This window comes from Rhamphochromis sp. 'chilingali', assembly GCF_963969265.1.
Source record: "Rhamphochromis sp. 'chilingali' genome assembly, chromosome: 18".
NCBI lineage: Eukaryota > Metazoa > Chordata > Actinopteri > Cichliformes > Cichlidae > Rhamphochromis > Rhamphochromis sp. 'chilingali'.
The window spans coordinates 22,337,572-22,625,929 of NC_137945.1; the positions used below are offsets into that span (position 1 = coordinate 22,337,572).

A 288,358-nucleotide genomic window follows, 5' to 3' on the forward strand; every position below is an offset into this window, starting at 1 on the left:
CCATGTGATTATCATCATGTGAAATCTGCTGAACTTTGTAACTGGTTTGTTTCAGGCTTTGATATCTGCTCAGTTGTGACAGCAGAGACAAATACATGTTTTATATCACATATGAGTGCCATATTAATCAGAGCACATCATCAAAAGTGCATAAAAAAGGCAGCCGTCATGAAGCTGTTCTTCAAGTGTAATTATTTTTAGATAAGAACATTCAAACCAACCTAAACCAGTGCATCAACACTTCTCGCATGTGATCTCATGAATGTAAGCATTGCTTACATGTAGCCTCTCTTTAGCGTTTTGTTTTCCTCATAAGAGTTTCACTAAAACTGGATTCCTTTTTTCCTTCTTCATTTAATGGGATTTCTAAATAGTGTAGAAGAAAGTATCCAGGTTTTCACCAAAATGAGAGTAAATTCTACTGATTGTATTCATCCTTATTTAACCAGGAAGTCAAACTCGTGTTTAAGAATCTATTTTGCGAGTGTATTTGAGACCCAGATAGGCAGCATTAACATGTTTTTGATAACAGGATAAAACTGAGGGAAGAGGGAAACGCACTGCTTTATACTTGTAATGGTTCATATTTGATTGTTTTTGGAGGAAACTCATGAATGTTAAACCATCTTTGACTGTGTTAAATAGATTTTCTGTCAGTTTAACTCGCCTTCACGATGCGGTTAAACGCGTCACCTCCAATGATCTTCTCTTTCCCAGGTTGACTTGGCCATCCAGGACAGGGAGCAGTATGTGAATGTTACCCGCTGGTTCGACCACATCCAGCGCTACCCTGGTGTCCGGCACCACCTCCCTCCAGTAGCTGTGCTCAGGAACAGAATTTACACCAGCAGACACCACTGAGACCTGACCACCACCCTCCGCCTATCCAGTCTCACTCATCACTATCCTGCCGCAGATCTGGACAATTCGTGTGCTTACCAAGACTGCGTCACATCACGATCATAACTTCCATACTGTAACACTGATATTCTGCGTTTCAGATTCTTATTCTCGCCTAGATGTTTTTGTTTTAGTCGCAAACCTGTACTCTTATCTTTGGTTATGTAGGATAGGCGAAGAACACAAAGTTTTTCTATGTTAGGTACTATAAAGGGAATAACTGCTACTACAAATGTAATTCAGTTCAATCATTCTTTCACACAAGGTCACTGTTTTTAATAAATATATTGCCTGATAGAGTAGGCTTTTTGTTTTAATGAAGCGTTAGGAAGGAAGGAAGTGAAGGAAAGAAGGGTGTCTGTCACTGTAACCCTTTGGTGACTCAGTAATGCTAACACTATGAGAAGTCTGGCACCTCAATGCTTACTCAGTGATGATGGGAGCGACGATTTGAGGCCGTTTGTTTTGTTTTTGACTTTGGAAAGTCTTGTGTGGCTTTGTGGGTTGCAGTAAAATGCTGCTAGCTTGGCTGAAAGGTGTTTCTATTTATGAATGATTATTTGTTTAATCTGAGCCTTGAACTCAAACATGTGATAAGTATTACAGTTTCAAAGAAGGTTTAAGATGTTACTTAACTGGAAGCACGTTATGTCCTTGGGGAAACGCTGCTTCCTCCGTGCAGCCTCACAGTCGGTCCCATTTCTAGGATGTTCCAGGTTCCATATCGTGACCCCACAGACTTGTGGGTATTGCCATCGTCTCCTTGTATCTGATGCTATTATGTTAGGATTTCGTTTTTCCGTGTGCATTTAGTGGACGGTTTAGTTTCTGTGTGTGTGCTTGTGTGCGTGTTTTTGTTCTTTTCCTGATTACATCCCCGCTCCGTGTTCCACTTCCTCACCACCAGCTGTGTGGGCAGCAGTGAGCAGTTGAGCGTCAGCCCCAGAGTCAGAGATCAGAGTGAGGCTCCAATCAGTCCCACTACCACCACTGTTGATGCTGCAGGCCAGAGAGAGGGCAGCGGGCTCACCAGCTGCCACACAGATCCAGCCAGCCAAGGCCAGAACCCAGGCCCCTGGGCGACAGTCAGCCACTGTGTGTCATTTCAACCCTCACGCTCCCATGGGGCTACTGAAGAGAGAAGGACGAAGGGAGGCAGAGAGTGAGCGAGGGAGGAAAGGAGAGAGGGCCACGCAGAGAAGAAGAGCACCCAGAGGCAGAGGGATCTTTTTGTGACATGTGAACAATAATCAGTGCCTCCGAAAGCCTCACTGCTGCTGACTGGCTGTTTGCTATTAGCACCATTTACAGGCCAAATCATGGCAGTGTTGGTCTAACCTGTGTTTTAGCATCATGAAGCTACGATAAAAGCAGAATGAGGTAGGGTTAGAGCAGTAACGCCATAAAATCATCCTTTACTTAAACCTTACAGCTCTTACATGGTGGGACTGACAACTTTATGTAATACTCTTCATAGCTTTATCGTTCTGTTTTTAGATGTTGACATTTCAGCCATGTTTTTTTGTTGTTTTAAATCCCCTTCCCGCCAGCATGTCTTGCATATTGTTCATTGCTTAAACCTCAGCGGTTTGTTATCCGGTGTAATCATGATGCTCATCCTGTGCCAATAAATCAAAGGGATCCGCAGCTCATGACCCCTGATTTCTTCATGAATTTGTTTTGCACAGCCAGAATACAGAGCTATTGTTCAGCAGGGTTCTGTAAGACTGCACGCTGTGTGTTTGTGGCAAGTGTTATAAAAGTAGATGTGAAGGATATAAACCGCTTGCAGTCATCTGAGTGAGCCTTGTGACTAGCTGGAGCATTTTTATGGTGTTCTCTACCATTAAAGAAGCCCTTGTCCTCCCGGTTATGTTAACATTAGATCGGAATGCAGTTTTGAATGCGTAGCATCTGACAGGCCTGCTAACTTCTGAGGTGTTAAAAAAAAAGTTATGCCCTCTTAACTTGCAGCTGGGCAAATCTAAAATTATGTGTGTGATGTTTCCATAGTTACAAACGTGGCAACAGTAAAATACTTTTATTATAAAAATAAAAACCTTTCAGTCACAGAGTTCGCATTTGAAATTGTTGTTTATTTAAATGCAGAATTCAGGGAGTGATGAGTGAACGCCCCTGTGGAGCTTACAGGTGCGAGAAGCAGGTTAGTTTGAAACAGAAACTGACAGCTGGCAAAAAACCCACTGCAGTTAATAAGGTGCATAAACAGCTTTGTTTACATAGTAATATATGAATCAAATTGACCCAAAAAAAAAAGGCAGAAAATAAACCAATAAAAGTGACAAGCAAATGTTTCTGCACACGAAAGAGATGATCAAACATCACAGCTGAAAATTAAAATAACGTAATGAAATAAAAAGTGTTTTCATCTTGTGTGTTAATGCTGTGAGGTTGATATCCAGGTGATTCACATACAACCCAGTTTGATCTTAAGTGGGTCAGAGCAGTGAGACTTTCCTACCTATCGTTCTCAAGTAGTTGAACTGTACGTTTAATCCCTGAGATTTCTCGACACCAACAATAGTACGTCTCAGTTTTTCTACATGATACAGAGCATTGTCAAAAATTAAAAAAAACTAAATTTACAGAAAAAAGTCTATCCTATTGTCAAGACTGTCCTGTAATTATAGAGCCAAAAGTTTTTTATAATTCACAAACAATGTATAATTCATCTTATTTTAGTTATTTATGTTACTGTGGACAGAGTATAAAAAACAACGATTTCTCTTTTAGATTGTGAAAAACATGAAACATTTATGTCATTAATCTGTTTATCTCCTACTTTGGTTTAGTATGAATGGCCATGGGGGGAAGTCGTTATCAGCAGGACAAGTTTTAAAATTTTATAAAGTTACAGTTAAAATTCCTAAATTTATGTCCTCCATATTTTCCAAAAATGTCCAGTTGGCCAGATTGAAATCTGGCAGTGCCAATTCTGGCCCCCTGGCCTTATGTTTGACACCCCTGAGATCTGTGACAATAAGGTGGCTATCTATCGTTTAAAATCGGCATGGGATGGTTTTTAGTTTCCTGGGGGGGGGGGGTTTCTTAATCTATCCCAAGATATTTTTTGAAGCACGATGCTGACGAGTCAGTCATTTTTAAACTGTCTCTCTCGTCCTCGCTCTTTGCTCAAGCGGTCAGCCAAATCTCAAAACGCCGTTGTGGTAAGGCCTCACAGTTAGGCTCCTCGCTGATCAAACTTGAGTGCAGGCAGAGTGAGGGGGCCACAGCAGGTACACAGGACAGAGGCACCAATTAGGGACGACCTTCATGATGACTTCTGAATGCGAGGGAAGCAACTCTCTGCAGGGGTGACCCTCCACTGTGGCCCCAGATTGACAAGCTCAACAGCTTTCTACTATACCAACTGTCCCCCGCCTCTCCTGCAGCTTAATAATAGTGAAATACAATTTTCTTCCTTGTGAGGGACCAGTCAAAGGTCAATAATGTAAGGTCCTCATCAGAATATAGAGATGATTTATGAGCTGTGATAGGGAATGGCCCTGTTACCACCTTCTTTCTTTCTAAAGTCAGGCATAAAAAGAGCTTTAAAAAAGTAAAAAGAAAAATTTTAAAAATATAGTATTTTGATTGGGTTGCTAGGAAACACGATTAGTTTGTTTGTTTTTATCTAAGATCATTATTTCTGCAGTGGTCCTGACTCCACAAAAGTCACAGTGTGCAAGGAAATGAAACACAAACTCTTTTTGGCCTTGCTGTGGCTCTGTTGCGTTCCCTGCATCTGACATCATAAGCTCATGGCATGGATGCAACTAACATTTCACTAAAAGCTTGCAAGATGGTTTTGTGCAGGTATCTCAGAAGGTCTAAGACTCTCCACTGTTTGACATCATCTGTTGCCCCCCAATATTTTCAGTATTCTTCTATTGAAAACTTTGAAATAAGCTTGACTGCATTTGAGTTACCAAGCTGATGACTGTCCATCCTCTCCAGCCTCCAGAAGCTGCAGAATTACATCATTCACTGTATTGACTTTGTGATGCGGGGAGAGAGTCAAGCGTTTAGGTTTTACCTGTATCACCTCCTGCCTCATCTCCCCAACACCTTTGTCAGCTCAACTTTACGAACCGTACTAGATGGACAGCCCCCCCCCACACACACACACACACACACACACACCACAGTCCACCTACGCAACAGCAAACAGCCACCCTTCATTAATTCTTATTAACAAAATCAGAGTGAGGGAACGGGATCGGCCACGACATCTGCTAAGAACAGGGCCCCGCCATCTCTCGCTGACTGATTCACTGGAACAATCAACACTGCGTGGTGGTGAGGGGAGCGTTAGCGCGTCGTAAGCTCTTTTGACAGGATTTATCGACCACGCTTCATCGTGCTCTTACACGCTGTGACAGTTGTACCATGCGCCTATAAAGATGGCATCTGATTGTCTACTGCAATTACATGAGTGCAGGAGCAAGGATGCAAGTATGAAGGACACAAAGGCACGGGAAGGGGGGCATGTGTTTTTCACAGCATGCTCTTCAATGAACTTAGACATGAAGGAGAGAAATGTGTCTTTGCCTTTGAAGGTGTGGGGATGTGTGTGCTCACGCCGGGGATTCACATACATGCCGCTGTCGAGAAAACCCACCAGTCACTACTTACCATCTGCAGTACAGAGAGACACATGTAAATATGCTTATACTTAACATCAGTTATGTAATAATAAAAACAACAAAATGTCACTTTTTAAAAAGCAAATTAACATTAACATCTTGGATGATTTGTATGACACAGCAAGCCATAATATTTGCTAAATAAGCACCAACAACATATAATGACTTAAAGTAGTGGATGAGGCCTAGCTGACACTAATGGACACCTTCTGCCTGTGTTGGGACACCTGTCAGTCAGTGTGGCCACACCCCTAACACCAGCATCCACGTGGACGGGTTATTAAAAAATATATGCTGAGAGTTATGAAGGGAGAAACTATCCATAGGGCCCAAAATCATATTTGTAGCAGGCTGCAAATATGATTTTGAATGCTGTAAAGTTGAGCCGGTCTGAAGCAGCACCTTCAAGAACTGCAGTTTTTGCCACGTCTGCATTGTGTTTTTTCTCTCTGGAGGTTGCTTTATATGTTGCTGGAGTGTTTGTGACTTCGTTTCCATTTCAGCTGGATACTGAATATACTGAATGTAAACTTTTGATGTCCTATTTACTTTGCATTCAAAGAATGGAGTTAAATGAATGTATACTGCAAATTAACTGGCAGCTTGTTGCCAGGTTTGCTGTTCAGCTCAATGCATAAAGTCTTACCTTAACTGATGGAAATGATTGCCGTAGATTAGAAATACTTTGATCAGGTGACTTCTATTCTTCCGCTGGTCCTATGGACACATGCCTATGTTGATCTCATGTTATTACCATCTGAGGAATTGGTGATATTTTACCACCAGGTGTGTCTATCACAAAATAATATTCATCCCAGGTTAAACTCTTTGTGTTCTCTCTCTTTTTTCTATTTCTGGTAAGTCAGAGCCTAACCTTGGATTACATAAGGATCCCAGGTGTGCAGTTAGACCAGAGTTTTACGAGATGCAACCACTCAGCTCATCAATCAGAGAAATGGGTGGTTGATTCGGCACGTAGGTGCTAAACTACATGTGCGTGACCCGGGGCAAGGAGATTGCACAAGACTGCACCTTGAGTCTTTCTCTCACACACAGATGACTCTTCTTGAATTAACCGCCTCGATCGTTCCTCACCCTTTCCGCTGATCTGCCTCAGCTGCAGAGTCTTTGTATTTTTTCCATCCTAGGTACATGCATGCATGCGTGCGTGTGTGTGTGGTCATGCACCCGGTCCTGGGGTTATAGTTCTTGCTTGGGGGTTAAAAAAAAAGCAAAGGGGAGAGTCGACCCATTTGGCTAATGTTGTGAAACATATAAAAAATTATAAAAAAGATTTACCCTCTCACTTATAGGGTCACATGGTTACGGTCGATGCAAGGACTTCTCTTTTGCCATTGTGTGGCCTTGTCGCACTACTCTTCCCTTTATTCAAATGTTCCACAAATTAGCCATACATTTATCCCCTCCTCCTGATCCAGCCAACCCACAGGTCATGCCACTTAACTTCAGCCAGCCCCCCTGCTGTAATAAGTTCTGATAGGAAGCCTCCAGGGAAGTCGACTTCTCACTGAGAAGTGATACTAAAAGTAATTGCAGCTGAAACCCTGTGACAGCGGAGTGTGCTTCGAAAAAAGAGGGGGAAAATTGACAGTGCAGCACAGAGAGGGTGGCAAATGAAATGAGCACAGGGGATGGCAGAGAGGGGAGAGTCGGGACAGAGACCACTGCCCTCAGCCAATTCCTGTAATTTGACCTCCATGGGGGGGGAAACAGCAACAGTTTCCTCATTTGCATATTTCTTCAACTCATCTGCATACATCACCGTCTTTTTTTATTACAGCCGCTTGGTTTTAATTTGAAATGACTAATTTATTTAAAACCTAGAATTAATGCAGAGTACATTCTCTTTGTAATGCATCTCATTTCCCTAATAATTAACACAAAAAACAATTCATTGAGCATAAACAAGGTTCCATATCATTATCTTTGAATATGGGCGGCTACCTTAATGACCTCCTCAGTTTATTGTTCTTGTGTGAAAACCAGCTAGTTATTTTTAACGAGGACGCGGCTGTGGTGCCTGGTGGTTACGGCTGACACGGAGGAACACTGCGAGAAGCAAACTACTACATACTTTCACAATTATAAGAAAAGATTTTAGTCCAAACACCGACGGTTCCATCTGCAGACAATTTAAAACTGCACCAAAGTTCCCGTAATTTCAATGTAAACTCTCCATCGAGAATCACCGGTTTCCCCGTGGGCAGGGATTAATTCGAGAAGAAAAAGATTTTCTCTTAAACACGCTGTGAGCTCCTCTGTTTCCATTTTAGAGATTAATCTAATCACCATTATTTGCCAAACTTCTTCCCCAGCTTTGCGCCTCCGCTTCTTCTCTGCTCTTTGCATCGTTTTCATAAACAAGATTCACCCGTGTTATTTAACTATAATTCTATATTAATGCGGAAAGCAAAGAAAAGTAGGTTTCCCTTTTTTATTTTCATTGGAAAAAAACAAACAAAATGAGAACAGAACAAATGGGGACATCATGAACTTGCCTTGATAGAAAAATAAAAATCCAGATGGGCAGATGATTAAGTATACTGAAAATGTTAAATGCCAGCAGCCTTAAGCAATATCTGTTTGGCACACACGAGATAAAACCTCTGTGGCTGATAATTGAGTCAAAGTAGAAGTAGGAAACACTACACTTCCTTAAAATGAGCACTTGAGTTAATCCTTATATAATTTATAATGTGCCCACAGCTCCCCACCCCCACCCCTGCAGGTCCCACACCTGAAGTGGATAAGTAGCTATGAAGATATGAGTGTTCATTTACCCAAGACTTTTATGGCCTTGAAAAAAACACTGTCCATTCTTCATGAGGACTGTATTGTAGTATGATTTTGTGCAGAAGTTTTAAAGGTTTTGTGTGGGTGAAGTTCTTGTGTTTTAGTTGCTGCATTGCTTTTGTAAAAGCATGTAAAAGCTGGGAAAAAAAGATAGCAAGGTAGCACAATCCCTCACTTGCAATACAGTGTAATGCGTGTTTTTTCTGTGTGCGTGCTTAACCTCGCTGACACAGAGAAAGTAATTTCTTAGACTACATTCACCTTACTCTGCAAAATTACCTGAAACCTACTGTCTCATAATTACAACCTATCAGTCTAAACCTGACACTACAGTTTCACATGCCAACACAAATCGTACAACCTACCTTTTAGTTTTTAGGTATGAACAAAAATACCGACAACACGAAGCAAAGTTGAAAAGTAGCATAAAGAGACTCCAACGTGTTCACCACCACAGTAGAAACGGATAGAAATGGAGGCTGCAGCGTGACTGCTCATCTCTTTTTTGTTCCCTGTTGAAGTTCGGGGTCTGGCTGCTGGGCTGGGGTCAGCATTCACTCAGTTTTAACATCATTCTGGGTTCTTGGCTAGTCTTGTGTTAGCGTGCAGAAGAGCTAAAGTTCTTTTAGCAAGCATTAGCTAGCAACTTAGCACTGTACCCTCTTCTCACTCGCAGCTCCAAAATACACACAAGGTGGCATCTGTCGCAATGCTACGAGGAACTATTAGGGCTAAATTAAGAAAAAAATACAGAATTAAGTGAAAAGTTGTCGTATATCCCCCATCATGATGTGTTGTGTAGATGAGTTAGTCAAATCGTACCTCAGAATGATTACCTTTTTTAGGGCACACAGTATAGTGATATACGTCATTATGAGCAGAATGACAGATCAGACAGCCAACAGTGCTTTAATTAATTTAGCATAATTACAGACCAGAGACACACAGCCCGGCTAACTCCTGCGTGTGCATTTGTGAGTTTGTGGCTTCACCGCTGACTGGTTTTCTACTGGACTAAGGGCATGAAGCTGCAATCTGGCAGAGCACGTCCCCAGCCAACACTGACTCACTCAGTCTGCTCAGATGACTGCCTTCTCCGTGCCTCGCTCTCATGAACAACAACACAGTTCAGAGATACGTGCACATGATACAAAACAGAGAAGCGAGGCGGTGTCATTACAGTCGTTTAGAGACAGAGATCAGAGAACGACTGAGACGTGCAAGGTGGGAAAGGACGATGAGGATAGAATACTTGCCCGTCAGTGAACCTGAATGATTTTGATTTTGATAAGTCTTAGACTTTGTGGAGACATAAGAAGATGTGCAATCAGTGAGAAGAAAGCTTTGTGAAGGGTCTCTATTTTCTTTTTGACTGTCTGAGTATTTGCTGCAGTTCTCTCATTCTCGAATCACCGTGTCTGGAGTGAAATAATTTGCTTTTATTACTGCATCTCACAAATAATGGCAGTTCTCAGCACTGGATTCAAACGCATGTCAAAAACCTTCAGTTTCTGGGTAGACTGAGACTTCTAGGCATTCAGGCGTGTGTGTTTAACAGTGACAGGCATGGATAAGCAGAAGACAAACATATTGCTGAAAGGTTAAAGGCAAACTAATTTAGCATTTTGTAGACTCTGCTGTTGAGGGATGCTTTTATTTTCTCCCGCTTCGTCCCATGAAATGAATTACAGCCCCGCTGTACAGTGCAATAGCCAGTGGGCCTCGTTATCAATGTGAGGGGGGCCAGAGGCCTCAATTCACACCCTCAAATCCAAGCACCAGTCTCATCTCAATACAAGGCAGTAAGCTCATAGCTCATTCACTAAGCTAATCAGCTGAATTGATACACATTTTTGATTAACTTCAAACGTCACAGAAACAATTCATGTCCTAAAAAACGCTTAATCTGCTGCGCAGTGTGACCCAGAGGGACAGTTCCTGATTTGTGTGTGTTTTTGCAGTTTAACTATAGTGTTAAAGCATTTGATCTCGGAAACCCCAAAAACCCTCCTTGTTCAGGCTAAATTTAACAGCACATGACACACAGCTGATCACTGGCCTCTTTGAAAAGAACCCACAAACAAGGGTTGCATGAAATCGACATTTGGACAGGAAAACACAAAGTCATCTCTGTATCTCCTGATCCTCTAACATTGTGCGTCTGAGGTTAAAACACACACACTCCGCAGACTATCTATCCATCTCTAAGATGCCGCAACATTTCACAACTTTGACACAGCCAAAACCACCAGTCTTTGAAGTGAAATACTGAAGATATTAACACACAGTTTCTCACACACACACACGCACACACACACTCTGCCTTTGCCTCAGGGGTGTAGGTGGGAGGATGAGCCAGCAATGAAGGATGCTGTTGATGAGGCGGAGGGACTGGTGAGAGGATAGAAGATGTGGGGCAGTGATAGAGTGCTGATAGTCTCAACAAGAGACTCCAGTGTGTTGCTTCAGGATGCCACACACACACGCACAAACATGCAAACACACAATGCATCCATATATCTTATCTGTTTTATTTTTGGGTTTTTTTTGTAAACTTGCATATGCATGAACTGTGACTGCACACACACACACATCCAGGTCATACCCCGAGGGAGGGAAACTTAGCCATTTTTATGGCCCTTGCAGACTCCCCTTGTGACTTTCACAGTTGTCATGCTCCTTTTTACAGCCTTCATTCATCCACTAACCTAAGGACAGGAGCATGTGACGGTGCCTCACACACATAAACGCCGACACAATTAACGTACATAGGCGCAAGTGAAGAGCCGAGGCCCTTGCCAAGTGCTGATACGGTCTTAATGTGTTGTGTTATTTGTCCTAATGTAATTTCACACTCAGCTCTGCCATTGCAATACTAATGACACGGGCTGTTACCAAATAGGTACTTCACGCTACGGCTGATTTATTGATATTGATGATATGGGGTTACGTTATAACAAGTTGTTATTAACGTAATAAAGGTGAGAGACCATTCGGAAACAATTCAAATCAGACTGATCTGATTAAAAACTTCTTCTTTATGTCTGAAATGACTCAGGGTAAATAAAGGCAGATTTCAAATGAGGCTTGCAAGCGTTTGAAACTAGTCATGCTGGATCACGTCACGAGGCTTTGATTTTAAAAACGCCCCTTTACGGCTAATGTGACACCACAGTCTTCGGTCCTTCAGTGACAGAGGAGGAACACAAAAATGAAAACGTCCCCTCTCTCCACGGCGTCTCTATAGAACAGTCGAGTAGTTTATTCCTTTTTTTTTCATCACCATAGCCAGAAGTGCAGATATGCACCCCGACAGTTGGTTTTTGTGCTTTTTATAAGTGACACAGTGTGATAGACCCTGCCCGCAAACCCTCCATTACAATCATATTGGTATCCTCTCAACTTTGTTCCTATGGGGCACTGTCACTGTCAAGACTGGCTGAAGTTTAGTCAAAGACATTAAGAGAGCACCTCCAGGGACAAACGTCGGCAGAGAGGAGAGCAGAGGAGAGGAATGCAATGCAGAACCACCTCAGAGCGGCAATCCATAACTTTCAGCATGCTCAACGATGACTGAGTATGCAGCATTTGTGAAGCTCCTTTTACATGCTGCTAATACGCAGTTAAAAAAAATAAAATATAACTAAGTCATATACGTGCAAATGTTTATTTAATGAAATAATCCCCACAGGGCAGCACAGACACTAACCACCATTCAAGTGACCTCTACAAGTTTCTGCACTGACAGGGAGAAGTTAAGACAGAAGATCATTTCTGCCCCTTTTTGGTTGTAGTTGCTTTTATACTGTTTGTCCACAACATTTTATGCCGCTGTCTTGTCCTGGTCTCCTTTGTGTAGTTATATCTGTGGATTTTATTCTGTTACCCTGTTGAAGATTCACTGAGAAGTGATGGGGATGGCACGTCATGAGCCTCAGATTTCTTTTTTTCCCCAACTTTATTCAATAGACACAGTCTAAGGAGCTTGGAAAGAAAAGCGTCTGGACTTCTTTGAGTTGCTTGAAGATGTTTCAGCTCTCATCCGAGAAGCTTCTTCAGTTCTAGGGTCAAATGGTGGAGAGTCCCAGATTTAAACCCAGTGGGAGAGTCCCCTCAAGGGGACAATGGACTCCCTAATGATCCTCTACCTAATCACACGAGCCAAGGTGTGAAGATGGGTGTAGGTCACAATCAGCGAAGGCTTCAGGTGAGCTCATTGTGAAACCTAACCCCACCCTATCATGTGATTTCCTGAGGTCAGATGACATCATTTTCATCATCCCCACTAAAACATCCACTTTACATTTCTTTGAGTGAGCAGAAATATTTGCTATGTTGGTTTTTCTTGGACTAAAACACGATCTCATGCCGAAATGTGTTTGTTTACCTTTTCAAACCTGAAGAAGTTTAGCCACCTCACACCCACCCTCAAATAAACATAAGAGAGTGACAGCGTCTCCCTCAAGCAGGGGTGCTGCCATCTCACGCCGTGGTGGCCATCAGCGCTAAACTCCTGTCAGGTTCTTTAACACACGCCCTCGTTGTCGTTGTCGGCAGTCCACATTTCTTTACTGCTGCCGTTATGTCACCTCACATACAGAGAAGCCGCTGCAGCTATTAGTGGGTCAGTATGGCACGGACGCTTTGGGCCTCGAAGAATTTGGCCCTGGCTGAAACTTCACATGAGCTTTTTATTTATTTGTTAAGAATGGGTCCGTTCTCCTTCTGCTTAGTTTCCAGGCAGTGCCCTGAAGAGATCAAATAAAAGGTCTACAGTGATTCTGAGTTGCAAAAATTGATTAAAAAAAAAAAGAACTCCATAATCTCATAAAAGCAAGTTAATTTTGGAGCAGTCGTAAAAAGAATAAGATTTACTTTCTGTGACTAGAGTTTGCCCAGAAATCAGGTAAAAGGGGAAATTCCTATGAAAGAAAAGCTCCATTCAAATCTAAGCTGCATATTTATCAATGTCTACTTTAATAGAGGAGCGTGTATTTTTTCACATACTGCATGTCAAGCAGTGTGTAGATAAAGCAGACGCATGATGAATGACCTCTCTTTAATGCAAATCTACAGTCAGCAAATCGCGTGGCAGCAGCCCAATGCACTAAGACATAAAGTGAAGACAACCTGTTAAAGTTCAGACCGAGCATCAGAATGTGGAAGAAGGTGATTTAAGTGAGTGAACGTGGCATGGCTGCTGCAGCAGGTTAACACACACACAAAGCCCGAATCATCTCAAAATGTCTCAGAAACATTTCATGTCTTTCAGAATGAAAATTGCTGCACAACTGTAAGTTTTAATTGGGTTAAATCATCTTAAAATGTCTCATTCTTTGTATGAATTAATTACTTAGTTAACGATTTCCTCTGTGTGACATGACCACAGTATCTCTTAGCTGGAAAAGTTGTTGTTCTGCGTCTCTCAGCCGGAGAAGTCTCAGTACTGTCACGTCTATTCTTTGTGTTTCATGTGTTTTTAGTGTGTGTAGTTCCCCTGAATTTAAGTCGCTGCACTCCACAGTACCCCCGTGATCTAATTCGGGCTAATCTGACCCCTAAGTCTTTTTGATCAACCCCCTACCACCACCTTTTTTTCTTTTTACACATTCAACAGTTGCTGCAAATTTAGCTTTTTTAAAACAAGCTTTCTTCCATCGTTTCCCGTGAAGTTTCACTGTGGAAATGTTTGCTGCTTTGTTGAATGTCATATCTGATTGTGTACCTGACAGCTGTCTAACAACTGGGACAGGAACAGATTTGAAAAAAAAAAATCTTGGTTGAAATGCCTTTCCACTCAGACATGGTACATCTCTCTCAGGTGACTGCTTAGCACTGGCAGTAATTGAAAAGTCGCCCCTGGCAACGTGTGTGCGCGCGCAAATCATGAGGCGTGTGAGCTTGCAGTGGCGTTCTTTTTGCCGTGTTCGAGCATGTGCATCTGCTAGTATCAGCATGTGTGTGCGTGCATGCAAGTTTGTTGGTGCTGGAAAAGTGTGTGAGTGCTTCTTCACCACAGTGCTTCCCCCGGTCCACAGGTTCGCACTAGTAAGTCCACCTTGACTCATACGTTGTTGGAAGTTGAACCATTTTTCCCAACAGGAGGATGAATTCTAAACATTTTTTTAATACTCCCCTCCCCTCTTTTTGCTCTTCCGCGACGAGGGGCCAAATCTCTTCAGCATTTCCAGCCCTGTGAGCTAATTTGACAGCTCACGGGGGTGACGCTGATTCCACTTCGCAGAGACAGGTACCCTAGGGCTAGCCAGCTGGATCGCAGCGGATGCTTACAGATTTGGCTTTAGCTTCATGCTGGGTGTCATCTGTCTCTTTGGTCTGGCGCGGGATAATTTTTGTGTGTAAGTGTGTGTGTGTGTGCATGTGTTTCTGCCCTGACATCATGTGCCTGAGCAGTTTGTGCCTGGCAGGCCTTGTCTGTCCAGGTTGGCCATCAAACACAGCTAGCATGGCCCTAATCTGACGAGGCACTGCTCCAAACATGCCACAGCAGCCTGAGAAGTGTGTGCATGTGTGTGTATGCGAGTATGAGTGCATGCTTGAGTTTGTGTGCGTGACCCCAGGGCAAACCCCCATTTTTCTACTCTTTGCCTTTCTCCTGAGTCCCACATCCAATATCACCCAGCACACACACACACACACACACACACACACACACACACACACACACACACACACACACACACACACAACTGAAGAAAAACTTCAAAAACCATCAAGTGGAGCTGAGTCGATTCTTCCCCTAAACCTCACAGTTTAAACTCCTCCTCTGCTCAAGTTGTAGTGTGTGTATGCACGTGTGTTATTTAAATCTGTGTGTGTGTGTGTGTGTGTGTGTGTGTGTGTGTGTGTGTGTGTGTGTGTGTGTGTGTGTGTGTGTGTGTGTGTGTGTGTTCGAAATGCCTCCGACTGGAGAAGTGATTTGGTCCTCAACAAATGGAGAGATACCTTTGTCCAGTTCTCCCTCCACGCTACATCTGTCACTTTGATTGTGGACACTTTGCAGGAAGCTCTGCCTCAACAGGTTTGGAGCCTCCCCCAGCCTGTTGCCCTTGCTCGACCCCTTCACTGCCTCTTGGAAATAGAGGCGATCCCTACCCGTGCTCGGACGGGAGAGGACAGGGGGACAGCCCCCCATGGGAGAAATGACAGTGCAGTTGCCGTTAATCTCTGGGACGAGTCCCGAAATGGCAGCAGGAGCCTGCTGCAAATGCTAATCGCGGCCGACACACTGATCGCCCCCTATCTACACACACACTTCCAGTCCCTGAATGCTTGAGTGCCAATCTCCAGCTGGAAGGAAAAGAGGCAGGCACTGCAAGATGCATCTGACAATGTTCAGTTTGATTTTACTGCAAAAGAGAAAAGAAAAATCTTCTCCTTCCCTGAAAAGCGCAGAATGATGACTACATATGTTGATTTTCAGCCTGTAAGCCATGTACTGCCACTGTGCCTTCCCATCAGGCCACGGGACAGTGTGACAGCGGGGCAGTGTCATACTGCACACTGGCTTGTGACTTCTAAGTGCCACTGCATACATCTCCTAAGTGTTTTTATTTGGTTCTTTACCTTCCTGCTCTACTCCAGTCTTGCACTGCACTGACTGTCGCACGTCTTCTCCACGGTGGACAGCTCTGAAGCATTCCACCTCCGAGCAAGCAGTGGCACAAGAGAGTGGTGGCGCCTGGACGAATGACCTGCTTTCTGCCCATGAACTGAGAGAGAGAGAGAGCAGCATTCAGTGGAAACAGGGTCTGGTTATGGAGAGAGAGAAAGGAAAAAGCACATAGGTGGGCTGCTGGGCAGCAGGTCCTCTCCTATAACCCTCCACCACCCCCGTCTTCATTCCAGCCCAGAGGCCTTAGCATCTAGTGAGTAGCACCCCCCCTTCCCTTCCCTTCTCCCTTTCCCATCAACCGCAGCCCCACCTGTTCAGAACTGTGTTGCAGTCAGTGGCATACAGCATGTTGTGAACACAAAGCAGCGGCCCCGCGGCCCTCCGCCTGGACCTCGGTGTCAAGACCCAACCAAGCTGAGAGAGAGAGACAGAGCGAGAGAAAACATGAGAAGGAGAGAGAATGGAGAGCAGCTAAGTGCAGGATAATTATACCCAGTGGGTAATGCGAGCACCGTTGTTACAGGGCCAGCGTGGTTGGTCCGGGAAAGAGAGAGAGAGACACAGAGGCAAGAGCGTCACCGGGTCGAGAGCTCGCAGGGCCAGTGGGCATGTTTGGTAAACCACACTCACAGACGTCCCACTGCACCGCTGAAGCACCGTTAGTGGAAGTGCTGCAGGAGATCATCTGGATACTGGCAAGCGTACACTCACAGGAGGAGAAACACTGCTGCTGCTTCAGCCCTGCTTACTCTACACAATAATATGGAATACTTCAGCATCATAATAGAATATATAATATAATACTGAAGTGTAAAAAAATGACATTTATATTAATTCCTGAATTTAGTGTTATTGTATTTAAATGAATGATTATATTGAAGAAACACAATAATACATAAATACCTGATGGAAAGAGTATAATAATGTTTGATCTACTGATCTCCCTGCAATAGAATTCACTGTATTTGTCATTTACTGCTCAAAAGATTTGTGTGAAACGGCTCAACAATGTAAAAATGCTATAAATAATAACAGCTGGTTACTTTTAACCTGTGTTGAATAACCTCAAGTCCTGACATATTATTTAAAGTTTTACAAGACTGCAACTTTGCCTCTTCTTTTTTTTCTTTTTCTTTTTTAAGTGACAATTTTGGAGAGTGTCCCAGAAAGGCTTTGTGCTCTGCGCTGACTGGAGTGTCAAATAAAAAAGCAGAATTCCCTTAATAGACCTGCGAGACAGAAACACAGGGAAACCTGATCGTGCACCGAGCTCTCGCATGCAAACTGCGGCCCGGCGTCGCAGATAATGATGCAGAAGGACACATATTTCCTCGTTATGTTGATGCTGGCTGGGCTCTCCAAATTCTTTATTGTCGTAGCTTTTGACACGTGTTTGTTTACTTGGTATGATGGAACTTTTTTTCCGTGCTATCTACAGAAATGACCTCCAAACTCCAACATGTGAAATCTACATTAAACTACTAATAAAGTTAAATTATTAAAAAATGTTTTGTTTTTTTTACTGACTCCGAAAATCCAAAATCATTATATTAATGAATATAATTGAATCTGTTTTGGTTGCTCTGTTTATGTTTTTCTGTCATATGCTTGACTTATTAGGTGATATTTTAATCTAAACATAAAATATATATATATAAAATCTGAAAATACAGCCTCTCCACCATTCGCCGAGCTGATCTTAATGTTTTTAATTTCACCCTGCAGAGTCATGAATAAGTAAACAACAGGATGCACATTCCTGTCAGAGAGGCCTTTGCTGGTTCTGACATGTTTTGTTGTCACAGATCCTCTCAGCTTTTTCCCATAAACCCGAGGCGTCAGCGAAGGCCTTGTTTTTTTATCCCTCAGCTGTTGATCAATCATTTAATCTCTTTAATAGGCCCAACTCAAAACTAATGGTGCATGTAATGAGTGTTTAACTAAACAATGTGGACAGCGCTGGGACTTAAGTGGTGTCTTAATGTTTGTTTTCTCTTAACTGAGCATGACAGTCTAAGTGAATTTGGGGCTCACGAGCAAACTTATTTGCCCCCAAACAACACCTCTCCTCACTTCTGATGGAAATACTTTGCTCTTGCCACAAGTGCTGAGTTTATTAATACATTCATGCTCATATATTTGCATTTTATCAAGTGTGGAAAAAAGCATTTGCTTAGACAAAATAATTCAGGCACTGGTGTTTTTACCAGCCCTGGATTTTAATCATATGAAGGTCAGGAAAGTGGGAATGATATTTTTGGGGGGTTTTAAATTATTTTTCTACTTTCTGGTTTTTCTGCACATTTTCTTTGTGCATATCTTTTATTACAGGAGTTGTGAGCATTCCCCAAAGAATATATAAAGAATATATATCAGGATAATCTAAATAATATTTTATCAAAAAGAACTATGGCTCTCCAATTACTAGACAAACTTAGCACAAACAAATTCAATGAAGATAAGTTGATTATTTTTTATTTTTTTTATTACAAGCATTAATAGGAGAAACTTTTGGGTTGGTCTTGAACAATTCCTCTAGCTGCTGGGTATTCTTTCTCTTAGTTAGAACACAGTTACAAATATATGTTACTCAGTGTTTTCCACTCTCTAAGGTATATTTCTATAAATATGAATATGCTGTTAATAAATTTAACTGGGTTTAGATAGCCTGCAGGCTTTCCAGGAGGCAGATCACAGAAGGTAAATTTGGGCAGTGTCTACCCAAAAAACGGAATACAGTTTAAGAATATTAAATCCAAATGTACAAACGAGCTAAATAGATTTTTCCACAACCTGGCAACCCGTTATTTTATTTATTATTATTTTATCACCGAGTAAAAGTATACAAGTACAGTCCTACTTAAAATCAATATTTTGACTGACTGAATTTTTATTTTATTTTGTAGTTGCTGCATAGATTTTGACATAATGAATAAATTTATATATAGCCTTTGTAACAGCCTGGCTTTTCTACTGATAAGGAACTGAGAGTCAAACAGCGATACTTACAGCCGCTTTGCTCCACCGCAGAGTAACACTGACATCTGCTGTCCACAACCAGGCACCACACACCACACAGCCTCATACACAAGCCAGAGCCACTCATTGCGAGCCTGCGGAGAAAACACGTCATTGTCCTCCAACTTAGGTTCGTGCATCCACCTACAAAATTTCAAAAAAAAAATTGTAGTAGGAAGTCACAGTAACCCAACTATAACAAACCCTCAAGGAATGTAAATAAAATACACCTTTAAAGATCATGAACACCCCTCTCCGCTACTTTGGTTCAGTCCAGAGCATTCCCGGAAGTAGCGTTTGTATTTTGAGTCATGTGATATGTGTTAGGATTTTGCATCGTTGTTGGTTTAAGGTTTAATAGCTAGTAGTTTTGCTATATTAACTACGTCTTCTGCTGTGAATTAGCTTAGCATTTGGAGGAAAGGTAGCAGTTGGTTAAGCTAACTAGCTGCCCCAAAGGGGAGGGATAAAAGGTAAAGGGACTCTGACAGGAGAGCTCAAAATAATGGACAAGATCGCTAAAGGTGAGTTAAACTCTTATCAGCCTCTCTCCTTGCTTTTTAAAGCACTTATTTAAAACCACCGCTGAGCTAATAAAGCACAGACAGTTGTTAAATGTGTCTGTTTTGTGTGAAGTGTGTTTATTCCAATCTGTGCTCATCCTGCAGATGTGGGTGATATCCAGTCACGACTGCTGGACCACAGACCGGTCATCAATGCAGAGATCCGCTACTTTATGAGAGAGTTTGAGGTACACTGTGAAAGCATGACAGAGTTTGATGACTGCTCTGCATAGAGTCACTCAGCCACACACTCCTCTGTGCCAACCCCTTGAAAACCTAAAAATGTAGCCTGGCTTGTTCCAGTCCCAATTATACCTGATATCAGCGATAAACCTTCACACCATTGTGACAGAGAACCAACACGAAGTTGCAAGTAACCAAAAACAATCAAAAGAAATACAGAGACTGTTTTCACATACAGAGCCAATTAGTTTCTACTGTTTGAAGCAGAGGTGGGAATCACCAGACAGCCTATGATACGATATTATTCAGTTTTGAACCATTTTGTAATATGCTGAGTATTGCATTAACACATACTCTTATTGATTAGCTTAGCTGAGATTGTTAAGGATACAGACTCTGTTACTAGCACCTGCTGTAAATGTTGCCATAAGACAGTCAGTCTGCTATCAGCCTGTGACTGAATGGGATCAAGTTGGCAATTACTTGCAGTCTGCGTCCAATATTACAGCAAATAATTGTCATAAATGGTCAAAAGTCACATATCTGTCGCTGTCTATGCAGACAGGAATTCAAATTTAACTGTCACATCTGCACTCAGCGACCTTATTTAATTATTTATTTCTTTGTTTTAGTGGCAAAAAACCCAGCTGCTGTGTAGAGCGTGGGCTGACTTGTTGTGCTGTCGTTCAGGAAAAGCGGGGGTACAGGGAGAGCCGTCTGCTGGAGAACATCAATAAAAGTGTGCTGGAAACGAACAAGCAAATGCCACCAGCAAATTTCGAGGACATGAAACATCAGCTGTCTGACATCAATGAACGGTGTAAGTTACTCCACCCGCAGCCACGCATGAAACTTCTTTTGTTTGTTTTTTGCTGAAATCTTATTTCATAGTTCATGAATCATTCACATAATTTAGTCGTTTGCCTTAATGTGTTAAGTATTTTCATTTTTTCTTTACTTTTCTGCAGCAAATTTGTTTCTGTGTTACCTCTTCATTTGTATCCATGGAGACAAGCTCTACAGCTTCAACATGTGTGAATGAATGTTTGGAAATCCAAATAAGAAAATCTAGTCGAGGTGTAGCAGCAGAAGCTTGTTTGTATGATGTCTCCTCTGGCTGTTGCCATGGCCACTCAGAGGAGGAAGTAACATTGTAACAAACATCATAACCAGTATTCAGTTGTTATCACCGTTGTACAGACAGATGCTGTATCTGAGTTTATTCCATCCATGCTGTAGTTTACTGTGAACTTACTGTTGCTAAGATCTTGAGTCTCTAGGCATCCTTGAGAATTCAGTCTGACTCATGTGTGGAAATAATATTTTCGCACCTTTGTTTTGTTATGTCCAACAGTGGAGGCTGCTAATCACATGGTAGAGAGAGTCCAGCAGAGGGAGCTAGAGGCCCAACAGGTAAAGACACACACCAAGGCAACTTCTAAAAAAGTTGCTTTAAAGGCATTTAGGATAGTTTGAATTTCCCCTCCTTATACAGCACAGTGCATGATTCACTTTAACATTTAAATAAATTTTGTTGTGTTATTTTGATTTCCTCGTGTCATGCCAGGGCACCCGTCTAAAGGCGAACATGGAGCAGCTGAAAGAAGACTGGGCCGAGTTCCTGAAGGAGCAGCAGAGATTAAAGGAGGAGGTGGATGAAGAGCACGCACGGGCTGTAGGACAACTCAGCGCTAAATACAACGAAAAGAAGAAGGAGCTGGCCAAGTTTACCCTCTGATCTGCTGATGTTCACGTGAGGATGCGAGTGCACAATGTGCCCTCTCTTATTCAGTGAATACAGTCGGTCCTGCACGCCTGTGTTACACATGCTAAACAAAACTACTGACTTTGCTCTGTGTGCTTGATGAAATATGAAAGCGTGATTAACAACTTGTTGTTTTCACAGGCCCTCAAACTCAAGCACATGGAATATGTACAGCATTTAAAAAAAGAAAAGAAAAAGCCTGGAATATGTCATTTTTAAACAAGCAGTCATTTGATTGTTCGTTGGCTGTGAGATTTTCAACATTTTAGGGTTTTTAGTGGATGCCTGCCTGAAGAGTCCTGATGGTAAATTAACATCGTGTCGAAAGCAGCCTTGAGTTTGGCACCGCGGGGAGATGTTCCGAGCACTTAAAGCGAGGTCGTTAAACGCTCGAGAAGCCCTTGTGGGCAGGTGTGCATGAAGAAGAAACCGTCTCTCACCACCTCTGCTGTGTTTGGAACATGTGACCTCTCAATTTAGCTACAGGTCAACAAACTGTCACGATAAAAGTTTTTTGCTGAAACCGATATGCAGCAGCAGCTTATGTTGTTTTTTTCTTTCTCCTGCCACCTCAAATTGAATATTCTTATATGAAAACAAAGAAATTGTTTCTCTGGCTTTAATCTCCCTGTAGCCCTGTATGGTCGTCATGCCTTGTGTGTAGTGTTCCTAACAAGTGTAAGTTTGAGCCTATGAGCACAATAGCATATAACTGTAGTGATATTAACTGGAAAAGAACTAAAATACTTGACCGTGACCAACATGCTCTGCTTTTAATGAAGTGTTTTGTTTTCTCGCACGGTGGCACACTTCGGGAAAGGTTAATGGATGGGTGGGTGCACTTGGCACATTCTTGGCTTGGCTGAGAACAGAGTTCATCTCAAAGAACGTAGACGGAGAAATATTTAACAGAACCTCCCCTCAAACGCCTGCACTCCCTTCAAACTGCACACACACCGGACGTCTGAATAGCCAAGTCTAATGATTCCACGAGGAAGCGCGCTTGGACAACAGTTCACTCATCGACTGCAGCAACGCAGCGTTTTTGTTGGAACTTTTAAGAACTGAGACCTTCCGCAGACTTGTGACATTCTGGCATTCGGCTGGCAGAGAGCCGTCCCCACTGCTCTTGTGCAAGGACCCTCTCTGTGCTTTCTGCCCGAGTCTGTGCAAGTCAGAGCAGGGCACTAAGCCGATGTTTGAGCAAAAGGCCGGCACTGCTCTGTTCAGTGCATGTCTGCATGCCGACGTATGCTTTCCCTCTGCCCCAGTACTGCAGATGTCCAACGCGGAGACAACCCATCATCAGCTGACAAGGAGTGACAGTACGGGAACGTGGCCGACCTCTGCCAGCGAGCTACCTTTTCACTGAGGTGTTTATGATCATGAGCTTACAGGCTCGGTATTTACACCTGCTGTAATGAGTTTTAAGCATTGTTGTATAATGTCAGGTTAAAAAATAAAGTTAATTCAACAAAACTGCATCGTCTCTTAAACTGACTTGAATGTAAAAAGAGGTTGCAGCCCTATAAAAGTCCCGTTGGCCTTGCAGTGACAGTCTTTGAACCCAGGCCTGTGGTAACACCAGACAGTTACCACTTTATGCTGGTGGAGCTCATCATGCTTTCACTCAGGATAAATGCAATGGTGAAAATTGAAGCCCTGCACCGCATGAGTCTGGTCATACCATATATGCGATGTGGGATTTGAACTTCATACTCCAGCTAATAATCATACCCCTGGATAAAAAGAGCAGTTCTGCCTGGATTTAAACCCAGATTGCAAAGATGCTCGTGTAGATTTAAGGTCAGACGTTTGACCATTCAATTGTCCATTGCAAGATTTGCTCTTTGCTCGTTCAAACCCACACACCCAGAACAAATCGGCCTGCTAACAAGGCTGAGACAGTGTGGGAAAGCTGAATTTACAGTAACTTTCTGCTGTCCCTTCCTGATTGTGCTAAAAGGCTGTTGCTGTCAATAAAAACATGCTCATTGCCAAAAGAAATGGACTTGAAGCAGTCTGGGAATTAGATCAGCAGCTGTTTGCGAATAAAGGATTGCAATAACATTTGACATTCATGGGAATTTTTGATTTTAAGTCAAAGTACAGCCAGAAACCTCAGCACCTGTCCAAGTAACTGCTTTGTCACTGCCATCGATCAGTGTCAATGAGTAGCTTATATTTCACGCTCAGGGCTAAGGCAAACAGAATTCTTCGATCTTTTTTTACACGGAGAAGATATGCGACAAACAACATTGGCCTATTAAGTATTCCAACCTCATAGGTTGCTGGGACGGAGAGATTGTCCACAGACGAGGGCATATGTTCCAGTAAGACGATGCCAAGTGCAGAAACTGGCTGTGCACCAGCTCAAAATCTCCCGTTACCATCCTCCTCTGTCTGCCTCTGGATCGTTGCTGGCTTGTTTTCTGTCTCCAGTGTCTATCTGAAAGCAGTGCGTTCTTCCTGTTTTGCAGGCAGAGAAGTGCTCTCTGGACATGGTGGTGCTCCTGTCCGTGCCAACATAAATGGTAAAGGAAACAGCAGCACCCAGATGGAGCTCCTTTGAGCAAGGGACGGAGAAGAGAGTGTGCTGGTGAATGCAATCTGATACAGCATCTGAAAACGAGCTTTCCAACATCCGCTGGAACAGAATGGAATATTTCACAGGGATGACGTGCTCAGATAACACAGAGTGAGATTCACTAAGAAATGGGCTCAAATAAAAGAAAATGTCTCCAAGAATCAGTTTTCAGGATCTTGCTGTGTTTGTAAATCAGCCACTACAGAAAGCTCACAATGTCAGGGAAGGGCAAACTCTGTCATATCCAAGGAGTCTAGACTAATCTGATGTGGTGCTATTGCATGTAGGGAGCAAATCTTTAGTTGTTTTGCAAACTCACCATCAGTCTACACAACAAAACTTTAAGTCAAAAGGAAATTCTTCCTTCATATCTTGAGTCTGAAGGTGCAGGCACAATTAAAACTTGCCTCCTCTAGTCCAGGGGTGTCGAACTCCAGGCCTCAAGGGCCGGTGTCCTGCAAGTTTTAGATCTCACCCTGGGTCAATACACCTGAATCAAATGATTAGTTCATTACCATGCCTTTGGAGAACTTCAAGACATGTTGAGGAGGTCATTTAGCCATTTAAATCAGCTGTGTTTAATCAAGGACACATCTAAAACCTGCAGGACACCGGCCCTCGAGGTCTGGAGTTGCCCACCCCTACTCTAGCCACATACATAAAACACAATTAGGTGGAACGTACCATCTCTATTCAAGATGGCGGGCAACATGGTGGCTTCCACAAACCGATGCCTGCTCCTTTTATTAGGGGATTAAGATGAGAACGAATCGGTTAGTTGGAAGATGTAATTACGCACTAATCAGTGTAGAGTACAATATTCTTTTCTTTTAAATAACACTAAAGAGAAAAAAGAACACTCACTTCTAAAGGTGCAGATATATTTTTAAAAACAGCATGATTAGATAGATATGCAAGAGGTGTTTGAGCTTCTGCTAACAATGCATATGTGGATTTTCACTAAAGCTCTGCAAATTGATTTGTAACACATATAGACTTTTAATGAGTGAGAATCAGATTAGAAGCTTATTTGCACATTTTCTCATGTACTGCTCTTTCTGGAACAAAATGAATGTAATGTAAACTTCAGCGAATCTTAGCGCTTGGTACAAATAAGCAATTTCTTTCTTTCAGTTTTCATTTTATTTGAGCGATGAGGGAAAAACAAGTCTGACATGAGCACAATTTCAATATTTTGTGCTGGGACAATAGAAAGTGACGAGGGAAGTTGCCCTCGCTTTCATGACAGCTTATGAGAATTTTCAGACTCTGCGGGCTCACTTTCTTTCTTTTGTGCAACATGACGGGCCCCCGTTATTCAGTCACTAAGAGGTGCGAAATGAAAATGCCAATGAACAAAAGCGCTGCGCTTCCAAGTTAATATCCTAACATAACAACACTCCAGGGAGTCGGTGATGGGTCTTGGGTGAATGGTAATTTAGGTGATAATATGAATTCTTTGGCAGTAGCAGACGTTCACCCAGCGGATCGCTAAATAAGAGCGAGAGAGCTCTCGAAGCTGCTCTATGAAATTGATATTTCTCTGAGGGGACTTTGCAAAGCATGCTGGATAGTCTCAGGCCCTGGCAGCTCTAGAAAATGAGCACTGGGTGACATAAAAAAAAGCAATAATGGAAAGAAAGGGTTTGAAAATTAAATGCCTCACCTTTCAATAAAAATGCCAGTGCTCCTTATTAGCGAGCACTGACATGCTCTCCAGAGAAGGCAGAGACTGCAATATGCTGGCTTTCATTCTGTAAAGTGAGCAAAATCAGTTTTCTTTGCACATTCTTACAGTCGTGCCTGCTTTCTCTCTTTTTGAAAGAAACTTTCACCGTGGCCATTTTTTGAGAGTCTAATTAGCTGAACTGTACATGATGTTTTGCATCTGTTCAGTTTCATCAGACAGCCGTGCTAACGCAGCAGCCTCGCGTTCCTGCCAACTCCAAGAAACACAGATAAGGCTCCAGCAACAACAAACACCTTCCTCAGTCAATCACTGGCCAAACAATAGGCAGGGATGACGGGGAGAGGGCTGTCATCGACCAGCGGCTACCAGCAGCAAGAAAGGTTGTTGTCGTCTGGATTCTTGAACCTTTGAGGAATGTCTGGCTTCAATGCCAACAACATACCTCCTGAGTGGCTTTGACTTTTCCCTGTTTTCTGTACCAAGCAGGTATTTTCCTGATCTTATCTCTCTTGGACTACACAAACAGACGCACTCTTGAGCTTTCTAGACCTGGACTTGCATGGTGTATGTTAAATTTGGGTTAAGGGTTAACCTAATATTTTATCCAGCATGACACAAACCATGACTGAACCCATAAATTTAACATGAAAGCATTTAGAGAGGTAGTCAGAAAGCTGTTTTCCTATAGTTCCACACTGGCTTTGCTTTTCAAACATTTCCATCTTTTATATACAGTCTATGATTCCAAAGAAATACTATAGAAATAATAATGCAAAGTGTTGTAGTTCAGCATTCATTTCTGGTTCACCGCTTTCACATATGTGGTCAGATACTTTAATATTAATATCAAAACACTTTCTATACCCACTTTTAAAAATACAATGAAGATTTAGCGGGCCCTATCTGAAGTAATCCTGTTTCCGTCTGTTCACCTGTCTCCATTGCTGACCTATTGCCAGCTCATTCAAGTCTAGACTTACATCTTTCCTCCCATAAATGTTCCTGTTTTGACGTTGTGAAATAAAGGTTATGATTTAAATCGAACCCACTGGTCATGAGAACACATTTTCTCCTTTTCTCCCAGTCCTTGATTGGTAATTTATAACTCATTGTCTGGGTATTGATTTAAGGAAATAAGTTATGGAACAGAAAGGGAAATATAAAAGAAGATTCAAGGCCCCGGTGCAGTGGGTGGAGTTCTCTGCAGTGATTGGCCTAACAGAAACACTAAAAATACACCAGTAAAACAAAAACAATGAAAATAATGTGTTGTTAGTCTGTATCGGTGCTCAGTGTACTGCATTCCTGCCTTTGTGTGAACTTAAGCCATATCCCCAGGCTTGCCTGAGTTTTCATTTTCATCAATAATAGACGTACAGTAAAAAAAAATGATATAGCTGTAAAAGTTTAAATAGTACATGAAATCAGAAACCTTTCTCAGTGAAAAGACACAACATGTGGTCTCCAGATTGCAACCACAAGTTTTACGGATCAGCCAAACTGGATTGCCAGCATAGCGTCAAACCGCTGAGAGAAATGGACGAACTAAAGCTGTTAGATGCTTTTTCCACTGCCAGTATGTCCTTAAAGTGTTATGACAGACACCCCAACTTGAAAACTGAAATTATCTGTGAATGTCAGAGGACTACTCCTTTTTTCCAATATACACAAGGCTCTCAACCCCTTCAAAGCTCCCCGAGCTGAAAACATTTCACAACAGCAACGTTTCTCCCATTGTGAGTTTGGTGAAACTGGACTCAAGAAAGTGGAAATTCTCTCCTGTGTTGTTGTTTTTTTAAACCAGGGCTTTTGCTTTCACTAACCCACAATGAGATCCCCAAGGAGGATCTAATATTCCACCTACTTCAGCCCTCCGAAACCAATAAATCAATCAGCTTTGCTTTACAAACCCTGCATGTGTGTTGCCCATTCACGAAATAGAGATTCCCTGCTGTGGATCACAGTATTAAAACCATCCTGACTGACAGAACAATGAGTGAGGCAGGAGACAGAGGAACAAGGTGCATTATTTTTTGTGCGTCAGTGTGTGTTTGGAGCAGCTCCAGCCAACAAACCCCCATCTGTATATGAGTTCAGCCTCTCATCCTGGCTTTCTCCAGGGAGGCCAGCGCTCTTGGCAGAGGAATGCATGGGAGTGGGCTTCTTCAATAAAGGCAACTCTCTCTTTCTCGAGGCCCCCAGAAAGCCCTGGGCTTTGCTTTTCATGGTTTCCCTCCTCTGTTCCTCCAAAGTGGGCTACCTTTTGGTGCTTCTTCTTTTCAAGCATAATGGCTTTACCTTGAGGCTGGGACAGAAAGACAGAGAAATGGAGAGGAAGCTCTAGAGCTGAAATCATGACTCATCTCCTGCATGCCTATGTTAAACTTTAAGTGTCATGACATCTTGTTATTTCTCAGTGTGGTGCTGTCGTTTATTCAAATACACACGTTTAGTCATATATTATAAGAAAAAGTCTGGATTTAGCACTATTTGACTTGCAGTAAGAGAGTAACCAGGAGGAAATACACAAGTGGAAGAAAGTTTGGCTTTACAACACAAGCATTCTTGTGTAGGCATTACCTTAAAGGGGTACTTGGACATTAAGTGTGATAAAAAAATTAAAAAAAATGCTTCCTTGCAAATAGTTATTTTTCGTCTTCACATTAAATTTAAAGCTAAAATTAGCAAGTTATTAGCTTCGTATTCATGGCTGAAAAAGGAACCAGATTACAAAAACCGAAGAAACAAACAAACCCAAAACTGTTTTTTTCTGTCTCTAGTTTATTTTCCACATTTCACCTATAACAGGCAGCACGGTGGCACGGTGGTTAGCACTGTTGCCGCACAGCAAGAAGGTCCTGAGTTCAATTCCACCATCAGGCCGGGGTATTTCTGTGTGGAGTTTGCATGTTCTCCCCGTGTTTGTGTGGGTTCTCTCCGGGTACTCCGGCTTCCTCCCACCGTCCAAAGACATGCAGCTTGTGGGGATAGGTTAATCGGATAATCCAAATTGCCACTAGGTGTGAATGTGCGAGTGAATGAGAGTGCGAATGGTTGTCTGTCCCTGTGTGTTGGCCCTGCGACAGACTGGCGACCTGTCCAGGGTGTACCCTGCCTCTCGCCCTATGACAGCTGGGATAGGCTCCAGCGCCCCCCGCGACCCTGAAAAGGATAAGCGGAAGCGAATGGATGGATGGATGGACCTATAACAGCCTGGTAGGCCACAGCTTTTATTTGTATGTTAATTAGCAGGTAGCTGTGATGCACCCATATAGTCTAATAGGGCACTGTCGCGGGCTCCTTCTCCTAAACTTCCTCCGAACAAATACAGGCGTAGTCGGAAAGCATTCAGTGTGGATAATTTATTTATTTTGCCGGCCTCCCAGGTGCACAAAAAGTTATTTACAAAGAAATAGAACTGACTTAAGTCAGCACAAACAAATATCTATATACAAAACACAGTCTGCATGTTACCCTCTCTGTAACAGCTCACTGGAAAGAAAGCAAAAAGCAACAGGTGGGCCCTGACCGCCTTCTCTTATACCCCATAGCCCCTCCCACTAGGCGTAATAGTCATCTCTTTATTATTATCAAACCGTCTTTCCCCCTCAGCTTATTTCCTGCTGTAGTCCTACAATACATATATGTATATACAGACATTTATGGCCACTTCCCGGCAGCCTACAGTGTTTCACAATAACACCAAACAAACCAAAAGAATAATGCAGTTCACGTGACTCTTCAAGCGCGCGCGAACCCACTATTTAAACCCCGGAACCCCATACCATCGGCTTGCATAACCCCCGTATAATTCGGCGATCATAGCGAGTCTCCGCGACCGGCTTTATGGAAGGTAAGTGGGAAAATACATTGGCCACCTTCTGCGCTGCTCAAACTATACCTCTCACCCCTTTTTGTTTATCTGCCCGGTCGCCGAAAAGCCGCGCAGCCCCGGTAATTGTAAAAACTAATGGTGGTGGTGCGTGTATGCGCCCAGATCAGCTGTCGGCGGCTCGGGACGGGGTGACTCCGTCACATCATCCCCTTCCACCCGGAGGTTGGCGTTGTGCGGCAACCTGGAGAGATAATCTGCCACTACATTGAGCTTGCCTGGTCTGTGACGGATGATGAATCTGAAAGGCTGCAGTGAAAGGTACCAGCGTGTCAGTCGGCTGTTATGGTCCTTCATGGAATGGATCCAGGTGAGCGCTCGATGATCAGTTTCCAGCTCAAACTCTCTTCCAAGTAAATAATACCTGAGTTTCTCCAGTGCCCACTTAATGGCCAAAGCCTCCTTCTCCACCGTTGAGTAGTTGGTTTCCCGTGGCAGCAGCTTGCGGCTCAGGTATAGGACCGGATGCTCATCTCCCGGGTCCCCTTGGGCCAGCACTGCTCCCAGGCCACTTTTGGAGGCATCCACCTGGACCAGAAACTTCTTCCTGAAGTCGGGGCTCCTGAGAACTGGAGTCGTACACAGGCAGGTTTTCAGCCCGTTGAAGGCTTGTTCACATTCCGCTGTCCATATGACAGGATTCCGTTGGTCTTTGCTGGTCAATGCAGTAAGAGGGGCCGCAATAGTTGCAAACTGGGGCACAAATCTTCGGTACCAGCCAACCAGCCCCAGGAAAGACCGGACTTCCTTTTTTGTGCGAGGCCGAGGGCAGTTTTGGATAGCGTCCACTTTATCCATCTGCGGGCGCACCTCACCTCTGCCCACTTGGTAGCCAAGGTAGCGGGTCTCCTGCCGTGCCCACTCACATTTAGAGGGGTTGAGGGTCAATCCTGCCTTATGGATTCTTCCCAGGACTTCGGACAAGTGCTGCAGATGCTCCTCCCAGGTGTTGCTGAAGATCACTACATCATCCAGGTAGGCAGCACTATAGGGGTCACACCCCTGTAGTAATTTGTCCATCAGCCTTTGAAAGGTGGCCGGTGCCCCATGTAGGCCAAATGGCATCACTGTGAACTGGAACAGGCCGGCAGGGGTCCTGAAGGCGGTGTACGGTCGAGAAGACTCCTCCAGTGGCACTTGCCAGTACCCTTTACACAGATCCAAGGTGGTGATGTACCTGGCCGCTCCGATCTTCTCCAGCAAGTCCTCGATTCGAGGCATGGGGTAGGCATCAAACTCTGAAATAGAATTTAGCTTCCGGAAATCAATGCAGATGCGTAGGGAGCCATCCTTCTTGAAGATGATGACCACCGGGCTACACCACTCTGAGCAGGACGGCTCTATCACCCCAAGCTCCAGCATCTTCTCCACCTCCTGTCGCAGTTTCTCCACCAAGTGTTGTGGAATCCGGTATGGCCGTTGGCGGATGGGATGTCCCTCCTTTAGGCGTATCACATGTTCGACAAGGGTGGTCCTGCCGGGGTTAACTGAACACAAAGAGGGAGTCTCCCGAAGGATTTGGAGTAGCTCCGCCGCCTGCTGTAGGGGGAGATGAGTCAACACCGGAAACATCGGATCGGCTCCCTGCTCGGGTTCGGTCTTCCCTTCTCTTGGCACTTCTCTTGCCATCAGAGCTTTCGCAGGGGCCTGGTGGGGACGCTCTTCCCATTCTTTCAGGAGATTCACATGGTAAGTCTGCTTCTGTTTTCTCTTTTCAGGATGATGAATCTCATAGGTCACTGGCCCCATTCTGCGAAGAACTGTGTATGGCCCTTGCCATTTCGCCAGCAGTTTACTGTTGGCTGAGGGGAGAAGTAACAACACCTTTTGACCAGGTTGAAACTCACGTTGCCGGGCCTGTTGGTCATACCAGGTCTTCTGGCTTCGTTGAGCGTCTCGCAGGTTGACCTCGGCCTCTTCATGGTATCTCCCCAACCGATCTCTCATTTCCAGCACAAATTGCACCACTCCTTTCTCATTTGCAGCAGAAGCAGGAGACTCCCAACCCTTCTGGAGGAGATCCAACGGGCCCTGCACATCCCAACCATAGAGTAGCTCGAATGGTGAGAAACCAGTGGAAGCCTGGGGAACTTCTCTGTACGCAAACAGCAGGAAGGGTAGCCACTGGTCCCAGTCTTTCCCAGTGTCTGACACAAACTTCTGCAACATCCTCTTCAAAGTTTGGTTGAACCTCTCCACCAACCCATCTGTCTGTGGATGGTAAGGTGACGTCCTGATGGCAGAGATGCCTAGCTGATTGTGGAAGAGCTGCATCAACCTAGAGGTAAAGTTAGTCCCTTGGTCAGTCAAAATCTCATCTGGTATCCCCACCCGGGAGAACAGCTGTACCAGTGCACGCAGAACATTGGGTGCCGTGAGCGTACGCAGGGGGAAAGCTTCCGGGAAACGAGTCGCATAATCACACACCACCAAAATGTACTGATGACCCCGACTACTTTTTACCAGAGGACCCACAATGTCCATAGCTATCCTACGGAAGGGGGTGGAGATGACTGGAAGTGGCTGTAGCAGAGCCCTGTCAGACTTGCGAGCTGGACATGTTTTCTGGCAGATAGGGCATGTACGGCAATATTTCTGTATGTCTGTGTACATTGACGGCCAAAAGAAACGTGAGCTAACTCGCATATAGGTTTTTTGGCGACCCAAATGACCTGCCCAGGGGAGGGTATGTGCTAGGTGCATAATGAGGGGTCTACAACTAGAAGGTATCACAAGCCGTTGGTGGTCACCGTCAACTGCATACAACACATTTTTGTCAACAATGAACTTCTCTTTCCCTCCCCATTTCCCAGTTCCCCCTTCAGTCACATTAGCAAACAAAACTTTCAACGTTTCATCCTCCCTTTGCAACAAAGTGATATTTTCTGGCACATCCCATTTCATGTTCTTAGTGTCCGGCCCCTTTGACCATAGCTGCTTTTCAAAGCGGCGTTGGCGGCGGGATTTTCTTGGCCCCTTAGTGCCACCCTCGCACAGACTACCGTCAAAGTCTGGCAAGGGTTGGCATCCAGCCTTCGCCTGGGCTCTAGTGACCACTGGGCCAGACACATTTAATTTAGCATTCCCCTTATCCCCCATATCAGTCTCGGTCCACTGTTCTTCTTTTTCTTGCAGCAAATCCATGAGTACAGGCAAGTCCATCCCCAGAATAACCTCTACAGGCAAGTTCTGGACCACCCCAACTGATAACAGGTATGGCTGTTCATTAATAGTCACTGTTACCTCCACTTTTGGGTATGGATGTTTATCACCATGCACACATAAAACTTCTTCCTGTCTGCTATAGTCCACACTGTTCACTGGTACCAAACTATGCTTAATTAAAGACATAAAACTACCAGTGTCCAGCAAAGCAGTAGCCTGCTGACCATTGACCTTCACTTTTTTATAGCGTTGCACATCCACTGGCTGGACCCTTGTGGGCTCCATTTCCAGCCGGGGTGCATAGCAGGCACCAGTGACTTTAGCCTTCCGGATAGGGCATACCGAGGCTTTATGACCTGGCTGCTGGCAATAATAACAAAGAAAGTCCTTACCCGGCCCTCGTACGTTGAATACCTTGGGGTTCCCGGGTGGCTCTGGGTTGCTCTCCCTCTTCAGAAGACCCGATGATGGGAGTGGTGGTCGCTGTGGCGTCCCAGATGAGCGTGCAGGTGGTGCTCCTTTACGCGCATTGAAGTACTGTGACACCAGCTTAGCGGCGGTCAGTCCATCTGCTGGCTCATGCTCCCTCACCCAGGTCCTCACCTCCCCTGGAAGTACGCGGATTAACTGCTCCATGATGATAGCTTCTCCCATCTCTTCTTTCGTATGCTGCTCTGGTCGGATCCAGCGCCGATAGAGGCCCTTCAGGCGATAATAGGTCTCTGTGGGGCTCTCACCAGGTGGAACAGTATTGGACCGAAACCTCTGCCGATACGTCTCAGGGGAAATGTCAAATTTGGTTAGCAACGCAGCTTTTAAATCTTCATAACGATGGGCTCTTTCTTCATCCATTGAAGTGTAGGCCTCCAACGCCTTCCCTGATAGCAGTGGAACTAGACGACAGGCCCATTCACTCTCTGGCCATCTCCAGGTTTTGGCAACTCGCTCAAAACGCAACAAATAGTTCTCAATGTCTTCCCCCATCTGATAGGGTGGAATTTTTGGCCCAGCAGATCGCATCCACTCTGGGACTGACTGGTCGAGGCTGTTGGTCACTGCTTGTGACTGACGAGAGGGAACCTCCTCTGGGGAATCCCGGTATCCTCTTTGACGTGCAGGTGTAGGCAGAACCATTCTGGGGCTGCTTGCGGTTGCCGTGCTTGGTGTGGCCGTTGCTGCTGTGGTGCTTGCTCCGGCTGGTGCTTGGACTGGACTTTGCTGACCAGCAAAACCTGAATGCGGCTGAGCATTGGGAGGGGAAACAGTCCTCAGCCCCCTGAGTTCTGCCAAAAAAACCTCCTCTCTCCTTTGCTGTCCCGCCAGGAAGTCCCTCATCATCGCAATCAGCTCTCCATTTGGGTCACGTGCTGCGGTCGCAGCAGTCGGCAATTCTGGACCAATTCTGCCCGAAACCTCCTCCTCCTCCTCTGCTGAAGAAGATGACGGCACTGTGTCCCATGCCAGCTCCTCTGCTGTCTTCCCCGCCGGAAGCTCATGCTGCTGGGACCGCAGCCCTGTGCGCTTAACTGGGAGGCACGTTTTCCTCTTCCGACTAGCCATCCCACTCCTGACACCATATGTCGCGGGCTCCTTCTCCTAAACTTCCTCCGAACAAATACAGGCGTAGTCGGAAAGCATTCAGTGTGGATAATTTATTTTTTTTGCCGGCCTCCCAGGTGCACAAAAAGTTATTTACAAAGAAATAGAACTGACTTAAGTCAGCACAAACAAATATCTATATACAAAACACAGTCTGCATGTTACCCTCTCTGTAACAGCTCACTGGAAAGAAAGCAAAAAGCAACAGGTGGGCCCTGACCGCCTTCTCTTATACCCCATAGCCCCTCCCACTAGGCGTAATAGTCATCTCTTTATTATTATCAAACCGTCTTTCCCCCTCAGCTTATTTCCTGCTGTAGTCCTACAATACATATATGTATATACAGACATTTATGGCCACTTCCCGGCAGCCTACAGTGTTTCACAATAACACCAAACAAACCAAAAGAATAATGCAGTTCACGTGACTCTTCAAGCGCGCGCGAACCCACTATTTAAACCCCGGAACCCCATACCATCGGCTTGCATAACCCCCGTATAATTCGGCGATCATAGCGAGTCTCCGCGACCGGCTTTATGGAAGGTAAGTGGGAAAATACATTGGCCACCTTCTGCGCTGCTCAAACTATACCTCTCACCCCTTTTTGTTTATCTGCCCGGTCGCCGAAAAGCCGCGCAGCCCCGGTAATTGTAAAAACTAATGGTGGTGGTGCGTGTATGCGCCCAGATCAGCTGTCGGCGGCTCGGGACGGGGTGACTCCGTCACAGGCACAGACACACAAAACATCTTCTGAAAGCAGTAAAGTAAAGGCTAGATGTGAAACAAGCAAGAAACTTTACAACAAAACACTGTTTGAGGTGAAAGAACAGAGACCACTTTCACTTAGTTGATGTCTATGTTTAGATGTAGCTGGGGAAGCACTGCTTGCCTTGCTTGTCCTTTTGATGGGACACCACTCCTTGTGGCTGATATATAATAGAGTAGTAAATACTTTACCGGTTTACCTACACTGGGGCGTGGAATGTCCACTAGTGACCAGTTGTCAGGTAAAAAGAGATGTGAAAGGAGCAAATCACATTATATGTGGACATAAATTAAGGATATGACAGGATCCATTCATTAACTATATGCTAACAAAGCTAATTAATAATTGTCAATAATAATTCTGCTAATAGCAATTGACACTCCACAAAATGTTTACCAGAATAACAAACTCAAGGCTCCAAAACAAATGTGTAGCAACATAATAGCTACATCCATCTTTTACAATCTAAAAGTAGCACCTCTAGGTTTCCTTAGCAACCATAAAGTTACAATGCAAAGTTTCCTGTCACTTGTAAAAGTCGCCAAGAAGTCACTTGCATACATGTGGTTGTTTAGAGTTGCTGATAACATTAAACTAAACATGGGCTACTGCCTGCTGGCCATAGCTTAATGTTATAATGTAGAGATAACACAAGAGACACAAGATCACACTTCTCATGTCACTCCGATCAAGAACAAAAAAGAAGCCCTTTTTTTTAATGTAACTCGACTTCTTTTTAACATGAGACAACAGTTACACCGACCATCTTTTGAGAGCCCTGCCTACTAAATCTGAAAAATGTAATTGTTAGCAACTAGAAACCTGGCTTAAAGAAAGAAAACATAAAGGTTAAAGAACAACATTTAAACCCTACAGCAGAGACAAAGCAAACAAGGGCAGAGATAATGAGAATGGCACAGAAGAGGGAGGAACAAAGGGGAAGCAACAGGAAGACAGAGAAAAGATGGAAGGGAAAGTCACCAAGAAGGGAAGACTGGTCCCTGGCCTGTAGATCAAAGCAGGAAGGGGAGCAGGAGCTACAAGCCGGTCGTCCCGGCACCTGCTGCTTTGCTACAGCCAAGTCAAACACATTATTCCAGCAGAGGCACTGCTTAATGGCTTCTGTGGAGGGACCTTTACCCGGTCCATGACTACCTCTGCAGACGCATCAAAGCACATGCTGCGCTGACACACACGCAGAAATACACCAAGGCTTCCTAAAAGTCATTCATACTCGCTGCTTATGCAGGGTGACACATCCAGGAGCGCGCAGACACAACTTTCCTACGTGTGTTTCATCCAATCATTTTTATTGCACATTTGCTTGAATTATGGACAAATCCGCTCACCTGTCAGAATCATAACTTTCATGAAGTTCCCATGGAATTTATGTGCATACAGCCCCACATTTACAGTGTAACATCATCACCTGGTTCAGCCATTGTGACCCCGTCTTCCCACTCTAACTCAGCACTCTATTAAGGTGACCGAGGTTATAGCTGGACCTGAGTCAACACTGAGCAGAGAACAAATCATCTCTAGAAAAACAGTAAACATCTGTTTTGTGACTTGGCCACCTCTCACTGGCAATGACAGCCTGACCTCAAAGGCTGGGCCCCTTTTACATTTTCCATGAGAGCAAGCAGTAGTACAAGTAAGTGGGTGACAGCATCTGTAATTTTTTTTTAAAGTGGGGAAAAATAAAAACAAACCTTGATGCAATGAAGGAGGGGACGCGGGAGCTCTTAAAGTGTCTTGCAGCATGTCCAAAGAGAATAAAACCACAGACAGTCTTTATATATGGCTTTTGCTGAGGCAAACTGTAGCCTCTCTGGTTATTGATGACATTTATGGCTCACCTCATATGAAATACTGTCTGCTGAAGTATCAGTCTACTTTCCCTGTAACTTTAAGCCTTCCTGGCAGCTTCTTGATTTGTAAGTTGTCAATGATACCTGCGTACACCACACATGTAACAACAGCCACTTTACTTCTCTTGGAATCAAATCATATGTCGCTTTCTTCTGATCCTTCAAAGGAAGCCCCATTTTCTGCTTCAAACGCTTGGTCCAGCCACAAAGCACATATGGAGCAGGTAGTAATTCAATATCTTGCTCAAGGACATTTTGGATGTATGTGTATGCTTCACAAAAGACTGTTTTTGTTTATGCTAAAATATTATTTTGATAATGAGAATTATTGATTAACTGGACATAAAACACGCAAAAACGGGTTTCCAGAAGCATCGTTGGTCACACTGATCGACTAACTGAACCGCTAAGATGTCTAGGATGTCCATAAATCCCAGTTTTCTTTTCTCCTCTCATATTCCTTGCTCTCTTCTGTTTCTTTTTTTCTCTGCTGCACCTCAACTCCCTCACTCCCTGGTCAGTATATCCTGATGGCTTTACCAGAAGGAAGCGGGGCCTTTACAGAAAGGCTGTGAACCAAGAAGTGTCTGTAAAAGGCAGCCTCCTAGTCGGGTTTGGTCCCGTCATCACCTGCGATGTCTCACCTCATGTGACAGGTATAAATATTCATCAAAGTGCGGAGCAGTGTAGGTTCTTTCATCAGTTCAGACACTTTTGCAAATTAATCCAAGCTAGGAAAAAGCAACAGTCCAAACTACAGCTGTATTGCGATCGGTCTGGGCAAAATTATCAGCATTTACACGGAATTGGAAATGCCGAGTTTTTGTTAGGTTTAGTCTAGGTTTACTCTGTCTAACTCCTCCCTTTATGACTGCGTAGGGACTGATCATGTTTACGGGGCAGGTGATTTTGAAGCATGTTAATGGCAAAATCTGACAGAAAGCAAGAATGCTGGTCATGTGTCTGTGCATTGCACACATGCAGAGATTCAAATTTTACAATAAGGTACCCAGAGTCAGATCTCCATCCTTTCTCTAATATAAAATTCATATTTAGAAGACTACAAAAGGACAAGTCCTCACAAATTTTCAATGGATGTACTTGAGGAGTTTTATTTATATATTGCCAAATCATAACAACAGTTGCTTCAAGGCGCTTAATATTTTAAGGTAAAGACCCTACATTAATACAAAGAAAACCCCAACAATCATATGACCCCTATGAGCAAGCGCTTTGGTGACAGAGGGAAGGAAAAACTCTCTTTTAACAGGAAGAAACCTCTAGCAGAACTAGACTCAGGGAGGGGCGGGGCCATCTGCTTCAACTGGTTGGGTGTGAGGGGAGGAAGAGAGGACAAAGACATGCAGTGTCTCTACTCTGAGCCATAATAAATATGATTGATCAGACTACTGATGATGTCATAGGTAACAGTTAGATGTTTAGCTGTGTATCACTCACCACAATAGCGTAGCATGTTGTCTTCCTAACAATTGCTAAATGAAGTTGCTGTTGTTTTGCAGTAACCCAGAACTTTAGAGAAATAAAAGTTTTAAAGGATCAACATAATTCATAGTAACCCGTCCAATTGTCCAGACATTAGAAGCGGCTGTGGTTCAGGTGATATACTCGATCATCTATGTCAGAATTAATAATTTAAGATTGTCATTTATGCTTAGAAATATATATTCATTTATATGCTGATAAAAATCATATCCTTATTAGGTCTGATTCTGTGTGCACTTGTGTACCATGAGATGAGAGGAAGCAGTCTCGACGTTATAATTCTATTAAAGCCTTTGAAACCAGACTGTTCCGTTTTCTTAAAGGTTCGAGAGGTCACACCTTTAAATATGTATTTGAGACATTGACCTATTGCAGGTTCCTGTTCTTATAGTTTAGCAAGATGCTTACTTCTGCTTGTCTGCATAAGTTTAGGTTCATTGAAAGGTCGTGTGTCTATGTATAGTATGGCTGGAAACACACACACACAGACACTGATGTTGTTCAGAGATGCCTGCTTAAGAATGTCACGTGTATTTGTAATTGCATATTCATGAATGATTGCTTGCTGACAATAAAAAGGGCTGTAGCGAAGGAATCAGTTGAAGTTGGTTGAGTTCAGGTGAATCTTTTCCTCAACTTTGACTGGTCATAAGAAGATGTTTACAGTAGTCCACTTTGTGTTCTTGGCTTTTCTCAATGAATTAATTTGTTGGTTTGTTCCTATATCATTTTGTGATAGCTGTGCAGCTCCACATCATGCTATTGTTAAGGTGAAATGAGCTCCTGTTTATTGTTTTATTGCTATTGGTTATATTAATTCAAACTTCATGTGGCCGTTTTTATGTAGATTCATTTTAATGAGATTTACTTGAAAAATCCTTTTGTCTGTCAAAACAAAAACAAAACAAAATCTTAGCAAAGACATTCTTGCTTTTGGTTTGTTTTGCCCTGTGATTGTTTCTTTTTTTGGAAAGCAGCAGTGATTTGCAGTCAGTATCCAACCTGTGCACAGCTTCTGTGTGGAGTTTCCAAAAGAGAGAAAACAGCTAGCCCTGTAAGGTCACAGGCAAATGATAGTATTTCCAGGCTGTATATTCCTCATGAGGCCTGGCACGCCTTTAGTCATCCGCCTGGATCCAGCAGAGAGCAGCAGAACATAAAAACACTTTGCATAGAGAGGGCGTTGTCATGGCAATCCACAACCACCACAGCCTCTCAGCCTCCTCTATCCTTTTATGCGATTTCTTTCTTTCCATTTTCTTTGCTTTCTTTCTTTTTGTTCACCTCTGACCTTCTCTTATGTCCTCCTCGCCCCCTTTTCAGCCACCCAGATGAAAAGTCAAGGTGCTTTCTGATTTCCAACTTTAATCTTTTTTTGTTTTTTACTGGAAGTCCGCCAATCATGTGGGAAAGCCCTTTCCCAACTGTTTTCTTTTCCAGCACAGGTGCGTGCGGCATGGGTTTAAGCATAAGCTGTCTGCAAATGACATTGGTTCCCCTCTGTTGGTAACATCCTGTGTCCCGGATATAATACAGCCATGAGTCTCAGTCTTCCTAATGGAAACACTTCTGGCTTTGGATTGCATCAGGTTCAGTAGTGGGAAGGCAATGCTTTAAGCATTTTTACAGAAAGAGTGAGTGTCCAGAGAGGTAATTCCCATATGTTTATATGACAGAATTAGATTTGGTCAGAAATAGACTCTGAAATGTTCCAGAAAGTCTTCTTAAAGGGTTTCTCAGTGTTTCCCTTGGCACTGGTGAAAAGCAGACCCCAGTTTGGAACAGAAAGACAGTATGCACTCGCCGACCACATCACTGGATTCAACTGCTCGTTAACACAAATGTCCAGTCGGCCAATCGCATGGCAGTACGCCACTGAATTGAGGCATGTAAACATGGTCAAGCCTACCTGTGAAGTTCACACTGAGCATTAGGAGGAAGAAAGGTGATTTAAGTGACTTTGAATGTGGCATGGGTGTTGGTGCCAGACTGGTGCTCTGAGCGTTTCAGAAACTGCTCATCTACTGGGATTTTCCTGCACAGTCACCTCTAGAGTTTACAGAGAATGGCCTGAAAAAAAGAGAAAATATCCAGTGACCAGCAGTCCTCTGGATGACAATGCCTTGTTGATGTCAGAGGAGGATGGCGAGACAGCTTCATACCAATAGGTAGGAAAAAGAAACTCCAACAACAAGGTATGCAGAAGAGCGTCTCTGAATGCAAGAGACATTAAACATTAAAGTAGATGGGCTACACTACACTTGGTGCCCTTCCTGCCAGCTAAGAACAGGTATGGAAAACGTTGTCTGGTCTGATAAATCTCCATTTCTGCTGCAACATTTGGACAGTAGAGTCAAAATTTAGTATAAACCACATGAAGGCATGGATCCATCATGCCTTGTATCAGCAGTTCAGGCTGCAAGTAGTGTAACAGTGTGAGGGATTTTTTTCTTGGCCCACTTTGGGCCTCTTGGTACCAAATGAGCTTCATTTAAACACCACAGCCTGCCTGCATATTGTTGCTGACCTTGTCCATCCCTTTATGACCACAGTGTACTATTTACTAAAGGACCAAGCTCAAATCATCTCAAACTGGTTTCTTGAACATCACAGTGAGTTCACTGTACTCACGAGTCATTCAATCTCAATCCAGCAGATTACTTTTGGGATGTTTTCAGCACTACTTTGAATCTGTGCAAAGAATTAAGGCAGTTCTGAAGGTAAAAGGTGGTTAGAAATCAGGACCAGTAGTGTGTTTGTAGTTTATAGGATATATTGATCATCATTTCACCATGCTGACTTTTATCTACAAGCAAGCCTGAGACAAAGACTGCGATTATGACAGGAAAAGAATCTGGTGTCCTCTCTAAGGCCTGTGCCTGACCAGCCTGTATTTAAAAACTGATTTTCCTTTGGTGTAGAAAAGTCTCAAATCCCCTGCCTTGAGTTCTTTCTCGCTCGTTAAACTTTGGGGCTGGGACAAAACGTAACTGTGGCATAAACAACTTTAAGTTCACACATGCAGCTTCTTTCGGTCACTTTTCACCCCGTTCACCACCTGCTGACTCTTTCACTCTCAGCCACCAACTTCAGGCAAATTAAGAGAATAAACAGAGTGTCCTTGGGTCCCCAGAGTCTATTCATCTTTCTTTTTCCCATTACACCACGCTATGGCTGGCCTGGCAAGGTGCCTAGCAATCAACAATGGGTAACCAGCAGACACCCGCAAGTATGTGGCCTCCACTACAGCGGGATAAATGTAAAATATGTCGGCGCTAATTTGGTCATATTTACCACGGCTATATGACATGTTGAGATTAAATAGTGATGTGTGGTTGCTGGCTTGCCCTGGTAACAATAGAAGCCCCTTTGGGAGAGTCCAACCTGCACATAGAGGTTATTTATCATGTGTACAAGTCAAGGAAAATAACCTCATATATCATTTTTTTACTTTAAATTAACCATAGAGGCATTTGCGTTTCACTGAGTGAGCAACAGCTGGGACATAAGCAAGAGCAAGCGAGAGCTGTGGGTCAAGGCCATATTTTGATAAAACAGCTCAAATAAACTTTAGTGGGTGGGAGTTCTCATTCTGCCAACACCTTGGTGTTAGTACAGCAGACTAACTCATAGAAGGAATCTGATCGGAGCAATCATAAGAGACTAATAGGAAACATGAAAGCGTTTAGGATGGCAGCTCGCTGTGTGCGCCCAATCAGTAGCACACGAGGCTGCAGAGCGTCTTTCTTTTAAGAAAGAGTTTGACATTTAGTGTAATTTGCCTGTTTGCTCTTATGCCAGAAGTTCAGAGAGAAGATTGATACTCACGTCTAGACATCCCTTGCCATGACAAGTAAATGCAGGGGGTACTTTTACTGTGAAGGGATAGATTTAAACCCAACCCACAATATTTTGCTAACCCAGCAGTGTTTGCTACCTAAGCCTAACTACACAGTGAGTTAAAGCAAGTAAAGCTCCCAGAACAGGAAACAAACTGCGACCTTGATGCATTTTATGAACCTGGATCTCGCCTATATTGCTGCCAACTGCTGCTTTATAAAAAAGGTGCAATCAAAAAGTTTTTCCTATAAAAAGATAACAACGTGCATTTCCTACCCCCTTCAAGGTTGTGTCCTTGGGAGGTAAAACACTGCTTCCAGTACTCCTGCTGCATTTCAATCACTGCCAATATATACAGGGTGTGATAGAAGGCAACAGGAAAAATCAAAACTGTTTTTATTCTGGGGAAACATTTGTTATATAGATATAGGTTAGTTCTGCTGCTGTTGTGCATTTTAAAGTGGGGGTCTACAGAGACTTGCTTTTGGAACCAGCCCAAGTGGCCAACAGAGGAACTGCAGTTATCTTTCTTTTTGAGCCGCGGAGCTTTCAGGTCATGTAAGTGCAAACTTGCAGTGGTCTCCTCTCAAAAAGGATGCAGCTGTCGGCAGACTGCTGACTCTTTGAATTTATCTGTTTTCTCTTTCTAAGGTAAGATATCTCCCACACGTCTTCAAAAAGATAGCCTAGTATATTTTTTACGGCCAAAGGTGAAAGATCGCCTCATGTCTGTCTTGAGGTCAGCGTACAAATCCTCCTGGGCAACGAGGTTGGCTACAAGTATGTGGCTTCTTCTTTCAGTGGATGTACTCCCTGTGGACAGAATAATCCTGTGTGTGTGTATTATTGGTGTTTAAAAGCTGGAAGTTCAATCATTGTCTTGGGAAATTACAGGAAAATCTCCTGCCACTGGCTGATTTTAAAGTACTGTCACACACACTCATACAGAGCACTTCATAAACACCTCAGCCTGAACTTATATCTAAGTTGTGCATGGCCGGATCATTTTCACCCATAGTAGACCATCTGAAAGAGCTCTGTCTCGCAGGCGACACCTCTGTCTGTTTCCATGCTGTGACCTCTTTGTTCCTTTTTCCATTTTTACTGTTGTCCAGATGAAAAGTTGGGGGTGTGGTGAGGTGGGGTGATTAAAGAGAAATACTGTTAATATGAAGGTTGTCTCCATTTGGTTTTCATGAAATCATGACTATAATAAAAGATGGGAGGACTTTCCAAAGAGCTGTCAGTTCACAGAGCCAGCAGGTACTTTCTACTCTGGGAACAGACACACGCAAGCAGCCTCCACCGTGGGAATATATGCATGATTTATATCCACTGTGGCCATTACGCAAGGCTGCAGCCCCCATGGGACGAGCTATTTAACCAGTGTAAAAAATTGGAGTAATTATGTTTGCTTAAAATGTTCTCACTTTAAAACATCATTTCCAGTGATGAGGAGGAGGCAACTCTGACTCATATCTGACCATCGGTGCAGAACACCAACAGTCTGTCTGCCATCTGAACCAGCAGCGATTTGACACCTGAGATGCTTTTTTTTTTAACAGCAAAAGCAAAAATATTAACTTTTAATGTGGTCTATTTTCACAATATTTCATTTTTTTCATGGATGTCTTCTAGATTTACACCCCTGGGCATTAAGAGAGCAGCCTGCCTCAGGTGTGAAGGAAACTTCTGCTGCCGGCCAAGATGGAGCAGTCAACCCGAACTTACTGGACCATTTGTAATAGACCAATTTGGCTTTTCCTTACACTAGCAGAGGCGGAACAAACTCTCCTGAATGTCTCAAATTTGATTTTTCTACATGACTTCAACTTTCCTCTAACATTTAAAAATTTAACTTCACATTTATCATCTTAAATTTGCTGTCGAAGTGTTAGTGAAGTCCATAAAGTGCTGCATATGTTGATCCAAAATTTAAAAAAATATATGGGGATTTAATGAAGCTACACTCTCTGGACACTCTTATTAGGTACACCCTGCTAGTACTGGAGCCTCTTTTGCCTTAGTTGTTCATGGTACAGATTCATCTAAGCACTGAAAACATTCCTCAGATACTTTGATCCATGGATCCAAACCAAAAATAGCCCCCAACCATTGTTACAAGGTAAGAGGATCCATGTTGTTTACACCAAATTCTGACCCTATCATCCAAATGTTACAGCAGAAATTGAGAGTGATCAGACCAGGCAGCATTTTCCAGTCTTCTATTGTCCAGCTTTGGTGAGCCTGTGTGAACTGTAATCAGTTTCCTGTTCTTAGCGGACAGGAGTGACAGCCAGTGTGGTCTTCTGCTGCTGTAGCTCATCTGCTTCAAGGTTCAACATGTCATTCCTTTGAAATGCTCTTCTGCATTCTTTGGTTGAGCAGTTGTTTGAGTTACTGTTGCCTTCCTGTCAGCTCAAGGCTGATATCTCTGACATCAACAAGGCATTTTTACTCAGAGAACCGCTGCTCAGTATATATTTCTATGGTAATAGTGAACTCTTTGTTATACTTATTGTTATATATTATTATACTTGTTATTATATTTGCACACCTTTTATTATAATATACATATCCCCCCCCCCCTGGAGTCAGTAATACCTCACAGGCTTTCACACTTCTTTGTAAATTGGCACTTGTTTGAACCTGTCACATCTGATAGAGTTGCAAAGCGCTTGCGGGCCGCCACAGATCTACACAACACCGTGATTAGATGCCCATATGCTGCTGTGGTAAGCTCCATCTTGGAGCATCCCATCCAGGTCTGGCATTCTTTGAGTCAGAGGCTGCCAGAGGGGCGTGCTCGCAGAAAGTCAGTCCTTTCACACCAGCAGGGACACCGTTCAGCTGCCGAGATTCACCATGGCTTCATCTCTGCACCGCACACCCGTTTTGTTGCATTTTATTCACTTGTCGTTACTGCTTGCTGGTGTTTTATGCGAACTTGAAGTAGAAGAAGATGAGCATGCCAAGCACACGTACACGGTGGATATGTTCAACGAGGCGGTGCCCACTGCACCCCACTTTGTCATGTTTTACGCTCCATGGTAAGTAAACGCTCGCTAAGTTTTTCTTTTTTTACACACGGAGTTAAGCAAATTCCCCAAAAGTACATTGTCTACGTGTTTAATATTCTAATTAATACTGAAAACACAAAAGCGTTTCTGATACTGGATTGGAGCAAACCGGCAAATTAGCAAGCAAGCTAGTTAGCACGCAGGCTAGTTAGCACTAGCTCATTCCTTTCGCTCATTGAGTGATGTTAGCTTAGTTGCTAACTAGCAAAGCCAAAACAGCCAAGTGCAGCTGAGCGAAATGAAACGCATTTTCTTCTTTTACGCGGTTCTCGCTGTCGTTTATGCTAACACTTCGCTAGCTGCCAATATTCAGTGTGAAGGTTTGCAGTTGAAGGCTATACTCAGACAGTTAAACAGCTTTTATTCACAGAGCAGGAGTTATTGAGCCTCCGTTCAAAGTTAGTTACAGGGCTGCGCTTACGTGGCACGCACTGATTGACTGATGTTATAACAGTTGTTGCAAAACTGAGGTTCACGGTCCCCCTAGAGGTCCTTTGCGGGTAACAAGAATTCATAATGCCATTATTGTTATGCAGTTTAATTTGGTCACCATGCACTGCATAATGTAAACAGGGAACTGACGCTAAAGGCAGAGATTATGAGATTATGTGAGTTTTTTTTTTTTTTTTTTACACGTGATCGTTTAACTTTTTCCTTAATGGAGAGAGGTTATGTAAAAGTGAAGATTATGCTAATATGTTATGGAAATTTGTCTATATGTTGGTTTTATTATCAAATAACAGGAAGCAGAAAATATTGAAGCAGTGTGCCTGTGTCTGCATCCAGAATACAGTGTTCACATACACTGTTATGAAAATATAAACTCTCAGGTTTCCCATAATGCATTAAATCCCCCCTGTTTGCTTCTCTTATGTCAAGGTGCGGCCATTGCCAGAGGCTACAGCCGACGTGGAACGAGCTGGCAGAGAAATACAACAGCATGGACGACCCCCCGGTGTATGTGGTAAAAGTAGACTGTGTCCAGGACACCAAATTTTGCTCCAATGACCACGGCGTTAGAGGCTACCCTACGTAAGTACTAGACTCACACAAGCTGCTGTCTCATATCTTGGCCTCATCAGCTTCACTTATTGATGTCCGATTGCTCCGTATTTCATTTTTGTCAGTTTTCCAGAAACACAACAGAGCATAACGCAGCAGCTGAAGCATTTAGGCTTAAACTCCTCTTAGATCATGGAAGTAAAAAGTCTTTTTCATCACTGATTGACAGAGGAGTGACACATTGACATGCATTTGGTGGAATATTCTGCCATTATCTTAATGGCTGAAACTTGGATGTTGCACCATGCACACTGTAACTGCAAATGCAGCAGTTTACTCCATAATCATTTACAGAATACCTGTATTTATGGGTAAAGTTATAGCTAAGATTTTCTTTAACTCTCTCGTCCAGCTGTAGATTTTAAATTATAAATCTGCCATGCCACGTCTCATGGAGTTGAATATATTGTCTTATGTGCAGGCTTAAGTTGTTTAGGCCCGACCAGGAAGCAGTGAAGTACCAGGGCCCCAGAGATCTGCAGTCTCTGGAGACCTGGATGCTGAAGACGCTCCAAGAGGAGCCTTCGGTTAGTGGTTTGGTGTTCATTCAGTCATAACCTCACGTCCTCAAACCAGTGCAAAACTGATGCTCATGCTTTTTGTTGCTGAATGTTTTGCAGGAACCAGAGAGTGAACTGGAGCCTCCTAAAGCCCCAGAGCCCAAACAGGGAATGTATGAGCTCACCGCCCTCAATTTCAAGACCCACATAGCCAAAGGTAAAGATGCATTAAAAGAGATGCTGTGTAGAGCTTCAGTTAGGCAACATAATTAGCCAAGCGACTTTGCGTATTTACGCAGCTGCATCCTGCTGTAACAGATAAGCCGTGTCTGTGTTGCCGTCATTTTTGATTCTGCTTTCAGTTTTCAGCCACACCGAGTTTCTGGATCTCACATTGGAGAATGGAAACACCTCATTAACTAGATTTACATAACTGACATTTCACCACCCGAGTACCCGAGCGTTAGTCAAAGCCAGCCGACTGTAAAAACCCTCGTCTCCCGTCGCCTCACGTTTCTGGACTGCAAAAATTAACGCCGCTCACGATAATTGTCTCGCTGAAATTACGCCTCTTGAGCTCCACTGAAGTTGAATGTTTTGGTTTTGAAGGAAAAAAAATAAATGATTTCTTGTTTGGAGATGAAAATCGGCAGGATATGACATAGGTATTTTTAAAACGGTGTTTATAGGTCTCCACCTTCACATCTTGGCAACAGGGCTGCAATAAACGTTGCTTAATTGGTTCATGTGAGCTGTAAGAGGTGTATATCCTTTTACAGTGTTGAGTTTGCAGTGAAATCAGCTTTCTTATGTTCATTTTCTGGACCAATAAACTTCAGCCTCGCTTTGGTAGATTTGTGTAAATGTATAAATTCCCTAAAAGCTGGTGTGCAAATGCTGCAAGGCTTTTCATGTTCTACCTTTCTTTCTTTTCTTCCTGCCTCAGGCGCCCACTTTATCAAGTTCTTTGCACCTTGGTGTGGTCACTGCAAAGCCATGGCCCCAACATGGGAACAGCTGGCCACCACCTTTGAGCACTCTGACGATGTGAAGATAGGAAAGGTGGGTTCAGATGTTAAAACAACAGAACAGATGGACACTCACTACAATGAAAGTTTACTTTCTTGAATTAGTCCCAGGTCCCCTTTGGGCAAACATTATTTACTCTTAAATGATTCCTGTCAGGATCCTGTGTGACAGAACAGATGTTGATCATATAAGGAGTTAACTATTTGCATACTGTGTTATAAAAACAGACCACAGAGCCAGTGTTTGCAGTGTTGCGACATTCCTGTTTAATAACACAAGTTTGTGTATTTGTGAACTAGGTGGACTGTACTCAGCACTACGAGGTGTGTTCTGAGAATGGTGTGAGGGGATATCCCACACTGCTCTTCTTCTACAATGGAGAAAAGGTATGCAAAAGGTTTGGGACTAGCTCTGTGTGTATGCATGTGCTTACACACATTGCTTAGGTGTTAGGTCAATAAACAGTAACTGTCAGGAAAATCAAAATATAAAAGGTTCAAATGGATGGTGCCTTAGAGACCGGCTGAGGAGTTCAGTCATTGAAGCTCAGAGCAGAGCTGCTAATCCTCATCGAAAGGACCCAGTTGAGGTAGTTTGTATCTGACCAGGATGCCTCATGGGCATCAGAATATTTTGTTAATTCCAGATGAAATTATGTAGTCACACTTGCTCCAAAACAGTAACTAACTAGACTAAATTCAGTAATACAAAATATATGCAATAATACTAAGTGCAATAATCCTTTCTGTCATCGTTGTATTTTTACTCAGTTGTGTATATAGTATTTGTATTTGTATTCTATTTTTATCTTATTGTATATTTATTTTATTTTATTCTACTGTATATAGTATTTTATTTTATTCTATTCTGTACAGTTGTGTACTGTATTTATTCTTATTGTATTCTAATTTTTGCCTCATAACTTTTGCACTGTCCACTTCCTGCTGTGACAAAACAAATTTCCCACGTGTGGGACTAATAAAGGTTATCTTATCTTATCTTATCTTATAACAAAATAGCTCTAATATATAAATATCTCAGTATATTGCACAACATTGAAGTTGAAATTGAGGTGCCCTTCTTATTAGGGGTGCAACGATACACAAAATTCACGGTTCGGTTCGATACTTTGGTGTCACGGTTCGATATTTTTTCGATACAAAATAAAATGTTCATGCCTTTTTAATTTGTCATTTATTAAAATTATAAATATATATTTTAACTCAAAAGTACAGTTTTTAAATTTAACCCTAACCCTTGTGCGTGTTTTTTATTTTGACAGCGAATGCGCACCTGCGGACCACTTATGTGCAGCCCTGGTTATTTAGCTCGTCATATTGCAGCCACAGAAATTATTTTGTCCATGAAACCATAAAGCTGCACTTTCTTTTTGCCTTATAGTCTGATTTGTCATAACTTCTCCGTTTTGTGGTAAGCTTTTCTTTGGCTGTCACTTCTTCACCCTGACCTGTCTTATTTGGCTCAGCAGAACTGAAATGCTTTTACACACGCACTCACATAAGCTCAGCGATTCTCTGCGCGATCAACCTCTCACATGTTTAAGCTTGCTGCGGGAGATTTCACTTGTCATGTTTGCATAGTAAGCTAACGATTGATAAGAAGATGTCAGAGGAATTGGTGCACAAATTATCATCACTCACCAATCAGTGCTGTCGCTCTCTATACACAGTTCGCGTGATTGCAAAGTGAAAGCAAAAAACAAGCGCAAATTCAAACGCGACTTCAATATGTCACATATTGACAGTGGCTCACCGATGCCAATGACATAATTACCCAGCTACATTTCCGAAAGAATGCAAAAGCATTGACATATATTTTTCCTTCCTACAAAAGCCCGACGGGCAGGGAAGAGAAAGATTTTGGTACCCCGACTGAAAAAATCGCTAGCCCCGGGACGTCGGGCTAGCGATATTGCAAGCCCTGTATCTGATTGAGGAATCACTCATCTTTGGAAAAGAGAGTTTATTACAGAGAAATGTCTCTTTCCAAAATAAAAGCTATACTATCCGCTTCTTCTGGGCTATATTCTCAGCAGCATATTAAACATATCAGGTCCCCATAAGGAGAAGCATGTGCTAACAGCTGTCTAAATGACTGATAAAGTTTGTAGCATGCTTGTTGTTTTTGTCTTTGCACTAGGATGATGTCGGCGTAAATGTGCAGTCATATTCGTTGTGTTCCCACTAGTGCTTTCAGGTTAATCTCGTTGAAATGACCTTAACGCCACAACACGGCAAATCTCCGTTAACGAGCTACCGCCGTTCGCCCCGTGCATGGGGCTAGACGGCCAACACGTTAACGAGCTAACTGCGCTAACACACTAGCTCCCACCCATGTAATTAAGCATTGCATGGCACATCCAACATACTGTTTTACTTTAGTCCATGACTCGCTTACCTTCAGGGTCATACGTCACATGAAAACCAAAATAATTCCAAAGGCCAGATCTCAATGAGAGTGGGGAACGTCCATGTTGCAAGGAGAGCTTAACTTCTGTCTCACTAGCTTGCCCTGCGCTCTTCCTTCTGACTATGCTGTCTGTGTGGAGCGCTCAGTGGATCTGCGCTCGACAGTGCAGCCTAGGCAGAGTAGTCGAACGCAGATTCACTGAGCGCTCCACACAGACAGCATCGTCAGAAGGAAAGTAGATAAAATAAATTACAAATGTTGTATTGTTCGATACATATGCGTACCGAACCGAAAGCACTGTATCGAACGGTTCAATATTGATACGAATATCGTTGCACCCCTACTTCTTATATACTGTGCATTAGATGGAGGGATTGTACAGGGTGATATCCACAGGCAGGAGTGATTTCCAGTGTAGTTCAGTGGTGCATTTGGGTAATCTCAACCTGTCACTGGATGTGCTCCTGTGACTGGCCAGCACGTCTTGGAATGGGTGGGAGGTTTTGTCCAGCATTGTCCTTATCTTGGACAACATCCGGCTCTCCAACATCACCTTCCAGCTACGTCCCCACAATGTTACTGGTCTTATTGTTGGTGCCCTCAACCTGCTGCCCCAGCATGCAACAGCATAGAGTGGCTTCATGAAGTGTGTCATGAAATGATGGTTCCCACATTTCATCTTTTATCCCCACGTTGTTGTCGTCTGCTCTGCTATGTTCTACACTTATTTCAATAACTTGATCAATAATCAGCGACTACTCAAGAGCACAGTGAAGTTTAAAAAGTCCATGCAGCTGTAAGGTCGCTGTTCGCTGCTCAGTTGAACCGTCAAATGTACAAAAATGTATGATTGTGGAATTTGTATAAAATAGTTGTACAGATGTTGGGAGTCGGTGTCATAGGCATTTGTTTTAGTGTCATTCATTCCACTTGTTTAGGAGACGTGGAACATGCAAACATACATGTGCTAAATCATTTCAGTGTGATGATGATGATTCATACTAAGCTGCTTAAATAGTTACAGAGACAAATGTGAAGGCAAGTAAAAACCCACCAATGTTATCACAGTGAAAATGGCTAATGTTTTTCATCTGTGGCATTAAAATTCTAAGTCAGAGTATAATCGGTCCATCAAAATGGTCTCAGAAACACACTATATATGCCTTTGATAGCTGGCTTGAAAAAACATCCTGCTTTTCTTAATAACAGCGTTCTGTTGAGGGGAACTCGTTCGGTTCAGAGGTCCTAGGAAGAAAAATAACACATTTGATGCGTACATCCAAGAAATATTCAAAATATTGTTACACTGGTTACAGTAACTCTTGTTTCTTGTCCTCTTGTCATAGACAGAACAGTACAAAGGAAAGAGAGACCTGGACTCCTTCAAAGACTTTTTGGACAACCAGCTGAAGGCTGCACTCACCGAGGAGGAAAAGCAGGAGGAGCAGAAGGAGGAACCAAAGGCAAATGAGATCCCTGCTGAAGAGCCAGCTGAAGAGGACGCAAAGGTGGGTGTTCACAACAGAGAGGTGTTGTACTCGGATAATATTTTGGTCTCCTCTTTTTTATTTCCTGTTTTGTATTTTTAAGTGGGGACATTTGTGTGCCCCGTTGAACTGGTGCTCAGAGACCTTAGATACACAGCAGCTGCACATTGCAGTGATCGTTGATGCATTCAGTGGGGTCCTGGCACTGTAGCTGTAAAGTTATTGTGATTCTTAAAGGGCTTGAATTGTGTATTTTTTACATTACACACACAGTGCACTTCTTCTGGATGCCATCACTGAGAATCTGCAGCACATGAGCAGCTGTTATTTCCTGTTGCAGTGAAACTGTTCAACACAACACATGTACACGCAGTAGTTACACTGTAGGTCTTTGAGCATGGCACCCATTCAGATTCCAGTTAGGTGAGAGACTGGCAGCTAAATTATGCCAGGATTTTGCATATCTTTTATTAATGAGATGATGTGGGCATTACTGGGGAACATAACCTGTGCACACAATTCAGAAGCTCTCACTCCAGTAACAGAATAATAAATACAATAATGCAATAATGTCGTCATGGTGAGGAAAAACACGGATCCATATAATTCCAACTTGTATTCCTGTCCTCTTTCTGTCTGTAGTCCAGTGTTTTGGTCCTGAATGAGGACAACTTTGAGGAGACTGTAGCCAAAGGATTCACCTTCGTCAAATTCTACGCTCCATGGTGAGATTATTGTTTGACATCTTCCTTTATTGTGTGTTGTTAATGCCAAATGAATCATGACGCCTCAGAAATTAGTTCAAGTATTAAATAATGCTGAACCTTTGTCTGCAGGAGAGGGTTTAAAACTACTACGAGTAAGATGAGTCGGAGTGTATCATTTTTAAACAAATATACGTTAAGTACCTGCAGATGTCTGAAGTAATTATTGTTCTAGTGACTAAAGTGATTAAACTCCTGATTTAAAATGTTGGCAGCCAGTGTTTGAAACACAATTTGTCAGTCAGTGAGAGTGATGTCACTCTTGTGTTATCCTGCTGTCTAGGTGTGGTCACTGTAAGAATCTCGCTCCAACATGGGAAGATCTTTCCAAGAAGGAATTTCCTGGTTTTACTGATGTCAAGATTGCTAAAGTGGACTGCACTGTTGAGCGCACACTCTGCAACAAGTACTCTGTAAGTGAAATTCTGTCCAGGCACTGAATGCTTTGCACTCGGAGACTGTTTCTGGTGCACGTACCCTTCTGTGAGCTTTATATTTCTGCAAGATTAAATGTGTTACAGTGTATGCAATAAACTAAAGTGGTGGATTATATCAAAGACATAAAATTCTATAACTGCTACATATTTTAATTAGATACTATGAAATAAAACCCTAAAGCAGATTTAACAGTCCTGGTGGTTGGTGCACACATGTTTTCAGCTTGGAGTGAAGCCATGGTTACCCAATGATGACAGTATGGTGATATTCTTTTTTTTTTTTCTGTTATCCAGGTGCGCGGTTACCCCACCTTGATCATCTTCAGAGCAGGGGAGCAGGGTGATGAGCATCACGGTGGGCGGGATTTGGAGAGCCTGCACGACTTTGTGATGAAGCAGGCACGAGACGAGCTGTAGATACAGGCTAGTCGGCGCTCTCTCTCTCTCTCCACAACTCTACTCGCTCACACTGCATATCTGGCTAATAGGACACCACCGTCTCTCCTACAAAAGCCAGACCCCTACTCTTCCCCCTCTCTGTCAGTCATCCAATGACAGGCTGGCGCATTCATCTTTTTTTGGTATTCAAGTGCAGAATCATTCGGTAAGAGTGTTTGGAAGGTGATCGTACTTCTCATTGCTCTTGCTCAACCTTAAACCACGTGGCGACTGGTTGGGCCTGAAGATGAAGTAATATGTGCGACAACCACTTTGCAAGCTCTGCTCAGAACCAGAACTTTTCACAAGAATACAAGAAATGTTAAAACAGTGGCACTAAAGTTTCTACCGGTTTGTTTTTTAAATGAAGTGTTTCTGACGTCTCTGCCATTTGACTTCTTTTTTCCCCGATGCTAATTTGTGTACATGAAATTTTTTTTTTTTTTAATCATAAGCCATTAGTTTTCTATTACTGTCACTCACGAGGCTGTAAAAGTTTGTGACTCTCCAATGTGAAGCAGAGTGTTAAGTTGAGGGTGCTTCATAGTCATGCCAGTGATGGCCTGTCTGACTTAACTCTCAGGGAAGAAACCACACAGACTGGGAGGTGATGGAGAAGTCTGCGATTTTACTGAATCTGACAACTTTTTTTTTTCTGTTAATCAAGATTACCAGATCCTGACTGATTGTTTTAGTCTCAGTGATCGACCATCCCTTTCTACTTCTAGCATTGGGAGTGTTAGGCCTGGACCATGCTGCCCCATCACTCTGTTACTGATCTTTTGTGTTACTGCTTCTGTTTGGACAAGCCATCGTTGACGTGAAGTCTCCCCTAACATTATTAGGTGTCGATGTAAAAACGTGAATGTTTGTATTCTTCAGGCCAGGTTTATCCTTCCTATGTTAGAAGGATTTGGACACAGAAGGGTCGCTCATCGTCTGCACTGAAAGGTCGAACTGCTGCTCAGGGTGAGCTCAACTCCCATCGTATCCACGTTCTCACCGTGATTTCCATCTATTCTTACTGAAGCGACAGCCTAAGTTGAAAACATTGTATCGGGATGATTTAGACCTTTGGACACCAGAGCCATCGGCCTGAGTAAAATAGACGATGAGGTTCTGATTACAGTTAATCATTGAAGTGGGCAGGAACTGGCAGCATTAAAATTCAACACAAATAATTTTCGGGGGGATTCGAAGGTGAAGCCTTAGTGAAAAAGCATTTGCAGTGTTTCAGTGCACCTTTCTGCAATTAACCGCCGTGTAAACTGCACCCACCTGTTAGGCAAATGCTCTTTGACCCAGGTTACGTGGAAAGCATGTGTTGTGTGAATGCAAGGCACCATTTATTGTTAAACCCAGGTACTCAAACAGTCTGAGACACAGCAGTTTTTTCTCAGTAAAAGTTTTTATGGATAGCACATGGTCTAAGCAACTCCAGTGACAAAGTCATGTTTTTTTGTTGTTGTTTTTTTCCTTTTCATGGGTTATAGTTTGTGCACAACCCACAGATTTTGTACAAAAGAGTGAATAATGGCAAAATGTAACATGAGATTTCGTAATAAATTTTTCTCAAAAATAACTTTGCATTTTCATTTTGCTCTTGCATCTCTGTTAATAACGTATGTGATATTTTTTTTTTTAATAAAAGGTGCAATAAATAAGCTGAGAATGTACAAGTATTTACAAAAAAAAACTAAACATGATCACAAATGTAAACAGCAGCTTACCAGAGGTATATTTTGTAATGTATGATTGGTTAGGCACGTAAGGTATTCTGATTCTTACTGGTATTAGTTTTTCATTAAAATATGCTCTAAAAGTACTCATGTCATTTAAAGCTCACAGTTACATACTCTGTTGGGAAGACGTTGCCACGTGACAGGTGACAAATTAAAGGAAAAACCAGGCACTGCTTTTCAGCAAAACTGCTCGAATGCACGTTTATTTTTAATTCTTCAGCTCTCTAAAACTTAAAGAGGTGATTGATTGGTCGAAAATCTACCAACCTGGGTTGAGATCTGGTGACTTGAGGGCCACAGGCTCTATGAAAAGGGCAAAGCTGTTATCCTAGAAGCGGCCATTCCCTTCAAGATTTAACACAGAACAAACTGATCCCGCCAATGAATGCTTTAAAAGAATAGTACGAGATACCCCCACTGTGCAGGGTTTGAGCATTCAGGTTTTTCCATTAATTTGTCACCTGTCCATATCCGAACACAGTTTCACCCTCGGGGTTGAAAAAGCAACCGGCTAATTTCAGAACGCTGACACAAACCGTTCTGCGGGATGTTTTTTTTCTCTACTATTTCATGATGGGCTGTCAGGAGTGGAAGCGTTTGTTAACTTTATGAGAGCAGCGACATGGAAATGGCCATTTGTGGTATGTCCGAGGGATAAGGCTGTATTCTTCGGTTCTTTGGAGAAAAACATCAGTTTAGCCACAACATGCATCATGTTGAACCAGCCTGGTGAATCGCAGCTCAGCCCCAGCCTGGCAAATATTGACATGGAGGAGAGGAGGTGGTGGTGTCGGGGGGGATATTTGGAGCGGTCCACTGCTAAAATAGCCTGCGGTCACTTTGGTTAAGTCCATATTATATTTTTGGGAAGGCAAATATGGCTCGAGAAAAAAAACAGCAGAGGGGAGGAAGGAAATATGAGTGTGCTGACTCCAAAGTATCATTCAGTTTGTATTAGATGGTTTTGGTTAACAACATTTTGCACAGAAAAAAGAAAGTCGGGCTGATTCACACCACTTGGAAATATGACGGGGGTGTTAGCCCTGCAGTGTCATGTGCTGTAGGGAAGCTGTTCATTATCTGAGCCTCCTGCGAGAACTGATGCACCTTGCTCTTTTTTTCTATGTTGGAGAGAAGACGGGAAAGAAAGCAGCACTCTGACTGGTCCCACGACAGTTCAGTTTCACCCTCTCAGGGAGGGAGAAGGTGCAGTAGCCTCTCAGGCATTCATACACACACTTCAGTAAACACATAATATACAAACTTAAATGCTTAAATGCCTCCCCCCACACATACACACACAGTCATTCATTCAGTTGCAGACCCATGAAGAGAAGACCCCCGTCCACAGCTAACAGGAAGGGTGGTAGACAACTTGGTGGCTCAAGACTGGAACAAGGTGAAGTTGCCTATGGATGATCCACATGTGGTGGGGAATACTTGCTACTTGATATGTTAGCAGGCTTAACAATTATGGAAATGGAACATGGGAATGATCTTTCAGGCTGGACGTTCCTTTGCATGTTGAAGATTTGGGCGGGAATCCGGTGTCTACCTGAGGTCAACGTACACCCAACTTTGACTGAAGCACTACCAGTCTTCATCTGTCTGTCAGTGGCAGCCGCAGGCCCGCACCACCATGTTCTTGTATTTCTTCAGTATGACGTTGGAGTTGTCGTCGAAATAGAGCACTGAAATGGCGTGCAGCTTGGTGGGGGCGCAGCACGGCTTGGGTACGTTCTCGGGGTTCATCAGGTGCACCTGGAAATAATGAGAAAGACCTTCAGCCTCTTTATGTGTCACAAATCCCCCACACCCTCTTTCTATTATCAGAAAAAGTAGCAATTAGAAATGGATGATAAACTCACAAAGGACAGATTTAAAAATTGATTTTATTATATTTTTTAATCATGCCAAATGTCGGATTATTTGACATTTCTTTAATGGCCACTGGAGACTGGTTATAAAATCCCCAACCCCACGTGGCCCAACTTTACAGCAGATATTAAAATGGTTTGGACTCTCTCAGTAGCATCTAAATTAAATTGACTGTGTAGGGATGCTCTTCTTAGATCATTCAGTCACTAAAATTATATAAAGGTTGCTTTAAGTGACAGGTAGACACAAATAAATGGAGGTATAGCCACTAGCTTTCTGCTAGCCCACACCTTGGCTCGAAGCGTACTCACAGCCCTTCCAATAAGGTTGTGCTTCAGTCTTAGTGAGTGAAAAGCTAATATTTGAATCATTCATTACTAAGCAATAACAAACATGTCTCTTTATCTGTCCACTGCACCTGTACAGCTTATAGATATAGATAGATAGCAACTTGCTAACCAAGCTGGCTATCATTAGCTGATAACATAGAACTCCACCCTCTCGTCTAAATATGGCTGACGTTATCAAGCTTGATTAGACAGTAGCAGTTATAAATGGTACAAACTGTACACGTACACATACCTGCTAATCTTTGTTTACCTATTATTGACAATCTCTTCCACAGTGTGTGTTTTGTCCCATCACCCCCAGCCTGGTTCTGCTGGTTTCTTTTTTATCAAAAAGGATGTTTTTCCTTCCCACTGTCACCAAGTGCTGGCTCATAGGGGTCAAGCCAAGGCGCAATGATTTCTCTGTATTATTATAAAGTGTCTTGATGGGACTGTTGCTGCGATTTGTTGCTATATAAATAAAACTGAATTGAAGTGAATTAAGTTACTAAAATGCTAGGATGGTACTCAAGGAGCAAAAACTAATCGGATGGTCTGTCCCGCACAGACTACATTAAAAATCCTCCCAAGCACCAACAAACATGTCAGAGTGGTCCAGAGATTCAGTAACTCCAATTAGTATCAGTAGAAGCTGCTTGGCTATACCGTCTATGCTGCCACGCTCCTAAATCCTGCATCCAATTGGGAGTTATGAAAACACAAGCTATCATCTGTACAGTTGTTTAGAACAGGGAAACTCTTCACAGAGACCAACTTTTTTTGAATAAGACTGTATAAATATATATATTTTTAATACCATAAACATTTTAACATGGAAGTCTATGGGGACTGATTCCATTTGAAGGCTGCTTCAAGTGGCCACTAGAAGAAGAGCAGTTACTCCATGTGTGGATGCACCTCATTTGTCTCTTTTATGTTTCGACCGTCCATGACAAGTAAATTTAATGGAGTTAACTGAGCTTCACAGAACTGTAACGCTTTATATTCACCGATATTTATAACCCTAAGAAGGCCACGGCGACTAGATTAAAAATACACTGTCGAAACACTCTCATATGCTCCTGTGCTTATTTTTAAAGGTCATTTAGACACACAATAGACCACTATTATATCTCGTTGCAGTGTTGCTACAACAATCCTAAATCCACAGGAAAAACTGTATGAGCACCACCACAAAGTTCTGGCAGACATAAGAGACGGGCCTAAAATGACTTCTTCTTCATTGTGTTAAGAATACACACATACTTAGTGCGGTAAACCGTAGTGGGATGGTCTTACCAGCGTCTGCACAATGGCGTGGTTGGTGGCATTCATGTGGGCATTAAGGGGGAAGGAGCATTCTCCATCACAGTAGTTGGCTGCGTAGCCGTCAGGAGCAATAATCCAGTCCTTAGAGAAACACGTGAAATCAGTTGGTTTTGGGATGAACAGAAATGAACAGTTTTGTTATTATTGGTTCAGTACAGCTTCACTTTCCATGTAACCCACCTGACTGCTGTTGGTAAATTCAGAGTTAACGTTCTCTCTGCGGACAAATCCACAGCGCTGTCTGTGAAATCACTCAGAGCTAATCCCTCTCCTCCTTCCTTCCTTCCTTCCACTCTTTCTGTCTTACTGTTTGACTCTGATGAGGTGTCGACAGGTTATCCCCCCACTCTAATTTGTGTTTTGATCTAGTTCATCTTCCTGTCAGTGTCAATCAACCGTCTGTCTTCACCTTTTCACTCTTCTGACAATCCCTTTCATTATTTCCAGCTCCCTTCCTCTGTCTGTGTGTGTGTGAATGATTGCTGGCAGTCTCCCTCTAGATGTCAGTGCTGTGTTAACAGCTGGTTGTATGTACCTCTGCCCTTCTCTTTTATTTCTTCCTCTGTATCTAAGTAAACATGCACACACACACTGTGATCTCCATTTAACCTTTTCTATGTCGCATCCTCTCTTGTTTCTAATGTGTACTGAGCAGTGTACTTTACAGAGTCATGCTGACAGGTTTCTTTCATTTACTACTTTATCGTGTAGAAAAACTGAGACGTGCTGTTGAAATTACACTTTTTTTCTTATGTTAAAGTATCTCGTGGAAAAAATAGTTATACTTTCCCACAATCTAAAGTGCCTTTCACATCCCTGCTCTGGGTGACGTCTGACTTCGAGGCCATGTATCTCACATCCCACCTCCCCTCGTCAGCTAACGGTTTACCTCCCCACCACCACCAGTGCATAAACTCTGGGGCGTTCATGCGACTCCACTCCATAATTTAGCTACTCATGCTCATTTTTTAAATATTAAGATATGACAATTTGTAGAAGGAAACCAGTCTGACAAGAGACGGCTACTTAATACACCTGATGGTGGCATACTGCTTTTGCTAAGAGTTTAAAAAACACACAAATCCCCTATTATTCCAACAATCATATAATATATATAATACTATACTCTAGTATGCATAGTAGGAACACTGATTAGAATTAAAAAGTAGTCCTGACTAGACGACTGATGTATTAGGAAACTTTTAGGTGAAGCTTAAGGAGAAAATACCTGCCAGCCCAGCTCTCTGAAGCTGACGTACAGCTCGTGTCTTCTGCATGCTGTCTTCTGATCGCTGCTGTTGTAGTCTGAAAGACAAAGAACAGAAACCATCAGGGTTCACATATTACCACGATCCTCTCCAGACACGGGGCCGCTCCACTTAGAATCATGATTAGCATCTGGCGTCGTTTTCCACATCGTTTGTGACCCTCAGCATGTGGAAAGTATGTCACAGCGCCATGATGATAAAACAAAGTGAAAGCCCTTTTCCTTGGGTAAATGATGTAAATATGTCCAGTGAAGTCCAGTGACACATTACATACTGAATCCGAGAGCAGAAGAATAACACAACACGCCTCGCGTAATGCACTGGGTGGAGAAACATGTGAGGGCGTAGACTGGAGCGCCGGCACAAGTGCTCATTACAGCGGTCGCTGCGCTGTACGTGCTTCACATTCATCTGCTGTCTAATGCACTTGAGCGCGTGCCTAATTGAATTCATTGGCAGTTACATATTATTTGGCACATGCAAACGCAGTGAAATAGTGACAAGTGTGTTTGTGGACTCTCCGCCCATCAGCTTGTCCTTAATCATCTGTGTTCGCCTCTGCGGCCGTACAGCAACGGCTCAGACAGTCTCAGGTATAGGTTTGGTTTTCAAACTAGAAGAGGTCATTGCTGCCATCGGTCACTGCACTGAAGTCAAGACGGTGACACAGATTTTCCACTTAGGTTTCAAGGTCTCCCTTTAGCTTATTTACTCTGTCCTTTCATGGCTTTGATTACATTTTCACAACTAACCTGTCTGTGAAACAGGCAAAGTGCTACACAGTGGCACTGGTCCCATGTTCTCGATGGTTCTATATGAGGCTCTATTTGAGGCAATTATGACTCTACAACCACACACACACACACAAGAGTAGCTTCTTTGAGTCCAAAACTGATTTTAATTGTAGTTAGTTGTTGGTCTGCACATCCATAATTATAAAACAGTTAACCAACTGTTTAGACTTTTGCTGAGGACCAGCCTTACAATCAAGCAGCAACCTCCAGGGCTGAGAAATAAAGCTAAGGTGCAATGCAAAGACTTGTAGTTCCTCTAATAGCCACTTGAGGCAACTCTAAAAGCATTTACAGTCTGGTATTAAATTTTTAAAAAAAATCTCTTTTTACCACAGAAAAAACAGGAGATCAGAAATCAGTAGATGACGTTATTGTTGCCATCTTCTATATACAGTCTGTGGCTAGAATAATATTGTGATTATAATAAAACAATAAAAACTTTCACAGGTTTGAATCTAAATGCGACTGACCCTCTCATCCAAAACGCAGTGTTGACTTTTTCCAGTCTGACTCTTAACCTGTCAGCTCATGCACACATAGTTATTTATCACCTACAGGCAAATATAAATAGGTGTCATAGAATAAAATAAACAATAGAATAAATCAACTCTCCAACCAAGAAACTGGCATTTTATAGATTTTCTTGCGTGTGTGTGTCTGTTTGTCTGTCTGTTTGAGAGTGAGTCACAAGGCAGTCGGGGATTTGTCACTCAGTCACAGCCACCACCCAGCCACTCACCTCACCAAGTCACCGACAGCAGCCTTGTTTAGTCAGCTGGAGTTGGAGGGAGACGCACACAGACATATATACAAACATATTTCGCTTATGTAATGCTAATTGATTTTGGTTCCTTACATCCATACGTCTATCATTCATTACAAGCGGCGCTTCCACTCGCAGTACGTACACATAGGCACTCACAGATGACCCGATGTTTATCTGTTTAACAGCCAAACCCACTTAGCTACTCATTAAAGCGGAGAGTTGTAATTTAAATTCACCAGAGTTGGTTGCATTACCATTTCGTCATCAAATTAAATTTAATTCTGAACAGACTCGCTGACTGCACTGCCCAGACCCGAGTGTTTTAGCTGGCCTCGTCTCAAATACAAAAAGAGACACAGACAGGGAGAGGAAGAGCAAAGCTGGGTTTCCTGCTTGGATTCATCGCAGACCATAAAGATGAGGTGACAGAGAGAGACGCATGTGAGGCCTGGCACTGCCTGTGTTTAGTCTTCATGTTTCTACCAACTGTACCATAAATGTGCAGTTGTACTTTATATAAGGACATCTACCAAACGGCACCAAAATAACTGCAATAACAAGAAAGACATACCTATGATGGGTATTTCTAAGAAGTAAAAGGCAAATCAAGAGTAATCCAAGGCACTATTTTTGAGACACTGTGTCAAGACATAATTGCTTCCCTATATTTAACTGAAATAGTATGAAGATGACACAAAGGTAGGAAGAGATGATCTTGAAAAACACAAGCTCCACGTTTGAAAAAACATCTGGACTGTGCTCCGTCACCTCTTCAATTTAATTCAATTTTATTTTTATAACGCCAAATCACAACAACAGTCACCTCTAGGTGCATGAAGCTGTAAGGTAAAGACCTACAATAACACAGATAAAGCCTAACGATCAGGTGGCCTTCTTTGATCTAGCACTTGGTGACAGTGGGAAGGAAAAACTCCCTTTTAACAGGATGAAACAGCAACCTAAGCCTATGGCAGCATGAATAAAGAAGCCAGCAGTGTGAGAGCAAAGAGCTCTATTGGGGTGATAGTCTTCTTCTTATCAGCACTATGTAAATGTTTGGGGAATGAAAGGAAAATTGTTGTTTGCTCTCACTCTTTTGTCATCAGACTTTCTGTGACAGCACGTCTGGATGGCAACATATGTTGCTCCCGATCAGTGCTAACAGAGTCGTCACAAGATGCATCTCCAAACTATCTGCCTCCCCTCTCCTATTCAGCTCAGAGGAAACTGTGTCTATGATTCACCTCATCTTACATGAACTTGGACGCATAAAACATCAAAGCTGGTTCTTCACAGCGCCACCTGTGGGATCTTTCTAATGACTGAATGCACCACAGTTTGATGTTGGAAACTGTTCAACTATTTATCCACACAGTCTCTCACAGACCGGTGAATCTCTCCTCATCTTTCCTCCATAATTTATCAGCCTCACTGGAATGCTCGTTTTAAGCCCAATCATGTTACTAATCAGCCTAATTAGTCCTGAGACGTGTTCCACCAGGTGGTTTTTTTGCACAACTTTTCCAGTCTCTGTGTGCCTTCTTTCCAACTTTTTATAAAAACATGTTACTGGCATCAAAATCAAAATTAGCATACAACACTCAAAGCTTTAGAAGTATTTGTACTGCACAAAGGTATAAAATGGTTTTCATCAATCTTTTCACAGCTTTGCAACTTTTTTGGAAACAAGGCTGGAAATTCGATGAATATTTCATCTGACTAGACGAGTTCACTCTGTGAGAAGAAACAAAAGGTACCACTGGCCATGACAGTCAGCGGCATAGTGAGGTCAAAGGGTCATGTGTAACGGTCAGTCAGGATGCGGTCAGGTGTTTCCCTCGTTTAGGCTTCCTTCCTTTCCAGTAGGAAGGGCAGCTCGCGGCATGTCTGCTAATGTGGAAATAAGTTATAAGTTTACATGTCTGTGCAGTCAATGGTACATCTCCATGTGCGCGTGTGTCTCTGTGTACCTCTGCATATGTGCAAATGTTTTTCTCAGCATTCAGGCATGCACGTTTGGCTCCGTGTGAAACTGTGTGTGCAGGCTTGCACGCATCCATCCTGCCTTCAAACTGAACTAGTTAGAACTGTACATGGACAATACCAATACCTTTTTAACTGAGAATCGGTCACAGCACAGTGTACAGTGTTTATATACAGGAAACAGCCAAGGATAATGGAAGAGTACCATTGAAAGAAGAAATCTGATTGGCTATGAAACTTGGCTGACCTGATACAAAGCTGAGGTGATGTTTATAGAAAGAGAAAACGACACACCTCTGAGCTGAACTGCTACCCTGCAGTACTGCAGGATGGCAGAGGTCTCAGGGTTAATATACAGAAACATACCAATGCATACTGGAATATATTTGTGTACTACTTAAGGCATTTCTGCAAATAGTGTAGCATATGCAATACTTTAAATAGTGAAAAACGCACTGTTTCTAAGTACACACGCACCCTTGTTATTACACAACCTCTCATAGAGACCCCCCTACTTCCTCATCCAGGTCGAGTTTATGATGCGTGACATTCAGCTTTGGGTCAAATCACAGCTCAGGGTGGAGGGTGAATGTAGCCCGCCTGCCCCCTCCACACAGCATGAGAGGCCTTCGCACAATCAACCAGTCTAGTGATGTCTAAAGTTTGATAATCTCATTTTATTCACTGCTCTCTAAGGTGACTGTATTTTAAATATGACCTTGAGGGTTAAAAAGATTGAAGTCTATATACTTTTGCTTGCTAGAATGATTAAAGATGGCGCCGGTGAGGTCGGCTGCCGTCACGACTGCTCCGACCACTTTTTCTTTGTCTTTGTTTTTTAAGTTAGTTTTCAGCGTTTCTAAATCGGCAAAATCATCACCATTGGGTACATTAGGTATGACAGTGACACTCTTGTTTCTATTGGTACACAATGTACTCACAATTCGAAGTTTTTAACTCCGGATCCGAGCTGGCCGAGTGAGATCTCGAGGGAGAACAAAGGGAAGCGGCGGCGGCCTAGAGGGAAGCGAGCCGGCGTCAGGAACAGGCTGAGAGCTCGTGCACACCTCTGCCTAGCATCCTGCTCGCCAACGTCCAGTCACTGGAGAACAAGCTTGACGACCTCAGGGCCAGGATAAAGTTCCAGAGAGACATTCGGGACTGCAATCTCCTCTGCTTCACCGAGACATGGCTGAACCCAGCGGTGCCGGACCACGCCATCCAGCCGGCCGAGTTCTTCTCGGTTCACCGCATGGACGGGACTCGGGGAAGTCAAGGGGAGGCGGCGTGTGTTTAATGGTGAACAACAACTGGTGCAACAGTGCGAACGTTGTTCCTCTCACACGCTCCTGCACACCAAATCTGGAACTACTGTCCATCATGTGTCGTCCTTTTTATCTACCTCGGGAATTTACATCGGTCATTGTAAGTGCCGTTTATATTCCACCACAAGCGGACACGGTCACCGCCTTATGCGAGCTGCATGAGGCACTCACACAGCACCAGACACAACACCGGGACGCTGCGCTTATTGTGACGGGGGACTTTAATAGCGCCAACCTCAAACGCGCAGCGCCGAACTTTTATCAACACATCACCTGCCCCACCAGGGGTGAAAGGACACTGGACCACTGCTACACTACGGTCAAGGACGGCTACAAGGCACAATCCCGCCCCCCGTTTGGCAAATCTGATCACGCCGCCATCTTCCTCATGCCAAAATACAAACAAAGGCTGAAACAGGAAGTTCCGGTTCAGAGGAAGGTCGCGCGCTGGACGGATCAATCGGTGGCCGCGTTACAGGACGCACTCGATGACGCAGACTGGGGCATGTTCAGAAACAGCTCCGACGATGACGTCAACGTGTTTACGGAAGCGGTTGTGGGATTCATCGGGAAACTAGCGGATGATACCGTGGAGACAAAGACTATCACAACGTTTCCCAACCAGAAGCCGTGGGTGGATAAAACCATCCGCGACGCTCTGAGATCCCGCACCGCTGCCTACAACACGGGACTCATGACGGGGGACATGGACCCGTACAAAGCCGCGTCATATAACGTGCGGAGGGCGGTGAAAGAGGCGAAGCAGCGCTACGGGAGGAAACTAGAGTCACAACTCCAACAGAGTGACTCTAGGAGCCTGTGGCGGGGACTAAGGACAATAACGGACTATAAAGCACCAACAACCGGTATGACGAACGCGGCCGTGACTCTGGCAGACGAGCTGAACACTTTCTATGCTCGCTTCGAGGCTGCAGCTAAGGTCTCCAACAATGCTAGTGTTAGCGGCGCTAACGGCTGCAGACAGGAAGATACTGCCAGCACCGGAAACGTGCTCGTCATCTCCGAGCATGAAGTAAGGAGAGCCTTCAAGAGAGTGAACACCAGGAAAGCAGCAGGACCAGACGGCATCCCAGGTCGTATCCTAAGAGACTGCGCATACCAGCTAGCTCCTGTGTTCACTGAGATATTCAACATCTCTTTATCTCAGTCGGTGATCCCCACATGCTTCAAGGAGTCCATCATTGTTCCTGTCCCGAAGAAACTCCACCCTGCTTCTCTCAATGACTATCGCCCTGTAGCCCTCACCTCAGTAGTGATGAAGTGCTTTGAACGCCTGGTCAGAGACTTCATCATTTCTTCACTACCAGACACACTGGACCCACTACAGTTCGCTTACCGTCCAAATCGTTCCACAGACGATGCCATCTCTCATCTCCTCCACACATCACTCACTCACTTGGACACTAGAAGGGGGAATTATGTTAAAATGCTCTTCATAGACTACAGCTCTGCATTTAACACCATAATTCCCTCCACACTCACCACCAAGCTGGAGCATCTGGGACTCAGCTCATCTATGTGTCAGTGGATCTCCAACTTCCTAACTGGCAGACCACAGGCAGTAAGGATGGGCGGACATGTCTCAGCCTCCACCACTCTCAGCACTGGAGCCCCCCAGGGGTGTGTTCTGAGCCCCCTGCTGTACTCTTTGTACACATATGACTGTGTGGCCACTACCAGCTCCACCACCATCATCAAGTTTGCTGACGACACCGTCGTGGTGGGCCTGATCTCTGATAACAACGAGACGGCCTACCTGAAGGAGATTAGGAATCTGGAGAACTGGTGCCAGAGGAACAACCTCCTTCTAAACGTCAGTAAGACAAAGGAGCTGATAGTGGACTTCAGCACTAAGCAGGAGAGGAACTACCAGACCCCCGTCATCAACGAGTGCCCAGTGGAGAGAGTGGACAGCTTCAAATACCTCGGAGTTCACATCACGCAGGACCTGTCATGGTCCTGTCACATCAACACCGTGGTGAAAAAGGCCCGACAGCGTCTCTACCACCTCAGACGCTTGAGAGACTTCCAACTGCCCTCCAAGGTGCTCAGGAACTTTTACTCGTGCACCATAGAGAGCATCCTGGCGGGAAACATCTTAACCTGGTTCGGGAACAGCACCATGCAGGACAGACGAGCTCTACAGAGGGTTGTGCGGTCAGCTGAGCGCACCATCCGCTCCGAGCTCCCTGACCTGCACTCAATCTACAGCAGGCGGTGCTGGACCAAGGCCAGGAAGATCGTGAAGGACCTCAGCCATCCCAACAACAGACTGTTCTCTCTGTTGAGGTCAGGAAAGCGATTCTGCTCCCTAAAGACCAACACAGAGAGACTGAGGAGGAGCTTCTTCCCGCAGGCGATACGGTCTCTCAATCACACCACCACACAGTACTGACCCACACATATGGTTCTTACACACACACTGGACTTTCTGGACTTTGGTTTTGCACAACACTGGTCACTATATTCTTCATTTCCGGTTAATACTTGTACAGCTGCTGTTATTGTGTATATATTTATTTATATTTAGATTCCTTCATACATTCTTATATAGTTCTATATTGTGTATTGTGTATTTTGTTGTACAGTTATTTTATTTTCAACTTTAATTTATATATTTATCTTATTCTTCCCAGTTAAATTTACCCTTCATTCTAATTTGTGTTGTACAGTTATTTCATTTTTAACCTTAATTTATATTTTATTCCTTCCTAGTTAAATTTACCCTTTTTAATTTTTCATATTTATTTCCTATCTTATTCATAGCCTTTTCCTTTTTTGTTCTCTTTAGGTCACGAGCAGTTGTCCAAGCATTTCACTACATATCGTACTGTGTATGACTGTGTACGTGACAAATAAAATTTGAATTTGAATTTGAATGATCTAATGTGCCACCAATTAGCTAGATAAACATCCTATGCAGTCAGACAGGCAGGTCAAAGGTTCAGTAAATCATAAGTAAATAAGTGTGGCTTTGCTGTGCAGTTCAGAGTATCATATTTAGCGACATGCTTCTTTTTCCCTCTTTCTCACTCATCTCCGCACAACTCCTTTTCCCCCTCGGTCTTCAAAGCCATCAAACATTTACAGTCTGTGGGGCTTTTGAAGAGGAATAAAGCTGATATTTACTGCGGGCTTTCATTGAGTGTAAAGGCCCAGATTTGTGGTGCCCATAAACCACATCTCCCCTTCCTGCCTGTAAAAATTTAATGCCACACAGCTACCACTGAGCTCCGGCTCCCATGAGGCTTCCATTCATTTCTTTTTCCTTTCCTTGACAGAGAGCAGAGGTGAGAAGAGACAAAAACTGACTCAACGTGTTATACTTGCTGTATTAATTAAAAGCCTTAGAGTGTGTGTGAGTGCTACTGTAGAGTTTGACATTAAAGTAGTCGGTTTAACTAAAATACTGTAAAAATACAATCATTTAGAAGCTTTCCTCCACATAATATGGAGATGCTAAGCTACGCTGGTTAACTTAGCTTAGCATGAACACTGGAAACGGGGAAAAAGCTAGCCTGGCCCTGTTGAAAGGCTAAAAGTTTGATGTGTAAGGTGAAGTCTGTTTATCCAAAGGTAGTGCTAGGCTAAACAGGTTAGCTTTTATGCTAAACAGGCTAATATGAAGATCTCTGCAAGAAAAGCTAACGAGTGCACTCAATATCATGACTGCAAGTTTAAAAAGAGGTATTTTGGTGTTTGTAACTTCTCTTGGCCCTTTGACAAAATTATGGACCTAAACTCTGAGACACAGTGCACTTACAGCCTGCATTACACATGTACATGTCACAGCTGTCTTTCACAAATTAAGTTGGAGGTGGCAAAGCGTTTCGATGATAACCGTGATCTTTGAAACATAATAATAACTACAATCAGAACTATGTCATAGCACAAGCCACAGCAACTATCTGACATAGAAGATTTGAGTTACATAGGGCTGTAATGTGGATATTTTGAATTCTAGTGGTACAGTAAAAACAGCCGTGAAATCCCTGGACTAGATAGACCGATAGGTGGATAGATTATCTTTAATGAAACTTTACTGACCCCACAAGACAATTATTGAGTCTGAGCAGCAGGATAAGAATAAAAAAGTGCAGTATGCAATAAATAAACAACATAGTCCCAGTAAAAGTGCCACATGCACATAGGGTAGCCCTTATACTTTGAGATATTGCAAAAATTCACATACACAACAGTGATAAAAAAAACCCAAAGAAACTAAAAAAGAAAACAAATGAGACAAGCTAAACAAGAGTAAACAGTAAGACTGAGATCATGTAAATTGCATTAATAAATAATTTGTACACTATAAGAATATGTCTTGCATTCAGTAGTAACACATAATTCATAAATGACTGATTTTTAGTGAGGGGGAGGTGTAGACATGGCGGTTAATTATGGAAAAATCACCTCAGATATCGCTTGCTATTCAAAGTAAATATCTTTGTCCTTTCAACATGACTTCAGAGGATTTTAAGACCCAAACCATGAACTCCACTTTCACCTTCTTGAACTACATTCAGGACCAAATATTTGAAAATAACAGGGAGAAAAAAAGCAGGATTTCCTCTACTGAGATGGCAATGTAAACGGACACTGTAGCACAGAGCTCCGCCGCTGTGTTACGGCAGCTTACCTAACAGTGTTTAACCTGGAAATGTTTCTCTGCGAGTAGACAAACATCCATTTGACCGCGTGATAGTAAAACTCTGCACTAAAACCGATTCACATTGAATTCATCAGGGTGGGGCTCCTACTGCCGGTTCCCACCCTGTCTATTGAATAGCAGGGGAAACACTGCTCCTTACTGAACATAAGCACTGTGGCTCTTTAACACTGAGACTTTTAATGTACTGTATGACTTCACTTTAACCCTTCCTCGCCACTCTTTGAACCTCAAACTCTGGAAAAGCCTGTAAATTATATTTATCTCCGGTTGTTCCAAAAACACGAGGATCTTATGGTGCCAGTTCAGATGTTATAACTGCACAGCTCGGATTCAGTGTTTCAGTGACATAAAAAGAGTCACAGAAACCCAAGCCAAAGCTTTTCAAGCTGCTCCACCTACAGCCTATGGTTTACTCCAGCTATTTCTTAATTCCAAAGCGAGAAAAAAATAGCAGGTTTTACAGTAGCAATTACATAAATTCCCATAGAGGTGGTGGCAGTGGTGGTGGTGGTGATGGAAAACTCAGTCCCAGTGTTCAAAATAAAATCCTTCACCCTGAAGGAGGAAGGAGCGTGTCCCAAAAGTTGTGAAGACATGAAAGGAGAATGTCACTGTTGCCTCTGACGTTCCTCCCCCTCCCTGCAGCCACTACTACTCAAGTTTATCTTTCTTCCTGTCTTTCATCACAGAGGTTATTAAACCCTGCGAGGGAGCTCCGCCATGTCTAATTACGCCAACAGTAAACAAAAGGAGGTCGGGTGGTGAAGGAGTGAGGAGAACGAAGAGGAGGAGGAGGAGGGAGGAGAAGAGCGACAGATGAAAAAACACAGCTGGCTGAGCGCCGTGTTATTATAATTCTTTAAGCAATACTGTTAGCTTGGTCAGTCTTTTAGCTGTGCAACTAATGACTAGCTAGGCCTAATTACAGGCCGCTGGTGCTGTGCCGGGACGTGATATTCCCTCCCCGGATGGTTGTTAACTTCCCCCACAGCCAAGGCCCAGCCCGACTCCCATTACCTCCCCAGCCCTTCCTCGCCCACAAAACCCCAAATTACCTTTAAAGGTGTTGTATTGTTCTTTTGGCAACATACACACCAGCGTTTTCCACTGTGCACACATCAGACACACCCAGAGTGGGTGGAAATATCACGGCTGTTGTAAAAGATATTCCCGGTCTTCCCCGCACGCCTCAGAATCTAAGGCGAAACTTTAAAAAAAAAGAGATTTACCCCACTAAACAGGAAGAACAGGAAAAACAAAAACACTGGGATAAAAGTGGCTGGTCTGAAAGCTGTGTGCGTGTGTGTGCGTGTGTGTGTGCGCGCACTTTCAGGAGCAAAATGTGGAAAACAAAGATGATTTGTTACACTTAGAATTACACCATAATCTCAAAACTATTGCTGCAGAAATTTTTATGGCCGATTCTGGCCTCTTTTGTCATCTGGAAGATATTTAATATCAGATGTCGATTTAAACCCAGCTCGCTAAAATGGTGCAAATGAGAAAATAACAAGGTCCAAAACCTCACAGGGATTAGAGCTGGGAAAATAAAGTTGTCCTGGTTTAAAGGTTGCTTTATAGCCCTAGCAGACCGAGCAAGGCACGAGAGTCATTTGTGGCGAATTGAGGTGCAGCAAGGCCAAATTCATGAAGACCAAATCAAAATTGACAAAAATGTATTAAATTAAAAATGGGTCTGATGATGTCAGGGATTACTTTGGGATTAAAAACATGAGGCAGTGGAATCAGGTTGACCTCACACATCAGGGGCTAGACTTTGGGAGGTTATTTTTAGAAAACACACTTGCTGAATTAGTTTAAAAAGCCTCTATGTGGACGCTACTGAACACATTCGAAACAAACACGTTGCTGCCGCTCGCTCTTAGATCTCCCGCTTCTTTGGAAAAATATCCGTGAGGGTGAATTCCCGGCCAAAGAGAAACTGGGGGACAGCATCCACATTTTGTTTCTCCCCATGAGCGCTCCACAAGACGGATGCTCTCCCCATCCATCGCGGCCTCCTCCCCGTCTCTGAAGTGAGTGATGCGGTATTGAAACCATATGCCCTCCTGAATTCCTCGCGGATCCTCCCATCCCGTCCAATCCCTGCAGTCCTCTTGCTGGCCACGGACACACGGCTGTCGCGAGGGGGGCCTCCCTGCTTCCTGTGTAGGATCTAAATATTTACACTCCCAGTCGTCCCGAGTGGCGAGGCGGAGAGGTCTTGATGTTTTGGGTTATGTAAAGTCCAATCCTCCAGGACGCATATTTAACAGATTGTCGTTGTTAGAGCACTTTTTTCAGCAGACTCGCTCCGTGGAAAGTTTTTCATCCTCCCGATGCAGAAGGGGACACAAAAAGCTTTATACTGAAAGGGAGCAGGCTTTGAAATCCACGCTGTGTACCCCAGAATAACTTTGTCTTTACGACATCCTGCCTTAAAGTCTTCGGACGTCTCGAGCCAAAGGTGACAGCTGGGCGGTGGAGAATACAGGTCTGGAGCCAAAACTGAACATGTGGTGAGATCTAACTGTCCCGTAGCATAACAAATGATGAGTCTTTGTTCTGTGTCGTGTCAGCCAAAGCTTTCATCTAATGCAATTACTAAGAAAAAGCCCTGCAGGAATTTAACATACAACCTCTGGTGTTAACAGCAGTGCCGCGTAACCTACTGAGAAAGTCGCAGCAGATGCTCTGAGCAAACAGAAGATCGAGCCAACAAATCTCAGCAGAGGGTTTTGCAGGGAGTAGCGATGAGAGCAAACCTGTCCTGGAAATGCTTCTGCGTACCGTACAGATGTTAGAGCCATTAAGCAGGGAGCAAAAGAAACCAAAGCAAAGGTAAATCGCTACCTAAGTAGCCAGTCAGGATGGGAGGATTTGCAGCTCTATGTGAGTGCAGACAAGAGCTGTGATTAGACAAGAGGACCAAAGATAAGCCAGTTATAGCCAAGATTTGGGTTACTGTGGCACATCCTCTAACCTCTTTGGTCTGATCGTTAGCTTTAGTTGGCATCACTCTGTGCTTAGATACTCGCAGCCCCTGCAAGCACACTTAGGCTTACTATGGCTCATCATTTAAAGTCCAACAACGAGTGCAGAAAGCAGATGCACTGGATTCACGTACATCTAAAGGTTTGTGCGCGTAACTTGGCGAGGATAAGACCAGTATCAACAGCAAGCTGACTGAGGACTACCTTTACATACTGCAACAGTCACACAATGAAGCCTCACAGGAGCAGCTTAGCTTTAAGCACTATAAAGGTCCAGAATCACACAGCAGGCGGATTATGGGTTGATTTAATTTGAAAAGCTTGTGAGACTCATAACATCAGGCTCATACCTTCACATTACATCATCTGTTGAGTAGGAAGAGAAGCAAGCAGTGCTAATGAGGAGGTCCGGAGGATGAGGTCACCTGTCAAGATGGATTCACCGCCTGCGCCTTAATTCACTGAATATTCAGTAGCTCACAATTCTGTGAGATCGTGTCACGTTGTAAATCTCTAGCAAGACTTACTACACAGTTTACAGATGCACCAGAGGTGTGTCAGTTTAAAGTCATCTTATCATCATTCACATGGCCTGTTCTTTAATATTTGAGCCCAAGGTTCTTCCTCATGGACTCTCTCCCTGCTACCATGCACTTAAGTCACTCCTCAGAGCAGAAACGGTGTATAACCAATATAACAAATAACTATATTCCCTGCTCAAAAGACATGTATTGGGAAAAAACTGCAATACCTTAACCATACAAAGAAAAAAAAAAGGGCTACAATTCTCATCTGATCGGCACTGATTAAAGAGATCCGGCAAACGTCGGCAAAGATCCGGCAAAGAGGGATAATAAAACCAGATTTCAAACACATGCTACCCATCCGCCGTTCTCTACGGGCTGGACGTCGGTGACATCAGTGGATGTAGATCATTTTTGCTATTATGTTACTTTTGAGTGTGATTGCATTCACGACTTCACTGCATAATGAGGTCAGTTAAGGTTCAGCGTTCTTGCAGACTGACCTGCTGGGCCCGGCCCTCTAGATCCCTCTGGCGGTTGTGCGGATCGATTGCGGTGCGGCTGGCGCCGTCTCCCACTAGCGGAGCGGACGGTGCGGATGTGCACTTCACTGACTTTAAAGAAGGCCACCATGAAAGGCTGCTTATCCAGTGCACCGTCGCGTCCTACGAGCCCCGCCTCCTTGGAGCTGACGCTCTGTCCTGTTTAAAAAAAAGATCACAGTAAGTACGAACCACAGAAGATCAAAAACTTCCAGCAATGACTGCTGACCTTTACTTTGCTGAGAGAAAGTGATGCATTTTAACTGCTCCAACTATGGCTTTGTATTACAAAAGAGATGTGCAATTGGATCCCTCACCGCTGCTGGTCTCCACACTGATCTGCAGACCCAGGTTGTGTGCGGGACTCATCACCCACAGGTTACTAGTGGCAGTGATGTCAAACTCCAGCCAGCCCTCCTCAGCTGCCCACAGCCTGCGAGACTCCAGGAGGAACAGATCTGCCTCTCTGTGACATAATGGCAAACAAACACCAGAAGAAACTTATTACACGAAACATTAGTAATACTTGTGCTAATACTGGCATTTGTACATGGATGTACTGGAACAGTATTAAAAATGGTTGTAGTCATCTCATCTGACCAAAGAACGTGCTTCCAGTTTGCATAATCTTTCTCAACTCATGTCTTGGCAGTTATTCTGGGCTCTTTAGATATAATTCTCACTAGTTTTCTTCCCAGAGTCTTTGAAATATTTCCCTTCCTACCTCTGACAGGCTTGTTCTGCACTGTGTGGCTCTCTTTCAGTGTCTTGATGATTTTTCTCATTCCAGTTCTTCACATTTGATAACTTAATACTAAACTCACATCTTTTGTTTGTGGTGGTAAGATGCTTTCTCAGGTGACAGCTCAAACTGCTGCTGAGGTTTTTATACTGTGTGTAAATTGGAAGATAGAGTGTTTTAATGTGATTTTCCAATCTTTGACCATTACAAGGTTAAAGCACATCATTGCATAGCAGAGGTTTGTCCTTTATAAAAGTCAACAAGAACACCAGTTTTCAGGGGGGCAATGATACTGAGCCTGGTAATTTATGCTATTACTGAAATAATTCTGTCATTGTTCAAATAGAAATAAACTACACAAATAATTTTGTCCTCATCTGTATTAAGTCAATTAAATACAAGCTGCTATTAGATATTATACTGCACTGCTAAAAGTGCTATGATGGACCTAATGCCTGAACTATGCTTCCAGGTAACTTGACGTCCACCCCCCAAGAAATGTAACGACACATCTGTTTGACGCAGCCCACAACGACTGAATGTGGAAAGCTATAATGTGAGGTTAAGAAGGAGTTTCCAGTTACGTCGTAAGTCACGACATAGATTTCCCGCAGAAGTCTAAATTACGCTTAAGGAGTCCGCTGTGCTGCTTTTCACCGGCAGCAGATCATTTTGGGTCCATGCAGCTTTACATTTTTGCCTTTTCGATTCATGATTAATAAATTCTGACTCAGTAAAACTTGCTGCTGTGTGGCTCTCCCTCTTTGATGTCCTCAACAGAAATGACATTATATACGTTTGGTTTACTGCATTCAGTCTTATGTATAAAACAGGGGCACAAAGAGCATCACTGAGATCACGCAACGCTAGAAAGGTCAGATCTACCGCTTTAAGAAACCAAAGACGCAGAAGCTCTTGGTTTCTATCGAGGTAAGAGTATCATAACAAAATGACAGGAAGATGGATAGCGGCACTTAACAAAAAATGCTGGGATACTGTATTCTACTCTAGCGTAGATCTGACCTTAAAGTCTACATCTCTGAGGGACTACGAACAGGAAGGAATTAAAAGTATGATATCAGGCTACATGCATGTTAATATCATTTACAAAAAAATAACAAAAAGTGAGTTCATCGAATCAGGCTTCAAATGTGTCAAAAGAGGAGGGAGGTAAAAAATAGTGACAGCAGAGGAGATGTAAGGAAAAGACAGTGTGAATGATAAGAGGCCTCTGTCCTCCCACCGTCCCATTACAGCAGTAATAACACTGCGGCGGTCCTGTCAGACACTCCTCCACGAGACACATCAAAGCCTCGCAATCATCCAGGTGTTCAGAGAATGTCCCTGCAGTCATGCTTCAGCAGCCTCTCTTTATTGCTCATTAATGAGTGTTTCTGACGGCTTCCGTATGAGCACCTACACCCTGTTTTCCTGCACGCATATGGTACTCCACCCTCCTGCTGAGTTTGCACATTTGTCCCAGGTGCACTTGTGTTTCTGCATCATTGTCACGTAACGCTCGCGTGACAGAGAACAGCAGGGAGTCGGTGAGAGAGACACCTGCAGGGTGACGGTCTACTGTACGAATGTGTTATTGACTGGCTGCTTTAAATGAACTGGAATAATAAGGTCAAGAGTCAAAGTCGTGTTTCTTTGTACCATAAATCCCCTTTATGAGTCTTGTCAGTGACTTGTTAAAATTGTTATCCAAGGTAGGAAAGTGTGACTCGCAGCTGGCCTGGTTATTTCACATGCTTTCGTCTTTGAAACTGGTGCAATGGCATATTTGTAAGACCTTAAAAACGATACGCGAGTCAGACATCTGGAGGAAAAGACAGAGATTGTAAGGACTAACTCTCCTGAGCGGGTACAGGACAGTCTTTGTCTTTACTCAACACAAAGTCAGGACGGCCACCTTTTTTTTTTCCATTGTAATCTGTCGCATTCCTCAGCCGGGTGTCAGGCTAATTAAGCGCTCTATCATTACAGCTCGGAGTCAGAGCACGAGTCAGGTTTTATGGGAAGGAGGAGCACGAGAAAGTTAACGGGCTTCCCGCTGATTATGAAGGGACGGTTTTGCAAAACGGGGAAAAAACAGTAATGTTTTTTCTCATGTATGTGACAATACCTCAGATGACATCTGCACTGATTAGATCGAATAATGTAAAACTGCAGTTACAAGGCGTTATTATGCATGCAGTTTATTTTCTCCATCTGATAACAAGAAGAGAAAGCGAGAGCACAAACCAGCCGCTGTAGGGACAAAGGAGAAAATAAATGTACTGTGTGTGAATCCTCTGACAGACTGAATTGGTTTTATTTAACACAAAAGAATTAATCAAGTGTAACAGTTTGTCATTCATCAATGGCTTTTTAAGGAGAGAGTTCCTTCGGCGTGTATTCACTGATAGACTAAATATATCGAGCTATGTAAGGCTAAAAACAGATATCAGACATTCTCTCCATGTTTGTGCTGGTCGACGGCGGGCGGGCTTGATAAAACACAAATGTCATTCAGAAACTCTGTTTATCTAGCCCTGCAGTCTTAATGTACAGTAAATGTTTAGCATGCATTAGCCGTGCTTTTTCTGGTGAGGATTTTGAAGTTGTGCTATTTCTGTAATGCTTGATTTTACATGATAAACACAGCAGCTGCCAAAAGTATGTGCAACGCACGGGGAGAAGGAAAGACGTTTTTACACCTCGATATCCAGAAAATGTGAATGTGAATGCTTTTGGAGCCTACAGGAACCTACCTGCAGGGCCATCGACGTGCACGTGTTTCACAGCTAAGAGCTGCTGAAACCCAAATAATTAAAGGAAAGTTTAGTAGCTCAGTCCCAATACATTGTTGCACAAAAGCCTTGAGCTGAACCTCATTTCTTAATATTTTGCTGCGCATCGAGTTAGTGAAACATGCAAACAAACATGGAAATACAGTATCCAGTTAGCTTGTACAACAACAGAGTTTGTACAATTCGATCTTGAAAGTCAGAATTTGGTATGAACTTCTTTATTCTTCAACAGCCTGAATTCTCCACGGCAGCTTCCTCGTCATTGCTTTAAGTAGTCTTCAGGAATGGTTCTCCAGGCATCTTCAAGGACATTCAAACTCTTCTTTGGATGTTGGCTGACTTTTGTTCTGTTCTCTGCCGAGATGTCAGATGCTTTCCAATAGCATTGCGTGGTGGATTAAAGTCTGATGGTATTTTTCTGCGTTCGTAATTACATCAACTTTGACAAGATCTCCAACACCACTGGCTAAGTTGCAGCTCCAAACCATGACACAGCCTCCACCCTGTTTTTCAGACGGTTGTAGACACTCACTTTTGTACCTCTCTCCTGGGCTTCCTCACATACTGATAATTTGGCTTCTTCACTCCATCAGACATGTTGTCACTGATTTTCAGTCCAGTTCTTGCATACTTTGGCATACAAAACCATTTTCTTTCTGTTTCCCTTCCTTAAGAATGGCTTCTTAACAACTGAGACTATTTCTGATAAGGCTTCAGATCCTGTCTCATGTCTTTTCTGGATTTTTTTCCCCCCGTTTCTCAAGGACATGAGGTTCAGATACTGTTCATCTGCTGTAGATTTCCGCAAATGTTTCTAAGGACACACTGCACACCATGCTGAGATATGCCAAGTTTTTAGCTAATGGCTCTTTGGAAATGACCTTGTTTGTGCAAAAACACTATTTTATGTCTGTCACACTGTGTTATCTTCAGTATTTTTCATAAATTCAACTACTATTTGTGCTCCACAGATTTGGTAATAATCAAATATTCTCAGCTTCAGCCAGAGAGGTGGAGGTGAGTAATTTTATGACCCCCAAATCAAACCCACACATAAGTTACAGATATCTGCTCTGCTGTGATCTCACTGTAAGTGAGACAGATGTAAAGTGCTCGAGCCAAGATCGTGCACATTTAGCACAGATAAAAAAAAATCATACAACTGAAAACCAGTAAATGATTATTATTTATTCAAGTACATTTTAAGAAATGTGAATAAAAGAGTATGCAAGAAAACCAAAACTCCCATATTTAAGATATAGTGTGGTATGCACAATTCTGAGACTATTAACTTATTACTTCTTTTTGTTTTTCCCAAGTTAGTATAAAAATACTTTTATAGTTTTGCACAAACACAGATGAGACAATCAAGAGAAAATCTAACAGTGAATCGGACTTCAGCATAGACGTTGGAAACTCTGTAAAAGTTTATATGCTACCTGTCAGGGTGCTCCTTGACCACCTGGTAGACTTTCAGCAGGAAGGTGTCGTTGCGGAAAGCACGACTCACGCACTCCTTGTAGAGGCGAAACTCGGCGGCGGTGATGGCCTCGCCCTCTGGGATCTGCGAGAGGTTGAACTTGAACTCCTTGTGGTGACGCCTGTGCGGTGAGAGCTCCCTGTCGTACTCCACTGTGGGTTAGAAACACATACGCATGCTTTTAGGACCATAGCTCACACAAGGCGAGATATAAACCAGGGTGAGGAAAAAAGCTATTAACGTAAAGCTAAATGAAGCTAATGTTCATCAGAAAAAATGGCAGGTTGATTTGTGCTCCTACGGATCAAATGGTAATCATGTCTTTTGGCCCATATGCTCTCTTTCCAGCAGCTTGATTCAAGCTCATGATCCATTTAACACAAATAGGATCAAATTATAGATCCGCAAACAGGGTTTCATCGTAAATCCGCAGTAGTGAATGATGAGTGGATATCCTTTTCAGACACGCCTTTAAAGTATGTCAAACATGTGATTTATACATAAACTCTAATAGGTTTCTTGGCTTCCACTTGCTATAAATAAATCCCTGTTATCATCAGTTCACAGCAAAAGGCCAAAAGCAGCAAACTTAGAGTCACTCTGCGACCACTTCTGACAGCGTGAAATGACGAAAACCAACAAAATTCTCTCCCTCCTATGTTTTAAGTGCAATATGCACCATAATGATAATGTGCTCTCTGGGGAATCGTTTCCGTCTCTGCTGGAGGTTTCTCTCCCACAGCGAAGGACCCGGAGAGTCGACAGACACGGGGAGTAAGATGGGGACAGGAATAAAGAGGACAATTAGAAGGCTGTGTATAGAAATACCCAGGCCAACACTAACAGTAGATGTTATACTCATCAACGCGCTATTCTTACCCCATCACACTTTAAATACTCTCGTACACCCCACAGGCATGCTCACACACACGCTCTCTCATCATCTGCAGTTACCGCTCAGTGCAGCGAGGTTCAGCAGACTTTTCACCCCCACCGACTGAGCGCAGACCAACTTGGTACCACAGTCAGACGTATACTACCACCTCAGTTTTTCACCCACTGTGAGATCGAACACAGGCCACGTTTTCACACGACTTAGATCCATCCTCTGCCTTGATCCGTGGCCAGTCTCACGCTCCAGTTTGAACTGGTCTCACTCCCAAACTGACCCACATGTGCAGCAAACGCCTCCAGAGAAACACAGCCACCACATCTAACCCGCTGTTGGAATACAGTAAACATGGAGGGGGCTGCAATGAGCCTTTATGCTCTCATTTATACATTTATGTGCAGCTGAAGGCAGAAAATTTATAAACATGACAATGAGGATGAGAGGGGAGATAAAAAGAGTAATTATGGCTTTTTGCTGAGCAATGGCTGTATTCAGTTGTGTGTGGGCGTGTGATGTAAATAGCTTCATTCCTGCAAAATTTCAGGATGTGCACTTTTGTCACCGCCAGCCTGAAGGACTCTTTGGAAGGACGAATGATTTGTTCATTGTTCAGACAAATCAGAAGTTTACAAACACAAACCTGATGCTCCAAACCAGCAAACTGCAAAAACCACAAAAGCTTTTATGGAGGTTCTCACAGTTGATGATCAGTTAATGCATTTGAGTGCATCGATTCGCAGCACCTGGCTGCTACTTACTCTTTTAATTCCTGTGGAAGCAGGACTGCATCAAATCTTGTGAAAACTGCCTTTTTAACTGGATCATACCAAAGCTAAAGTACCAAAGTTTAACTTATTAAACTTAGTTATTGAGACTGTACAAAACAGGGGGAACACCAAAGGAGCAACACAGAAGTCAGCACACACTGACTAACACCTCTATGAGGAAATGTTACTGAAATATATCAAATCAAAGGTAAAGGATAATACACTTGGTATAAATGAAGTATTTAACAATTAAGTAAATTACATTTGACTAGATTACATTCAATGTAACATTTTAAAATTCAATAAAATAACATGAAAAATTACTTAAAGTCAGCATTTAAGGCATAAATATTTATAGGAGTGCTGAATAAAAGTTAATTTTATTAATTATAACATAGAAACATGTTTCCCAAAGACTTTAATTTAATCTGATCAAACGTTTGCCCTTTAAACCAGGGCTTTTCCCAAGTTTTGGCTTCAGGGACTCCTTATAGACCAGCAGTCCCCAACCTTTTTTGCACCACAGACCGGTTTATGTTTGACAGTATTTTCACGGACCGACCTTTTACTTCCTAGGACCTGGAGTCCACGTATGTGGACATCACATTTTGGGTTTTCTAGACCAAAATACTTAATTTTTCTCTACTAGGGCCTGATATCCACTTACGAGGACATTATATTGCCGCTGTTCTATCAAAATTTAAAACCAATGTCCTCATATGTGGATGTCATTTGTCTCAGAAACAAAAAAACCCCTGAAAACCATAAATTTCACACCCGAGCCTCAACTCTCGCGGACCGGTACCGGTCCATAGCCCGGGGGTTGGGGGACCGCTGTTACAGAGGACAACATTTTCCAAGGACTTCCTCATAAACCTGATTCTGATTTATTTTCTTTGGTCTTAGCGTCCTTGAAGACGTGGATCTAAATATTTCTTTATGATCACCAGCTACCGAGTTAATATGCCAAACTACACAGTGACAGCAGGATAACCGACTAAAGATGACATGGGAGGGACTAAAGGACAAAGTATGCCTCCCTTATTGAAATATGTGGTCACTGGTCACAGCATGAATCAGTCAGTTAGATTTTATTTAAACAGAGTCAAAGATTAATTTCGCATACTTTTACAGTCCAAATCTTAGGTAAGAAAGTTACAGTTTTGTACCTGAGCCAGACTTGTTAAAACCTTCTGGTAATTTTTATGATGTGGGGATCCACCCAGAAATGGACCGATGACACATTTTCCTCGAGTCATAGCAGAAGAGAAACTGTGTTGATGTGAGAACACTGGAACTAATCAGACTCTCCCAGAAGTGCCAGCTCCACCTTGTACCTACACCCTGCAAGGTCAAAGCTCCCCTCATCTCTGGACATTTTCAACTTTTACATGAATGTTGAATTTGAGTGAGCAAAAGGAGGACCACGAAGGAAGACGTATCTTTCTGGCTTCACAAAAAAAAAAAAAAAAAAGCAAGCTGATGTGACTTAAATCAAAAGATTATAATAAAACGAGGCATCTCAGTTTACGTCTGTGCGAGGTCTGCCGATCTGTACTTCAAACACTTTCCACTGGAGCAAAGGAAACCACCTATGGAGAACAAGCTGTTATTCACATCAGCGTCACTGCGACTTTTATCAGATGTGACAGTGACCATTTCATCATCTTATTCCAGAAGCTGCCCACACACACACACACACACACACACACACACACACGCACACACACACACACACACACACACACACACACACACACACACACACACACACACACACACACACACGTTATGTGTGATAACAGGTCTGCTCTTGTGTTCAAGGGTGGATAGATCAGAAAAGCGTTTGTGTCTGGACGCCTTAAACAGAGGTCATGCACCCTAAATGACTTTACAACGCTCGCTTCAACACCCCTGAGCTTGAATACAAATCGCTTGAAATGTGATATTCCCCGTTTAACTGTTTTTTGCTTGAAAGCTCTCTGATAGACTGTAGGTTGGTGAGAAGGTCAGGAGGAGTTTAATGTGGTGACTGTTTATTATATTTCCTGAAATAAATGGTAAATGTATAAAATAAAACAGCAGGAGCTCAAACAAAGGATTAAAAGCATGTGGAAGACAGCCCTAGTCTAACTGCGCTCAAAGCCAAATTATCTCATGGACGGCTGAACTACAGCCCTTAAAGGTGTAATCATAAAAGTGAACCTACATTTGCATATTTGGTATTTATTTATAACATGTAAAAAGACAGCTTAAGGCTACTGGTTAAATCAGCTGGCATTTAAATTATTGTGCCCATGTTAACGCAGGTTTGCTGCTAACTATGGGCAGTTGTGAGAAATTTCCCAGATCTTTATTTACGTTTAACAGTTTTTCCACCAGGCTGCTGCCTTCTTTCAAACACAGAGACACAAAATCATTTCATCAGCATAGCCATGGTGCTCCAACAAGCAGCTTTAGGGAAGCACTAAGACTGTTAGCCATAGACTGTATAGAATAGATGGACATAGGCCTTTGGAATTCCAGCTATTCCAGCCATCGTGGTGTTTTGTAAAGATGTGTTGAACCTGACTGGAAACTACATTCTTCTATCTCAGCTAACTGTCAATCACAAGCTAACTGGGACAATCTCTTAGAAAATGAACATAATTCTCCACAGATCCACACAGAGCTCGCACTCTCCAGGTGTTTGACTGAGGTAATAAATGAAGTTAGCAGTAGAGTCATTTTCTCATAACCTTACTTATAAAAAATGACCTTCATTTGGAATCCAGCACAGCTACCTTTCAGATGGCTACTTCCATCTTTTACATACAGTCTATGGCAGTTTCCTGGAGTTCAACTGTAAACTTCTTTGCGTTTCCTGGAAACTCCCAACAAAATTTACTACGATCACACAGGAGAAGTCTCGATCATTCCAGGCAAAGAAAAAAAACAGTTTTTGCTAAGGTGGAAAAAACCCTTATGCACCATTTTCAGAAGGCTCTGATGAAATTCACAGTTTTCACATTTATTTTCATCACTTCCAAACAGAATCTCGAGGCTCTCCTCAGCTCGCTCAGCCTCATAATGAGCCTGCTCAAATCAATCACATTGCTAATTTCAGAGAGGGGACTCGCTTTAAACAGCGTCTTTATGAAGACAAGCAATTAAAGGCATGAAATATGGAGACAGACTCAGCCTCACGTCTCAGCACAGCCCTTTGCAAAGCAGCCTGGGAGCCACAGTGTTAGCAGCTAAGTAGCATTCCAGCTGCTTCTCCACCTTCTCAGCTTGAAATTCGATTGAAATCCACTGAGCTTTCGCATCTAAAATCAAAGGGAAGCCTTCACACAAGCAGCATAACCTTTGCGCTAATCCACCATGACGAGGCTTTGAGACAGGAACACACAGAAAGGAAAAGGGATTTGGATTTGGGTGATTCACAGAGGAATTTATTCGAAGCAGTTCTAAAGATGGGAAAAGAGTTATAATTACAATATTCATAGTGAGGCATGGGTGTGTGACCTCGCTGTGTTTTCATTCCATCGCTTATCACCAGTTCTTGAGAAAATCAACACAAACATAAAGTGACAAAGTTTCTCTTTCATTCTTGCACAGAGGAAATTAAGGCTAACCAGAAAGCCTGACAATCCCGGGGAATTTCGCCGATGATTCACCAAAACACTGCAGGGAATTCATCTGTTACAAGAAGGGCAAAAAGAGCAGTAAGAGTGAGCAAGGGGAGAAGAGAGGAACAAATGATGACTGCTAGGCAGAAAAAGACTGAAACAATTAATGTTTGAGAGGAAACGAAAGAAGGCAGAGAAACTGAGAAAACAAGGAAAAGAAACAGGAAGAGGCTATAAAAGAGAGGCGAGTGGATTTAGGATCATTTTAAGGAAGAAACGTTTGTGAACAACAAATTAAATTGGATACGGTGAACAAAAAAGTGATCTATAATGACACGATGACATGGAGAGAGACGTCGATAAGATTATGTGAGGATGGGGAAAGATAGACTCGGCTGTAGGAGAGAGGAATACGTAGAGACCAAAGGGACAAAGATAAGACAGGGAAGAGGAAAGAGACGGTCCGAGGTGATATGAGAAAAGAAGCGAGAGAGACAGTGACAGAAGGAGAGTGAGTTGGACGATTTGCAGATTCACTTGGACACTCTGGCGGGAGCTGTTCTCTCATTTCCACCTGCGCAACATCTGGCGCTGCTCTCCCAGCTCCTACTGCTGTATGTATTACAGCAACCCACACACATAAACACACACAGCACCACAACTTCACGATTCTGGGGATCTCTTACTTCCACACGCAGCCGTGTGGTCCACAAACACAGTCTACACTTGAAAACTATTATTAGCATATATCTAATAAATTGTTATGTAATGGCTTTGTGACTATGACTTGTCTGAAATGGCTAATAAATCAAGTTACATCAGAAATGCTTTCTTACATAAGATACCTTTCATTACATAATTTTGCTCCAAATTGCATAAAAACTCAGATTAACAGCTGTTGAATCAGGCTTCCAAGTCAAATTTGGAAAGCAAAAGTTCATCCCTTGAAAAAACAGACCAAAGAAGTCTGCCGTTCATGCGAGACTGACTCCTTATCCCGACAGACCGACTTTTTATAAACCAAGGCGTGCATCCCTTTAAGAAGCAAAGGAGGAAAAAGAGGAAAAGGTGTCGAAATAAATTCTAGCAAGAGAAAGTTTGAGCCAGATGCTGATCGTGCAGGGAGACAGCCGGGGTGCACGAGTGGACAAACAGGCGAATAAATGACGAGAAAATCTGAATCTGACAATGACTGATGATCACAAAGATTTAAAAAAACCCAAAAAGATTCATCTGCCAAGAAAGTGATCGTTTGCGGACTTACACCACATTTGAAGGCGTGAGGGAGAGCAGCAGGAGAAGAAAGTATAAACAAGGAGAAGGAAATCTACTGCATGAGCAGAGGGACGACGGCAAACTAAGAACTAAAAGAAATGGGACCCATACCATGGACGCACCAACTGTTAAACCACGGATCTGTTTTTTAGCCCTTCAGCTAATTTTTTGAACATTTACCTCGGGCAAAATGGATGCGACACATCAGATAAATATCAGCCAGCATCGACGGGTAATTATCATCTTATATGCCGATATCGGTCAAAAAGGATCAATATCGGCAGATGCAAAATCGATATTTGTCTGCGATAACGATACATGCCTAATTTACAGTATAAACACTGACTGAAGAACTGCACTGTTCTTCAACATAAGGAAACAAAAATAGGGACTGTCCAGTTTGTGGTCAGCGGTCACACTCTAAATGCCACGTAGCAAATCCCTCTGAAGGACAGCTGGTTGACGGCCGCCTCTATCACATCCCTCCAACATCCTTCTACACGTCCTCCAACCACCGAGCAAGACAGCCACCACCTTCTCTCTCTACTCTGCTATTATCCTCAAAGTTATCGAGCACGTAAGGAGTTCTTATTCACAATATTTAAGGAAGACATCCTGAATCAAAACTGCATCGTCAGTTTTTCCATGTTGTAGCCTTGCATGCTATAACCCGTCCTACAATATTACTGAGAGCAGAGCACCTGTGACCCAGATAATCTAGTCTTTAGGGATCTTTTATTAAGGCTCTCACTGAGATTTTACCATGTTGATGACAGGCAGAGAAATTTGGTTCGTTGTGCCAATTTAAACATTTTTATTTCTTATCCTCACAGTTTCAAACATTTGAGACCCTTTGTGTGAGCGATTTTACCCTCAGTCCTATGATGTTTTCTGTCACAGCTCCATTCATGCAAGACTGCTTAATTTTTTTCTGAGCAGCAGCCACACAGGGCCTTACGCAGACTAATAACACGTCCAATTTTCCTTCATTTCCCAGTTTAGCTAACATCAGCTGCTTATAGCAGACCTTTAAGTGTTTCTTTTCTACTGCTTGCATCCATCTGTATATTTAACTTTTCATGAAAAGCCTGTTCCATAATGCACATGTGTAAAAAAAAAACAAAAAACAACCCAGTTACTTTGAGTCTTCATCCCATAAGGAAATAACCAATGCTGTCATTTGGTAGTCCTGTTTCAGGTACCAGACGATGCTTGCCTTTTTCCTCTCATGGAAGAGAACCCCCTTGTTAAACCTTGTTAAACTAAGCTGGGCACAAACATCCAGAAGGGTGTGTAAAACATGACAAAACTAGAGTAAATCGTTGTAAAAATAAACAAAAAAAGCCTTTTTAATCTACTATTTTCTATTAGCTACAAAGTATCTGAGTGAAATAGAGACTGAAGTACAGATAGAGTGAATAAGGAGGATTAAAAAGTGTGGACATTTTCACAAACACCCTTCAAAATGACCCTTTAAATTTTTGCACACCAAGAACCTGTCAACATTGTTAAAGACTCCGGACAGCTAAACCAATAAAAAATGATCTGAATGTGCAAGGCATGAGAAGAATCCATCTGTGTTTATGTAATTACAGCCCATAATCTGTCTGGTTTTTCTCTCAGACTTGATGGTTTCTGAGGACACATCAGATATGTCCATGCCTTCTATTTATCATTAATTTCTCCCAGCTCTCATCTAATTAAAGCTTTGGCCTGTCAGATTGACTTTTTCGGGAAACGTTTCTCTTCGGCGATTGCCACTATTTCATTCAGAAAGAAAACATCTCATTAAGTGGAAATCTTTATGCTGTAAACACCAGTCTTTTTGAAGAGGCTGAAGCCAGATTTTATGCCTCAAACTCTTTAACCTTTGGCACCGGTGCAGTGTGGAAAGATAAAACATTGAGACATCTGTTGACTTTGGTACAGCAGAAGAATACTGGCAGCTTTCAGGACATTTACACACACTGAAGCAGCATGAGTGGCCTGAGGTGTTACCATTATGCTTGGCTGCCACCAGGAGCTGTTTTTGCATTCTGCTGAGTAGTTTGGCTCTTTGTAGTCGGGCAGCTGGCAGCGCAGCTTTTGGGGTTGAGGTATGGATGAAGGGGTCCGCCGGGAGACATCATCAGCTTTGAGCAAGGGCATGTGTATATGTCTTTGGAGACGCATCCTGTGTTCTGATCTTCCCCTCTGACCCTGCATCAAAGCCGACACGCTGAGCGCCACAGGACCAGCCAAGGGCCACTGGCAAGAGCGCCAGTTTATATCCAATGCATGTAAGCACAACACCTAGACCTTTAAAAAATGGCTCACACACATCCAGGCAAGATAATTATATGTGCATAGGCACTGAGATATACACAGATCCATGGATGCATTAAAAATATTATGATAAAAGGTCTTTTAATTTAATTGAATCTGGCCAATTATGCTGTTGTGACATCAATGGCTTTCCCACTTGGGGAGAGAGACCGCACTTGGACGAAACTGCCTTTAGGGCTTTCTGCCAGAAGGCTTTTCTAACACATGGTCAAAGCTGTGAAAGGGTCTATTTTAATCCAAACCTCGACCTTTTCCAAAAACCTGACCAAACCTGTGGTTGAAACCAAACAAATAATAAAAATTCAAAAAATAACAATAAGTCCACAAAGTCTGAAAATAAGAACTCGACATTTGCTTTTGGTTTGACAAGGGACAAGAAGCCCACTCTTAAAAGCCCTGTGTTTCGACCGTTCATTCACCACAGGCTCACCAACACTTGGACCCTGCTGTGAGCACTTCTCACTTTAGTATTTTTCCAGTCGTCTGCACCAAACAGCAGTCCTATGACATCACAAAAACACCACTGGTCAGGAACAACAGCCTTGAAGCGGCATTAATGTGTCGCAGTAACAACACTAACATGTAATATCAGATATCCCCCCACCCACCCACGCAGTGGCCGAAGTCAACAGTGCGCGAATTCAGGGCCAGGCAGCAGCATTCATCCATAGCGAGGGTATGAGGCAGTGAGTCCAGCCCATTTGCAGACAGTCAAGCCCCATTAACAAACTGAGAACAGCAGCCAACAGCTCTACCCTGTGTGTCCAACAGAAATCAGTAAAGTGATTTTCACACATTAGTCTTTACTGATTACTGTTAAGTGTTGCTGACAGATGGGTGAAGACAGCCAGGGCATGCATTTAGTGCTGGAGTGGCCCAGGCACATATGAAACTATTGAGAATAGGTTTGAGTAAGAATCTACACGTCTTAAGGGATTTTTTTAAGTAACGATATGTTTCAGCTGTGAGTCTTAGAAGAAAATAATACCAAACAGAACTCAGAAGAGAATTGTGCTACTTAGCATATCAAAGCTTTACAATTATTGACTATCTATTGTCTTGGCTGCCTTTAAGACTGAGTTTAGTCACCTTTCTCACTCACTATGTGTTAACAGACCTCTCTGCATTGAATCATACTTGTTATTAATCTCTGGATCTCTTCCACAGCATGTCTTTTGACCTGTCTTTCTTCTCTCTCCCCAACCGGTCGCAGCAGATGGCCGCCCCTCCCTGAGCCTGGCTCTGCTGGAGGTTTCTTCCTGTTTAAAGGGAGTTTTTCCTTCCCACTGTCGCCAAAGTGCTTGCTCATATGATTGTTGAGTTTTCTGTGTATATATTATTGTAGGGTCTGCCTCAGAATATAAAGCACCTGTTGTTGTGATTTGGTTGTGTAAAAATACAACTGAATTCAATTGAACTTTAAGAATCTGAAGTTGAACTCTTTCCCTGTTAAAGACAATATCTGACGACCTCCCCTGTACCTTCAATAGTGAGTTTTGACACCTGACTATAAATCAATAAAGACGTGATTTGATGACCATTAGAATATTAATGGTAGCGGCAAGGGTAAACAGAGGCCACCCCTTACAAACTTCTAATGCAAACCAAGTCCTTTTGTTCTATAAGCAGCCCTGAAATATCACAGAAACTGTTCAGTTCAGAAAAAAGCTTGAGGCTTACTCCTAGTAGACTTTTAGTGGGTAAAGGGTAAGAGTTAGGGTTAAAAGTTTGAAAAGTTAGGCAGGTGGGCTTCACTGTCAGCTAATTTAAATCACTAAAGTGGACTTCTCGATTGTGTCTGTGGTGCGGTACCTTTTGGATCATTTTTAATGTATAATCTGACAAATAAAATGGTTTGTTGTTTGGGCGACTATTTTAACAGAAAAAGAAGTCTGTGGTTAAGTCTTTTGATGAAATAAATATTAAATATACAGTCTATGTACAGCTATAGTTAAACTATTCCTGATTTCTGGTCTGCACCATACACAGCACAAAAGACAGATTTAATGTAATTTTATTTATATAGTACCAAATCACAGCACGAGTCACCTCAAGCACTTTTTATTAGATCATATAGGAATCGAAAGATGAAGCTTCCAGGTCTGAAAGGTGCCTTAAATGCATGTCTTTTTAATAGCCACCAGGGGGTGATACTTGCAGTTGCAAAAAGACGTGCAGTCCTATGGAAGTCTAGGGGAAAACAACACTGACGTGATCTCTGCAAACACTTTCCAATGAGTTTGTGGGCTCAGTCACTCATTTTTGGTCGGACTGAGTAAAATACTGAGTATATTTTTGTAAATTATGGTCATTTCAGGATATCGTCATTAGCTAAAGCCTTGAGACTGACAAGAGGTTAGCCAGTGAATATGCCGTGTCACAGTTAGATCAAACATGGAGATGATGGAAATACTCATCCTGATGCTTCAACAAAGGACTTTGCAAACCAGTGGGTGACATCACAATAGATACAGACATATTTTACATTGCATATGATCTGCACAGTCACTACTTGTCACTAACAGACTAGTTCTTAGTTGGTGGTAAAAGTGAAAACACTAACTGCCTTAAACAATGATAGGACACATCCACTGATTTAGAATGGCAAAGCACACACTGTAGAAATAATACAGCACTTCCAGAGAGAGCTAGCTATTGCATATACACAGGCGCACATTCATCAGTGGCCTTGATATCGAGCCTTCTCCCCTTCCATTACCTCCCACAGGTTACAGTACATAATGATCTCACTGGACAGACATCCCCAGAAACAAAGGCCCCATTTGAACCATATAATCACATTTTTCTACAGCCATCATCTTCCACATAATCCCTGAAAAACCATTTGGGTTTTTCTAAAAACCCATCCAAAACCATGACACGTAATGTCAGGCATACTGTCCCAGGACACGCACAAACACATACACACACAAACTCACACTTATCCACCGAGTATCTGATTTCTGCTCCCACTATCCCAAAGCTCCATCACCACTGTGCTGCATTCCATACAAGATGATAAAATGAAGACTGGATACACATCTATCTTTTGTCGTTTTGAGATTTTTTAAATACGTGTGGGTTTGCATGTGTGTGTGTGGGTGTGTGTGTGTCCCTAACCCTGAGGGTAGAAGGATAATTTGCTGTAATTGCTCTTCTGCTGGGGCTTTGCTAACAGATAGATATCCGAGGTATGGCTGTTGAACTGAGCAGTATCAGTATTTTCCATCAATGTACTGACAGCTGAGTGGTAGCAGTCTCAAAACTCAGCTCTCTGTGGAGACTCCAGATGTCCTCCAGGAGCTGGATATGTCATACCTGTGTGTCAGTAGGAGATTTTCTTCCATCCCTTCAAGCACAATTTGTCAGGATTAAGATGCGAACCCACTAGCACGGATGTAGGGTTCATTAAAACCACAAGGTTATGTGATTATCTGTGTTTCTCTCTGTAGTTCTTTTCAACAGCACTTTACGGTTCTACAAGTTAATGTATGTTAATTTAAAGGAAAGTATAGTCTACTATCAAGGTAAAGTGATATAGATTAGGGAAAAGAAGGTAATAGTTAGCCAAAAGACAAATTAGAAAAACCAATATGAGGCAACTCAGACTGCAATGCAGCCGAGCATAAAGCAGCAGAAGTTTACAGGTTATGCTGATGGCATGTTAACACGGCTGGTTTCATGTATAAATGTGCACCCTAAGCACTGTTCTGTAAAAGTCTTACTTGGTTGGTCACTCTAACATTTACGGATCTCTTTTAACAGCTCAGCATGACAGACTGACTTTCATTTGAACTCAGACTAATCTGATGAAAGTCTTAAAGCCAGTTCTTTATGGAAAATAAATACTAACCAGATGTTTTTCTGCACACAGGACAAAGTCTGAAAAAGTCCATCAACAATGCAACATCACCGGATTCAAAACATATTGTTTGTGTCGGTGTAGTCTCTGGAGGTGCACGGTAGCATCTCCAAAATCACCAAATGCTTTTCTTTTCCCCTGTTCATTTTCTTCCATAATTTCATATCCATCACAAATAAACAATATATAAAGACAAGGTCTGTGGCAGATTAAGGGAACTAATGATTGTAATCAGAGGTTTCACAAAATTATTGCTTCCAGCTGTTTCCAGAAGTCTTTCTCCTTACTTTATTACACACCTGCAGAATACTTCCATTGATATTTACGCAAGAGACACAAAACCGTCCAGCCATCCATCCATCCTCTTCCACTTATCCAATTCAGGTTCACAGGAATCCTGGAGCTTATCCCAGCTCCCATAGTTCAAGAAGTGGAGTACACCATGAACAGGTCACCAGCCTGTCGCAGTGACACAAAACTATAGCTAAATTTCTTACAATAAATTCCCCCTAAAGTTGAGACCAGACCGATCAGGACCAAACAGCTTACTAACAGTACTCTATTTCAGACATGTGAGCTCCCACACAGAGTTAAAGGTTATACGTTTTGTTTTGTGTCTGATATCTTTACTAAAGTTTCCTTCCTTAATTACATACAGGTCGTAATATCTCATATTATCTAAGCAATTATTGAAATACAACCACCAATTTAACAAAACCCAATGCAGTTTAAGCACGGTAACCTGTTCACTTACCATAGCTCACTTCTTCAGCCTTATCTGAATGAAACATTACACACATCCCCTACCTAAAAGAGTTGTGTACCTTAAACTGCTTGTACTTCTATTGCCATCTGCTCAGTGTAGCAAGATGTTGATGCAGCTAAATCATGCTTAAGTCACCCTGACACCAACTAGAACTTAGTACTACAAGTACATCTACACTACAAATACCATGAATGAGCACATTTGTTAGCAAGTTAGCAAAAAAGTATGTGGTGGTGGATAAATAACAACCATGCAAAAGGACATTAAACAGTGAATCTCTCGTGTTCCTGAATAATCCCAGTTCATAAAATCAAATAGAACATATAATAACACAAACTGCTACATGGTGTAGTGGTGGTTAGCACTGTTGCATCCCAGCAGGAAGGTCCTGGGTTCAAACCCACCATCTGCCCGGGGCTTTTCTGTGTGGAGTTTGCATATTCTCTCTGCATCCTTGATGGGGTTAGGTTGATTGGTGATTCTAATAATAGGTGTGAATGGTTGTCTGTCTCTATGTGCTCGCCTTCTTGCTCTATGGGACCCTGAGTTGGATGAGCGGATGGAGAACAGAGTGCTATAGTCTCACATATTTATACATCTGGAAAGTGTCACATCACAGTTTTGCAGTCAAAACCTTTAAGAATCACTTTTTAAAAATCGGGATATTATTTCAGCTTACGCTGACCATTACGGATTGGAATCATGATTGAATTTATGAGAACAAGGCGAGGTTTGCGAGCATTGCTTAGAGATAATCAGATACGCCACATTTAAAAAAAAAAGACTGCTTGCAAATTCCAGGGAAATCTGCAATTTGCTAAAGCTCTTGCATATAAAGAAAACTTGGACTGAAAATATGACGTTTTTAAAGCTAAGGAAAAGGGACCTCACAGGATTTACAAGACAAATATGTGTGTGTGTGCGTGTGTGTGTTTGTGTGTAACAAAGAAGCCTTGGGATTTCATGCACACACATTCACCCCTTACAACCACATCTATAATCTTGAAACAGCATTGGTGTCAATTTGAATACTTGAAATGGCTACAAACAATTGCCAAAATTAATGGCCAGTTACAGTTTCCCCTAAAGTCTGTAAAAACAAGTGTTCTTCTCACTGGACACCAATTCAGGCCAATGAGCTGTCAGCAAAAGACAGTGTAACATCTTTTTTACATTTATAAGGAAATTCCATCAAATCAGGACAGAAATGAGCTGGAAAATAAACCCCGCCGATTTCCCCCCCACTTTATAGGATGTTAATAAAAAATGTAATTCTATACTAACGCAGCTGTCACAACAGCCTCTGGTCAGGCTAATGGCGGCCTACACTTCAGTTCAACTGTGATCAGCGGTCTTCACACAAGGTTACGTCCTGTGGTTGGAGGAGCTGGATGCCTCGCTGGAAGTAGGACGCACAAACTGAAGTCGCCTTAACTTTGACATCCATCAGTTCAACCACGTTTAACGTGAGGTTTATAACCGTAAGCCGTAAGGCAGGCCTTTCAAAAACAAGAATTTTCTCCCTTTATTTTGGATTAATCAAGTCATTTCATTTCGACACAAACATGAGAACAAACTCAACCAAACATCGCTGGTTGAGATTGCAACAATCCTGCACTGGGATGATTTATCCTGCAGTACATGGCACCCAAAAAGATGCTCCATTTAAAGCTGGTCTGATTTTAAGGACTGGCTATCCTTTGGTTGTCATTAGATACAGGGGGAAACATTTCACTGGCCAGGAGAGAGGGCGTTTTTTTAAGTCCGTGACTGCGTCCTGAAAAAATATGAGACTGCTGCAAATCTATCAGCGAATTTTGAAAATAAAAACGTCTCTGGCTGTTGCCTGGTCGCAAAATGAGATCCCCAAACAGAGAACGATAGGTGGACCAGTAATAGTTTTCAATGACACCATTAAAGTCAATATTTATTGGGGAAATCAGCGACCCCAAGCAAACGGAGGCCATGATCGTTTAAAAAAAAAAAAAAAAAAAAAAAACTGAGAAAAGGCAAAAAGAAGGAAAGAAACCTCTGATCTTGTTCCTTTTTTCTGCAATGCTCTTTGTCCTTGATGCTCGGCTCCTCTTTGGTTTTGGCTCTTCCTCTTTGGTTTATATGAATGATGATAGCTACCTATGGTCTTCCTCTTGGGTTGTGACCACAGACCCTCTCAGAAATTGCTCCCTCTGCTGCTTTATTAAATTGGCCACCACTCGGTGCTAAGTGAATATTCCATAAACAGAGACGAACTCCTGCGGTTTTTGATGGGCCCATTTTCAGCAAAACAAACCATTTCAGTGGCTTTGAATTATTACCAGGCCCCATTTTATTTAGATTGTGTCTATAAGGGACGGCGGCTGTCAAGAGTCCCCCCTTTTATTGGCTTTCTGAGGTCTAATTGCACAGACTGTGTGTAGTCTGCACAGCCGTCATCTTCAGGTTGCTGTGTGTTCCTGCTCGTACGTGTCTGCCTATATTTATGTGTGTGTGCCTTTGTAGACGTGCAGCAGCACAAGCAGCAAAAAAGCCTGCTATAGTGATCTGCCGTTAAAATCTGCTTTTGGGCAGCAGGTGTGCATGCGTGTGAGTGTGTGCGCATATAAGTGTGTGTGTGTGTCTGGTCCCAGATTTAGAGGAGGAAGCCGGTGTCAGAGCTGAGAGATGGATCCCTCCTCAGGGATCCGATAAATAAGGAAAAAATATCTTTGAAAAAGGGAAACACAGCTGTTTCCAAAGGAGAAGGCAAAATATCGGTGGCTTTGCATTCCACAGCCACAAGGTAGAAGGCCAGCTCGCCCCGTGATGATGTTTGGGACTCTATTTTCACTCCCCACTTGAACACCTCCCTTTTTTTTCTTCCTCTCCACACATCTTCTCTTCCATTATGTCGCTCCCTCCTCACCTCTCTCACTCTCTTCCCTCCACTCTGTCTGTCATAAAGACAGTCGGACCGCAGTGTGATTCCCATTGGAAGGTCCACGGTGACCACAATGCATTTCAGCAGCTTAGAGGCAGAGCTCATGATCCACTGATAAATCAGTCTGGGCCGGCTTCAATACTCCCCCCCGGGCCGACTTACATGTAAGACCTACTGCTTGTTTTACACACAGGCATGGCTCCAAAAACAGCGACGGTAACAGGATACTTGGATATTCAAAAAGCAGGTGGGCCTTGAGGAAAATCGGTAGAAAAATAATCAAGGTTTCTAATAATAGGTCTGTCGACAGTGTCAGCAGAGCGCTGCAGAATGACATCCACTTTATCTGAGCTCGCAGAGAACGTTTAGAAACTCACATCGAAACAGTCTTTTATCATTTCAGTGAAGCTCGCCGGGAACTTCCTTTAACACACATGGATAAATGTGCAACACACTGCTACAAACACGAGAGTGATCAATGCTGTCACCGCAAACAGCTGTAGAAAAAAAGACATAAGTGAAAACTGAAGAGAGCGAAATGTTACAGGAATAATCAACACCGCAGTGATCAAAGAAGGAAATTAGCATACTCGATTATGCTCTTTTTTTCGTTTTAATGACAGATTACATACTAATCACGTGTTTTCATCTCGCTGTTGGAATAAATGATTTTAGAAGCAAAATCATTAGCAGGGTGTGCACGCACACAGAGAGTGGAAAACCACCCAAAATTAGTCCACATGGAAGGATGTTTCGTGGCCTAAACGAATCATTAAAGCACTGGGTGGAAGTGCAATACCTCAAAAGGAAACCACACGCCTCAGAAATCTGATTAAAGTGCAGTGCGGTGTAATAGCTCGCGCTGTCACTGACTGCTCAGTGTGCAAACAGTTGCTTCTAATGTTTCGGCGTTTTCAGGACTTCAGAGAGAAAGCTTATGGCTTCAAACAGGAAACCAATTGCATGTTAGTAACATTTAAAAAAAAAAGTTACTTAAATATTTATTACATTTTTTAACAAGCTTTTGCCTTCATTCTTAAGGTGGTTTTGAGTGTTTTGAAAACCCAAATAAAAAGTATTATTAGTATTATTATACAGCGCAGTTGTGTAATATAACTGTCGCCCTCACTCATATCTATTGTGTGAAGTTTGGAGGAAACATGGTGCCATTTTTAATAAAAGTGTCCAGACTGAGGAAAGTTGTGCACTCTCAACTTGTACGGGCAGGAGCAGAAACGCCACATATGCTACAGTGTTTAAAATATGTGAAATAAGACAGCGAGTCACAAAGTCTGACTATCTGAATGACTGTCAACACTTTCCCCAGCTTCCCACTGGCCACTTTAAATTATCTCATAATTTCACAGTGGTGCACGAATCCAACATTTACTGCAGTTACGGGAGTTATCTAAAGGTTCATATCCTTCATGTTCCTAGAGATATCTCTGTAGCACAACACTAAGCTGAGACGTTCTGCCTCTATGCAGCTGGTTTTTCTTTTATTTGGATGTGAAATACAGATAACAGGGAGAGAGGAATGCGTCATCAAAGACATGGGCTGGACACACGTCACGTAACCTGGATGAAGGGAGATCGGAGCATATTATTCGCAAAAAAACAAAAAAAACAAAAACAAAACAAATGGGAGACTTCCTCTTCCAAAAGGATTCATACTGGACATTTAAACATTGAGATAAGGTCTCCAGGAGACTGGCGGCTCAGATATGTGCAAAGTGTCAGTACAGGGGGAAGCACTGGGCAGAGTTTCCCTTGCACATCCTTAGTGATAAGATCCTTTAATCCAAACTGCCTCGTGGCAAGAGGAATGGATAAATTTTTCTATGAGTGGCCTCACTTAGGATCTAAACCTCTGGCCTAATCGATTTGGTGGCACATATGTAATGCCTTATAAATTTGTAGCGTTTAGGATTTAAAGACATCATTTTACTTTTTTCTTTTCTAAAATGTTTTTGTAACTGATTGTAGAAAAAGATTAAACCCATCTTTCTTTGCTCTTTTTTTCTTCTTCCTCACCTGACCCACCGTTGTCATTCTCGTTCTGTAGAGATGCCTAGATTAAGAAATTTTAGATTTAAATCAAAAATGTTGTGCACAGCATATCGAGAGCACTTATTGCTTACCTTCCTCCTTTGCACTCTTTTTTTTCTCATCTTATTCTTCCTCCCCGCCCCAATTCATCTCTCCTGTCTCTGACTGTTTTCCTGTCAGTATCGTGTTTAGAAAGTCAGCCCGTGGGTCAGCCTAGGGCTCGTAAATTTGTCAGCAGCGGCGCTGCAGAAAGGGGAGGCTACTTGCTCAGAAGGGTCAAGAGCACCGGTGGTCATATGGGGCCTTTTTCTCACTGCGGACTCGTGGTTGTTGTTTCAGGCACGTCCTCTTTAGAGAGACACCCAGCCTGGGAACATGCGACGGGCAGCAGTGTGTGATGAAGACATCTTGTGTGATGAAGTTCGAGTTCCAAGTTGTCTAAAGGGTACATTCAAATACTCTCCGTTTACCAGAGCAGACACTCACGGTGAAAGCGCGAGTCTGTATTTGTGTATTTGTAAAGACTTGCGTTGCTACATTCATGTCGCGACCCCTGACCCTAACCCTGAAGAACGGACTCCACCCCGACACACTCATCGTTGTTGAGAGACCTTGCGTTTCTAAATGTTCACACACAAACATATGCACATACACAAGAAAATAAACCTATTTTCTAATGTTTTTAACAGGGATATAGGTGCTCCGTGCTATAAATAGAAACACATAAAAGCTGGTAGGAAGACTTCTTCGATTACGGAGGACTTTACCAGTCCTCTTTAAGTCCATTAAAGTACTGCACTCTATTCTGAAATAAAAAAAACAGAAAACAAGAGACCAAGAGCATCAGCAAAACACCAAAAAGGTGCTAAACTTCTTGTTAACGTGTCCATTGTAAGAACAAGATCTAAAGAGACTGGTGTTAATGGAAAACCATCATGAAGAAACCACAGCTTCCTGCACGCCAACAGCAAAACCTAGAGGTAGCCTCATAGATTGATGCTATTTTTTCTTTAGACGTCTGAACAAATCAGCATCAAGATAAAAGAAGAAAATAATTATAATTGTTATTTATTTTGTTTGATTTATTTATAGTCTTTTTTTGCATGTCACAAATGTCCAAATAAAGTCCATTCAGTGACTTTTCACATATTTTTGACTGGACTAAACTGGTTTGGGCTGGAAATGATGCCAGTGTGTCTTAAAATCTTACTTGCACTGACAAATCTTTTTTGTCCTCATTTTTAAAATATCAGTGAAAAGCAATTTATTGTGGAATAAATAAGCAATAATGAATGCATTTAAGCACTCCTTATAATGGTGCTAGCCTGCAAGCAGCCTGTGGGTCTCCCTTTCTTCTTTTTGTTCCTTTCCTTGTTCCCATTTTTTTAATTGATCGGAGATACATCCTTGCTTCCCAGTGGAGTCACAGAAGAATGTGACACCAGGAACGTTTACCGTCACCATTTACGCCATTCCCGTCAGCCAAGAATGAGTCTCTCTGACAGGGTAAATGATGGCGTCATTATGATGATGATGGAGATTACTGGGCACAAAAGGACATGCTGAGTTGAGATTTCAGCAGGAAAAAACCAACCAGCCAGTTCTTACTACACACAAGTGTAGATGTGAACTATATTGGTGAGGGCCTGATTTAAGGAGGGAACATTGACTAATTTGATAGAATTAAATGTTTTCACATTATTTTTGAGCTGAAGGTGCAGCTGTGGTCTTTGTCTTTGGATGCCATTTCTTCCCCTTCTACTTTTATTTTATTTGTAGCTACAAACTTGGGGAAATTGGAGAAATGCATAAATCAAAACAAAGTGAAACGTGTTCTTGCATCTTCACCTCTTTCCTTTGTCCGTCTCTTTCATGTTCACACTCTTCAGACATACAAACTCAGCCTTACACAAGCACAAAACCCTGATTCCTGGTTAATGATCTCCTCCTTGTAGACACTTAAACATGACACAAAGCCTGACAGTTTTAAAGCCCCCCTCGGGAGAGTGACGCAGGAGTTAAAAATGTGCACAAAAAAAAAAAAAGGCAGGAGGCAATGAAAGTGATTGTGTTTTCTCTCCGGGGTTTTAAATACAGCGTTCTTCTCGCATCGCAAACCCCATGAGATACCACGAAACAGTTAAAAAGCGACAAGCAAAGACAGATAGACGTGGAGAGGAATCGCAGATGTGAGAGATGCGAGCGGAGCTTGGCGTCACTTTCTTTTAAGCACAGCAGAGCAAACAGAACAAATTCCTCCATGCCTGCACGCAGAGGTGATAGATGGGAGCAGCGAGTCCCAATCAGATGTTCCGCCGGGGTTATCGGCTCATTTCAATAGATCGTTACCGGCAGGGAGTGCGCTGCACATCACCTCCTTATCTCGTCACACTCCGTCATCCCACGCCTCTATCGCTCCGAAGTGGAATGCCCAATGAAGACATGAAAATGGATGGGAGGCAGAGGGGAAAGGAGGAACATGGGAAGAGGTGTAAGGGAGCCCCAAATCTCAGCTGCCATCTCTTCAAGCCTGAGAGTCATGCCGTGAGAGGGAGCGATATTATCGAGGGGTGGATGAGTGTGTGTGAGATTGTGTGTGTACATCCTCTTACCGAGCACAATACAGTCAGGAGACGCACTCATCAGCACTGTAATGTGCACAAATGTTCTCCTAGGACGTTCAACAGAGTTGTCCTGTAACACTCCATCTTTTTATGACAGCCTTCTTTTTTTTATGAAGCCTGACTGGAAAAGACATAATCTCGTTAACCAGACATGTTTCCCCCATCAACCCTGTTTGTTTCTTGAGGCAGCTGTGTGTTTTGCCAGAGCGCTCAACAACCAACTCAATCCAAACATGAGAAAAAAGAAGCGCGCTGAAACCCTGAAACTCAATAAGCAGAATTATTTGTATATCTTGGGCCATTCTTGAACATCATCGCAAGTTCAAGTGAATTTGTTGTGGCAGTGAAATATCTGATACTGTAAACAGATGAAAACAAACACAGAGGTTTGTACTATGTAATTTTTCTCACCGTTGAAGGAAGGCCTTCACTGCCAAGTTTATGTTTCAGAAAAGAGCTTTTATTCCACTCTAGCATATCTTGAATTCCTCGCTTAACTTCTGGCTAATACTGTTTACGGGGTTCTCAAAGTTGAAGAAAAGTGATGGGTGGTCCTCTGTTCTGGTCCCTTTGGCTTTGCAGGAAGTGTTTCAAGACAATTTAGTGAAAATTTTCCAATTTTCCACAGTCCGTGCCCTAAACAATCGACTCTTTGATCGAAGCCAGCTAATTATTTGATCATGCTGGAGCTCTGGGACACGTACTGCTGCAGAGGAAGTGGCTTACCTGGGCTTAGGCACTGAGAAACGCAGCCAGGCATCATAAGACAAGGAAAACAGGCATTTAATAAGGGCACTTCATTTGAGAATAAGCCCAGGGCTGTCTGAACCCGGCTAATCTCCCCAAAACCCACTTCTTAAAGCTTTCTGCCTTGTTTGCCTTTAAAGTGTGGGAGGTAGGTGAACACTTGGCTGTTTGCTTAGTGACAGCTCAGGTATAACCATGCAATGAGGTGTGCAGAGACTGAAAGGACAGGGAAAAAGAGAAAATAAGGGTAGAAGCGATGACAGACAGGTGGGAGAAAGAAATTTCATTACATTCGAGCTTCGAGGGAAAGATGTGCAGTTTCGCTTTCTGGACACCGGGAAAAATGCCAAGTTTAAATGCAACCAAGATTAAATCAAGATGTCATGTTTGTTTGTTTGTTTTCAGACCTCCTCCAGAGAGTGTTAGAGATGCAGTCTACAAAAAGCTGCACGTGTTTTTTCCAAGATGAAGATCTGATGTGTACTTTTTTCTAAGTTCTGCTACACCGATGAGCAGTCTGTGCATCGAAATAGCCACTCTCCACACTACATATAAAAAAATCGATCTGAACCCTGATAAAAATATAAGTTGGACAATTTATTACTCAGATTTTAAGATTAAATCCCATCCCTCCTTCAAGGTTATGGGCACCTCTCATCTTTGATTGTGGGTTTTCTAGATGAGCTGTTGTTTCAACTAGAATGAACAGACTGCACTATTAAGCCTGCTTATTTTCAATTACATCTTGTATAGAATGGATCGGTGAGCATAAATGTGTCAAAGGTAAGTGTAGATACAAACAAGAAGTATTAAGGGCAGATTATTAAGACGTGGTTTCAACTGCACTTTAGCCAGCCGGTGAAAAATCTTCCCCCGAGACGCACACATAATCCTCTGTGCTCCCAAATCTAACCACAAAAATCTGATTTGTGATCTGCTTGACGAAGCAGCCCGTGACTAAATGTAAATGAATCTTATCTGGATGCTTTGTATCCTGAGAAAACAAGAGCAACTTGGGCCTTAGAAGAAAAAGTAGCTCCGAGGACAGGTTTCATCTCACCTCCAAAGCATCAGAGGGTATTTAGAACTCGAAAAAGTCAAACAAGGTTCAAAATCCCTGTGGGGGTTTTCCAGGATTATTATGGGACCTTCCCCTCGGTGCCTCCCAGCAGACAAACAGAAGCCCTGCAGAGCTATGCCAAGCTTTAGAGAGACCTCCGCACCTGCCTGCCTGTCTGTCTGTGGGCCACAAACACATCACAGTTAAATGCAGATGACACAGGAACAACATTTGTCGTTCCTGCTCGGCGACCCATGAAACCAAAGGCGTTTCTGTGCATCTCTCATTCACCATAACCACCAGGAAACAGCCTAACCGCTAAAAATCAAACCTGATAGGAATAGCAAATTTTCCCCTGCTGACTATTATAACCGTCACTGCGGCTTTGGGTATTTGCTCAGCAATATGTCACCGCTCATTAATTGAGTGAGCAATGACCTCTTGTATTTGTTTTCCACTGGAATGCAGCTTTACCAATACTGGTCACTTACTCCACAATATACTACCTTGTGAGAGATTTACCGAGGAGTCCAGTAGGTCATATTTTTTTCCCCCACTAAATATTAATAGTTCTAATAGTTCACTGCAAATGTGAATGTGGAAAACATAGCTTTGTACACTAAAGGATGAACACTCTTTATAGTTCTTGCTGGTAAAGGATTAGAAGCACTTGCTTTCACACGTGAAACAAGTGCTTCTAACAACCCCCGACTCCTGTTGTACAGAGCGACCGTCACCTGTGGACCTCTCTGTGCATCAGGACGTGTCCAGAGCTGCAGAGTGTCGCACAGGGTGAGTCACGCGGCACACAGTGTCGCTTCACTCCACCCCAGTGGAAAAGCAGAACGTCCACAAGGCAAACAGTGATGAACGCGCTCCTCTAGGAATGAAGATGAAAAAGCAGCTGGAAAATGTGCTTCTGCTTCCTCCCCCCCCAATTTAAAGTTTTCCACATCTTTTTTTCTTCTTCTTTTTTTCAGTGGGTCATTCTGAACAAGTGATGAAGGCATGGGAGAATGGACGACCAAACACAAAGTGTACATGAATCACGCAGAGGTGGGGGTGTGAGGAGGCATATGGTTTGCAGAGAGCGTATTTGAGAACGAATGTAACGCTGGGGCTCTTAAATCTGTCCGTGCCCCCGGGAGAATACACTCTGAGAATGAGACATCTATCTGTGCTGCTGCCACGGTTGGCTGTGAAAGCCATCAGCTCAGACCCAAGTTTAAATCACTGTCATTGTTTTGTTTGCTACGGGGCGCTTTCACCTCTGTGATTCGTACATTCTGATTCTGATTCTGATCTGCACACATGGCTGGTTTCAAAACAGGTGAATCCACTTTGAAAACCATGTGACCCGTGTAAACCACATGTCATCTTCTTTAATTTGACCGATGATCTTGCCGAAGTGTGTTTCACTTAACAATATTTGTCAGATGAAGGAGCTCGGCTGAACCCGAGTCTGTTAATCTGTCATTTTCAAATCCTTTCAGACAGATTGTTTGACTTCTCCGCTTTTCTTTCTCTCATTAATCTTGATTCCAATTTGTAGTTTTACTCAGGCCACACATGATATCCAGATTTCTGGGGCTACTTTTGAAATACACACACAAAAGGACCACCCAGAAGTGTTTCTTTCTACTATAGTTTTCTAAAAGAGAATCCACCACACAAATGGCTCCAATCGCCCAAAAAAAACCCCAAAAAAGACATTAAAAACTAATCGGACGGCGACGACACACGGTAGTCGTGCAAGGCCTTATTTGCAAAGCAGATGGAAAGCCTTGGCCTGTCCAACATTAATTACAATCACATTCAGGGAGGAAGCCATCCCTCCTCCAGGGCGGTTAGGACTCTGTGTACGGCTGGAGGAGATGGCAACCTAATCCCCTGGTCACCGCAGAAATCTGAGGGAATCGTCAAAGGATGGACAGGACATGATTAATCAAAGTGGAGAGCCAGATGTGCAACAACACAGGCGTATAAACCGAACACTCGCACAGCAAAGGAACACCAAAGCCAGACGCACAAACACCATCGCATTCCCCCCACAGAAGCCAAAAGAGGGGCTCCGATATATGAGACTAAAACGACGGCCTCCTCCTGTCTGAATATCTGGTTTTCATCACTACAAAATTGCAACAATCCTCAGAGGTACAATAAGTAGAGAATAGTGCTCTACTTCAGTCACTCCAACCTAATTCACTTCTTCGTTTGCGGTACTGAGTGACTGTTAAATGGTTTAGAAAGGTGCGGGGTAAAAATATTTACAGGAATATTTGTTTTAAGAAAAGTTTGAGTGAGGGGGGGGGGGGGGGGGGGGGGGGGGTGAAGCCATAAGACTACATTCTTCTGCAGTGATATGTTCCCACTGCTCTCCTAGCCAGATCATGACAATGCAGCGAGTCCCCCCCAAAAAGGACAATCAATCTGGATTTAAGCCTCCTTCTCCACCAGCGCCTGACTCTGGCAGCGCGTCTGTTTATCTTGAGGCGCTCTGTTTAGAGTCTCCCAGTAAACACTACAGCTCCTAATGGAAGGAAAGGCTTTGAGCTTTTATGTCCTAAACCCGTTATGATTAAAGTGTTCCTCTTTATCATCACTCGAGCTAATTAAAGACAAAGCTGCTTGGGAAACACAAACAACGCGACGCGATTTACGCACAGTAACCGCAACTCGCTGTAACGGAGGTCAACGGCAAGAATAGCCTTATATATATATATATATATATATATATTTGTGTGTGTGTGTGTGTGTGTGTGTGTGTGTGTGTGTGTGTGTGTGTGTGTGTGTGTGTGTGTGTGTGTTACACGCCAGCGGTGGTGGTTGATGGTTTGCTGAGAATACGAGGTTTATTTTTCCCGGGAAGACATAAATCATGGCGTAGATTGCACAGCAAGACTTGACCACAGAATTTCGGTCCTATAAATGAGCTGAGGAGGGCGAATTTACGCGGAGGGAGAGGACGTGTAACAATAAATTACTCAGAAACAATACGAACTTCGTCAGTTTTTCCTCAAACCGCACAGTAGATGAGTTTGTTATTTGCTCTCCCTGTGGTTTGCACAATGGGTTCGTTCATTATCCGGCGATAAAAGTGCGTAACTGTGTGTCTGCTTTGTGTGTCGCGCTGTGTTGAGAGCTGTAACCCCAAAGTTTAAAGTAGATGAGATAAAAAGAGCCAAGTTATGACCCTTTTTTTTATATTTTACTTTTTTAGCATTAAATTCCGATAAAGTTTTCTTATTTTGTCTAATTATCCTCCGGTCTGCCCAGGCACAAGTTTCACTTGCTTGTATAAAACACCTGTTCGGTCTCATATAAAATAGACCCAACACAATCACAATTACGCACAGAGAAGAAAAAAATCACAGATGAAAAAGTTTTGTTTTGTTTCAATAACTTACCTAAATTAACGAAGCTCATCACCATGTCTGCATCATTTAGAAAGGCAGTTTCTTGATATGTGGCCAGGGGAGGGCTCTGGGTCGTCCGCATGGCCTGATATCGCTCCAACCTGCTTTCCACTTGCCTCTTCTCCTCGCTGGATATAGTGTTGTATAAGTCCAGCATGAAAAGCGGAGCGGAGTTGTACTTTCCGTTTGACAAATGTGGTCTCGGTCTGTGGGGCAGCCCCAGGATGGACAGGATCTCCTTCTGCATCTCCCTCTTCTCATGCGTCCTCAGCCGCCGGTGGGTGAAACCTGCTTGAACCTCGTTATTCCCATCCAGTGAATAATTACTCCCCGCGACTGTGAACATGCAGTAATAAGCGCTCCACCACAATCCGACCAAGGCAAGCCAGCGGATGGTCATGGTGTTGTCCCTCAGTGGCTCTCCGGAGTCCCAAGAGTGGCTGGCTTGGAGCTTCAGTCGCCTATCCGAAAGTAAAAATGCGCGTAATGGTAACCAAAGTCCGTCCGGGCGCGTTGTGATCTGTGGCAACCAAAGATCAAAAGCAAAGAAAGAATCGTGTATCAAGCCATTTAAAAGACTCGCCAAAGCAAAATGCGCATAATAGTATCGGCCCAGCTTTCATTTCTGATCGCCGTAGCGCGCTTGGCTCCTTCAGGATAAAGTGCACCATGTGAAACTTAATTCTGAGCGCTCCAGTAAGTCGGTCAACAGACACCGTCTGATGTCACATTTACCAGAAGAAGAACAACTCCTCTGACAGAAGCCATGTTACTTACAGCGGATATATCTACTCGCCTGGATTTATGGCTTTTCCAAAGCTGCGCACTGGGTCCTTAAACTGTTCGAAGCGCTCTCAGCGACAGTCACCTACTCCCACAGGCGGAGTGTCAGAGTCTAACAGGAATCAGCAGGTTGCAGTCCATAATATGCGTGCGCACGGACGTGTTCGGCGCTTTAACCGCCCACTCTGTGCGCTCTCAGCCAGAGGTGGAGCTCTTTTTAGGCTGCAAACACGACCTAACATCGTATTTCCAGATTTTACTTACAGCCTGTTTGTTTTAATAAAGCTGTCAGGTTTGTGAAGCACGAGATGCGGTCGTTATTTTACACTTTCCGTGTCAGGACTTGAGGGAAACTCTGCTTCTGCGTCATACTTCTACGTGTAACTAATAAATAAGACTGCTGGGGTCGATCTCACACTTCTGATCGGAGCACACCATACTCTAAAATGATCTGTTTTTAACGAGGTTTGAAGAGTTGCGATGCGGGAGCTTGAATCAGTAAATGTGCTAAAGCAGGGGTCACACATTTACACGTTGTCCTGTTGAGGCACGACCCCTGACGATGGAGACTGAAACAGCAAGTAAAGCGCTCACAGCAGCTACAAGCGAGAAGAGCCCGCACCTTCCTGTTACCGCCGCTGGAAATAACGCGAACAAATTGCGCAATGGGTAATTTGGCCGAGATGACCCTTGGAAAACAAAGTCCTGAAGTAAGAATTTTAACTTTTTTTCTTTTGCTTCTTTGTACAGTCTGCGGTCGTACATTCATTTCAAACTAAAACAATAAAGTAAATATTTAGTTCCCAGTCTCAGCTTCGAGTGGGTTTACAGGAAAATAGAAGTATCTGCGTGGCAGACACGGGATTTTTAAACAGCACAGAGTCCAGAGTTAAAGGGTTCAGAAATATTTGCATGAATAAACACAGATTTAATGAACATCTGAATATTTAACACTGGCTGTGCAAACCCACACACTTCCCCGCAGCTGGATCTAAATGGACTGGTTCTTATATGGCGCTTTTCTACTCTGAGCACTCTTCTCCTCGCTCACTTACCTCATTCATCCATTCACAATCTATGCTCTTTCTTTCAAAGGGCTTTTTATCTCACATTCACAGGCATTCAAACATGCTCCAGTTCTGGATTTACTTCACATGCATGGTCAGCTCCCTGCTCCTCATAGGACAGTAACTTAATGATATCTCTCACTCAGCTCTGTAGGCTCTTTTGTGAATGAAATGATGATGAAACAACAGCTGCCCACGGTCACAGCTAAGAGTTTGTTCTTAGAGGTGAACCTTTGCGATTTAACTCCCCTGAAATTCAAGTCAAAATTCAAATCAAAAGTGTTCAAAGACAGAGTATTTGTTGTGATTTGAACGATATTGGTCACTAATTACTTAAAAGTATTTTTAAGTGCCATACCATACACAAATACACTCACCTGTTCTCTATTATTTAAGTTTTTTGTAAATAACAGTAGGTATGCTTCTTTTCTGGCACATTATTTCACTTCCTCACTTCAGATGACTCGATAAAGCAATTTTAATACTTTGCGAATTAAAGTCATACATTTAAACCCTATAAAATATAGTGCTTAACATTATACCTTAGCCACCTATGTCTCCTATATGTGTCACAAATTCACTGCAATGTGCTGCTGTAGTATTTAGTGCTTTTATAGTCTCTAATATTCCATTGAAAATAGCATGGACCTCATGCATTTGGATGTACTAAAAAATAAAAAATCTCACATGCTATTTTAGTGTACTAAATAATATGTTGCTGTGGTATTTCAGAACCGGCCTAACAGAACTCGGCTAAACGTGCTCCAGAAACGGAAAAGGAATTCTCTAAAATTCCTCTTCTGTCTTTTGCTGCCCTCTCTCCATTCCCCCTAACCTGTGTTATGTCTTCCTGGTCCCTTCAGTCTGTGATGGACCGGGTGATAAGGTCCAAAGGTGTCCATATCGTTCTGAGTCTCTGCTACTGCTGCTGCCAGAGCTTATCTAATCTGTACGTGAAGAGTGAGATCCAGCATCAAAGCTACACATACCACCACCACCACACAAACAGACACATACACTCACACATCTACTGCTGGGGAGCTTCCAGACTAAATACCACACCATCGATCCCATACAGCTGAAAGAAAACCTAACATTGGGGAAGGGCGTGTTTTTCAAATGTCATTGTCTATTCGCTATATTCACTCTACACAGTTCTCCTGATTGGAAATAGTTGAAAACACTTATCCCGCCTAATCAACATGAAAATAATCCAGAAAGACTTGTCACACATAAAATTATGTGTTTTGAAACGCAAACTGATCCATCTCTGAAATAACAGAAGCAGGGCTAAAGATGCTGTGCTGCGCTGACGGAGAACCAGCTGTCCCGCGGACGTCATTTATCAGCTTTTTTCAGTTTTTCTTGGAAACCAAGATCTCATTTATTTGAGCTGGAGCTAAGTCCTGATTTATAACACAGGCTGTGGGTTAAGCCAAGTTTGAGCACACAGACACATAAAAGTAACCCTTTCACTGGGAACGATTTTGTGAATGGTGACTTTTTTCCCTTCCAGTTTTTTTTTTTTAAAAGATGCTTTTTTGGCTTGAGTGTTAAACAGAGAAACAGGGAACGAGTCAGGATAAAAGCATGAAAGGAAAGGGTTCATTTATGAATCAGCCGATGGCAACACCATGAAGTCCATGATTTAAAGTCTTTATGGACCATTAATTTTAGGCATGTGTCTCAATAAACAAACACTACCCTGCTCCCCAAAAACAATTCATAGCTCTTCTTGTCTTTCGCAGAGCTTTCATAGCAACCAGCATAACAAGCCGCACATGCACACATTTACTTTAAAATAATATGAAAAGATATCCCTTGACATGTTGTGTGTGTGTGAGGGTGTGTGTGCGCATTCCCCGAGGCAGCGCAGGTGATATGTGTGCATGCTGGGTGAATTGGAAGCAGAGGGAGGAGGAAACATTAAACAGAAGTTCTGTGTCCTGTCATCACACTGTCTAGACAGGACACCTCCTAGACCTAATGAGGTCTTTGTCTGTCTGTCTCTATTTTACTCTCGCACACACGCACATACACATCTATATACTCCTTTAAATCTTCCCATGAGACATTTTTATTTAAGAGGTCACTGAGGAGTTCAAACAAACTTTCATGCAGAGAGAACCAAGTTGTTTTTTTCTCAAGAATCTCCAACATGCTAAATTAAGGGGAAGTATGCGCCAAAGCCACAGGAATGCTTAACCTGGCACAGACCTGATAATAAGCGCTAAATTTTCTGCAGTAATTGTATTGCTACAGTTGCTAAATCACACACGCACCCACACGCATGCAAGCAGACACCTTAACCCAGTTATCAAGTGTTTCTTCAGTCGAAGGAGCAACTGCGAGCTCCTGCAGGTTTGCTTCTTTCGACATCTTGTTAGTCTTTTGAGTTGGAGTCGTTTTGTGGTCATATGACTCTCCAGCAGTGGCACAAACAGTAAAGATGATCTCAATGCTAAAAGACATCTTCCTAATTCCTCAAGAGTTGTCTGCCACATTCAGTTCAATTCAATGTTATTTATATAGCGCCAAATCACAACAAAAGTCCCCTCAAGGCACTTTATATTTTAAGGTAGACCCTACAATAATACATACAGAGAAAAAACATTGAATGTGATACATTGAAAATGTCTATTCCCCACAAAAATGTGGTTGTTCAGTGGTTTCTGGAGGTTTCTAGATGCAATTGGTCACAAAAAAGATGCTGTGACAAAAAAAACTCCTTATGATTGCTTTGGTCACTAGTAAATTCCTGTAGTCGCCCGTAGAGTGCGTAGAAGATGCAAACTTGTCTGCAAATAGCCAAGTAAGCTAGCTAAGATCTCGCCAAGTGGTAGAAAAAGTGCAATACACACTTGAAACACAGAACATTTGCCTTCAAAGCAAAAGTTGTCCCTCTGCGCTTCAGCTAACATGTTTTTTCCCAGCGATGAGTGGTTCTCAGAGGCTCACTGACTGGTCTCTAGGCCTATATGATTGGGACTACTGAATTCCCAGTGACCGCCATCAATCTCCAGCAACCATTTGCCAAAGAGTCAGGGATATATATTCATATTTTGGTTGGCAGATGGTTGCGAATTGGTCCTTCACGTAGAAATCAGTCCACAGGGTGTTAGAAACAACAGAGAAAATCAGGTAAGCTCTCATTTTATTAAAAGTAAACATTATATGTTGCTTTTCATACGACACATTTTTGAATTTGGGGGAAGTTTAGGGGATTATTGTGTTTTACATTGAGAAATGAAAGTCGAATTCCCCTCATAAACATCTGAAAACATCACTGAGGGAGAAAGTGGGCCGTGCAGCATGTGCACTTTGTGCATTTCAAATTACTAACACCAACTCTAAAATTATGTCTGGAGACAGTGCAGTAATTTTCAAAAACTTGTTGACAGCCACCGCTCCGCTGAGCTGCTCACAAGTGCAACTCACAACATAGTAAATTTTAAACCAAAGAGACGATATTAGTGGTAGAAAGATATTATCATTAGTTGTATTTCTTTTAAATTGAGCTTAATTATTGGGTTTCACTGCAACTGTAATTGCTTTTAAAGCAGATCGGAAGTGAGTACAGACATAAAAAAATACTTTCAGTTTGTGGTCACACTTCATAAGGTTAGTGCAAGCTAAATCCTAGGAGTACTTTCCTCCTCTTCCTACTCCAGAAGTAAATTTGAGTGCCCCGGCAACAGCTTCTGCTTGGATGACAGGAATCCCATGGTCGATTTCATACTGCATGGCCTGGACAACAAAAAAAATGTACATGTATTTACATAAAGGCATTTTATTCCTTTATACTACAACCCTTCCGCCATTAACAACCGTGAACTCATCTTAAGCTATTATCCCATCAAAATGTGTAAATATGGATCTGCCTACCTGTGTGAAAGATGGAGCGTCATAGCAGCCGTACATGGCTGAAGCACGGTCGGCTCGCAGACACTGCTGAGGGAAGGAGCTGATGTGCTCTGCTAGCTCAAGCGCCGCCTGTAAAGCTGTGGTTGCAACATGAACTCAATCAACACAGTGAAAACATGTGCAGTGTCCATATGTTAGGAAACGTGTCCATTCCCAACACAGCGAATACACAAAGATCCCCAACGTACTGCATTTCAATGTGTTTTAATGCTGCCACTGGGCCTTCGCGTCACTTTGCCTCCTCACTCACATGAAAGCACTGGGACACATCCAGATCAGCCATTTGGAAAAGAAACTACACCTCATGATGGCACACTCTGATCTGCCTCTCTACATGATGAAGTGCTACTTCTTCGCTTTCCTCTGATGTTAAACTTGAGCTAAGTGATCATCCTTCGGAGAGGCAATTGTGGGAAGAAGTGTTTCCTAAAAGAATTAGCTAATCTTCTTCTAACATCTAAGGATGGAGGAGGGGGAATCATGAAGACCACATGGAGATGCTTTTTTTGGATTTAAGCATAGAAGAGACTTTATGCATTAATATAACACAGGAAATGCCACATTGAAATGTGTGTGTAGCTTAATCCTGAAACGGCCGTTTGAAGGGAAGGAGACAGCACTAATGAGGATTTATAGCTCCAGTGTGGCGTTGAAGCCACAGCGCCTGCTTAACCTAACCCAGCTCCATCCATGTAGCGCGTTAAAGACAGAACCATAAGTTTTTGGACAAGGTCACTTTTTGCTTCTGTACAACAACACAATCAGATTTAAATCAGTCAATCAAGAAGTAATTAAAGCTTTAATTACGGCTTTAATTCAAGTTAAAAAAAATCTAATATTGAGTATCTGTTATCACTTTTAAAGCAAGAACTTTTCCCAGAGTTCCCAGTGTTTCCTCTTCCCTGAGCCTGGTTCTGCTGGATGCTTCTTCCTGTTAAACGGGGGTTTTTCCTTCCCACTGTCACCAAGTGCTTGCACATAGGGGGTTATTTGGTTCTTGGTGTTTTCTCTGTATTATTATAAGGCCTTTACAATAAAGCACCTCAAGGTGCCTGATGTGACTAGTGTGATTTGTCGTTATACAAAATTGAATTTTTTATAAATTTATGATTTAATAATAAAAGTTAAAAAACAATCACTTCAAGTATTTTTAGCAACATTTTGGTGCTTGATAATTTTAAATACTCAGTGCTGGGATGCTGAGGTCTAATATCTCGTACTAACTCACAAAATGATGTTGCTAAAACACTCAATTTACATACCTTGGCCATCAGGAACGACTCTATTGGCCAGTCCATATGCGAGAGCCTCTTGTGCTCCAACTGGCCGTCCAGTCAGAATCAGGTCAAGTGCTCTTGATAAACCAATTAGACGTGGGAGGCGCACCGTGCCGCCATCAATCAGTGGAACACCTAGAAAAGGATTTCAAATATAAAATATATATCTGAGCCTACTGTGCATGAAAGGCATTAGTTCTACTGCTGTGCTTCCTTTTACTTTGACAGTACATAACACCTTGTTATACTCATCTGATTACTCCTGAATAAGTCTGAAGAAAACTGATAAATCATTTATGTTTCATCAAAGAAACATTTCCTACTGTGACATTTTAAATGGTGCATTAAATACAGTTTCTTTCCATTTTTCCCTGACGTTAGACCAAATAAACAAAATCTAACCAATAAATTACACTGCTCAAAAAAATCACGTTAAAAAAACCTTTTAATACGAGTAAAGCATCAATCATTTAAACTTCAGGGATATTGGTCAGTTAAGTGGCTTGTTAATCAGTTTGAACTGCTTTGGTGTGAATGAAATTAACAGGTGCACTAGAGGGGCAACAACGGGACCTCTAAAACAGGAAGGGTTTTACAGGTGGAGGCCACCAACATTTTCTCCCTCCTCATCTTTGGGACTGTTTTTATTCACTAGCTTTGCTTTTGGTTAGGCTACTGTCACTACTCATACCATGAGGTGATACCTGGATGCTAAAGAGGTTCCACAGGCAGTCCAACATGCCATTGCCAGAAGGTTTGTTCTGGTTTGTCCCTCAGCAGAGTCTCAAGAGCACGGAGGAGATCCCAGGAGATGGGCAGTTACTCTAGGAGAGCTGGACAGGGCCATAGAAGGTCCTAACCGATCAGCAGGGCCATCCCATCAGCATGTACTCCTTTAGAGGAGTTGGACTGGAGGAGCTGGACTAGCTGTGCAAACGCTGTAGGATCCAGAAATCCACCTCATGCCACCAGTAGCGACAATGACTCTAGCCAAATGCAAAACTAGTGAAAAAACAGTCAGAAAAGCTCAACAGGGCCCTTAACCTATCAGCATGACCACTACTGCTCCTTTGTGCTTTAAGGAACATGATGAGCATTGCCAGAGAGCTACAAGATGACAACACACCACTGGTTTCAATATCTCTGACCAAACAATCAAAAACAAGCTTCGTGAGGGTGGCCTGAGGCCCCGACGTCCTCTAGTGCAGCGGTCCCCAACCTTTTTTTGCTGGGCCCCCCTTTGTTTTACAAGAAAAATGTTCGCGCGCACGCACACGCACACGCCCTCCAACCACACACACCCATATTTTGCTCCATTGCGGTTTATTTCACACCTCAAATATTTAGTAAGCAATTAAGCAAATACAAGTAACCTGCAATAAATTACAGGTAGTAATAAAATAAACTACTAACTCTTTTACGCTGCGTCAGCACCTACACGGGGATTTTTGAAAACGCAGCTGTTTCGTCCACACGTAAACGGCGTTTCGAATCACCGAAAACGGAGATTTTTTAAAACTTCTTTTTTGCGTTTACGTGTGGACGAGGAATACAGAGTTCGTCACGCAACGTCAAAGGTATGTGCCTTTTTTCACGTCACGCTGTGCAAAATGGGTTTAAAAACATAAACAGCTGTGGGATCCTGTTTGTCCGTGATTTGAACCGGGGGACAAATCGTGGCAGGATCAGCCTGATGTTATTTGTATCCCGCTGTAGCTTTACTGTATAAAGAGCTAACATCTCCAAAATGTCAGGAGTAGTTAGTCATTACAACAAGGGTTTGTGAACTAAAAATCACAACTTTGTCCGTGATTTAAACAGCCCAGCGCTGCTCTCGACAAAGTGAAAACCAGTTCTGCAGGGGAGACCTACCTCGGCACTTGTGCAGGTGAAGCCAAAGGGCAGATTTGCTTCACCATATTTTCTAGTCTTTGGCTTAGAATGAAGTTGGTTTGGAAACATATTCAGCGATGCTTCATCTCCTGCTTTGCGTTTCTGTGGGCGCCCCGTGCTAGCAGTGTCCAAGCGTTTTCTCCACCCCTCCCCCCCTTTTTCATACCGTGCCCCCCCTGCCATGGCTCTGCGCCCCCACACTTTGGGAAGGTCTGCTCTAGTGGGACCTGTGCTCACTGCTCAGCACCATGGAGCACAATTAACATTTGCTATAGAATACCAGAGTCCACCAGTGGTGTCCTGTGCTTTTCACAGATGCGAGAAGGTTCACCCTAAACACACGTGACAGATGTGAAAGGGTCTTGAGAAGCCGTGGATAACACAAGCCAAATCCACTGAGGGACGCACAGACATCTACGGGGTAGGAAATGCCACCTGACTCCCTTCAGTATCGAGACGACATCTTTGGACCCATTCAGACTCTACGCTGGTGCAGTGGGTCCTGCTGCACGACAATGCCCAGCCTCATATGGCGAGATTATGCAGGCAGTTCCTGGAGGAGAAAGCAATTAATTCCACTGACTGGCCCCCACGCTCACCTGACCTAAATCCAAGACAACACCTCTTTATGTTTCTGCCCATCTGATGCCGTTCCTGCAATTACAATTTTGTCAAAATGGACTAGCCTGCTGCATCACTTTTCAACTTGATTTCATGGACGTCTTTGAGTTCAGCCCTCTGTAGCGTCATCATTTTCATCTGCCTAAAACAATGTGTCATCCTTTCATTCCTAACATATTACCCAGTCTATATTAGTGCAGATATCCAGCATGATTTTCTCCCACTGAGATCTGATAAGTTTTAAAATTATTCCTTTCATTCTTTTGCAATGAATAAAACAAATAAAAACAATACTTGAATGATAAGCAGTCTGGAGTAAAGCCTGAAGTTCCTGAAAAAAATGATCTTTAAATAAATATTAATTAACTGAACGAGATTAAAGTGAATGCAGGCTGCTGTGCCGTGTGCAACATGTTCATTAAAAGTCGCTCAAGTTGTGTGGAAACAGCTGATGAAACACTACTGACTTTCTTTACATCAGTGCAAGAAAACTCCTCTTTACTCTTAGTCTCAGTGGACACATTTGCATTATTACTGCGTCCAGCGGAGAGAAATCGGGTGAAAATAAGAGGGAACGCTGCAAGGTACCGTAAACTTCTGGCATCAGTCCTAATTTCTAAAGAGCACCAGCTGCAACTGGCACACTTTCTACCATTCAGTTTTCCCAAGCTCCACACCACAATCCCAACTCCCTAATTCCTCCAAGTCACTGATTCTGTTTGACCGCCTCTTATTGAGAGCACATGTGTAGAACATGTTTTCATAACCCCAAATCATCGTGCGAGCTTTCAATTTTTTCTTCCTCCCCCTCTTTCATTCTGCAGAGAGTCATGGAAATAATGCGATTCTATTCATACACGGTGAGCTCCTCTGTCTCTCCGTGTCGTTCAAATAAATTAAACTGGAATACACGGAATACCAGCGCCAATACATGTGCGACCAATCCAGGGGCCTGGTCCAGGTTGAGACAGTCGGCACATATGGTGCTCTCACAGGCTGAAGACTGTAATTAGACGAGTGAGGGAGGGGGTTTCTACACTGTCCGCAAAGATGAGATTTCACTCAGTTCTTTTCAGTGTTCCCTCATTCCATGAGTTTGTGTGAAATGCAGGTTCTGAGTAATGCAGGTTGTACTGTGGCCGCCTAAACCTAGTTTGTTTTGATCTAAAAGTCACAGTCCTTTACTGAGAAGGCGTGTTGATATCCATTTTGCCTACTTGGATACATTTCTTTTCAACTAAATGAGCTCCTTAACAGTCTTTGCATGGGTTAAATGACCCCGTTGTTGGGAGTCACTGCTACAGTCCTCAGTGACGGAGAAATAACGAGAAGATTGTGCTGCTTGTTAACCCCAGTGTTATCAATCTGATTGCAGGAAAAGACAGAAACAGGAAGTCAGTAGAGTGACACAGACAAGCACGCTAGTCGAGAAGCACGCTGAGCTTAAATAAGGCCAGAAGAAGACAGAGCCCGACTCAAAGAAGAGCAGATAAAGACCAGGTTGACCCCCTAGTCTCTGTCTTTTGGTGCTGCTGTTGGCACCGCTGCTATCAGCTACCGGAAGGATCTCCCTTCTTATCCACAGCAGCCGTCTCCAGCACCTCCACCCTTGGCAGCCCCACTCCACCCCTCTTTCTCTGATAGTCCCGTCTCTGATGTGTCCTGTTTGACAGACCTGCGCTTTGTCCCACATGAATAGGAGCTCAGAAGCAGTTTTTAACTAAAAAGGTATGTTTGGCTTGAAAGAGGCAGGCTGTGGTGGAGATCCTCTTTAAAGGTGGTGGTGGGGGGGACGTTTGAGCAACGATCCTGATGCTGAAGATAAAAATACGATGTGGATTTGTCATCTTTGGTCCTTAGTAATGAGCCAGATGTTTGAAAAGCAGTCAGCTCCCTTTTTTGTTCAAAGCAGGGATAAGAATGAATCAGCAGTGTCTATTGTTTAATAACCAGACAGAAGAGTGAGTTCTCTTCCTGCTTATCTGACTGATATGTAAAAGTCTAGAGGACAGATGATATCTGCTCTTTTATCTTCTTGCTGCAGACTTTGAAATGTGTTGCCTTCCAGTCATCATAGTTTTGTATAAAAATGTCATAACATTACTTAGAAAAAGCAATTCTGAGTAATCATCGAATGTGTTCTAATGACACGAGGCAACATTTAGAGAGCGATAAAAATATTTTTCCGCTTGTAACTCGAGATGTTTCTGTATATTGACCATGAATTACTTAAAAGGACAGTTAACAGAAATGCACACCGACTTTAACGATCTGTGAACAACGGCTTTATATCTTTTCTCGTCTCATAAAAGATATAACTCTGGTTCAAAGCGTTAAAAGGACAAATATAAAGCACTGTTTAACAATCTTCAGCCACCCTTCGTTTCTTTGTATTTTGTTTCCAAGAGGCCAGACTTTGATGTCATTTTTTAAAGTGATCTTGAGCAATAGTTTTCCGGGATTTCTAAAGGCTGTTCGATGTTTTATATTAACAGTACTAAAGTGTTAAAGTCTGGATTTTGTACTTGATCATCAGAGAAATTTTTTTTTTTCTTTTTTCGGTCAGTTAATAGTAGGGATAGGTATCGTTTAGGTTTTATCCGATACCGGTGCCAAATCGGTACTTTTGAAACGGTGCCGGTGCTTAAACGGTGCTCGAACCGGTGCTTAAAGAATGGAGAACACAAACTTTGTCCAAAAACCTCTCATGTTCAGCTGTTTGTTTGTTTTTTGTAAAAAGATAACAATGTTAGCCTTTTCTGCAGCTATGGGGCATATATGGTATCACTCTTGGCTGGAAGCAGTGCTTAAACAATGGAAAAAAAACACAAACTTTGTCCAAAAACCTCTCATGTTTAACTGTTTTCCACTTTTTCTTTGGTCATTTTAGCCTTTTTGTCCAGGGTGAAGGGAGTATCTGCCATCAAACAAGAAGACAGCCGCATGTAGCTATGATGATGTTTGCTAGTTCACCTTACATGCATTAATGTAATAACGTGGTTAGCCTACTCAACGTAAATTACACACGAACAACATTAAGCGACTCACGCAGAGAAGAACGGCTGCTGCTGCCATCATCATCCGTCATCATTTCTGCTACACTGGCAGGGCTAGGGGCCAGGACTCTAGTCTTCGGGTTTTTGGGGGATGTTGCTCCGGTCCGATAACTGGCAACCCACCCAACGTGCACAGTGTGAGGTCTCGCAGCAAGCTATCAAATACGGCGCATTTCTCGGCTTTTAAAAAAAACGCTATGCGTCGCCAGGTGTTTCATCGGATTCGAGGTGTTACCTCCTTTGACAGTATCACAGTATCAGCTTAAAGCACTTGTTGCTGCTGAGTTTGCATCTTTTACTGTGAAGTACAGCCAGACTTTTGACCGCTTCGCCTTGGACATTTTTAATCTGTAGCTCTGCTCTAACTGAACGTACGTACCTGGCCCCGCCTACTATCCTGGGAAACGTAAAATGATTGGCTAGAAGTGTATCACAGCTCAGGAAAAAAAAAAGCACCGAAATAAAGCACCGAAATGTGCGCTGCTTTTCGGTCTGGTTACTACCGTTTATGTCAGAACCGGTGCCATCATGGCACCGGACACCGGTACCCATCCCTAGTTAATAGTGACCTATAAATCAATCAAGCATAAGAAAACATCTCAGACTCAAAGGACCAATTTTAAAAGAAAAATGAAAAAATACAATTTAAATTGTATTTCAGGCACTTTGTTACAAACACTGTTGTAAAAACACATAACTTGTTACCATTTATTTATTTGAATCTACAGAAATACCAAAGACAACACAGATTGACAGCAATAATATTGTTTACGCACTATCAAGCTATTACATTGGAGGAGGTGTGGCTATCAAAAAGCCATTTTTAAGGAAAGGAAACAGGAGGAAAAAGGTTTTAGTCTTCAAATTACACAAGAACTGGACTGAAAATTAGTGGCAACAGGTCTCATGGAGCAATGAATCCAAATCTGAAATGTTTGGTTCACATTGTGGGTCAGTATGTACAGAGGTCATTTTTCAGCATGACAGTAATCCCAAACACGCTGCTAATGCAGTAAAACATACCTGGACAGTAAAACAGATCAGTCATGGACTGACATCCCCAGAGCAGGGACTTCAAGATTACTGAAGCAGTGTGGGATCATCTTGGCAGAGAACAGAACAAAAGCCAGCCAACATCCAAAGAAGAGCTTTGAATGTCCTTCAAGAAGCCGGGATAAAGATTCCTTAACACTACTTAAAGAAATGAGAAGAAAGCTCGACTACAAGAGTTCAGGCTGCGTTGAAGAATAAAGTTGGTCAAATAAACATCGACTTTCAAGCTGGTTTTTTCTTAAATACTATGAATCCATGTATCCTTCCACATTTCAATACATTTCTGCACCTATTTCCCCATTTTCCAAACAAACTATACCGAAATAAGAGGTGGCCCATCACTCTTAAAGCTCTAGGCATCAACTCATCATCGTTAGCATGAGTTAGGTACCAGGTCCCACGAAAAGGAAATAAGGCAACACACCCACCACTCTTTAGCTGCTAATAACCCCAAACAGTGTGAAACGTGACACACTGGGGCATTCTGGTTTGCTCCTGGTGCTGCTGGCATCCTCACCACATCAAAGCAAAACCCACTACAATGGCCTCCCATGAGGGTAATGCGATTAAGTTTGATGTGGATTAACGATTTCCGGAGAACTCCAGACTAAATGGACAAGACCTTCAATCGGAAGCTCGCTTTGAAATACTGACTGGGAATCGAGGAAAATAACTGAGTTGGGCAGGGTCAGAAATGAGCACCACACAGCTAACTTGATTTCATGTGTTTAGCCCACTGATTTAATACCAGGGCTGCGTATTGTTTAGTTTGCAGAGGGCTATTACACAAGACCACCAAGGCTGTAAATGGGGCCTCGAGCCATGAAAATGGCAGAAGGTGTAGCAGCTCAGAAAAAGGGCGAAATCACATGTAAGTGCTGTGCACAATAAGATCTAACAGGGAACAAGCTTCCCCTTAACCTTTAACTCTCTCCACCCATAAAGACGACGTTTGACGACCTCCACTGGCACCTCAGTTTATATCAATAAAGATGTTGTTGGCTGAATATTAGAATAGTTTCTAGGTTTTTCCACCCTCACTATCTTCAGTGATTACTCCTAAGAGGCTTTCAGGGGGTATAGAGTTAAACTATTAACTATTGTGATAATGCATTTTGTCAAGCCTCATTAAATCTAGAGCTTCACTTTAAAAAATAAATCTGTGTCCCTCAATTATTGGCTTCTTGTTTCTTAATTAGAATCCGCCTTACCCATGCAGGAACACACAGGCTTAAAATGGATTGGTTTATGTGTAGGACGGGTCCCAAGTTAGTTAGACACAAAGACTAAGACAAGTGAAGTATTTTTATTTTCCACTTCCTACTCCAACTCTTTCTTTTTTTCCCTTTGTTATGTTCCTCTGGTTTAAGGAACCAAAATAACATGAGGGAATTAGGTAAGTGGCATGGTTTCTCATTCAGGGCTGAAAATTCAAAGAGCAGCAGACACCAACACCAGATTCCTGTGACGCAACCATCTCCTCCTTCTCATTTCCTCCTTGGCGGGGCAGAGGTGCCCCAGACAGGAAGCCACAGGTTTTGGCAGCCAATCACATGCCAGAAAACTGTCAGATCCTTGCGGTAACCGCTGGCCCACATCAGAGCAGCGCAGCGAGCCTCTGAGGGTTTTTCATCTCCAAAACCACCAGGGATTCCCTCCGGCTGCTGCCATCTGTGCCTGGCCCAAAAAACGGTTACAGAATTCGACCATTAAAAGGAAATAATCACTAAGAAACGCAGGATCTTTAAATAAACAGTGCGCCCGGCAGAACAGCAGTACTTTTGATGTGAAAGGCTTGGGAAGTTTGGTTTTTAAATTGTTTAGCGTTAGCGTTAGAAGATTTTTAAACTTTAATGTTAAGCCTCTTTTTTTGTGTGTTAAAAATTGAACTCCTAAAAAGCGGCTTTTTGTCAAGCCCCATTGGATCTAATGTTCCTTCACCCACATGTTCATTTAAGAAAAAAAAACAGACAAAACACCACCTACGGGTTTAAGGAAGAGGAAATGTTGGTAGGGAGGCCTAAGCTATGCAGAAAGTGAGTATAAAACTGGTGAAGCCACAGTAAAACCGCTCTTCTGCTAAATGAACATCTGAATGAAAAACCACAGCGGTTTCGGCTAAGCTGAAGGAAACGACGCTAATGTGTTGACAAACAAAATATGTGGCAATCAAATATGAGGCTCAGAATTAATTACTGGGAGGAAATGTGTAACTTAATGTGTCGACACCGCAGTAATGCTCATTTCTGCCTCCCAAACATAGTTCTGAGATGAAGGAAGAGCGCAGATGTCGGCTTCGTCTCGTTGCTGATGAGACGTGCAGAGTGGAGGCCGATATTTCTAAAAAACATTTAAGAAAGCTTGTTTTCAGAGACAAACCGAACCCACTGTTGAAATGACAACTTTTGCATCATTTCTACTCTTTACAATGTTTTTTTTTTCTTTTTCAGAAATTAGAAAATGAAATTTGCTACTTGCTGCTGCTTTACTCTCTGGGGTCACCAAAGAGGGTCACTCCATTTTTTTTTATGCCAGATGCCCTTCCTGATGCAATCCCAAACTTATTTGTTCACCCTCCTGCAATTGAACCTGGGATATCTTGTGAATGCATAAACAAGTAAACTATGGATCCAATGGATGGTTGGATGGATGCTGTGTAGTATTGCACAGGTGCCAATCTGTCTCCCGTAAGGCCAGTCCAGCCGACTCCATTCAGCATGAGTATATAAGCTGGGTATGAGGAGCTCCCCATTTAGCGGGTCAGCTAGCATCTCCTGCTAGTGAAGGGGCGAATTTTTCATTGAGTGTTTTTCTGCCATTTTGCTTCTTCCAGCATTTAGGGCTCAAACCTGGATGGATGCAGCGGCCGTTGATATGTGGGTTAAACACATCACCAGGACACTTGTGCTGTTGATCCGCTCATCACTTAGCCCAGTGTAACACTAATAAATAGTTTGCATGACAACAAATCTTGACAAAATGTTAAGCACAAGCAGCTGCACAGACTCCAACACTGAGTAACGTGAGAAGACATTAAAGGCTGCAGAATAATGACAGTCTATGGTAGTGCAGGCTCGCCATGAGCCTTGCTTTGACGGTTGCCTTCTGTCTGCCACATTTACCACGCTGAAGGTCTGACTGTGCAACCAAAACACGAAGAGGACAGTGCTTTTGTTCTGCTGGCAGCTATTGGTGATATCTTTTTAGTTTACTAGGTAACGCTGCTATTAAACAAATTGGTCGGTGTCACCGGACACCACTTGTCCCTCCCATATCTACTAGCATGGAAGACTACATATATACATAGATCTTTTTATTTTTTTTATTTAATTATCATGTAAAGAAAAAAATTACTTTGTCACAACATGACTTATTTCAATGGGTATAAAAAATTTATTTAAACAAATTCAAGAGTCATTTGAAACAGAAATGAAAAAATAATGACAGTAAAATGGATCCAACACTAAAAAAATATGTATAAAAAACACACAACAAGTAGAGCTGAGTGTTCCCTACACTGAGGACATGGCACTACTCTGTCTGTGAGGATGAACTGCATAGTCGGTCAGCAGATGAGGGCACTGCTCCCCTGTTAAATTACAGGCTTGGATAATAAACCATGCATGTTTACACTCTAAATCTAGTACTCCCAGTAAATTATAGTACAACAGCTGTATTTATAAACACTATGGTTGGATTTTAAGCCGTCCGGCAGCACGGTCAGAGGAGTGACAGCTCTATGAGAGAAGCTGCGATGCTCCAGCCACTTTTACCGAGTGAAGCCAGCAATGGGATCAGGATTAAAGTGTTTACAGCAGATGCTCTAAAGTACTGCTTGGTCGTTTAAAAGTAGAATTGACTCAGCATGCAAACGTTGCCTGTAAGCTACTAGACGCCAAAAAGGGAAAATGTTGTTTATGAGGAAATTGTGTGACATAAATAATATGTAAGCCCTGTTTTGGCCCTGCAGTGGAAACCTGGCAGTTGGCTGCTTCCTCTTCTACTTATCAAGACTGCCCAGCAGACTCTGGCCGTGATGCCAAAAGGTCACAGTCACTGGTGTTATCGCGCTGCCTCCGTCCTCGCACACAAACAAGAGGAGGCTCGGTGATAACACAGGACAGAGTAACAGAGTTGAAAAATAGAAACAGTGTCAACTTCCTGGCATTAGGACACGAGTGATGTATGTTTGGATGCAAAGAAAAACACAAGGACACTTTCACGGGCAGATATAATTAGCTGAGCGCACACACACACACACACACACACACACACACACACACACACACACACACACACACACACACACACACACACACACACACACACACACACACACACACACACACACACACACACACACACACACACACACACACACACACACAAAAAACAGAAAAGAAGGGGGAAAAAGAGATGGCCTGCCAAAAAATAGGTCCCCCTGGTTCTTGTGTTACTACTGACAGGCTTGGATTGGTATTATTAACAGCAGCAGGATTAACTGAGAGAAAGCATGGCTGTTAATGTCATTACACCTACGACTTTGGTAAAGCGTTTAATAGATATAGCACTGCAACTACAAGTGGCAGGAAATTAAGAACGGCCAGCTGCAGCGCTTCTTTTGATCATTATATATTTTAGTATGAATACTAGTCATATTAAAGTAAAGACATCAGTGATATTTCTAATATTAGGCTTGTTGTGTACAAAAAGCACACAAACAGAAGTAGCACTACTAGCAGAGTAGCAATAAGAGCTCACTGGATAACCTGAAATGCTTTGGCTATTGTCTAATGACTCTGGTGACATCCATTGATCTATCCCTCCATCCATCCATCTTCTTCCCCTTACCCAGGGCTGTGTTAGAGAGGCAGCATCTTAAGAAGAGAAACCCAGCCCTCCCTCCCTAGCCACCTCTTCCACCTTATCTGGGGCTTAGTGAGGCATTCCCAGGCCATCCAAAAAATGTCATTCCTCCAGTATGTCCTGGGTCTACCCCAAGGGCCTCCTCCAAGTAGGACATGTCCATTTACCCAGGAGGCATCATGATCATCTCAGTCAGGAGGAGTAGCAGCTCTACTCCGAGTCCCCCTCAAATGACTGAACTCTTCCCCTTATCATTTCTGCCAATTGTATCCACGAACTCATGCTTTTGGTCACTACACAGAGCTCGTTATCATAGGTGAGGTTAGGGACATAGATCGAGTGGTAAATCGATAGCATTTGCATTTACACTTACTTCTATCTGTCAGTTTCCTGCTCCCCTCTTCCCTCACTTGTGAACAAGACCCCGAGATACTTTAACTCCTCCACTTGGGGCAGCAATTAGTCCCTGACCTGGAGTGGGCACTCCACATTTTCTGACTTCTAGGACACTGGCAAGTATTTTGGGGGTTCAGCGTAACCACCAAACATCCAGACCTCTGGATTTGTGGATTTGTTCTTCAGACCATAGATAATAGCTTCGAGAATCCATTTTCAGCAAATTGACTATATACCTGCATGCAATCAAAGCCTGCTCGACTATAATTGTCAGAACCATTTGGACTAGAACCAGAAAGATTCTGGTACCAAAAATCTCCCCCCACTTCTATTATTAGGTGCAGTATCTGCCATGGTGGTATCTGAATGTCTGGATTGTGAGCAGGGCTCTGCTAAAAGGGTGAACATTTTAGTATCTAGTTTTTTTGTCAAAACAAAGCAGTAGTGGTGACAGTCGCCAGTTTGTTGACAGACCATACAGCACAGCACAGTAGTAACTGAAGCAGTAGAAGAGATAATAGCAGCGTGGGGTGTTAGACGTACCAAACCTGCGGCAGAACACTCCCATGACGGCGCTCTCCTCCACCACTCTCAGATCTGCCAGCAGAGCCAGCTCCAACCCTCCAGCCACAGCGAAACCACTCACTGCTGCTATCAGGGGCTTTGACAGCTGTAAACGGGACGGGCCCTGGAGGAAACAGCTGGATTAGTGACTGCAAACATACACGCACACTTACATCGTACGCAAAGCCAAATGACTACAATCAACACACACTCAACGAGGAACAAATATTCCCAGAACTAAATGTGTAAATTGTTGTCTGTGTATATTTATGTATGTATGTTTTCACTATCCACTTCATGCTTTTTGGGGTTTATCCACTGAAAACATTCCAGATTTTATTTGCCAATTCATTTCTCAAACTGTCAAACAAAGTGCTGAAATATGATCCGAGTTCTGGCCGTAGCTGAACAAATGAAGCACTTTGTATTGTGCACGAGATATAAGGCTATAATTTTCTGCACAGGAGGTCCACTCAATCCCAAAGCCTTTGCATGCGATCCTAACAGACCTTACAGACCTGCACTTTTCCTGGCTTACAGTACATCATTTGTGTTATGATTCGTCCTTTCGTCGAGTGGCAAGACTGTACGAGAAGCCAGGGCTTTCTGCTTATGCATCTGTAGTTACCGAGGTATTTCCATGATTCAACATGAGCCCCTAAATCTATTTTTATATACATTCTATTCAAACCCTTTAACATCATAAGGAAATATACATCTACCGTAACCCTCACCACTCACCATTGGACCAGGACCCTTTGTGACATCTTGCTCCAATTTCGAGGGGCCTGTGTGATTGGCCAGCTCTTTCAGATCATAACCAGCGCAGAAATTCCCTCCTGGAAGAGACCGCAAAATTACAAAGTATGGCAGCTGGAAAGTCAGAGAGGAAGGGAAAATGACGAGGATGAAAAAAACAACAAGTTGAGCTGGAGTCTGAGCGCTACAATTTGGACAGCACAGCTTGCTTTGGGCTGGCTGGCACACAAATGCTTCTCTTCCCCCTAAAGAAGCAGAATCTGATGCATAGGCACAGATCGCGCGTGTGCTCGCACACATGCAAATGCACACACATCATATTCTCATCGACAGAAGAGTAACATATTGCAACCACAGCCCCTTCCTGTTGGATTCATGTGGTAATTACAACATTGCCCGAGAGGCCTACAAACACTGTGTCACAGTTTCGGGCAGGGACTCATAAAATCCTCCTCCCTCTGTAATGTAACAGTAATGAAAACGAATTTAATGAATGCATGCGGAAGCAACACCCATCGACTGGGAGCTTTTGATTGCAGCTGTGGGTCAGCACAAGGCAATTACAGAAACACAGTGTGTCACCCTGTTTATGGGAGCAGCATTGTGAAGGAGCACCCTTATCTCCTTTGTCCTTGTAAGAGGAAATGAGCAGAAGCGACAGACAGATCACAAGGAAACCTTCAGGTTTGTTACCGAAGAAAGGAATCAATGTTACGAGAATTGAAACAGTTTTGTTTCCACAGAAGTTACAAAAAGATGCAGTTTCACAGGGATAATAAGAAGCTTTTTTTTTTCTATTTACTTATATATTTATTAAGAATTTAACTAAAACAAAACACACAAAAACTCATCATTGGTCAACCTGATCAAGGCAAATAAATAAAATCCCTGAGGATGTCACAGCCGATATCGTATTATACACTAACATCTCAGCCTGAGAGCACACGAGCATCTCTCCTTAACTTCAACTCTTCTCTTCAGGCCATCACAGCCAAACCTTTCAATGCTGACAAATAACACTGGGCTACAGAAATGCAGCAGCCACCTCACTTTAACAAAACAAACAACTATAAATGGCACAAAAATGAAAAAAACCAACCTAAAAAAAGCCACCAGCCTCTAAACACAAGAGCCTTACTCCATTATGTTGGCTCCATAATCTGGCAGGCCAACTCTTCTTTAGTGACTCCGAGCCAAATATGTTAGAAATCACTATATAATTGTGCGCTTACATTTTTATGAAGCAATTTTTTCGGTTTCAACATGGCATTTTGACATATCGCAGCAGAAATAAAAATAAAACGATTATTGATGGCTGAATTTCACTGAGCTCGCTGAGCTTTATGTTGCACATCCTGGTCCGCTGACTGCTTCTCTAGAACGCACCCGAAAGACGCGCATATGAGAGTGCGAATCAGCCGATCTCTAACTGCAAAGTGTTTACTAAAAAAGCGAATGGTCTGGTGCACTAACCACACTTCACTCTGCCCGTGTTCAGGCAGCTCTCTCACCTAAAACACATGGAGAACATCCAGTAGTGTTAAAATGCCTGAATCAGACAGTTTCCTTACTGTATGCAACACGTGAGAAAGGACAGCTGCAGAAAATATTGTAAACGGCTTACTGACAGTCAGCTGATAAGAGCCGCTAATGTGCAAACACCTGTACTTCACCTGCTGTGGTGTTCCATGCAGCAGTTGAACTGAAACAGCTCTCTGTGATAAAGTAAAACTTCCCTCTCTTTAAGAATAAAATCTAACTTTTAATGTCCTCCCTCATAAATCTGAATGAACTACATGAGCAACTAGTTAATACCGTGACCAACCCATAATAACCAGCTTTGCCTCCTTCCTCTGTCTCACTCTCTGGAGCTACTGCAAAATTAAAAAACATTCAAAGTGTCTTTCCATCTGTTCAGGTCTTACAGTGACACAGCTGATTGCACCTGAACCACAAACTCCCACAGAAATCCGAATCTCAAACACTCCAAATATGTCCGAGCATATTCAAAACCCGCTGAAAGCAATTACTCTTAATTTCATACGTTTAAAAACACACATTCGGACGCTGAAGAATGAGAGCTGTGTCGGCGCTAATTTGAGCAAAATGGATTCCTTATGTTTGCAGAACCACTACGTTGAAACTAGAAACTCCCCGCTTGTCATTTCGCAGCACAGACGCACTGCTAATCATCATTGAAGGTCAGTCGTCAAGTTATCCTGGAGCAGGAACACGGGACAGCCCGCTGACAGGAAACTGTGGTTCGATGATTAAAATCAGATTACAGATGTAGAGGGAATCACGACAGAGCGACTTTTACCCACTGTGCTGCTAATTGCTCACCAGTTTAATAAAAGCTAATTACTCTGTTACACACACTGTTTTCATTTCACAGCGCCATCAGCAGCCATCATCTGGAGATGCTCCGGCTTTTGGAGTGTACGCTCAGAGGCCGGAGCAGACAGGGTGATCCAGACTGAAGACATTATTTCCACCAAAGGAAGGAGTGTGTGGGATATGATTATTTTTAGAAGCATTAGGAGCTGTGGCATAATTTTGGATCTGCGGCTGACATAGTGCAGGCTACCTTACAAGTGTGGGTGTGTGTGTGTTGTTACCGAGTGCACTCTTGCCTAGTCATCTCACTGTTTGGTTGAGATCTAAGCAGCCATAGTAGCAAAGCTGGGTCAAGCGGATGTGAGGGAAGGTGGGATGAATGCTGAGGATGGAAGTAAGGAAGAAATTAAGGGCTAAGGCGGGATGGAAAGAAGTTACGTCCATTTTTAGTGAGTATCCCATTATATCCTACAGCTGCATTAGACTGTGGCCGGAAATGGCCTCCCTCTCTGATTTGCAAGGTTGCTCCTGATGCATTCATTGGAGTGTGAATGTTAGATAGAAGGTACTGAGGAGAAGAAGGAAGTGCTTGTAGAGTGATTCATCACTCCAGAGAACACGTCTCCACTGCTCTAGAGTCCAGTGGCGGCGTGCTTTACGCCACTGTATTCGATGCTTTACATTGTGGCCACATGAAGTTTGGAGGTTTGTAGTGATTGACTGTGCAGAAACACCGCTGTACACTATGACCCTCAGCATCCGCTGACATTGATCCAGTTTGCACTCTTAATGCTAAGCTAACAGACTGATGGCTCTACCTTTGCAGTTTTTCTCCATTGCTTTGATGTAGTTGTCACATCACTCACAATCACAGCGACTGAGGAGAATTACCTCTACAGACACTGAGTGTAGTGTCAGTCTCATTATCTTCTCAGCAAGTTAACAAAGATGGGCATTTCTTTCCAGGCAGTGTTTCTTTAATGGTGGCCTTTAAACCTGGGGGCACTATTTCTTTATTTTAAAAAATATCCCATATGAAAAAGATATATATAAATCTTATAAAGTTTGTATCTGTCTTGTGTGAAACTTGTATGAAAAGCATATAAGAGTGAAAACAGATATAAGATCCCTTGAAAAATTATATAATGAAACTTGTATGTTTTGGATACTTACTAAAACAATGTATGAAAGTAATGAGAAAGTGGCCACTTTCATGAGTAATCACATATAAGTTTTTACTATTTCTTTTCCATATGGGATGTTACAACTCATTCCTAGAATAATTACACTCTAAGGTACATTAAAGTAGAATTTTAAATATGTTCTTTTAAAAAACTAATTTTATATCCAGCATATTTCTGTTACAGCAAATGAATGAAGAATGAAACAGTCGTGCTCTCTGTGAGCAGGAAGCCAAGTTTCCATTTTTAACTAATACATGAGACAAGGTATAAATACTGTTAAAACACAGAGAATGAATTAATACTAAGACTTTTTTTCCCTCTCTATTTCCAGTTAAAAGTTTGTTGGTTACTCACTCAGACACTGGTGCCACAGTGTTTTTTCCCTTCAGCCAAAATTATTGCCCGGCTTGAAAATCAACTCATTTTAAGGCGAAATGCTCACAGAGATATTCCTTAATATTCACGATCGGCTGTAAGCCTGACATGCTTAAGTATTAATTACAGATAAATAAGAGGATGAGAATCTGGGCGACACTTAGGAGGATTACTACTAACAAAATCTCTTAACAAGACTCTGTAACGCTTCTGCAAATATCTGCCTCAATTTAAGCCCCAACCTTCCCCACAGGACTATCTTACCTTTCCCATGCAGGATAGCCACGTTCAAGCCTGGGTCACTGTCAAAGGCCTTCAGCTCCTCCAGCAGACGCCTCGCTGTCTCCTGGTTCACCGCATTACGCACCTCGGGCCGGTTTATTGCCACAGTAACCACGGATCCCGTTCTCTCCGAGACCACAGTCTGACCTGCAGCTAATGACAGAGAACGAGAAAGATGCACAGGGAGAAACCAGTGCGGCCCACAACACTTAGAAAGAGGCTTACCCAGAGACGTTAAGCTTTAACTTCACAGTAGGCGGGATGGAGATGGGACGTAAATTGTCTTATGTGGACAGAGTTGATAAAATAATGACAGTGAACGAGGCTCTGAAAGATATCATCTGGGTTGAGGTGAGCACTTTGGGTCAGTGTGTGTGTGCCAGTGATTGTGGCCTTAACTTGCAGCAGGCAGTCAACCTGACATTGTTTAGGTTCATCCCGGGAAACCGAGCGTCAACCACACCCAGAGGAAACTACATCCAGGAGAGAAGCTACTGGATGTGTTCACCTCACAGGCTATTCTGAGGATGACAAAGCCCGGTGAAGTGAGGCGCAAAGACAATTTGTCTCACACCGCATTTTACACTCATACACTACCAGAGTGATTTCAAGGGAAAAGAAGCGTTTTAAGCGGTGTTGTGTGCGCTCAACCCCGCTTGCAGAGGTCATACAGAAAGCTGTTTTGCCATAGACTTATGTCTTTTAGCAATCACAGCTATCTGAAATAACTTCATAAAGCCTGGAGGCCGATTACTCAAGAAGAGCAATTTAAAATGACAAGAAAGTCTGGCTTCTTGGAAGGAAAAAAAAAAAAGCTCAAATTTATTATTATTATTACTTTTTCCTCTTAGGAACTAAAAAAATAAATAACATCTGCTGTGAACAAGGATTATAAAATAAATACTGAAAAATACCCCAAGATTAAATCACAGCTGTTCATTAGCTTGTTTCACCTTACTAGCAGCCTCTACTGCCCCCTAGCGTCCATATCATGTGATTGCACTTTCCTCTCACCTCTTCCCGTGTCTTCGCCTCCATGCTGAGCGCTGTAGGATTTTACTGGAACTAAAATTGTCTTTATAGAGTCTTTTCCAAATGTTTTACTCTGACAATTAAACCTTAAAAGTGGTGTCAGTGTCCGCAAATGTTTTAGCGCCATTGCTAACACTCGCATGAAAAAACCTAGAAGGTCTAAATAAAAACTTAAAAAAAAAAAAACCCGACAAAGTTCAGTGAAAAATATCTCAAAGCAAAAATATAACCTCAGCTGTACTTGACGAAGCTGGCTTCGATTGAACTGTGCTATCAAGGAGCAACTCTTTTAACTTCCCGACTGAAACAAAAACAAATGCAAAAGGTTCTGGGACGCACACAAGCTTGGTGCATTGCAGTGGTAAAAACCGGAAACACACAGCAGAGGGAGACACTGAGCCTTAAATCCAGTTTTCCTTGCAAAGCCAGGCATGCCAGGCTTTGTGAAGCTGGAAATAATGAGAGCAAACGCCACATCAGATTCTCTTATTTCTGTTTTTAATAAAAGATTTCTCTTTTGTGTTTTTTTTCCTGTTTGTTTGTACACATTTTAAGGCATCATGCACAAAAAATAAGCTTTACTAAAGGCATTATGCTTACCCTCTACCAAAAAAACAAACAAACAAAAAAAACCAACTGTATGTTCTCACATTTGAAGATTTGCTGTTAAAAATAATTTTGTACAAATATGGCATGTAAGCTGGCATGTGAGTGAATCTCAAAGCAGGGCGTCTCCTGCTCTCACAGTTTTGTAAACATGGCTTTGAGCAAAATAGGGCTGAGGAAAAAGTCAAGAGAAAGGGAAAGCATGCTTCAACTGTGGGGTGAAATTTCCCTGAAAAGCATGCAATGCATTTGAAATCGTATTTACAATGCATTATTTCACTCTCGACTGATCTTTTTTTCTTTTCTTTTTTTAATGTAATCAATTAAAGTTAAGACATTTAATGTCAACATTAACAGACAGACAGATGCGTCCATAATGTTCCCCCACACGGAGTCGCCGACACAGACAATGTTCAGATTGGTCAACAAACAAAAACACTACAAGATTTTTTTTTTATTATTATATCAAGCATTTGAGTTATACTTCCAGATAAAAGATTTGGAAAATAAACAGAAAAAATTGTGTTGTTAACTTTATAAATAAAAGTGAACCCCCCCCCCCCCCAAAAAAAAAAAAAAACCCCAAAAAAACAAAACAAAAAACAACAGCAAGGCATTAAAAATTAAAAAAATCTTGCAGCGTCCATCATGGCAGACTTCCGGGAGGTGCCGGTAGCTTTGGCACAGTTGTGTCCAGTTGTGCTCTTCTGTGGTGAGCCGTGTATATTATACTATATTGAAGACCATGGAAAGATACTGTTCATATGAAACCTGGATCCAGCCGTCCTGATCCGTATCATATCGCCTGAAAACATCAGTCAACCTCTGCAAAAGCACAGAAAAAGGATTTACTGCAGATTAGCCAGAAGCATTATCTCATTATTATTAATACCATTTACTTCTTTAGGCTTTTTGTCACACTTAGCAGCCTCTTCTATAGCTGCATGAAATTACTGAGAAGGAAGAAACTGGCTCATAAAAATACATGATTGAAAGTCCACTTCAAGTCTTTTACATGCACACTACAGTCAGTGCGACTCTGTTACCTGCAGTACAATACAGCACTGGATGAAGTCATCGAAGGCCACCTGTCCCTTCCTCTGGCGGTCGAACTTCTCTATCAGTGTGCCGTAGAACTGGTCCGATAGACGATAGCCTGCACACAACAGTAACACAGCCGTCATTTCAAAGCTGTCCTACACATTCACCCACTCGGTTTGTTTTCTGATAAAGGATGATTTATAATGCATTTGATTTCTGGTCTAAACTCTGCTATGGCAGATGCTGGACGTTCACCTCTGGGTCTTTGTTGAGGTGGGAATCACCACGCACCCTGCAACATCATACGATTGGGATTTGTTTTCTTTACTTTTGCAAAATGCTATCACAAAAACATTTACTGCGATTTATTACCTTTTTTAATTGCAAGCTATGTCCTCAAAGTACAGCTTTCTCAGTATCTGTTTTATCCAATAAGATACAGCTATCTCATTTCAGTTATTTCTGTGCTACAAAATGAAACAGTTTAGCACAGCAACATTGTCACTGAATAATAAAGTATTGATATTGGATGTCTCTATATCGATACGATATTGCCACACAAACTATCAGGATGCTATGCTGTGTCGATTTCTTTCCCCACCCCTTAATTTGTATCCTGGACCTTGAGACTGTGAGAAGCTCCTGGAGCCACTGAGGGCATGACAGCCTCTACATACACGAGGCTCCTGGCCAGGTAATGACTTTTAAGTGAACCATGACATATGCAAATTGACTGTGGCAGAGCTCCAGGCTGGGTGGAATGAACGCAGACTGGCTTGGGCAGAAGAACAAGTTGTGGCTGTACTCGAGACATGTTATGATACGGTCAGATTAAGGCATTCACGGGACAGCCGCCATCAGTGTGATACTGTACATCTGCTTTACTGAGACGCTCCTGCCACTGCCAGTGAAAACAATACAGTGAATATGAGCCTCTGTGTCTTCTGATCTTCAGGAGTCTCGTGAAGCAGATTTAGAAAATACGGAAACACAAAGAAACACCAAAAACATGCAAAGTAAAACAGCTATTTCGAAGAAATCTTTCTTTTTCATTGACCACAAACGTAGCCCACAGGCAGATTTCACTCTCATTTCATTCACAGGTTCTTTTTTTATTTATTAATTTGGTCACTTTACTGCTGATTAGTAAATTATTTAAATTGATTTTAATACTGACAAAACACATCTGCTCAATTTGGTGAAAGAAAATTGTTTCATAAAAGTTGGAGAAAAATGAGACTGAAAAAAGCTGCATAATGCTTAAACAGCACCAATGAGCAACTCATCAGGTTAATGAGCAACACGACAGTCTTAACAGTGTAAAGACAGCATAGACACACAGTCTAATAGCCGTATTTCTTATTGTATAAGTACAAAGCAGGTAATACTATCTGCTGTTCAAAAAGTCCTTTAATATATGCACACAGCAGACAAGGCTGAAAACCAACAGTGAATGGCAATGATCTTCAGGCCTTCGGGCAGCAATGCATTCAAAACAATGCAACTTAAACTCCACCACTGAATGCAGAGAAAGTCCACAAGATGCTGCTGCTCCCTTCTGTGGCTCTAAACTCGTTTAAAATGGACTCAGCAGATAAAACTGTCTTGCTGTAGTTTGAGTAACGATTATGTTTTGTGTTCTCCCTTCGTCAGATCACGGAGAACTGGAACTATTCGGCATGTTTTCTGCACAGTTGGAGGCAGTGGAAACACCATTAATGCTGGCTTTGGAGTCAGGTGCCGTCGCCCAGATGACGTCTTATCAAGAAAGGCCAAACAACATTTTGTACTTACTCCAACACTATGTCAAGGTGATAAACTGACCTGCCTGCTAACAAACAGCCAAATCTCAAATGTTCAACACTTTATTAGTTGTCTGTAGCACTTCCTGTTGAATTTAGTTTGCAAAGCACCCCAACTTTTTCTGGCTTTTTACAGGCCAATTTAAAGTCGCAAATTAACATTTGTCAAAATATATGAATTGAAAGCATTTGTATATGTGGTGGTTAGTAAAAAAAAGTAGGATTAAAATATACTCATTTGGTGTCTAGCTGCTGTATCTAAAACACACACACAGAAAACTGAAAAGACAAAAACACTGACCGTGTAGAAACAGCCTAGAGACCATCGAGCCCTCCACCAGCACCCTAAATTTTAGTACACAAGCATACTTTGTTGCTCACCGAATCCAGTCAGTGCCTGCTTAAGCTCTTGTTTATCGATGAAGCCGGAGTTGTCCCTGTCGTAGTTCCTGAAGATGTTCTGCCAGTCTGTGATGTACTTCCACACACCGGCAAACTCGTTGAAGTTCACCCCGCCTTTATTTTCTCTGTCGAACATGGCTGAAGTAGAATATAACGCATATTAAATGCACCGGTACTGACAACATATATGCATATGCACGCACACTGGTAGACATTCTGGACATTAAATGTGGTTGGGACAGTTTTAAGGACACGAGAGTGAGTACGGCACCGCATACATCTTTGCAGGGCTATCAGGGAACAGCAGAATTAACAGTGTGGGACAGCAAGACTCACACTTGACTAACTCCTGCCTCATAAGACAGCGAAAGAAAACAGCTTGATCCCCCCCACCAGTACTCCACTCCTCACCCCCATGCGCTTCAATCCAATTACCTCCCAACAAAGGGAGTGTTATCACAGGATATGCTTCTTGCTGTGGGAGTACTAAACAATGGATTTACTGCGCATGGTGCAGTGGAAAGGAGAGGCGATGGAATTATACGGATTTACTTTGGAAGTCGCACAACAAACGGAGAGTGCAAAGTACATGCGAGACCCAGGGACAGACATTTTTTAACATACTTCTGGTCTTGGAGTTTAAAAATAAATAAGCCACAGCCATTCGTGTACAGAAAGTACAAAAGAATCGTTTAGTACAGTGTGATTCAGAGTCAGTGTGTTTAAAAGATCAACTACACTGCAAAGTTTCCAGTTTTTAACCTCAGCTGTATATTATAAAAGAGTCAACAGATCAATATTTGAAGTCTTAGGAAACTCTCAGCTGCCCTTTAGGACCAGCTTTTCAATTTCCTTGCAGATATTCCCCTCTTCCTGGTTTTATTGATGGCTGCAGGTTTCCACTAAAGCAGGAGAACAGCAGAGGCTTGTTTGTGTCTTCAGATTGCTCGCTGTTTAATGAACTAATCTGGTTGTCATGGCATGGAGGCAGATAAACAACCTGAATATTTCCAGAACAAGAGGCAGTGTGTGGAAGTTGGTTGTCTCACCGTCACTGGTCACTTACATATAATGGAGCGGACGGTCACTGGGTTGAAAGGAGTCCACGTGCCTGTGAAACAGAGGAGCGCTGGTTAAAAATACACCAAGACCTGCAGCAACATCCAGCTGCTAAATGCCCCAAAGAAACTGATATAATGATAACAGAGCTGAGGTAGCAGTAATGATATAATAAATCTTTAGGGAGTGCAGTAGAGTTTTGTAAGAGCCACAGCAGCCGTGGGATTTTTTGTTTTTTAACACCAACTGTGTGGAACTGCAGTTAAAATTGGCATCATCACAATAAACAGAAAATAAACACGCTTCTTGCTATTGGAGCTTAATTAAACATTTTCACAAGATTAGCATTTTAGCGGGGCCTGTATTTATTTCCTAAGATCACGACATACCCAAGAAAGAATCTGATTTTACTGCTTTTTAATGAGTTCATTATCTCGAGACGATAACTGAAATGCAACGCCCGGCTTCATTTGACCAAACATAACAGTACTGTAGACATACTTGACTGTACTATCTATAAAATGTACTTCCTGCCACTGTTATTATGATTATATGTGCACTGTGCATGAAATACATTGGTAGTGTCCATGTAAGGCAGATGACTTTCAATGCGAACAAGCCCACACTGCGGCGCTTTACGTTTCATAAATCAGAAAATTACCATAGTAACCCATCAAGCAGATGATAATGAAAAATGATGATCATTAGTGTAGTCTCATGTGCGTTATTATGAGAGATGTGAATGAGTGAAGAGGGAATGATTTTGCAGACACACTTTTTTTCACAGCAGCTGTTGAGTTGCCGTGGCAGGGACCTGAAACCTGCAGAAAGCAGCAATCCCTGATATCACCTATCACAAATGTTACTAATCTACTGTGATTGTCCTTTAATGGCACGTCAAACCGTCTGCCATTAACATGATTTATTGTGCCTGCTGACTCACTATCACACCGTCATCCTCAAAGGACACTTGATTAGAACAGAGCCATTAATACTGTGATTAATTCCACTCCAGCAATGACAAATCAAAAGTTTATGCTGTGAAGACAGCCTATGTCTATGAGGCCACCCCCGATTTCTTTATGTTTTGCGCCCAAGGAGTCACGCTTGCTTGGATTTTTTTTTTAAAGTGGTCTCCAGTAACAGTTCTCCAGGCTTTTGAAGGTTTTTTTTATTTAACACTGACATGTAAATCATTAAAAAATTGGATCTAAATCAAGGGATGAACCAGTGTTGTGTCTACACAGAACAAACAACTCTGACTGACGAATGTGAAATTTTGGTTTAAATTACAATGATTATCTGGAGGAATGCAGGACAGAGGTACAGCAGTGAGTGTCTACAGCCATCTGGAAAACATGGTGGAGACTTTGTCATGATTTGGGGCTTTATTTAAGTCAGCAGGGTTGTTTTAATAAAGTTGGAATTGTTGGAATTATTAATGCAGAAAAAACCATTACATTTTGATCTATGGTAAATGGACTGATTCTTATACGGCGCTTTTCTACTCTCCCGGAGTACAATGTGCCACGTTCACCCAATCACACCCATTCTCACAAGCACTGTCTCTAAACTGAGAGCAACTTGGGGTTACTGGAGACTGGAGGAGCCAGGGATCGAACCACCAACCTTCCGATCAGTAGGTGACCTGCGCTACCTCCTAAGCCACAGCTACCCTATCACGCAACACCATCTAGAAAGCATAACAGTGATCCCAAACATACTGCCAATTATTTTGGTAATCGAGTAACTGTATAAATCTTTCGTTGTATTTACGTGCCATAATAAATTTTAAAAAAAATTAAGTAAACATTTTACTAAATGCAAAAATATATAAATACTCTCAAGTACTCTTGGGCAGAGTTTTATCTCCTGGATGAGGTAGATATGTTGTGTCTTCATGTTTATGAGTTTTTGTGCATGTGTGCGTGTCTGTGTGTTTAAGTATGAAGAAGTCAAGCAAACAGTGAATTATGTCTGTAATGCTTTAACCTCCTAGGACCTGGCGTCCACATATGTTTAAATAACATTTTGGGTTATTTAGACCAAAATACTCAATTTTGCTCTTCAAGGGCCTGATATCCATTTACGAGGACATTATACTGCTACTGTTCTATCAAAATTTTAAACGAATATCCTCATATGTGGCTCTGGTTTTTCATAAAAACAAAAATAAGGTAATTCTTTGTTTTTACATTCATCGGGCCCCAATATGCCTAAATATCAAAGAGAAATTAAAAATGCATGCCGTGGAAAAGTTTGGGTCTTAGGAGGTTAAAGGAGAATGTGGTGGCTGCAATGAAGAAGAACGAGCACATCAGCATTCTGAAATTTGCCGTGAACTTTGATGCATTGATGCAGACGAGCTCTTAGAAGCCTGGAGAACTGTTCCTGAAGAAGTGACAGGAAAGCTTGACTAAGATAGTTCAATCTGTGCAGAAGATTAAAGGTGGTCATATCAAATATTGACCTTAAGATTTTGTTACAATACTCTCTCTCTACATATCTGTTATTGCACCCATTGGTGCATTTTCCCAGCAAAATACAAAGAAATGAGGGGTGGCTCAAGACTTTTGCAGTTTTTTTTAAAAAAGCGGGGGTGAGTTTTATGACAATTTATGTCTTTTTTTTTCCAGCTACGCATCATTATTTTTCATCTAGAGGACAAACTTCAATTACAAGTGAATCTACCTGTCATATAGGTGGGCGCGAAAAAGAGCAATAGGTCTTTACTTCAGGTGAGTGTTTATACTTTTATAGCCTGCTTCACACTCTCAAGACAGTGAGATTTATCAGGCCATCTAAATAGCTGCTGACTCACCACCTCACTTTATTACAGGCAGGCTGGCAGTTCAGGACCAGGAATAAAGAGAAGCGTGTCTGAGAAGATGTAGAGAAGCGAGGGGAGGCAAGGAAACGCACAAAAGGAGCAGAGATAACAAAAGAGAAGCGACCCGAGGAGATGAGGTGAACAAAACATTTGCAGTTTGGTTCTCATTGCAGTACCTTGAGCTCTCTTGCCTACATTTGCTGACCTAAGGTTGTTTCCTGAAACTCTTTTTGCAGATCCTAAAACAGCCTCTGCAGAATTTCAACAGCTTGCCAAAACTCTGGAGCGTTTTTCACACCGTGCTGCTTGTTTTTGATTTTCCTCCACAGCTATGCCAGCACAGCAGTAAGCAGGTTTGCAGCGCGAGCCTCAAGAGCTTAGATAAGAGGATCTCATTTAAATAAAAAGGTTTCAAATCAAACATAACACAGAAATTGCTTTATTGTTGATTTATTCACACCTCGATTTTACTTGGGAAAGCCCATTAAAGCGTCTAAATAAATAATATGAAGCTGAAACAATTTCAGGACCTCAAAACTTTAAGATTTTGGTACACTAAGTACTGTGTGCTTCAGAGGACACTAGTCATTTCCTCCCTCTTGCTCAGTTTGTTTTATTGATGGCTGAGGCCGTCTAGGACTGTGGATAGAGCCGTTTTGGGACAGGCCTGAGGCTCTTACTGACGCTGGGATTTGGGCCAGAATCTATATTCCACTTTCATCCAAAACGAACTAAATAATGAACTAAAGCAACAATCATAAAGTATTATTAGCATATAGATGTGAGGGCAATTTGTAGAAGCGGGTCAGCGTTACAGCATGTCTCTTTGCTGCCATTTCTCACAAGTACTTTTTTCATCAAACCACATCTCTCATCGACTAAAATGAATGGCGTGGTGTCATTTATGACCATGTTAAAGGAATACTTCTTTAATCGGGCTACATTTCTGTTTGTCATCTCTATATATACTTCCTTAATGTGCAACAGATGCTTTTAAAAAAAACAAAAAAAAACAAACAAAAACACACACACACACACACACACACACACACACACACACACACACACACACACACACACACTTCATTACAAAATGATTGCCTGTTACTTCTTCGTTTCAGTAATAGTAGCGAATTATGTGCTACAGCACATTTAAACACAACAATTTAGATAAACTGGAAACTCCCTAATACTTTGATCACCAACAATTCATAGTCAAAAACATAATTCATGTTTTTATGTTTGTATTACTAGTACTAAAACTATTTCTAATAGGTAATTTTAAAAAAAAAATCTGCAGAAACATTTGAATCATTCACTTCATTTATGCACAACTCTCTTAAGGCAACAGCATTTCAATCAGGTTGAGGTCTGGACTTTGAGCGAGTCACTGCTTGCTGATTTTGTTTTTCAGTCATTCTGTTTTAGATCCACTGTGAGCTTTAGCTGTTGGACAGATGGCCAACAGCTAAAGCTCACATTTGACTCTAGATTACTTTGGTATACAGAGGAGTTCATGCTCAACTCTGTAAGGTGTCCAGGTCCTGTGGCTATAAAACATGGCCAAATCATCACGCCTCCCAGGAAGACTGTGGCATTGTGTTAACACACACTTACATGCTCCAAACTAGCAAACAGCAACAACTTCTGCTTTTATAGAGCATCTGGCTGTTACCTGTATAGATAATATCAGTCTGCCGATAAACCGGTCAGAATCCAATATGGATATAGGATCATGAAAAATGCCGCTTGACGGTTAATCCAGAGTAAAATGTCAACAATTATTTTATTAAATGTAATAAGTTGACTGTAACAAATACCGAGGGATACTGGAATTTTCAGGAGCAAAAAAATTCAGATATTTTTATAGGCTGTTATTATAAGTTATAACTATAATTAAAAGAGTTTGTCACTAGTCCAAAAACAGTGTTTCTAATTTTCCTTTAAATGCATCTTTGATATTTCTATACTACAGTGTTACGTAGCTGTTGGCGTGAGCAGAAATTGGATGTTCAAACATGGATTCAGCTAAAACGCTGTGAATGCTACTCAAACATTAGAGCCAGCAGTAAAATGCCCAAAGGCAGAGTAGAGAACAAGCTGTGACCTTTCCAGACGCACGGGCTCTTCTACACGCATGCATGCACACGCACACACACCTCACACCAGTAGCTAGCTGTGAGGTCACCAATGTATGCTAGACACACTGCGGCTGCCCAGTGTGAAGCGGCCAGTATGGCTGAGATGTTTGTGAGCGTCTGATGGCAGACTGGGACAATACTCCCTCTGTCCTGTCCACACACTGGACCCCTCTCACTGGTGAACTGCCAGTGGCGAGGTGGACAGAAGTGAGAGAATATAAGAGGTGAGGAGGGAGGCGGGCGAGTGGAAAAACGGAGAGCGCTGACTGCAGTGTATACGCATACATGTAACGGTCGTGATGGAGTTCAGTGAGTCGATTGTCCCCTACACGCCTGACATAAGCAAACACGGATTTGAACTTTTCCAAACACACTTTAAATGTTAAGCTCACAAAGTAGCGACACAGACTTGAAACCTCCCGAAACACACATCCTGTATTACTCAGGTAAAGGTTTGACCTTGAGAGCAGCAAAGGGACAGAGCTGCTTGATTATCGTTGAATTAATATAAATGTAAGTGATTGCAATTTAGCTTTTTCTGGGAGTCGCTCAAACCTTGCAATTTGAAATCATGCAAAGAGTACAGTTATGTAGTATGCCGGGAGCTTATCAACAGAAGTATCCAAGCAAGTCATTGCTCAGAGTAAAGAGAATTATAATTAAAGCGACTGCTACAGTCAGCTCTGTGTGTTTTGTGGTCACATATAAGGAAAACGCATAAGAAGGAATCCAGTCAAAATGGCACCGGTGCCTCACGCCATTAGAAAATGACTGGATCTAACATATTCAGTGCATGACGCAGCTCCTTCACCAGAAGGTGGAAATGCTGAAAAGCTTAACACTGTCTGGGTAATATCCATGCCATCTGACTCAGCTCAGGTTTTACAAAAGTGTACATATGTACAAGTGTAACGGAAAGGGCTGCTGATTGAGTTCCTCAAGCCCGCTCTGCATGTCAGCAGTTTCAGTGGAGCTCTTACACAAATAACTCAAGCAGGAGAGTGGGGGGAGCATGGAGGCAAGTTGGTAGGGTATCTGCTTACTGCTGAGCAAAGAGACAAGGCCAGAAAAAAAAATCCATATTTATAGCAAATGGCCCGGCTAAAAGGCATACGGACAAAACAGACAGGCACGTGCACTTCCAACAGCACAGAGCCATCACTCTCTAGGACTGAGAGAGAGAGGAGGGAAGATAGTTTCACTTTCCCTCTCTGTGTGTCTGTCTAAGTAAGGGTGAGAGACAAAGAGACAAAGTCAGAGTAAGAGAGGACAAGGAGACAGAGGGCATGGCAGGAAAACAGCCGGTACCATATCCTCAAGAGAAATGTAAGAGGAGAGGAGATGTTGTATAATCCTATGTTTAAAATGTTTAAAATGCCTTTTTCTAGCCGACTGATTTCTTTTTTCTACCTGGAAAAAGAAAATACATGTAAAAAAAGCAGGAGATTAAAAGATTTCTGCACAAAGCAAAAGGAAAAAAGAAACATATGAAGTGAAGCCCGGATCATTTTCTATGTGCAGAAGACAGGTAGGCAGAGCGCTGATGGACGATAAGAAAACCAGAGTATGTGATGCAGAAACAGCAGCAGAGGATAAAAGAGTTTAACTGGCCCAGCCTCCCTCCTGAACCTTGATGCTCTCTGCTCTCCTCAGAGACAGGGGTAAAGAAGAATAAGTAGACAAAGCATAGTTGATGGCAGGAAACTGATTCAAAAAAGCAGAATGCAGAGACAGTAGAGCTGCAACAGACAGTCGAACGGCGGGTTGTCTTTAGGAAGCTGCAGGACAGGATGCAGTGCGCCGTGTTCGGCTTGACTGGCTCGGTTTCATTTCCCAATGAATCTAATGAACTAGGAGAGACTGGACCGGGAAACCTGCCGTTCGCCGCACGCATACGCAGCGAGGAGCACACAAACACAACAGCGAGTCCAAAAAAACAAGAAGAGACTCACTGACCCTTGGCAAAAAAAACAAAAATCTGATGAAATGAGCAACGCACACACGCTTGCCTCGCACAAACACACACTACACACTAATCAGTATGCTGTGCCAGAGTCACTGCGCAGCTCGATAACAGCTTCTTTCAGTGCTGCTGCTGGCTCTCACACTTCTTTTTTGCCTCTTTCTCTCTTTTGAAGTGCCCAGAAAAATGGGTTTCTGGGCAGCGTAATCTGCTGAAAAGTCTTTGAAAAGCTGCTGGAGCAAATCAAACAAAAGCTTGATGGGGGAAGACATTATATTATAATGAATATACAAACATCAACCCTGTGCCACAGTTTCTGGTCTAACGGTGTCACATTAATCGTTAACCCATTTTAACTGTGCCGTCTCACTTCAAACAAGGTCAAGAAGCGATGCAGCGATGAGTGTGGCAGGAAAATAGATGCCTGCTCTGTTGTGGCAGCTCTCCTCATCATTACGAGCATAAAAAAAATAAATACATAAACAAATAATAAGTGACTTCATTTTCCAGGATGTGAGCAGAGAAGATGACCCGTATCATTTATTCAGTGCTTCTCCCGAAACCGCTGGGGAGGAATAACAAGCACTCTGTTTCTTTTCTTTTAATTTGTTAAGGAAATGAAGCCTCGTCCCTGTCTGAATGCAGCTCCTCCTGCAGAGCTACAAGACTAAGAGGGACTGTGCCTCCATTACTAGCAGCTGTAAGCCTCATGAAACATCCCTGGGTTTTCAATCAGATTAATACATTCTGCAGGAGAGAAAGCACACCCCTTATATAAAGTCACCCAGCCTCACAAACAACTTTATGAAAGACAAAAGCAAGAGTTTAAAAGTTTAAGCAGTTTATGAGCTGTAGCTAACTAGTTAATTAAGCCACCATTAGCCTATGTGGCACAGGCATGATTGGGGTTGTTATCCATGGCTGACATTTAATTGCTTCCAGCTGACTCACCTTTAAAACTCTGCTAAAGGGTTTCACTTAACAGTCACCTACAATACATTGCAAATTCACATTATCGCGCTAAAAGACTATAAGTGCTGAGTAAATGTCAACATCGTCAGCTGCTGATGAACCACACAGGATTCCTCCAAGTTTACCAGGGGATAGAAACTATGATGTAATTCTGTCATACTACTGTTTAATTGCACTGCATACATGCTTAAATAGTTAACCAGAGGCAGATTTATGCATTATTTTCCCCCCTTTTAAAACTCTGTGCTTCACTTTTAATTATACAAGAGCAAGAGAGAAGAGAAAGCACAATAAAATGGCTTTCAGAGTGACTTAGGTAAATAGAAATGCTTTATTACGCTATGTCAGTATTAGCATGTTTTAATCTCTGTCCACACAAGCATTTTAGCACAGCATCAGCGATCATCTCCATGTATAAAAGCATGTGTTAGCTCGTATAAATGGCAGGTGTTCATTGCCTTTAGAAAGACCTTTAGAAACTATTTGAGGTTTGGTGCCTTTTGGAGTATTTTATTGGAACTATTTGACCCATCATGTGACCTCCTGTGCCAGTTTTGCTTTCTATAGTTTATGGATTTGTTAACTTCACACGCTTTTGTATAAATATGGTCATTATTACTGGCGTCAACAAAACAAAAGCCAGTTTCCATCTTTTATAAGCAGTCTGTGCTTATTCCTATTACGATGATGTGAGAGCATTCATCTTGTTTGAACTTTTGAAGAGTGTGACAAAATCCACACCCACAGTTTCAGTTAGCATCCTGTACGGTGTGGCGCTGGCTGTCATTGCTGGGACACAGAAGAATATCAAAGTATTTTCTCTCGAGCTACGCCGTTAAACTCTTCACCTACTCCTCTGTTCTGGGACAAAAATAAAACTCCATTCATTTTTATCCGGTTCACCTGCTATCGATGGGATAAAAATAAAATCCCCATCCATTTTTCTGCTTTAACATGCCGTTGCTTAAATCAAAGAGTGAGCCAGTGACCAGTGGTGTGTAACGAGGAGATGGGAGACAAAGAGAGAGACACACAGGGGAGCAAAGAAGAACAGAGGGAATTAAGAAGAAAGGGAAAAATGATATATTGACATAGAAAAGGAGGTGAGATATATATAGATATTTATAGAACGGGAAAGAAAGACAATAACAGTAGTGGCAGAAATTCCAAGACACTGATCCATACCGTTCGATAAGGCTTGCTGAAGCTCCGTGTCTGATATCACTCCACTCCGGTCCTTGTCGACCCTGGGGAGGAAAACACAGATTAGATACCGCCTGCTTTAACCACTTCACACCAGGACACAATCCCAACACACAAAAGCAGCATGCACCAGCGCTCGCCAACTGAAACCTCATCCTGCTGATCATGTGTTAGTGTTTCAACAGTGCACAGAGAATGAATGGAAGTCTGTGATCAGGGTGCACAAGACAGTTTGTACACTCAGAGATCAGAGAAACCAGCCAGACAAGGTCTAAAGGTTTGTGTGTGTTAGTGTGTGTTGGTCCTGAGAATGCAAACTAAAACAGGTTGTTGCTTCGTAACTTTTAGTGCCCACAGCATAGTGCCTGCTTGGAAGATTCTTTTAAGTGATAGTGAAACCAAAAGTAAAAATTTCTCATATTTGACATATGTGCACAGCAATGCTATTTTGACTACCTGGCAATACATAAAAGAATGTATCAGGCTGCCTCCTGCCAACAACACTGACAGTTTAATTAAATTATATCAGAGAGAGAGAAAAGTCTTCACAAAACAAAGCAGAATTACTCAAGAAAATTAAATTAGTCTCTTTTTGTCCCAGATCCTGAAGTTACAGCTCATACAGTTAGTAAATCAACTGACTGGAAACTAGCAAGCAAAAAGCACTGCTCTTTGTTTGAGCCAGTTTTCTCAGGTCACTTTGGATCTTGGAGAACTTAAGTTTTCATTACTTGAATATGTTTTACAGGTGAAGTGACAACAAATCAAAGGGCTTTAAACTTAGGATTGATGTAATTATTATGGATCATTTCTACTTTAAAACGTTAGCAAATGGGTTAAGAGCTCCATAGACCAGGGTCATTGAATTTACTGTCACAGTTCACCAACTATTCAGGTGTTTTAGCCCTAATGGAGCCACCAAAGCTAGTAAAGCATCCAAAGGTAGTGCTGCTTCTTTAAGTACATTTCTACTCTGTGTAGGTATTTAAAGAAGGAACTGAAGGAAAGTGCTACTGATGTGGTGACTCACTGGCAGACTTTAAACAAAGAAAGGAAATGGGATGCGATGTAATTATTAATGTACACTTACAGTACCTTTAAGGAGAGCAATCTTTGTCATTTCTATGTCTTTATGCCAGAGTAGCTTTCCTGATACACAGATCATAATTTATCTCATAATTATGCTCCCTTCCTCTGGCCCTTTTAGAAGACTTTGTTCTGATTGGCTGCCCCTCATAAACAGAAGGTTTAAACACCAGGTGGGTGGGGCTTCTGTGCTCAAGAAGCCCTCACATGTGCACACTTCAGCCTTCAATTGCCCTTCACTCCTTGGGAATTAGGTTATGCAGCTTCACTTTCCTCCCACTACTTTGGAGCTGAAACATTGATAAAAGTTCAGCTTTTCAATTCCCAGAAGTTGCAAACATCAGCCAATCAAAGCAGATTTCAAATTCACCAGCGCTACCTCTAGCCAATCACATCACATCTTGAAAATATCCCAAGAGAGTGAGATAATAAGTAGACTTTGGGATCAAAATGGAGAAGTTGATCAATGCAGGGATCCATTACCATTTGAATGATTAGTTCTTGTTGCTATAACAACTCCTGCAGTCTACATGTTAAACAGCTGGTGATAGACCGCTGAAGCTTTTTTGATCTCAGCTTCTGCTGATGCTCTCAGCCAATCACCATTCAATGTATGCGATAACCATAGTTCTTCACTCTACAAAGTTAGAGACCCAAACAAACAGGCATCAAATCATAAGCCTCACCATGTTAGGATCAATTAGGAACTCGGCTCTTAGTGACATCACACAGAGCTGAGAGCAAATCTTTAGCTGAACATTTAGATAGTATAGATAACTATAAAGGACAAAAACACATCATAGTCTGCTTGAATGTTGCCACAAGTCTCTCTTTGAGATGCAGAGACATTATAAGGTTGGACTCTGGCACAAATATGAGGCCTTACACTTTTGAAATCTAGCTTAGTCAAAAATCCAGTGACTCAGTTGTTCCTTAGCAACCTGCCAGGCCCAACCTGTTGACGCAGAGCTCACTCAACAAACACAGTTTGAATACCAGCAGAGAAGAAGAGGGGAGGACCCCCCCCAAACAAACAAAACAAAACAACAAAAACAAAAAGTGTGCTGGGTTTCTGCTCCCGGCTGTGACTCGTTTTTGTGCGGCCGCAACTCTATGACTGCAGCCATCGAGGCACGGTGATCAGCTATATGTCAGTGTGCATTTCCCCTGTTAAATGAAGAAAAACAAACACGCGGTCTCGCCTGGTCTTCCTGCTGGGGAAGGAACCGCTCTCAGCATCCTGCCATAAATGAGAGCCTTGTCACTGTGAAGGTGGTGATGGGTTGGGTTGGTGGAGGCAGAGGGGGTACCCAGCCTTTACCAAACACTGAGATATTATCTCAAAGAAGTATGTGTGTGTACAGTATAAGCTCTCTTTTTTCCCCCGCTCCGCCTGTCTTCTTCCTACAAGCTCACACGCCCAGCCTTAGGCGAAGTTACCTCAACAGTAAAAAAGAAAAAAAATTGAAAGCATCATTAAAACTGCTTCTTGCCTGCAGAGGCAGGCAGTTAACCATCTGGTGTTTCCATATTCACACTGTCAAATACAGAACTTCTATGTAAAAGCTGCAGCGGGACAATATTAAAAGAAGGGGGGGGGAAAGGACAAAACACCATGACTGAGTCAGTTATTCTGCTCAGATTTTCCCATGTTTCACTGTTTCCTATTAGGCAATCAGGCTGGAATATAGCTTGCGGAACAAAAGTCCGTCCTACTTTCCACATAACTGGTCCAAAAGTAAGGCACTGGTGCTGTAGCTCCCAAGCTTGAAAATTCCACTGCTACTCTTCCTACTTTAAACCTTTTTAATCTAAGGATAAAGCAAGTCGCAGAAAGAATTACGGTTAGCTCTGCATGTGTAACAACTTTTGTCAGGTACATTTGTTTCTGCCAAGTAGTTATTTGATTAAATCAATGTGTAATTTGATTAAACGCTGAGAATTGGTGAGTAGGAGCTACTCAGTCAAGTCTGAGTCTTGAAATGCAGGATTCAAACATTTTTGTCATACCATAGCCATCCATGAGCATGCACACAAAAGGAAGAGAGTGACTCATTCAGCATCTAGCCAGGCAGACGTCAAATAGCCTACTTTTCTTATCTTGTCGTGGCGCATCCACTCAGATGTAGTCATATCATAGCAAACATGTATATAAAAGCAGTCCAACAATGGGATGGTGAGTCATGGGTTAGTAGGTGCGTGTGTGTAAAAGGGATTGCAAAGCCTTCTGCGTCAACATGCTCCGTTGACTCTGACCACATGACCGAGGGAATTCCAGCAAAGCTCTGCCAGATATTCACCGAGGGGCAGCAGATGAGGCAGCGCAATGGCTCATGTGACAGAAGACTGTATGTTTTTATCATAGTCACAATAACGCCTGGCATGACAATGATGCATGCAGCCATGAGAAGGTGCTGCTCCTCAAAGAGGCAAAATGTGTACATGTGATACCTTAAAGCTTTTCCACCATACATAAATAATTAGTTAAAGGGTGTTTCGAGCCTTGCAATGCCAGCAGCATCCTAATGTGAGAAAAAAATCTTCTGCAGTATTACATAACTCTATAGCTTACTATTGCCAGGGGCCAAGGCATATGAACATTTCCCTCTCTGCCTACTACTCTATGACCTTCTTGGCTGCTGACACGCTTTTGACTCAGGCTGTGCTGAAACTGATGACTATCAGTGGCTGACACTTTAACATCCAAATATGGGAGGGGGGGGGGGAACATCCAAAAATCCAACATAAAACAATGTTTTTTTTTGGGAAATAAGCTCTCCAATGTGTTTTAAATAGATCCAGTTAGTCATATCCAGCTTTTTTAGAATATTATATCATTTCTATATGACTTCTTCAGACTCAAGTGTTGGTGGAAGATGGTTTTCACTGGAGACATAAATAAAACATTTTGAATGGAGCTGTGATTCCGTTGCTAGGATAAACCGGGGAGGGGAAACCCTTCAAGGACTCCCGGAGGTCCTTGAACCCAGGTTTGAAAACTCTCACTGAGCAAGCTGACTGACTTTGACTTCATTTCGGCACAATGTAACATCATCAATACAACTATGCGGCACTGCAGACGCGTAGTAATGTAAGGTAGTACCAGATGTGACATAAAGCAGCTACAGGCTGTGTACTGTGTAGTACTACTTCCACAACTGAGGCTCAACTGTAACACTGAAAATCAGTCATTTCACTCCGGGAAATCTGTCCCGAAAAAGAGTTATGCATAGATGAGAGCAACGACAAACAAAAACAGCGAGCTCTCAATGAAATATTTAGTGTCACCCCCACCCAGTCTCACCCTCTTCCTCCCGCGCTATTACACGACAGCAGTTTTCACCTCGAAGCAAAGTGAGAGACAGGCACACAGCAGCGAAACAACCCGGTTTTCCTGCACTTACCTCTGGAAGATATTCCACAGGAAACCCTGGTCCGGAGGAGCGTTGATGTGTGGGGGGGTTCTGTATGGACTGTGGTACGCCATTTTTACACGGAGCTCTCTGTCAGGTTTGCACAAGTATAGCTTGTGTTTCCTCCTCCTGCTGTAGTTTCTGCTCTCAGTAGCTTCAATCAGACTTCACCACCCTGACGTTCACGTTACAGCCTGCCTCCCTCGCGCACAGAGGCGTGGCCAATCATTCAACACTACCCATGAAGGGGGTGACGTCACAATTTCCTCTTATTTTCAGCTAAAGTGAAAATAGAAACCTAAAATTTTTAAGTAATTGTAAGTGTTGGTAAAGTCACGTCTAACAACAGTTTATCAAATTAATTTTTTACAATTATTTTAATACTAAGTGTAAAATTCACGGGCGTTTCCAGGATTTTTTTTTAAATGGGATGAAATAGGGACCAGTCTAGAGAAGTTCCTGGAAAATCAGCAACATTCTCTGAGAAATAAAAGCCAAACAAAAGCATTTGAAAACTGACTCACAGTTCAGTTATATTGATTTTAATGTGTCTTCATATTAGGACTAAGAATAGGAATAATTTTTCAACATTACATGATTATATATTGCATTACTTATTACTTAATAAATTATAGAAATGTTAGCAGCAAAAGCATAATTAAAGTACCATTCTCTGAAAGAGGATAATTTTGCTCTAAAGCTATATTTTTAATCTTTATCAAAATAATGGCATGATAACTCAACAAAACTGAACTTTCTATACTTTCCTATGCTATGCCATCACAGTCTAGGTGCTATATTTTATATATTGTTTAGTAACTATGAAAACTTTATATAAAATGTTTTAATATTTTTTTAAATACTAGCAAGTATACAGATAGGGAACATACAAATATACATGCATGTGCTACAGTGCTATTATACATTATGACACTTCATTCTGTGCTTGGTTGAACTGTTGTATAAAATGTTTGTATACCCCATATACCTGTTGGCACTCAGTGTGCCCTACACAGGGAACATACAAATGTGTGTGCTTCAGGCAATTATATTATGATTATAAAAAACACAAATATAGTCAGTTCAAATACTTTGCATTTTAAAGTTTTAGTGTTTGTAACTAGTATGGCTGTGAAATAAATAAAACAAAAATAAAAACAAAAAAATCCATTTGTTCACAAAGGGAGCAGAGTTATATAATATTACATTAAATGGGAACAAGTAAAACCTAAAGCCATATAGTACTTGAGTACTGCTATCAGTCTTAATCATCAGTTTTAGAGTAATTTGATGCCCTTTTTAATTGTAAGGCTCTATGTTAGTTTTTCTTTAAACGGGTAAAGTCTAACATAACTACTCATCTTACATTTATTTATGCAGCAATGGATTTATTTTTAGTACTTGAACGCATCATGGGTGTTTACTATCGTGTCCTGAATCTGAAACCGGATTGGTGGAGCATGTTTTGAGGCGGGAAACCGAGACTTAAATTTCGGCAAAGATTGGTGTTTTAATCTAGTTCCTAAACTTGGTCCTCTTTTCTTTAACTTCTTGCATTTTTATTGTCAGATAAGACGAAATGTTTTACTACCCCAATGTGCTCCAGCGACATTCTGGATGTTTTTCCACAATTTGGTGAGTCTACATGTTGCTTCAAAGCCATTAGCAAGAAGTCCTGATGGACATTACCTCCCGACTAGCTAACTGTTATGTCTAAATTTTGTAAATGTGTTTTGTTATTCAGGTTAGCAGCCACTAAAGGCATCAGGGTGACCCGCAGAGAGCTTCTGAGAGTCAATGTCAAGCGGACCTGGTATGAATGTGCACGTTTTTGTATAGCAAGCCTGATAAAATTGCTAAAGTAGATTAGCAAAGGTTTAGACTAGTTTAGGTTACTTAGTTCAAACTTAGCACTTCACTACATCTCCATTTGCCAGTAAATTGTGCAGCTAAGTTTTACTGTGCACATTTAGTCAAGATTCATCTGCCTCATTTTGAATGTTTACAGCGGGGAGATTTTGGACTATGTGACGGCACAGGTTCCTCCACCACAACCCAGCCTGCCCAGGCCTCGGTTCTCTCTGTACCTGTCCTCTCAGCTGCAGTACGGAGTGGTTGTAGTCTACCACAGGCAGTGTGGCTTCTTGCTTGGTGAGGAACAAACAGCAAGACAGCAGAAACAAGAGAAACTGAAATCGTGTGATCAGCCATGACATTCCTCTGCTTTCCCTACACACTATGCTGCAAGTTGAGTCACTGCAGTAGTTGTCAAATTTGAAAGTGTATACAAAACACTGAGGAGATGACTAACATGGATTAAAAAATAAATGGGAATCATTTCATGGTAGATTGCTTATATAGGATTAGCAAAAAAAAAGGGAGTTGGTTGGCAAAATGATTTTCAATTGAACCAAAAACCCCAACAAAAAACACTAACTCAAATAAACCAAAAGCAAAAACAGAGCAGCTTCATTATTTTTCATGATTGATGTTAACTGGGGGGAAAAGCCCAGCTTGTTTACTTTATGCAAGACACATCAGACAGATTGTGTTTGTCACCTTCTCTCTGTGTCATGAAAACTGTTTTGGTGCAAAAACCAAAACAATGCTATCATCCCAGCTCCCCCTGATAAGTGTGATTTAGAAGCCAATATGGAACTAATGAAAGCAACATCATCAAACACAGCGCAACAGTCTCGATTCATCAGGTCTCAAATTGCAGCCTGACGATGATATTGCATCCGACAGATTCGCAATCATGCTGCTGTCATGGTTGATGAAAACGGTGAAACATAATGCAGGATGATCAGCAGGAGGAGATGCCAAGAAAGCAGCCATTGTCTGCAGTGGCATTTAATTTCACCCACCAGTACAATAAAACCTCCAAGTGTGTGGGTATGATGTTTATATGGCATTATTAAGCAGGGCTTAGTGGAGTTTGGTATGGTCATTGTAAAATGGGACACAAACGTCCTCCATGCTCATTTTTATTTTTCCAGACATCCATTTTTTTATATGCTTATTCAGTTGAAGGTCCTATGGGGCTGGAGGCAATCCTGGCTTTGGGGGAGAGGTTGGGTACATCCTGGACAGGTTGCCGGTACAGGCAACCTAAATACTCTTAGTACCTTTTATCAATGAGGATGTTGAATACACATGTTAGCTTGAAGTGACCTTTAGTACATTTGTCACTGTTAACTTAAATGTGATGCCTCTTCTTGCATCTCTGTTTTTTTTTGTACGAGTCGTGTGCATAATTTTTCTGTTTTCCAGAGGAGGTTCAACAAACCATAGACCGCCTGCTGCGCTGTAAAAGATGTGTGCCTATAGACATGGCTGAATCTGGCAGGTCTGTGTATGCACGCACAGTGTGCTAATCCACAGGGGAAGAAAGTTTTGTCTCTTGCGGCATCTGAAAGAAAATTAGCAGAACTGTCAGGAAGTTTTAGCTGTTTGGGGAAGTGTGAGCTCACAGGCTTGTTGTTGAATATTTATGAGATGACAAACAGATTGTTTGGAGTAATAAACAGTAAAATGGAGAATATGGTGTTTAAATTAGTGGACAAATGGCTCTCCTTCCCTTTAAATAGCTTCATCAATGTTTCATAAGCCACATTATGGAACAGCAGTAATGTTATGCACTTTGCTATTTATTAATCCATTTTGCGCGATATGAAGGAGCTCTAGTCTTATTCCAGTGATATTTTATATTATTAGAAACTGCAAATTCTAAAATGTGTGCAGTGTTTGAATATGTTGAGTAATAACATTGGTGTATCACACTGTAGGAATGCTTTGGATATACCTGACATCCTGTACATGATGGAGGAGGCAGAAGGAGCTCAGGATCCCTTCTTTGGTATCATGGAATCTCACCAGCTACCCAGCCCGTACAAATTACCCCAGGTACATACACCCACCATTATACACCAGTATTACCGTAATTGTCGGGCTATAAGCCGCTACTTTTTGCACAAGCTTTGAACCCTGCGGCTTTTAGTCAGGTGCGGCTTTTCTATGGATTGTCCATGAGCGGATTTGTTTTGTTTGTTCCGCTGTTGTACGGCACTACGTTGCCTGGCGGAAGGATCGGGGTTCAAGAGTGGTATGTTGGTCACATGTCCATCGGCCAGGCAACGTAGTGCCGTACGAAGTAGCGCGAAAAACAAACTTCAAAGTAGCGCTACGTGTTCAGCTGGAGGCGTGGATGATGAGCGGTGATAAACTTGCGAAAAGCAAGTTATGCCCAACTCCACCATTGGATTCTGACAGCGTGGAAAAGTGTGAAAACATCCACGATCACCAACGGATTTCGAAGGGCTGGACTGCTGCATGATGGAGAGGAGGACACCGCCACGGCCCTTCTGAGGGTGTTCGACTCTGACACTGACAACGAGGATTTCTTTGGTTTTGAAAGTGACAATGAAAGAGAGAAGCGGAGAGTGGATGACGAAGCCATCCTGAACCTGTTCGTTTCCGACACTGGAGGAGAGGACTTTGGTGGTTTTAGTGCGCAGGAAGAAGAGAAAGATGGTGGTGAATGACTAGGGTTGCAAAGGGGCGGAAAATTTCCGGTAAATTTCCGAAAAGTTTCCGGTAAATTTCCATGGTAAGTTAAGCTTGGGAATTTTGGAAATATTCCATATTGGAAACTGTCCATGGAAATAATGGGAATTATGGAAATTAATGGGAATTTAGGAGAACTAACTGGGAATATATTATTTCCAAGCATAAATATAAACAGAAATCATAAGAAAACCTCCATGCAAAATGTTTTCAACAGATATTTAAACAGATTTATTTGTAAGTACAGTAGAATAGAACACGTTTCAATAACTTGTTTCATGGATGAATAAAAACAGAAATGTTGAGTTCAATATTACCATCCCCTAACCCCGCTCATTCAAAAATGCCCCCTGTCCAAAAATCTCCACAAAGTCCCATTCAAAAGGTTAAATGAAAAATGCCACTTATCCTCCAAAACGTCCCATTAAACATTCAAATCTTCCTTCAAGCAATCCTCTTTTCTCATTTTTGCTCAGTCAATAGACTCTTCCTGGACCTCATCATCATCCAACAACATGTCCACTTCCTCAGCATCCAACTCTGAGTCTTCCTCTTCAGTGTCACTTTCCAGCTTTGTTGAGGATGGCTCTGTGTCAGGCTCAAAGAGCCGTAGGTTTGCCCGAATGCCGACCAGCTTTTCCACTCTCACATTTGTGAGCCTGTTGCGAACCTTTGTGTGGGTGTTCCCAAACAGTGACCAGTTGCGCTCGGAGGCGGCTGATGATGGTGGGATTTGGAGGAGGATGGAGGCTACAGGTGCAAGGGCCTCAGATTCACATAGTCCCTTCCACCAGGTGGCTGCAGATATGTGCTGGCATGACTGCCATATTCCATCCCCTTTCCAAAGGCCTTGCTTTGTTCGATACTTTGCCAAACTGCCTAGAACTTTGCCTTTATCGAGACCCAGGTGGTCAGACATGGCTGTAATGACCGCATAGGCACCGTTGATCTCTTCCCCGGAAAGTATGCCCTTGTCATATTTGGGGTCCAGCATGTATGCTGCTGCATGCACTGGCTTCATGCAGAACTCCCTCCGCTGTTCCAATGACTTGACCACAGCCGTTTCCTCTGCTTTCAGTAGTAGGGAAGTGGGCAGAATTGTCTGGATTTCTTCTTTGAGTTCTGCAAAAAGGCACTGGACATCTGACAAGATGGCACCATCCCCCTCTATCTTCGCTATTGCTGCTGCAATAGGTTTGAGGATTTTCTGACTGCTAGATACTCTTTCCCAGAACACATCATCCAAGATGACCTTCTTGATGTCACTGTCGATGCCTACAGACTGGGATATGGCCATCTCTTGCAGAGACTCCTTTCCCTCCAGAAGGCTGTCAAACATGATAACAACACCACCCCATCGCGTTATGCTGGGAAGCTTCAGTGTAGTACTCTTGTTCTTTTCCTTTTGCTTTGACAGAAATGTAGCGGAAGTTACTTGTTTGCCTTTAACATATTTCAGAACTTGCTTCACTCTCTTATTCAGAGTGTCCATTGTTTTTAGTGCCATTATGTCTTTTAGGAGAAGGTTTAGTGTATGGGCTGCACAGCCAATAGTAGTTATATGAGGGTAGGTCTCCTCCACATGTGCCCAGGCAACCTTCATGTTGGCTGCATTGTCAGTGACCAGTGCAAAAACCTTATCTGGTCCAAGGTCATTGATGATCACTTTTAGCTCATCTGCAATGTATTGGCCTGTGTGTCTGTTTTCCTTTGTGTCTACACTCTTGTAGAACACAGGCTGAGGAGTGGTGATTATGTAGTTAATAATTCCTTGTCCCCTGATATTGGACCATCCATCAGAGATGACTGAAATACAGTCAGCTTGGTCAATGGTCTGTTTCACCTTGGCTTGAACTCGACTGAACTCTTCATCCAGTAGATGAGTAGACAATGCATGTCTGGTTGGGGGAATGTATGCTGGTCGGAGAACATTCAAAAATCTCTTCCAGTACACATTGGATGTCAGCATCAGGGGTGAGCCAGTTGCATAGATTGCACGAGCGAAACACTCATCTGCGTTTTTCTGGCTAGTGTCATCCATAAAATCAAAGAATCCTCTGATGCCAGAGGGACCAGGAGCTGATGAGTGGGTATCTGACTCTGATACAGCTGAAACAGATTCATTTTCCCCTTGAGTGGAACTCCTGGCTGCTGCATGTGTTGGGCCTTGAGGAATTTTTTTGCACTTTGCAATGTGCTGCTGCATTTTTGTGGCATTCTTCACGTACGTCTTATCACAATACTTACACATATATACAGATTTCCCTTGTACATTAGCTGGTGTAAAATGTCTCCACACATCAGATAGTGCACGTGGCATTTTTCTGTAAAATAAAACAAGAGCTTGTAAAAATGCTAATGCAATGCAAGAGATCGTAATAATACAATTGCAATATGATAATAAACAGATATAAATAGTAAGGCTAGCTAAACAACTGGAATGATCTTCAAAACAAAACAACCAAATGAGGAAGCTAGCATCTTCTTTATGTTATACTAGCTATGGCTTATTTAGCATCTAACAGATGCTAGCATTTTATTTAGCATCTAACAGATGCTAGCATTTTATTTAGCATCTAACAGATGCTAGCATTTTATTTAGCATCTTATCAGATGCTAGCATTTTATTTAGCATCTTATCAGATTGCTATCTACCAGATTAATACATTTTATGTGATATTCACAATTTAAACATTTAATGAATATATTTTCCCATAATATCATCAAAACTTACCTCACTTGTTAAGTCCACAGGCTCAAATGTGTGCCTTTAATACTCTTTGTCCTTCAGGCTCAAAAGTGTGGTCCATGTGTACATGTGATGGAGGCATGCACAGTGCCAGTAGGTGGTCTCAATAGCCATGCAGCAAGCTTGTGCTCTGTACATGTGATTAAGGAATGGCATGGATATTCAAGTGTATTTGAATTGCATTTGTTTGTTTTTGTCAATATTATGCTAAAATATACTTTCCTCAACTATATTTAAGTTCCCTAAGAAGAGCCAACCTTCAATTTTGAAAATTCCCACTTTATTCCCATAAATTCCCGTTAATTCCCGTTTATTCCCATAAATTCCCGTTAATTCCCGTTAATTCCCATAAATTCCCGTTAATTCCCATGGAAAGATTCCATCTTTGAAAATTCCGGGAATTTTGCAACCCTATGAATGACTGACTTTTCTTCTTGATAAAGCCGTGTCACTGCACCTGAGCCTAAAAGGTAGTCCGAATCTATTTTTCTGGTGTGCTGTAGGTTATTATGTACTACATTTGTTACTCATTTATGAAGCACAGTACATGTTTTGTACTTGTAATTACCGGTACTTGTACATGTACCCTAAAAAGTTATGCAAATATGTACTCATAACTTGTTTTTCAAAATATTAATAAAAGTGATGTCTCCAAACAGCCGACAGCCGGTTGGGAACCGCATCTGTAACCGGAAGGTCGCTGGTTCGATCCCCGGGCTCTCTGTCCTGGTCATTGTGTCCTTGGGCAAGACACTTTACCCTACCTCCTACTGGTGTTGGCCAGAGGGGCCGATGGCGCGATATGGCAGCCTCGCTTCTGTCAGTCTGCCCCAGGGCAGCTGTGGCTACAACTGTAGCTGCCTCCACCAGTGTGTGAATGTGAGAGTGAATGAATAGTGGCATTGTAAAGCGCTTTGGGTGCCATGAAAAGCGCTATATAAATCCAATCCAAACAGCCGTCTCTTTCCTGACAATTCGCTTTGTGCATATTCTCTTACATATGATAAGTCAACATTGAAACACCTGCGGCTTTTAGTCAGGTGCGGCTAATGTATGTACAAAACAGGATTTTCCCCTGATTTTAGCTTGTGCGGCTAATATTCAGGTGCGCTCTGTAGTCCGGGAAATACGGTATATATGCATGCCTCTGTAATATGTCAGGTAAGCTACAGAGGGACTGCAGTCAGTGTTGAAGGTCACGCTCTGTAAGCATGCAGGTGAGAGGCAGCAGTAGCTGCTACTATTACAATAATGATTAGATTTACCATGAATCATAATAATAGAAGCTTGCAGGATTTCACACATGCAGGCGAACTCCTGTTTCCAAAAAAAATCTTCTTGTAAAGATCAGTTCAGTGTTGAGCTTCATATGCAAGACTATTTGTGACATTTAGTCCTTATCCTAACACACAGACAAACATCTGATGTCCTGAAATTGTGACTGGCCATATAAATGCAGAACTTACTGTTATTTCACACAATTTGGTTTGTTTGTTACCACAAATTACACATGCACCATTTACTTGGATTATTGTTTTATGGTAATGTTTACAAATGGGCTTTGATCAGTGTTTTTTGATCAACGGTCATGACAATTAGCATATTAATGATCAAGGAGCTGACCTCGCAGCCCATTGTTCATTCAGTGGGCTGGTTTCAGTTATTGTGCAAATGTACTGTTTATAAGGTTGGGGAAACCTCCAGTCAGCTGAGACTGAAGAAGTCACTTGGATGAGTGACGAAACGTTTCTCGCACTAAAAAAACGCCACGTCCAGGTGAACAGAATCAACCTTTTGGGGTTTACAAACCTAATTCCAAAGAAGTTGGGTTTGAAATAAACTGGGGGGGAAATGCAGTGATTTACAAATCTCATAAAACCACATTTTATTCACAATAGATCACAGAAAACATATCAAATGTTTAAACTAAGAGATTTTATTATTTCGTGAAGGATAACACCTCATTTTGAATTTTTACGGCAGCGACATGTCTCAGAGAAGTTGGCATGGGGCAACAAAAGGCTGGAAAAGCACTGAGTAAGTAAGAGGTACAATAAAGAAACCGCTGGAGGAACATTTTGCAATTAAGAAGTTGCCTAGTGAGCAATGTGACTGGGTATAAAAAATGCATCTTAAAGAGGTTTCTGCAGAACAACTTCAGAAAAAAAACTTTTCACCATATATTTCATCATCTACAGTACATAATCATAATACTCAAAAGATTAAGAGATCCTGGAGAAATCTGTGTGTGCAAGGGTCAAAATTAGTATGGGATGCCCATGAGATGATCTTCAGAGCCTCAGGTCTCACTGCATTAAAACAGGCACGTCTGTGAGCACAATTCACCATGCCCCTCTAAAATGCAGGTTAAAGTTCTTATCGTGACAAGAAGAAGCCCCACATGAACGTGACCCTGCGCTTCTCTTGGCCAAAGCTCATTTAAAATGAAATTATTCTGTTATAGATGCCCTATAGTTCAGATTAAAGAGAAGAGGAATCATCTGGGTTGTTATCAACACTCGGTTCAAAAGCCATCTTTGATGGCATTAGTGCCTATAGTATTGGCACCTTGCACACCTGTAAAGACACCATCAGTGTTGAAGGGTGTAAACAGGTTTTAGAGCAAATGGAAACATTTGGCACATCAGGAGAAATATGACAGAAGACCCCGGACTGTCAGGACTGTATTCCTCTCCAAAAAGTCCAGCAGCTGCTCTCCTCAGCTACCAGATGTTTACAGACTGTTAAAAGATGAGGGGATGATACACAGCGCTAAACGTGGCCCTGTAACAACTTTTTTGAAACATGTTGCTGCCATGAAATGATTTTTTTCCTGAATTGTTGCATTCTCTCATTTTAAACATTTGGTATATTACTATATTACTGCTACTGTGAATAAAATATGGGTTTGTGAGATTTGCAAGTCATTGCATTCTGGTTTTATTTACACCCCGAGTCGTGTGGCAGTGGGGTTGTGCACTATATTTCTCCCTGCTTACAATACTTCATAGTGTTGAGTCAGTTAAATCACAGTGAATAACTCCTTGCTGAGTGTGGGTGATGTAAATCTGGCAGACCTGGACTTGAACTTTGTCCTCATAATCTGTAATGAGTAGAATGAGTCAATGTTATATGGATTTAAAGGATTGCTGCACTGCATCATAAGTGTTTGTTACGTGTTTGTGATGTGCGCTTCCAGGCGGGGTTTGTGATTGAAGATGTTGGTTCACAGCACTCCCTGGTGCTCAGTCCCCACACCACACGAGGTGAGATGAAAACTCTGGCATTTTAAAAAGCTGTAGCTGCTCCCCATTTGAATCTCAGCTACTCTCACATCCTTGTGCTCCTAATTCCTCCTGCAATGTTAAACCAGGTTTCAGGTCACCTCCAGCTGCCATCACTCTAACTGAGAAGGAGCACTTCATCATCACCACTGCTGAGGTAAACTCTCTGTCATAGTGCGGGGACAAGAAACACCCCAGTCATCATTTTTAGTTACAGCAGGCGTCCTGGTGAATCACTGAGCCAGGATGTGGACCGTGTGCCCACAACATCTCCAGTTAACATCTTTGTCACAAGCTAGAAGCCTGCTTCCTGTGTGCCTCATGCTTTGTGACGAGGGAGCAGCATCAAAGGCAGAAGATGTAGTACACTGTCACATGCTCTTGTGAGAAAGATGTTTACTGTTAAACAAGGCCAGATATTTATAAGAACTCTTATTTTGAAGTGCTCAAACCAATCCAGTGTGTATAAGATAAAGTGAGGTGAGTGTTGTGAGGAAATGTGGATCAAAATGACAGACAGAGAAAAGAAGGCAGAGGGATGTGTTTCCCTACTGTAAGTCGAGCAGGACCATCACACAGTATTAGCCTCCTCGCTCTGTCACTTAGAGACTGCCGATGGCCCTCATGAACCGCATCAGCTGATGATATCCATTTTGGCTTGTTGAGATCGGGCTTAATTACATCAGCCTGTGTGCACAGTTTGGTCACAGAGACATGCTGCTCACATCCCTGTTGCACTGTCAGTCTCATGAGTTTAGTTTTGCTATGCAGGCAGAAACATGGTAATATCTGTACTCTCAGCTCTGTTGCTGCTGCTGTATTTTTATTTCTGTCTTTCATTCACGCGTCTTACATTTTCTGTGTCAGGATTTCGAGGGAGCTGATCTTCCTGAAGCTACAGCCAGAGAGATTGACTTGTTGATGGACCAAGCTGACCAGTTCCATAAAGGTGTTTCTGTCAGACTCATTGATTGTCCTCTGTGATAAGCACTGTGCACATATAACAGGGTTTTATGTGTTTAGCCTGACATCATGTTTTAGCTTTGCAGAAATTCTTATCAGCTCTGCAACACGTCCCTCTCTTGCACAGGGTATTTTCTCTGCCTAGAGGAAATTTTTGGCACTGTCTTCTAAGAGGTTTTAGGAGTGGCAAAGACAGGTCACCCTCATTTGAAGCTAGCTTCATTAATTCCAAGCCTTGAAGACGTTTTTGTTTATGAAATCCTGAGAAATAACAGGAAAAGGCATCGATTTCTGCCAAAACCGGAACTTATTTACTTTACTGTAAGCATGTGGTCACCTACAACAAGACCCCATTCTGAGTCAGGAGAAAGCCTGTTGTAATGTGACTGCCCCCATCAGCCGGGTCAAATTCTTTGTGCCACGGCTATAATTGGAAAAAGAGCCGCTCTGACCCCATGAGTGCTTTTGCTACCAGAAAGAAAACATTTATTTTCTGGAAACTGGTTGGTTTCATTGGAGAGCAGAGAGGCAGAAACTTTAGATCGCCTCTTCTGCTCTGACAAAATTATAAAAGACAGGACAACATGTGAGTAGCTTGTATTTAGTTCCAATTTTCTCTGTTAAAACATGAGTGAGAGAGTAGAAAAGGATTTTTTAGGGTCTTATTAGAATAGATTTAAGCCACTTGATTCATTAGTTTGGGTCATTTGGTGAAAACTGTTAGTTTGTATGTGTCTTGTTTCTCTGAGCGTTGTTTACAACACGTGTTAAACAGATGCAGAGGAGCAGACAGAGGAGAGCAGCTGGAAAGGAGCCATGTCTTCTGCTGATCAGTGAGTCCTGGTTAGAAACAAAAGTGACAAACATGGTTTGTGTTTCCACTGGCTGTTACGGCCCGTGCACAGAAAATAGACCGCAGACTTACAGGAATATTTATGTGTGTCTCAAAGGTGTGATAACAGTTTTCGTCTCATGAACATTTTCAGTGTGGTGCTACGTGTGTGTTTCCAGGCTGGAGGAGGAGGTGGTGTTGGGGACAGACCGGGACAGTGTGTGGCTGCTGGACGAGGAGACAGGTCAGCCTATGGCAGTTCCTTTGGCAACCATTGCCCTAGAGATGACCCCTGTACAAGTTGCCATGCCATCTCCACCCTCTGGGGCATCTGGGAGAGAGGGGGACCGAACGACAGAAAGGCCCTGTGATGAGGTGGGATAAGGAGGACTGCTCACTTTTACTGTTTTGTGAGAAAGTAAAAGATTTCCGGTGTGTCTGTGTGGGATGTATCTGAAAGGCTCTGGATTTTGTTGATGGAAAAACAGCTATTAAAGCTATGTTTTATTTTTAGGCTATTGAACGATGATTGTGTAGGAAACACTGTGATGACAGCTTGTTTTTATGACACCCGTAGCCCAGTGACTCACGAGCAGTTTGTTTTGTTTTAGAAACAAATAATAGAAAGCATGTGCGGGTGTGTCAACATGGAGCTGCATATTTTCCAGTATGCGTACTCTGGACTGTTAAGTCATTGCACTGTAAACGTATGATTGTTGCTGTGCCACCAGGTGGCTGCTCCTCCTCTAAGGAAGCGCGGTGGAAGACGCAGGCGTCAGCTGGTCTTTGCAGACCCTCAGGTCCAGATATCTGAAAGAGTGATGGAGGAGCAGATCGGGAACCCGAGGGCCGAGACGCTCAGACTGGTAGTTAGAATAAGATGACATCACTGAACTTTTAAAGATTTATCTGAATGAATTCAGTCTAAATATTTCAGATTTTGAATGACAGTTTGCATCACATAACTGCTGGAGTTATGTACACATTTAACAGCTTCTTTTCTTCTCAGACACATGTAGACTTTTTCCATGAGTCTCTACTCGACTTGACTCAATCCATTTTTTAGGGCTTTCCATTAGGCTTTTTGTTACCTCCTGTCGGATTTCAGGTGATCCGAGGCAATCCGAAAATATGTCGTCAACAGACTGCATGCCAACAGTTGGCCAGTCATTGGCGTCACGAGAGCTACACAAAAAACAGTGCGGTCCCTGAGTCTGAAAAAGCCATACACTGAGCAGCAGGTAGATGATCATCATCCGCTGTTATTGTGTTTGTGTCACATGCAAATCACATCACGGGACTTTTGTCCGCGTTACTATAACGACCCACACGTAGCAAAGTGGTACTCGATTGTAGTGGAAAACAACCAAAATGGAGTTGAGCTGAGCAGAGTAGGTATTAATGGAAAAGAGGCAATAGACACAAAGACTCCATACTAAAATCCGTCTTCACTGGATGTTCCTGGTTCAGTTGACGGGGATCAGTGGTTGACTGACCGATTTTCAGTCTCTGCTGTTCTGTAATCAAAGTCTTGCCATCAAAGTGTCTATTCACCAGGGTGTCTGTTAATTAAACTCCTGCTCTCCACTTCTATTCCTTCTCTTCCCACTGGAATAGTGCTTATTGATTTCATTGCCTTCCTTCTTTGTTGCTCCCTTCCTGCCATGTTTAAATTCCTGTGATATGCTGAGATTGGTTTCCCTCCCTCGCTGCACCAGAACCTTCACTCTAAAATCTTGTTTTTTCTCTCAGTCAGACGTGTTGCTGGACTTCCTGTCTGTGACCACGCGTGCCACTCCTACTCAGCTCTTCAGCGCCCCCTGTGGATGTAAGTACCAGGAGCTACACAGTTACTGTTGACTGAATACGAACCATTATTTCTAAGCCTTTTATTCTCAGGTAATGAAAGCACAGACGGATTGAGCAGTATAAAATCCCTTAGAGAGAATCCTTGTACATCATGTAAGGAAGCCTAATAAATAAAGAGAAATGCTGCAACTTGTCTGTTCGCCACATAAATGTTGTGCATGTTTCTAATCAGCTTCAGCCTCACTGGGCCTCTGCATGCTAATAGGTGGGACTAATCTCCAACACAGTCATCAGCTATAGTGAAAAAAAACTATAGCTGTAGAGAAAAAAAACAAACTGTCGGCATAGCACCCTGTCTGCCTTTTGCCCTATCTACAGCCCTCCTTCACTCTGACCTCCAGACGCTATGGAAACAGCAGGCCTCACTCGCCGTCCTGCCCAAACAAGAAAAAGAGAAAGGGGAGGAGGAAGAAGAGGAGGAGGGGAGATTGGGGTCAGAGCAAGAGAGAGAGATAATGAGGGCAGAGAGGAAGAGAAGGGACTCATCCATGAAGGAGGTGGGTCTGCGTACATTTAACCATCGACGAGGAGGATTTTGATGTAAAGTAGTGGTAATCTTACCAAACTCCAGTGTAATGCCATCCTGAATTCTGAGAGGGTGTTTGTGGAGCCAGAGTTGTAATAATAAGGCTTATCTGGTATCCAGCTAGCCCGCAGTGGTAGCCTGCCAGCTCAGTGTGTTCAGCTCATTGGTGAAATAAATCAGATTATAAACCTCATTTCTATTTCTTTACTCTCTCTCTTTCTCAGATACCCAGTGATTTAAGACTGCAAAGCACAGAGGGCTCATGTAAGAAGAACTCTCATCTTTGACACAGACTACTTAGATTTTTTTAAGAGCACAAAGCCACTCACTGCGTGTTTGTGTGTGTCAGCAGCTGTGTCAGATATGATGCTGGACATGTCCAAAGAAGATCGATCAGTAAGCGATGCCGTTACTTCCATCAGCAGATGGTAAGTCTCAGATGGATAGAAAGATGGACAGCTCGGTGCATAAGAAACAGATCACTGTGTGTTTGTGTTTATGTGTTTGTGTGTGTGTGTCTGCAGGTCTCTGCAGGAGGAAGTCCAACAACCAATGGAGCCCATAGCAGAAGAAAGGATTGAGATGCCCGAGGCTCAGACTAACGCAGACAGCAGGGACATGCTGAGGTGCTCTAAACATAAGCTAGCAAACACGCACAAACACACTCACACTGACACACAAACATACTTTGTAACTCCAAGAAATGCATGAAAGACATTTGCAGCTGTGTCAAACTCAGTCTCACTGATGCCCACTGTTTGAAATGAGAGTTACATTGTGGACCAGACCTATAGATGTTATTGACGTGCCTGTCTTTACAATCTGGTCCACGTGAATCCTGAACTATATGTTGTCATTATGGCGCCCACACCGCCAACTCCTAACAACCTGCTCATCAGCCTGAGTGTGACAGTTGCTTGTAGCACGAATTTGATTAAACAACATCAGTCCTTATGTAAAAGCAAAGTGGGAACAAAGTGCTTATTTGTAAGTCTTAACATGTTAGTGGCTGTGTGGGAAATATAAGGGGAAAAACGCCTCTGATCAGGTGGTTTGCATATATAGCACAAGCCAGGCAGCTCATATGAAAGTGGGCGCACAAGGAAAGGTTTTGAATTGTAAATTAAGTTTGCAGTTTATCTGGAAGTCCTCATCTAAATAGTCTACCTGACACTGCTTGCCTCTTATCAGCTCCGAGGGTTTCTTTCTCGTATATTCAGTATATCAATAGAAATGATATTCCCTGAAAACAGAGATCGTCTCTTGCTGATTACATGCGCAGGCCTCTCTGTACTCTTTATAAAACAGCAAACATCTTTTGAAATTGTCCACCTCTGCTTGCTTTGTCCCACTCTGTGTCGGGCCGCTTTTATGCTCGCCGTGACGCTTGTGTGCCGGGTGTTGTGGGATAATTTTTACATCTCATCCTGTGTCGTGAGACATGATCTTTGTGACACATCGGCCGGTCGCGCAAGACCCGAGTGTACGATCGTGCCCGTTTTTATGATTATTTTAATAATAGTTCTGCACAGTAGCTCAGAGACGCACAAACACACAGGGGGAGATGTTGCAACTGTTTAGAAGAATAACGCAGTGGCTTCTTGCACCTTAACAGTGGGGAATAAAGACGAGCGAAGCGACCACTGCAGAGGGTGTAGTGGCACCTTTAGCTCATCAGCTTTAAGGTGTCATGGAGGTGTGCCCACACAGCCCCGACTGCAGGAGTTTGACACGTGTTGCAACATAGGTAAACATGTAAGAGTCACTGTGATAATACAGGATGCTGAAGGATCTTTCTTTACTTTTTAATCCTTTCTGGCTCCTGAGTGCAGGCTCTTTGTTAATGCTGCCCAGCCTCCACATGCGCGTTAGTGCTCTAATATCCACTCGTGTTGAGATCTGAAGAGTCCACACTCTGCTCTGTTGCCAGAATCGCCCCAAGGTGATTAGTTTTTGTGGCACGACATGCTACTCTGCTCTTTGTATTTGAAGGTAGGCTGTGGCAGACTTTTAAAGGTGAACCATTAATGGCTACAGTTTGAAAACTAGGACAACTAGTCTATTTATTCAGAGTTTCAGCTGTGTTGGTTGAATTGCATGAAGAGAAACACAGTGACTTTCCTTTCCTAACACAGGCCAAAACAACGCTTAACAACACTCGTAATCTTTATCCAGTGTGTGCCAACAAACCGCATCTGAGACATTTTCACATCCTTGCTTATGTGACAGTGTTGGGGTCACTCGTCTTTTGATGCACACTTGTCTTCAGTGTTTTCAGGGATGTTACACTGAGCTGTCATCTACACACTGGGAGTCTCCCTGTTGGTTTGATCTGGTTTAAAACTCTAATTTTTATTCAGTTCATGCGTCAGACAGTGAAACTGTTGATCACAGTGCATCTATAATTATATTCATGTCCGGTAACATGTATAATTGCATATACACTTTTTGCCTCCAGCATAACAGGTTGACCTGCTTTCTAAGTTGTTGGACATTTGCTTTGAAATTCTAAACCGAAAGGAAGCAGCAGACCTGAGGGATGAGTCTGACACGTATCCCTGACTGATTTTGTTTAAATGTCAAATACTGTGAAAAAGTATTTGCTCCCTTCATGATTTCAGTTTTTGTAAATTTTCACATTTCAGATTTTAATATCTGACAAAAACAACCCAAGTAAATACAAAATGCAGTTTGGTGAAATTATGATTTTATTTATTAAATGAATAACTATCCAAAACTACATATCCCTTGTGTAAAAATGAAATAACCGCCTAAGCTTAACAACTGGCTGCACCACCCTTGGCAGCAAGAACTACAATCAGACATGATTGATAACTGATAGTGAGTCATTCACATCACTGTCGAGGAATTTTGGCCCACTCTTCTTTTCAGAATTGTTTTATTGGAGTGTTTTCCCAAAAGTCTCTGGGAACATCAAGATGCTTTTTAACAGATGTGAGTTGAGCCTTTGTGTTCTGTTTGCTCAGCAGTGGTTTTCTCCTTGGGTGCCATTTTTGCCCAGTCTCTTTCTTGTCATTGAATCATGAACTCTGACCTCAACAGAGACAAATGAGGCCTTGTCACTTTTGCGACCTCCTGGATGAATCATTGCTGTGCTCTTGAAGTAATTTTTGTAGACTGGCCACTCGTGGGATGATTCACTACTGGTACAGTTTTTCTCCATGTGTGGATAATGGCTCTCACTTTGGATCACTGGAGTTCCCAGACTTTAGAACTGGCTTTGTAACCTTTTCCAGACTGACTGATGCCAGTGACTTTTTTTCTTAGCTCTTTCTTTAGATTGTGGCATGATGTGCTTTTAGCCTACTTTACCTTGTTAGACGTGTTGGTTTAAGGGATTTCTCACATTTTTACACAGAACATGGATGGTTTGGGTAACTTGGTTTCTTAATAAATGAAATCATTGTTTAAAAAAACGTAATCTGTACTTCCTCGAGATATTTAAAAACAAAACAAAACATACGTTTCTTTTCCAGCTGGATCACCTTCAGCCTGCAGAGGTTTGGTGAAGTCATCTTTGACTCTCTGCTGCCCCCTGAGGCCAATCGCGCCACTGCAACTGACACATTCTACAAACTGCTGGGTATGGGAAAGACAGAAATGGATTTTATTGATTTTTAGAGCTTTGAAGAATGAGGTGGATTGATGTGTCATTAAAGCTGACCTTTCACAAACTTCCCTGCATTGTACAGTAACAAAGGCTGTCACAGAGTGCGGTCTCTGTAACATGTTTAATGGCCCTATTCTGTGACGCTTCCTTCCAACAGAGCTCCTGTCTGCTGGACAGGTGACCGTACATCAGGCTGAGCCCTACAGCAGCATCACCATAAGCTCTGCTAAGCTGACAATGGCTGCCTGAACACACCTACAGCATCCAGCTAAAACCTAGTAGAGATTCAGCTCATCTGAACACATTGTTAAATCCAGTTTTTAATCAATAGCATATGAAGATTATTAAATTAATTACTTTTAATTAAACATGACCCTTTTTAAAAAAAAACAAACAAACAAAAAACCATCAGCGTTTCATGTTTTTATGCTTGGAAATTCAGTATTTTTAAGGATATTTTTAAAAATGTTATCCTACTCATGTGGTTCAGATTTATTGCTTGTATGGTTATATTTTCAGGTGTTTAAACAGAGTGTTGCAGTTTGGACTGAGTGTTGTATTATTATAGCTTTTTTCTTTTGTTTTATATTGTTATTTTCTCTGTTAAAAATATTAAAGGATAAAAATTAACTCCACTTTTATACAGTTTGTATTTGCTGTGTTAAATTTTAGCTCTTTAAAGACTAAAATCTTTAATAAAATGTTACTTATTCTTTGCATCTCAAAGGACTGGACTTCTCTTCATTGTCATACGATGACTGAGCCTCTTAGAAAAAGCCTACACATCAGTCTCTCTCTTTCAGATTCTGCACATGCTGTAGAAACATGCTGCATATAGAAATTAATGAAATGTGAAATGTTACAGAGGCTTTATCTCCTGCCTGTGACGGGACCAGATGGTGCCTCGCTGGCAGAAAAACTCCTCTGTGACCTCATGGCTCAATAGCGATATGAGCGCTTGCTTGTCAAATACCTCGATGAGGCCAAGAAGCCCGAGCTGAGGTCAGGGCAGAAATCCTCATTCACATCAGCACACTGGAATGGGAATTTTGTTGCTATGCATTCAGGTGGTGACATCGTGCCAAGAAGTGTCCGTTGTACATAATGTTTGGTACAAGAATAGCCAGCTGACTGCTACGTTTTCCACTGTGTACAAAAACATTTATGGTGCAATAGTTTGCTCAACATTAGTTTTGATAGTTTGTCACTGTGGCCATTAACAGTGGAGATTCCCTGTCTAACGTCCCTGCAGCATCAAAGGAACTGACGAAAGTTTGCACAAAGGAAAGTGAAAAGCTGAAGATAAGTGTACAGGACAGCGCACAGTGTGCCCGGTGTGATGCTACACGTCATGTGTTTGTGTCCTACAGCAGCAGGATTGAAACTTTGAAAGTTGGAATGCATTTTTTTCTTTACAGCGGAAAATGTGACGCTGTGATGTGAAAGATTGCTGTCTCACCTCAGCTCTCAGAGAAATGAGACAGAGGGCACACGGGGAAGCCTGACGATGATAAGTGGAGGACTAGATATGGTGGATGGATTATCTCATTAAGCAGTCATGAATGTGTTGTTGACATTGAACCTGAAGTGACCTTGTTGCTTTTTCACTTCCTTTCTTGTCACAGAGTTCACTAATTTAGCCTGAAATCACCAATCAGTTAAAAAGATGAGGTCGCGTTCTACCTGATTTAAAAGCAGAAGCTGGTCTGCTCATACACCTGGCCCTAAAAACACCAACATCCGTCCATCACTCTTGTGACAGTCTAATGAACCTAACATCTGAGTGACACATAACACACATTCACACTGGCTGCATATATCAGCCCGGGGGGCAGAGCAGAACGCTGTATGAATCAGACGCGCTCACATATTCAGGCTTTCCAGAGGCGTTTACCATCAGAAGAAGCAGAACACTGAATCATCAGCACCCCGCAGAAGAACACAGCAAGCAACAGCTCTAACAATAAAGACGTGCTGGAGCCAAAAGGTGCAGATAGCAAGTTTTAAAAGATAACGCACAGGATCAAAGGGGGAGAGGGTAAAAACCCACTGCCTCCTGAAATACAGATCAGCAAGTCAAGCTGGCAGCAGACGACACAAAACGCTCTCTGGAGGAGGCGGCAACTGTGGAGCAGGCTAACCGACCGGCAGAAAGGAAGCTCCCGGGGTCCCACAACAAAATGTTGCGCGTCATAGTGGAGCGGGATATCCCCATGTCGGTGACACTGCCCATCGAGGTGCAGGCCGACCTGGCAAACCAGCCCTTCCCTTTTCTGGACACCACACTTGCTGATCTGGGCATCCAAGAGTGAGTCTCACTCCATGTGAGGAAGTGTTTTTATTTTGTTTTTAAAGAAGCAATCTAATGAATATTTATTAATGTGTGTGTATATTCAGGTCAGAGGTGAAGGAGAGGGTGGTTTGGGTTGACACCAAGAAGACCCAGGTGAAAAACAAAGCAGGGAAGCTGAAGGAGAAAGAGATCACTATCCTAGAGGTACAGCTGTGAGATCCAATTGCAGGGATGTGGTGTGATGGCAGTCTGTGGAAATCAGGTGACAGTGAGAGCAACTTGATTTTCCTGTTCTGTCCTTCAGGTACGCGTGAAAGCCCAGAAGCCAGGAGACAAACAGCTCCAGGAGGTCCTGTACAGCACCGAGGCCCACACTGACCGCTCCTTCTGCCGCACTGGAATGGATATCCTGCCCTGGAAACAGACGTGTGCAGGTCTGGAAGCAGTTTAAATCTCACACTTTTGATATGTGAGGCTCATAATCTCACTTCTGCTGCCGTTCAAGTTGGCTCGGGGTTTCTTGATTCAGATTTTTCTTTGCTGTGTCACTGTTAGCCAATATCTACATTGCCATGCCCCCCAAAAAAGCCACTCTCCCTGCAGTGCACAGCGACCTCTCAGATAACGGGTGACTTGTCAGACTCATGTGGATCACAGTGGTGTGCCACAGCCTGAGGCAATGACAAAAAAATCGTACCAAACATTACGTCAGCGTCCACATAAAACCTGACTTCTCAGCACTGTCAGGAATCAGGTCCACTTTTCAAAATGACAATTATTCATTTACTCTTGTAGGAGCAGAATTAAATGCAGAATTAAAAGCCCTCAGAGCCTCTGACGATATGTGGAATTTATGTCTCAGACATGAGTTTTCCAGTTAAAATGCCACATGGGCTCACAAAGATTCTTCTGTGTGCTTCTGTGTTTGCATCAGGGGAAAATGGACTGACACCCGTGCAGATGACTATGGCGCTGGACACTGAAAACAAGCTGCCGGGCTTTACTCAGGCTCAGGGACGACGGGAGATCTGAGGAGCAACACAATGAGTACAACTGAAATTGAACAAACTTAACATCTGATTACCTTTTTTTGTAAGAAAGTTTTAACATGAATGCTCCAACGGTCCACAGCAAAGCTTATTATGACAAGACTGGTTTTATTTAGTGATAAATACTTCTGAACTGACATTGCATAACTTGTTAGAATTACATTACTGAAGCATTTGTAAAAAGCTTCTGTCCTTGTTAATTTGTGTTTTGTGAAAGTTTTTTGGGCTCTGTAAGGTCACAGGTTGTATTTCTGAGCATCAGCAGAGTACTAAAGGTAAAGTAACTGTTTTCAAAACTAATAACTCAGCATGTGTACAAACATTAAGAAATCTCTGAATAAGGCAGTTCAAAGGAGCAAGAACACACATCTTTCTCCACAGGTTAAATTGATTTATAGTAAAGCAGGAAATCAAAATAGAACCAGAACTCCTAACATAAGAAAATGTAAACACAGCATGCATGTTAGCAAATAAATAAAAAGAAGAGCTGCTGAATGTAATAATAACTTTTGAAGAATGGCTGAAGTGCTGCACTTAGATCATCCAGCTTAAACATGACACACAACTGTCCCATTTTCCACCTACAGTATAATTTTTCTGGTTGTTGAGTGGAAGGATGTATCTATGTGTGTGGGCTATGAGGCAGTGATGGCTGCGCTGAGACTATCCCTCTGCTCTGCAGGAAGTGAGGTCACAGCTGCTTGGAACTCAGCACTGTGGTTCTGGGCAAACTTTTGCATGAGTGCTACCGAAATGTTCTGGCTTTCTGTGGAGGAGAAACAAACAGAGTTAGAGGTCAACACTGGAGACAGATCACTACAAAAGAACGAAATACTGATGAGAGTGCTGTGCAGGATGCTAAGAAACATCAGATGTGAAGCTCTGAGTCACGAGGGTTCATTCGAGGGAATTTTTACATGCAATCTGCTATTCTGCAGAAATCTTCACCTTTATCAACATCCTTGTTGCCTAGGACATGACTGGAAGCAGCAACTATGGGTTTCATTAAATTCACGACCTGAAAGAGATAAAAAAAAAATACATAAACTTAAGAAAAAAAGTCTGATTCAAATATTTTTTACATTTAGGGACAAAATGCACAATGTGAAGAAATTCAAGATTTACATCAGAGCATGTCAAAGTTTCTGCATGTGTTAGATTGTAAGAATAAATGATTTAACATTTAATAAAAGATGATTGGTCAGAAGTTTTCCTTACAAAGCATCTTTCTAAACATGTGAACAGCTGCTCTTTAATAATCAATGTGGATCAAAGACTTCTTTCAACACAAAATAAATGTAAGGAAACACAATTTCCTGTGCAACACAATTGACAACGGACCACAGTGATCTAAACTCATCCTCTACATTGGAAATGTAAACAGATGTAAATGTGGTTTTGACTGTACCAGAGCAGGGCTGTGTGTGTAGAGCATAGCCAGGCAGCTGAACACTGTATTGTTCTCTTCTTGGTCCTCTTTGAGCGGGAGACGAGCCACCAAAGCTGGCAACACCTGTCAGTGAGCAAAGAGTCATTTGCTTGAAATTCTGAAAACATTTTTGCAGCACTGTTGCACTCAGCTTCCTGCTTGTGAAAATATGCTGTAGTTAAGTTTAGCTGAAGAGGTGAGAACCATTAGCTGAAATATTTAATATAACAAACCTGTTCCAGAGGGACAGCATCCACATTGCTCATGATCATCCTGCAGAGGGCAGCACACAGGTTATCAATTACCCTGAGGTCAGATTCCTTGGACAGCAGGTTGGAAAACACAGACAGCATCATGGGATAGTCTCTGAGACAGACTTTGCTAAGGACTGCAATGGATTTAATTTAGTCTGAAAAAACAAAATAAAATGTGTACTGCCAAACACAACAATTATTCCAAACAGAAGCACACACAGTTAAGAAGGATACGATACAACGATGGGTCCAGCTGCCTGAGCCAGGCATCCCAGTCCAAACACGCTGTTGTTCCGAACCTCAGGGTCACTGTCCTTTGCTCCAGCTACCAGTACAGGAAGCAAGCGATTGGACAGGCGGCCTGCCACTCCCCGCCCCCCAGACACGCTCATGAGAGCATGGAGGATTTCTGCAATGGTGCCCACAGAGAAGGACCGGTCTGCCACGGTGCACGAGGATTTCTATGAAATTCAGTAAATAAATATGATTTATTAGGGTGACTCTTCCCAAAGGATTTCAAACCAGATTAAAAACATTTCTCTGTGCTTAGCAAAATCAATCAGTTCAAGAGTGACAGATTGTCAATGGAAAATTGTACTTAGTAGTCAGTATAAGCTTTTAATGATATAAGTTTACATGTGATAGAATACTGCATGATGACCTTTTTATTACTTAGAACTGATTGTTCTTTTATAAAACTTGTTCAGATATTTTTATCTGAATCTTCCCACAGCGATAGTAAGAAGCTGAACAAGCAGTTCTGAGCTCTTACCAGGAAAAGGGGCTGCTTCCCACATTCAAACACACACACACACACACACACACACACACACACACACACACACACACACACACACACACAATCACAGAACAAATGTTTTCATTATTGTATTACTTTTCTTGTGTATAAATAAAGACAAGTGCAAGAACAGAGCGCTGATCACAGGGCCCCCCACTCTCGTGTGAGCGCTCTGTGACCGCCCTTGCAAGTAAAAACTACAGCGTCTGTGTGTTTCTACCTTTCAGACTCAGCTGAAGAAGTGTCTTTTAGAATAAATCTCTTGACACAGATATATTAAGTGATATTTACACTATGGAAATGTTTTCTTTCTTTATTGATCTTAAACTTTGGGATATTTGGGTCAAATATGTTAAACCTATAAAATTGAAATTTTGGAAGTCTTCGTTAAATGACTGTGTGACTTTATTTATGTTCTCTTTTAAATATTTTTTCTTATTTATTTATAAGTTGAGATCTGTAACATCTACGGATGGCAGGGGATAACACATGGTTCTAGTTCTGTTACTTGCTTTGTAATAAACTGCCATCTGAAAAAAGAAAAAGGTGCTGGGGTATAAAGTACTCCTGTCACACGCCTAAATGTATCAGTGCATTCGGACTCACAGCTTTGTTCATGATGAAGGGCAACAGGTCATTGAGGAAGGGGAAAAAGTTGTCTGCAGGAACGGAGGCGGCCACCAAGGGGATTCCCTCCCCTGCAAACTCCTGGAGCATGGCATCATACTCTGCCTGAAACACACAGCACATCAACAGGAATAATCAATACGGAGGGAAAAAAGAGATAAAAACTTCACAGACTCGTATTGTTACTTTTGACTGCATTGTATTTAAAAGTGGGCCACAGAAAACACTAAAGCTCTTGGATCAGGACAGATATTTTCACAGCAAAAATTCAGCATTGTGTTGATCCAGTTTACTGTTTGATTTGCAGCACCTGTTGGTCTTCATCATCAGCTTCATCACCACCGCTGTCCTGACACGGGGTCTGAGAAGGCAGAGAAAACAACAGGGAAAAAAAAGTGGAAGGCTTTTAAAGCACAATTCATTCTAAGCAAAACAATCTGTGACAAATGAGTTTTAGCAAATAAAACCATCCATCACCCACACCCTCACCTTTTTCTTGAGCACATCGCGGATGGCATGGCTGATCTCCTTCAGGCGGGAAGGGTTTTTGAAAACCTCCTCTTTGCAGGACTTGATGACACTATTCATGCTTTCCAAGACACCCATCACAACATGACGCTCGGGCTCCCTTCGCACCGTTTCCAAAAAGCAGGGAACCACTATATCCAACAACTTCAACAGGGCTGAGTGTGGGACAAAAGATGTGCAGAAACATCGAAGAAGAAAGTTAAAATGTATGAAAAGCAATGGCGCTGATTCCTGTTATACACAAAAAGCACATTTCTAAGTTGAAACTGGATATAATTTTCCAGGATATAAAATCTATATGCAACTTTCTATCTCTGTTTAGAAACTTGTCTTATCCGCCTCGGCTGTGTTACTGAATCTAGAGCAGACAATACTACTGCCTAATTCAGCTTGCTGGTGCCCTGTAATACCCTGCTGGTTGGCCTCAGTGGGATTCTCCTTCCACACTTTGTGCTGAGCTCGGCAAAACTGCCCCATGGCTCCAAACGCTGCCCTGCGAACATCCTCATGGGGAAACTGGGGAGAAAAGTAAGAGAGAATACTACAGCTTACTAGGTGGGGCTGACAGACGTGACAGGTTCAATGCAAGTATGACCCTCCTGAAGTTAAAGGAAGATAAAGTATGAGGGACCCTGGCATTATGGCAGAACCAACAAGGATTGACCCCTAAAAAAAGGGATACTGTAATGCCACATTTTTCTCACAGCAGTACCAACATATCGTCTGAAAAAGTAAGGTATTAATAAAATGATATAGGCACAACAGCTAGCAGGAAAACATTTGATCACCTTGCCAAAGCATAAATGTGTTTGTTTTTTTTTTTTTTAAGGAAAGGGTCTTTAATGTTTATTAGCCACAACTTACAGTCTCTTACAATGTATTTAGCAGTAGTCTATATACTGTTAGAAGATTGTTTTAGCTGCCTCACCTTTGTTAAAGCTTATCAAGGGAAATAGTAAAACATTTTTATATCTGTGAAAATAGCTTTTAAAACTGACCAAAGATAACAATATAAGGCAGGATTCAAATCAACATTATCAATTAACCTATAGACGGTCATTTATAACTAGATGCACAATTACAGACCACAAAGTGCCCTTCACAGCACATTAAACGAGAGGGATATTTGGTCAACCAGCCAACCGGAGCCACTTACATCTCTCATCTCATAAACCTGCTGGAAGCTGGACTCCAGGAAGGGCTGGAAGGCAACACTGTCAGGGGAAACCACAGCAACAAGAGCAAAAATTACACACATGTTCACATCTAAAATGTCTCGCATGGGACACAAGTTTTAGAACACTTCCTAATTTTTTATTCTTATTAAGTACATTTATCCATGTGTGTTAATCTCTGTAAAATTGCCATCACTGAAGGTTTAAAAAAAAAAAAAAAGAAAAAAAAAAAAAAAGAAAAGAAGAAGTTACGAAGTTTTACCCAGCATTGAAGGCAATCTCTCCTAGTGCCTCGCAGGCATCCTCCTTTTCGTCAATGTAGGCATTCTCCACACTGAACCTAAGACATGGACACATTGGGTTTTCAGTGTGAGTATTTGGATGAACATGAACTACGTGTGTGTGCAAGTATGTGAGCCTTACCCAGCCACATCATGGATATCTGTCCCTTTGTCATCTTCTAAAAAAATCTCTGTATCTTTTTCGTCATTTTCATCGTCATCATCGTCCAGCAGAACAAACGCCTTGTCCTCCTCAAGATGTGCCTGAAAACAACAAAATAGGAAGTGGGAAATTGAAACATTCGTTTTAATTGAGAATATTTCAAACACAAGTGCTACAGTAATAGTTTCTACCGTGACGCCTTCACTGGACTTCAGAGCATACAGCATTACAGTTGTTATGGCAGTGAGGTGAGGAGTCAGGCAATCAGGGGTGACTATGGATACAGCAGAATAGAGGCTGTACCTGAAAGATGGAGCGACAGAGAGGTGAAGGACAACCAACAGGTAAGCTGGAGCTTTTCTGTACTACTATTTATGAAGACCACAACAACACAATAATAAAGCTCTGACAGCAGGGAGAGATCTTTTAGCAGGGAATGAAATGAGGACTAGTTAAAAATGTGTTTTGAATCACAACGTTGACTTCTTGAATGTTTGCTTTGTTCAATAAAGAGTTGTAACATACGTGCAGCGTCTTAGGTCAGGGTCATCAATGGTATTGGTGAGGTTGAGGCCCAGTTGAACACACTCAGCAGCAAGAGGACTGAAGACATCTTTGCCAATGGTGCGGGCCAGAACAGAGAGAGTATCTGACAGCAACAATAAAACAGTGAGACAGAGCCTACAGAAACTACCAGGGAACGTGTGGTTAAAATGTTTCCTGATCTCAAAAGAAAACTTTTTAGTTTAGAGAGAATTTTGAAGTTTACCAACCCAAAGACTGAGTTTGTAGAGACCTCATTTCCTCTGTGGTGGTGGTCAGAAAGCCCTTCAAACTTTCAATAACTGGGGTGAAGTAGGGAACCAGCAGCTCCTTGGCAGCATTGGCTGTTAAAGTCATTTGAGGTAGTTGAGAGATTAGGTTAGTTTTCATTTAAGAGATAAGATTTAATGTCATAATAGCTTGTCTTTCTATCTTTCTGTATTTGACACTGGAAGAACAAATAATTGAGGATGTTTATTGAACTATTATCTTACACAGTCAGTCAGAAAACTAGAACTCTTTTTTTTTACTGGTTAATGTATAAAACCCTGACATTCAGTTACCTATGGCACCGATAGCAGACACTGCCAGTTCTTTTATCTTGAGGTTATCAGTGTTGTTCAGAGCAGAAAGCATCGTCTCCATCAGAGTGGGCAGATAGGGCTCAATATCAGCTCCTGTTTGTAAAACCAAAATGAGAGATGATGAAAAGAAGGTGACTTTTTGTTTTGTTTAACAATAGTTTTTGGTTTGCAGAACATTTTGGTAATTTCTCCCCTTGTAGGGAAGTTGTGTGACTTTTACTGTGCTTGTCTCTGGGGAGATATTTTACCTAGGTTCTCCATGAAGTTCTCTAGGGCGTAAAACGCTTTCGTGACGTGGCCAACCTTGGCCTGGTTCAACGAAGAAAGGTATCCCAGCAACAAAGGCATCAATTCTGAACAATACGTGCTCACTTCAGGCTGGAAAGCAAAGAAGGAAAATTTAGAAAAAGAAACTGAGAATAGTTCTTCGTTTTATTGTGGAAAAAACTATACACATCCATATAGATCAGGTTTGAGATAAGTGACACTTTAAGTACATCCTATAGCATGCAACATCTTATGATAACTTCTGTCCATTCCTTCACACACAGTTCCCGTTGTAAATAAGGTCTAAACTGAGCATACTGTGTCACAAATAGAATAAAACATGCAAGCACTTCATTCCAGGTATAAACCCCAAAGAACCAGATTTTAAAGGCTTGAAAACCAAAAATAAACAGAAAAACAGCTTTTCCCACTGAGGTGTTCTGACTCACCTGTAAATGTTCAGAGAATTGTCCAAGGGCAAAAAGGCCTGCACTGCGTACCACCTCACTGCTGTCTGAAAGACTCTGACATACTGTTTGCAGCACTGATTTTAAAATCCTACCACACAGATACACAAAGAATGTTTAGACATTGTCAAAATCAAACTGCATGTATAGATTTGAACACATATCAACAACATATATACACTTATTTCATGTCAAGCGTTCGTACTTAGTGCGTATGTGGTCTGCACACCCTTCAGCCAGCACAGCAAGACACATGAGGCCTCCCTTCCTCTGATATGGATTTTCACTGGCAAGGCAGGTCTGAGTAAGGGGCATCTATTACAAACAACAAAACAAAACAAAACAATTTAACACACTATCAGAAAGCAGATACAACAGCCAGGGATCAGAGTTATTCCAAATCTATATGACCTACCAGTTGTTGGAACAGTTTCTCTGGAGGCATATGAAGAGCCATAGTGTCAATAATCTGAAAACAGACAAAAGAACAGGTCAAATCTTATTCAAAATTACTTTAAGCTCCTGCAAAGTGAACTTCTTTGATAAAAAACAACAAAAAAGCACAATTTATATCAAAATAGTTAAACACCTGAGCAGCACAGTGTTTGGGACTTTCATTATCTGTTCCATCTCCGCTGTCGTCCTCTTCATCTTCTGGGTCCTGCTCACCCGGAGGTGGAGCTGCAGTCAGTACAGGGAAAATGGCCTGCAGGATTGGGCTCAGGAGCTTCTGCTTCAGCACAGTCTGTGAAGATTAGAAAAATATATTATTTCAAATTTCGCATCCAACTTTTATATTCCGTACATTTTAAAGCTATGTGATACTCCACCAATAAGTATCCAATAAAAACCAAACCAGTTCCCAGCTGCTGGGAGTACAAGGAGTATCCATTATGTAAATCCGCTTTTATTCAGTTATGTGTCACAAGAGATTGCACTTTGTTTTTACAGTCAGTTTAATTCATTTTGCATAACTAGTCCCATTCCCAGAAAACACTCATTTATTCATTTTAATCGAATACAAAGAAAATCTTGTAGACAAACCGTCTCTTCCTAGAAGGTCCAAAATCAGATGACCTATACTTATGACATATATAATTTTGTCAAGTCACAGCTTAGTATTTTTAATTATTCTCTAAATTCTATAAATTATAATGACTAAACTGCACATAATAAAATGTGTGAGAACAGTGTTAACTTTAATTTGTGAATTTTGAATGTTTTCGTTGCTTTTTTTTTAGGATGGCTATCAGTGGTAAACACTACGTTTGGTGTCAAGAAAAGACAAGACAAGCAGTCATGTCTTTTGACAGACCCATAAGATTCTCATATGCTCTACAACTCCACATACACACACACACATAAGGCAGATATTTAAAGAGCTGGTGGATGACTCACCTTACTCTTCAACTTGATGAGGAAGGTGACGCAAGAGAGCGCTTTCACTCGCAGAGAGTCACTCAGATTGGTGTCACTGCCGACCTAACACAAGCAGAAAGCACATGTAAAACCCTCTGAGCATTCAGGTACCAAACATCACTTGTCAGCTTAAAAAAATGAATAAAATTTAGAATATCAAACAGAATTCACACAATTAGGTCGTACCTCCAAGAAGAAGCGGACAACGTCAGCAACATGTGGGACGATAACGGACACCTCACTCTCCATGAGCTCATTAAACACCTCCATGGCCTCACTGGCTTGGTTCTGTGAAGGGAGAGACAGAAGTAATAATTTAGTAGGTATTTATCAACACATTAGGTACAAAAGCATTTGCTAGAATTTACCTGATCAGCCTTGATGAGACATTTCAGGGCAACAATCAGATTTGGGAGGATGGAACGCATCAGGTGCTATAAGAGAGCAAGATGTTATTGAGTTGTGACAAAATACTTCTAGATTTTTGAAAATTATTTCAACTTAAGTTGTAACGGATCACATGCAGTGCAATTATAAACAAATCTCTTGTGGAATAGTTTCAATGTCTGCACATTGCCTGAAATGTTGTTTTGCCTCACCATCTCTTCTGTGCCAATGAATTCTGTTATGGCTGTGAGGGTGAGGATGCAATAGTACAGAGCTGTAGGGTTGTTGTGGTCTTCCAGCACACTACGAAGCAGCTGCAGGAGCTGGCAGTAGTGGGGCTTGAAAGGCTCAGGGTTGGATTCGATCACCTTGTTCAGCAGCAGGAGTCCAACCTGGCAAAAAAATTACGATATTTCTAGTGATTAAACTATGCACAAATTGTAATAAAATATGAGACTTTAACCCAAATGTTTCAAACATTAGGCCTGAGAACCAGAATTGGCCAGCCTAATACAGCTGAAAAAAATGTAAAGGGGGATATAAACTTTGCACTTTTAACTGTATGTTTTCTAACCTTTACAGACTTCACCCATTTATACTAAACCAGAGGGAAAAAAAGACAGAAATTGACCTGTTTGGAAATCTGTTTTTTGTTTGTTTAGACACAAGGTAACAAGCAGGGAAAACATAGAACAAACAGTATATTTTCTGTGAATTAACAAAAACTTACTGAACAGTCTGGGCAATGAGCTACCATTTTTTACACATTTACTTCTTACAAATTAAGCCCAATGAGCTATACTGGCAATTGTCTTTCATTAACTAAAGCATCATTTGTTATTATCATGTAGAAAACCTGAGACATACAGTTAAAACTGCACTTCTTTTTCTTATGTTAAGCTATATTACAGATTAAATGTGTAGTTAAACTTTCACTGGTGTGTATCACTTAAAATCAAAGTCAGCTTTATGTGGCCCACAATGCAAAATGTGTGTGACATCCTTGCTTTAAGCTATAGCTAACACAGGTTATGAACTAGTCCAGACATGTGCATCTATCATCATCTACACTTGTAAATACATTAAACTAATCTGAACTCCTATCTGGTGCTTGATCAGGCTACCTGTCTGTCATGAGGGTTGCTGCTCTTGGTGGACTGATTGAGAAGCTGGAGCAGGGCAGGCCAACGGTCTGGTGTCTCATGTTTAACCATTACAGCGCACAGCTGGGAGAGTGAATGCTGCACCGTGTGCCTGCAAAGAAAATAAACAGAGAAACAACGGCTCATGACAGCTCAAATGTGTAGGTCTATATCTACAGAATGCAAAACAGTAAGTGCAGCATTTTCTTACTCTGTTTCCTGCATGAAAGCCTGCAGCACCACTGCCTTCAGACTGTGTGAATAAAACGCAAACATCACAGCAGAGTTTAAACTATGAAAGCTGGTAGTGTGAAAGAAAAGTAAAACTCAAACCTCTCTCTGTCATTAGGGCTGATCTTCTTCCAGTGTTTCTTCACCCTCAGCCTCAGCATCACTGCAGCTGACTGACGGATCTGCATGTTGGATGCCAAATGTTTACAAAGATGGGCATTCTTTTCACACACACACTAGAGGATAAAATAATAAAAGGTATATAGTACCTGAGGGTTTTGGGAGCCACTCATGACCGCACACAAGCCTGGAATAATAGCTGGGTCTTTGAACGCCTGTTTCAGCTGGGCTGTGGCCTAAAAGAGGACAAAAGAGATTGTCTGTGGTGGGTGCCACAAAGAAATAACAGCTCACCAACTGACTCACAACCTAAGCCTGGTTTTTAATTAAGGTACCAACTATTCAGGCAGTAAACTGCTAATATAACAACCCAGTGGTCCTAAATATCAGTACCAGTGGTTTAACAGTTAGCTAACCAAACCTTAACAAACATCAGCTAGCTTATCTCCAGCAGCCATTTCAAAAAGTTCACTTATAGCCGGGCAAAGTAAGGCTAACGTTAACTTTAATAAAATTATTTGTGACGTTACCTGCTGAATAATTGCATTATCAGGCTGTGTGAGCTGCGAAAGAATCTGCTCGAGCTCTTCTGTCATCTCTGTCACCCCTCAGATAACCGTTTTGTGAGCGGTACTGTTAGTTGACGTTGACAGACTCGTACATAAAACGAGTTGTGTGCCTTCTTCCCAATGCGACACCTGTCAAATATGTCACTTGGTAGTTCTAAAAGCTAGCTACAGATTTTCCTTTTGGGAAAATTCGATTTTAAAGTGCGAAACGAAAAAGGAAGACTGATAGGTGACAATATCTAAGCTCGGTCCGGTCCACGAACGCTGCAACTGCCAGCACGCGAGGCAGAACCGGCCAGGAGTTCCATGTGAGTTGCGTTAAAGGGACCAGCAGATTTCAGGATTTTTCAGTATTACTGAAACAAACAGCGCCTTCATGTGGTTAGGAGGCCCAATACAACGCGTTCAAATCCTCATATCTGAGAAACTGAACGGGAATTTCTGGCCTGTTTGCAGTTCGATGAAATAGAACTGGGGAAGAAAAACCCAACTTCATTAAATTTGACACCACCGGCATGAAATGACTTTCTGTTTTCTGGGAAAATCCAGTGTTTCAAAGCACTCTGTCATTTCCTGGATGCAGGTGATGTTGTCTTTTCTGCATCAGATTTATATATGAAATGTTTTTATTTAAGCAAGAGTAAAAACAACGAAATAATTCAAACAAACAAAAAAAAAAGCAAAATGATGCGAAGCTGAATTTGAAATGGTACATCACTGATTCATCCCAAATTGGGTGTGACAGAGGGCACCGGCTTTTCCCACATTCATTATATTTAAAAAAAGTTTTATCATGAAGCTGTACAGTGTGTATATAGGCCTGTGAATGACTCAAAAGTTATGTCATGGGAGCATTTTTTGGAAATGCATCCTCGAGCTAATTTGACCAGAGAAGTTGTAGACTGTGAGCTGCAGCTAGTGCTAAATCATCCTTTTTTATTGATATTAGGTGTACGACTTCTTGTGTCCAGACAAAACATTTTGGCAAATGTGAGCCTGAGCAGAAATACGATTGTTGATCAAGTTTGTGAGATGACCACTGATTTAAGAACACGGTTGTGTGAAAGAAGCAAAGACTTTATTGCATACTCTTTTGCTGTGGATGAAAGTACAGACATGATGGACATTGCACAGCTGGCCATTTTCATCTGTGGTGTGGACTCCAATTTGCACGTTACAGAGGAAATATTGGACATCGGGACAACGACAGGAAAAGACGTGTCTGTGAAGGTTGCTCCAAGAAGAAATGGTAGAAATAGTAACAGTGTCTCAGTCCCACGGGGAGCCCCAGCTCTACAGGCTGTATGCTGTGCTGGTTCACTCTGAATTGAGTTGTCATGCTGGACACTATTTCTGCTATATTAAGGTACTGGCTGTGCCCGAATCTGTTTGAATGCTGCTGTTGCGTAGTACAAACAAACACACACCATAAACAACACATTTCAGCAGAAAACTGAATGCAAACAGAGAAAAATACTTTGTATGCATTGAAAGAAAGAAAAAAAAGACCCCTATATAGCCATAAGATTCTTCTTTTTAGCTCAAATTCAATTCAGAAACTGAATCTGCTGTGTCACATCTCTCTCATTCTGTCTCACAGGCCAGCAATGGGCACTGGTTTCAGATGAATGACTCGTCCGTGTCAGTCAGTGACATTAGGACCGTTCTCAACCAGCAGGCATATGTCCTCTTCTACATCAAGTGAGTAAACATCGGTATTTTTAAACATTCTAGGCTTATTCCTTCAGTAGAACTTTTCCCATCATGATTTAATAATGTAGACATGTTTATTCCCACTTTTCTTGTAGAAAATCTATTATTATAACCTAATGTTATAATGTTGATGCTTTGTCATGGTTAATATTCTTTTTTCCATGTCATCAGGTGCACAGATGTGAAAAAAACTGGGGACTACAGCCACTTGAACCATAACGCTGGCATATCTGGTCAGTCATCTCCCCAGCCGGTGGTGATCCCACGCACCATCGCCACCATGCATCACAACAGTGTTGGCTTCATAGGTCCCCAGCTGCCACCACACATGAACAAGGTACTTCCTCACCTGAGGGTACTGATAATGTTGTTGTTTTTGTTAAACCCAGTGTTTCTCTTCTAAAAACCTGTTGTTGTGACTTCTTGTTCCTTCAGAGTTCTCTTCATGTTAATGGGAATGGATCTCTGAGGGACTATCCCACAAGCTCCAAGCCCAGCACCAGCGGCAGTGTGGTGGGGAAACCAAACCATGGACTAGCTTCTTCTGCTTCCTCTGCTTCCATTTCCCACTCAGTAAGCCGGCCCACAATGATTCCAGACAGCGACAAACAACAGAAGCTTTCATTTTCAATTGGGCTAAGCAAACCGAACCCATCTGCTTCTTCCTCCTCTTACTGCCAGCCGTCCTCCGCCAGCAGCTCCTCCTCCTCCTCCAGCTCTTTGTCCTCCTCACAGTCTACCTCAGACGTCCAACCAGACGTTTGTTTTATTCCGCGTGCACTAAACCAAGTCAGCGGCATGCCTTTCTGTAATGGGGATCAGAACCCTGTAGGAAACGGGGAATCAGACCAAGAGAACTGTGGCACTCTGGATAACGGCAGTTCATCCAAGTCTCATCCTAATGAAAATAAAGACACAGGAAATGTCTTTGATAATTCTCCCAAAACCGCCAATGGGGAGTCAGGAGTGCACCATCACGGCAATGGATTAAATGGACAAGCGTATGGAGACTTCAAATCCAGCCAAAATGGGCACCACAATGGTCATCACAAAGTGAATGGACACAGCGGCCCTGACAAGGTAAATCTTGTCTTTACTTTTATAATGCTTGTCTGTTTGGGTTTTTGTTTTGTTTTTTTAAAGGGGCATATTATTAATATTTCTTTTATTTATTTTGGGCACATCAGATCTCTGGCAGTAATCATGGCAGTTTGACGTCTACGGCTCCTGTTGCTAATGGAATAGGCAGTGACCATAGCCAACCAAAGTAAGCCTAACACTGAACTAAAAAAAACTTATTGCTCTGCTGTCCATTTTATGCATTTAAATTTTTAAGTTTAGAGGAGTGATCTTAAAACTGTGCTGACTTTCCTCTCTGCCAGTGTGACAAAGCATTGCTCATATTGCTTTTGTATTTTATTTTTCCAGCAAAGATGCCTCATCCCAGGCTAGTTCTTCTCAGAGCATTCATCCTGCTGCTAATGAAAGCCAGGATTTCTCCACTCCTGTCACAAGGGCTAAAACTCCATCTGAACCCCTGCCTCACTGTACAGAATCCTCCGCCGTTAGCGCTTCACCCTCAGCTACTGCTACTACCCCTTCTGTTGCAGCTAAAGAATCTGCTTCCGCTCTTTCTTCTTCTGGGCAAGATGGCAACCCTGCAGCCTTACCCCCTCAGCCGGGCTGCTCTCAAAGCACCAGTGGAGCTTCTGCAGCTCCACAGAAAGTTAGCGTAAGCAAGGATGAAGCCAAGGATCTACCACAAGATAAATGTGCAACAACAGGGACTGACGGACGTAAGGATACTAAGGAGCAGTATCAGTCCAAGCCTAGTTCTAGTTGCAATGAAAAATGATCTTCCCGAGACAGGGAACGGCTGTACTCTAGCTCTGGAAGAGATAGAGAAAGACACTACAGGGATAGGAGTCACGAACGAGAAAGCGACGACGATCGTCACCGGTACAGACGGGACTACAAAGACGGTCACCACCGCCAGTACAGGGATCGTTTCCCCCTTTCTGGACGTTACTACAGGGAATGGGAGGCCGATCGTCACCGGGAGCGAACCTTCCAGCACCCTCGGGAGCGTGATTGTGACAGGTGCTCTAACCATTACCATTACTACCGCTACCGGTCAAGAGAGGACATTGACCATGAGCGAAGGGGATATGGTTACTCCCACCGAGAGGAGTCTCGTGGCAGTCGGAGGTGGCTGCAGGATAGCAAAGACTCCTGGGCAATGAAGGATAAGAGTAATGGCAAAGAGAGAGAAAATTACTCCTCAAAGGAAGGAAATTTCTCACCTTCTACAGCACCAGAAACAAACAAGTTCAAGGGCTCCCCGCCACGGGCTTGCCTTTCCTCTCCAGACAAAGAGGATCAAAATTGCAAGAGGACTCTCAGCAAAGACAGGGACGACAGCTCTGAGGCCCGCCACACTAAAAAACACAAAAAGAGTAAGAAAAAGAAGAAATCAAAGGATAAAGACAGACACCGTGAGAGTGGGTGAGTACTGCCATCTTTTTCTCGATCCTTTAATGAAAACAGAAGGAAATGTATTTGTTTGTTTTAAGCTAGATTTTTTTTTGAAAATAATATGGGGTTAAAGCTCACTATCAGTATTATTATTTTCTTAAAAATGGAAAGAATTTTCATCATTTTATTGATAATGGGTCACTTTTTCTGTCTTAGGCTGGCCGTAAAGCTTGATCTCGGTTTTGTTAAACAATGTCATTGGTTCTCTATCATCCCGTAGAAGTTCTGACGGAGATTCAGACAGAGCTGCAGAAATGAAAAAGAAAAAGAAGAGGAGACTTCCGGTGAGCGCTCCAAGATGGCGGATTAACTTTTTGTCCGCTCCTGATCATAAGTGAGGAAAACTCCACAAACTCGATACAATAAACGTATTCATACTGATGATGATATACAATGCGTGGAGGCAGATGTAAAAAGACACAGGGGGGCTCCAAAAGTTACAGAGAGGCAAAAGACACCTTACAGGACGACGGCGACAGAGCTAGCATGAAGAGGAGCACGGAGCAAAGTGAGGAAAACGAGCTAACAATGGCTAAAGCAATACAAAATTTGAGTGATAACATCCGAGAGATGAGGAAAGAAATCAAAGAAGATCTGAATAACCTAAAGGCTGAGATGAATCAGAAGCTACAAGATGCCATCGTGGATATTCGTAATCACGCCACTAGGCTAACTGAAGCAGAACAACGTGTGAACGAACTTGAGACAGTGAATGTGGACCTGATCGATGCGCTAATTCACTGTCTGGACCAGCAGAAAACTCTCCAGACCAAAGTCACGGACCTGGAAGGAAGATCGCGCCGCAACAACCTCCGTATATACGGAATTAAGGAAGGTGCTGAGGAGAATGATATGATGGCATTCATTAACAACTTCATAAAGAAAGAACTTGCCCTTCCCGAAGATGAGGAGTTGCAGATTCAGCGCGCTCACCGATCACTGGGACCAAAGCCGCAAGACATAGCAATTGCAAGGTCTATTGTGGTTAATTTCCAGAGGTATGACATAAAAGACAAAGTCCTGAGAGCAGCTTGGGCTAAGAAAATTTCTTATGAGGGCAAAACTATCACTTTTACACACGACTTACCGACTGAGATTAACAACAAGCTCAAAGAATACAAGGACATTAAGAAGATCCTCAAAGAACAAAAAATTCGTTTCCAGACACCATACCCAGCTAAAATGAGAATTCATTGGGAGAGCGGACCACGCCTGTACAAGAGTGCATCAGAAGCGGCAGAGGATATGAAGAAGCGGGGTTACGCTGTGGAGATGCCACGCTGCGGGGACGTCAACTGGGAACAGGTTCTCACCCGAAGCGCACACTGGGAGAAAACGGATAGCTCACACTCCGAACGTGTTCGCGGAAGGCTTCATGGATTTCTCAGACAATAAGTATAAACTATCTTGTGTTAAGCCTCACTGGACTAAGCGGCTAAAATACCTGTTTTGGCTCTGTAAGTACTGTTTCCTAATCTCAGTTTATTATAATAGATGAAGAGGTGTTTAGCCTTTCTATCCGGTTGTTCAGTCTGACGTCACTAGCCGTGTCTGGGTCTAAACTCCGCTGCAGGTCCATATATCAAACGATCACTATGGCATTACTGAGAGTTGAAAAACTGTCTAAAGTCTTTCATCTTTAATAAAATGATCAGCGTTCTGCTCTACCAGGTGTAACAATTGAGTTTAACATCCAGGCATCCATGAAAACGGAATTTATGACATTTAACGGAGTTAGAAGTTAGCAGGGAGTTAGCTCGCTAGCTTCTATCTAAATACAATATAGCATGTCCTGACTGCGGGGTTTTGGAAACAAATTAAAACGTACAGCTCTGTTATCACTTCCAACATAAATGAAGACAGAAAACTAAACAGCAGTGACGTTTGTAGGGTTACTGAAGTTGGGCTAGCTGGTATATAATGATGTGCTACGTGACAGCTAGCGACACAGCTATGTTAGCATAATATAAACAAGCTAACTTTTTTTCCACTCGATAAAAGTTAACGTGAGTGTTCTCGGTGGTCAGGAACAAATGTAATCGCATGGCAGGATGCTGTAAAAGGACCAAACTTCAGCCAGGAGAACAACTGAGATAATCCATCCACAATACGAGGTTAGTCATTCATATACTGCTGCATGGGCTGGGCTGTAGTTACATCGTAAGGTTTTAAAAACTGAGCTTAAATAAATGATTAGTGGTAATAAAAGACGAGGGAGGTCAACAGTGATCACTGACTGTTTTAGGAGCTTTTTGAGATCAAATAGAAGAAAATACATAACATTAAACATGTTAACAACACAAAAGCCATATTAAACGCAGACTACTTTAGACCCGGAAGTAGGATTCGTCGCGTCATCACTGAACAACCGGATTACATCTTATTTAAGATTTGTAAAGAAATACCTCTACCATATGCTGGCATTGTACGTATTGCCCCCGTAACGTTTTTACTTTATACCATTTTTTGCGTTAGACCTGTGTCGTGTAAAACAGACTATGTTGATCAGGACCGAGAGAGATACTTAAAATGCGCAGAGACAAGAGCAAGCTGCTGGATGCAGCGATGGAGCTACTAACACATGGTAGGATTTTTTCTCCAATATTGTAAGAATGGACACTACAGAATGACAGGGCACTATAAAGCCCCAAGAGTGGAAGTCAAGGTAACATATGTTCAGTTTTTGTGGTTATTTTGTTCTTATAGTTCTATGTTCAGAGTGTTGACATAAGTGGTTGGAAATACCGGTATGAGTAACCGTGACTTTAGAGCAGCTTCATGGAATGTAAATGGACTTAACAACCCTGTTAAGAGGAGTAGAGTCATGTCTAAGATAAAGCGGGAAAAAATACAGATTGTGTTTCTCCAAGAAACTCATTTATCTCAAACAGAGCATGAGAAGTTAAAGAAGTTTGGATTCACAAATACATTTTACAGCTCTTTTAAAACAGGTAACAAAAGAGGAGTTGCAGTATTGATACACAACTCCCTACATTTTGAACTTACCAGACAAGTAAAGGATAATGAAGGCAGATATGTGTTAATTCAAGGTAAAATAGAGGGCAAAATGGTAACTCTTCTTTCAGTCTACCTACCACCAAATTATGATTTGAAACTTCTTAAGAAAATCCTTGAATTGATCTCCTCGGAGTCTCAGGGTGTGTTAATATGCGCAGGGGACTTTAATACAATCATGCATAAGGATGATACCTCTAATAATAAGAGGATAGTGACTTCACAGAGTAAATTGCTAAGAAAGGGCCTGGATGACTTGGGCTTATTGGATACTTGGTGAGAAATGCATCCAATGCATTGAGATTTTACTTACTTTTCACCCCCCCCCCCCCATGCCGTATATTCAAGAATAGATCTTTTCTTTGTCTTTAGAAATGATAGACATAGGGTAAAAAGTTGTGACATAGGCACTAGGAATATGTCAATATCCGGTTGTTCAGTCTGACGTCACTAGCCGTGTCTGGGTCTAAACTCCGCTGCAGGTCCATATATCAAACGATCACTGTGGCATTACTGAGAGTTGAAAAACTGTCTAAAGTCTTTCATCTTTAATAAAATGATCAGCGTTCTGCTCTACCAGGTGTAACAATTGAGTTTAACATCCAGGCATCCATGAAAACGGAATTTATGACATTTAACGGAGTTAGAAGTTAGCAGGGAGTTAGCTCGCTAGCTTCTATCTAAATACAATATAGCATGTCCTGACTGCGGGGTTTTGGAAACAAATTAAAACGTACAGCTCTGCTATCACTTCCAACATAAATGAAGACAGAAAACTAAATAGCAGTGACGTTTGTAGGGTTACTGAAGTTGGGCTAGCTGGTATATAATGATTTGCTACGTGACCGCTAGCGACACAGCTATGTTAGCATAATATAAACAAGCTAACTTTTTTTCCACTCGATAAAAGTTAATGTGAGTGTTCTCGGTGGTCAGGAACAAATGTAATCGCATGGCAGGATGCTGTAAAAGGACCAAACTTCAGCCAGGAGAACAACTGAGATAATCCATCCACAATACGAGGTTAGTCATTCATATACTGCTGCATGGGCTGGGCTGTAGTTACATCCTAAGGTTTTAAAAACTGAGCTTAAATAAATGATTAGCGGTAATAAAAGCCGAGGGAGGTCAACAGTGGTCGCTGACTGTTTTAGGAGCTTTTTGAGATCAAATAGAAGAAAATACATAACATTAAACATGTTAACAACACAAAAGCCATATTAAACGCAGACTACTTTAGACCCGGAAGTAGGATTCGTCGCGTCATCACTGAACAACCGGATAGCGTCCTGGAGCACTTCCGTTGTGTTTTGGAATTTGCATGTGTTTTTGAGTTTGCAAGTGTTTTGGAGTTTGTACGTGTTTTGGAGTTTGCACGTGTTTTGGAGTTTGCATGTGTTTTGGAGTTTGCATGTGTTTTTTAGTTTGCAAGTGTTTTGGAGTTTGCATGTGTTTTGGAGTTTGCAAGTGTTTTGGAGTTTGTACGTGTTTTGGAGTTTGCATGTGTTTTGGAGTTTGCATGTGTTTTTTAGTTTGCAAGTGTTTTGGAGTTTGCATGTGTTTTGGAGTTTGCAAGTGTTTTGGAGTTTGTACGTGCTTTGTCTCTAGGGGCCACCGTAAAATACAGGTCTACTTAACAATAAGGCTATTATAAAAGAAATAAAAGCCGAAATAAAACATTTTCTAGAAATAAATGATAATGGCCAGGTAAATCCTAACATTTTATGGGACACCTTAAAGGCAGTTGTTAGGGGCAAATTTATATCACTAAGTGCAGCTCTGAAGAAAGCTAAAGAGAATCAGCTAAATGGACTTGAAAATACACTAAAAGATTTAGAAAACAGACACAAAAAGACTCAATCTGACCAGACCTTGAAACAAATTCAGAAAATTAAAAAACAAATTCTTGATATATATCAGGAAGAAGAAGAGAAAAAATACAAATTTATGAGACAATCATATTATGAAACGGGGCCAAGGGCAACAAAATTACTTGCTAGAAAACTTCGTAAAAAGCAAATGACGCATTCTATATGCTCAGTCCTTGATCCCCAAACCGGGAAATTACAAAGTGAGGAAGGAATTGACTTGGCATTCCAAACCTATTACAAAATTTTATACGCACAACCTGCACAAGCCAATACAGAAGATATAAAAATGTTTCTTAATTCATTAGATTTGCCATCAATTGGCGAGTGTCAAAATGAATGCCTAACCAAACAGATTCAGAAAGAAGAACTGGAAATGGCCTTAAAGAAACTAAAAAATAACAAAACACCAGGTACAGACGGCCTGCCGGCTGAGTGGTATAAAGCATTTGAGGTGGAGGTGCTTCCAGTTTTGCTAAGGTCATTGAACTGGACATTAGAGAATATGTCCACCCCCCCATCATGGTCTGAGGCAATCATAACAATTATACCTAAAGACGGTAAGAACAAAATGCTGTGCAGCTCATATAGGCCGATATCAGTCCTAAACCAAGATTATAAGCTTTATGCCTCAATTATATCTAATAGGCTAAACTCGTTCATCACAGATTTGATTGATGAAGATCAAACTGGATTTGTTGGGGGCCGGCAAACCCAAGACAACATAAGACGCTCTCTCCACATAATCGATAATGTAAGAGAAAATAATCATAAAGCGGTACTAATTAGTCTGGATGCCGAAAAGGCCTTTGATTGTGTCAGCTGGACGTATTTGTTCTTGGTCCTAGAAAGGTTTGGTTTTGCTGAGAACTCCATTAACAGTATTAAGACATATTCAATGCCTACCGCGAGAATCAAGATAAACGGACGAGTCACGGACCGTATAAAGTTGGAAAGATCTACTCGTCAAGGTTGTCCCTTGTCTCCGACTCTTTTCGCTCTTTACATTGAACCTTTAGCACAGGCAATAAGAGAAAATAATAGTATTCATGGGGTCGTGGTTAATTCAAGAGAACATAAAATAGCATTATATGCTGATGATGTTCTTTTGTACTTGTCAAATCCAGACCAGTCCATCCAGACCCTTTTAGATTTGCTGGGAAGGTTTGGGATGTATTCTGGTTACAAACTCAACATAGGAAAAACACAAATTTTAAGTTTTAACTATAGCCCGTCGAATGAGGTTAAAAAATTTTTTTCTGTTGATTGGTCTCTGAAAGCAATTAGATATTTAGGAGTATGGCTGACTAAATCGTTAGATGACTTGTATAAAAAAAACTTTGAGCCCGTGAGCCAAAAGATTAAAGAGGACCTCACCCAATGGTCAACACTTGTTTTTGATTTTAGCGCGAGAATGGAGGTCATTAAAATGTCAGTCCTACCCAGACTACTGTATCTGTTTATGTCTCTGCCTATCAAAATCCCCAAATCTCAGTTCCATGTCTGGGACAAACAAATATCTCGATTTATTTGGAGGGGGCGGAAACCTAGAATTAAATATAGCACATAATTAATCCATAAAGATAAAGGCGGCTTCTCGCGCTAAAATCAAAAACAAGTGTTGACCATTGGGTGAGGTCCTCTTTAATCCACACACAAATCTTTTTTACGCACACACAAATCTTTTTTACACATACAAATCTTTTTTACGCACACACAAATCTTTTTTATACATACAAATCTTTTTTACACATACAAATCTTTTTTACGCACACACAAATCTTTTTTACACATACAAATCTTTTTTACAAGTACAAAATATTTATGACCACATTTTGAGCCCATATTGATAGGAGATCAGAAGCTGGCAACAGCCTACCAGAAAGAACTGAACCCTTTCGCATCTTTTACATTGCTTATCTGGTTTGAGATAGTGAAAGAACTAAATCTAAGGAACCCCATTCAAGTACTTAAGTGAGTGGCTTATGACTCTGAGTTTAAACCAAACCAATTGGATTTACAATTTAAGAATTGGTTGCATAAAGGCATTAATGTATACTGTAAAATACTGGATAAGAATGGCCTGCAAAGTTTCCAAACATTACAAGAAAAATATGAACTAGGAAAAAGTGATTTTTTCAGATACCTACAATTACGGCAGTATTTATCCTCAAAAGTGACTAAAGAAATTAATACACAACCCAATGAAATAATTAATCTGATTTCACAAACATACTATAAGCAGTGTTGGGAAGGTTACTTTTAAAATGTATTCCATTACAGATTACAGAATACATGCCCCAAAATGTATTCTGTAACGTATTCCGTTACGTTACTCAATGAGAGTAACGTATTCTGAATACTTTGGATTACTTAATATATTATCATGCTGTTTACAACTACGTGAATGTACTATTGCTGTGATTTATTACTGTTACTGAAGGTTCGCGGCTCCGAACCGTAGTAAAGGGACCTCTGGCTAATACATGGGTTCCGTGTCGGGCTCGTAGCCGAAAAATAGCTTCACTTTGTTGTCTGGGTCAACTTTGCTTGCGAGAAACAGAGAGAGGCGTTGAAAGACTGCTCCAACGGAACTTATTGTTTCGGAGGAAAACACGAACACTGTGTACAGTCGAGTCTTAATAGCTTACTTACAACTGGGCTCGTCAGGCTGCAGTGGTTATTATTATATTTACATGCTTCCAGCTCCCGTTTTTGCTCGATGACAACTCGTACTTTTCCTTTTTCTCCCTCCCTCGCTCACAGACACATAACGGGTATGGCAGTCCATTCTCCCTGCAGCACAGACTACACTGCCTATCATGCTATATTCTTTAGAGCTATACCTGTAGCATTCTGCCTATTATCTTAACACAACAACAACAACAAAAAGGCGCTCTCTCACCCAGGAAACACACAGAGAGAGAGAGAGCGTCACCCTGTAACCATGGCAACCGTAACGCTGCCACCTGGAACAACATAACGTAGCTGTCAAACAAAACCCAAACAGTCCTTACCCGCCACAATATGAAACAGGGAAGTACCGCTGTGTAATCCATTTATTTCAACAAAGTAACTGTATTCTAAATACCACCTTTTTAAACGGTAACTGTAATGGAATACAGTTACTCATATTTTGTATTTTAAATACGTAACGGCAGTACATGTATTCCGTTACTCCCCAACACTGACTATAAGGGCTGCAAGTCAGTTATCTCTAAACTCTACCAGGGCATATTGAAAAGTAGGGGAACCTCAACAGCTTATATAAAGGAAAGATGGGAGAGAGAGTTGTCCTCAGTTATAACTTCTGAGCAATGGGACAATATGTGTGAGACTGCCATTTCAACCTCATCCTCTGCATACTGGCGAGAATTTAGTTGGAAAAACCTGGTACGATTTTTCATAACACCAAAACAACAAACATGGGGAAATTCTTCATGCTGGAGGAGCTGTGGGGAAACTGTTGCAAACCATACCCACATATTCTGGTCGTGTCAAAAACTTTCTAAATTTTAGGAAGATGTTATATCAAAGATAGAACAGACTTTAAATCAAAACAACGGCCTGTCATAACATTTTATTTAGGAGACCTACCCGAAGAATTAACAAGCAATGACAAATATCTCCTGAAGATTCTTACTGCTGCAGCAAAAAAAGCAATTACTTGTAAGTGGCTCTGTACTGACCCCCCTGTTCTGGACGACTGGTTGAGCGTTGTTGAGGAGATTCATAAAATGGAAAAACTTACCTTTTTGTTAAGACTGCAAGCTAATATTTATACCACGTGGGACAAGTGGTTGAAATATATCCGAAATTAGAATGTTGTTTGTTTTTTTTGGGGGTTTTTTTAATTTAATTTATTTTTTCTTTCTCCTGTTTGTGCCTACTCACATCTATATAAACCTCTGTATGCCTCTCCTAGGCTGCTCTTACATCTGTAGATCTGCTGTCAATTCATGAACATAAAGTCATGTTCTCATTGCCAGAATTACTTTGTGGGAAAAAGCTGTGCTTTTCAGTCGACTGCTTGTTTTGTTATTGTTGTTTTTGGTTGTTTGTTGTTTTCCTTTTCTGTTGTAAAAATATGTAAAACCTTTATTAAAAACTAAGTAATAAAAAAAAAAGAAAAAGAAGAGACATCAGGACAGCGATCCCAGTGTGAGGGGAAGCTGCACAATGACCCTCTTCCACTATTGTAAACTTGTTAGCTGTCAAGCTAAAAATGAAAAAAAAAAAAAAAATGAACGGGTAAAGGCTACAGCCATTATGATTTCCACACTACGTGAACACAATACAGAAAAAACAAAACAGTATGTAAATTATATACTATACATGCATAATGTGAGTTGCTTTTTTTGTGAAAAGATGAGAAAATAAATACAAAAGAAACAATCGCAGAGGTGGATCTTCACTATGTGAGTTAATATGATGCGTTACTGCTGGCAGGCTTCGTTACACACGACTTGGTTTGCCTTTAAAAAGGAAATCGAGCCCATGTTGAGTATGTTTGCATATACAGGTACAGTCACTTAAAGGCTACATCAATCAGACCAGCTGACTGATGAGCTTGAGGCTTTCTGTAGTTGCGAATTATCTACAAAATATTGTTGGCAGTTGTCGAAGGAGGTGAAGGTAATAAAACGCTGAGACCAGACAAGTTGGTCTGAGTGGCTGGGAGCTGGACATTCAGCTTTCAAATCCTCCCAATGTGTTGCAGCACCTTATGTGTCCAGCAGGGGGTAGTCTCACATTAGGGCATGACGAAAAGACTAATGATTACAGCTATGGCTATCTCCAGTTACATGAAGTCCTCATGCTGTTCTCCATCGTCGTCTAGTGTGGTGAGAATTTACCTTCTTTTTTTATTATATTTTTTGCCTGTAGCAGACTGAATTTGAATCTTTAATTCCCAACAGCCAAGAACTGAGGTGCAGACAAATCTTCAGGCAGAAGTAGGGATGATCCACGTCAGTCCCATATGTTTTACTGCATGTCCCGCAGGGCTGACGGAGAACGTATGAATCGGACGCCTTTGAGACTCTTAAACACACACACACATACACACAAGGATTCCTCTGATGACAGAAATGCTGCTGACACTTGACGTAAGTGAGGGTGAGTCATCATCATTTCTTGTTGGCTATCCTCCTCTTCCTGGTGGCCAGCATGTCGTAGAAAGGATCCCTGCTGATGCTTGCTCTGTGGAGGACAGGAAGGAACAGATTTAACAACGACAACACCTATTTTTAATATCAGCAAAACTGCTTCTATCTAGTCTGTCTGTGTCAGCCCTGCGACAGGCTGATGGTTTTTCCGGGATGTACCCTGCCTCTCACCCCATGACAGCTGGGGCAGGCTACAGCCCCTCCTGTCACCTTGAACTGGATATCTCTATCCTATCCATCCTGTTTTGTCTGTATAATTGAAATAAATCACCCATCTACAAGTTCATCAGCACCAAAATCTGGCACTTACACTGAACGCTGTTCTTCACACACACACACTCGCTGAGCTAGAAATCTGTGCGACTGATAATTGTGTATCTTAGTTCAGTGGAAGTCAAATATTGAGTAACAGAATTTTAGGATGGAGCAGACATGCTGCAAGCTCATGAGCTTTTAAGTTGATGTGCATTTTTTCTTCTCCAATATTTCAGTGAGGTAGTTGCTAACTTTGCGTGCATTAAGCACTGCTGTGCTGTGAAGGTGAGAGACTGAACCAAAATGAGCTGCGGGCTATAAAGTCAGCATGAGCTAAAAAAAAGCTCCAACACTTCACGAAGCAAAGAGGAACTGTGGGTTAAAGTGCGAATCATGTGTGGGTTTGTCACAATGAGCATCTTTCACCTCGCACATGTGATACGGAGCTGCCATAAAATTGTAAAAATTACAACTTCAAGTTTTTCATTAACGCAGCTGCTCGTCAACCACAGCGTATTTAACTTGGACGTCTATAGCAGAGTCACAGATTGCTGATGGGAATAACGCTGAGTAATTAGCCGCTTTCCCACCACCATGACGGCTGACATGTGTGCAAGTGCAGAACAGTTTCTACAACAGCAGTTTCCAGCCTTGCAGGTTGAATCAGGGCCGGACAGTGTGTGTGTGTGTAATCGCGTGCTTGTGTGAAATCTTCTGACCACAGGACAGTCTGCCGCCCCGGAGTGTGGTTGCGGCAGCACAGCTCTGCCCCGCTGAGTCTAATGTGTAATCATTCCACTGCCAAAGTGACAGGAGGAGACTTCATGATGTGCAGCCACGAGAAGCCAGCAGTCCCCCCCCCCATGTGAAATTTTCCAAACCAAGAAAATTAGCAGTTTTCAGTCTATTTAACCATACCCCAGGCCATGGCTTTTACACAGGCTGTGATGGAAGTGCAGAACCTCAGGCCAGCATACTGGAAGTTCCTGCTGCGTTTAACTCAGGACAGGTATGGATGTATGGACATTGTAAATGTCATCTTACTTTGAACCTCTGACCGCTTCTTCAAGGTCAAATAAGGTCATACTTAAAGTGTCTGTAAAAATATTCTTACAATTTTACTGAATTCGTTTGTATTGGCAGCATTTCAGAAATGATACTGGTGTGTGGGGATTCTAAATAGCACATTACAGTTTGCATCCAAATATCATGTCACATTTGACCTCTGACCTCACTATTATATTTCTCATTTGCCTTTCTTTCAAGTTGACCCCAGTATGAGACGCATGAGATGCCTGCAAAGAATTGTGGAGAGAAAGAGAATGAGCTGGCTAGTTAGTTAGAAATGTAATGTAGTGTAATAATAAATAATAAACTCAAGTTATTCATGTCCAGTTATTTACCAATCAATTCCTGTTATCCATTACCTACTCCTGCAAAATGTTTGTATATTTAAAGTAAACCTTTGTCATGATGTTATCTGATTTTTGCTGCACTACAAACTTCTCAAAGTACGTTTAAAAATACCAATGAAAACAAAATGAATATATGAAAATGACAGTACTACTACCCTTAAGAGTAAATAGTGCCCAGAGATTGAGCTGCCTTGCAGAGGCCTGTGTACTTGGAGTGCTTGTTGTTAATCAGGCTTTGATCCAAACCATACAAGAAGATATCAAAGTTACTTTGCAGGAATCTCACATAAACGAACAATATTTTAGATAAGTTGTCACTTTTATTCAACATCAGCTTTGTTCGTGTTGTCTTCAATAAAACTGTACAGGGCCTTTTCTCTCTCTGATTTTCTAGGTTTGCTCTGATGAACCGACAGGTGCTAGACATGTTTGGGACTCAGGCTTCCAGAGACTAAAGGCTTTGTGCCCAAACTGGACCCCCATTACACCACGGTGCCCAGCAAGACAGTGCTTCTACCGGGAGGTGACATCCAACTTGGATGATTTGGGACCAACAGATTGACTTTGGTTACCTCAACATGAAACTAACAGCCTGGTTGTTCTCTCTGAGGAACTTAAGGGTATTTTGTTTTTCTTTTAAAGGTGTGATGCTGCAGAAGTAGTGATGTGTTATGAAAAAGATATGCTTTGGATTGCACCCAAGTTCAAAACAGGGTTTCTTGAGGGTTAATTGTTGAGCTGTAGAAGCTCACTTACTGACAAAGACTGAACTTTACAGGTCAGTTGTTTGAAAAAAGTGAAACGTACAATTTCATTTTAGCTCTGTCATTTTTGTCAAAATTGACATGGACATTAATAAAAAGATTTGTTAGTCTTAATGAAAATGAAAAACAACGTAAATGATCTGAATGAACAACAGATTTTGCTAGATTGTCAGTTTGTATTTGACACGACGTAGTGATCTAGCAGCTGGGACAGTTCCTTCAATAACAAAATGCTTTTGAAAATAAAAATGATTGCGTGCGTTTCAACCACATTCTTTTTATCCTTTATACACAATCTGGATTTTGGCAAGTTACCTTTCAGTTTGCTCTGATTTTTGTGCTGTTCGAGTGGTTGTATTCACAGAGATTAAACCTCACAACTCCTGTTGGAGTAGCCACAACGATGTGTTTTGACACTGATTTAAAAGCAGGAAGAACGTGGGAAGAATTTTACACCCTGATCTTTTCTGAATGTGTGTTTAAAGGCAGGGAGACATATAATAATGTAGCCTTATTCAATCAGTTATCCATAGTAGCAGCGGGAGTTTTATGTAGATCCTCCAATACAAAACACAGAAGTACCATTTTAGCCAGATGGTTAAACTACAGTAGATAGTATTTATTTCAATTAATTTATCCACCTTAAGAGATACTTGGCAATTTTAGGAGTCATTTGTGGTCAAATTGATGTAGTAATAAATCTCACTGCAATTGACATTTACTAAAATTCACAGGTGGAAAATAAATCCATTCACACTGACAGCGTTAATTGACGCTGAGTAAGTTCACTTGTGAATCGCACTGAGACTCTTTGCTTGCACGTAAGAAACCAAATTATTACTTCAGTTGTTGTAGGGAGGGAAATGAACACATGCAATGTGATCACTTTAAACTTGCTTGGAATGTGCAAATTGTCTATGAACACACCTCTGCCTCATATTTTAAAAGGTGGGGTTATTTAAATGTATTGAATGTTACATGTAATTATGCTACAGTCTAAAGAGATTATTTGTTCAGTGCACTGACTATTGCAGTTAGCTTTGCAGTGATTGTAAGTTTGACTCGGTTTAATAAGTTTGGGTACTTGGATTTACATCCTCAGGCTCCGCATTGAGAATTTTAATCTAAATTTACTGGAAATTCCAAGTTGAACCCTGTCACTAAAATTCCACTTTGATCAACTGTGTAAACTGACGAATTTGGAGCATTTCCTTAAGGCTGCTGTGTTCTGTGAATAAAAAGAAACACTCAGCTCAATTTGGTTTTGGTTTTGATTTATGTATTTATTATTGTTTTTGGAAAGACATAATGTGTCTGCAGGAAAAGATGGTCGTTTACTGATAAATGAACACGTTTTACAGTTAATGAAATTCTGAGTATAAGGATACTACGTAAAGTTGTGAGTGTACAACACAAATTACATCATATCAGTATCAGAGTAAATACTTTACAGTATATTTTAACAGTAATCAGGAAAAATGTCATACCAGTGCAGTGTATCACATCCCAATTTACATTTATCAAATCTAGGAAGCAGACAGTATAACATTTTCCAAATATCATGCAGGGGACATTTAAATTAGCTTTTCTCTTGCAGCATCCTCGTCTAAAATTCGAAAAACTGTTTATTTGCACAGTCTGCACTTTGTCTGTGGAGGGCAGCAAAGATACCCGCAGTGTTTCAGCTTAAGAAGAAGAAAGAATTAACGGAAGTAAGCACAAGCGATTTCAAGTTTTTTGAGAATGTGACTGCTACTGCTATTATGTGTATAGCAGTGTTTTAAAATATAAATTAAAATTTGTTTAACATTAATTCCCAAACGATGTCGCATGACAAGTGCAAACTTAAAATATTTTAGAATCCAAGCAAACCTACTGTATGACTTTATACTAATGTATATATATATATATATATATATATATATATATATATATATATAACATTAAGATTATATACAAGCTAGTACATGCATATTATTTCTTAATTAAAAAAACATTTTTAGAACAACAAAACACCACAATCATCACCATGGTTTTGTTAATACACTCACAAAACCAAAGAAGAGTAAAAATCTATGATAGCAACAAGAAGTCTACACATGACTCATGATTACGTAGTGGCTATAGTAAAATGCTCCAAGATCTAACCCCATACTTACATTTTCTGTTTTCAGAAAGAAAGAATTCTTATCTGGGGTTTAAATTCACAACAACAAAGATACATACAGGGGGAGGAGATAAGAAGTATGACCACTTAATTCCGTAGATGAGAATTGTTCCAAATCAAGTCAAACTTTCAAAAGCTCTGTAAAACTCAATTTTACACTGATGGACATATCTGAGGGAAATGTCAGTCTTATCTTTGCAAATTCCTGCAATTAGTTTGTCACAATGCATATTTCAAGTACTTATTATCTATTGACTACAAAAATGCAAAGATCCTGTGACCATGAGCACTGATAATCCGATTGTTAAGTGATGACGTGACGAATCCTACTTCCGGGCCTAAAGTAGTCTGCGTTTAATATGGCTTTTGTGTTGTTAACATGTTTAATGTTATGTATTTTCTTCTATTTAATCTCAAAAAGCTCCTAAAACAGTCAGTGATCACTGTTGACCTCCCTCGGCTTTTATTACCGCTAATCATTTATTTAAGCTCAGTTTTTAAAACCTTAGGATGTAACTACAGCCAAGCCCATGCAGCAGTATATGAATGACTAACCTCGTATTGTGGATGGATTATCTCAGTTGTTCTCTTGGCTGAAGTTTGGTCCTTTTACAGCATCCTGCCATGCAATTACATTTGTTCCTGACCACCGAGAACACTCACGTTAACTTTTATTGAGTGGAAAAAAAGTTAGCTTGTTTATATCATGCTAACATAGCTGTGTCGCTAGCGGTCACATAGCACATCATTATATACCAGCTAGCCCAACTTCAGTAACCCTACAAACGTCACTGCTGTTTACTTCCTGTCTTCATTTATGCTGGAAGTGATAACATAGCTGTACGTTTTAATTTGTTTCCAAAACCCCGCAGTAAGGACATGCTATATTGTATTTAGATAGAAGCTAGCGAGCTAACTCCCTGCTAACTTCTAACTCCGTTAAATGTCATAAATTCCGTTTTCATGGATGTGTGGATGTTAAACTCAATTGTTACACCTGGTAGAGCAGAACGCTGATCATTTTATTAAAGATGAAAGACTTTAGACAGTTTTTCAACTCTCAGTAATGCCATAGTGATCGTTTGATATATGGACCTGCAGCGGAGTTTAGGCCCAGACACGGCTAGTGACGTCAGACTGAACAACCGGATTAAGAACTCATGCTTGGAAATGAGAACACAACACACATTTGGTATATAATATTAAGATAAACTTTAAGAAAATAAAATAACTTTGTAATTGGTACCTATCACACTAAAGTCATGTAAATGTGTTTTGTTTTATTTATTTTTTTCTAGTGCTGTCAGCGTTAATCTCGTTAAAATGACGTTAACGCCATAACTGCATTAACGCAGCAAATCTCCATTAGCGAGTTAACGCGGATCGCCCCGTGCCCTGCAGCCCCATTCAAAATCATCACGACCACAACGACCGTGAAAATAGTTGGATCTACACTGCTGCTCAATCACAGTGGCCTGATCATCAATGTTTTTCATTAGCAAACTAGCAAAGTTGATGGTGGTGGTGTGCGTGTCTGTGTGAGTGAAAGACAGAGAGAGAGAGTGAGCCACAGATTTTCTTTTATAACCTTCATTTTTTTGGACGCACAGTGTGAGCAATCGGGTGGCATCAGAGCATTGGGCCGTATAGTGTGAGACCCTGCATCGTGACCTACGAACTTCTAACCCCTGCGAGTCAATCGTACAGTTTGAGCAGAAGCTGAATAACGCACAGTGTATGCCCAGCTTTACGCTGATGGGAATGCAAATTAGTGATGGGTCGTTCGCGAACGAAATGGCTCTTAGAGCCGGCTCTTTGACGTGAACGACGCGAGCCGGCTCCTTATCGCGAGCCGTCACGTGGGTTTTTTTTTTTTTTTCTTTCTCTCAGCCTCTCTCTCGCACTTTTTTTCCGCTTCACTCTGCACGCGAGCCTTGTGCTTTACGCTGGGCAGAGGGGGGAGGGGCGGTAGTTACACTCAGTAGCACAGGAACAGAGCCAGAGAGAGAGAAAGAGAGGCAGGGACAACAACATTAGAAAGGTATAGTAATCATCCACAACTATTTTCGGTTGCAGATGATAAAGGATTGAGAAAGTTTATTCATGCAGGTCCATATGACAGAGAATATGCATGTTCTTTTAGTTTTCATATTATAATTTATATTTAATTGTGTTGTGGTTTGCAGTGTTTTGTGTTCTTTTCACTTTAAATTTGTAAAAGGAAAAAGCTGAAAATTTAAATAGTTAAAACTTGAAATGTGAATAGTTGATTTTTGTATTATATGATTTATTTATTACATTTTATGTGGAGTGAATAAATAAAAGTATATTTACGGTGGCCCCTAGAGACAAAGCACATACAAACTTCAAATCACGTACGAACTCTGAAGCATGTACAAACTCCAAAACACGTAAAAACACGTACAAACTCCGAAGCACGTAAAAACTCAGAAGCATATAAAAACTCAGAAGCACATAAAAACTCAAAACACGTACAAAAGACAACAGAAATGCTCCAGGATGCTGGGCGCAGTGTTGAGCCTTTGTTATCTTGTGGCTACACAAGCCAGCAAGTACCAACGACCGGATTTGGTGTGTGGTAATAACAGGTAAATGAACTTTTTTTAAAATTATTTGAATATATATATGAGTGCCTGTGTTTAAATACACAAACAATACACACATGCTTTCAACTGTGTAATTTAAGTGATCTAGTAGCTCTGCTTTGGAAGTTCAGTTCATGCTAGAAATGTGTTTTGGAGTTTGTACGTGTTTTGTCTCTAGGGGCCACCGCATATATTTATATATAAACATATATAAATAAAACCACTTTTTACGTTAGTAATTCCTTTTGTGCATAATTTTATATTATTGTTAATAATAAATTAATTAAAGCAACAAAACAACCTGAAGAGCCGGTTCGGAGCCGAAAGAGCCGGCTCTTTTTAGTGAGCCGAACCGAAAGAGCCGGATCTCTAAAAAGAGCCGGAAATCCCATCACTAATGCAAATAACAGAAAACATTTATGTTCCTCACATTGCTCAGTTGGGAAGCAGACATTGAATGCTTTCCACATATTGGCAGAAGTGTTGCTAATAATATAGTCTAGTTTATCTTTGATGTGTATTCGTCACATATAGCTTCAGATTTCTCACAGATTCTGTAACCAGTGTGTAATCCTTTGAAGTGGTCAAAGAAAGGCCAGCAGTTTGAATTTCAGCTGTATCCTCTCTGTTTCTTTAATTTTAAAACTAGCCAATTTAAAGTCTACAATTTGTTTTCTAGAAGCTTTTTCATACGATTTAAGGTTATTTTGGGGGTGCCTTATATGCATCCACAGGTGTGCCACCAATTTACTCAAATGGACTCTACTAACCTATCAGAAGCTTCTTAAGCTCAGAATGGAATTGTCTGGAGTTTTCTTATTAATTACAGACAGAATAAACTTAGTGTATATATACTATATGATGAAAGTGATCAAAAATAGACAGTGCTCTCTCTCCTTATTGTGACATTTAACTAATTCAGAAGATACCAACAGCCTTCCATTTCACAGTTTCTGGACACTTGTGCCGGGCAGTACAGCATGAATTGTCCAAAGCAGAAAGCCATCACAAATGCATTATTAAGTGACTTGATTATTGGTTGCAACCAGGTGCATGTGTCTGTGGGTTTATGATGGGCGTTGATGTGGATCGTTAGCCTTGACATTGTTTACATTGACTTATGTGGGTGATTTAGTGATTTAGTGTCAGAGACTTTTACAATGTAGAGGTGCATTTCAAAGAAGGTGAAACTACCATTTGCTACCTTATAAACTCAGTAATGTTCTCCACATGATCACAAAGATCTAAATTAGAGGTGTAAGTCATTATTTGTGTGTAATATTGGTATAATTTGGCTTATTTTAAAACATTTTACACATATAAGGTTTCAATACTCACTGAAACAATACAGATTTCATGCAAAAATATATTTAAAGAGCAGCTGTATTTGCTCTGAAACATTTGAAATTATAAACTATGTGCACAAATCTTCTGATAATAGAAAGTAAATCAAATATCGGTGCAAAGATCAAACTGGTTGCTTGTTTGAAACAACCAGAGCAGGAAGTTAAATCAAAATCATCTAACACAGATCTAGTTGACATGAAAGCAGAACAAGTTAAACTGTTCTCAACTCACCAGTGAGAAATATCCATAAAAATCATGATTTACACCAGCTGCAGCTCACAGTCAACAACTCATTAGTTTTGGTTTTTTTACTAGATGAGAATTTTTCACATCATATGGCCATCATGTATTTCTTTCCCCCCCCCCCCCCCCCCTCTTTATTTATAAAGTTTTGCACATGTAATTTGACATTTCAGGACCAATACAGCAAGTACCAACCGATATAAAGACATATATCAAAACAGATTAGGCCATTAAAATTCGGATGATAACAATAAAACAGAAAAAAGAAAGAGAAAAAAAAGGAAGAAAAACAAAAAACAACAACCCACGCACAGAAAACAACAACAAAAAAACAAACAAACAAAAAAATTATTAAAAAATCAACTCCCTCCCAGAACCAGAACAAAAAAACCCCCCATGGTACAAAAGTTTAGTCTGTTGTAAGTGTTTTCAATGAATTAAAGTAAATGATAAAAGGCTTATTAACATTTCCTCTGAGTCTAAATTGTATTTTCTCCATTTTTAAAAAGAACATAACATCTTCCAGCCAACGTGATCGGGCTGGAGGGTGATGAGCTTTCCAAAACAGAAAAATTCTATGTCGTGCCAGCAGTGAAGTGAAAGCGATAATATCCAGTTGCTTACGACTAAGGTTCAGGGTGCCGTCCTCAGAAACACCAAAAATGGCAACTAGTGGACATGGTTTGAGAGTAACGCTCAAAACATGAGAGAGCACTTCAGAGTAAAAAGTCCAGTATAATTGAAGTGACGGGCAGGCAAAAAACATATGAGTTAAATCACAGGGGGAGGTGTTGCATCTGTTGCACAGGTCAGGAATGCTGGGGTATATTTTAGATAGTCTAGATCAGTGGTTCTTAACATGGGTTCGATCGAACCCTAGGGGTTCGGTGAGTCGGTCTCAGGGGTTCGGCAGAGCCTCCACTGCGGAGGTCGCAGAGGTCCAGCCACGCCCGAATTATCGTGTAAATTTGTGATGACACGCCCCCTTCTGGCCATCACTGGCTGCAGACAATCATGCTACACTGCTTGGCCAATCAGGGCTGCGGGGAATGTAGCGCGCGCAGTAGTCAACATGTGAATGTCGTGGTAGTACTTCGCGTGATTTTTTTTTTAACATTTTAATCCATACTAACTATGTCGGGCAAAAAAAGAAAGTGGTTGGACGAATATGTACAATATGGATTTACATGTATCACGGAACGTGATGGGAGTGAGCGTCCTATCTGCATGATTTGCAACGCCAAGTTGAGCAACTCTAGTCTCGCACCGGCAAAACTAAAGGAACACTTCTTGAAGCTGCATGGAGACGGGGAATACAAGAACACAACACTTGCTGAATTCAAGGTGAAGAGAGCCAGATTCGATGAAAGGCCCACTCTGCCTGCTCTTGGATTTGTACCCGTTAACAAACCGATCCTCACAGCATCGTACGAAGTTGCTTACCTGATCGCAAAGCAGGGCAAGCCACACACCATTGGTGAAACACTCGTGAAACCAGCCGCGTTAAAGATGGCAAATCTGATACTCGGAACAGTGGCCGAAGGTAAATTATCACAAATTCCTCTTTCAAATGACACCGTCAGCGACAGAATAGAAGACATGAGTAAAGACATCTTGGCTCAAGTAGTCGCCGATCTGATTTCAAGCCCGGCAAAATTCAGCCTTCAGCTCGATGAGAGCACAGACGTTGCTAATCTAAGCCAGCTTACTGTTTTTGTGCGCTATGTGAAAGATGACATGATAAAAGAAGATTTTTTATTTTGTAAGCCTCTTACAACAACAACTAAGGCAGCCGATGTGAAGAAGCTTGTGGATGACTTCTTCGGAGACAACAATCTTTCATGGGACATGGTTTCTGCAGTTTGTACAGACGGAGCTCCCGTCATGCTGGGAAGAAACTCTGGTTTTGGTGCGCTAGTAAAAGCCGATGCACCACACATCATTGTGACTCATTGTATTTTGCACAGGCATGCATTGGCAACAAAAACCTTGCCTCCAAAAATGGCAGAAGTATTAAAAACCGTGGTGGAATGTGTGAACTATGTGCGAAATAGTGCTCTGAGGCACCGCATCTTCAGTGAGCTGTGTAAAGAAATGGGCTCTGAATTCGAGGTCCTTCTGTACCATTCTAATGTTCGGTGGTTATCCCGGGGACAGGTGCTGAATCGTGTTTTTGCCATGCGTGTGGAATTAGCCCTGTTTTTGCAAGAGCACCAACACTGTCATGCAGATTGCTTCAAAAATCCTGAGTTCATTCTCATTTTAGCGTACATGGCTGATATATTCGCAGCTCTCAATCATCTCAATCAGCAGATGCAGGGTGGTGGAGTCAATATCATAGAAGCGGAAGAACACCTGAAGGCTTTTCAAAAAAAGCTAACGTTATGGAAACGACGAACAGAGAACAACAACTTTGCAAACTTCCCCCTTCTGGACAACTGTGTAAGTAAGGTCGAAGATGTGTCTGGAATCGGAGATGTTTCTGTATCCACGGAACTGAAGCAAACAATTGCAACGCACTTAGATGAGCTTGCAAAGTCTCTCGACAGATATTTCCCTACAAGAGAGTCATATCCAGCATGGGTGAGACAGCCGTTCACGTTTGCTGTTGAGACAGCAGATGTCAATGATGAATACCTTGACGAAATCATTGAAATTCAGCAGAGCCAGGTTCAACAGCAACTCTTCAGAACAACAACACTCTCAACGTTTTGGTGTCGACAAATGGACAAGTATCCAATTATTGCTAAGAAAGCCCTGGATTTTTTTATACCATTTGTTACAACATATCTTTGCGAGCAATCCTTTTCGACGATGCTGGACATAAAAACGAAGAAAAGGAACAGACTTTTCTGTGAAAATGACATGAGACTGGCACTTGCCAAGGTGAAGCCACGCATATCTGAACTGGTCTCTCAAAGGCAACAGCAGAAGTCACACTGATTTGCAGGTATGTAATTTGTTGTAAGTTCATGCATTGTGTTGGTTTTGTTCTTTGAACAAGGTGATGTTCATGTACGGCTCATTTTGTGCACCAGTAAAAAAACATATCTATGTCTTGAATTTGAAAAAAAAAAAAAATTTCACTAAAGAGGGGTTCGGTGAATGCGCATATGAAACTGGTGGGGTTCGGTACCTCCAACAAGGTTAAGAACCACTGGTCTAGATGTTGAGAAGTGTAATCTGTATACCGTCTTAAACTGAATAAGGGAGAGTCTTGCACATGAGGCTGAAGAATGAATTCTGTCAATTACTTTTGGCAATTACTAAACACAAGATTTTACGACTTGTAAAGTGTAACATGCATGCACTTTTTAACATCCTATCAAATATTGTAGATTATGATGTTAGAGCCAGTATTTAATCCTAGAAATGTCGTCATTTGTTGGAAGAAAATGAATGGCACTGACTGAAACATTTCCAACATATATAAAGTTGACTTTATCAGTCTCCTGCATGAGCCTTGATCTACTGCACCAACTCTGAGGAAAAAAGCAAAAACAGACGTACATTACATGTTAATTCTTTCTTTCTTTTTTTTACTTTAACTGAGATTCACTGAGTCTTGTCAAAACAGCCTATGTTTTATATTTAAATGGCAAGAAAATAAAATCTACAAGAAATAAACCTGTAAAACAGGATAAAACATGTGTGTAGCTCCCATGTTGAAAACTGCAGATGACATGGAAGTCTTTTAAATCTTTGTGAAAACCACCAGCATGTGGTTTGGCAAGACCAAGGTGGAAGAAATCCTCATCTGAAGCTTTGCTGAACATAACGATTTCTCTCAGGTCGTCATGATTTGGTCTTTATCCTAATCAAGTCCTAAATGTTGTGGGCCAAAGATTTGTTTGTTGCTTTATAAATTATGTGTAGAGTTCTGAGGTCAACCAAGTCTTTAAATTTAAGAGTATTTAATAAAAAGTGGATTTGATGGTTCTGTTGATGTGGTTTTATTTATGATCCCTATTACACTTTGTGTGTGTTTTACAGGTTATATCGATATATTCATAATGACCATGATGGTTTGTGATTTATTATCACCGGAAGAAGTTTGTTCTTTCAGATAATTTATTTTAATTCTATGTTATTTATCATCAGACTCCTGAATAGTATGAGTTTTGTTTGCTCAGATTCAGTGTTAATTGATTATAGAAAAACCAAGGCTTCAATTTCTTAGTTTTTTTGTAGTTCATTTAGAAGTTGTTCCAAGTTACTTCCACAATAACTTTGTGTCATCTGCAAACAATATGACTTCTGTGTCTTTGAAATTACTTAGCTGAATGTACAATATCAATCCACATTCACTCAGTTAATGATGCATTCATTAATCTGTATGCCTCTTGTATTTCATTGCTCAAATTCAGGACATTGAAAAACACCTTATGTCATAATGCTTTTCAGAAACTCTCAAAGACAACATTACATGGATTATTAGACTCAGTGCTGCTCATTTATTGACTTGATTTTTCATTCCTGCAGCTTCGCTGTTCTGACAGCTCCACTCAGGCTCTGCTGGACACCACTGTGCTCCTGCTGCAAGGCGCCTGGTTTCTGGTACGCTTCCCAGTCATGATCATGGTGGCACTGTGAGCAAGAACCTGGCAACCTCCAGCCACCATGCCCCATCGTAACATTCCTTGACAGATCCCAACACAGCCCTGGTACAAACATACATGGCCATCAGGAGCATCCTACACTTTAAATGAGCTGACTTCAGGTGTTCAGTAAGGGGAAGATTTAATAACATTGCACGTTTCATTTCAAGACTCTGTAGTCACAGAGCAGAGAGTAGAAAAGGTGACAATAAAATGTTTTTGGAGCTTTACCAAGTAATCAGCATCAGACTTGTTAACAATTAAAATAAAACCCAACATTTAGAGTCTTAGGAAGATAATCACAGAGGCAAAAACTTTCCACTGTATCGTCTCAGGTTTCTTAAAATGAAGTCTGAGGTAGGGTTGTTATTTGAGGTATTCCTGGAAAAATCTTTTTGTCCATTTGAAAGCTCCAGATTCTTTAGATTATCTGTCTCATACTTTGATTGTGAATATAGAGGATTGTAGCTCAAGTTAACATGGAAAGATAGAGGTTTAAAGTCTCTAAAACATTTGGACCCATATGGAAAAGATATATATAAATCTTATAAAGTTTGGATCTGTCTTGTGTGAAACTTGTATGAAAAGCATATAAGAGTGAAAACAGATATAAGATCCCTTGAAAAATTAGATAATGAAACTTGTATGTTTTGGATACTTACTAAAACAATATATGAAAGTAATGAGAAAGTGGCCACTTTCATGAGTAAATCACATATAAGTTTTTACTATTTCTTTTCCATATGGGGATGTTCAGTCTCTGACAGAAGGTTTGGAGACATGTAGAAAGTTCAGTTTGAATGGGTGAAACTAATATTTTATTTACAGTTTCTCACACACAAGGAAGAGAATTTTCTTCATGTACAATATTTTTTACAACAAATACAACAAAATGAAACAAAACACATTTTGATGAATTCATCTCTTAATCTTATATGCAGAATTTCTGATGGTGTTTTCTCTGATATCCCAGTATGTATTTTGGCTATTTTGACTATTTACAGTAGCCGGAGCCTACTGAATTCTAATATTTCTAAAATCCATTGGATATTGAATACCCCCCTCCCCCTTTACTGAAAGCGATCAAATCTGAGACTATGTTGAGCTACATGAAGACAATAAAAATAATAAAACAAAAAGTCCTGGGTTGTTTATATTCCATTCAGTGCTGAACTGGTGTTCAAATCAAATTTTATTAGTCAAATACACAGTCATACAAAGTACAACATGCAATGAAATTCCTGTGTCCTGGGGCTGCGGATGTAGCCGCACCAGGAAGAAACCAAAAAGACAAAAAGACAGTGAAAATTCGTACATCAGGGACAAGAGGAAAAAAAGGACCTCTAAAACAGTAACAGTAAAAAAAAGGTGTTGATGGGCTTTCCAGGGACATCGGTATGCAGGGGAGAGACGATGTTTGGGTTTGGTGCCTCCAATTTCACAGACAGTCTAAATGTCTGTCACTCGTCACCAGGTCTGTCAATTTCTTGTTGAAGAGCCGTGAGCTTCTCCAAGATCTTATCCATGTTGTGTTCAATGAGAACAGTCTGAGTACTCACAGCTCTTCCCATTGCTTCGATCATAGTGGACATTTTTGCTGGGTTTTGAACAGCTGTGTCGTATTCGTGATGCCCGTTGCCTGGTGGCATTGACCAGCCAAACATCTGAGGGGAGTCGGGGAGGGTCCATTGAGGTCCAGCCGCAGAATTGCCCACAGCATGAGAATAGTGGGCCTGATTATCTGCACCCATTCTCATTGAATTTACCTGGTGCTGGGTGTACCGCTCCCTGAACGGGGGCTGTCTCTCTCCCTGAAACTGAAGGGGACAAGGGGACTGTCAGTAAAACGAGAATAGTTGTTTTAAATTATTGGCATTACACTTTTTTAAATACAGTCAATTCCCCAGATAATGACAGAATCAGAAACAATTCTGTTTAATAATAGGAGATACTTACATGAAGTGGGACATCCTGATTCACATACTGAGAATGTGAACTCCTCCTAAACTTACTCCGTTTGTTTTGAAACCAAGTTTTTACCTAAAGATAGAAGAAAACAGAAAACATTTAATGAGTACAATGGACCCAAAATTCAATTTCTTATGTTGTAGTAAGTTGAAAAACACTCACCTGTTTGTAGGTCAGACCTGTCATCTCTGCCAGCTGTTTAATCTCCCTTGGCTCATAGTAATGTTTCGCATTAAAGTGATGGACAAGAATATTCAACTGCCTCTCTGTGAACACCACCCGGGCCTTTCCTTTAGGTTTCTCTGGAGCAGTGCTGGGATGGTGCAGAGTGGCAGTGATGTTGCCATCCTGGCTTCCTGGGACAGCAAAATCTTGTTTCTCTTCTGAGACAGCAGGAAAAAAAAGTTTTTAAAAAGTAAATTGCTGAGTCTGAAACACAACAGTTTCCCAGAAAAAAAGTGGGATATTTATACATTATTCAGAACCAAGAGTCACTTCTGCCATCAGGACTTACAACACAGAGTGAAAGAGTATTTTTGCAAGTTGTCTTAGAGGTTAGCCAACTCTATTCATGTAGCTCACCAGGCAACAATGCTGAGTACATACCTGGAGAAAAGTGCATCCCATGTTCCATCTTTGAAGTCCTAGTGATTAAAGCAGGAAAGCTGGAATAAGTATCTCTGATGAAAGGGCTCCAAACCAAGCAGGATAGTGCTGTGTATCCTAAGGCTGATTTAAGAGCAATTCTGGGCTTTTAAGGAGGTTTGTGGGTGTGGGCAGGATTGTGAGGGGTTGAGCTTCGTCCTTTGTGAGTCGCTTTACCCTACCAAGTTTCAACCAACTGGCATCATTTAAATTTCTTTAAAATGCTGTTTCTGAGGTCTGAAAACAGAAAGTACAGTTAGAAAGCAGCCGTACAAATGAGCTTTACCAAATCCTTCCACCTCACACTTTATAAAATCTCAAAAATGTAATGCCTAAAATTACTGTTTTACTTTCAATTTAACCTCTTACCCATTACTTTAGTGTCCGTTTTAACTGCTCTTAAATTAGCAAAAAAAAAAAAAATTCAACACCAAATTCAGTTCGGTGGGTCGTTCAATGGGTCGTTCAATGGGTCGTTCAATGGGTCATTCAATGGGTCGTTCAGTGCGTTGTTCAGTAGGTTGTTTAGTGGGTTGTTCAGTGGGTTGTTCAGTGGGTCTTTCATTTGGTCGTTCTTTGGGTTGTTCAGTCAGTGGGTGAGTGAAAGCAAGATTAAGTGGAAAGTGTCTATGTGAGTGGAAAGTTCTTTCCACTCACATAGATCATTTTTCAAATGCATCCTCACACTAATTTGATCTCCAGGCGTTCAGTTGCACCTTTGTGTAAACCCCCAAAGCAGCTTTTTAAGGTCAAAACAAGTTTTTCAAACTCTGACAAACCATTAAAAAAATCTGACACTGAATATCACGATGACCACTGACCACTCGTTTTGTCTTCATTAACTTTATTAAATGAAACAGTTTAAAAGTGGCAACTGAAATTACACCAATTGAACTCAGCATCTTTGAAAATGTTTTAAAATAAGCAAAATTATACCAATATTACATACAACTAATGACTTACATAATTAAGATATTTTTGATCATGTGGAGAACATTACTGAGTTTATAAGGTAGCACATGGTAGCTTTCACCTTTGAAATGCACCTCTACATTGTAAAAGTCTCTGACACTAAAACACCCACATAAGTCGATGTAAACAATAGCAAGGCTAACGATCCACAACAACACTCGTCATAAACCCACGGACACATGCATCTGGCCTCCTCTGGCTCATTCAGAATTAGAGACGCACCCAGTTCAGCCAGTGACCACTAAACATACGCTAATGTGTCTTTTAGAGTTCCTGTATCACACCCTGCTACCTCTGATTAATTATCAGGTCAATGCAGACAGATGGCACCAGGGCCATGAGAGATAAATAAAGGTTTCTGTGTTGACTTGAAGTAATTTCAAAGACACAGAAGTCATATTATGTGCAGATGACACAAAGTTATTGTGGAAGTAACTTGGAAAAACTTCTGAATGAACTAGAAAATCAATTTAACTGAGTTCTCGGTTATTTCTATAATCAGTTAACACTGAGTCTGAGCAAAACAAAACTCATACTATTCAGGAGTCTGATAAATAACAAAGAATTATAAAAGTAATTATGTTGAGGTTCATTAAAAGTAACTCGTTAAATGTACATATGTTTTGAAATCTCATGTTGTTATCTGGCTGTGCCATTACCATGGTGACGTGGACGCCATGGCAGGAAATACTTGGTGGACGCTTCTCCTTATATGTTCACTTTAAAAAAAAAAAAAAAAGTTGCAGCTCGACGCTCCTATTAAAATAGAGGACGTTTTTGGCTCAATCAAGTGTATGCGAGCGGTAAGGCCCCAGGCTCCGACAGATTTCCAGCTGAGTTGTTAAAAAAATTTAAAGACAAGCTAGCCCCTCTCCTTCTTGATCTATATAATGAATCACTGAGAAAAGGCTGGCTGCCCCCCACTTTAACGAAGGCATCTATTTCAGTTTTACTGAAGAAAGGCAAAGAGCCTACGGCCTGTGAGTCCTACAGGCCCCTTCTCTATTTGCAAATTAGACTGTGTCTCATCACTGTTTCCAAATTCCCCAATTCTCCCTGCTGATCCATCATGGGTTGACCTTCTGGCTGTTACGCCTAATCAAAAATCACCTCTATCAAATATATATTGTATGCTTATGGTGACCGAATCTAATCCATCAGGTAAAATCAGAACCGCCTGGGAGCATGAATTAGGTGTTGAACTGTTTGAATCATGGTGGGATAAGGTGAATCTCATCATGCGTTCAAGTACACCATGTGCTAGGCTACAGCTTATACAGTTTAAAGTTTCCTTCAATTATAGACCAATGTGACAGATGTCACACCTCCCTTTGCGACCGTGGCTCAGGGGTTTGGGAAGCGTATTTGTAACCGGAAGGTCGCCGGTTCGATCCCCGGGCTCTCTGTCCTGGTCGTTGTGTCCTTGGGCAAGACACTTTACCCTACCGCCTACTGGTGTTGGCCAGAGGGGCCGATGGCGCGATATGGTAGCCTCGCTTCTGTCAGTCTGCCCCAGGGAAGCTGTGGCTACAACCGTAGCTTGCCTCCACCAGTGTGTGAATGCGAGAGTGAATGAATAGTGGCATTGTAAAGCGCTTTGGGTGCCTTGAAAAGCGCTATATAAATCCAATCTATTATTATTATTATTATATGTTTTTCTTCTGCCCAAGTTTGAACCAATTTTGGACTGATTTCTTTTCTGTACTGTCAGGGGTTCTTGGAAGTCAGATCCGAGAAGACCCTTTAGTTGCCATATTTGGAGTTCCAAAGATCCCTCTTAATGTAACTCCCCAGCAAACTGAGATCTTAGCTTTTTGTTCCCTTCTTGCTAGATGCTGTATTTTACTTCCATCTGCATTGCAATGGCTTAATACTGTCCGGACATTCTTGTGGAATATCTCAAATCTTTTCCTTAGAACAATGCAATTTACCCACCCTCCGACTAGATTGAAAAGAATTTGAAATGTTCTTTTTTTTTTTTTTAAAGGTAGGCATAGGATTTACCCCCCCTCCCCCTTCTATTCTTTTTTAATTTAATTTAATTTTTTAAATTGTATTTATATAGTGTTGAATTTTAATTTTTTTTAATTTAATTTAATTTATTTATTTAATATTTTTTCTAATTTACTCACTTTTTTCTTCTTTTTTTCTTTTCTCAATTTTCTGTTCTTGTGTTGGTATGATGTTTTTTGTATTTTAACTTGTCTTTTGTTTAACAAGAAAACGTTAAAATGATTGGGAAAGAAATGTTTGATAAAATATGTCACGTAAGATGTATACAATACAACGTATATAAGTTTGTATAATCTCTTAATAAACAAATTTTAAAAAAAGTTGCTGTCCATACAAACAATACTGATTTGTAGACTTGTAATTGTTTAACTAACAATCTTGTCAACACAAAGTTCCAATCCAATTTTATTTATGAAGCACTTTAAAATACCCAGCACAGGAACAAAGTGCTGTACAGAAAATAAGTTCAAAACAATAGAATAACAGAAAACAGCAAAAATATAGAAATAAAACACATAATGCATAAAATTAAAACAGCCCTATATATATATATATAACTATATATATGAGTTTTATTCATCTTTCTTAATCATTTATGGTTGTGGTGTGATCTTCTCCTGGTTCCTTGTTTCCCCGTGTGTGTTGCTGTGTCAGTTGTGCTGCCCCACTGTGCAATTTATTATTTTTAAACAATCGTATGAATTTTTGTATTGATGTACTTTTGTTAATTTCATACGTACAGGTGTTCCACACACTAACTCCTGTGATTGTAATGCTGTGATATTTTACATTAGTCTTTACCATTGGCTTGGTTCATCTACTCCCGCTGAGTTTGCTACAGTAATAGTTAATGTTTTATTTTTAGAAGGGTGTCCAGTTTTTACAATTTCTTTAGGTAAACCAGGACCAGCATTAAGAAAAAAAGTCATTAAAACCATTTGCAAATTGTTTTATGTCACTGATCAGTGTATTTTGTGTTTGAAAGTTATTGGGATATTCCAATCTTTTAGTTCCTTTATTTACAATATCATTTAGTACTGTCCACGCTTTTCATATTTTTTTTATCTAAAAGTTTACTGTAGTAATTTATTTTACTCGTTCTCATAATTATTATGAATTTATCTTATACCTTTTATAAGTTTGTTCTTGTATAACAGATTCTTTTTCTTACATGCGTTTGTTAGCCATGTTTTCAGTTTTCTTTGCTTTATTCACCAGGGGATAGTGTTTATTGTAAAGAGTTAATATTATAGATAAGAAGTTTACATATGCCACGTCAACATCTTGAACACAGATCTTTCTCTAGTCTTGGTTGTTACACTGTTCTTTAAGGTAGCCGATTTCTTAAGCCTAAATCATAGTATTTACACAATTTTCATTTCATTTACTCCCTGCTGCTCTCCACCTCTTCTCCCTCTCTTGTCTCTTTCTTCCTGCAAGTCTCTCCATTCCCTCAATCTGGTCCACATCTCATCACTCACTATACTTTTTCTACTCCCTCTCTATCAGTTCCTCCATTCCCTTTATCTCTCACTCACAAACGCATGCATCCATACATGCAAGAAAACATGATTTATTAGCTCACCCGGATAAGACCCATGCAAAACAAACTGAAGGTTTTTGTCCGGAAACCCACCATCAAAGTACCCATTGTCTCTGATGTCTGCAAATAAGAATAACCAGAACTCCAGACACTGGCTGTGAAGAAAATGCCACCAGTATTCAATTCTTTCATTGGAAGTACTTCCTCCCTCCAGGTAACTCTCAAAGGTGTCGTAAGGAGCCACGGGCACAAGGAAACACTGAAAGCCTATAACATGGCCATTTTCAGTTCCAAGATCACCTCTGGCAACTCTACACCGCTGCACCGCTTCTACGTAACACCCCCCGATCACTTTCAGATTACTATTTGTTGTGTATGCATTAAGACAGATTATTTTTCTCGACAAACCATCAACACTCTCATTGATTGAGATGCCATATGGTTTAAGTTTGCCGTAGGAGTACAGGTGCCAGATGAAGTTCAGCCCTTTTGAAAAATAGTTCGCCTTCGCCTGAGATGTCTTGTGTGCCTCAATGCCACCCCTCAGGGATCCAGCTCAGTCAACACCAAGTGCACATCCTCTTTCCTCACGCGTAGTCAATGTTCTCTGCATTTAGCATATATCCATCAGTACGCGTGAAGCTACCAGAGTACTGCAACTGGTTGTCAATGAATTTAACCAAGACTTGCAGGTCAGAGTACGCTTTTGTGACAAGTGTGTCCCCTAAGAACTCTCTTCAGATGTCTCTCACTTTTATAAAACTTGTGTGTACTGCCAAGCACTGTTTTAATATATTTATATATTAAAACAGTGCTTGGCAGTACACACAAGTTTTATAAAAGTGAGAGTCCAATCTCAAAATTAAAATCGACTTACTTTTTAGCCTTTTTATTAAATACTCTTAAATTTAAAGACTTTGTTGACCTCAGAACTCTACACATAATTTATAAAGCAACAAACAAATCTTTGGCCAAAACATTTAGAACTTGATCAGGATAAAGGCCGAATCGTGATGACCTGAGAGAAATCCTTATGTTCAGCAAAGCTTCAGATGAAGATTTTTTCCATCGTGAGTGATCGTGGCTCAAGAGTTGGGTGTTCGTCTTGTAATCGGAAGGTTGCCGGCTCGGACAGTCTCGGTTGTTGTGTCCTTGGGCAACACACTTCACCTACCGCCTACTGGTGATGGACAGTAGGCGATGGCGCGATATGGCAGCCATGGCTACAACTGTAGTGAATGAATAGTGGTATTGTAAAGAGCTTTGAGGGGTCCTGAAAAGCACATTATAAATGTAATCCATTATTATTATTCAATCTTGGTCTTGCCAAACCACATGCTGGTGGTTTTCACAAAGATTTAAAAGACTTAAAACTCATCTGCAGTTTTTCAACATGGAAGCTACACACATGTTTTATCCTGTTTAACTGTTTTATTTCTTGTAGATTTTATCTTCTTTCCATTTAAATATAAAACAGAGGCTGTTTTGATAAGACTCAGTGAATCTCAGTTAAAATAAAACAATAAGAAAAACATTAACATGTAATGTACATCTTTTTTCCCTTCTTTTCCCCAGAGTTGGTGGGGCAGATGAAGGCTCGAGTAGGAGACTGATAAAGTCAACTTTTTATATATATTGTAAATGTTGCAGTCAGTGCCATCCATTTTCTTCCAACAAATGACGACTTTGCTATGATTAAATACTGTCTGCATTTTTGTTTTGCTTTCATTGAGTCTCTAACATCATAATTTACAATATTTGAGGATATTAAAAAGTGAAAGTCATGAAATCTTGTGTTTAGCCTCTGACCCAGAATGTCACAGCAGAAATGCAGACTCGTCAGACCAGGAAACATTTCTCCAATCTCTTATTGTCTAATATTTGTGAGTCTGTTTCCTCAGTTTGCTGTTCTTAGCTGACAGCTGTTGTAGCCAGTGTGGTCTTCTGCTGCTTCTAGCCCATGTGCTTCAAATTCTGACATGTTGTGTTCTCAGAGATGGTCTTCTGTATAGTTTGCTTTAAATGGGTGGTTATTTTTAGTCTCTGCTGCCTTCCTATCAGCATGAAGTCATCTGGTCTTTCTCCTTTGACCTCTGACATCAAGAAGCTCGTTTCGCTCAGAGAAGTGCTGCTCACTAGATGTATTGCTGAGTTTTACATTCTTTTGTGCAGTTTGCATTAAGTTTATTTAATTTCTTCTCTTTGATTCACCACTCACTCTTTCAAATTGTTTTCTATCTCGGTGAATCACTGAGATTTAAAGAAGGTTCCACATAAGCCCTGATCAAGTCCTAAATGTTGTGGGTCAAAGATTTGTTTGTTGCTTTATAAATTATGTGTAGAGTTCTGAGGTCAGTCAAGCCTTTAAATGTAAGAGTATTTAATAAAAAGGCTAAAAAGTGGGTTTGGTTTATTATCCTAATTCTATGTTATTTATCATCAGTTTATTAATGATATAATTTGCTTGACTCCCAAATAGTATGAGATTTGTTTTGCTCAGATTCAGTGTTAAATCATTATAGAAAAACCAAGTCCTAAATTGATTTTCTAGTTCATTCAGAAGTTGTTCCAAGTTACTTCCACAATAACTTTGTATCATCTGCAAACAATTTGACTTCTGTGTCTTTGCAGTTACTTCAAATCAAGACATGTTAACACAAACACCTTTACCCTCATTTATCTCTCATGGCCCTGGTGCCATCTGTCTGCATTGACTTGATAATTAATCAGAGGTAGCAGGGTGTGATACAGGAACTCTAAAAGACACATTAGCGTATGTTTAGTGGTCACTGGGTGAACTGGGTGCGTCTCGAATTCGTCTCGAATTCTGAATGAGCCAGAGGAGGCCAGATGCGTTGATGTGGATCGTTAGCCTTGCTTTTGTTGACCTTGGCTTATGTGGGTGGTTTAATTTCACTTTTCACACATTTAGAGGTGCTTATCAAAGAAGGGGGAAACTACCTTTTGCTATCTTATAAACTCAGTAATGTTCTCCACATGATTACAAAGATCTAAATTAGAGGTGTAAGTCATTATTTGTGTGTAATATTGGTACAATTTGGCTTATTTTAAAACATTTAATAAATATCAGGTTTCAATACTAATAATACACATTTTGTTTAAAATATATTTAAAGAGCAGCTGTATTTGCTCTGATACATTTGAAATTATAAACTATTTGCACAAATCTCCTGATAATAGAAAGTAAATTAATCATTGGTGCAAAAGATCAAACTGGTTTCTTGTCTGAAACAACCAGAGCAGGAAGTTAAATCAAAATCATCTAACACAGATCTAGTTGACATGAAAGCAGAACAATCTAAACTCATTAGATTTGTTTGTTTGTTTTATTAAATAAATTCTTCACATTATATAGACCACCTTGTTTCGTTTTAAACACATGATTAACTATGCAGACCTTGATAAATTGACTTAATTTCACTTGCCACTTTCAGACTCATTTATTAAAGTTAATAAAAACAAAATGAGTGGTCAGCGGTCATTGTGATATTCTGTGCCACATTTGTGAATGGTTTGCATGAGTACAAAAACCATTTTTGCCTCAAAAAGATGCTGTGGGGGTTTACACAGAGGTGTAACTGAACGGCTGCAGGTCAAATAACGTGAAGATGTTTTTGCAAAAATGTTCTATGTGAGTGGAAAGTTCTTTGGGTGATCTAATACTGCGTTAATTGATGCAAACATGCAGTGAGTTCATTTCAGTAATTAGCTGCTAATTTTAGCTGCTAATTTTAGGCATTAAGTGTTTCATATTTTATAAAGTGTGAGGTGGAAAGATTTGGTAAAGCTCATTTTGCACGGCTGCTTTCTAACTGTACTTTTTTTTCCAGACCTGAGAAACAGCATTTTAAAGAAATGTAAATGATGCCAGTTGGTAGAAACAACCTGACTGGTTGTAAAGCGAAGAAGAAGCTCAACCCCCCCACATTCCTGCCCACACCCACAAACCTCCTTAAAAGCCCAGGAGAATTGCTCTTAAGTCACCTTCCTGCTTGGTTTGGAGCTCTTTCATCAGAGATACTTTCTCCAGTTTTCCTCTTTTAATCACTGGGATTTTAAAAGATGGAAGATTATGGGATGCACTTTTCTCCAGGTATGTACTCAGCATTGTTGCCTGGTGAGCTAATATTAACAGAGTTGGCTAACCTCTAAGACAACTTGTAAAAATACTCTTTTACTCTGTGTTGTAAGTCCTGATGGCAGAAGTCACCATTTCTCCCTCCACAGCTGAACAGAGTCCACTTTAAATCATTTTTGGTTTTAAAGAATGTACAAATATTTTTTTCTACTTTGTGGGAAACCTTTGTGTTTAAGATTCATTGTGTTGATGCTCAGTCATCAGGTAAGTAAATCCCTGAAGGTTGATTCAGTTCACCTGGATGTAATGTTTTCAATGGGAGAAATGTTTTGTGACTTCTTCAGTCTGAGACCTTTTGGGATTTAAGACTCATCAATTTAACCTTTGTTAATTTTTTCTGTTAGAAAGTCAGTCGTGCCAAAACATATCAGCAACTGACCCATGTGGACCATATAGACTTGTGCTTACTTGTCCTCTTGTCTCTTTACCCTCACAGACTCGTGGAGTTCAGGCAGCGGCCCTGAAGGGAGTCTTTCCTTGGAAGAACTCGCTACATGGGCGGAGACTGCTCTAAAAATGGAGATGAGCAAAAAAACCGCTGATACCTCTGAGGCTGTTTCCAGTTCAGTCTCAGAGCAGAAACAAGATTTTGCTCTCCCAAGAAGCCAGGATGGCAACATCACTGCCACTCTGCACCCTCCCAGCACTGCTCCAGAGAAACCTAAAGGAAAGGCCCGGGTGGTGTTCACGGAGAGGCAGTTGAATATTCTTGTCCATCACTTTAATTTGAAACGTTACTATGAGCCAAGGGAGATGAAACAGTTGGCAGAGATGACAGGTCTGACCTACAGACAGGTGAGTGTTTTTCAATTCAATAGAACATAAGAAATTGAATTTTGGGTCCATTGTACTGATTAAATGTTTTCTGTTTTCTTCCGTCTTTAGGTAAAAACTTGGTTTCAAAACAGACGGAGTAAGTTTAGGAGGAGGTCACATCCTCAGCATGTGAATCAGGGCGTCCCACTTCATGTAAGTATCTCCTATTATTGAACAGAATTGTTTATGATTTGATTTTATGGTATTTTTAATTTGGTTGTTGTTTTGATCTGTGTTGTTCAGCACTTTGGTCTGCCTGGTGTGTTCTTAAGTGCTATACAAATAAACGATGATGATGATGATTCTGTCATTATCTGGGGAATTGACTGTATTTAAAAAAGTGTAATGCCAATAATTTAAAACAACTATTCTCGTTTTACTGACAGTCCCCTTGTCCCCTTCAGTTTCAGGGAGAGAGACATCTCCTATTAGAGTATCTCCTATTATTAAAAAGCACTGTTTCTGATTCTGTCATTATCCGGGGAATTGATTGAAGTATTCTTAAAGTATTCTTATTTTACTGACAGTCCACCTGTCTGTGTTTCAGTTTCAGGGAGAGGGACAGCCCCCATTCAGGCAGCAGTACACCGAGCACCAGGAGGTAAACTCAATCCCAAATGGTGGAAACCATCAGGGCCCCTATCATCATGCTGTGGACAGTTTTGCTCCTGGACCTCAGTGGACCTTCCCCAACTCGCCCCAGACATTTGGCTGGTCGATGCCACCAGACAACGGCCAGCATGAATTTAACCCTGCTACTGGTATGAATGTACATGAAGAATACTATATGCCTTTTGTATGAGAAACTGTAAATAAAATATTTACACCCATTCAAAACTGAACTTTCTCAGCCCCTCCCCCTCTTTATTTATAGAGTTTTTACATGTAAGTTGACATATCAGGCCCAATAAAGAGGGTACCACAGACACAAAGATATATCTCAATACAGATTAGGCCATTAAAGTTAAATAAATAAATAAATAAAATAAAAATAAAGGAAAAAGTGGGAAAAACACACACAGAGAACAAAACAAAAGAAAAAGCAAAGAAAAAAAGAACAAACAAAAACAAACAAACAAAAAAACACTCCCCCCAGAACCAGAACAAAAGAAAACCCCATGGTACTAAAGTTTAGTCTGTTGGAAGTGTTTTCAATGAACTGAAGTAAATAATAAAAGGCTGCCACATCTGTGAGAACTTATTAACATTTCCTCTGAGTCTGAATTTTATTTTCTCCATTTTTAAAAAGAACATAACATCTTCCAGCCAACGTGATCGGGCTGGAAGGTGATGAGCTTTCCAAGACAGCAAAATTCTACGTCGTGCCAGCAGTGAAGTGAACATAACATCCAGCTGTTTATGACTAAGGTTTAGGGTGGCATCTTCAGAAACACCAAACTAGTGGGCATGGTTGGAGTGTAACGCTCAAAACATGAGAGAGCACTTCAAAATAAAAAGTCCAGTATAACTTAAGTGTCGGGAAGGCAAAAAACAGGCGTTGCATCTGTTGCACAGGTCAGGAATGCTGGGGTATATTTTAGATAATCTAGATGTGTAATCTGTATACTGTCTTAAACTGAATAAGGGAGTCTTGCACATGAGGCTGAAGAATGAATTCTGTCAATTACTTTGTCCCAGTAACCTTCAAGAAGCTGAAGACCCAGTTCCTGTTCCCAACTCAAAGCAATTATTTGGTTGAGTAATTGCTCGATGCCATAATTAAAGTATATACTTGTGATATTAGAGCCTTACTGTGAGGCTTCAACTGGAATAAGTCTTCCCACCAAGGCTTGAGAAGCTGACTTGGAAACTCTGGCAAGATAGAAGATGCACAGTGTCTTATTTGAAAGTAGCAGAACAAATGATACGAGGGCAAATCATACAAAGAACAAAGGTCACTAAAGCTGAGAAAAATGTTATCTTTAAAAAAGTCATAAAAACATTTGATACCTTTTCTTGCGCATATACGAAAGGAGGAGTCCACCAGCGATGGGGGGAAGAGGTAGTTGTTGCAGATTGGGGTCAGAGCAGAAGCAGAGACTGAATTGAAGTGATGCCGGAATTGATACCATATTTTTAGAGAGCCAATTAGAAAGGGGTTGTCTGTGAATCGTAACAGGGAAACAGGAAGGGATGAAAATAATAGTGCTGGGAGTGAGGAAGAGAAACATGATTGAGCCTCAAGGCAACACAAAGTAGCTTGAGGATCATTCAGCCAATAAGTATACTTTTGAATGTTGGCTGCCCAACAATAGGATCCTGTTTGTGGACTTCAGCTCTGCCTTCAACACCATCCTTCCAGACCATCTCCGAGGCAAGCTTTCCCAGATGAATGTGCCTGATCCCATCTGCCAGTGGATCACTGACTTCCTGATGGACAGGAAGCAGCACGTGAGGCTGGGAAAGAATGTCTCGGACTCTCGGACCATCAGCACCGGCTCCCCTCAGGGCTGTGTTCTTTCTCCTCTGCTCTTCTCCCTGTACACCAACTGCTGCACCTCCACCCACCAGTCTGTCAAGCTAATCAAGTTTGCAGATGACACCACTGTTATTGGGCTCATCTCGGACGGGGATGGGAGGGAGGTTGAACGTCTGGTGTCTTGGTGCAGCCACAACAACCTGGTGCTGAATGCCCAGAAGACAGTGGAGATTATTGTGGACTTCAGGAAGCACACAGCCCCACTCCCCCCATCATCCTGACTGACACCCCCATCACCTCTGTGGACTCATTCCGCTTCCTGGGTACCACCATCACCTCCGTCATCAAGAAAGCCCAGCAGAGGATGTACTTCCTGAGGCAGCTGAAGAAATTCAACCTGCCAACACGGACGATGATGCAATTCTACACTGCAATCATCGAGTCCATCCTCACCTCCTCCATCACCGTGTGGTACGCTGGAGCCACTATCAGGGACAAACAGAGACTGCAGCGTGTTGTGCGCTCTGCTGAGAAGGTGATTGGCTGTAGACTCCCATCTCTGCAGGACCTGTACACCTTCAGGACACTGGGGCGTGCAGCTCGGATCTCAGCTGACCCTTCTCACCCTGGATACAGTCTGTTTGACCTGCTCCCCTCAGGCAGGAGGCTCCGGTCCATTCGCACCAGAACCTCTCGCCATAAGAACAGTTTCTTCCCCTCTGCTGTTGGACACATGAACAATAACCGTATGACTGTTCCCACCACTAACACATGACCCTACGCTGTGTTCACTGCATCATTCCATGTTTGGCACTGATCACCACCTGCACTCATGTATATATCTTTCTACGTAGCACTTTTAATTCTTATTCTTACTTTTATTTTTTCATGTCTATTTAAGCGCAATTTATGACAGTATGTTTGCACTGAAGCACCGCAGCAATTTCCTAATGTTGTAAACCTGCTCAACATTTGGCAATAAAACCCTTTCTGATTCTGAATAAAACATCAAGTTGGGCAGAGCAAGACCCCCACTGAGCTTACCCTGTTGTAGTGAAGTCATACAAATCCCAGGGGTCTTATTTGTCCATATAAATGATGAAATCATTTGATTCACAGATTTGAAAAAGGATTTAGGTAAAAACAGTGGGATACACTGAAAAAGATAAAGAAATTTGGGTAGAATATTCATTTTTATAATATTAATCCTGCCAAGAAGTGATACAGGAAGGTTTGCCCTCATTTGAAAAGCCAACCTTACACAGGTCAGCAAAGGGTTAACATTTGCTGTTCGCAAAGCTTTAAATGAACTGGTAATACGCACTCCTAGATATCTAAAGCCTGAAGAAGCTAGTTGGAAATCAAAATCGGTTTGTCTAAGCTCTTGTGCAGCTGGGTTTATGGGAAAACATTCACTTTTTTATATATTAATCTTGTACCCAGAGAAAGAGCCAAAATGTAGAAGTATTTGCATTATAGAGGATAAATGAATTGTTGGATTTGTAACATATAATAATAAGTCACCTGCATATAAAGCAACCCTATGTTCCGTACCACCACGAATAACCCCTTGAAACAGAGGCGAGGTTCTGAGAGCCACAGAGAGAGGCTCTATTGCTAAAGTGAAAAGTAAAGGTGAGAGTAAAATACTCCGAAATCAGTGTTAGTACAAACAGATGCCAGTGGCGTAGTATATAAAAGATGAATCCAAGATATAAAATTGTTACCAAAACCAAATTTCCTCAAGACTGCAAAAAGATACCCCGATTCCACTCAATCGAATGCTTTTCCAGCATCCAATGAGATCACCACCTCAGGGACGGTGCTATGATTTTTGGAGTATATTATATTAAGATTATATTAAGAAGGGACCGTATATTAAAAAATGTCTTCCTTTAATAAAGCCTGTCTGTTCGTCTGATATAATAGAAGGGAGAACTCTTTCCAAACGGGTTGCTAGCAGTTTGGATAAGATTTTAAAGTCTACATTAAGAAGGCTTATTGGTCGATAGGAGCTACAACAGGTAGGATCCTTTCCTTCTTTATGCAGTAATGAGACAGAAGCCTGTCTTAGTGTCTGAGGGAGAGAGCCTTGTTTCAGTGACTACTCAACAACCGACAACAGCAAAGGGGCCAGTTTTAAGTGGAATTTTTTTATAAAATTCGGCAGGGAACCCATCGGGACCAGGGGACTTTCCAGACTGTAAGGATGTGATTGATGATATAACCTCATCCAAAGTGAGCGGTGCATCAATGTCTGCTGCTGTTGAGGTTGCGATTGTAGGAGTGTCCAATTTGTTAAGAAACTGGTTCATATCTATAAAATTAGAGGGGAACTATGATGCATACAGAGCACTATAAAATGACTTAACAATTGAGTTGATTTCCGTTGGATCAGAAGTCAAAGTTCCTGATTCATTTCTAATTTGCAAAATTTGGCGAGGTGCCGATTGGTGACGTAGCTGGTGGGCTAGCACACGAGAGGCTTTATCACCATGTTCATAATAGTTGCCACGGGACTGTAATATCAATTGCTCTGCATCATGGGTTGACAGGCGACTGAACTCCGATTGCAGGTTAAGATGCTGCTTATATATTTCAGGTGAGGGAGTTTGAGCGTGTTGCCGGTCTAGAGCTTGAATTTTGGCAGAAAGTTCATTTTGCTTAGCTTTCGTTGATTTAGATAGGTGAGATAAATAGGAAATTATTTGGCCCCTGAGGTAAGCTTTAAGAGTTTCCCATAGTACACTGGGGCGTGCAGCTCGGATCTCAGCTGACCCTTCTCACCCTGGATACAGTCTGTTTGACCTGCTCCCCTCAGGCAGGAGGCTCCGGTCCATTCGCACCAGAACCTCTCGCCATAAGAACAGTTTCTTCCCCTCTGCTGTTGGACACATGAACAATAACCGTATGACTGTTCCCACCACTAACACATGACCCTACACTGTGTTCACTGCATCATTCCATGTTTGGCATTGATCACCACCTGCACTCATGTATATATCTATCTACTTAGCACTTTTAATTCTTATTTTTATTTTTATATCTATTTAAGCGTTTATGACAGTATGTTTGCACTAAGCACCGCAGCAATTTCCTAATGTTGTAAACCTGCTCAACATTTGGCAATAAAACCCTTTCTGATTCTGATAGTAGAGAATTTGAGATGTCCTCAGACTCATTCGTAGTTAAGAAATCATCAATTGCAGATGAGATATAGTCACAGAAAGCTGAATCAGACAAAAGAAGAGAGTTCAACCTCCATGGATGCTGAGGTCTATAGCCAGCAGACAAAGCCATATGCAGGACTAATGGAGCATGATCAGATATAACAATCAGGAGATATTCAGAGTTGCAAACTTTAGAAGCCATGGAGCCATTTATAAAAAAGTAATTGATGTGAGAATATGTGTGATGAACATTTGAAAAAAGGAATATTCTCTGGCTTCGGGATTAAAAAACCTCCAATCAATGTGTCCATTTTGGGTCATAAAGTGTGAGAAAGCCCTGAACATAGCAGATGATGCTTTCGAGCCAGTGGCAGATTTGACTAAAGCTGGGTCAATAACACAGTTTAAATCACCTCGAAGATCAGGAGGGTGCGTCTTTAAGTCAGGAATCATCCTCAAAAGATTATTAGTAAACACAGCATTGTCAAAGTTTGGGGCATAGACATTCACTAAGACAACTGGGTTATTCATGAGGGTCCCTACATCAATTAGATATCGTCCATTTTTGTCAGCAATCAATTTAGTGAGAGAAAAATGTATTTTATTCCTAATTAAAATTGCCACTCCTCTGGCTCTACTATCTACAGTGGGGCAAAAAAGTATTTAGTCAGCCACCGATTGTGCAAGTTCCCCCACTTAAAATGATGACAGAGGTCAGTAATTTGCACCAGAGGTACACTTCAACTGTGAGAGACAGAATGTGAAAAAAAAATCCATGAATCCACATGGTAGGATTTGTAAAGAATTTATTCGTAAATTATGGTGGAAAATAAGTATTTGGTCACCTCAAACAAGGAAAATCTCTGGCTCTCACAGACCTGTAACGTCTTCTGTAAGAAGCTTTTCTGTCCCCCACTCGTTACCTGTATGAATGGCACCTGTTTGAACTCATCATCTGTATAAAAGACACCTGTCCACAGCCTCAAACAGTCAGACTCCAAACTCCGCCATGGCCAAGACCAAAGAGCTTTCGAAGGACACCAGGAAAAGTATTGTAGACCTGCACCAGACTGGGAAGAGTGAATCTACAATAGGCAAGCAGCTTGGTGTGAAAAAATCAACTGTGGGAGCAATCATCAGAGAATGGAAGACATACAAGACCACTGATAATCTCCCTCGATCTGGGGCTCCACGCAAGATCTCATCCCGTGGGGTCAAAATGATCATGAGAACGGTGAGCAAAGATCCCAGAACCACACGGGGGGACCTGGTGAATGACCTGCAGAGAGCTGGGACCAAAGTAACAAAGGTCACCATCAGTAACACACTACAACGGCAGGGAATCAAATCCCGCAGTGCCAGACGTGTTCCGTCTGGCACATGTCCAGGCCCGTCTGAAGTTTGCCAGAGAGCACATGGATGATACAGCAGAGGATTGGGAGAATGTCATGTGGTCAGATGAAACCAAAGTAGAACTTTTTGGTATAAACTCAACTCGTCGTGTTTGGAGGAAGAAGAATACTGAGTTGCATCCCAAGAACACCATACCTACTGTGAAGCATGGGGGTGGAAACATCATGCTATGGGGCTGTTTTTCTGCCAAGAGGACAGGACGACTGATCCGTGTTAAGGACAGAATGAATGGGGCCATGTATCGTGAGATTTTGAGCCAAAACCTCCTTCCATCAGTGAGAACTTTGAAGATGAAACGAGGCTGGGTCTTCCAACATGACAATGATCCAAAACACACCGCCCGGGCAACAAAGGAGTGGCTCCGTAAGAAGCATTTGAAAGTCCTGGAGTGGCCTAGCCAGTCTCCAGACCTCAACCCCATAGAAAATCTGTGGCGGGAGTTGAAAGTCCGTGTTGCTCGGCGACAGCCCCAAAACATCACTGCTCTCGAGAAGATCTGCATGGAGGAATGGGCCAAAATACCAGCTACTGTGTGTGCAAACCTGGTAAAGACCTATAGTAAACGTTTGACCTCTGTTATTGCCAACAAAGGTTATGTTACAAAGTATTGAGTTGTATTTTTGTTATTGACCAAATACTTATTTTCCACCCTGATTTACGAATAAATTCTTTACAAATCCTACCATGTGGATTCATGGATTTTTTTTTTACATTCTGTCTCTCACAGTTGAAGTGTACCTCTGGTGCAAATTACTGACCTCTGTCATCATTTTAGGTGGGGAACTTGCACAATCGGTGGCTGACTAAATACTTTTTTGCCCCACTGTATACTGTATAATGATATAAATAGCTCTGTGTCATTAGGCTATGGCACTGGTAAAAGATTTAGCGTCAAAAGAGGAATTAGGCAAGGGTGTGGAAGCTCTCCGTTGTTGTTCATAATGGTTGTGGAGATGCTCGCAATTCTAATTAAAAACAGCAGCGTTGCCGGAATTGAGATTATGGATAATTCTTTAATAATTAGTCAACTTGCGGATGACACTACTCTTTTCTTAAAAAATGAACATCAGATTCCCCTGGTAAAACAAATAATCACTACATTCTCAAAAGCTTCAGGCTTAAAGTTAAATTTAAATAAATGTGAATTATTGGCATTAAAGGAGTGTAATTCACAATTACTGTACGATATAAAGGTGAAGAAGGAGGTAAAATATTTGGGCATCACAATTTCAAAAGATCACAAAGTCTTAGAAAAAGTAAATATTTTAGATAATGTTGACATATGTAAGACAATCCTAAATAAGTGGTTACAAAGAGACATCACAATTTTTGGAAGAATATTATTAACCAAAATGGATAGTTTATCTAGATTTATATATCCAGCTTACTCTCTATCAATATCGAATAAAGTTATTAAAACAATTAATAGCTTGAATTTTAATTTTATTTGGAGGAATAAGTGCCATTATATATCTAAAGATGATTTGGTTAAACCACACATTGAAGGCGGTGGTAACGCAATTGATTTTGATATAATGAATGGTGTTTTGAAACTTAAATGGTTAAAATCCTTCCTAAATAATCCACACTCCATTTGGTTTTTTATACCAAGTAAGGTCTTTAACACACTGGGGGGTATTGACTTTCTCCTAAAGTGTGACTTTGAAATTACTAAGCTACCTGCTAAACTCTCTGAATTCCATAAACAGGTCCTTCTTTATTGGAAAATGTTATTTAAACATAATTTCACTCCACATAATAGCCCAATTTGGAACAATAGATATATACTGATGAACAGAAAATCTATTTTTATTCAAGATCGGTTATCAAAAGGTGTTTGGGCAATTGCCCATTTTGTAGATGAGGAAGGACATGTTCTAGGACATCAAGATTTTTGCCAAAAGTTTAATATCCAATGTTCTAAAAGTAAATTTAATCGGGTTATAAAATCCATTCCATTGTCACTTAAAAACATAGTTGTAAATGATATAATATATTCTGACATCTCCCCCAAGTTAAGGCAATTATATATAGATGGTATTCGATTTTGTGATGTTAATTGCAACAATAAGTTTCTTAGATCTTCATTAAGGAGTCTTTATTCTTCAAATTTACTTAGACGTAATTACATATTAAAAGATTTCCAAAGGGAAGAAATTGAAAAAATAAGAACTGATTATATCACCTTCCCTATCCCTCCTAAAGGGAAAGAAGTCCAATTTAAAATCTTGAATAAGATTTACCTGACAAATAGACTCCTTAGTGATAGATTCAAAATAGAAACGGGTAATTGTGTATTTTGTGAAACAGAAGAGGAGGATTTGGACCATCTATTCTTTTTGTGCAATTTTATACAAATATTTTGGTTGGATTTTCATACCTGGCTTTATTCCAGTGGGATTCAAATTACCCCATTTACCTTAAATATGATAATGTTTGGAGTGTTTTTGAAAGAAAAGAAAGCTAATTATGGTGTTAATGTGTTATTAATCTTGTGCAAGCATTTTATACATAAATGTCGCTTTTTTAAGACTAGACCAACACTAGCTCACTGGAAAAACGACTTAAACCTGTTGGTTAAATCTTTGACTTTAGTTAAAAAGAAAAAGGCTGCTTTTTTTGTTTCCTTTATGGAAGATTTTGATTTAGTGAGTTAATAATTTGTTAAATTATGTGACCCCATCTTTATATTTTATTTTCACTATATATGAAAGTTGCTAATATGTAACAAATGTCTATTTTCTGAATCTGTAATATATGGTGCATTTTTTTTGTATGTTTAATAAAAAAAAAAAAAAAAGAAAAAAAAAAAAGGTTAGCGCCCAGTTAGCTCCTAGCATTTCTCAGCAGCTCCGCCTCCTTTTCGACTACCGGGACATTTAAACAATGGATAATCCGTTTACAAACAAATTCATGCTTTTCTCCTCAACAGAGAGCGTCCCCCGATTGAACAACAGCGCCGTAAATAAGAAGAATGGCGCCTAATTACAGAGTTAATAATACAGACTTTGTAATATCTCACGTGTAGATTCATCAGCCAGATGAAGTGTTTACTGACAATAGTTGGGTTGCGGTCACGTGGTTCTGATGACGTGCGGAGGCAGCGCGATTTTTGAGTGGAGGGCGGAAGTAAACATGGAGGACACTGTGGAGAGTCAGGAGAGCAGCTATTGTGCAACTTTAGACCCCGTTTCTCGGGAGAGATATAAACAGATAGTTAAAAAATATATCGGACGTGATCCGTATTCTTTGAAAATGTCCGAATACACCACAGAAGTAAAGGATTTGCCTACTATCGAGGCTGTGGATATCACCAACTACTTGGTCCTCCAGACTTCTTACTACACTAGGCAGCAAATGAAAGCTTTCAAGAGTCTGGAGGCGTACAATTTTTTTGTCAGCGGGTGGGTCCACAACCTTGGAACAAAACGTCTCCGTGATGGATACAGTTTGGTGTTTGCAAGGGTGAGTGTTTGTTCTTATATTGCTTTATCTTAAACACGCTAACAGTTAGCGGTAGCGGCTTTAACGTCAACAAACATGCCACATCCTTAGGACTTCGTTAGAGTGACAGTTGTTTGTTTCAAGGTAAACCATTCTCAGCGGTCTAACGAGACACCTCTGAAGACTTGGGTAATTGCAAAGGAGGATGGAGAAGTGATTGCAGCTCATTGCAATTGTATGGCAGGGTTAGTAGCCTAATTAAGTAGGATGTTATTGCAATGAGAACACACACACACACACACACACACACACACACACACACACACACACGCATAGGGCACTGCTAGCATTTTGCAGGTGTACTTCAGTAGTAGTGGGGAGAGAGTGTTTTCTTTTAGCTAAGAATTCATCAGCTAAGAATTTGTGTGATTGCCTTAGATCCCTCATGACACTCAGATGCATTTTTCAGATAGAGGGTAGAACTATTCAGTCATGTCATCACCTAGATAATGATTTCTCTATAGGCTGTTGAGAAAGAGTTAATGAATAAACATGTTACTTCAAATAAAGTGCCATTGCACATTAGTATTAGTAAGCTATGCATCATCAAAATGTACTGTAAATATTGCATTTCATGTTAAAAAGATTATGTGCTCTATTTCCAGACTATCAGAATCATGCTCGCACGTTGGAGCTGTTCTTTTTGCAGTTGAAGCTGGGGTGAAAATGAGAGCGACATGCACATCAGAGCAGTGCAAGTGGCTGATGCCATTTCATGTTAAAAAGGTAAGCCAAAAAGCAAAATGTAGGATAAAGAATGTTATATTGGGACTTCATGTGACAGTAGGATAAAATATCTTCCCCTATACTGCTACCTTGTCGTGGTGGGGAAGCTTGAGTGCCTCAATGACCCTGTAGGCTATACCGGCGGGGGCTTCAAGCTCCTGGTAGATCTAATCAAGCCGGGCAGGTTGCAGGTGAGGGGTCAGACAAAAGGCAGTACTTTAATAAATGAAGAGTTCTATTCCAAAACGCTATAACAGCATTTAAAAGCCATTTCCTTTTTCATGACTAACATAACCATGACTGCAGAACCGTATACTGTATATCACACCCTTCTCATGCATGCCTCAACACCCTAGCACTTGTTTTCTGCGCACACACACACCTGACTGCAGCACTTTATATATTCACATTTCTCATGCATTCCTCAGTACTCACAACTCCTCACACCACATTTTCATCAACATGGAACTGCTTACTTTCCACTCCTTTTATACCCAGCACATGGCACCTCCATCCCCACCCAACATACACACACACACTTCACTGCCAACAAACCACTATACCCAGCCTAAAACACACATACTCACTCCACTGCCATCACTGTTCAATTTCGAATATTTTTGGAAACGAATATATAGCGTTTTGGAAAAGAGCTTTTTAAATTTTAATGATCTTCTTTGGCTTAATTTTTCCAGATTCCTGCTTGCCCAGTAACTCTGATTGACTTCTCTTCAGCAAAGTCAAAAAAACGAAAGCTTGAGTGTTCCATTGATGGCTGCACAAGTACACAAAAGGTTGGGAAATCACTTCCATGCCCAAGAGTGCAGAGAGATTCAGAGACATACTGTAGGTTTTTTGAGAGTTTAAGCAAAAACTGTCCAAGGAGTGCAGCACTGATGTCTAGGGAACCTTACCACAAAGAATTTGTCCCCCAGTCTAGCATGCTTCCTAAAACTGTGCCTGAGTACAGAACACCAGAGACACTGCAGCTCAAGTTCTTAAGACCAACCCCCAGCAACCATCAAAGAGCTTGATCAAGGCCATATGCTATCCAGAGGCATATAGGTTCACCACAGCTGCTACAAGGTATTTAGGGTTTGATGTAGGGTAAGGCAGAGTTAAGATTTGGGGTATGAAACTGTCCATAACTGTAACTAAAAAAGTGTTATGAAGATGGAGGTTAGTTATAGGCTTATACGGCTAGGGTTATACAGGGTAAGAACTAAGTATAGTTTAGGGTAATGGCATATTGTATAATACATCACTTTACTGTTTTACACATCCAATACTAAGTAATAATTTCCTTTTCATGTTTGGCATGTGTACTGTTTATAGTTATGGATGCAAACATGAAGCACAAGCCAGAGGAGCATATGAGAAGCTTATGAGCCAGGAGCATGCAGGCTTCTCATGTATGGACAGCGGTCTCTGGCTGAACCCCAAGTGGCCATACATGGGGTCCTCCCCTGATGGGATAGTCACTTGTGACTGTCATGGAACTGGCATCTGCGAGATTAAGGTATTGACTCTGTTGTAGTCAAGGCCATAGGTGTGACATCTTTCCATAAGAATCAGTGAACTGAGTAAAAATGCAGGAAATACCTTTTCTAATTTCTAATCTGTTGTTCAATTAAGATAAGATGAGGCTTTATTGTCTGTGTCAAATAGACATTTGTTTTGGGCAATGAGAGATTATGATAACACAGACCACACCCATCATCTTTGCTTCTTCACTGTTTCATCAGATAAATCTTGATTGTTGTTCTCATCACTGTGATTTTAGTGCCCACACTCTCAGAAAGATGCGGTCAACCTGCGCATGCGTGCTGGGGAGAAGGGCTTCTGCCTCATCAGTGACGGGGATAATGTCACACTGGACCCAACTCATGACTACTATTACCAAATTCAGGCACAGCTTCACATTGCAAATGCAGAGTACTGTGACTTTGTTGTGTGGAACCGCAATGACATATTTGTTGAAAGGATTTTGCCTGACCTTGAGTTTTGGGATGATGCGATTCCTAAAGTTGAGTGTTTTTTTAGAAACAGTATACTCCCAGAAATACTGGGACAGCAAGTTACAAACATACATGTGTAATGTGATAAAAGGACGACAACATAATGACATTTTGAATATTGTTATGACCTGATGGTAGTCATTATGAGTTCTGGCTATTGTATTTGCTCTGACGTAGCATTAGAGCACAAATTGTCATTTAATTTTATTGTACATTTAATTGTGTCATTTAAGTGTTGTGTAACACTACACAATGATTAAATGCTATTGAGGCAGCATAATAATACATTGGTGGTTTATTTACAAGATTAGACTTTTAAACAAATAAACAAAATAGATTGCAATCCATCTCACAGTATAATACTGTACAAACTGCCAGCACAATATGACAGTTGGAGAAAAATATTTCATTTGAAAACATTTACAGACTAATCAGGAGTCAGGACTTAGGTACTACTATTACTCTACCCTGTTCTACTTATCACCAGAGCCAAGCAGCAGATACTGGACACTACTCTTCCTCTCCACCCCCTTCTGTGAGCCGTGACAGTGACAAGACATTTACTTTTTTTTAACTGATTGATTACCACCCACCCCCCTTACTCCAGTGGGACAACAGACTCGGAGAGATTTGATAAGGCACAACAAATTACCCCAATCTTGTCGATCAATGCATGTGTCTCACCTGGCTTTGTGGACATGTTCTCTATTGGCATAGCCCTGCTCTGCAGAATTTGATATTTCCTCCTGACTAAATCTATGACTCGCTCAACATGGATACGCAAATTGGCTATTTTCCTTATCTCTGCCACTTCATAGGCTGACAGCTGTTTTCTCCCTTTAGTGAATGCCGGTGTCTGTAGTGAAGCACAGTAAAACCCCACATTATCGCCAATATTGAACCCACGATCTGCAAGGACAATATCTCCAGGTAACAAGTTCTTTAGGAGGCCACTCTCTATTGTGATCTGCTTATCGCTAACTCTCCCTCCCCAGGCAGAAGATATGTAAGTGACGTAGCCTTGGGGGGCAACACCAATCAAAAATTTTACAGTGTGATGGTGCTTGTAGTTGGACCAAGTTTGAGCTTGTGCAAGAAGATTAGATGGTCTCTCAATAAAGACTTCAAAGCAATCAACAATCACAGCCACTTTACATCCAAATGCCTGTCTGAAACTCAGTGGCATCGTAGCTTGAAGAACATGTCGCTCTGGCCACTCAATTAGGAACTCTAACCTTTTATGAAGTATGTCAATTACTTTATGCCAAACTCTAGAAGCAGTGGACAGAGAAATATTGAACCTGAAAGCTAAATCTTTCAGGGGCAGATTTAGTCTCAGCCTCAGCAAAACTAGTATGAATTGTTCAAATTTGGACAACAAAGACATAGGTCCCGAGGTGATATAGGGCTCGCACAGTTCAAAAATCTGAATTAAAACTAAGAAGTTGGGGAGCCCTGTGTAGAACTTTGTCTTGTCTTCATTTTTTTCAAAAGCCTCCTGGCTGAACTGTGTGTCCAGAGCCTTGCTCCGAAGATCAACCAGCTCTGCTGTGTTCTGTCTCAAAACATCCTCCATCTTCTCGATGTCATCCATCGTCAGCTCTGTCTGGCATCCAGCATCCGCACAGCCTGCAATATAACAGTGGGGGAGCATAATAGAGGCAACCTCAATTTTTACTCATTTTCACTGTAGGAGTTTTTTAGTGGGCTATTAGAATCTGGTGTAATGTGTTTAATTCACTATGTTAATTTAATGTAATTATTTTTTTTAATCAAAAAAACATGTTGCGTCTAAACAAAAAATATATTTATATGTTTCTCACCACAGAAACCTTACATTACGGATATCTTTACTTATCTGTGAAAGGAGACTGTCTGGAATCTGGCAATATAAGAACCATAGCAGTGTACAAAAACCTGTGGTGTGTGCCTGACGGTAATAAGTGCCACTTTTTCTTTTTTTCTGAATAAAATGGTATGGATTTACTCTGTGATTAAAAAATCACAAACATGTAATATGTAACTTGGACCATAATCATTACAGATAATGGCATCTTTTTCTCTTTGACATGATTCTTGTTTGTTTTACATCTCAGCACAATATCTTACCTGGATAAGTGAATGTCTCATTCACACTGAAGTCTTCTGGTTGTGGATTCTCAGCTGGAAGCTGCAGTTCGGGGTTCTCCACTGTCACTAGGCTCAAATCCGGGCTCTCAGCCGTCTGTTGCATATCCAAAATCGCCTCTGCACATCGATGCTGTTCTGCCTTAAGCTTCATTCTTTTCTCTCGTTTGAGAACTGATTCCGATCTGGGTTTTCGTTCGTAGCCGAGATTGACCGTCGGAGCCCAGTCCTCCGACTCTTCGTCATCCAAAGCACTTGGGCAGCCTATAGTCCCAATCAAGTCAATATTAGACTACTAACTTAAAAGCACTAAGTAAACGAGAATTTAACGACAACCTAATGCTAATAAGTTCGTTTGCAAACATAACATTACCTCTGACGAAGTGGTCGCTGCAGACACGGGCATTGGCAGACTCTGCTCCTCCCGACTGTAAACGTAAATTTAAAATCCATTTTTTCCTACGTTTTTCGGTTAGAATTTTCCATTTTTCTCCTCTTCGTTGGGCTATTTTTGGTACCCTAAAATACCGTTTATCAGTTTCTCTGGTCGACCTACTGGAGCATCCGTAAACACAACAGGACATAGGCATTTTGCGTACTGTCTGTCTGTGATTTTGCGCTTATCTTTTTCACTTCCGACCGCCAGTCAAATTTCGCGCTTTACGTCGACGTGACGTCTACGTCAAATGAAACCTAGCTATTGACAGTGTAAGCGGACATCATCATCACTATTCCAATCAATCTTCTCCACACAGACAAGCATAAACACACTCGACTATCACTAAATCAAATTTAACACACGTTTGTAATGACGCTCGTTCATTTTACAATAGGGCTCATTCGCTCAGTCAGCAGGTGGCAGTATCCTCGTATACTGGGGAGTAAACTGCCATTAAACAAAGAGAAGAAGAAAACCCCTGTACATGCGCGGCACGGATCGGGGAGTCCTGATCCGTAACGATCTTTTTATTTTTCGTTTTTGTCTACATTATATTGAAATGCTTTATTATTGGAAACATGTTAAGAGATACTTATTATTCTTAACATCTTAACAGATACTCTGACCCGTAACTATCGTAAAACGCTTCGACCGGAAGAAGACACCTTTCGCGCATGCGGGGTACCGATCGGGTTTCCGGTACGGATCGGGTAGTGACAAGGCTGTTTTGTCAGAACACCGAATCCTATGGCCGCTGTAGCTGAGCTCGCTTTTCTTACGAGCTTCACGGATTACAAGGTCTTTTATTTGGTCGCAGAATAACCGGAGCTGGACTCCGGTGCGCCCTGTCCAGCTCGGGCGGTGAGGGAAGCACCTGCGCTCCGAAAACATCGACGAGGAGCTGAAAAAAGAAAGCTGTCGGGTGTGGGCTTTCAATGTCCTCAGGTAGTCTCACAAGTCGTATTTTCTGCCTTCTGCTGCGACCTTCCAAGTCTGCCACCTTGGATTTTAGCCAGTTGTCTTTGCGAAGCGTAGAGCATTCGAAATCTAATTGGTCCAGACGTTGGTCAAATTCAGTGTATGTCGATTCCAAAGAATTAATGCGTTGACCGTGGTCCTGCACTGCAGACTGCACACTGTCTAACTTAGAGGACAAGTCCTGAAAGGATGACTTGAAGTCCGCTAGCAATGCAGCTCTATGCTCCTCGAGCATTAAACTAATCTCGGCTGCAGTTACAGGCGCCGCAGGTGTCGAGGTTTTTCGGTCTCGGTCTTGTTTGCCCTTTGACTTTGACATTCTTTAAATCTTCGGTAGTCGACAAAGGCAAAATACATCCAAAACTGGGAATCAAAATCTCAAAGAAGTAGGTTCGTTAGGTAAATGCTGAGCCGTGTAGCGGAGCGGACCTAAAACACGTCTACCCAGTCAACGCCATTACCGGAAGTCATAGTCCATCATGTATTTCAAACACACAAATAAAGATGCAGAATTTATTTAAAGTATTTAATTTCAGTTGCCACTTTCAAACTTTTTCATTTAATAAAATTAATAAAAAACAAAACGAGTGGTCAGCAGTCATCGTGATAGTCGGTGTCATAATTTTTTTAATACTTTGTCCGAGTATGAAAACCTTGTTTTGGCCTCTAAAAGCTGCTGTGGGGGTTTACACAGAGGTGCAACTGAACACCTGCAGGTCAAATTAACATAAGGATGCATTTGGAAAAATGCTCTATGTGAGTGGAAAGTTCTTTGGGTGATCTAATACTGCGTTAATTGATGCAAACATGGAGTGAGTTCATTTCAGTAATTAGCTGCTAAGTGCTGTATGGGCTCAAAATGTGGTCATAAAAATTTTGTACTTGTAAATCGGTTTTGTACTTGTAAATCAGGATTTGTATGTGTAAAAAAAAAAATAAAAAAATTGTGTGTGCGTAAAAAAGATTTGTGTGCGCGTAAAAAAGATTTGTGTGCGCGTAAAAAAGATTTGTATGTGTTAAAAAGATTTGTGTGTGGACTTAGCCAAAAAAAACCCTGCAAGTTACAAGTACGAATTTTGACCCTATTTTTCTTCCTTTCATCTGATTGGTCAATGTCATGTCAATCACAAATGTAACAATCCAATCAGAGAACAGATGGGTTTGGCTGTCGCATGGGCGCTTTTTTGAACTGCAGTTCTTTGAAGGGAATAAATGCCCTTTTACATGCCAACCCAGCATTTTCCTTCATCACCATGAAGGAAAACAGTCTGTGGTCGTCCGAGTTTGGTGATTTTTGTGTCACAGGTCTACGTGTTTAATACAGGGACTTCCACAGCCTTTTCAACAGCGCTGCGGACCGCCGGGTGGGGGCGGGCAGTGTTTTGGAAATGACAGTCTTCATTACAAAGCTTTCTTCGTTATGAATTAGCATAGATGTTTTTATTGAACATTTGAAGAACTAGCAAAAAAAACAAACTCTTGTAGAGGACATAAAGTCAGAGATAGAAAAGACAAGGAGCAGGTGCATCTAGTACAGGTAGAGCTGCTGCAAAAACCCACAGAGCCCAGCAGCCAGCAACAAATTCTGGATCCTTTGCTCTTAGTTAGCAGTTAGCATTAGCAGCACATCCTGCGTCCGATGTGAAAGGACTTTTATGCTGCGCACTGTGACTCACAGCAATGGTCCCGGGTCAGCCCTGACTTTGTGTTAAGCTAATCCTAAAGTAATAATGGTATTTCTAACCACTGATATACCACAACTTTATCCTTTCAACAGCTACTGAAAGTTAGGGGACCTAGCTGCTATCGGATATTAATATAGAGATCCTCCAGCTTCAAACTGTATAGGGCTTTGGAGTTGACGTCACGCCGCAATGCATTGTGGGAGTGCAGCGCCATTTTCGGGGTCTACGAATCAAAACAAACACACTGTGTTGGAACGACGACTACAAGAAAGATGCTTAAAAGCAGCTCAAAAGAGAATGAACTGTATAGACACTGATTGCGTGCAGAGGCAAAGCAGCGGTACTTGCAGAAAATAGTGTGCATTGGAAATGTGGACCCGTATGAAATACGGCTGTGGTGTAGAAACCCTGAAGACCAACTGCTATTGACGTAGCCTGACATATTTTCGTACCTTGTCTGTGGAGTCAGCGCGTACAAGTCGTCATTCAAACAAAGGGAAGTCAGCTTGAGTACTGCGTGTGAAATGCGTTTGATTTCCCTGCAAACATTCAGATTAGTGCAGCATAAATTCATTCATGAGGGGAAATTACAGTGAGAACATGTGGAGGCTGTTAGGTATGGAACGCCAGGACTGCCATAATGAATTAATTAAATACACCATTAAAAAATTGATTAAATGTGGCAATAATTAATTAAAATCGGAAATAATTAATTACATAAATATTTATGACACATGTAATTAATTAATTATTGACACATTTAATTAATTATTGACACATTTAACCCTTTAGAGCCGGTCGGAGCGGGCACGCTCTGTTTTGCGTAACTATTTTTAAATCCCGGTAGCACTGCAACCACGTAAGCTAGCGCAATAATTTTTTTTGCATATGAAACCGGAGGAGTTGTACTTACATCTTATGCCATCAGCTTGTCCTAGGTCACGGTTTCCTTCCACATAAAGCTTTGCAAAAACTGCATAAAAAGCACTTACAGCAACAAAAACATAATATTCCAGAAACACGCTTTGCCAATCCGATCAGCTGTTTGTAACACTTCTTACGTTGGAATAGACGTCAGTGCGAACTTTTGCATGTCCGCCATTACCTGCCCGAAACCGGGAGTGACGTCATTTGTATGTAGTTTTTTTTACCATCAGGGCCTCAGGGCCTATACTGGTATTTTTAAAAGTTATCTTTGACTTTATGACTTTCTGTGTCGTTTCTGGGATGCTTAGGACTCATATTGCACTGCTGGAAATAGTTTATTTTGATGCATATGCTGCTTTTTTGCAAATTTGCATTATAATATTTATTTTAGTTTTTCCTGCAGTATATGAAAATTGGTGTATTTCAAAAATAATACTACGAAGACACTCAAAATAAATTTCCTGTGGTAGGAAACTATTTTGTGCAACTTTTTTGTATTTACAGTTTTGAGGGATAAGCCTCTTAAATTTCTCTAACTAGAAATATATGTTAAAAAAACAAAAACGATTTTCAATTTTTTTGTAGTTTATTGCACTTTTTTGCAATTTATGTAATTACTATGCACTTAATGAATACATATTATTAAAATCTGGGCTATAATTGTTGAATTGATGTATAGCAACTTGAAATGCTCCCAAAAATGGCTCCACAGCATGAAAAATATAATATAAGCTCTGCCGGACTTGGTTCTATGGTAGGTCTTAAAGGGTTAATTAATTATTGACACATTTAATTAATTATTTCTTTATTTCACATTTTAATTAATTATTGCACAGTTGACACCTTCAGGTCTCACCATGAAATAATTTTATCTGTCAACCTCACCCATCAAACTCAGGGGGCGGGGCTAACGCTGATTGAGTCAAAACCATTGCTTTGGCCTGGTGGCCATTGTTTTTAGCACACAACAACCGGCATGTGGAAACTAACAGAACTGAACTTTGAAAAACCCTGTTTGTGTGTCACCAAATACCGTTTTAATATCTTTTTAGCCGAGAATGTAGTGGTTTAATCTTCATGTGTCTGGTCGGTTTGTCAACGATTTCGGAGATGTTTGCCCAGTCTCACGGCAAAGCGTGGATAGACCCGTTCGCCTCGCAAGCAATCGAGCTGTTATTACCACCGACAAAGCTCAGGCCCCGGTACACAGCTGTAATAACCCCCGCTGACACTGACTTCTTTTACTGAGGTTATATTTATCGGTGTTTTATTTCCTGATGTTCTTATGTGTCCTACGTGTTTCAGTCGCCAATTCTGAATTAGGGCTGGGCCATATTATACCGTTCACGATAATACCGGTATAATGTTAGGCAACGATAGGAAAATGAAATATTGCGATAGAATGGGAGTAAAACGCGCATGCCCAGTGCCTTTGTTTTCATACGCACATGGCCGATTGTTGACTGAAACAAGATTTGGTTTGTAAAAATGGTGCAACTTCAGTGATGTGGAACTGGTTTGGTGTTTGTCTGTCAGATACATGGCAAAGCACATTTTTTTGCAGAAGATGCAAGCGGCCGTCGTTATTGTCGTATTTGTCGGACTAAGATGCTCTTAAATCTGGGAGTAATCTGGGTCCTAAACTCCGTATGCTTCAGGTCAAACGAACACTGCAGCATCACTGAGAGTTAAAAACTGTCTAAATTCTTTCATCTTTAATAAAACGATCAGCATTGCTGCTTTACCAGGTGTAACTATGAAGTTTAACTTCCAGGCATCCATGAAAACTAAATTTATTACATTTAACGGAGTTAGAAGTTAGCAGGAAGCTAGCGGAAGTTAGCTCGCTAGTTTCGCTAGTTACCCAAGCATGATATTGCATGTTCTGACTGAGAGATTTCTGAAAAAATTCAAACGTACAGCTCTGCAACCACTTGCAACATAAATGAAGACAGGAAACTAAACAGCAGTGACGTTTGTAGGGTTACTGAAGTTGGGCTAGCTGGTATATAATGATGTGCTACGTGATCGCTAGCGACACAGCTATGTTAGCATAACAAACAGTGAAGCTGGAGGACGAACACTAACACTTTCCCACTTATAAAAGTTAACGTTCCTGATAGTTAGAGACAAATGCAATCGCATGGCAGGATGCTGTAAACACCAAACTTCAGTCAGGAGAACAACTGAGATAATCCATCCACAATACGAGGTTAGTCATTAATATACTGCAACAACATGGGAATAGAGCAGCTGCCAGAGAATTCAACATTAATGAATCAATGGTACAGAAGTGGAGGAAGCAAGAAGAATGAGTTTAATAAAGTTTGATTTATCTGACTGCTTTGTTTCACTTAATGTGCGTTATAATCCCGTGCACCTTATGGTCCGAAAAATACGTACTGCACACTGCAGTTTAATGTTGCAAAGCACCTCTTTTTAACTTCAGTGGATATTATACATGGTTATGCTCAGGATATGTCAGCCCATTTCTACTGGAAATGCCTTTTGGTTAAACTTTCAGCAAGGAATTTGCATTTGCACTGTTACATTTTTATAAAGCTTTAATGTACATAAAAACCAGCTTCTTGTTTAAGTGAAAATAAATGGAAGGTTGTCTTTTTGCGCTAGTAATGTTGTGGAGTTGTATTTTGTCTCGCACCAATTATATCGTCAGTTATATCGTTATCGCAAATTTTCAAATATATATCGTGATAAATATTTTTGGCCATATCGCCCTGCTCTATTCTGAATTATAACTAACATTAAAAACATGTTTAAGGAGGAGAGAAAGCAAATAAATTCGATTAACAGCTGATCTTTGGGTTTTTGTTCAGTAATCAGCGTGACCTGCGTATAAACGCATAAAAGAGATAACGTTGGTGTTTCCGTCATGTAGTAACTGCTGGCTTTAACTGTACAAAGGTTGTTCGACACTATGAAACACATACAGACTTCATGATGTTCGGCTAATATTTTTATTGTGTATATTAATCATGAGGGTAAACGGCCCTGTACACCACGGAGTGAGGTCAGCATATCCACGATATCTTCAGCTCCATGAGTTAACACAGAGTTTCCCAGCTGACTAATCTAACGGTCATCTACGAATATGTCACGGATCATATCAATATGATTTTACAAAAAATCATCCTTATTACTGCCAACTATTCCAGAGACGTGAAAATCTACAGCATAAAGAACAAAACATCCAGAAGTCTGCACATGTGTTTCATAGTTTGTAACAAGCCTTTGACAGTTAAACATAACATGACCGAAAAAGAAAAAAAAAAGAGAAAAAAAAAATCACAAATTATATGTTAACTTCATTTATTTTTATTTAAGTAAACTCGAAATATTCTAACAGGCAGCTGGTGCTTAGAATACAGTTGAATAACTATTAAAAAACAGATGATATAATATTTCTGTCCAGGTTGCAGTCTTCATGATGAACACGCTGTTGCAAACTCCTCTCGGTGGAAATGCGCCTTCTCTTCTCTTTCTTTAAAACATTTTAAAAGTTAGTTTACTCTCAAGATTCACTGTTAAATCCAAAACACACCAGATAAAGAAAAGCGAATAGTTCAGTCTAACACATGTGCCAGTGAACCATTAAACGTCTGTGAAACTATGCAGTTATGAAACGTAACTTTAACCTCAGCCAAACCGATTTGCTCAGTTGTAAATAAAACAGCGAAGTAAACGTGACCCGACAGACAGAACCTGAGTGAATGAAGTCCAGCGTTTAACCACTGAGAGCCAAAACTCAGGCGAGGTTTCAAAGCTGTGTGCCGGTGATTGGACATCAGCCGCTGATGAAGCTGGTTCGCCTATAAAGTGCTCTGTAAGGAAACAAGCTCCAGCAGCTCTGCGCTCGGGGAAAACACTATATTTCCTTATCTTGTGCAGAAAAATGCGCTGACATTGTGTTATATCGAGCACCGGCTGCCCAGTTAAACTGTGACTATCACCAGGTAACGTAGGCATGTTTCTTGAATTAGCAGCAGGTGTTAAACAGCTGACAGATGAGGAGGAGGATGCATGCAGGTAAACTGAGGGTCTGTTGAGCTGATCGCTGGTTTCGTGAGAAAAATGTCAGCTCGTTCTTTATGTTACAGAAGCACAGAGACACAAGACCAGGCGGAAAGAGACGTTCGTTCGGTGAAAATGAGAATCTGCGAATGCAACATGTGGAACACGGAGAGTGGAATATGTAAACAAACCGGTTAACGTAACCCCCTGGGTGCACTCGGCATGCTAATTGTTAGCAGAGCTAGTGAAATCTCTGAAAACATCTGAGCACTTTTGCAAACATGTTCTATATTGACAACCTGACCAGACATGTGAAGATTACGGTGCGACATTCGCGGCTAAAACACTGTTAAAAGTGTAGTTGGTGACAGAAAAACGGGGTATTTTAAAACTAATTAACCCCGCCCCCTGAGTTTGATGGGTGAGGCTGACAGATAAAATTAATTCAAGATGAGAGCCAGGCGCCAGGACTGCCAAAATGAAATAAATAAATATATCATTAAATAATTAATGAAATGTGTCAATACTTAATTAAAATGTGAAATACATAAATAATTAATTAAATATATCATTAAATAAATAATTAAATGTGTCAATTAATTAATTACATGTGTCATACCTATTTATTTAACTAATTAATTCCAATTTTATTTAATTATTGCCACATTTAATTAATTATTTAATGGTGTATTTAATTAATTCATTATGGCAGTCCTGGCGTTCCATAGCTCTTGTTCCCTCTCTGTTCCTCTCTCTCCCTCTTTATGCTGACAATCAAGCCAAACACCAACATCATCAAATATAGAGTTGAAACCAGATATTTACACACTCTTCAGATAAAAACACAAACACTTTTTTTAATTGTAACATCAAATCAGACTAAATGTTTATTTTTTTAATTGATAAATATAAAAACATATTTGTTAACTTTAAGAGTAAAGAGAGAAACTATCTGTATTTCTTAATTGCAAATGGCACCAAATTGTATTCAAAATTGAGCCACACTTACGGAGCTCCAGTTCTCTTCATGGTGTTTTGGTTGACATCTCTTGATTTTCCCATTTAAAAGAAACAGGCTCTGTGTTTTGCCTTATATGCATCCACAGGTGTGCCACCAGTTTACTCACATGGACTCTACTAACCTATCAGAAGCTTCTTCAGCTCAGAATGGAAACATCTGGAGTTTTCTTATTAATTAACAATAAACTTAGTGTATATGTACTCCTAAATTTGATGAAAGTGATAAAAAATAGACAGCTCTGTCTCTCTTTATTCTGACGTTTAACTAATTCAAAAGATATTTCAATATTTATTTATCCAAAACAAAACAAGTTTACTTTAAATTGATGTTTAACAGTAAAAAAATGTTCTTGTGTTTTCCATAAAGTGTATGTAAATATCTGGTTTAAACTGTGAATATACTGCTGTGTATTGAAGTTCCTCTTGTCTTGCATAGAAATATACTGAACAACATACAAAGCATAATATATAAAATAACATCTACCAGAGTTTTTTCTTTGAAAGAAGCCCCTTATGTCCATTCTTGTATATCAGTACATTACTGAAACCGATTTATTTAGCCGTGGAGGGTAACAACTGAAAATATGAAATAAACACACATGTAAGCTAAGACTCTCTAAAGAAACAGCATTGTTGTTGTTCGGCTTTTCATTTCGCCATTTGTTGATTCACTTGAAGAGCAAGTAACGTAATATGGGTCACGTGATCAGTTTGATATCAATCTTTCGTGATGCACCGTCATATTTACATTATTTGTACAGTAGGAATGATTTGCTTTGGTACCTGGTCAAACTTCAGTTCTCCTCTGTCTGCCCAGTGTTGCCAACTCCTCAGTAAGGAAAATTGCTATTGGTTGTCCTAAAAGTCGCTAGAAGTCGCTAAATGACGTCATCGCCTAATTTGCATAATTGGTCATGCTAATCTAATTGTAACCTATGTTGTTGGAGAGAGAAATAACATCGTGGAAGAGACATAAAGTGAGTAAAAAACGTCCTAAATGCATTTAGAGTTTATTTAGAACTACAAATTAAATTTCTTTTAGCAATTATTGTTTTTTTTAATGTCACAATTCCAACCCTGCTCCTTTACCCGGGCTTGGACCGGCAAAAGTGACCCGAAATAGGCCCTCTGGTGGAGTTACATTGTGTGTGTGTTTATAAGTAGTTTTAAACCTTGTGATCCACAAAACAGCATAAGAGTAAAAGAGTAAAAGAAGAACTGACTGTGTTACAGCACCCGCTGCTTGTTGAGAGTAAAAGCGATACGCGCTTTCACGTCTTTTTTAAGCGACTTTTTTTAGAAATAAAGTCGCTAAGGGGTCTGAAAACTCGCTAAATATAGCGACAAAGTCGCTAAGTTGGCAACACTGTGTCTGCCTGGCTCCTTTTCTCCAACAGCGCACTCGCAGGCAGCAGCTGCCCCGCCCCCTCGCTCAGTGCTTAGTGCCTGAGCTCGGATCATACCAATATTAGGGGGGGGATTTACGCACAGTTGTGAATTCCCACAGTGTGCACTATGTGCTTCGAATATTGTGTGTAGTTTTGTTTTATACAGTTGTCAGCCAGGCATCTAACTATGAAAAAATTACACTCCAAAAGACCCCGGGCTTCTGAAAAAACAACCCGGGCTTAAGCCCAGTAAGCCTTAACTTAATATACAGATTGCATGCTGTTGTTAACTGTGTGGTTTTTGATGGTTATGTTTAAGAGGTTTGTATTGAAAGTATTTTGTGATAGTTTGTGGTGGGTCATGTGATTTGGGTGGTATTGATTGCTTATTTTAGGCACCTGTTCATGCAGTGTCAGTTGGAGCAGAGAGGATTGCTGAGTTTTTGGTTCTCTTGCGTGCTTTGCTTTAGATGTGTTTCCTTTAGTTTTCTTTTATTGATAACGATTTAAAGAATGTTATACAGTCTAACTGGGCCCCACAAACTATCAGCTAAAGAGAATAAATAAATTAAATTGCTGCACATTTTGCAGACTAACAGTTTAAGATTATTTAAAACATAAAATATATATTTTTATAACATTAAATATAAAGAGTCAAATAGAAGTCTTTCTAAAGTTATTTAATGATATTTATATTATGAAAAGCAGATTTTGACATTTTAAGTTTTTCCTGTTGTCAGATAAAACAAACACGCACAAAACAAAAGCAAACAACAAGAACACAAAGCTGGAAAACCCACCCGATTGATCAAAATCAACTCAAAACACTCCCACACAACAGAAACTCCTCTATTCCTCGCTGGCTCCAAATCTCTCAGTAAAAATATCAGTGGTTTGCTATCTGTCACCATCAAAACACTCCACAAATCCCGCGAATGATTCGCTTCCTTATAAACCATTGAATCAGATACCGAAGCAGTTAGGTTCTAAATGAAGCTTCGAGCGTCACTGATCACGTGACTCTGGCCAAATGAATCAAGCTTCGACACAGTGCTTCTGAAGCAGTGTGTTGATTTTTTTTTTTTGACACACGCACCGGAGCGTCAGCTTCAAGCGGGCCATCACTAGCTGTTTGTCTGCAGTAGGATTGAATAAGCGTGGGCACAGATGATTTTGTTTGTACTGAAATCATGACACTGCTTTCTCCCTCCACAGTTGAACAGGGAGTCCAGTTTGAAGAAACTGGTTTAAGCTGTTGGGAAGCATGAAGCAGATGGTTGGGTGCAGAGCAGGGGTGGACAATCTCAGTCCACCCGGTGTCCCTGCAGGTTTTAGATGTGTCCTTGAACCAACACAGCTGATTTAAATGGCTAAATTAGCTCCTCAACATGTCCTGAAGTTCTCCAGAGGCCTGGTAACGAACTAATCATGAGATTCAGGTGTGTTGACCCAAGGTGAGATCTAAAACCTGCAGGGACACTGGCCCTCGTGGACTCAGATTGCCTGAACATTGCACTCACTCTGACCTCAGTTTAAAAGGCCCTCAGCAGTCAATGGTTTGGTCAAGAATGTGTTGAGACTGACCAACAGGTCTTTAAAAGAGCTTCAGCTCTCCCTGCAAAGACCTGATAGAAACTCTTAAAACATTACACTGATGTCTCTTTCCATTGATGATTTTTTGTGATTTTGTTGTTCTATGTAATTCACATCTGGGGTCTCATCTTTTTGTGTTACCTTTTTTTTTTTTTTTTTTTTTTTTTTTTGGAGCAGTCTATATTCACATTGGTTTTGGGAGGGTTGTTTTCTTAAAGCCTACTTTTTTTTTTTGGTCAATTTCTTTGTTTCTCTCCACAGCACCTCACAAGTAAGGCACACACCCTCACCAAGAGCTGCTCTACAGTCACAGACTCTGGTCAGGAGAAGAGATTTTCCAGTGCCTACTCTCCTGGGTTCAGTGGGTGAAGTGGAACAGGTACATCCTAATGCAGTTTATGAACCCATGACTGGTTATCATGTCTTCAACTCTCACTGAGCTGACATCAGTGTGGTTGTTGATACTGCAAAACAGGATGGTTCAAACAGATGCTTCGAATCCTCAGCAACAAACCACCTGCTCCAGCAGAGATGCTTAAACCAGTTTTGTCTTTTTTAGTCTGTGAAGCTGCAAAAATGGCAGACTGGAAGACTCAGGTGGCTTTCATCAATCTGAATCTCTCAGAATCTCAACAGGTATGTACTCAGCATTGTTGCCCAGTGAGCAATGTTCAAGTGAAATCTGGTGGCAAATTGTAGGAATGCAGCCAAAATGCCTGTGACTAGTGCCAAAGCATAACAGTAAATATTCTGACCCATGTGGTCAGTTAAAGAGGGTGGGGGGGTAGAGAAAGGCCACTTCCTCCCTTGTGTTGGTGTAGCTGAAGTTGTAGAAGTTAAATATTGCACAGTACTGTCAATATTTTCTCCTCTTGCCTTTGGTGCAGTTTATCCATCTAGATTATTTTGGTATGGACAACCCACTTTTGTAGTTTTCTCTGAGCTCCGTGTCTCTGAAAAGTAATGTTTCCATCCTAAAGAAATCCAGACTGTGTTACAGATCTACTGACCTTGTAGGAATTCTTTTCTTTCCTCTGAACTACATCTGCTAACCATATCAGTGTCCTGGAGGAAGCATGTAAAGGCTTTGAACAAGAAGCTTGACTTCATGACAGGCTTCATGCTTCTTTGTAGTTGGCAGGTGTAGACACTGCACCAGATTACTGAGTTTTAACAAATTCATATACCAGATGTTTGGCTGGTCGATGCCACCAGGCAACGGACATTATGAATTCAACCCTGTTGTTTTAAACACTGGTATGAATGTAAACAACTCCAGAGTTGACAACACAAGTTTTGAAGGAGCAAATTAGAGCCTTGACAGCAGCTAATGTTCCTTTAATTACAAATATTTTAATGTATATCAGCTTTTTTTGTATTAAGTTTTAATCTTCTTGTCTTCATGTAGCTCAACATATCAGTCTCCAATTGGGGTGAACTTTTGGCCCTTTATTTTTAACCGTTTGATTAGAAATATTTGAATTCAGTCGACTCTGGCTATTTTAAATACAGTTTGTTCGATCCAAAATACCTACTGGGAGACAGAACATCATCGAAGTTTTCTATATAATAAGAGATGAATTAATGAAAATGTGTTTTATTTCAGGTTGTAGCTTCCAGTATTTGTAAAAAATAATATACATAAAGAATATTATCTGCCTTGTGTATGAGAAACTATAAATAAAATATTTGTTTCACCTATTCAAAACTGAATTTTCTACATGTCTCCAAACCTTCTTCAGAGATTGAACATTAGGGATGGGTATCAAAAACTGGTTCTTGTTGAGAACCGGTTCCCACTGTTTCAATTGTTTGCCATTTTTGCAAACGATTCCCTTATCGATTCCAGTCGCCCCGAATGACGTCACCACGTTGCGGAGCGTCATTTACCTGGCAGGAAACATGGCGGCTCAAACGCTAAAAAGTTTGATTATACTTTACGAGAACGGATGACAACAGGGCAACTTGCAATACTTGCCAAGTAGATATTTCATTTAAGGGAGGAAACACTACGAATATGCAAAAGCATTTGCTCACAAAACACGCGATAACCTTAAATGAATGTCATGTTTTTAATTCCGCTCCGGACTCGTGAATCTCAACCCAGCAGCAGCGGTAACGTTTACACGTCCTCTCCCGTTAATGCGGCAGGTAAATAATCAACTAACAGTGCATATTATGTTAGCGCGATCTGCCTTATTACAAAACCTGCCATTACTGTGCATTTAGGTGACCATGATGAGAGAGACAGACAGAGTCTGGCTGGCTCAGATGCTGGCAGTTCTCGCTGCAGTCTACCGGTAGCGTCTCCTTTCAGGCCAGGATAGACGAATGTCACCGAGCAGTGACTGAGTTTGTGGTCAAAGCCTTGCACCCATTTGCCACAGCAGATACCCCGATTTTTGGTAAGTGAATGTGTGTAATTGTAGGCAGGGACATTACTGGATATTCTTGTGTAATTGCTACAGAATAATTTATGTTATACTTTGTTATTGCTACAGAAGAATATTTATTTTATTTTACATTTACAATCTGAATCTGAATCGTGAAAATCTTATCAATACCCATCCCTACTGAACATCCAAATGTTTTAGAGACCTTAGACGTCTATCTTTCCACGTTAACTTGAGCTACAATCCCCTATATTCACAATCACAGTATGAGACCCCGTGTCAAGCTCGTGTTGTCACAGTCTACGCCTCACTACGTCTGCTGATTTATTGTTTTTTTTTGGTTTTTTTGTTATTTTACAAAGAACTGCTGCACATGAAGATCCACAGATACATAAACCAGCAATCATCTTGTGGTGTGTCTGTTGGAGAGAGAGAGAGTATGTGTGTTTCTTTGTCGCCATTGTACTTGATGATGAGGGTGGGAAGCTGCAATAATGGCCCCCAGGAGCCAGCGGCAGACACAGATGGATCCAGAAGAACCGGGTCATCCAGCACCCCCAACAGTAACAAAGACCTGAGGCTGTGGATGAACACATCAGTGGAATTCAATGGTTAATTAATCAATTGATTATATTCATATCTGTGATTCCCAAAGAGAACAAGGACATAACAGGATGTGGGGAATATAGACCAACGTGAAATTGAAAACTATTGTGCTGATGAAAAAAAGCCTTACATTTGGTTAGTTTGGGGTCAAAACAAATGAAAGAAAAATAATTTTCTTCCAAAAGTTTGTTGGAGAATTCTTATTGTAAAAAGTGACAGTTAAACAATCTGTAAAGGAGAATTAATTGGATGAGATTTTTGGAAAGTTCTTATCAAATCAATTAGTTGCCTCCACAAAGCAGGTGCAGACTTATTGTTAAAGAGTTGAATGTGGTTCAAATGGCACCTGACCAAGAAATATGTAAGATCTAATGTTCATAGAGTTTATATAACACCACATGGGCTCGTCCGGGAGTTGAACCCGGGACCTCTCACACCTGAAGCAAGAATCATTACTCTAGAACAGGGGTTGGCAACCTGCGGCTCCGCGTGGTTTGGGAAAATAAAGTATAAGGATTTAGCTGAACTGTATTTTACTTATGTTAGTTCTTTTTTTCAACTTGTAGTTCTAAATTGGAAGATTATTGTGACACTGAAATATAAAAATAAACTTATTTTATTACTTTTTCATCGTTCAAAATAAGCGTCACACTCGCGGAAGCCTGTATGCTTGCTGAAACGAGACTTTCAACCCCAGCTAGGCCAATTATGGATCTTCAGATCCATATTATGTCAGCAGCACCGTGAACTATGTTAAAAACAAACACCGCTCACGCCTCACAGATGACAGTTTACAGTCCTGCATAAAGATGAAAGTGACTTTGTTCAGCTCTGATTTGCAGACGCTGTGCACAGAGGTTCAGGAGCAGAAGTGCCATTGTAAACATATCACGGCAGACCCGAGGATGTTTCCATGAACATGCTTTTCAGCATCTCTTTATTGACCACTTTTCACACACATTGCTGTACGCATACAGTCAGCTGTAGCTTTTCAGCTCACAGCCCGACATATACCAACAACAACACAACAGCATAGATGGCACAGACGTTAAGGAGGCGAGGCGTGATTGCGGGTTCCGCTCAGGTGCGTCGATGAAAATGGTAAATGTCCTGTATTTGTATAACTTGACTAGTCCCTAAGGACCCCAAAGCATTTATACACATTTAGTCATCCACCCACTGGTGAAGGCAAGCTACATTGTAGCCACAGGCACCCTGAAAGAGGCGAGGCTGCAGGACACTGGTGCCACCGGGCCCCTCTGACCACCACCAGGAGGCAACGGGTAAAGTGTCTTGCCCAAGGACACAACGACCAGGACAACCTTCTGGTTGCAGATGCGCTTCCCAACTCCCTGAGCCACGGTCGTCAAAGTCCCCTCCTGGGAAATTATGGCTAATGTCACACTTGGATCTGATGATAGAGAAGTGAGTCAGTGTAACCTTTATTAAATCAGGCAAAACAACACATTCTTGAATACTGTGGTGGCCTGCAGGAAGCAAAACCTCTTAAAGAAATGGAGCTAATGGTAAGCTGAAGACATCTGATGTTTATGTTAATGAATAAAACACACTGAAACATTTTGTCTTAGTTTTTATTGTTTATTAAAATACTTTTAAATCTCTAGTTTTAGCTCACAAAGAGTGACACTCAATTAGTTTAAGCCATAAAAAAGGAATGATGACATTTAGGATATTAACCATCTAGTCCAGCAGGTGGCGGTAATGCACCTTAAAGCTTTAACCGCCAAAGAAAAACCCAAAAGAAGAAGAAGAAGCCACACAGTTCCCGCTTGTTTGTGTTTAGTTTATTGTTCTGGCTCATCTAAAGAGAAGCACTAAGGTAACTTCGATGTGAGTTCGGTCAATCTTGAGTTTAGCTCCTGAGTGAAGTTTTCTGTTGCTCTCCTTGGTCTCTGTTGTCAGTTATTTGTGAACCCTGTGAAAGAAAAAGCCTCTACATCAAGTCAAGCTGCTATAAACTAATTTACAAGAAAATATCAACAAATGCTAATGAAACACAGAGAAGAAAACAGTGTTATTATTAGAAGAAAACTTTAAAATGAGCTTAGTCTAATCAGAGTTTCTATTATTTTTTGGTTTGTTACTAAGCGCTAGTTAGCATCTCTGTGGCACCTGCACTGTTTTTGAATGCAGCTAGCTAACCAAGCTAGCTAGCACCACCCTTCATCCATTTAAGGTAACTTAAATTCCAAAAATTCTGACATGTTGGCATTAAAAGCGCTATAATAAAATACATTTATGAGAAATATAAAAATAAATGTATTCCAGGCTAAAACACAGCTGCCTTTTTCTTATCAGGGCAAAGTTGTGTCGGCCCACAGGGCATGTGATTGTAAAAACTGGCCTCATTGTGAGAGGCCTGTTATTAGAATCATTTCAAAGATTATTTGATATATACTGATCAGTATTCAGCGAGTGAGTCTGCTTAACTGTTAGCAAAATAATAATGATAGGCCAGAGATACCAGAGATGCATTTTTAAAACAAATACAGCCTCGGCCCCTAAGAGGGGATCTGTGCTCTAATTTTATCACATTTAGAAGTACTGCTGATTTTTTTAAGCTCCATAATTTTTTGGAGGGTGAGATAATTTTCATGTTTGCAAACAAAACTGAAATGGAGGAACAAAGATAAATAGAATAGAATACAATAGAATAGTTTTTGTTATTTTCATTGTACATATTCAGCTAAATTGTGGGTGCTCCATACCAACTGTGCTTGGAAAACATTATAAATAATAAGACAGCTAGAATAAATGACAGAGAGGAGGAGTAAATACAAAGAGGAGGAAGGCACACATTAGAGGACAGGTTTCAGAATACTTGAAAGTAGTGCAGTGGACTTGATCCATGTATAGAATCCAAGTGTGAGTGGACTGAGTGATGAGGGTTATTCAGATCATGGCTCAGATTTCTACACCCACTCAGACAGGATAATCTTGTACGGCACACCTGATCATTTCTCACGGCACACGTATGTGCCCCACGGCACAGTGGTTTGGAAACACTGTACTAGTTTTTGCAGCTCCATTGATTGTTTTGTGTTTGTTTTTGGCCAGGACATTCTTTAAACAGGAATTGCTCTCCTGGTACTGGTGTGCCATACTGCTAAATTTGGTATCGGTGCTCAAACCTTTTGTGTTTATTTCAACCAAGTTGCCCACCCAGGGAAGCTAAATATTTGTTCTTTGTGTTCTCAAATGAACATATGAGACACTTCAGTGCAGTGTGGAGTCTAACAAAGATCTGTTTTGTGTCCCAGCTGATCAGCAGGAGGAGAAGAGTCTGACGGAGCAGCAGAGGAACAACAGCTACTTGGACTCAGCTCAGCCACTGCAGAGAAAACAATGAGCTCAACACAGAAGGTGACAGAAACTAGTGTTACGAAATACTCCATTAAAAGCTGAAGTACCGATATATGTTTTATGCTAAACTAACTGAACCTTGTGCTATATTAATGTAATGTAATAATAATGTAATAATACAATGCAGTAAACAGTAAACTTACCTGCTTATCCTGCACTAACCTGCAGAGGATTTTTACAGCAGTCTTTAAATCACACTGAGACAAAATGCACATAAAGAGTTTTGTGTTTGCTGATATTTGTTGAGCTGATAGAAACGCTGCCACATAAAAAATATTTTCTTTGTTGTCTTTGTATTGCTAGATGTTGAAATACTGCGACTGCACCTTATCAGCACCTGCAGTCGTTCAGGTTTTGTGCCAAAAAACAAACACCGGCCCAATTTAACCCCTGACTAAAGCACACAGTTTTGCCTCTTTCATCTCTCATGATTAGTACATTATCATGATTGGATTTCACATGTTACTGTTTAGGCTCTAATCAATTTGATCTTTGATACCTGCAGTGATGAAATAACTCTCCTCAAATGCCTTAAACCAGAAGTAACAAGCCTATTTTGAAAAAGTAAGGAGTAGAAAATACAGATATAATTTTTTTAATGTAGAGAGTAAAAGTAAAAAAAAAAAACCCCTCAGGTTACAATCAGACTCTGACATCATCCTGCACTGAACCAAGCTAGTAACTGTTACATTTGATTCATTATCATTGAATAAATTAGACAATTACAGAATTATATAATAAGAATCAGCAACAGGAAATATAAAAAAGTACAGACCTGGTAAACATTTATTACTATTCTGAGTGTGTTAGCATTAATATTTGTGTACAAGCAGGAGGGATGGGCATGATTTTAGAGTGTTTACAGTCATTAATTATCTTTAACACCAGGTTAGATGTAATGTGTTACTACTACCAGTAGGTGGGGATAAGAGACCTTTAAGGTGTTTGGTGCCACATTCCACCTTCAGGATTAAAACTAGTGTTAATGGAGGGAGTTTGAAGCTTCAGTTTGTTCAATGACTGCATTTCACTTACTGCCTCTGTTTGTATCTCTGTCACTGCAGGACCAACGTGGACCGAGAGGTCAGCGCTCTCAGGAGGCCGACAAACCTCACAGAAGAAAGAGAGAGAAAAAATACACCTGTGACGAGTGTGGGAATGATTTTACTTTGAAGTCTGAACTAAAACAACATCAGCTCATCCACACTGGAGAGAGACTGTTCAGCTGTGACTTGTGTGGAAAGTCGTTTTCCTGGAAGAAAGCCCTAAAAACACACCAAGTCATCCACAGTGGAGTTAAAACTTACAGCTGTGATCAGTGCGGCAAAGCTTTTACTCAAAAGATCAGCTTACAGAGACATCTAGTTACCCACTCTGGAGTTAAGGCATACAGCTGTGACTTCTGTGGAAAAACCTTCAGCCAGCTACGGAGCCGAAATATACACCTACGCATTCACTCCGGAGAAGATGTGTACTGGTGTGATCAGTGTGGCAAATACTTTACAACAGACACACACTTACAAAGCCACATGTTTACCCACACTGAGGAGAGACCTTATCAATGTGACCTGTGTGAGAAGACTTTTAAAACTCCACAGTACCTGAGAAAACACCAACAGATCCACACCAGAAAGAGACTCTACAAGTGCAGTTACTGTGAGGTATGTATTTTTATTTTATTCTTGTAAGTTCAGTCTGACTGTTTGGAACAAGTCTGCTCATTAAATTGTGTTAGCATGTTAGCACTTCTACTGCACCGAAGAGTAGCTCTGAGCCATTATTCAAGTTCTAATTTCAGTTATGATTTTTGCTTACACGATCATAAGAAAAACAAAAAGTCCTGAAAACTGATATGAAACTAAAAAGTCCTGAAAACTGATATGATGCTGTTATTGAATCTTCAGGCAGTTTCATGGTATATCATAGTGTTGTTATTATTTGTGTATAAATGGCCTTTGGTTTACAGCAGCTCATTCCTCTGTCAGGTGTAAATGGAATAAAATAAAACATAAATTAAGTACAAAACCAAACCATTCAGTAATCTTCTGATATGGTTAACAAAGTTGTATCGTTACGTAATGTTTCGTAGTATTGTAGCTGTAGTATCATTGCTTTCATATAACTTTAGTACTTTTAGTGTTAAAATAGCCATTTAATGTTATAATTTCAGTGTCATTGGGGGTAATAGTGTTTTTTTGTGTCCCAGTCAGCTGAGTGTTATAACTGCACAATTACAGTGTTATTAATGCAGTATTAAATCAGTATTATTGCAGTGTTACAGTAGTTTACCATGGGTACCCTAAAAACAGTAGTGTGGTAGTACTTAAGTGTAAGTCAGATGTTACTGTAATATTAAATAAGTATTGCTGTAGTATTATGGTGGTAGTATTGTAGTTATCGTAGCCCAGTAAACTGAGTGTGTTAATTGAAACAATTAAATATAATTGGACGTCTGCAGAGATGCTCTTTATTTCAGGCGACGTTCAGGATAAAAGTGTTGAAGGACTGACTTACACTGTCTTTGTTTAGAAGCAGAGCGACACAGATGGATCCACTTCTCAACCCTGTCATCGCTGTGGTGGTGGGAAAGACTTTCGTTGTGACATCTGTGGAAAAACTTTCAGTCAGCAAGCCGGCCTAAAAATACATCAACATAAACACACTGGAGACAAACTGAAATACTGCAAAGAATGTGGGAGAAGCTTCCCCACATCAGGTGACTTAAAACGACACAAACTCTTTCACAGTGGGGTCAAAAAGCACCTCTGTGATCAGTGTGGGTCATCCTTCACCACTGCAGGTCACCTTAAAACACACAAACGAGTCCACACAGGAGAGAAACCATACAAGTGCAGACACTGTGACAAAAGCTTCTCACGTTCAGATAATTGTAACGAGCATGAACGTACACACATGGAAGGAAACTACAGCTGTGAGCAGTGTGACAAGAGCTTCAAAAATCTCAGTTCATACTCTGCACACAAACGATCCCACGTTACTAATAAACTGTTTCACTGTTACCAATGTGCCAAAACATTCACTTCATCATCTGCTCTGTGCAAACATCAGCGCGATCACGCAGGGCTGAAATCGTTCCCATCACAGGATGACGGTGAATCTGAAGAGAGAGAAACATCCTCTTCTGGTTTCAGGGTCCAACTTAACCCTTTAGAGCCGGTCGGAGCGGACACGCTCTGTTTTGCTCCACAGAGTTCAGATAGACTCTGCTGTAAAGATCTAATGAGACAGCTATGAATGAAAATGTTCCCGTAGTTCCATTTGAATCTTTGTAAACTGTTCTTCTGTGGTGTTTGTGTTCAGTGTTTTCCTTCTTTTTTTCTCAACAGTTCAATGAAAAATCAGTTCCCTGTTCTCAAGTTTTTATTGAATTAATTTTGTTAAATAAAGTTAAATAAAGTTGTTAAATAATGTTAAAAAATGTTAAATAAAGAAAAAGTTTAATGACAAAGATTTTGAGCCATGATGTCATTTCCTGTATTTCAGAGTAAAGACTGAAGTGACAAATGGAAACATGTTTACAGTCAGAGTCTGATGATCTGTTTTCAGTGGCACAGATGGAGGTTTATCAGAGGAGGGGACTTGGCTGTTCTCTACTCACACTGAACAGGGTTCCTGCAGCTTATTAAAAATCTGTCCTGAAAGTTATGAAAAATAAGATCTTTAAATTTTTTTATCAAACTTGCTGTAGGTATGAAAACTTCTGATTTTCTGTTTAACCCTTGGATGCACAACCTACCAATACCTACACTCTTCCATGAGTGGGGTCAAAAATGACCCCAAATAGAAATAATGCATTTTGCTACAAACTTGGTTGTTATTCTTCAAAATCTTCAAAACAAAGAGTTGTAACATTCTCATATTTGAGGTATTCCTCATAAAACATGTTTGTGACATGAGGCACTTCGCATTTTTATTTGTTTTTTCATTAATTTTAAGAAATTGCAGTTTTCTATCGCATGTATCACTTTTGTATGCTTGCTCTGCATATACTGCAGAAGCTGGGTCTTCCCTCTGAAAGGCACAAGTTGTTCATCCACTGTAACACAATCACTAGGGATGAATTTCTGCCTGCACTTGACCAGGAACAGGCCCCGTATGTAGCGGAAAGCTGCCATGTGGTTTGTTTTCAGTCGGTAGGCTCTGGTCCTCTTGTCATCAAAGTGCAAGAAACGGTCAATATCTTTAAATCTTTGAATTGACATAGTGGCCTTATACAATGGGTTATGCAGAGGACTCCCAAAAAACACACCAACTTGTACATCCCAGTTCTTCTCACTTCCTGCAAAAATGGTCAATCAAATGAAGGCCAGGAGCTTTTGTTTGATTACATTTTTCCACTCTTTTCCCCTGTCTGTGGCTACTCTTTGTGCCTCCATGTTTGTGCATGTCAGCACCTCTTCTATTATATTATCAGACATGAACATCTTCCATGCATTTACTGGGGAGAAAGTACTAGACCCAGGTGCAAGCCCTGGCCAACTAATTCAGAATATTGTGGCTAGAGCAGTAAGAGGGGCTCATTGTGTTAGACTCAATATCCATTTCCTCTTCAGAGGACTCCTCTGTATCTGACTAGTCTTGTTCGGGGGGAGGGGGACGACAATAGTCTGGGTCCTCTATATCTGAGATGTCAAATTCTGAGTCAATGCCTCTGATGGGCTCTTCATCCCATCTGTCCTGGATCATTTGTAGGGCACACCTGAAGACCACTTATGTGCAGCCCTGACTTTAAATCGTGTATGTTACTGTGTAAAAATTAATTCTTGATCCATCAGAAGTGTAAGTGGGACAGTCAGAGGTGCTAAGAATGAAAGTTTCATAGAAAATTCCATAGGAACTGCTTGGGGTAATTTTTGACCCCACTTGTGGAAGAGTGGGGTAGTGATACAAAAACTGCATTTTTTAAAAAATTAATGAAAAAATAAATAAAAATGCAAATGGCCTCATGTTACAAACATATTTTATGAGGAATACCTGGAATATGAATATATTACAACTTTGCATTTTAAAGATTTTGAAGAAAAACAAGCCGTGGGGTCATTTTTGATACCACGTGTGCATCTAAGGGTTAAGCTGTCAAAAAGATTCATTTTGGAGAATAATCTTTTAAAGTTGTGGTTTCACTTGCTCAATTTATCAGCGTTTCCTGATACAAGGCAGGATGGATCCATGCTTTTGTTGTTTAAGACAAATTCTGACACTAAAATCTGAGTGTTGCAGAAATTGAGACCCATCAGACCAGGCAGCATTTTTCAATCTTCTATCGTCCACTTTAGTTCAAAAATCATTTCATTTTCTATAAGAACGTCATTAAAAACCTGTGAGAGTGCTGTTTCAGTGGAATGTAAATGTTTAACACCAGACTAAAAAACCTCCATAATACCATTAGTATCAAAATTGTATTGAATTGGGTAAATACTATGTTCTGGGAGTTTTGAGATCGGTCTATAATTTGAGAAAACTGAGGGTTCAAGGCCAGTTTTTTTAAATAAAGGATGTACAATTGCATGTTTAAAACCATCGCGAACCACACTAGAAGTCATACTGCTATTTATAACGGCAAGGACTGAAGTTCCAATCGAGGGAAAAACCTCTTTAAAGAGCCATGCAGGGATAACATCCGCAGGAGAATCAGAGGGTTTCATTTGTCTAACCAGCTCATTAAGAACTGTGAATGAAACAGGCTCAAACGAATGTAAAACAGCTGAGCAGAGAATAAACACTGATGGGTCATTTGTAGGAAGTACTATTGCTGACCTGACAGACTCGACCTTGTTTACAAAGAAATAAAAGAACTGATTACATGTGTCAGCGGAGGCTTCAGGGTTGTTTAGAGTAGAGCTGATAGTGTTAAAGAGAACACGGCGATTATGACAATTTAACACAATGATCTGAGAAAAATATCTGTTTCTCTCATTTTCACTGTATTCTGATCAAATTTCCAACATTCTTTTAACATTTCAAAAGAAACCTGCAATTTGTCTTTCTTCCACTTTCACTCTGCTCTCCTACACTGACGCCTGACTGCTCGGGTGGATTCATTTAACCAGGGCTGAGGAACACATTTTGAGAGCCTGGTTTTTAATGGGTTCACAGTGTTTAGGGTCTGAGTACAGGTTTCCTGGAACTGCAAAAGCAGCTCATCTGGGGTGGGCCCAATAAGTAATCTCGGGATCGGTAAAGATTTTCTTTATAAAAGTGGAGGAGAAGAGAGCAGCGGCGGGGTGGAGCGCGAGCTTTAAACTCATGCACAAGAGAAATGTCAAATAAAACAGGTTTGTGATGAGAGAACACTGAATCCCACATTTCCAAATATAAAACAGATAAACCATATGATAACACCAGGTCAAGAGTCTGCTCCTGCTGGTGTGTAGGGCCTTCTACAAACTGTACAAGGTCAAAACACTGAATAAGATTTAAAAACTCCTGAGCAAGCAGTCCATCAGGGCAACAGACATTAATATTAAAATCACCAACTATTATAATCTGATCCTGTTTCGGTACAATTTCAGCCCAAAACATGAAAAGTCATTTAAAAATCTTTGTTAAAGTTAGGCGCTGATAGATTACTGCACACACAACCGGTTGAGAGCGTCAAGGGTCAGATATGAGAAGTTCAACGCTGGAGGGGAAACCAGTACATGGAGTTGTTTGTAGTGAAAGTTCTTTTCTTAAAAACAGTCAATATTCCTCCTCCTCTACCTGATCTCCTTGGAGCATTAAGAAATGAGCAGTCGGAGGGTAACAGTTCAGAAATAAAGCTAGGCTCACCCACTCTCATCTGTGTCTCAGTCACAAACAGCAGATCCAATCCACTGGAAGAAAAAAAATTGTTTATAATGAACGTTTTATTTGCTAAAACCTCACATTTATCAGAGCCACCCTTGTTGGAGCTGGAGCCTGAGTAGAAGTTGTCTGTGTAGCCCACGTTAATGTGTGGAAATTCAAAAGGTTTATTCAACGACTCCCAAGACGCAAAAATCAGTGGCGAGCAGGGTTATGGACACCTCAGCCCAAAACAGGAACCAGCCAGGAGAAAACAGGATCCAGGAGACGCCTTTGGATGTGACAGAACTAGGGATGGGTATCGAAAACTGCTTCTTGTTGAGAACCGGTTCCTACTGTTTCAATTCCTTGGAATTGTTTGCCATTTTTGCAAACGATTCCCTTAATGATTCCAGTCGCCCCGAATGACGTCACCACGTTGCGGAGCGTCATTTACCTGGCAGGAAACATGGCGGCTCAAACGCTAAAAAGTTTGATTATACTTTACGAGAACGGATGACAACAGGGCAACTTGCAATACTTGCCAAGTAGATATTTCATTTAAGGGAGGAAACACTACGAATATGCAAAAGCATTTGCTCACAAAACACGCGATAACCTTAAATGAATGTCGTGTTTTTAATTCCGCTCCGGACTCGTGAATCTCAACCCAGCAGCAGCGGTAACGTTTGCACGTCCTCTCCCGTTAATGCGGCAGGTAAATAATCAACTAACAGTGCATATTATGTTAGCGCGATCTGCCTTATTACAAAACCTGCCATTACTGTGCATTTAGGTGATCATGATGAGAGAGACAGAGTCTGGCTGGATCAGATGCTGGCAGTTCTCACTGCAGTCTACCGGTAGCGTCTCCTTTCAGGCCAGGATAGACGAATGTCACCGAGCAGTGACTGAGTTTGTGGTCAAAGCCTTGCACCCATTTGCCACAGCAGATACCCCGATTTTTGGTAAGTGAATGTGTTTAATTGTAGGCAGGGACATTACTGGATATTCTTGTGTAATTGCTACAGAATAATTTATGTTATACTTTATTGCTACAGAAGAATATTTATTTCATTATTTTACATTTACAATTTTTTTCCCGGGGACCCTGTGACACCCCATTGAAGTCTCACTGTTGGGTTTGTAGGGCCATGTTACTCCTAAATTTGTAAAAGATGTAAATGTAGATGTAAACCAAAGTTCTAAGCTAATCAACCTTAGTGTTCTCCTTTAAAAAAAAAAAGAGTTTATAGTCATTATGACGTCAGAAGAATTCAGAAACATTCCCCTATCTCCTTCTATGTCCTTCTATGGCTATGAACAACAACATGTTCCAGATGTTTCCACTCATGCTTTCTGGGAACTTAACCAATAGTGTGTTCATGAGTGTGTATTTTGTGAGTGTATGTCCAACAGGGAGCATGTCCTGAGACGACCTCCCTTTCCTTAATAAGTGTGTATGTGAACGTGTATGTGCATGTTTGTGTAAGCCTGCAAGTGACTGTAGGAGGCCCAACTGGACCCTCTAGCTCGAGAGGTGCTTTCGCCACATGATAGAGTATTACATCTAGAATGGGTTTTATCCTACGTGCTCTGAAATAAACAATAAATGATACATGATAAACTGAAGATAAGTAATACAGACTAATGAAGTAATGATGAAATAATGACAGTGCCTGTAAATGATAACCAAGTAACAATAAAATAACAGGTTTTCCTCGACAAATCAAATCGTTAAACAGAATCGAAAATGGAATCGGAATCGTGACAATCTTATCAATACTCATCCTATAGACAGAACGGACCATAACCAGCTGGCCGGCCATTGAAGAAAAGGTAAGGCAGCTTTAAGCTTCATGTTTGTGTTTATGCCTGTGTCTAGAAGCTCTGGTCATGGAGAAACTAAGAGGGGACAGGAAGTTAAATGACTACAAAGATCAAATCATAAAAGCCACCAGTACCCACACTGGAGTTCCCTGACACAAGAGCTCAATGACCATTAATGTGTACGTCCTCATCACTGAAAGAGTGGCCACTGACCTGTACGTTTTTCTGTAAACGTTTGTTGTACTGAAAATGCTACGTTTAGATGAACAGAATTGACTTTTTGGGATGTCCTTACCTGGATGATTGAGCACATATGAAGGTATTTCCAGAAGCCACAGATTCTATTGAATTCTAATATTTCTCAAATCAACAGGTTTTAAGATAAAGGGCCTAATATCAGTGATGGGAATGACGGAGTTACAAGTAACGGCGTTACTTTTTTCAGTAACGAGTAATCTAACTAATTACTATTCCTATCGTTACAACGCCGTTACAGCTACTAACAAGAAAATGCGGTCCGTTACTATTTTTCATCAAACAGACGGTTGAAGCTGTGTTCAGCTTACCGCATCTTATATCAGTTGCACGGAAGTAGCCTAATCTGGACGCTACAGCTTTAAGCAGCTGCGCGCCCCCGCGGACGGCAATCACGATCACTGTCTAGCACAACACCTGGAGCTAAGGGGGCAAAACAATCACATGAGTGCTGCTGTTTGACTGAGGAAGAATAAAGTAGTCGTGGTAAGTCAATCACATGACCACTTAAAGACAAAGCAACAAGGTGATATATACCAGTTTTAAATTGTGTTGATAGGCCACGTAAAACCAGAGTCATGATAAACAATATATACGCGGCGTTTTTTTTTCTCAATAGTTTCGTCATGTTAGCGCTAGCAAGCACACTCTGCTTATGAGCAAAAAACCCCCAAAAAACCAGGGGAAGTTTTATGAGTGATGGCGAGAGAGAGACAGAGAGAGACAGCAGAAAAAGAGAGAGCGCGAGTTTTGAGATGTGAGAGATTTGTGACGTTTAGCGTGTTTGGAGTGTGTAGTTAATGTGTTGTCTTGTGTAGTTAGTGGTCGTGTCCAAATTCATGGGCTGCATCCTCCTGAGGCTGCATTTGTAGACCGATTACGTCACAGCGACGCGCCAAAGGCTGTCCAAATTCGTAGACTCCTCCGAATGCAGCCGACAAATGCGTCCTTCTTTTCCCCGAATTTGAAGGATGGGTCGGGTGTGTCCTTCGTGGCCCACCATATCCCAGAATTCATAGCGCGGCCCAGCCAAACTCCAGTTTTCAACAATGGCGGCCGCTACTAAGTTTTAAAATTACTCATACTAATCTTTCTGGGTCACAAAATAAACTTTTAACATATTTTCAGGCGAGAAAGTAGTTGTGTAAACATCAAATATCTGCTCCGTTTATCAAGATATCGCATATTTGCAAAAGTGCTTCGACGTTTTCGGAGACGTCTGCTACCCACCAGCTCGATAGCTAGCCGGGAGCTCGAGAGTCACTGAAGCCGCCGAGAACGGCACATCAGTTTCAGATCGGAGTTTCGCTACTCAGGTTAAACGTAATAGAGATTGACAGACCACGTGACTTTCGCGCATTGCATGCCGGGAACTCGTGGCAAAACAATCCAAGTACCGCATCAAATGCAAGCATTTGCAGCACCGCAAAACGTTCATTCTTCGGTTCCAATAAATTCTTGCTTTTTCTTTGCCCCCCAAAAAGGTATGTACAAAACGAAGGAGAACAATGCCGGTTCGTACAAAGACAGACTTGATGAAAAGTCAAAGAAAAGAGGAAAAAAAATCAAAGGAGTGAAAGGGTTAGACCCTTACAGAGGGACAAAATACGTTAGCGTGCTGCCCAACTTTCACCACGCTCATATTTATAATCATACGGTTCTTGGAGTGAGTGCATACACTCATGAAGTTTAGTAACTTCAGGTCACTGCAACAAGCCCAGGTACAGTTTACCGACGGATGGGTGCAGGACCTTGAAATGCACCGTGTAGAAAGTAAAGACCATCGTACGTATCATAAGTTTACCAGTCTCACAAATCGTCTTCATAAATACACATTCGTTAACCGTTTATTAATAGGACCTTTGAGCTCAATGGTAATTAATTAGTAGTGGAAATAATTTCTGTTCGCATCACAGAAATGTAGCAGTGACAATAATATTGTATGCTGTAATCGTACTGGGCAATTAGTGATACAAAACAACTGTTTTATCCTGTGAATAAAAGTATATGTTTTTGTCAATGTACCATAATAACAGAAGCGAAACGCAATATCATGTCAGGACAATTCACTATTTATGCACAATAAACAAAGGAGCATAGCGCGACAATTTCTGTTCAGCGCCAGACTTGCTTGTAACCTGTATCACCAATTATGTTAAGAAAAATTACGTATTAACTACAACAGCAGACTGATCTTTGTGGAAATGTTTGGAGCAGACTAACCTGTGAGCTGGAGTGTTCTGGGACGTTATATTTGGTCTTTGAATGGCTGCAATCCAGGCCACCCGTCGCCTCTTTGTTACTTCGGAAACATGGCTCGAACAATTTCTCTTCAACGACGTAATCCGATAACAACCGATCTCTTTACCCGTCGGCTTCCCGTGGCTGTCATGCGACCGGCTATTGCAGTTAATAATACAACAGCTTCTTGACATTTTTGTGTTTCTTTTTATCGCTGTATAACTGATTTCAATTGAAAGCCTGCGTGCGCTAGTACCTCTTGCCACGAGTTCCCAGAATTCTTTGCGGTTTTACCCCTGAATGACGTCACATTTTCAATCTCTATATACAAGTCACTTAGACAAACTAAAAATGTTATTGTTGGGCTTTTTTCAGTGTTTTATTTGTTCGTGAGTCAATCGGTTTGGCTGAGATTAAAGTAAATTAAATTAGATAAAATAAAACTTTATTAATCCCCCGGGTGGGTTCCTCCTTGGTTTTTACACAGCTGAATAAACGTCAAACAGAAAACTGATTAAACAGAAGTATGAGATGGTCGAGAATTTACGCCAGTGTCCGGTTATATTTTAGATAGCAAGGAGCAGACGGCTGAGTTTATTAAACTCCACCGAGATAGCGGTGACGCTAATCAGAAGGCTAGACCGTCCAATTTCCCCAGCCGTTTACTTCCGGCCTACCCGACCTTCTGAGAATCCGGCCCACATAGACAGCGAAGGCCGTGTCCTCAGGAGGATGCAGCCCATGAATTTGGACACGACCAGCGTGTAGTGTTGTGGATAGTTTTGTGTTGTGTGTCAGAACAATGCGGCGACTGCTGTCTCCAGGTGGAAAAAGGAGTGATACACCCGCTGCCGTCAGACCTGCAGGTATCAGGCTGTGATGTTCTCCTTTATGTGGACAGAAATTATATTTTGGAGTGGCACAAATAATTTGTGTGGCATCTTATTGAAGGCAGAACAGCTGATTGTTCTGTAAATAGTTTGAAATGGTTATTTTAAAAAAAAGGGTAAAAGGTAAATGGATGCAAATAACTTTGTTGTTTGCAAAACTTGTTCAAAGGATTTTAAACTTGACAATTAATATTTGCATTTAAAGTTATGAAATATGATTCATTAAAGATGTTTGTGGTTGTTACAGTAAAAAATATAACTTTTCTACTCTGTTTTTTGTCTGATTTTGGATCAATTGTGTTAATACAGTATGTCAAAATGAAAACATGACTGTAAATTCAGGCACGTGAGGTTGTGCTGAAAAGAATGATGGCAAAGTAAATAGTTTTTAAACGGCCAATTATACCCTGGACCCCAGAGGGTTAAACTTTCTTTTTTTTTTTTAAAGTAACGCAATGGTTACTTTTCAAGTAATTAATTACTTTTAGAATATTGTAACTCAGTTACTAACTCAATTACTTTTTTGAAGAACTAACTAGTAACTATAATTGAATTACTTTTTCAAAGTAACTTGCCCAACACTGCCTAATATTCACCCCATACCTACCATTTACTAAAAGTACAGAAAACAGAACAGATCAGAATCCTGATATCCTGTCAGCTCAGTCATTGATACTAGCTACTATTTACAATATCTGTGATATTGAACATTAACTGTTGTAAGGCTCTCCACCTTGGCTGATGTGTGAAGGAGAAAGCACACACCCACCTGTGATGAGAAACCAAACATGAGATTTCATTACACTTTTTAACACCAAATATGTTTGAGACTCAATAAAAATGACGCATGGAGAAAGTATTTCGTTTTAGCAAAGTCCTCGTTTATTGGAAGAAAAATCATTACAGATTCATGTTGACTTTACAACAGTTACACCATATAAAAAGTGGACTTTATCAATCACTCACACAAGCCTTAATCTACCCCACCAACTATGACCAAGCTAATTTTTCCTGGTTTTGTAAAAGTGTAAATGACGAAGAAGTTCACTGAGTTTTATCAAACCTGCCTCTGTGTTAACTTTTAAATAACTTTACATTAAAATGAAAACATAAAAAAAATAACATTAGCGTCCAGTATATCAGAAATACCCATCTTAAGGCTTCAGAATGATAGTTGAGAAATGAAAGAGAGATGTAACAGTAGCTACAGCCATCTTTAGCTGTTAGCAAGGCTCTCCGCTTTCTCTGTAAAAACTGTGAAGTCCGGGGTTGTTCACATTCTATGCAGTGCTGAAGACACTGGTGTTGCAATCATAATGTCAGTTGCCTGGTGGGATCGACCAGCCAAACATCTGGGGTGAGGTGGGGAAGGTCCATTGACGTCCAGCTGCAAAATTGCCCACAGAATGATGATAGGGGGCGTGATAATTTGGACCATTTGTGATCATCTCTAGGTGCTGGGTATACGACTCCCTGCGTGGGGGCTGTCCCTCTCCCTGAAACTGAACCACAGATGAAAACAGCCTCAGAGGTAGTTTTGTTGCTCATCTCCATTTTTAGAGCACTCTCTGCCCATGTAGCGAGTTCTTCCAAGGAAAGACTCCCTTCAGGGCTGCTGCCTGAACTCCACGAGTCTGTGAGGGTAAAGAGACAGAGGCAAAGTAAGAATCAGAATACTTTATTGATCCCTGGGGGTAATTATTTTAAGAACAAGAACAATTAAGAACAAGTCTATATGGTCCACATGAGTCAGTTGCTGATATGTTTTGGCACGACTGACTTTGTAACAGAAATAATAAACAAAGGTTAAATTATGAGTCTTAAATCCCAAAAGGTCTCAGACTGACGAAGTCACAAAACATTTCTCCCATTGAAAACATTACATCCAGGTGAACTGAATCAAGCTTCAGGGATTTACTTACCTGATGACTGAGCATCAACACAATGAATCTTAAACACAAAAGGTTCCCACAAAGTAGAGAAAAAAAAGAAGTCGGATATTTGTAGATTCTTTAAAACCAAAAAGGATTTAAAGTGGACTCTGTTTAACTGTGGAGGGAGAAATGGTGACTTCTGCCATCTGGACTTACAACACAGAGTAAAAGAGTATTTTTGCACGTTGTCTTAGAAGTTAGCCAACTCTGTTCATATTAGCTCACCAGTCAACAATGCTGAGTACATACCTGGAGAAAAGTGCATCCCATAATCTTCCATCTTTGAAATCCCAGTGATTAAAACAGGAAAACTGGAGAAAGTATCTCTGATGAAAGAGCTCCAAACCAGGCAGGAAGGTGACTTAAGACTGACAGACTTAGGACTTAAGAGTAATTCTGGGCTTTTAAGGAGGTTTGTGGGTGTGGGCAGGAATGTGGGGGGTTGAGCTTCTTCTTTTGTGAGTCTCTTTACAAGCAGTCAGGCTGTTTCTACCAACTGGCATCATTTACATTTCTTTAAAATGCTGTTTCTCAGGTCTGAAAAAAGAAAGTACAGTTAGAAAGCAGCCGTACAAATGAGCTTTACCAAATCCTTCCAGCTCACACTTTATAAAATATGAAACACTTAATGCCTGAAATTTTATATTTTAATCCCTGATGCTTCAAGAAATGACACAGTGTGATCTCCAACCTGGGTACAGAATTTCTACTCAAGCGGGCTTGAAGTGTGGGGTGAGGGGCTGGTGACTCCTTGTAAATAAGTCTACAGTAAATTGGAACAAGATGGACTTGATGTATTTCTCAGAGTAACAAAGGTTTTCCTCAGCTGCAAAGTATCTTTTATTACTTTTATTAACATTTTAATATAGGAATTGTTTCCCTCACTGGTGTGCTCATGTTTGAGCAGCACTTAGCAGCTAATTACTGAATTGAACTGATTCCATGTTTGCATTAATTAACGCAGTATTAGATCACCCAAAGAACTTTCCACTCACAGAGCATTTTTGCAAATGCATCCTCACACTAATTTGACCTGCAGGTGTTCAGTTGCGCCTCTGTGTAAACCCCCACAGCAGCTTTTAGAGGCCAAACCAAGGTTTTCACACTCGGGTAAACTATTAAAAAAATATGACACTGAATATCACAATGATATTAGTTTCACCTTCTTTGAAATGCACCTCTACATTGTAAAAGTCTCTGAAATTAAAACACCCACATAAATGGCCTGTATTTGTATAGCACTTTACTTAGTTCTTAAGGACCCCAAAGCGCTTTATACATCCAGTCATCCACACGTTCACACACACATTCACACACTGGTGATGGCAAGCTACATTGTAGCCACAGCTGCCCTGGGGCGCACTGACAGAGGCGAGGCTGCCGGACACTGGCGCCACTGCCCACCATCAGTAGGCAACGGGTGAAGTGTCTTGCCAAGGACACAACGACCAAGTCTTTCGGAGCCATAAGTCAACGTCAACAATAGCAAGGCTAACGATCTACACCAACGCTCATCATAAACCCACAGACACATGCATCTGGCCCCCTTTGGCTCATTCAGAGTTAGAGACGTACCCAGTTCAGCCAGTGACCACCAAACATACGCTAATGTGTCTTTTTAGAGTTCCTGTATCACACCCTGCTACCTCTGATTAATTATCAAGTCAATGCAGACAGATGGCACCAGGGCCATGAGAGATAAATGGGTAAGGTTTTTATTTTTTAAATGTGTTTGTGTTAACATGTCTTAATTTGAAGTAATTTCAAAGACACAGAAGTGATATTGTTTGCAGATGATACAAAGTTATTGTGGAAGTAACTTGGAACAACTTCTGAATGAACTGAAAAAAGGGTTTAAAAAAATTGAAGACTTGTTTTTTCTATAATCAATTAACACTCAATCTGAGCAAAACAAAACTCCTGATGACAAATAACAGAATTAAAATAAAATATCTGAAATAAAACTTAGTGGGGTGATAATACATCACAAACTATTGTGGATACTCCACATTATGGATATATCAGTCACCTATAATACACACACCCATGTTTTGAGCAAAAAAAGAGTAATAAGGATCCTAAATAAAACCACTTCAAAGGAACCACAAAACCAAAGAATTTTAAATTGACACTTGAGTATTCAACACTGGAATAAGTGCAGGCTTAGAAATTCCCATGGAACATGCAGAGGTTGTTTAGATATCTCTGCTATCACTGATGCAACTTCTATTTAGGAAGAGACGTAGTAAAACCAAATGGCAGCAGGATATAACAATGTTGAAGGGAAAAGTTTCCAAACTGATGAAAACAAACAAAACACAAATAAGACTTAAAACACGATGTCAGGACCAACCTAATAAACAACAGCAGGAGGAAGACAAAGGGTGCTGCTTTATTTGCACATTGTGATACATCTGGAGTTTGCTCTTCATCTTTTGGAACTAAAACCTCTCCTCCTCTCAAAACAGGAGAGGTGTATCAACATGCCAGCATACTGTCAGGATCCAGCAAAATGGTTCCAAGAACCAGCAGCACAGAGAAGGTTAAGAAGTGATTATAGTGCGGAGAACAGCAGCAGGGTTAGAGTGGAGAAAGGCAGCAATTTTAAACAACAAACAAACTCTTGTTACTCCCTGACTGATGGGATTACGTATCAGACCTCTGTAACATTATGATTCTGGTGCATGTTTTGAAAATAAGCTTTCTTGAACGCCACTGAGATTTTTTTCAAATTTGGCAAAAACATGTGCAGGGCCTCAAAGAACAACTGACTAGATTTTGGAAGTTAGAGTCAGTGGTTAAGATCTCTGTGACCTCAGGCAGGTCACTCTCTTCAGAATTTAAATAAAAGTTTGATCACAGTTTCTATTATAAAAGAAAAGGAAAAGACAAACAGAGCAAAAAGAAGCAACAAAGAAAAAAAAACCCTTAACACACTGAGGTCAATTTCTTCCCAATTGACAATAAAAATACTTGTCATTGACCAATAATGTATGTCAATATGTTGCACACTGATCTCTTGCAAAAAAAAAAAAAAAAAAAAAAAAATCACTAACACACACACACACACCACAAATTCCACCAGTGATTCACTTCCTTATAAACCACTGAGTCAAGGACTGAAGCAGTGACGTACTGAAAGAAACTTCAGACGTCTCTGGTCAGACGTACCAAGCCCCGACACAGTATTTCTGCAGCACCGTGATGCTATCCATGTGCTGGAGCTTCAGCTTCAAATGGACCATCATTAACTGCTGTTGCCCACAGCTCACACAATTCTAGTTTCTGTGACAATTACAGCAACGTCCAACCAAAATTACAGTTCTGTACTTTTAATACTGTCGTCTTTGAACTTATATTACAGGAAAACTGTTAGAAGTGATGCAAATATTAGTTGAACAGGGCCCTGTTTCAGGAAGCCGGTTTAGTGGAAAAACTGAGTAAGTATACCCTGAGTTAACGAAAACTCTGGGTTTTCGGTTTCACAAAGCGAGTTCAGCTGCAGCCTGAGTGAGTCACTATGACGACACACTCCGTGAAGCTAACCTGCCCCCTAGCAGGTTTACTACAACTAACCCTGACTGTCTCCGCCCCTTTGTCGGAAACCTGACAGTAGGAAGTGTCGGACATGGCGTGCCACTTCCTTGAAGAGCCAGTAGATCGTGAAGCCCAAATTCTCCGCAGAGCTCTCCGCCGGGAGAGAGTGATCAGAGCGCGTTTGGACATTTTATCATTTCCTGATGATTTTCTGTGCGAACGTTACCGTTTCTCAGCACAATCTATAAGTTATTTGGATAACATCCTCAGGCCATATATTACGCATGTGACACATCGCGGACATCCTCTCAGTTCTGTACATATTATTTGTATTGCACTTTGGTTTTTTGCAAACGGGAGCTTTCTGTATAATATTGGTGACGCTGAGCACGTTTCCAAGGCTACCGTCTGTCGGGCAGTCAGGAATGTTACAGTTGCACTGAAACGTCTCCTGTACACGTTTGTGGTGTTCCCCGGTCACAGACCCACAAGATTTATCAAAGAGGGATGCCACAAAATTGCAGGTATCAGGATGACCAAAACTTAATGTATGATGTGGTGATACTTGGACTACTACTTAAATTGCACATTTATTTTCAGGGTTCCCAGGCGTGATTGGCTGTATAGATGGCACTCACATTCCAATCATTGCTCCTTCAGTAAATGAAGGAGACTATGTGAACAGGAAGTCTTTCCACAGCATTAATGTACAGGTACATAGTTCCCTGTAGCATGTCAAACTAACAAATTATTTCATTATAGTAATGGATGCTAATTTGTGTTCTCTGCACTGTGAAGATCATATGTGATGCTGCCAACATTATCACAAATGTGGAAGCCAAGTGGCCAGGCTCTGTCCATGACTCACAAATATTCCGTGAATGTACACTGAGCACAAAATTTGGACATGGTGAGTTGAGAATACTTTAAAATATATAAAGACCAATTGCTTCAGGGACATTTGAACTGAAGTGTATCCTTCTGTCTTAGGAGAGTTCACTGGCTACTTGCTTGGTGATAGGGGGTATCCATGTTTACCCTATTTGCTTACCCCTTACCCTGACCCTGAACCGGGCCCACAGCAGCGATATAATCTGGCTAATTGCAGGACAAGAGCCAGAATTGAAATGACTATCGGAATGCTTAAGGCCCGGTTCCAGTGCCTGCAAAGACTCAGGGTCACCCCAGAAAGGGCATGTGACATTATTGTGGCATGTGTGATTCTTCACAACATTGCCACAATTAGAGGAGAACACTGTCCTTCTGAACCAAACATCAGCAGTGATCCAAACCATGAACATCCTGACCCTCCCACGGACATACAAGATGGAAGCGCAGTCAGAGACACCATATGTCACAATCATTTCCTTTGACCCATCACCTCAACATGTTGAAAGAAGAATAAACAGATTTTTTGTTCAACTGGCTTTATTGGTCGCCTGTATTTCCTGTACACAAAGTATTAAAAGATGTAAACCTCATAAAGTGTCTCTGTTGCTTCCTCCTCTGTAACAGCTGTCAATGTTTCTTCATTATTTTCCTGCAGTAAAGAAATAGACAACATTGCTGTTCTACTGTAAACTCATATAATCTGTGGAGTATTACTCACAACTGCATGTTGGTCTGGCTCAACAGGAGGCTGCACCAGATGCAGTACACCACCACCATCAACTGATAGAATATGAGGTTTATACAGGTCACTTATAACTTACAAGGGACCAAATGGCAATTAACAAACATACCAATCACCTTACACTTCATTGTCATTATGCTCTCAAAGACAACCAAGACTGAGGGAAGGCAAAATCAGTCGGAAAATAACTTCACTACAAAATAATTCATTATGGTAAAGAGTTTATCAAATGAATGAGTAGCACTGCAAAGGTGACTGTGAAGAAAGGATGTATGCACATCATGTATTATTTTGGATTTACCCCTTATGTAGGCACTTGTGTCTTGCGGGGTTATTGACTCAGAGGATGTCCCCGCAGAGATGCCTTCAGCCACAGGGCGCCCACTGTTTTGGCTGAGGGCCAACTGCTCAGCCTCTGTGAGTGGTGGTGGTGGAGGACCCCCACCTGTTTTTCGGGCCTCCGCTTTTTTTCTGTTGGCTATAACGGGCCACATTTGAGCATACAGAGTAAGCAAATATGTACTTGTAATGTGCTCAGATAATTTCAATAAGTGCTTACAGAAAGAAAATTAATGTAGCCTCTAACTGCAATTAATTTACATGGGACAAACAGACCAAGCACTGTGGCTCATAATACAATTACACCTTACCTGTTTGGACTATATTTTTATATTTCATTTTTACTTGCTGCCAGGCACGTTTGGGGCCTGTTGGGTTGCACCTGCGCTCACATCACATCACAAAATAAAATGTATAAAATAACAAATAAAATAACATATGATAAAATAACGTGTTAAATGGGTGGAAATCCCTAGATCAATGTTTATATTAACACTCACGCATTGACTCTGTCGGCTATGTTTTGCCATGCATGCTCCCTTTCTTTTGCAGCTGTCGCTGTGTTACTTTTTTCCGCGGAATTTGCATGTTATCGGCATATGCTGCCATCAGAATTTCGGCCTCAAGCGCTGTGAAATACATTGACCGCGCCTTCTTTCCCTCCGTCTCCATGGTGACTCGCTTAATCTGTGCTCCGCTTATCAGGGCTTTATGTATCCTCGTCCGCGCGCTTCACTTGGGGTTAAAGCAACTCCGCGTTGACTGAACTAATTGTTATCAGCCTTTCTGAAACGGAATATTCCGAGTTGGACAGTTCGGGGTTACTCAACCGTGAGTGTCGTTTTTCACTCTGAGTTTTCCAAACCGGCTTCCTGAAACAGGGCCCAGGAATCAAAATAATTGAATTTCATTCTGTTTTGTTTGGTGAAAAATATACATTTTTAGAAATTGCATCTTTAAGGTCCTGTACACCTTCCAGCAGGTAATGGTTTGAGATGAGACTCGCTTTTATTAGCTGAATCAATTGAGGTTCCTATATCATCATCATCATTATTTAATAAATAAAAACAGTTCAAGGGATTAAAGAAAAATATTTTTCTATGTTATTTATCATCAGTTTACTACTGATGGAATTTTTTACAAAGGCCCAAATATTGTGCGTTTATTATATTTAATTGTAGTTAAACCAAGTCTTCAGAGATTATTCTCACAGCAGAGCACTTTATGGTTTGATGATGAATCCAAAGAACAGAAGAAGTCTAAGTGGAGGCAAATTCTTGTATGCTTTTGGTCTGTTATGTTTACAAATGTTAAATTACTAGTAAAGGGAGACCACACCATTGTTCATGTTTAAACAAATTTATTCATCACATTTATTCATGAAACAGACAAAATTGTGTCACACAGAGAAAAATACAGGTTCAAAGCACCACAACGTTAGCCTGATATCAGACAGAATTATCACATGATGTTAAACAGAAGCTGTGACTGGGCAATGATAATGAAGCAGTTCATTTCAAAGTTGTAGATTCAAGCTGCTCTTCATACTTTTGGCCAATACAAGCTTCAACACTTCAGAAAGCTTCATTTGGCCATCACTAACAGCAGTACTTGTAGTCTGGAGTATAAGTAGACTAGACTAGAGTGCAATCAAATACACCTGCCTTCAGTGAACCCAGCCCAATCACAGCCACTGGCTCACAGCAGTTGTGAAACAAACCCACTCACACATCAGTGGCCATTTCCCACAGTAAATGTGGAGGTGAGTTAATATGCAGGTGATACCAGGCTACCATCTTACACAGCTGATTACAAATTTATAAACGACCTCTTGCAGCCTCACTTTGACATCACTGGTATAAAGAAATGGAGAACCTGCCACCCAATACTACAAACAGGTCTGTGAGATTACACTCTTTTTCAGACATTAGTGGTTAAAATGATAAATTGCAGACAAAGATGAATATTCAGTAAAATAAGGTGAAAAGTTTTAGGAACACTAAGTGTTATTTTTCCCCCCAGTTTTCTAAATGATGAATCAATGAATGTGGATCAATGAGGGAAAAATGATTTTTTCAGTCCTGTGCATTCTTGCCTACACCAACTCTAGGCCTTAAAATCCACTCAGCAGTTTACCCTGGTATAATTGGCTTTTCTAAAGTCACTCATGGCACCACAGATGAGCTGAGCCATGTGGACCATATAGACTTGTGGAGTTCTGGCAGCAGCCTTGAAGGAAGTCTCCCCATGGCAGAGCTCACTGCATGGGTGGGGAGTGCTCTCAATAAGGAGACGAGGAACAACATCTTTGAGGCTGCTGAAGCTGTTTCCAGCTCTGTCACAGAGGAACAGTTTTGCTGTCCCACAGAACCAGAATGTCAAAAGCACTATGTGTGAGAATGAAGAAAAGACCCAGGTGGTCAAAGGAAGGACCCGGGGGCTGTTCTCAGACAGCCAGATAAAAACCTCTTGTCCATCACTTTAACCAAAAACGTTACCATGACCCACGGGAGATGACAGAGGTGACAGGACTGACCTACAAACAGGTGAGTGTTTTTCAAGGTTACTAGAACATGAGAAACTGAATTCATTTTGAATTTTGGGTCTATTGTACTCATTAAATATTTTCTGTTTTCTTCCATCTTTAGGTGAAGACTTGGTTCAAAACAGAAGGAGAAAGTTTAGGAGGAGTCCAGATTCTCAGCATCTCAATCAGGGCGTCCCACTTCATGCCAGTATCTCCAATTATTAAACAGAACTGTTTTTAATTCAGTCATTATCTTGGGAATTAATTGCATTTGGTGAAATGTATTGACTATAATTACACAAGAACTGACTCTGCATCTTTCAGTGATTCAGTTTCAGGGAGTACACCCAACACCTGGAGGTAAACTCAATCACAAATGGTGCAAATTATCAGGGCCCCTATCATCATCCTGTGGGCAAGGTTGTGCCTGGACCTCAATGGACCCTCCACAAAAAACAAAACAAAACAAAAAAAAAAAAAACATACCAGATGTTTGGCTGGTCGATGCCACTGGACAACTGATATGAATTCAACCCTGTTGTTTTAAACACTGGTATGAATGTAAACAAATTCGGGCTTCACAATACAAGTTTTGAAGGAGCAAGTGGAGAGCCTTGCCAGCTGCTAATGCTCCTTTAATTACAGACACTAATGTATATCAGCTTTTTTGTATTCAATTTTTTACTATTCTTGCTTTTATAGCTCAACATAACAGTCTCAGATTTGATCTCTTTCAGTAAATAAAAGGAACGGGGTGAATTTTCGGACCTTTATTTTTAAACCATTGGATTTTAGAAATATTTGAAATCAGTCAACTCTGGCTATTGTAAATACATTTTAGTCTATCCAAAACACAAACTGGAAAATAAGAGAGCAGCATGAGAAGTTGTGTAGAACATTAAGAGATGAATTCATGAAAATGTTTTGTTTAATTTCGTTGTTCCAATATTTGTAAAAAAAATAATGTACATGAAGAATATTATCTGCCTTGTGTTTGAGAAACTGTGAATAAAATATTAGTTTCACCCATTCAAAACTGAACTTTCTACATGTCTCCAAACCTTCTGTCAGAGACTGAACATCCAAATGTTTTAGAGACTTTAGACCTCTATCTTTCCATGTTAACTTGAGCTACAATCCTCTATATTCGCAATCAAAGTATGAGACAGTCAATCTAAAGAATCTGGAGCTTTCAAATGGACCTCAAAGATTTTCCAGGAATACCTCAAATAACAACCCTACCTCAGACTTTGAATACTTCATTTTAAGAAACCTGAGATGATACAGTTTTAAAGTTTCTGCCTCTGTGATTATCTTCCTAAGACTCTAAATGTTGGGTTTCCTTCTAATTGTTAACAAGTCTAATGAAAATCAGAGAGCACCATCAGAGATTTGTATATAACATTAAGAGATGAAAATGTGTTTCGTTTCATTTTGTTACATCTTCCAATGATTGCAACACCAGTGTCTTCAGCATTGCATTGAATGTAAACAACCCCGGACTTCACAGTGGAAGTTTCTACACAAAGTGGAGAGCCTTGCTAACAGCATAAAGATGGCTGTAGCTGCTGTTACTGCCCCCTTTTGTTTGTGAATTCTCATTCTGGAGCCTCAAGATGAGGATTTTTGCCATACTGGTCTCAAAAACAACATGGCAGAAATATGATGCGTGGAGGTCTGATTGTGAACCCACATGCTGGTGGTTTCCAGAGAAATTTAAAGGACTTCCACATCTGTGTTTTTCCAACATGGAAGCTAGCTGGCACTGGCAGCATATCAGGTTTGCTGTGGATTTTATCTGACAGCCATTTTAAATGTTCTGTTCATGTTTCTTGACATGACAGACTTTAAGGCTGGAGGTTAGTCCAGGGTTTTTAATAAATATTTAAAGCCAATGATCTAGACCTGCATCTTTTCTGCTGTAAATATTGACTTTGTTAAATGAAGCACTGCCCGTTTCTTGACTGCCACCTTTTCTAGTCCCAAATATTATTGAAATGCATGAATTTGTTGAAACTCAGAAATCTGGTGCAGTGTCTACACCTGCCAACTACAAAGAAGCATGAAGCCTGTCATGAAGTCAAGCTTCTTGTTCAAAGCCTTTACGTGCTTCCTCCAGGACACTGATATGGTTAGCAGATGTAGTTCAGAGGAAAGAAAAGAATTCCTACAAGGTCAGTAGATCTGTAACACAGTCTGGATTTCTTTAGGATGGAAACATTACTTTTCAGAGACACGGAGCTCAGAAAAAACTACAAAAGTGGGTTGTCCATACCAAAATAATCTAGATGGATAAACTGCACCAAAGGCAAGAGGAGAAAATATTGGCACAGCACTGTGCAATATTTAACTTCTACAACTTCAGCTACACCAACACAAGGGAGGAAGTGGCCTTTCTTTACCCCCCCCCCCCCCCACCCTCTTTAACTGACCCAGTGTTTGGATACAAACAGGAAGCTCCATCACTGACAAAGGTGTTCAGGTAAGGCAGGACCTGCTCCTGTCGAGCCACAGTGCTCAAATTTATCTGCATCATGTGCTGGTTTTCCTAAACTTCCTCCTTCAGTTCTGACAACAAGTCTTCACCTGAAAGAAGGAATGATTATAACTATATGGTCCACATGGGCCAGCATATTTACTGTTATGCTTTGGCACAAGTCACTTTAGAACATTGAATGATACCAAAAAAGTAATTAAATAATGGCTAAATTGCTCACTCTTATACAGAATAGCATCACACAAACACTCTGCATTTTGGCTGCATTCATACAATTTGCCACCAGATTTCACTTGAACATTGCTCATTGGGCAACAATGCTGAGTACATACCTGTTGAGATTCTGATTCAGATTGATGAAATCCATCCGAGTCTTCCAGTCTGCCATTTTTGCAGCTTCACAGACTAAAAAAGACAAAACTGGTTTAAGCATCTCTGCTGGAGCAGGTGGTTTGTTGCTGAGGCTTCAAAGCATCTGTTTAAACCATCCTGTTTTGCAGTATCAACAACCACACTGATGTCAGCTCAGTGAGAGTTGAAGACATGATAACTAGTCTCGTGTTCATAAACTGCATTAGGATGTACCTGTTCAACTTCACCCACTGAACCCAGGAGAGTAGGCACTGGAAAATCTCTTCTCCTGACCAGAGTCTTTGGCTGTAGAGCAGCTCTTCTTTGTATCAAAATATCACAACAACTCCAGCTTTGTGCCTTTTTCATTGTAGCTGAATTACGGGACAAACTGTTCCTTTTCACCTCAATAAGAAACGCGTAATATTTTCTCTGAATACCAGACGGGACGGTTGGCAACTCTAATAACTTATGAACAAAATAAAGTTCAACATCATTAACTTCATAGCACCCACCCAGCTGTATAGAAACTCTGTCATGCTAGCTAGCACGCAGTACGGAAAAAGTCAGAATAACGAAAATAAACTTGGTTCATATCTGACCCAGAGAGACTGCAGGTCATAACTTCTTACCTGAAGTTCAGTTCACACTTGGACCGGCGGCCGCCTCGGTCTCTTTTCCTTCTCTTTTCCCTCATCCACCTGCTGGCCTCCACCACTTGCTAATGTTACTGAATCTGTGGAAGCTCCGCGATAGCCACCACACGAAGTAACGAGCCTATCTAAATCCCAGTAACGACTAACGCGTTCCTGATTTTGGCATAATAACTAGTTACCGTGCTCGTTACCACATTAATAACGTAGTTACTGTAACGCGTTACTTAATAACGCGTTAGTCCCAACACTGCACAGCATACATAAACTGGACTCCCTGTTCAACTGTGGAGGAAGAAAGCAGTGTCACGATTTCATTACAAACACAATCACCTGTGCCCACGCTTATTCAATCCTACTGCAGACAAACAGCCCCAAACAGGCTATGCATGCCAAATCTTTTCAATTAACAACAGCAGCTTATTGTGCACATCCACCAGTAAATGAAGCTTCTAACTCCACTTCAGCAATTATTTAACAGCCAGGGCCTACCTCCGTGTCTGGATCCATATCTGCTGACTTTAATCCTCTCCATCCTTGATGCCATGCTCCATGTTGAGGTTCTTCCATAGATGGATTTTTGTTGGCAAATGTCAGCAACTTCAGGATCAAATGAAAAGTTGCTGAGAAGGTGAGACTGGACCTGAATACTTTTTTTTGACACCTTCCCCCCAAAACAGTGATTAACTGAGACAGAAAAGAAACTTAAATCTTTATCAATAAAAGAAAACTAAGAGAAACAAACTAAAGCGAAGCACGCAAGAGAACCAAAAACTCAGCAATCCTCTCTGCTCCAACTGACACTGCATGAACAGGTGCCTAAAATAAGCAATCAATACCGCCCAAATCACATGACCCACCATAAACTATCACAAAATACTTTCAATACAAACCTCTTAAACATAACCATCAGAAATCACACAGTTAACTACAGCATGAAATCTGTATATTAAGTTCAGACAGGCCTCTTACAATCATAATCTACAAGATTTGGTGGGATTGTTAAAAAGTGAGTGAATCTTTCCGAAATCTTGCTGCCATGTTCTTCTTCTTTGGGTTTGGCAGGCTAGATGCATCAGTGGTGTGTTACTGCCATCTACTGTTCATTATTTCCCAAGTCAGTCTTCTTCTGATTAAACAGGCTGGACTCCAGCTAGAAGCACAAAGTCAGCCTCAGATCCCTAAACTGTCTTATATAGACTAGCACTGTGTAGATATTGTAACTGTGTATTTGTTTTAGTGCAGCTGTCCAGGTTCAGAAGTGTGTGCATGTTGAACACAGTTTCTGTGTACCATCTTCTGATGAATTTGCTTCAAGATGGATAAGTCATGTCACAAAGCTTTGACCATCTGGAGCTGGTTTCTTCAACATCACAATGACTTCACTGCACTCAAATACAACGGTGCAGCTTTAGGATGTGGTGTAACAGAAGTTTCACATGATTGATGTGCAGCCAAATAATTTGCCGCAACTGTGTCATGTTGTCATGTCAACAAGGACCAAAATGTCTGAGGAGTGTTTTCAGCTTGTTGTTGAATGTAAATCATGACTCAAAGAAGATCTGAAGGCAAAAGAAGATCCAACCTGGTGCTACCAAAGTGTGACTAATAAAGTTACCAGACCACACTGTAACAAAAGTCAGTAAAATATACAGTAAAACACCGTCAAATTCCAACGGTAATGGAGCTTAAAACCAAAAACTTCCTTTTACTGTATTAAATAGATTGAATAACCGTTAATTGTGAGACTGGATAAAACTTTGTTTTTTACTGTAATAAAATGTTGAAATTATAAATATTTTCTGTGAAAACAAATAAATAGTTAAATCATCTTTTACTGCTCACGTCACGTAAACACAGAGTTTTCAGACAGCAGCATTGGTGATTTATATAGAGAGTCTGCATGTCAATCATCATCTGTTCCAACCACATCAGATGACTTTGTACCCTTGATTTCCAAGCCTGCTGCACAGTCTATTACAGATGAAGATAACATGGAAATGCCCCCTGAATTCTGTGATCTTTTTCTGAGAAACGTTTCACTATTCTACTTAAAATTGCAGGGTCAGTTTCTACTGCCTGCTTCAACCAAACAGAACATTGTGGAGGAAATGCAGAACATACATGAGTTGGGACAGACATACAGTTTGGGTAAACTTGCATCACTGTTAAAAGATGACACATCATTATCAGAGGAGGACATCAACAAAGTCTGCGAGTCTGTCAAAAGCTATGATCTTTTTTCTGCATGTCATACCGGGCCATTGAGGACAGTGCACTCCAGAGCTCAGACCTTTAAAAAAGCCTTCAACTATGTGGAACCAAAGAAAATATTTTTAGGGAGAGATGAAAACAGAAAAGATAGGTTTGCCTATTATGTGCCTTTAAGAGAGACTTTGAGATGTCTGCTAGAGTCTGATCTGTGGCAGAAATCAGAAGAGCCCTCTACTGAGCCTCCTGCTGATTTTCTGTGTGACATAAGTGATAGTAAGCTGTTTAAATCAAATGATTTTTTTGGTCAAAACCCATCATGTCTCAAGCTAGTACTCTACCAGGATGCCTTTGAAGTCGCTAACCCTTTAGGCTCTGCAAGGACAAAACACAAGGTATTAGCTGTATATGCATCAGTGGCAAACTTGCCACTTCATGTACGCTCAGACACAGATCACATGTCTCTTGTCTTACTGTGCAGGGAGAAAGATTTTAAAGAGTTTGGTCATGCTAATGTGTTCTCTGAATTACTGGCAGACTTGAAAGAATTGGAGAACAGTGGGATTGTTGCATCAGATGAAACTAGAGTCAAAGGAACTTTGTTTTGCATTGCTGGTGATAATCTGGGTTCTCACTGTATTGGTGGCTTCACTGAAAACTTTAGTTCTTCAAAGTTCTGCAGGTACTGCCTGATAACGAAATCTGAATTTCAGGGTGCTGACCCAAATCTGTGTGGACCAGAACGTACCAAAGAGAACTACAACTCTGCTGTTGATCGCCTCCAGATTGACAATACACCAGACGTCGAAGGAGTGAAGTTCAGGTCAGAGTTCAATTCACTGAAATACTTCAACGTTTGTATGCCAGGCTTGCCACCATGTCTAGGTCATGATATCTTTGAGGGAGTTTTGGCTTATGATGTGGCACTGTATCTGAAATACTTCATAAAGAAAAAAGCATGGTTCACTTACTCCACTCTGAACCGACGCATCAAACAGTTTAGTTACCATGCCTCTGATGCTTCTACAAAGCCATCTGAGGTCAGTCCTCAAGCAGCTAAACTCTCAGGACAGGCTATACAGAACTGGAACTTCCTCCAATTGCTGCCTCTCATAGTTGGTGACATAGTGACAGACCCCACAGATGATGTGTGGAACTTAACTCTGCAGCTGAAAGATATTGTAGACATGGTGTGTGCTCAGAAAATTTCAGTGGCTCAGGTAGCATATCTTGATATTCTTATTCAAGAATATTTAGAGTCAAGAAAAGCTCTGTTCCCAGAATGCAACCTGAGACCAAAACACCATTTTCTACGCCATTACCCAGCACTGATTCTGAAATTTGGCCCACTGATAAGATTATGGACAATGCGCTTTGAAAGTAAGCACAGTTATTTCAAGAGGTGTGCCAGAAATCTGAAAAATTTCAAAAACCTCTGTCATACACTCTCTGAAAGACATCAGATGTTTCAAGCCTATCTTGCAGCAGGGTCATTGTGTCAATCTGTCTTGAAAGTCAAAGATGGTTCTCCATTTTACTCAGTGCTGTACAGTAAAGCCATTCAAGAAGCAGTTCAAATTTTGGACTTTACTGAAACCAATACAAAGGTCACAGTAGAAATGATGTACAAGGGAACACAGTACAAGAAAGGACACTTCCTTGTCACAGGGGGCTCTGACTCTGTTGAGTTTGGTGAAGTAGTTCTCATTTTGATTAAGAATGACAGTGTTTATTTTCTGGTGTCGGTGCACGTGACAGAATACCATTCTCAGTATCATCTGCACTCAGTAAGAAAGGAAAAAGAAAAGATGCAGTGTGTGAACATCATTGACTTAATTGATTTCTATCCATTAACATCTTACATGAAGTATGGGTACCAAATGGTTCCATTGAAACACAGTGTGCTGTCACAATAATGGTGCTGTTAGTTTGGTACTTACGAAACACTGTATAAAAGTGTAGTATCAAGCAAGATCAGCTTCATGTTTTAAGACCAAAGGTACCACTTGGTGTAAATTGACCTTTATTCACATTCTTTTATCAGACATCTCGGAAATGGGGGACAGCATAAGGAGTTCCATTACTAAGGTGCTGCCGGACCTGTCGGCCTTAATCCTTGAAATTGTACTGGAGGCACTACAATCATTAGGAGTGGAGACATCTGAGGACTTGCAGTTCATCAGTGAGACTGATCTGAACTCTGTCCTGAGACCAGTTCAGGCAAGAAAACTGCTGGCTGCCTGGAAACAAACCAGTAAGTATTATGATTTCATTGCACAATAGCCACGAAGGGCTTTCTGTTTTTTCTATTATGCTTTGGCCAAGGTCCAAAAAGTACAATTAATCTATTGTTTGTGATATTGTTTTACAGCACCAAATATGGAAATTTCAAGCCAGGCCAGCATATCGTCTCTATCTTCTTGCTCCTCATTTTCTGCCTCCCCCTCACCCAGTCCAATATATTCTCTAGACTGGGTAGATAACTTTAGAATTCCAAGTGAAGATTTTCCAGAAGACTTGATCCAGTGTCTTCAGAGAGAGAAAAAACCAACGCCTCGATTGCGGAGGGAGATGATCCGCATCATTGTGAAGGAGATGATGAAAGCCTGTGCCTCTCCAAGTAGAAGAGCCTCGACTGAAATTGCAAAAAAACTGGTTGCGATGTATCCCAAGTCACTGCAGGATGTCATAGAGGGGGATGTGGTAGGACAGGGGTACCACTCTTTGGTAAAACAGATTCAGGCACGAATTGAAAATGTGAAGAGGTCTACTTCACCAGTGTTACAGAAGCGCAAACAGGGAAGATCAGATGACACTGATGAAGTGACACCTGAAAAGCGAGCATCTGTTCAAGACACATATGGCTGCATAAAGTGGGACATGAAGTTTTTGCCAGTCAGTGAGACACTGGAAACCCAGCAGAAGAAAGAACGTATGAAGATTCTCAGTGAACAGACAAGCTTCAGTCATGAAGAAGTAAAAACTCTAATGAAATGCACCTACTACTCTCAGCGCAAAGCAATAAACAGCAAACCCTCAAAGAAGAGTAGCCTTTTTTGTTTCAGGCGATTGGAATGACAGTCCATTTTGAAGAACTTACTGGGGTACCGCTGAAAGAAACTTTCCTCACCAGTCTGGAAAAGAAGGGAAAATGGCTTCTGGACTTTCTGAAAGCCACTTGTGCAGACAAGAGCAAGCGTGTCTTGGAGGCTGTCATAAAGCTTCGAATGCAGAGGGGACAGCTGAAGGGCTGCTCAGAAGACCTGAAAGATATAATGCTCCTCCTATTTCGATGAAAAAGAGGAGACCCTCTTCCACTATGTTGATGAAACATGTCTGGCAAAAGAAGTCCAAGTGGAAAGCCTGCCTGTGACACCATGTATCATTGTTTGTGGTGAATTGAAAATCAGTACAGTGTGCACAGAAGTGCACAGAACCTAAGCTAATGCAAGGATACGCTATATTAAATGTCTGCACTTTCACTATTTTAAGACACATTTGAATAGTAAAGGGGGTTTTACAGTTAAATTTTTTTACACTTGTATTTCATTCCAAGGATCCTCCTTCTTTGCATCGAGACTGTTCATGCTCAGCATTGACCACAAAGTTGTAAATGACCAAATACTGACTTCATCTCTGCAATCTGTCTTATGCTTGGTAGCTGCTACTGCCTGAACATCCACTATCCCCTGGAACTTGGCTCCACACTTGAATTTCTTCAGAGGTAATTCTTTTACTTTTCCCTTTTTTTTTTTCATTGTATAGTGTTTTATTATGGATTATTGTGTTTATCAAGGTGTTTCTTCAACATTAACCCAGAGAAGGGAACAAAAGTTGAAAAAACTAAGAAAAAGACACTGCATGTGAACCCAAGAGTACTCACCCTCATCGCCGATCTCTCTGATCACGAGTGGCGAGAGACCGTTTAGAGACATTTTGAACAGATCGGTACAGTCAGCTTAACTGTACCTTGACTGGGAACTACTGTGTTGTTTATGTTTTCAGTTATCCCAGCTGATATTGAGTACTGTGCTCTTACCTGATTTCTGTTATCACAGGCATGCTTTTCAGAGGTTTTGACCATACATCTTTAAACAATCCCTCTAACTAGTGATTGTTACTGAGAACTGTACTTTTGATGTTTCAGAGATGTTCTATATTCTATACAACAGAGTTTAAACTATTTGAATTTTGTATTGCCCTAATTAGCAAACAAGTTAAGTGTTGCACTGAACTGTTAACATTGAAATTTAAACAGCACTGTCTGTTACAAACATTACTTGACTTTAACTGTTATTATAGCATTTTGTAGCTGTACGTTTCTGCAAAAGTGATGTCACAAGCTTATGTGCTTGGTCAAATTCATGTTTTCCTGACAATGGTTAATATACATTTGTTAGTTGACTTTAAGTGTAGAGCTTAAGCAGTTTTGGCTTTCTTCTTTTCATAATGCCAGGAGAAGCTTTAGATGCTTGTTTTGCCTTTATTTGATTAAAGCAATATATTTGACTAGCAGCAAGTGTGTGGAGGTCAAAATATGTTCAAGACAATAAAAATGTCAGTGAAGGACATCTGAAATTTTGTTGCATTGGTTTTCTGATGCATGTGTTTTAAGGCTTAAGGGTGGTGGCACAGCTAAGACCCAAGAGTCTCTTTCAAGGTTAGTAAAGTAAACAGATTCAAGAAGATATTTTACACATTTCTTTGTTGTCTGTCTCTAAATCTTATTTTGTCTTTATTATGATTAAAAAGGTTTGTTTTGTTCCTGCCCTTTTCAGACACTGAATTTGAGCAGAAACCATAAGGATACTCAAAGGACCTGTGTGTCGCGGTATGGCATGGCACACCGTGGAAGGAGTGGGGAAGGAGGACCCAGGCGCGGTACTCTGTGTATAAACAGTGCGTTTATTTACAGTGATGGTAGAAAGTAACAATAAATCCTCGTGTTCTCCCAGACTCCCGTGTCGTGTCTCCCCGTGAATAGTCCGTGTTTCTGTGCTCTCCGCTCCCGTGTCAGCACCCCCCGGTGCTCGCTGCTCCCGTGTCTTCCACGCTCCTCCTGCGGGAAACAAAAGACGCAGCCGTCAGGACACTTACAACTGCGGGCACACACGCACGCACACACAC

The 288,358-nt window shown here is 41.3% G+C and overlaps 15 protein-coding genes and 1 pseudogene across 26 annotated transcripts in view; 10 read left to right on the top strand and 6 right to left on the bottom strand.

Annotated features, from left to right (window-relative positions):
* Window positions 1-2,547, top strand: part of eef1e1 (eukaryotic translation elongation factor 1 epsilon 1) — a 7,423-nt gene extending 4,876 nt beyond the window's left edge. The window contains exon 4 of the mRNA XM_080865204.1: window positions 718-2,547. Coding sequence (XP_080721330.1) covers window positions 718-861 — 144 coding nt within the window. The 3' untranslated portion in view covers window positions 862-2,547. The remainder of the gene's footprint in view (window positions 1-717) is intronic.
* Window positions 2,548-19,325: 16,778 nt separating this feature from the next.
* On the top strand, window positions 19,326-24,045 carry bloc1s5 (biogenesis of lysosomal organelles complex-1, subunit 5, muted). Of its 3 annotated transcripts, none has more exons than XM_080864883.1 (6): window positions 19,326-19,559; window positions 19,704-19,786; window positions 20,472-20,601; window positions 21,136-21,194; window positions 21,349-21,534; window positions 24,027-24,045. In XM_080864883.1, the coding sequence occupies exons 1-5, from the start codon at window positions 19,541-19,543 to the stop codon at window positions 21,517-21,519; spliced, it is 462 nt and encodes a 153-aa protein (XP_080721009.1). In that variant the 5' UTR covers window positions 19,326-19,540; the 3' UTR covers window positions 21,520-21,534; window positions 24,027-24,045. The 3 variants fall into 3 exon arrangements, with proteins under 3 accessions (XP_080721009.1, XP_080721008.1, XP_080721007.1); XM_080864882.1 differs by lacking the exon at window positions 24,027-24,045 and adding an exon at window positions 21,688-23,025; XM_080864881.1 differs by lacking the exon at window positions 24,027-24,045 and having other exon boundaries at window positions 21,349-23,025.
* Window positions 24,046-45,251: 21,206 nt separating this feature from the next.
* On the top strand, window positions 45,252-55,269 carry txndc5 (thioredoxin domain containing 5). The gene is made up of 10 exons (XM_080865821.1): window positions 45,252-45,510; window positions 46,420-46,572; window positions 47,024-47,129; window positions 47,223-47,319; window positions 48,049-48,164; window positions 48,431-48,517; window positions 51,908-52,069; window positions 52,691-52,773; window positions 53,096-53,225; window positions 53,544-55,269. Exons 1-10 carry the CDS (start codon window positions 45,326-45,328, stop codon window positions 53,664-53,666), a joined length of 1,242 nt encoding a protein of 413 aa, XP_080721947.1. The 5' UTR covers window positions 45,252-45,325; the 3' UTR covers window positions 53,667-55,269.
* A 557-nt stretch (window positions 55,270-55,826) lies between these two features.
* Window positions 55,827-106,088, bottom strand: bmp6 (bone morphogenetic protein 6). Of its 2 annotated transcripts, none has more exons than XM_080865819.1 (8): window positions 105,959-106,088; window positions 105,173-105,701; window positions 78,830-79,022; window positions 74,171-74,319; window positions 73,815-74,012; window positions 60,194-60,270; window positions 58,936-59,046; window positions 55,827-57,190 (listed from the first exon to the last, which is right to left on the bottom strand). In XM_080865819.1, exons 2-8 carry the CDS (start codon window positions 105,579-105,581, stop codon window positions 57,041-57,043), a joined length of 1,287 nt encoding a protein of 428 aa, XP_080721945.1. In that variant the 5' UTR covers window positions 105,582-105,701; window positions 105,959-106,088; the 3' UTR covers window positions 55,827-57,040. The 2 variants fall into 2 exon arrangements, with proteins under 2 accessions (XP_080721945.1, XP_080721946.1); XM_080865820.1 differs by having other exon boundaries at window positions 105,978-106,087.
* A 4,080-nt stretch (window positions 106,089-110,168) lies between these two features.
* LOC308386354 (enoyl-CoA hydratase EchA19) lies at window positions 110,169-130,985 on the bottom strand. Its single transcript, XM_080865822.1, has 7 exons — window positions 130,633-130,985; window positions 129,601-129,771; window positions 125,423-125,520; window positions 124,661-124,805; window positions 112,218-112,367; window positions 110,917-111,032; window positions 110,169-110,778 (listed from the first exon to the last, which is right to left on the bottom strand). The coding sequence occupies exons 1-7, from the start codon at window positions 130,790-130,792 to the stop codon at window positions 110,671-110,673; spliced, it is 948 nt and encodes a 315-aa protein (XP_080721948.1). The 5' UTR covers window positions 130,793-130,985; the 3' UTR covers window positions 110,169-110,670.
* Window positions 130,986-131,137: 152 nt separating this feature from the next.
* Window positions 131,138-149,364, bottom strand: pdcd6 (programmed cell death 6). Of its 2 annotated transcripts, none has more exons than XM_080865823.1 (6): window positions 149,160-149,364; window positions 144,652-144,713; window positions 135,568-135,612; window positions 134,469-134,639; window positions 132,303-132,412; window positions 131,138-132,081 (listed from the first exon to the last, which is right to left on the bottom strand). In XM_080865823.1, the coding sequence occupies exons 1-6, from the start codon at window positions 149,240-149,242 to the stop codon at window positions 131,983-131,985; spliced, it is 570 nt and encodes a 189-aa protein (XP_080721949.1). In that variant the 5' UTR covers window positions 149,243-149,364; the 3' UTR covers window positions 131,138-131,982. The 2 variants fall into 2 exon arrangements, with proteins under 2 accessions (XP_080721949.1, XP_080721950.1); XM_080865824.1 differs by having other exon boundaries at window positions 134,481-134,639; window positions 149,160-149,359.
* Window positions 149,365-150,676: 1,312 nt separating this feature from the next.
* Window positions 150,677-169,306, top strand: rec8b (REC8 meiotic recombination protein b). The gene is made up of 18 exons (XM_080865005.1): window positions 150,677-150,803; window positions 150,913-150,981; window positions 151,177-151,319; window positions 152,442-152,517; window positions 152,957-153,074; window positions 159,683-159,749; window positions 159,857-159,924; window positions 160,635-160,716; window positions 161,506-161,563; window positions 161,742-161,937; window positions 162,294-162,428; window positions 163,315-163,390; window positions 163,750-163,928; window positions 164,182-164,221; window positions 164,310-164,385; window positions 164,482-164,583; window positions 167,455-167,561; window positions 167,746-169,306. The coding sequence occupies exons 1-18, from the start codon at window positions 150,748-150,750 to the stop codon at window positions 167,835-167,837; spliced, it is 1,740 nt and encodes a 579-aa protein (XP_080721131.1). The 5' UTR covers window positions 150,677-150,747; the 3' UTR covers window positions 167,838-169,306.
* Window positions 169,307-169,446: 140 nt separating this feature from the next.
* On the top strand, window positions 169,447-172,140 carry LOC308385840 (uncharacterized protein). The gene is made up of 4 exons (XM_080865024.1): window positions 169,447-169,896; window positions 169,986-170,085; window positions 170,186-170,315; window positions 170,816-172,140. Exons 1-4 carry the CDS (start codon window positions 169,769-169,771, stop codon window positions 170,911-170,913), a joined length of 456 nt encoding a protein of 151 aa, XP_080721150.1. The 5' UTR covers window positions 169,447-169,768; the 3' UTR covers window positions 170,914-172,140.
* On the bottom strand, window positions 171,559-182,233 carry ipo4 (importin 4). Its single transcript, XM_080865003.1, has 30 exons — window positions 181,877-182,233; window positions 181,496-181,582; window positions 181,329-181,408; window positions 181,207-181,248; window positions 180,978-181,107; window positions 180,066-180,245; window positions 179,835-179,900; window positions 179,653-179,754; window positions 179,446-179,529; window positions 178,637-178,792; window positions 178,463-178,516; window positions 178,253-178,362; window positions 178,030-178,138; window positions 177,562-177,691; window positions 177,293-177,406; window positions 176,960-177,073; window positions 176,712-176,835; window positions 176,378-176,489; window positions 176,166-176,287; window positions 176,005-176,082; window positions 175,724-175,781; window positions 174,978-175,083; window positions 174,529-174,722; window positions 174,350-174,400; window positions 174,019-174,144; window positions 172,848-173,074; window positions 172,593-172,725; window positions 172,339-172,443; window positions 171,879-171,948; window positions 171,559-171,696 (listed from the first exon to the last, which is right to left on the bottom strand). Exons 1-30 carry the CDS (start codon window positions 181,940-181,942, stop codon window positions 171,566-171,568), a joined length of 3,261 nt encoding a protein of 1,086 aa, XP_080721129.1. The 5' UTR covers window positions 181,943-182,233; the 3' UTR covers window positions 171,559-171,565.
* Window positions 182,234-183,161: 928 nt separating this feature from the next.
* Window positions 183,162-186,501, top strand: LOC308385387 (annotated as a pseudogene). Its single transcript has 7 exons — window positions 183,162-183,281; window positions 183,516-183,616; window positions 183,800-183,965; window positions 184,064-184,708; window positions 184,816-184,895; window positions 185,057-186,133; window positions 186,320-186,501. The product of its transcript is annotated as an uncharacterized misc_RNA (transcript).
* Window positions 186,502-206,238: 19,737 nt separating this feature from the next.
* Window positions 206,239-209,604, top strand: LOC308385388 (protein FAM200C-like; the record flags this gene model as incomplete). The annotated part of the gene is made up of 2 exons (XM_080864239.1): window positions 206,239-207,681; window positions 209,494-209,604. 2 exons carry the CDS (start codon window positions 206,239-206,241, stop codon window positions 209,602-209,604), a joined length of 1,554 nt encoding a protein of 517 aa, XP_080720365.1.
* Window positions 209,605-210,919: 1,315 nt separating this feature from the next.
* LOC308385838 (homeobox protein NANOG-like) lies at window positions 210,920-212,290 on the bottom strand. The gene is made up of 4 exons (XM_080865020.1): window positions 212,184-212,290; window positions 211,740-211,960; window positions 211,566-211,649; window positions 210,920-211,426 (listed from the first exon to the last, which is right to left on the bottom strand). The coding sequence occupies exons 1-4, from the start codon at window positions 212,209-212,211 to the stop codon at window positions 211,070-211,072; spliced, it is 690 nt and encodes a 229-aa protein (XP_080721146.1). The 5' UTR covers window positions 212,212-212,290; the 3' UTR covers window positions 210,920-211,069.
* An 8,543-nt stretch (window positions 212,291-220,833) lies between these two features.
* LOC308385389 (homeobox protein NANOG-like) lies at window positions 220,834-259,016 on the top strand (the record flags this gene model as incomplete). The annotated part of the gene is made up of 8 exons (XM_080864240.1): window positions 220,834-220,864; window positions 221,346-221,704; window positions 221,795-221,878; window positions 222,273-222,428; window positions 250,355-250,421; window positions 255,445-255,547; window positions 256,612-257,208; window positions 258,077-259,016. 6 exons carry the CDS (start codon window positions 220,834-220,836, stop codon window positions 255,531-255,533), a joined length of 786 nt encoding a protein of 261 aa, XP_080720366.1. The 3' UTR covers window positions 255,534-255,547; window positions 256,612-257,208; window positions 258,077-259,016.
* LOC308385836 (uncharacterized protein) lies at window positions 231,797-234,880 on the top strand. 6 transcript variants are annotated; one of them, XM_080865017.1, is made up of 6 exons: window positions 231,797-232,192; window positions 232,316-232,416; window positions 232,837-232,917; window positions 233,022-233,148; window positions 233,653-234,476; window positions 234,741-234,880. In XM_080865017.1, exons 1-5 carry the CDS (start codon window positions 231,815-231,817, stop codon window positions 233,989-233,991), a joined length of 1,026 nt encoding a protein of 341 aa, XP_080721143.1. In that variant the 5' UTR covers window positions 231,797-231,814; the 3' UTR covers window positions 233,992-234,476; window positions 234,741-234,880. The 6 variants fall into 6 exon arrangements, 1 of the variants encoding a protein (XP_080721143.1); XR_013969651.1 differs by lacking the exons at window positions 232,316-232,416; window positions 233,022-233,148 and having other exon boundaries at window positions 231,809-232,192; window positions 232,837-232,957; window positions 233,653-233,751; window positions 234,293-234,476; XR_013969653.1 differs by lacking the exons at window positions 231,797-232,192; window positions 233,022-233,148 and having other exon boundaries at window positions 232,402-232,416; window positions 232,837-232,957; window positions 233,653-233,751; window positions 234,293-234,476.
* Window positions 235,574-237,864, bottom strand: LOC308385825 (uncharacterized protein; the record flags this gene model as incomplete). The annotated part of the gene is made up of 3 exons (XM_080865006.1): window positions 237,476-237,864; window positions 237,085-237,366; window positions 235,574-236,604 (listed from the first exon to the last, which is right to left on the bottom strand). The coding sequence occupies exons 1-3, from the start codon at window positions 237,690-237,692 to the stop codon at window positions 235,574-235,576; spliced, it is 1,530 nt and encodes a 509-aa protein (XP_080721132.1). The 5' UTR covers window positions 237,693-237,864.
* A 3,696-nt stretch (window positions 259,017-262,712) lies between the features above and the next one.
* LOC308385837 (uncharacterized protein) lies at window positions 262,713-286,906 on the top strand. Of its 2 annotated transcripts, XM_080865018.1 has the most exons (5): window positions 262,713-263,301; window positions 264,079-264,172; window positions 283,945-284,054; window positions 285,276-285,485; window positions 285,603-286,906. In XM_080865018.1, exons 4-5 carry the CDS (start codon window positions 285,287-285,289, stop codon window positions 286,307-286,309), a joined length of 906 nt encoding a protein of 301 aa, XP_080721144.1. In that variant the 5' UTR covers window positions 262,713-263,301; window positions 264,079-264,172; window positions 283,945-284,054; window positions 285,276-285,286; the 3' UTR covers window positions 286,310-286,906. The 2 variants fall into 2 exon arrangements, with proteins under 2 accessions (XP_080721144.1, XP_080721145.1); XM_080865019.1 differs by lacking the exons at window positions 262,713-263,301; window positions 264,079-264,172 and adding an exon at window positions 281,466-281,651.
* Window positions 286,907-288,358: the final 1,452 nt, after the last annotated feature.

Excerpts from the sequence above, each read along its gene's own strand:
- bloc1s5 (XM_080864883.1), top strand. Across the intron at positions 19,787-20,471 it reads ACTTTATGAGAGAGTTTGAG|GAAAAGCGGGGGTACAGGGA; the intron begins GTACACTGTGAA and ends GCTGTCGTTCAG. Across the intron at positions 21,195-21,348 it reads GGGAGCTAGAGGCCCAACAG|GGCACCCGTCTAAAGGCGAA; the intron begins GTAAAGACACAC and ends GTGTCATGCCAG.
- txndc5 (XM_080865821.1), top strand. The coding sequence starts at position 45,326 with ATGGCTTCATCTCTGCACCGCACACCCGTTTTGTTGCATTTTATTCAC. Across the intron at positions 48,518-51,907 it reads TCTTCTACAATGGAGAAAAG|ACAGAACAGTACAAAGGAAA; the intron begins GTATGCAAAAGG and ends CTCTTGTCATAG. Across the intron at positions 52,774-53,095 it reads GTCAAATTCTACGCTCCATG|GTGTGGTCACTGTAAGAATC; the intron begins GTGAGATTATTG and ends CCTGCTGTCTAG.
- bmp6 (XM_080865819.1), bottom strand. The coding sequence starts at position 105,581 with ATGACCATCCGCTGGCTTGCCTTGGTCGGATTGTGGTGGAGCGCTTAT. Across the intron at positions 74,013-74,170 it reads CAGTGTGGAGACCAGCAGCG|GACAGAGCGTCAGCTCCAAG; the intron begins GTGAGGGATCCA and ends TTTTTTAAACAG. Across the intron at positions 57,191-58,935 it reads ACGCCATTGTGCAGACGCTG|GTGCACCTGATGAACCCCGA; the intron begins GTAAGACCATCC and ends CATTATTTCCAG.
- LOC308386354 (XM_080865822.1), bottom strand. The coding sequence starts at position 130,792 with ATGCGAGTGTTAGCAATGGCGCTAAAACATTTGCGGACACTGACACCA. Across the intron at positions 125,521-129,600 it reads GGCTATCCTGCATGGGAAAG|GAGGGAATTTCTGCGCTGGT; the intron begins GTAAGATAGTCC and ends GGTCTCTTCCAG. Across the intron at positions 110,779-110,916 it reads ACGCTCCATCTTTCACACAG|GCCATGCAGTATGAAATCGA; the intron begins GTAGGCAGATCC and ends TTTGTTGTCCAG.
- pdcd6 (XM_080865823.1), bottom strand. The coding sequence starts at position 149,242 with ATGGCGTACCACAGTCCATACAGAACCCCCCCACACATCAACGCTCCT. Across the intron at positions 134,640-135,567 it reads GACCGTCCGCTCCATTATAT|CCATGTTCGACAGAGAAAAT; the intron begins GTAAGTGACCAG and ends ATTCTACTTCAG. Across the intron at positions 132,413-134,468 it reads TGGATTCGGTGAGCAACAAA|GCTATCGTCTATCGGACCAG; the intron begins GTATGCTTGTGT and ends TGTTGTGTGCAG.
- rec8b (XM_080865005.1), top strand. The coding sequence starts at position 150,748 with ATGTTTTACTACCCCAATGTGCTCCAGCGACATTCTGGATGTTTTTCC. Across the intron at positions 150,804-150,912 it reads GGATGTTTTTCCACAATTTG|GTTAGCAGCCACTAAAGGCA; the intron begins GTGAGTCTACAT and ends TTTGTTATTCAG. Across the intron at positions 153,075-159,682 it reads GCCCGTACAAATTACCCCAG|GCGGGGTTTGTGATTGAAGA; the intron begins GTACATACACCC and ends GTGCGCTTCCAG.
- LOC308385840 (XM_080865024.1), top strand. The coding sequence starts at position 169,769 with ATGTTGCGCGTCATAGTGGAGCGGGATATCCCCATGTCGGTGACACTG. Across the intron at positions 169,897-169,985 it reads GCTGATCTGGGCATCCAAGA|GTCAGAGGTGAAGGAGAGGG; the intron begins GTGAGTCTCACT and ends GTGTATATTCAG. Across the intron at positions 170,086-170,185 it reads AAGAGATCACTATCCTAGAG|GTACGCGTGAAAGCCCAGAA; the intron begins GTACAGCTGTGA and ends TCTGTCCTTCAG.
- ipo4 (XM_080865003.1), bottom strand. The coding sequence starts at position 181,942 with ATGACAGAAGAGCTCGAGCAGATTCTTTCGCAGCTCACACAGCCTGAT. Across the intron at positions 177,074-177,292 it reads GTCTGCTATCGGTGCCATAG|CCAATGCTGCCAAGGAGCTG; the intron begins GTAACTGAATGT and ends TGACTTTAACAG. Across the intron at positions 176,490-176,711 it reads CCTGACCTAAGACGCTGCAC|GTACAGCCTCTATTCTGCTG; the intron begins GTATGTTACAAC and ends TCCATCTTTCAG.
- LOC308385838 (XM_080865020.1), bottom strand. The coding sequence starts at position 212,211 with ATGGAACATGGGATGCACTTTTCTCCAG. Across the intron at positions 211,961-212,183 it reads TGGGATGCACTTTTCTCCAG|AAGAGAAACAAGATTTTGCT; the intron begins GTATGTACTCAG and ends CTGCTGTCTCAG. Across the intron at positions 211,427-211,565 it reads ATCAGGATGTCCCACTTCAT|TTTCAGGGAGAGAGACAGCC; the intron begins GTAAGTATCTCC and ends TGTCCCCTTCAG.
- LOC308385836 (XM_080865017.1), top strand. The coding sequence starts at position 231,815 with ATGACGTGCGGAGGCAGCGCGATTTTTGAGTGGAGGGCGGAAGTAAAC. Across the intron at positions 232,918-233,021 it reads ATGAGAGCGACATGCACATC|AAAATATCTTCCCCTATACT; the intron begins AGAGCAGTGCAA and ends TGACAGTAGGAT. Across the intron at positions 233,149-233,652 it reads TCAAGCCGGGCAGGTTGCAG|ATTCCTGCTTGCCCAGTAAC; the intron begins GTGAGGGGTCAG and ends TAATTTTTCCAG.
- LOC308385837 (XM_080865018.1), top strand. The coding sequence starts at position 285,287 with ATGGGGGACAGCATAAGGAGTTCCATTACTAAGGTGCTGCCGGACCTG. Across the intron at positions 285,486-285,602 it reads GGCTGCCTGGAAACAAACCA|CACCAAATATGGAAATTTCA; the intron begins GTAAGTATTATG and ends ATTGTTTTACAG.